This window comes from Tursiops truncatus, chromosome 7, assembly GCF_011762595.2.
Source record: "Tursiops truncatus isolate mTurTru1 chromosome 7, mTurTru1.mat.Y, whole genome shotgun sequence".
NCBI classification, from domain to species: domain Eukaryota; kingdom Metazoa; phylum Chordata; class Mammalia; order Artiodactyla; family Delphinidae; genus Tursiops; species Tursiops truncatus.
The window spans coordinates 56,081,516-56,369,873 of record NC_047040.1 but is presented as its reverse complement, the minus strand read 5'-3'; the positions used below and the strand labels follow the sequence as shown (position 1 = coordinate 56,369,873).

At 40.8% G+C, this 288,358-nt stretch overlaps 1 long non-coding RNA gene and 1 pseudogene across 2 annotated transcripts; both read right to left on the bottom strand.

Moving 5' to 3' along the window:
- Nucleotides 1–84,031: 84,031 nt before the first annotated feature.
- Nucleotides 84,032–255,135, bottom strand: LOC109547963 (uncharacterized). Of its 2 annotated transcripts, XR_012333064.1 has the most exons (16): nucleotides 254,940–255,135; nucleotides 196,960–197,113; nucleotides 196,571–196,697; nucleotides 194,791–195,033; nucleotides 191,080–191,167; nucleotides 189,773–189,943; nucleotides 188,145–188,229; nucleotides 186,246–186,342; nucleotides 114,156–115,575; nucleotides 109,758–109,988; nucleotides 107,600–109,580; nucleotides 106,971–107,059; nucleotides 104,639–104,786; nucleotides 94,515–94,576; nucleotides 87,945–88,635; nucleotides 84,032–87,003 (listed from the first exon to the last, which is right to left on the bottom strand). It is a non-coding gene; the product is annotated as an uncharacterized lncRNA (long non-coding RNA). The 2 variants fall into 2 exon arrangements; XR_002173973.3 differs by lacking the exons at nucleotides 94,515–94,576; nucleotides 196,571–196,697 and having other exon boundaries at nucleotides 87,945–88,051.
- LOC101320193 (tissue alpha-L-fucosidase pseudogene) lies at nucleotides 228,597–240,256 on the bottom strand (annotated as a pseudogene).
- Nucleotides 255,136–288,358: the final 33,223 nt, after the last annotated feature.

The window sequence follows — 288,358 nt, the reverse complement described above, 5'->3', positions numbered from 1 at the left end:
TGCTAAATGGAAATCATAATTAAGTCATTTAACATCTAAACGCTCACCCCCTCTCATATTTATGAGTTCTAGGAAGCTTCAGCCCAATTCAATGATTTTTTGTTTCTGGCCACATCTCCTAGTTGGTTTGACCTAAGGATTGAAAGAGTCAAATGATTGACCTGTGCTCAAGTGGTAAAAATCCCCGTTCTGTTCTGTTTACCTGGTAAACCCATTCTTATGAGACTTCCATCAGGACTAGTCGTTGTAGGTTAATAAAGAAGTCATTTAAAGCAAGGCATTGTAAAAAGTGATACATACAAACTCATGTAACATTTTATTTTCACTTAAAACTTACAAATATATATTAATCTCCCATTCTTTTGCTGAGGAACCGAGATCTGGTGCTTGGAGGCCAAGTCAACTTTCTTGTATAAGCTGTACCTATGATGCACCACCTACAGCTTCCAGTGTTAGTTTCTTAGTGCTGTAAGAATTTAAAGACACTTGAAAAGCAGTCTGAGCCCAGAATCTGTCTAGATTTTTATGGTTTCCTCCAATATTTTATAACAGTGTAAAGCAGGAATAATAAGTAAAGCAGGAATAATATTGTTTCTAATAAAAATTGTTTGTGTATGATGCAATGGTGCATGCAAAGCACTTGACATGCTGGGACGATCAGCAGTGTCTTCAAACCAGTTCCTTCTCTAAAAGGTTGAAAACTCAGTTGCCACTAGCTCTTCCTTCCTCTTAAACCAACCCACTCCTAGTGCATCACCCAGTCGTTTGGGGAGTTCTGCATTTTCTAGCCCTTTATCATTTAATCCTCACCTTAGCTTCCATTTCATTCCCACGTCACCGGCTTAGTTCATGCCTCCTTTGTCCCCTAACTTCCTGCTGGTCTGTACCCACAAATTCAACCTACACGTCGATGACCAATGACCGTGAATCACAGAACTGATTGAGCAGATCATGCTGAGACCCCCTCAGTGGTGCCCAGTGTCTACACATAAAGTCTGCGTGGCTGAGCTGGGCGTCCAAAGTGTTCCAAGCTCTAGACTGCTTTCTTTTCCAGGTTTATCTTTGACCGCTTCTCCACCAACATCCCATGCAGCCCAAGCGACTCCTCTCTGTTCTTCAAATATTAGAATCTCATTTTCACCAAGTCCATGCCTCTGCCCCTCCCTTTCCTCCGCCTCCAAAGTTCCCCCTCCACACCCCTGGCTGCGTGTAAGTCCTACCACGATTTCAAGCTGAAGTGACACTCTTTTTATATTATTATTTCATCTTTCCTCTTTTAAACACCGTCCCCTGACCTCATCCCCTAAAGTTTATACCAATTTCCTGTTTTACTATTATTTGTACATTTATCATTCTCCCATTTGTGAGATTGTCTTCCCCACGAAACTGACTCAGACCTTGCCATTGTAAGCTTCGGGAAATGTGTCTCAGGTGAATATTTTTTGATAGATAAAAATCCCAGTGTAATAGATAAGATCAAGAAGACGAAACAAAGACAGAAATAGATACCAAGCCTTACTGTGAGTTCATAGTGTACTATCTCCTCAGCGGCCTCGCAAAAGACAGCATTGCTACGCTTGAAGTCTTGGTTTTCCTCCCAGAAGCTTGCACAAATAGGCAAGGACAGAGATTAATCCAAAGGAAACAGGGTTTTCCTTGACTCTATGTTTTATTGTTACATGTTTATTCATTGTTTTTTAGAGAGAGAAAAGAAAACGCCTGTAAATTACTACATTGCCGTAACAAAGGGAAACCCACACATTCTTACATGCTCCTCCTGCTGCCATTGTATTTTCTATCTGCCAAGCTCATAATGGGGTATCATCGGCCATGATTTTCTGAATGCTCAAATTATAGGAAATTCCTGTAATTATAAGAAATTATGACCCCGATATCAATTTCTGCCTTGTCCACAACAAAATCCTTTCCTTTTTTCACTACAACAAATCTAAAACTTCACACAATATTATTCCATATTATAACCACGAAAAACATGGAAATTTACAGTGAATAGTACAAGGAGAACTCACTTGGCATCACAAACTGAGGAAGCCCTTATCCTTTTGCATTAAGCTGGACAGACTGGCTGACGGAGGTATGGGGCCCTGGGCTCTGACCGCTTGAGGAAGCCACCATTAGCAAACAGACATCTGCTAGCTTCCCTCTGCGATCCCTGCCAGCTGTAGCTGAGGCACAGTAAATTACTCTGCTAATTCTATTGGCTCATTCCTGCATTTCTCAAATGCACAATATTGACTTGTGCCGGGTAACCTGGGCCTGCAGATGGACAAAGTCTGATACTTTTAACACCAGAAGAAGCTGTGGTATGAGGAACTGTTGCTGGAGTTGAAAGATACCCAGTGACAAGGATTGGAAGGAAAGCTGAGACTGAAAACAATGCTCCAGTTCATTGAAAGAGTCCCCTTTAATGTTAAAACAGTGGGAATCGTATAGAAAAAAGAGGACCCTTTTAGTCATATTAATGGAAGTCAGGGTGATTTTTTTCTTTTAATTAATTAATTAATTTTTGGCTGCATTGGGTCTTTGTTGCTGCGTGCAGGCTCTCTCTAGTTGCGGCGAGTGGGGACTACTCTTCGTTGCGGTGCGCGGGCTTCTCATTGCGGTGGCTTCTCTTGTTGCAGAGCATGGGCTCTAGGCGTGCGGGCTTCAGTAGTCGTGGCTCGCAGGCTCTAGAACACAGGCTCAGTAGTTGTGGTGCACAGGCTTAGTTGCTCCGCGGCATGTGGGATCTTCCCGGACCAGGGCTTGAACCCACGTCCCCTGCATTGGCAGACGGACTCTTAACCACTGAGCACCAGGGAAGCCCCAGAGTGAATTTTGACCCATTTTGAAGGATAATGGGAATGAGTTGGAGGATGTCATGAAGAAATATAATCTAACTGATTATTTGATGTGGAAATTCTACTAAAAAAAGAAGTCCCCTATATCATGCCTATTCTTAAGCTGTTCTTGATTTTCAGAAGCACTAGGGTGTACTAGCGAGACGTCAGATCCAAGAATTCCTTCCTACTTAGTAGTGTGACTTTGGTGGGGTTGAACTTGTTTCCTCATCTCTCCCTGGCCATGATACTCCTGCAGACCTGTAAGAATGGAATGAAATATTACATGGAAACCACTTATCAGAGCCTCGGGCTCATTATTAGACCCACTCTCAGGGCTCAGCATTCCTCAGCCAGAATGCTTATCGTAGTGGATTCACTCTGCAGACTGATTTGAGAAAAGCAGAGCGGGTGTTGAGATCAGGACTCTACTGAGGAAAAACCAACCACTGGTGCCCTCCAGAGTTTGCCCAGCACCTACTTCTCTGGTTGGATCAGGTGCGAGAAAGCTTACCCTGAAGGAAATTAACCCAAACTCTAAGGTTGATGGGAATAATACCATCAGGCATTCAGGAGTTATCAAATTGCTTATGAAGTGTGAGGGGCTTGACATAAACTCCCCACCCACCCTACTTCACAATTTAACAGCTATTGAATTTCAAAGAATTATTCTCTGTGTCTTCCTGGTTATTTTAAATTCTACTGTCCTTGGCAGAGTGAGGTGTGGGAACAAGATTCGCTATATCTTTCAAAGATGAAGCTGACATTAATTCAAAGCAGATGTTCTGGTGGGATGTTCTCACCTATAATGGACAGCTGGCTTGTGTTAGGTGTGGCTTTTCTGGAAGGTGCCCAGAAGCCCAGAACATTTAAAATCTTGGGGCATCTCAAAAGGTTCATTAAAACCCAGAAAAGGTCCCTCCTTTCTGAGTTCTAAACTATCGACTTTAAAAATAAATGTATGAGGAATCACCTCTACATTAGGTGGGGACAGAGCCCTGTGCAAGGCACTTTATGTAGGTCACTCATCTAATCCACGCAAATCCACACAGCGCTCCGAGAATAGACACCAGATGCCTGTTATCTAGGTGGGGACACTACGGGAGAGATAAAAGCATGTAACTTTCCTAAGGGTTCACGGCCAGTAAAGTGGTGGTGGAACTGAGATAGATTCCATACATGTCCCATTGGACTCCAAAAACTATCCTAAATTGTCTACATTGCAACACGTATTACAATACATGAACCACATGAAATTGATAAAGTTCAAACAATTCTGGCCTACAAAATGGCAGATTCATCTGGTTCAACCAAATACTTCATTTGACCCACAACATATATTTCATTTGAACTATAGACTTAATCCAAACTTTTTGTATTGATGCCATAAAATTATTCAAAAAGGATTGCAAGTGAATGTGATTGTATTTGAAGACTAATTCAATTCCTCTAATTTTTCTGTGGCAAAGTACCAGAGGAACCTGACTGATCCAACCTTAATGATTCATACATTACTTGACATTTTTCTAATAATTTTGAAATTAATCTTTGTATTTTTTATCAGCTTTATTGTAATCTGACCAACTGAGCTTATAATTGTGTTTCCCTCTCCTTCGCTGCTGATCTTCACTCATTTTGCCGTTATGACTTTTATATTATTTCTCAGTTCTTTCCGTGCCCAGTTCTGCGATACTGCCCGAGTAATTATTGCTCTTTATACCTTCCAAGCAGGAGTATAATTAAAAGAAAAAAACATAAATTATATGAAACCGCATTAGATTCTCTGGGATCTAGAAAATGTTCTCAAAAAGGACAAAACCCACCAAAATATATACCTAAGGTGCATTTAGTTGACATTTTCCTAGAAAACCCTTTACGATAGCATGAAAATGTATATTTTACATTTATATGTAATATATACATATAGAGATGAATGTTTGGAAATATAAACAATTTGCACAATAATATTTATTATCTGTATTTCAGATTTACAGTTGATGAATATGTGGGTTTTGGAAGCTTTGCTTCCTTCCTCCCCCATAACTCTGTATCTATCACTATGATCAGACAGTCCTTTTTTAAGGAATTCCACCCTTTCTCTGCCCCCATAAAACTCCATAAAACTTTTGCCCTTGTTTTAAGCGAACTCTTTTGAAAAACTATTTTCTCAACTTGGCTTTGTTTTCAGTGAACTCTTCTGAAAGACTCTTTCCTCAACTTACAGTTATTAAGACATTAATACGATGAATCCAGTTATCTTTTTTCCAGTTCACCCCAGGAGAACGTTGGTGAAGTAACACTCTCCATTGGTTTAGCCCTTTTTACTTTTGGAGAGATCTTCCACTGTCATTATCATTTGATGTGAATGTTACATGTATAGTACCTATGTCTCTGTAGATGCTTTTTTAATTAAAAAAATTGTGCGGGTATTCAGCAATGTCTGAGTTAAACTGTCTAGATTTTCGATTTGGGGGTAATTATCCAGTTCGGGGACATTTCCTAGTTTTCAGACTTTGAACCTGCTTATGTGAACGTTCTATGTTATGTTTTGCTTGTTAATAACAGCAGGGCAGGACCTAGTAAGTCTTCCCCACTGTTTAGGTATTTAGATACTTTGGAACTAAACTCGCTCTGACTAATGTGAACATTTTCCTGTCCTGACAAGGACCCGTGCTACTGCTGTGCTGACCACATTGTCAAGAATGCTTACACCGGGAGCTGTCACTTTCTAAGGGCGCTGGCAAAGCGGGGATAATTTCAAGGTGGTCTTCCTCATGATCATTGAGATTTAGATATTTTCAAAGATCACCCGGAGACAACTTTTTTTTTTTTTAAAGCCAATGTCCTAGATGACAGAGTGGTAGCCAGAGAACTCTTAAAATCACCACAACTGCTGAGACCATTTTCACATCCTGTTTTTGTCTTTCTGCTCCAGCAGCCGCCCCAGTAGTTCCCAGGCACGTTCCTGCAGGCTTATTGCAGGATGCCACAGCAATTTCCTTATTTTGTGCTGATGTTTTTATTAGGTTGTGGACAATGTGCACACAGGTTTGTGAAGGGTTAACGCTCAGCTGTGTTGTTGATGTGCCCTTAGTCACAATATGTTTCCTTTGAAGCAAGGGTGCCGGGTTTCAAAAGACAATCACTATAATTCCATGCAGATTTTCCTGATTAATGAATAGGAATTTTCAATTGAATCTTTAAATGAGTTAGAACAGTATAAGAAATGGATGTCATCCTTAAATTTTTTTTAAAAAAGCAATTCAAATTTGAAAAAACTTGGGCATTGTATACACATCTGATTTATTGCCATATGTGTTTTTGAGTCATAAAGCTGCTGTAAAAGTTATACAGCACTTGCAAAAAAAACTGTGTGGTCTCTTTGTGAAGCTAAGTGAAATAAAATATAAAGTTTGTGATACATTAAATCACAAACATAAATACATACTTTATGGCCAGCTGTTATTTCTAAATGTGCACATTTCAAAATAGAAACACTTATCCAACATTCTGATTAGCAATTTCCCAGTTCCAAGAAGCCAGATTGCATTTAAGATGCAAAAGATTAAAATGCCTAAATAGATACAGTTAAATGCTTTTATATGTTTTAGGTCTTATAGTCCCTCCCAACCCTGTGGACTCAAGGGCTGGAGCTCCTTTGATGTGGATTTGTGTTTTCAGCACATGCTTTCATTGGAACTGAATCTGCATCTCAGACATCCAGAGAAATGTTCTGCACATGAACGGAGGCCACGTGACCCCACGCTACTTCTCACTGTGTGTTCAGGTTCTTAGAGACAGTGAACTGCTTTTTATTGTCATATCAAAAATATCCAACCTTAATTTTGGCTAAAAATCATCTCAGTTGTTAATGTTCCATCTCCCAGTGATTCTACTCCTCCCCGGCATAAAAATTGGTCAAGGAGAACAAGCAAGATTATGTTGACTCTAAGATGCAATTCTCCGGGGAGACCTCATTTGCTCGTCATGTAGCGTCTCTGTCTCTGTAGGTAGAGCAGAATTTTTAAATGCCTCTAGCCCTTTAGGATACACTGGCAATTGGCGGTTCAAAAGTTCATATGATGCCATATGTCCTAATAATTTTTATCTACATCTAAAACAATACAGGACTGTCAAATAAAATCCTGCATGCAAATAAATGATGGAATGCAGGAGGACCCTCTGCGCTAGCCTTTTCTTCTTTGTCCGACAAGCTAATGTAATAAGGCCAATAATACAAGGTTGTGTACTAGGCCTAAAGCCTGTGACAGATAAAAAAGAAATGTTGGAAACCAATGAAGCTTTTGCACAATTAGATTTTTTGAGGCTGTGCTGTGAGGGTTGCCCAGAGCCTGTTCAGTCCTGATTGATGGTAAAATCATAACTATATCATATTAGCTGTAGAGTTCACTGACAGGTTACTACAGATTAATATTGCCACTGCTGTTCACTTACCATCAAACCAGGGGAAATATGAATTGAGCTGTTCTTCTAACAAACCCTGCATATTAAAAGGTAAGGTGTCCTACTGAACAATCTCCCCTGTCACTGAGGAGAGACACAAACAATGTCTATTTGAGAGATATGCAGATACGTTGCAGCATACTAATTAGTTCTGCTAGGAGAGCCCTATCACAGCCGGCTGGCTAACGATCCTTCATGTGAGCTTGTTCCTTCAGAGCTCTCGGCTATAGGACTGCAAACGACACCCTAAAACGTGGAGCTGCAAACCTTGGTGATTTAAACGCAGGCTGCCAGGCAAATTGCAGTGACATAAATTTGGCCCATGTGTTTTGCATCATGTGAATACGAAACAGGGACGCCACGGAGCCGTTTTGTTTGTGTCGGTCTCGGGAGGTTTGGTGGACTGTTTTCAGAGATGCTACCCACAGCAAGGTGGGGTCACCCATCTTTTGCTTTACTTTCAAAATGCTGAAAATGCAAGAAATATACATGTGTTGATGATAATGACATCCTAAAATGAAAGCGTTTCATCCTTTTACCACCCCAGATCCAGGGTAGGAAGTCAACTGTGAAACAAAAACAGGGCTCACTCTACAGTGTGTGAAATGAGAGGGTTGGGCCTGATTTGATGTCAGTAAGGCACCACTGGAGTAAGAGAGAGACCAACCTGCCTGCTGTGCTAACAAGAGCCCCAGCCTGGAAACAGGCAGGAGTCAGATGCCTTGGGCCCCTCAGTCAAGTTGCTTGCTCTCTCGTGATTCCGAATGTTGTATCTGCAAAGTGAAAGGCTGGACTAGGTAATCACCAAGGTCCCTTCAGCTCTTTTATCACACTCTGCAGGCCCCAGCTTCTTATATCCCGGGCCACGTTTCCTTACAGGCGGCTCTTGGAGTTTGGTATCAGCCTCCCCGAGGAGCTCGTTAAAGATGCTCATTCTGGGCCCCACCCATGTGGTTTGGGCTCAAGTGAAGTGTAAGCACCACTGTCACGAGGGATGGCAGTGGCTTGGCTGACGTCACCGTAGATCTTACTGTTGTTTTGCAGAGAATGTGCAAAGAGCTGGAGAGTCAGCCAGAGCCTGGAGAAGAAGATAATAGTATCTTTTTATTTTTAAAGAGAAAATGGTGGTGACCCTGACAACCGTAAACTATAAGCTTCATCAACAATGTTAATGGACAGATGACAGACTGGGAGAAGATATTTGCAATGCTTAAAACTGACTCTGAAAAAAAAAGTGACGCTGGATTAATACCTGGAATATACAGAAGACACCTGCAAACGGACCAGAGTAGTTAGGAAACCCCACAGACAAATGCACAAAGCGTATGAAGAGGCAATTCACAGGAGAGGAAGCTCAAGTGATGAACTGGTATCAGAAGGGGTACCCCAAATCACTGGTAATCAGACAGCAGAGACCACTTTAGACACAGCAGACACATCAGAATGTCAAAATGAGAACCTGGAAAATGCCAGGTGTTTGCAAGAATATGGGGTGATGGGAGCTCTATTTGATTGCTGGGGGAAGAGTAAATGACTATAGTCATCTCGGAAAGCGATCTGATAATCTCAGTGACATTAAGTAAGGTGTGTGTGACAAGAGGTCCCCACGTACCCAGGATAGCAGGGAAAACCCATGCCCCTTTTTCACTTCCCAAAATATTCCTCTTAGGAAAGACAATAAATTATGTAGTCGCCCTACTTCTGCAAGCCCACCGCTGAAGATGTATCCCAGAGAACTTTCCCAAAGGCACCATGTACAGGGATGTCTTTTTAGTGACGTTTGTGGCGATTGGGAGTTGGAATTAACATGGATGCCCTTCGCTAGGGTGATGCATAAGTAAGTTGGGTGTTTGCAGTCTGTGGAATACTATGCAGCAAACAGAGGCAGTAGTTTAGATATCTATGGCTATGCACTGGGGATAAATTTTAAAAGCAAAATGATGAGTGAAAAAGTAAGAAAGAGTGAGATTTAAAGCATAATGCCATTTGTCCCAATTTTAAAAACAAATTCAAATTTGTTAAATACAACACAGCACTAGATATACAAAGGTATATGCACATATCAGCAACATGAAAATGCCTATGTGGGGGTGAGAGGAAGGGTGATAAGGATTCTGGGGTAAGGAGGAGAAAATAATGAAATAAGAGAAGCATCTTGCTGGAATGATGAGATGGTGGGCTACAAAATGAGGTGTAGGATTGCTACAGACCTCTGCCTTTGAGGTCAAAAATGAAGGATAGGGATAGGGAGGGTGGGAGGGAGATGCAAGAGGGAGGGGATATGGGGACGTATGTATATGGATAGCTGACTCACTTTGTTATACAGCAGAAACTAACACACCCTTGTAAAGCAATTATACTCCAATAAAGATGTTACCAAAAAAAATGAAGGATAAAATAGTGACTATAATTTTAGTTTGACTCTGAGAATGTAATGGAAATATTTGTCTTCAAATCAAGTACGATTGTTAGCGAGAAGCCATAGTTCATAGATCAGAAAGCATTTGAGTCTGTCCCATACAACCTAGTCACCAGGAAGACGGAAACTCTGATCCAGACAATTTCACTATCTAATAATCTACCCACTGACAATAGAGCCTCTGGCATTGTTATCAGTGAGTGACTCAGATTTCGCAGCAAGGAGTGTAGCAAATGGTATTTGCAAGATACATACTTTGTAATTCTCCCCTACAACTTTCAATGGTTCCCTATTTCCTTTCATATAAAGCTGGATCTCCTGAACTTGGCAGTAACGACCTTCTGCCATCTAACATCAAACTACCTCTCCCATTTTATTTCCTAATTTCTCTTCATTGATCCTTTACTCTCCTGAAACAGTCCTTCTGCCTCTGTCATTGCTCACACCATCTGTCCTGCCTGGCACGCCTTTCTGTTCCTCTTCTTGTCTAAATCTTTATCCACTTTCAGGACTAGTTTGAGGTACAGTTCTTCTGTAGAGCTTTCCTTTACCATCTCAGACCTAAGTGACCTTGACATTCTCCTCCATACAGCTGTTATAGTGCCTGCTGCTTGCAACCATAAGTGTCTTTTCATACCTGTGTTTTCTCTGCAGGGACACTGTCACACACTCTCAACTCTAGCTTTCAGATAGTCTTAAACTTTTTATAAAGTATTAACAGATAAACATTTATCGACCCCTTGTTTGGATACTGAGGGAGGATACAGCTATCCGTAGGATACTGTCCCTGACTTTGAAGGAGCTGATAGTCCAATGAGGAGGCATGCCAATCACCAGAGAGAATTAGGAAGTGAAAGATATCAGGAGGTATGTTAGGGGATGGGCTGGGGCTGGGAAGAGTGATGCAGGGATGCTGGGTGTGAATCCCAGCAGCCTCCCATTTCAGACTGGACCTTAGCCTTCTGTATATGCTGCCTGCAGCCCAGGCCTGGCGTGTTAGGTCAGGGCAAAGGAAAGTTAGACAGATAGAAATTCTTCAGGGAGCTCTGCTGGTGATCTTGATTAGAAGGTCATGAAGTAATCCCCACTACAGAGCCAATACTCCTCTTCTGTCTGGTGTATTCGAGGGGTAAAATAATTATTGAATGAATCTGAACTTTGCACAGGGAAATGTTTACTGATAACTGAAAACAAGGATTGCTGTCCTTAGCTAGTTCAGGACTGCAGCCTTACTCCTCATGACAGCCAAATTCCTCACTGGGTTGTGTGGCTACATAAGATAGGAAGGCTCTGAGTGTTAGACCCACTGAAGAATGAATGAGCTAAATAGTAAAGGTGTTTAATGATCTCATATATAAAGATGTTTGGGATAGATGGTCCCACAAATGATTTAGTGCCTTAATCATATTATTGAGGACTGGATTCTTCTTCCATTTCTACCTGCATTGAGGACCCAGGGTCTTCCATTTCAATCTGCTGTGTTCAGCATGTTTTCTTTTCATCCTGCATCTTGAACATCACATGGCCACCATAGCTCCAGACAGCATACCTTTGCAAAGCCGTGCTCAAAGGCAGGGTGTAAGCAAGCTTCTCTCAAGATCCTCCCCTCCCCCGTTTGTCAGAGAAGGACCTATTTCCCAGAAGTTCCAGCAGACTCTCCCTTACATCTCATTGGCCAGAATGGGGCCACATGGCCAGAACTAGCCACAGAGAGGTATCCAGCAGGTTTAGCACAGGAATTGAAGGCAGGCTTTGCTAGCACGGAAGAAAGGGGAGGGATTGGTGGTAAAGTAAGCAGCCGAAAATGTTTTCCACAGGCTACGCAAGTATTGGGTATCCAAAAAACTCTCAACCTTTTCTGAAACTTCATGCCTCCACCATGTGGAATAAAATCATGTTGATGAGGAGCAGGTTCTCACACCTGGAGTCAGGCCTCCTTTCTTTGCGGGAAGGTGGGGATCTTTTCTTCCATTTAATTCATTCATTCATTTATTTGTCCAACTAATTCATCATGTTTATTGAGCATCTAGGAGATGTTTTTCTTTTGCGGTATGCGGGCCTCTCACTGCTGTGGCCCCTCCCGTTGCGGAGCACAGGCTCCGGACGCACAGGCTCAGCGGCCATGGCTCACGGGCCCAGCCGCTCCGCGGCATGTAGGATCTTCCCGGACTGGGGCACGAACCCGTGTCCCCCGCATCGGCAGGCGGACTCTCAACCACTGCGCCACCAGGGAAGCCCTAGGAGATGTTTTTAATTTTTTTTTTTTATGCCACGGACTCCTTTGGCAGCCAGATGAAACCTACGGATGACTTCTCAGAATGATGTTTTAAAAAGCATTTTAGAATACACAGAATTACAAAGGAAACCAAGTAAATTGAAACACAGTTTACCTTTGCGTGCTGTGGCCAGATCCTATGCTGACGCTAAGACATAAAATAACAGGAATTAAGGGGGACCTTGCCCTCATGGAGCTTAGAGCCTAGTGGAGGAGACAGCAAAGCAAAAGGCAATTTAAAACTCTGATAGGCGGGTATAGGGTGTTATGGGGCACACACGAAGGGACCCAGCTTAATCAGGGATGGGGTTGGAGGAAAAGAGAAAGATCCCTGGGTACGTAAGAAGAGACTCAAAGGAAGTAATCAGGAAAGAGGCAGTGGGAAGATAATTGTAGTGGGAAAGAAAAGTGAACGAAAGACGTGTAGACGAGAGATCGCGTGGAAGCTCTGGAGAATAGTTATTAGTTCAGTATTTCTGGAAGATAGAGGTCAAAGAGGGTAGGTAGACAGTTCTTGGGAACTAGGCAGAGATGAGCTCATGACAAAACACTCCTGAGAGAGTCTGATGCTGTGTGTGCTGAATGCCTTTATCGTATGAGGCAGCTTTGACCAGCAAAGATGTGTGGCCAGACTGCAGTGACCTTGTTGGGTTTTTGCTCACTGTAGAATCTGCAGTACCCAGCACAGTGCTGCATCACATGATGGTTAAATGAAAGGAACACTAGCCCCGTGGGCTTCTAATTTCTTGTCCCGCATGTTACACTCTATTGGATGAGGACTCCCAGCTGCATATGAGACCATGCTCTGTCAGCTTCTAAAGCAGTCTTCTACAACTCTCATCCCCCTCCACCACCATGTTCCTGGTTAAGAGAGTGGCTACCCTACCCTTCCATCTGCTGCCAAAAAAAGTCAAGTTCTTGGGTGTATCTGTGGGGGTTAAGACCAAGAGGTGTGGATGGAGCTGGAGTAGTGAGGGCTCGCCAGGACCAAGTGGGGAGTGAGTGTTCCCAGCCAGCCCATCACACAATTGAGAGCTCTCACCTCACTATCACCCAGGCTCCACAGCGCGGTCCAGCGACGGCTCCTTTGGACCAGCCTTTGGTCCTCTTGTTTCCTATGAAGGTACCAGAGTCATGCTCTAAATTTCTAGGACTTTATTGGTCCCTTATTGGACTTTACTGACAATCCCCACCAACAAATCCAAGAGTAAACAGTAATGTGACTTGTGACTTTCACATTATCATACATCTGTCTTTCAATGTTCTGGGAATGAAATAAGGATGACTAGAGCACCAAATGGGAAACAGGGGACCTGGATATTTCCTGAGAAGAGGTAATGACTAGTGAGACATTACAGCTGGAAGAGAGCTTGGAATAGCTAGTACAACCCTTTCTCCTCGCGGAGGCCCATTTTATAGTTGAAATGAGAGAGCTAAACTTGATTGTGTCAACTGTGGCCCTGATTAAGGTTGTAGAAGGTAAGTTGTGTAACTTCTCAGGACTTAGCATCCTCATCTCCCAGATGAGTGGTTTGGAACATATCTTTGAAAGTCCAGGCTAAGCACAAATTCTGTGGTTTTGAATCATACCAAACTCTTTCCCTGGACATGAGTCTAATTCTCACTAAAAATGTTACCTTCTTGTTTATTTCTAAGAGGGATTGACATATAGGCAAAATTTTTAAATTGCCCCACTTTTTCTCATATGGACACTATTTTTTTATGATTACCCTATGATTCATGAGTCCATTTGCCACACAAATCTCAGATGATGTGAGTGAATTATTCACATTCCGTAATAGAAACATAGTAGATTTTCAATTCCCATGTCAGTTAAAATATCTCCTAGATTCTATGCTTGCATTAAAAAAAAAATCTAGTGCACATGCACATTTTCTGTTTTGGAGTATGCTTGGGAACTTTGCACTGTGAGAAATGTGTTTGAGTGAAATTAAGTATACTGGGTAAAATTCATTTAACCTGGCATTCTCTGTTCCAGAAGGTAAGAAATAGCATTTTGCATGATGGGAAAATCCTGATGTCAGTAGCCTCCTGGTTTAGTTTTATTGGAGCCTCATCTCATCAGTTAACTTCACGGTGTCTCTCCTTCATTACTAAAATGAGAGATAAGCTATCTGACAACCAGATAAAGTTTGCAAAGCGCTTAAGACCTCTACAGGATGATTTGAAGAGAAAAAGATAATAATCCACTTGGATTTTTCTCTGATAACATGGTGGATTGTCCTGGTGACATAATTTATAAGCCCTTCTCTTTGTCCACAATGATCTCTTTGGACCTGAGGCTGTGTTTCCCTAGAACTGTACTCATTTTTGACATGTATCAGGCACTGACCATGACCTAGATTTTGAACACAAGATCAAGGAGGCCAAATTAGACCACCAAAGTTCTTCTGCTTCATTTTTCTTCTGATAAATGCCACAGCACATCACATAAACATCTACAAAGAGAGACATAAAGGAGTCTTTAAAGCAAAATGACTTTTTGAAAACTCTGTCCAAAAATTCTTGCAGATGGACACTGAATGTGAGCAAGGTGGGCTGTTCTTTTGTAGGACAGATTATAAAATATCAGTGGGAAAATGTATACAGTATATTGTAACTACACGAGAAGGGGTCGTATAGAGAAAGTCAGACACATAAATATGGGTTTCCAAAATGTAAAGGTCATTGAGTAAAACAGTGCAAAAATTCTGGAAGCTTCTAATTAAGTTTTTGACTATAGAATTTGCCTTTGCCTGGAGTGAAAAGCCCAGCTGTCTTACAATAGGGTCTTTCGCCTCCTAAGAACACAATGTGTGCCTTAAAGAGCAAGTCTGTTTTCAAGGGCTACATCTATCGGTTGTCTTGGTTTTTAATAAAAGATTTTCTGGAGTTATTCATTCTTTTTGCACAGCACTTATTTCTTTTATTGTTTGTTTATTCAAAAATTTGACCTAGCTTTAAATTCTTATGGTTTTAGTTTTTTGATGCATTACATTTAATTGGAGTACAGGACTTCCATTTTGAGATTCTGGTATTTAACAATATCATTGGTCTTTAAACGGAAAGGTTTGATGGAATATTAAATTTGATGAATCATAGCAAGCACCTGTGTTTGTTAGCTTTTACAGACCACATTAAAGCATTCATTAATAAAGTCACACTGCATAGCTTTGAGTAGGTCCTAAAAGGTTAACGACTTGATGCAGGCTTGTATTCTTAAGCTCTACCTTTTGAGGGTTGCATGTGTGGAACTTAGTTCACATTGAAACTGGAATGCAAAAGAGAGATTTTATTTTCTATCTCAAAGTCCCGGAATTTCTTGCTCTTCTTTCCCTTTTCCTTTTCTTTTCTTTAACCATCACCAAAAATCTTAGTCACTCAGGTGTACGTGGGTTGAAACCTGTGGTTTGTTAGCTGTAGGATGACCCTCCAGGGGCCATGACATCACAGGAGAACGTCACCCTCCTGGCTGCTCCTCCAGTGACCTTCAAGCAGGGAGAAGCCGACTTGATTATGAATCACCCATTTTGGAACAAGAGTTGTTATTTGAGAAGTATATTGTTAACTGTTTGATTTTCTTTCCCTTGGAGACTCTGTTTTGGAAGAAAAGATTTAGAATTTTTTGCAATCTCCAAACAAGAATAACTTATACATACACCTATTACAATATCATGTATCCAGAAGATACTGGATATGTGTTTGTTGACTGACTGGATAACCACCAGATTTGAGTCAGGGACCCGCATCCTCCTATTCTGTGACTAGGGGCACTTGGAGTAATTATTGCATTTGAATTGTTTATCCCAGAGTATTTCTGAGTCAAGCTTTTATTTTATGTAACAGAAACAGCATCAGATTAAACTAGATGGAAATTGTGTGGCTGCTTTAAAAAAAATTGTCAAGTCGTGTGTGGGGGTAAATTTTTCTGAGAAGGAGACTTGTGCAGTGCCTTGATTCTGCTGGGAATTGTTAGTGAAATAAATGACTCCAATTGGTTTTGTGTGGGAGACAAGTCAAAGCATTTCCATGACGTTGCAGGGCTGGTGTGCAATAGTTTAACCATTTCCTGAGCAACTAGAACCTGCTTGATTGGATGGATGATAGTTCCCGTGTTAGTCATTGTACAGAGAAAAAGAACAGTTCATATCAAAGAGGCCACCAAGGGTTATATGGCTGCAATTGTTTCCAGGCTGAAACAACTTTGTTTATTATTGTCAGTATCTTGTTTATTGTTCTTTCAGAATCAATAAAAGCTAAACTCCCTCTATGGTTTTACTACTAAGCTCTCCTGGAAGGATGTGTAGTACTGAAAGTCGAGAATGCCAGAACAGGGAAGGAGGCGGACCTAACGATGCATCAGAGTTAAATCCACTTTACTTAACCTTTTCTGAGAAGAGCTTGCTTCACTAATGTAAAACATACGGAAAGATTCTTGTTTTGTTGTTGTTGTTTTTAATATGTGAAGTAAAGATTTTTCTTTAGAGGCATAAAAGAACAAACATTTAGTAGAGATATTTTTCTTCTGATTAAAAAAGGCTGTTTTTAGCAGCCTGTTACCCTCAACTTTTCTGCACTTTTACAAGATCTAGCTGACAACCATGGCCACGTCAATCAATAAATATAAACACTGAATAGTACTTTTTATATTTATTGAAAGGTAGTTTTATTTAAACTAGTTTAACAAGCATCATTATTTGCAATTTTTCTCTCCTCTGTATCATATCGTCCATTCATATCTATTTAAGGCATGAATGCAATAGACACTATTCAAGTATCTAATGCATCTCAATGACTAGTGTCCACAGAAATGACCTTCCCCAGGTTTAGGGTCCAAGGCTGAAACCAGGACCCTGTAAAATCTGTGGAGTGCTGGTAAATGTTTAACAACCAGCCCCTGGGGTGGTAGGAGAGGAAGCATTTGCCAGTGACCAAGGTGTAAATACTTCCGCCATGAGTTGGGAAGAGAGACACATGATTGACTTTTGCTAGCCAGTTATAAGTTGGCTTCCACACATTCTTGTAGACCCCTTCAAGTTACATGGCTATGATTCTATGATTATTTAACAGATTGGAAAAGAAGAGCTCCATTGGTTTAAAATTTTTTTTTTACCCAAAAGCTATGAAAACTATTGTGTCTCAGGCCCCTAGGTATCAATATGGGCTGAACTTACCTAAGCACTGCAAGAAGCTCTTGGTCAAAATCACTTTGTTTAACAAAATGTTGTAGGAAACAAAATTTCCTACATGAAAAAAAGTAGAATCGTAGACTATAATGGCGATCTAGCTCTGTCGTTTTAAAAAGTTTATTTTTTAAGGTATGGTCTCAATGTTGAAATCTGAATCTCTATAGAATGAGGCAGCTTTGAAGGGCCCATTTATAGGCGTAATTACAAATGAGGGGGTGACACTGAAATCTCTAGATCTTTTATACTGAAACAGGGAAAATAGGGTCCACCATATATATGTATATGGTTAATCATATCTCTAAGGTGCTTTAAAAGAAATTACGTAGAGTGAGCTTATCATTTGCAGCTGTTTAGGAGGAATGCCTGCATTGCAAGCCGCCCAGTTTTGAAGATAATGGATTTATGCCTTGCAGGAAGCCAAATGTGTGAGCACTTGGACCAGAATGTGTTACGTATCATGTTGCTATTTCTCCCCTTTCTTCCCCATGTTAGGTCACATCTCAAATATGAACATCACCCAGAGGTTACCCAGGTGATCCTGGGCCATCCCGAATGTGCAGCTGTGCGGGGCTTGAACTTGAAGGACAGATGGCATATTTCATACCTTGGGCTGGCCAGGGCTCAGCTTCTGACATTTCTGTCTACAGATGACAAAAGGCTTTCACTGAAAGCTGCTTTCTGATGCGTGCTTAAAACCAAGTTGAACACATTAAAAGGGAGAAGAGGCAAAAACCTACCCACTGTGCTCTGTATTTTTTTATGAAAGTAGATGAAAGGGAAATAGATTTTTACAAATCTTTATGCCCTCTCCCTAAAAAATTGGATTTGATATTTATTTCAGGTTAATTATAATTGTCCATTCATTCCAAGATATAGTTACTTTATGTTCCCTATTATATTTCCTTTAAAAAATAGACATTTAAAATAAAATGTTTCACACAAATTATATTTAGCTGAGTTCACTCTCCCTTCTGATATGAATAATACCATGATTCTTGCAAGCCCAACTCTTCCCTTAAATGAAATTTACTGTCACTAGGGTATGGTATGTTTTCATGGGCTCCCCTCTATTTTTTTTTTCCTTTTTCAACTAAAATATTTTCTCAGACCTCCTTCTCTATAATGTTAATAAGATTCTTTGAAGTATTATCTGATTTTAGAACTAAGGCTTAATCACTCCTCTTCAGAAGACTTAAAATAACTCTTATCCTTCTAATTTAGTACTTCAGTCCACCATGTACCCACTTCTGTCCCCTTGACCCAGCACGGTTCTGAAAAGCACAAGGCAAAATTTCTGCAATTCAGCTGTTGATCTGAATACACAGAGCCTACCTGCTTGAATTGGAAAAAAAAGGAAAAAAAAAAAGCTAACATTTATTGAGTGGCTTTAATGTCCCAGGCATTTTTCTAAATGCTCCATGGGCATTCCTCACTTAATCTTCACAATAACCTAGGGGAGACAGGCCATTTTATTATCATGCCCATTTTCCAGATGAGGAAGGTAAGGCACAAAGAGGTCATTGAACTTCTTATATGGTCACAGGACATGTCAGTAGAACCAGGGTTCTAGTTCAGGCAGTCTGACTTGAGAGTTCACATTTTTGTCCACTATGCCATGTTCATAGAGTGGTCTTACAACCTGTTTTGAAAGCTATATTCAAGGCTGTGTGTAGAGTGGTAAGAACACAGCACTAACTAAGGCCAGAAGATGGGCTCTCAATGCAATTTTGTCACGAATTAGTTGTGCAAACTTGGGCAAGCTGATCTCTCTGGAAAAAGCTAGGCAGAAATTTATTACATTATGTCCTTTTATAAGCACCTTATTTATTTTAAATAAATACTATGGCTTTCAGTAGGAGGCCATTTAAGCAGAGCCATTAAGACCAACATTGAATAGAGTTTCTTGGGTCAGTCTGTGCAGTTGACACAGGGTTCCAGGGAGGACGTCCTGGCTTGAGTCCCTTCTCTATCTCCTACCAGATGTGAGATGGTGGCAAGTTAGTTGTCCTGCCAGAGCCTCCATTCCTTCATCTGTAAAGTGCAAATAATAAAAGGTGTCCACCTCAGGAGGTCGCTGAGGGTAGATCAACAGTGCTTTTAAAGCATTTAGTGCAGCATTACATATGCTTCTCTCTATGATCCTATGAGGTTACTGTTATTAGCCCCATCATACAGATGAATAAACTGAGGCCTAGAGAAGTTGCATAACTTGTCCAAGGATATTTTTCTTGGAAGTGATAGAGTCAGGATTCTAACCTAGGTAGATGCGTATTCAACTAAACACCGTCTTTCGTCTTTCTCCCAGGACAGACAATTCTATATGTTATCTATTACCTGAGCTAACAGTCCCTTTCCCAGTGTATCCTCCACTTTCCCACAGTTCAGCAGCCAAAAGGTTTGACTGGGACCTGCAAAAGATTTCCAGGATCCTGCCCCAGAACCAGACCCACAATCCATTCTGATTGGTCAAGGCCTGCCTCTGTTCTGATTGGTCAGTGTTGCGTGTGCATGCGCAACACCATCACCATCACCATCACCATCACCATCACCATCACCAAGCACTCATTTCCTTTTCTGGAAAACAAAGAGGGTAAGCTGGAATGCCCTCCCAAGATTCCTTCTAAATTTTAAGTTCTGCAGGCTTCATGGGCACCCACCCTCCCAGGCCTATTCCACTTCCCACATGCCCACATAGATAAACTTGTTTTACTAAGAGCTGATTTCCAATTTAGCACACAATATTGAGAACTAAAGTTTCACAAAGCAACTACTGCTCAGAATGGCCTTAGGACATATTGCAATTTGCTCGTGTCCTATGTCAGGTAACTAAGAAAATTAAATGCAGTACCCAGGAAAGTAGAACATGGCCAGACAGGAATAATGAGCGTCTTTAGGACACAAGTTGAAACACAAGAGATTTTGCACCCAAATTTTACTATAGGTTACATGTGCAGTTATTAAAGGCTTCAGAACTCTCTAAACTTTGAACTACTGTGCGCCAGCCAGAAAGGGGGGCAAAGCCATTTGTGACCTGTAGTGGTTGCATCAGTTCCCCTGAAGATGCCTTTTCTTCTTCACTGAGAGCTAGGATATTGCATTTTCAGAATAGTAGGATTCCTATATTTTGATACTTGCCTGATTTGTCAAAGCCCCAGAGATACCTCATCACTAATTGATTCTAACCGACTTTGGTCTGTTTGGGCTCCACTTTGTCAGAGAACACTGGCAAGAAAAGTTACCAGTTGGCACCTCTGTGTGGAAATCTGTTCAGGAAACTTCTTTAGTTTTCAATTTTCATATGATGCTGATCTGAAGACAAGGCTCTTTTGTAGAATGCTCTAGATTCCTACTTATTCCCAATGTTGTCTCTTCCACACTGAACATCTCTGAGGTTTTGAGCTGCCCTATTTCTTTGTGAGGTGGGTCTGTACCCACAGAGGAGCAATGCCCAGGTTTCCCCTCATGACCTGAATCATTTATTTCTAGCTGAAGCTCTCTCCTTAACTCACCATTGTCTTGTTTTTCAATAATCCTGCTCTTCCCTTTGTGCTGCGTGTGCTGGGGCTGGTGTGTATGTGGTGGAGGAGATTACTCAGAGAGGGCTATCTTGAGCATTGGTCCTTTGTGATAAGCTTAAGATTCCCATCTTGACTGAAGTTTTCGGGTTTTTAAACCTCATCTTTAATCTTGCAATGCTTGATAAAGATAACAAAGTAATATGTGTTGATAAATAAATGCTAATACATGTTGCAAATACAAAAGCAGTTTCTTCTGCAATTGATAATGTATGAAAATGTGCAATAATAGTGTTTAATTTGCACTAGTAGGTGAGAACCCTGAATCCTTCATTACAAACCTAAATCTGATTTTTGTTTGTGACCAGCATGAGTGCTGACCTCTGCCCTTTGAATGATCTTTCCGTCTCCCAGAAAGTTCATGAAAAGGTCATGGAGCTGCACTGACTTCCTCTGTGTGTGCATGGACGTGTCTTTGCTATTGATCTGGGAAAAGACCTTGCTTTGTCCATTCAGTGGTTTTGTTCACTTTATTTTTAATGGAAACCTGATCAGTAATTATAGAATTTTTTCCACCGGAATTCACACCTGACTAAGTGCAGAAAGCTAACCTCTTTTCATGCTGGTTATTTAACCTGTGTTTTACCTTGGCCATAACTCCCAATTAAATGCATTTCTTGAACCCTTAAGAAAGCAAAATATGGCACTTATTGGTCACAAGTTCAAAGCAGGAGAGAGAGGGGGGAAATGGCTTAATAGCTGGAAATAAAAACACCAGTGAATTTTTCTTATGGATTCCTTCATGTCAAATTCATACCGTGAGTGACTCTGATTTTTCCCTTTAGATCATCTTGGCATGATCGAGGAGCAAAAATAAAAATGATTTCTAGTATATTCTTGAAGTGATTCCTTCTTCTGAGGCCGCCTGTCAACGTAAAAAGGGTTATAAATCTCCGGAAACCTGCTTTACAAACACCATCAACAGTTTTCAAGCACCAGTTTTCAAATTAGACTGCAGTAACTGGTACAGTCGGAGGGTTTTAAATCTCCACTAGAAAACTATTGCTGTTTACAAACAACAAGCATTGTACTGAAACGGTGAAAAATGCATTTGCATCATATTTAGAATGATTGTGGAGGGGGATATAACAATACTTTTCAAGACTGTAAGCAATACGTATATTCCTCTCTTGTGCTATTTATCTTGTAGATACACAGCGCTGGAAGTTCTTGGCTGCTAGCCGCTAGGTTAGCATCGAGAAGGAAAGATCCCGAGGTTTGTCACTGCTGTATATCACTGCAGCTGTGCCCTTTGATTACACTGGGGCACCACCGGTCATTAATAACAGGGAAAGCTTTTTGTCTCGCAAATGCATCGCTGTACAGTCCTCCTTTCTTAACACCTAGGCGTCTTGGTGTGGTTGCAAAGGTAAATTAAAGATGAAGCTTGTTTATTTTACAGCCACACTTGTAAATAGAGGTGGCCTTTCCAGAGCCATTCCAGAAAAGGTATTTTTTCCCTGTCCTATAAACTTGATACATTTTCATATTTTGCATTTGCTCAAGGGAACCCAGTTGTTAAGTCTCACTCGAACAAATAATATGAGCACAATGTAATTACGATTTTAATTCCATCGCTGTCACACTCATTTAGTTACCAGAGAGTTACAGAACAAGCTAACATCTAAGACAATTGCTGTACAGATTTAAAGACCCAAGTGTGTTTATGGTTGAAGATTTCTTGAAGAGCACAAAGTGAATAGAATTTGCAAGGCAGGATGCTTTCCAACGTGGAAAAAACCCAACACAGTCAGATGTGATGCTCATTGAATGTGTTGTTTGAAAGGTCACCACCGGCAGCCAGTTTTCCAGGAAGTGGTGCTTTCCCAACAAGTCACCCCAAAGTTAACTATTTGCAAGGGAGTTGACTCACATTAAAGCAACTCACAGGAAATGGATTTATAAATGCCACCTCCCTGTGTGAAACGTTACAACTTTTTAAATGCAAGTACAATAATCATGTCAATTTACCTCTGTTTCATTTCTAGTGCCACTAGAGTCCATTAAGATGCATCACTCCTTGACTAGACTATTACAATAACCTCTTCTGTTGTTTTCTTACCTCCAATCCAGCTTCCTTTAATTCAGAGATTTTCAAAGTAGGAGATTTTCACAACCCATTAGTCGGTGGTGAAATCAATTTAGTGTTCTCCCATTAACATTAAAAAAAAAAAAAGAAGGAAAGAGAACAGAACGGGACAATGCAGCACATTGCACAAAGTAAGGGCAAGCGTATTGCCTGGCGCTCTTCTTCAGCCGTGTGTGTGTGTGTGTGTGTGTGTGTGTGTGTGTGTGTGTGTGTGTGTGACTGCATACTCTTACTCTCATTGGTTCCAGATGTAAAATGTACTTCTGTAGGTCCTGATAAAAAAAGTTTGAAAACCTCTGCTCTCATCCATGCTTCCCAAAGTGTAAAATGTTTCCAGACAATTTGGGCTCCTGATATGGGATCATGTGATGAGAATATTATTGCTGTTTCTGTTCCTTATCCAGTCTGTTCAATTGGGTCAAGAAGAACATCTCACATTGCTGCTAGGATATCCTTAACACTCACTGACACTTTCTAAACTACTTTTTGTTCTTGTTGTTTTTAACAAAATTAGAACAGTTCTCAGACTCAACACTTCTGATAAGAAAATTATCTGGATCAAATATTATAATATCGGTTCGTTGATATTGCACCTACTGTGTTCATTTTTAAGGCAAATGACACTGACTTTCCATTTATGCTTGTGATATAAAGTTTCTTTTAAAATAATTTTAAGAAAAAAAGACATCCAGTTTAAAGAAAAATGTTAAGGAATTTAGAGTACAGGAGGAACATGGTCAGGGCAAAAATTATGATTAGCATATGCAAATCTCTAAAATTTTTGCTGAAGTTGGGACAACACTATTAATCAATTTTTTAAACTACTGTCAGAATAATCTTTCTAAAATCAAATCGAATCCCATCATTTCCTCTACATAAAATTCCTCGGCACTGTTCTGCTGTCTAAAGGATCTACGCCTGCCTCCTTTCCAAACTCATCTCCTTCCACAGCCCCACTCACAACCAAGCTGAATAGTTTGTTCTGTTTCACCTCTGTGCCTTTGCTCATCCTGCACCTTCCTTGGGAATGCCAGCCACTTCCCCCCACCACAAACTCCCCCTCACCCCTCAAGACTCAGCTCAAATGTGAAAGCTCCAGTCTCTTCCAAGCAGCCGGGCACTCTAGTCTCCATTCTCACATAGCAGCTTATTTGTACCACTGCGATACCATTTATTACAGCAAGGTTTACTTTTATTTTTATTTTTTTACATTTTTACTTACTCTAAAGCACACAGGGCTTTATTCACCTTTGTCTCTTAAGCATCTAAGATAGTTCTTGGTGCGTACGCATGGTAGGCACACATGAACATTTGAGAATGAGTTCATTCCTCATAATGAAGATGTACTTGGCCCAAGAGCAGCACGAGACATAATTTAGGAGCAGATTATAAATCCTAAGTTTGCTTTATCAGTATAGGAGGCCAAAGGGGATTTGAAATTAGTAACAACAACAACAGTTATAATAATATTAAGCAACATGGCCCTCTATGTGCATTATCTCATTTAGTCCTTATAACAACCCTATGAGGGAGGGACTCTGATCGTCCTCAGCGTGGAAACAAGAGGCTCAGCAAGGCTAAGTCACTTGTCCAAGGTCAACTGCTGTTCAGCGGTGGGTTTGGGATCCAGATCCAGGGCTATCTGTCCCCAGAGCCGGTCCCCAGCCACCAGACTGCGTACCAAGGGTGGATCAATTGCCTTTTACTCTCTAGGGAGGGTGGGATTGGTATGGAGAAACTGCTTCCCTTAGCTCTGCCCCTGTTGGGTCCAGCTGCCCCTGTGCCTGCTGAGAACAGTCTGCCATCTTTGCCTCCATCACTGTTCTGTCTCCCAGGCTTCTCTAACACTCTGGCTCCCTGGTTCCTGGCTCTTCAGCAGTGCCCCAAACTTGATTCTGCCCCCACTGGCCTGACTTCAGGCTTCTCTGATAATTGCCTGGTTCACGAAGCAGCATCATGTCCTGGTTAAGAGCAGGACGCTGCTGCCAGACCACTTGGCTGTACAACTCAGCTGTTTGACTTCACGCAAATTACTTAACCTCTCTATCTCCTCAAGAGTAAATGAGTTATTATCGTAAAAGTGCTTAGAACCATGCCTGGCACATAGTAAATATTATGAGTGTTTATTAAATAAAGTGCAAACCTTCTGGCTCTTGCCATTTCCTACTGTTTCAGGTCAACCTTTTGCTTGATTGAGTCCCATTAAATCCTCACTCCTTTTAGATGTTCCATAGAGGCTGTCACTCTCTTGAATATCTTTGTCAGGATGCTATCATCTGACATGTTATAATTTCTTTCATCCTTAGACAATCCCTGCTTTAGGGTTGGGACTGTGCTAAGTGCAACAAGAGAAGAACGGATGAATAATGCAGGCTATGTCCTCAGGGAGCTTAAGGTTGGTCAAAAACAAGACAAAAAGCATTGTCCCTGCCATGTGGCTTGCTGGGGGTCCCCAGTGGGGAAGAGAACAAGTTTGGGCACGTGGGATGGATTAGGCACTAAGGGGGCACAGGAAGCCTACAGGTTGACCCCTTCCTAGGAGACTTCAGCAGTTTAGTCTGCCCAATGCAAGAGGGGCAGATATGACCAGGGGTCTGAGCTAAATCGGGTAGGATGGGGCAGGGCTTGGCAGTGGGGACTCCTGGAGGGGGCAGTTCTTGGGGTCAGGAAAGATGCTTTAGGGTCAATCACAGAGGTCTGCTGAGGTCAGGGAAAGGCCAGTGTTTACCCAGCATCTCTCCTGCTCATTCATTGATGTGATGGTTAATTTTTTTTTTTGCGATACGCGGGCCTCTCACTGTTGTGGTCTCTCCCATTGCGGAGCACAGGCTCCGGACACGCAGGCTCAGCGGCCATGGCTCACGGGCCCAGCCACTCCGCGGCATGTGGGATCTTCCCGGACCGGGGCACGAACCCATGTCCCCTGCATCGGCAGGTGGACTCCCAACCACTGCGCCACCAGGGAAGCCCGTGATGGTTAATTTTATGTGTCAACTTGGCTGGGTCTCAGTATGCCCAGATATCTAGTTAAACATTGCTGGTGCATCTGTGAGGGTATTTCCAGAAGACATGAGCATCTGAATCCATAACCTGAGTAAAGCAGATTCCCCTCTCTAATGTGGATGGGCCTCATCCAACCTATTGAGGGACTGAATAGAATAAAAAGAGGGAAAAAGGAAAAATGCATTATCTCTGCCTGACTGTTTGAGCTGGGACATCAGCCTTCTGCCTTCAGTCTGGGACTGACACTCTTGATAGTCCCTCCAGTTCTCAGACCTTTAGATTTGGACTAGAGCTTGTATCATTGGTTCTCCTGGTTCTCAGGCCTTGGGACTCAGACTAGAACTGCACCACTGGCTCTCCTGGGCCTCCAGCTTGCAGAAGGCAGATTGGGGGACCTCTGAGCCTCCATAATTGTGTAAGTCAATTACATATATATGTATGCATATATATCCTACTAGTTCTGTTTCTCTGGAGAACCCTGGCCAATACAGTTAGTGTTCTGCCTGCTTGGTGCCCATACTGTACTGAAGGCAATGGCAGGAAGGAGGGAGAGGTTGAGGGTCCTGTTCAGTCAGCAATCAACCCTGGGCTGTGATCCTTGCAAAGACCTTGAAGAGAAACCGAATACCAGGGCAGAAGGCCTGTCAGAGAACGCATCACACACAATGGTATTTGGAGGAGCCTGCGATTCCATTCACTCAGAGTCCTAACAAGATAAAGCCTCCAGGGCTTCCCTGATGGCGCAGTGGTTGAGAGTCCGCCTGCCGATGCAGGAGACGCGGGTTCGTGCCCCGGTCCGGGAAGATCCCACATGCCGCGGAGCGGCTGGGTCCATGAGCCATGGCCGCTGAGCCTGCGCGTCCAGAGCCTGTGCTCCGCAACGGGAGAGGCCACAAGAGTGAGAGGCCCGCGTACCGCAAAAAACAAAAAGCAACAAAAAAAAGATTAGGCCTCCAACCAGCTCTGGTTCAGGCTCCTACTTGTCTCCGTGTATGAAGGAGTCCTGGTTCTTATTGATCCCGCTGTGATCAGGCTGGGACTAAGGAGGGCACAGAGCAGGCCCATCAAGGAGAAGCAGTGTGTTCCCAAATAGCCTTCATGGTCAGATTCTAGACGAGAGCAATACAAGCTTTCCAAACCCAAAGGTCTACAGGTTTTAGCAGTGATGTCTTCTTTGTTGGGCGTGATCACAGACAATGTGGCAATAAGCTAGGCCTAGTGAGATATTAGTATTGGTATGATTTCGCAGATGGGGATGGGACAGGAACACAATTCCTGTGGATGGAAAGGAGGGAGCAAAGATACAGGGATGAGGAGGTAAAAGATGAAGGTGAGACATATTTAAAAGAATTTAAGTTTAGAAGTTGGGAAAATTAACTGGTAAAATGGGCACCATCCCTAGAATAATCACATTATTGTTCTCATTCTGAAAGTAATGTGGACCTGTTCATAATCTCTAGAGAAATTCACTGCTTAAGTATCCCTTTTCAACACCAACCCTCTGTCAGTAACTGAGATTCTGTGTGTCACTGGTCCCCAATAGGGAGGAGGAGGTGTGTTAGTGGTGGGGACAGATATCTGAACTAATGAGGGAAGATTTTATTTTGAAAAGACCATTACTCCATCCCAGTGCTCGATGACAATTTCTGCTCCCAAGAGGAACAACAACTAGATTCTAGAGCTCAGTTTTGGCCAAACATGGGATTGCATTCGATGATGCCTAAGATCTTTTCTGGGTTCAGAGTCCAGGATTCTTTTCTCAAGGCTTGCTCATGCTGACAACGTCATCTCGGAGTATGTACTATTTTAAAAAGTTAGACATACTTTGGTTTATCCAGAAGAGGCACTGCTTTTTCCAACTTGAAATAGAATATTGGTATTAGCTCTCTTGGGAATGAATACAAATCGCTCCAATAACTGTGTGTTGCATACTTACTGTGTAGAGGAAGACCATGTACCCAGAAAGCAGAAGATAGAAATGAGTGTGATGTCGTCCCTTACCTCAAGGAAATCACAGTCTAGTAGCAGTAAAGCCTGAGCACGCAGATAAGCAAGGCAGCGGCAGTGTAACATAATGGTTGAGAGGGTGGACTCTAGCCAGTGGCTTGCTGGTAAACGTTTAACAATTGGTGATCTGGAACAAAATGAGGGCTGTGCTGGTTTGTAGATCATGACTGTTTATGTGGTGTAGATACTCTCACTATAGCCTATTTTCAGCTGTCAGTATGACATCATTGAAAGCAGAGTCAGAAAGAGATGCTAACAGTGGGCTCTCTCGCTGGTACAAGGCTGCACCAGCATAGCATCAGCTCTAGAGATGATCCACCTGGTCTTGAGTCTCAGCTCTGTCCCGTGCTAGTTGTGGTGGTGGTTCTGCAACTCCCTTAGGCTTCAGCATCTTCATCTGGAAAGTGGGATTATAGTAGTACTTACCTCAGAGAGTTATTTGAGGGTTCCTTAAGATGAGCATTTAGAACAGTGGCCGGTGCATGATCTCAATAAGTGTGAACTGTAATTATTATTATTAAATACAAAGAAGATGGAGAGATGGCTGTCTAGCTGGAATACGGTGGTTACCTATAAAGGGGCAGGGAGATTACATGCTTAAGAATTAGGCTGGGACGCATTGCGGGGGGGGTCTTGAATGCCAGGAGAAGATCAGGCTTCCCTTCGGGGCAGTGGGAATTTAGATGCAGTGCCTGTTTAGATGCGGAAGAGTGACACGAGGCCGGGCGTTCCTAACAAAACTACTCAAAAATAAGGTGGCATGAATGTCCACATGAAGTGAGGCGATTGCTTCAAGTCACCGCTTGGGAATACATACTTATTCTGTCATTCAAAACAAGTCTTGAATGGCTTCAGTCAAGTCTGCACACAACTAAAGAACATCAAGGCCGACTCTTGGGTTCCATTTCTTGTCCGGTACTCCACCTGGAAACACACCTGGGCCAATGAAAGGTTTCAAATGGGACTATCTTCTGTAATCTTGAATTCACACCAATGCAGTTTCGTATCTGGTAGATGTTACAGAGATGTATGATCTCACGCAGTGGGGTCCACAGTTCACAGAATCACTAATACAAAATAAATGGCTGCCCTTTAGAAATGACTTGTAAATAGAACTACAAGTATTACAGGGTAGGAAAACAGTGTTACTTTCTACAGAGCTGATTGAGGGAAAAAAATTGCGCGGTCGGTATTGTTTTCCAGAATGTCACCTCTTTAGAAAACACTGTGTTTTAAAATGGTTCATTTGCTCTGGATCTAATTTCTATTATTTCAGCCTTTGTTTTGTAAACCATGTTCAAAGAGCCAAGTTTTGTTTAACAGTTTACAAATTGCCCGAAATCACACGATTTTTAAAAGAGCCTTAATGTCTGTGTACTACTTACCAGTTAAAAAAAATACGCTCACACACATTGACTCATTCTATCCTCAGAGTAGCTCTATGAGATGGAAATCACAGGGTTTTAGCAGTGGAAGGATCTGTGAGATCAAGTTAAAGACCCTCATTCTTCATTCATTTATCCAACAAATATTTGTTATATGTGGACTTAACTGAAACTATGCCAGAATTACCCTTGGTGAATAAGAGAGAGGACGTTCTTGTTCTCAAAAACTTTACATTCTCAATGGGAGGCAGACAATAAGCAAATAGATAAATTACCAAGATGATTAAAGATTGTGGTATGCACTCCGAAGGGAATGGACAGGGTTTATAGAATAGAGAGGGTTTAGGGGGAGAATTGTATTGAGATATCACTGTTAGGAAGGGCCATTTGAACTGAGACTTGAAGTGTGAGAAGGAGCCAGTCATTGAAGACCTTGGGGTTGAGAGTTCCGGACAGAACAGTACCAGCCAAGGCCTACAGTGACTACATGTGGTTAAGGGAACAAAGGAGGCCTGTGTGGCTGAGTGAGGTGCTCATGGGGGGAGAGGCAAGCAGGAGACATAGGCAAGGACCAGATCCTGAGGACTTTGGGTTTCAACCCAAGCCACTGAAGTATTTGAAGCAGTGGTGAGATATGTGTCCGCTGGGTAGAGAATGGACTTGTAGAGCTACCAGGAGTGGAAGCAGTCAGACCAGTTAGAGGAGAGATAATAGAGTTGGAACTGATTTCTGGAAAATCAGTTCCAGAACCCAGGTTTCCTGCCTCAAGATCCGGTGTTCTTGTCATTTTACAAATAAGGAAATGTCCAAGGGCCTTTAATTACTATTTATACAGGAGCATCTGGAAAGTTTATCATCTTCCCAGTCTTCAGAAAAAATATTATTATGGAAAACTTTTAAGTGTATGCGTGCATGTGTGTGTGTGTGTGTGCGCGCGCGTGTGTGTTAGAAAAATTGAGAGCAGTCTTAAAGTTTGCATGACCTCTAACTCGCATCAACAAGCAAATACGGCAGACTTACCAGGTATATGGGTGTGACAACACACACTGCTGTCTACCTGGCCTCCGTTCTTTTCCTCTCTCCTTGCCCACAGACACCTTATTTTGTTCTTGATGGCGCTGTGCCCAGATAACACATCTGTTTCCCAGTCTCCTTTGGTCCAAACCAGGTTACTCTTAGTAGAATCACTTAGTAAAGTAATTCTTAGTAAAATGACTCTTACTTCAAAGTAGAATGTTGCTGCGGATTTGTAGGAAAGTCTTCTTTTCCTGATAAAGGCTCCACTTCTTCCTACATCCTTCCCATTTTCTCCTTCCTCATGTGAAACAAGGAGAATGAAAGCCACATGTTAAAATGGCAGAGCAAGAAGCTAGAGGGATGGTTTAAAAGCTGCTGTACCAACTGTGCACACGTTACTCGTGAGCTTTGTGGTATATGAGAAAATATTGGTTAAGCCACTGTATTTGGATTTTTGTTCAATGCAGCTGAACACATCTGAACTAATCCACTGGCCTGGAGGGAGACAGAGATAAATTAATACACAGTGGCTCCAATCCAACATAAACAGCTCATGAAAATATGAGATTGGATGTTGACAAGTGCTAGCATCAGGCAAAGTAAGAGTTGTGGATTTCCTTAAACAAAAGAGGTATTTTTCTAAATAAAGAAATAGTAATACTTTCTTCAGAAGGAAATAAGCCATCAGCTTTTACGATAAATTCCCCACACATGTAGGACTAAGAATCAAGGAACTCTGGGACCATGAGCATTTGAATTACACCAGAAGAGGGGGCCCTGGAGGATGTCCAATTAACCTGTAGTCAATCACCTGCAGATTAACTTAAAGAGACGTCAAGAGGTCTAGGTGAGTTAGAGCCTCCTTTGCAGGCTGTGAATCTCCCTAAGGTGGCTCTGGATTCAGCTCAAGGGGCTCTTGGTCTCTCTTTTTGGATTAGATTCACAGCACGTCTTCCTCCCAGGCTTCTTACACCCAAGATGATCATGGGCCTCTGAAGGTCACCCCGTTCTCCATCTAGGCTCTCCATGGCTAACCAAAGTGGATGTAAGTGAGCACTTTTGGTGTCATTTCTTTCCATGACTACCTGAAAATACGGCCTGGCCCCAACCAAGTCTTTTGACAGCTTATTCAAAGGCACTATTTGGGTCAAGGAGCAAAGAAACGTACTCATATCCCCAATTTCCCACATTAGATTTGCTCTTAGAATATGCATTCTCTCTCTTACACATAGACACACCTGGACATTGGACTATGAACTTGAGGACAAAGTCTATTTGTAGTGATACTAAATGATTTCAAGGCCCAGTCCAGCATAAAGTACTAGGTGTTATTCCATAATGTTCTCTGTATATCTGACTCATAGACTCAGATAGAGTTCTCTCACCTTCCATAGAAAAGGTTGTATCGCAAGTTATTGAGTTTATAGGGACAAGAGGAACCCCAGGCTATTTATCCCCCAAAAGTGCCCCAAATGCATGCCCACTGGACACGCCCATGAGCTGTCTAACCCTAGACTACACTGAGCAATCCACGTGGGCGTCATCCTTAACAGCAAGCTGTGACACGGAGAAGCATTTTCACTTTCTAGACTTGCTGTGCTTCTTGTGCTAGTCACCCCTCAATCCGTCTACACAGCCCACATTTATTGTGTTCTGATTTCAGTTATTCTAAAATCCTTTTAGCTGGCAAGGTATCTGGGAAAATAAAACATTAGGGACGTTACAAAGGAAGCCTGGTCCTACAACAGCCTTGCGGACCAGACTGTTATTCTAAGAGACCCGCCATGGGGTGGGGGGCTTGACTGCTTTCCTAGGGGTTACATGCTGAGTGATGTGAGCACCCTTACGTGTTTCAATGGTTACAATATCCCCTCGTAAGCGACTTACACTTTGGTATTAAAAACATTATTTGTATGAGACATGAAAACTGGTCATGGCTCACGTTTGGGGAGTACAGCCACTGAGGTAATTTATTTTTCTTTAAAAGATGCATCTTAATGTATTTCTTGACATGCCTTGGCTTCTTGTCCAAATGGTGTCTTGGGGAACCCTGGCTTTGTGGTCATTACAGGTTCTGGGGCGGGGCGTACTTGCAGTGATTTTTTAGCTGGGGTAAGGGGAGAAGAGGAAGAGATCGGTGAGTTTGTTATCAGGCAGCAGGGATATACTTTTCAAAAACGCACGACATCTTGAAAGTTTGGTTTCCCATCACCATTCATACTCCTGAGGAATAGACGCATCTCTCACTCTGCAGCAGCGTTTCGTGACATCTGGATTTACAATGTTCCAGTTGAAGTCTCTAGCCCCTTGCAGTCTGTCAAAAACAGCTTCTCTGTCCATTTATTTTTGTCTTCCACACCCAGTCTGAATATCTTTTGTAAATTTATACTTGACAACCCTCGTATTTCAGTATCTGGCTTCGGTTTCACAATCTACCTTGCTTGCTCAGTTACATTAGCTGAAACAACAAATTTAATCCGTGATGTCAATAGTAAATTATAGCAGAGAAGTAATATATGTCTGACATCATAAAGGTCAAGGTCATGGTAAAAACACTGCAAATTCTGGAGCCATTTTGTTTGAGCAAGCGGCGGTCTCTTGCTAAACAGTAACATTATGAAAATAAGATTAGCACTAAAAGCTGCATTTGGCTAATCTTATTTTTTTAATATCTTCTTTTTTAAGTGGAAAATTTCTCAAAGCTGAAAGCTCGTCTACTCTATCCCGTGCTGTAGATTTTGCTCCCATGGACATTGGCTGCGTAATTATATTTTATATTTGGTAGTGGATAAATAATTAAAACGAGAATTACTTTCCTGAAAAGATTCATTTAGAGCACACGTTTTCTATTACCATAGCTGTAGGGCAGGGGAGGGGACATCGCCTCCTACCTACCTAAACTACCTTGCCATTAAAGTATCTAAATTGCCTCCGTGAATTCTGAGCACAGAAGTGGTTGATGAATTGCTTTTGCATAAATGCGCTTTCCCTTTGCTAGAATCTAATTTTACGAAACACACTCGTGTGTGTGCGCATGCACACACACACTCACCAAGAGACACACATATACCAAAGCAACCACTGAACCCTCTCAAGAAGAAAAATTGAAGGCCGGAATTTTCTCTATATAATGAAGTTTTTTTTCAACGTTGCCAGCAATATAAGCATCTCTCTAAGGAAAGCCCAAATGGTTTCATCTCCTGTAGGGAAGAGCAGTTCATGAATCATTGTTTCCACTCAAAAGTGTTTCATTCTTTTAACTGGTTCTATCAATTGTACTGGCTGATTTTTTTTTAAGTATCAAACTTTGATTCTGGCTTAAACTCATTTATTACAAATAGGAAAAAAATCTTCTGCAGAGTGAACCAAAAAGCCATTCTGTGGATGAGTCTGAGAATCCCGTCCCTTGTGTAGCTCTAATGTTTTTAAATGGTTTGATCTGTCATGGGCAACCCCAGTGACTACGGACGCTACTTAAGCAGCTGACAGCTCTCACTTGGCTCAGAAGTATTTTCATTTGTTAATTAGAAGCATTTATTTTAGTGTCCATGTGTGCTTGCTGTGTGTGGTAGAATGCAGTTATCTGAGCCCCAAGTCTCTGCGTGGTGAAATAATGAGGCGCTAGGTATTATCTCCTGGCAGAGTCATTTGCCGTCCGTGTCGGTGAGAATGGAGAAAATGTCTTCAGCTCCTGTTGCGCTCAGTGATAACCGGGCTTTCCTGTGGGTGTTGGAGCAATGGCTCTAAGAATCTGACGAAGACATACAGGCTGGACAGATAGGATCTGGCCTCCAGTGAGGTCTGTAGATGCCCAGCCTCTCCCCTAGTCAGGCCTCTCCAATTTGCCTGCCTCCATGACCGCATGGAGTGATGAGTGCGGCCTTGGGGCAAAGGGGAGAGCGAGCGTGGAGGCCAAGATGGCGAAATCACGCACTTCTCGTCGTTTCTCTGCCTCACTTAATCACTTACTTACCATGAGCAAGCTGAAAAAACTCATCGTTCAAAATGACCCTGGACTGTATAAATACACGGCTCCAGTTCACAGTAGCGCTTCGAAGAAAGAAAATGACTCCTGGATACTAAGGTTATTGTGATTAATTACTGTCTGTTTTTATTTCCAAGATTTGTTTAATTTTCTCATTGATACCCATAAATGTACTAGAGAACACGCACAAGATAAAATTCCTGCCTTCAAAACCCTTAAAATTTAAAATCATAAAAAAAAGGTAGTCCTCTCAGTAGTCTCTCAGGCTTTAATCCCTCCCTAGGTCACACTGCTCCAGGGAGGATGGGGACGTGGGGAACACGTGTGCATCCTTCACGACGGGCTTCAGTAACAGCCCCTCACGGGGCACAGTCATACACTGGCAGCACTACCAGCCCTGACTTACACTGACCTATACGTTGTTTCACGATTGCCGGTGCGTGTTATGTCCATTGCCTTATATCGTCAGCAAGGGATTGTGATATTCTTTCCTTCATAATCCAATAGAAAGATGATTTACTTTCTCTAATTCTTTTTCTTTCTTTTTTAAACATCTTTATTCGAGTATAACTGCTTTACAATGTTGTGTTAGTTTCTGCTGCAAAACAAAGTGAATCAGCTATATATATATATCTCCATATCGCCTCCCTTTGAGTCTCCCTCCCACCCTCCCTATCCCACCCCTCTAGGTGGTCACAAAGCACCGAGCTGATCTCCCTGTGCTATGTGGCTGCTTCTCACTAGCTATCTGTTTTACCTTTGGTAGTGTATATATGTCCATGCCACTCTCTCACTTTGTCCCAGCTTACCCTTCCCCCTCCCCATGTCCTCAAGTCCATTCTCTACATCCGTGTCTTTATTCCTGTACTGGCCCTAGGTTCTTCATAACAATTTTTTTTTTTTTTTTTAGATTCCATATATATGTGTTAGCATACGGTATTTGTTTTTCTCTTTCTGACTTACTTCACTTTGTATGACAGACTCTAGGTCCATCCACCTCACTACAAATAACTCAATTTTGTTTCTTTTTATGGCTGATTAATATTCCATTGTCTATATGTGCCACGTCTTCTTTATGCATTCATCTGTCGATGGGCACTTAGGTTGCTTCCATGTCCTGGCTATGGTAAATAGAGCTGCAATGAACATTGTGGTACATGACTCTTTTTGAATTATGGTTTCCTCAAGGTATATGCCCAGTAGTGGGATTGCTGGCTCGTATGGTAGTTCTATTGTTAGTTTTTTAAGGAACCTCCATAACCTTGGTTTTCTATGACTCTTCATGCCCTCAACCCTCATTCAAATAATATGCTCTGCAACTTTTTTCCCAAACTTTTACTGCTAGCCCTCATTTGATCAGTTTATCTCCATTTACATTCTTGAGAAAAACCCTTCCTATACCATACTACCTTAATAGGGTTAAGGTTAGGGTTAGGATTAGGGTCAATCCAAGTTACCTCTACTGATATGTTTATTGCAAGTGAGAAAGTACTTTGTAACTTGTACAATGGTATACAAATGTCAGGTGTCCATTATTATTATTGTTATTGTGTGGCAGTATATAGCAGGGTCATATAGATAGATCTAACTCTCAAAAAAATTCTCTCCTGGTGCATGTGATGATTTATTGCCTTGGAGTTTATCCAAAGGCCTTAGCTAAGAAACACAGCAGTTAATCTGTGGACCAATTTTCTTTCTCATGTGAACATACACACGGGTCTTCTCTAAGCATCTATGAGGGAATAATTTCATATTCAGAGAAATGGCTCAGCTTCTTGGTGAGTGGTATAGTCTATAGACACTGTCAAGGCACCCTGCGGAGACCTGGGCATGAACAGGTCATTCAGGGGTATCTTGAAAATAGTTTTTCATTTTTGGATACCACAAAGCCATCAGTGTTGAAAAGTGTTGTGTGGTCGTTACTTATGCTTACAAACTTGGCCCTTTCCTCATCTTTGATATACCTACCCTCTCTAATACCATGGTAATTTACCTGTTTCACTCTGCTCCAATGTCTCCTGCTCACAGAGTCTCCAATTAAAAGTAAAACACAGAAGACGAAATAAGGGAAGGTAGAAGCTCTTCTGTTTCCTGCAAGCTTTGGGCACTAAGGCTGGATATGTCTCTCAATATCTTCTCTCATAAAGAGATAAAGACAACCATTATCAGAGAAGCCAAACTACTAGACTGAAAGATTTTGTAAATATTTAGACTTAACTAATAAAGTAGCACGTGTTTACAAGGAACATAGTCTTGGATATCTCATAACTAGAAGTAATTAAGGTTGGTAATTAACTTTGGAAAGAACCACAAAGCAAAGAAAACAGACAAACTCTTAGTCTAGAAGTTGCAAGATTTTGAAAATGCCTATGACTCAGTCAAGTATCTCTTAAGCTTTCTATTAGGAACACTGGAAACCTGACAGGCTAGATCCTAGCCCATGTGCTGTCTGCTTTGGTCCACTTCATAGGGATGTCATGAAGATAATCATAGATGTGAAGACACGTCAAGCACTTAGGAAAAGAGGTGTTATATATACCCAAGGTATTATTCACATTATTCCCGTTACCTGTTGTGGCGGGCCTTCTTCTTCAAGGATGCTGCAGCATAAGAGTCATTTGTAAAAGTCCAAGAAGTCAAAACAAACAACAAAACAAGACAAACAAAGCAAACAGTAACCCCTTGACAACCCAGGGGTGCCTAGCCGAGCATCCTTTAAAATGAGTATGGAAGCTCTGCCCTCAGGAAGGCTGAGCACAGAGCTGGAGAGCAGAATTGCAAGGGGACCAAATCACAGCTCATGACGGTGTGTGTGTGTGTGTGTGTGTGTGGGGTGTCAATCAAACCCTTCTGGTACCCACAAAATAATTCAAAGGGCCCTACTGTGAGAAGTACTGATTCTCCATGGATGCTGAGAATTGTAAGATGATACTGCCAACTGAACTGTTGCAGGTCTTCAGATGGTAATGTCTTTATGCCAGTGTCTCCCCCTCTCTCTCTGCCTCTCTCTGTCTTTCTCCCCTTTCTTCTTTTCTCTTTTTCTCCTCTCCCTTCCCCCTCCTTCTTTCTGTCATATCACATTCCCGTCTTCAGCTGAATTGGTCATCTAGTAAGATCTAATTTTTCCATGATTCGCTGCCAGGCCAGTGTTTTTACCTGGTACAGTAGATTGTTTGTTTCTCCCCAAAACTCCTATGTTAAAACCTAATCTTCCATGTGATGGTATTTGGAGGTGGGGCCTTTGGGGGTGATTAGGTCATGAGGTGGTGCCCTCGTGAATGGGATTCATGCCCTTAGGAAAAAAGCCCCAGGGAGCACTCTCATCCCTTCCACCCTGTGAGGACTGAGAAGTCAGCCCTCTGTGAACTGGGAAGTGGGCTCTCACCAGATACCACATCAGTCAGCACGTTGATCTCGGACTTCCTAGCCTCCAGGACTATGAGAAATAAATGTTTGTTGTTTAATCCACACAGTCTATGGTATTTTTTAAAAATAACTGCCTGAACTAAGACACTATCCAAAAGCAGAGTCTGAGACAAGAATATGTGTGCAGGTGGTGTCTTTGGAGGTGATGCCAGGCATCAGAGGTGGACCAGGGAGCAGGAAATGGAGAGGGAGGAAAAAACATTCAAAGATGCCTTGTGAAGTTGGGTGCTGTAGCAGGCAACTGGGACTGGATCTTACTAGGACCATCTGAGGCCATAGAATGCTTGTCAGAATCGCTCTCAATAGAAAGCATTGACAGCAAAATGCATTTATCCATCAGCTGTCATCCCTGGTTGGTTAGGGATTACTCCAGCTGCTGTGGCGTGTAACCTGAGCAGTCTTCTCAAGGTGTGGTTCCTAAGAATCTCAGGGCAGAGAGATAAGCTCTTTAAATGAGGTGCTGTTGGCAGAAGTGGCCTGCAGACGCTCTAGGGACATGTGCTGCTGCAGTGGCTGGTAACAGAGGTGAGGCTGGCAGGATATGAGATGATCCCAAGGCACTCTGACGCACCAGGCCTTCCTCTGCCTGCTTTTGTGTAATTGACTTACGTTATTTTAATAGACGAATTGATATTTATTCCTCTTAAATTTCATAATATTGATTTTTGCCCAGCAATTTCGCCTAGAGAATATTTTAAGTATACTGCTTCCTTCACTTATAATTGTGCCAATCCTGGCCAGTTTTGGTGGCCAGTTAGGTGGATGAGAGCTTTGGGTGTGGAGACAGGTAGCCTGGACTCAAATCCCAGCTCCACCACTAAGTAGCATTGTGAATTTGCAGAAGTTACTTAACTTTTCCCAGCTATAAATTGGGGATAATTACAGTACCTACATCACAGAATTATTGTTCTGAAGGTTAAACAAAACAATCAGTGTAAAACAATTAGCCGAGTGTGTGGATTATACAAAGTAAGCACTTCATAAATATAAACTATTTTTTGAGTCTGATGAGTATAATTTCACACCTTCATCTAAGTCATTGGTAAAATTGTTGAATAGAAAATATTCAAATGAAGAACTCAACAGCAATTTTCCTGAACCTTCCCTTTAGGTTAACATGAATCCATGGGATCATAAGATCTCAGCTTTTAGAGTCCAACCTCCATCTTATGCTTGAGTCCATCATGAGAGATGATTTCAATTGCTTGATGAATTAAAGGAATGCTACATCTATTGGGTTGGCCAAAAAGTTCCTTCAGTTTTAAAATAAAAATAAAAGACACATTTCTCACTTTCACCAAGAACTTTATTGAACAACGTATTCACCGTTTTGTTCCATTACCTTCTGCCATTTTTCAGGCAACTTCATAATTCCAGATTCCCAAAACTTTTTATATTTTTGAGCAAAGAACTCTTCCAGGTGCCTTTTACAGTCTTCCAGGGAATTGAAATTTTTTCCATTAAGAGAATTATGTAAATACCGAAATAAATGGAAATCTGAAGGTGCAATGTCTGGTGAATACAGTGGATGAATCAGAACTTCCCGGCGAAGCCGTAACAGTTTTTGCCTGGTCATCAATGAAACATGAGGTCTTGTGTTATCCTGATGGAAGATTATGTATTTTCTGTTGACTAACTCTGGACGCTTTTCGTTGAGTGCTGCTTTCAGTTGGTCTAATTGGGAGCAGTACTTTTTGGCATTAATTGTTTGGTTTTCCAGAAGGAGCTCATAAAAGAGGACTCCCAATCCCACCATATACACAGCATTACCTTCCTTGGATGAAGACCGGCTTTTGGTGTGGTTGGTGTCAGTTCATTTCACTTGCCCCACGACCTCTTCTGCGCCACGTTATTGTACAGTATCAACTTTTCATCTCCTGTCACAATTTGTTTTTAAAAACGGAACTTTTTTTACGTTTAAGTAGAGAATCGCATGTGGAAATACGGTCAAGAAGGTTTTTTCGCTTAACTTATGTGGAACCCGAACCTCAAAGTGATTAACATAACCAAGCTGGTGCAAATGATTTTCACTACTTGATTAGGATATTTTGAGTATGTTGGCTATCTCCCACATGGTATAACATTGATTGTTCTTAATTATTGTCTTGATTTGATCGCTATCGACTTCAAATGGTCTACCCGACCGTGGAACATCGTCCAGAGAGAAATCTCCAGCATGAAACTTCGCAAACCACTTTTGACACATTAGGTAAGTCACAGCACCTTCTCCATACACTGCACAAATCTTTTTTTGCGTTTCAGTTGTGTTTTTACCTTTCTTGAAATAATAAAGCATAAAATGCTGAAATGTTGCTTTTTTCCTCCATTTCCAATATTGAAATGATTACACAAAAATTCACCAATTTTGATGCTTTTTTAAATGCACGCTGATATGACAGCTGTCACAATACAATCTAACAAAATGGTTTAGAATGAAGTTAAGGACAACTAAGTGCTACTAGAGCCGTCTTATGGAAAAAACTGAACGAACATTTTGGCCAACCCAATACATAGCAGTGCTACTCAAAGTGTGCTCCAGGGGCCCAGTGCTGGTTCGTCAACTATTACTGTCCACAATGAGATATGTACAGAAATTGAGAGTGAGTGGACACAATTTTTTTTTTTTTAGAAGTTTGACATTGCCTTGACATCCAAATGCATGGTCAATGGACTCGTTTCATTGAACAGCATACAGATCGGATCAAGGAGTACTGAACTTGTGAGGTGAGTGAATAAGGTGAGCAGTAGAACCATATTAAGTGTGATATTTTAAGGTTAATTTGTCAACTGTAACCCAAAATTTTCAAAGACAGAATCCTTGTCTTTCATAAAAAATTAACTTAAATTTAACTATAACTTTACAGAGTAAATAGCTGGAACTGGTTACTGATAAAGAACTGAAAAAATTTGCAAATAGAGTATCATTTGCTTCATTTTGGAAAAAGTTAAAAATGAATATCCTGTTTTGTCCTTGCTGCCATGAATACATCTCTACAAGACAGGTTTCTCTATTTTAAGTATTATTAAAACATAGAAACAGTTTTGATATACATTTTCTGTTATGAGTAGTATTGTCATCAATCTATCCTAGATTAGATAAGTTAAGAAGCAAGAAGCAAACTCATCCATCACATTAAAATTAAATATTATTATACAAATTGCTCATTAAAAGCATGAACATAGGTGTTTAGTATGGGAATTTATTCCACTTATAATTTCATGTTATGATGGCAGAAGTATAAAAATTATGAATGTAACAGCAATTTTCTCTATTATTCACCCCATAGATATTTTCAATGAACAACCTATATAGTTTTTAAAAATTCAGTTTTTTCCCTATGCTATGTTTGTTTTGATACTATTTTTTGAAATGTAATTTAATGTCTGTTCAATCATTTAATATTAAAAATGGAGGGCAAGGGACAGGCCTTGAGGGTGGTTGGAAGATGGGGGCTTGGAGGTGTTTTTCTGAGTGGGAGTGAGCTGGTCGGAGCGGGGGATGAGGGCAGTGAGTGTCTGGGAAGACTGGTGAGGGGCTGGGTGACAGGGCACACTGAAGGCTGTAAGCAGGTATAGAAGGGAGAGTAGAGAGAGGTGTGATCTGAAAATTAAAAAAAATTTCAAACACACAAAATAAGAAAAGGGAGGCTCGTGTTTTGTATTTCTTTGTTTTTCATGTGTTTTTTTTTACTGGTAATTAATTTTTATTGGTTTTACAAAAGTTACCAATCTCTTGGAAATTTTATAAAATTTGACCTTTCTCAATAGTTTGGGAAGCACTGCTCTATGCTATTCACTTGATTTACCAGCCCTTAAAAAAAAATGAACAGCTCCTATGAAACTGACTTATATAACCCCTGTAAGATTTTATCATCTATGAAACAACTGCAATTATATATGCCACACAAGACATTGTAAGGCTGAATTATTGCATATGAACTGGCTTTGAAGATAGGTTAAAAAATAACCACCAGTTCTTACATTTACAACAATTTCTGCCAATCTCATCCACATCACAGAATGTTAGAAGTAGAAGGTATCACCCAAAATGTCATCTTTCAAATGATGATGACTGAGACCACAATAAGCTTCCACTCTCAGAGAATGATGAGAAGCTGTAAAGGTGGGGAAGAGAGGGCAGGAGCACACGGAGGGCATCACTCTGGATGGGTTTCGTTTTTCAGTATAATTTTTCTTGCTGAGCCCGTAACATGGACAATGTGGCCTGGCAGCTCTAAAACTGGAATAGAGCAATCATTCATTAACCAACATTTAGCAATCCTGGAGTGTATTCTAGGACTACTAAGACTTGAAGAAGTTAAAACAAAAGCATAGAAGGAAGTCAACAACAATAAGAAAACCCAGTGTATGATATTTTTAGAAAAATAGAGGGCTAAATACATTCATTTTTAAAAACCATTTTTATTGAGACATAATTCATATATCATAAAATTTACCCATTTAGAATATACAATTTAACAGTTTTTGGTGTATTCATAGAGTTGTGCAACCACCCCACAATCTAAGTTTGGAATGTTTCACATTCACTTTTCTGTAAATACTAATCATGCATGTGCCTATTTATATATATACACACACACCCATATATATGTACACCCATGACTAGTATTTGTATATGTAACACATGCATATATATGCATGTGTATATATATGTGTGAGTGTGTCTATACATATACTCTAAGTTATTAATGAATTAAAAAAATAAATCTGTGGTCACCTTAGAGGATTAAGATTGCCTAACTAGAGGAGATTAGCTTCCTGCCACTTCTCTGTTTATTGCTCCAGAGAGCAGTTGAATGAGTAGCGCAGGGCTGTATGCCCCCAGCCTCCCCTTAGAGGCCAGCTTGAGTAAGCACTGCTGCTCTGTCCTTCCCCTGACCCCCATCCTGACCGTAAGTGGCACTGGGCCCTTCGGGGCAGGTGTGGGCCCATAACTGTGCCTTGCAGCCCGAGTCAGAGGTGCTGCTGGTTTTTCAATGTTTAGTCTGGTTGAAAATACCAATGCATTTTTGAAGTGGCCTCAGAACATCAGATAATGATTTTACTTCCCACTAATCTGGATTAGGTTCAAACTGGATGACTACAGAGGAGAAGATCCATGTATTCCCCCTTTGTTGTCTTTTATTTCAAATCTTTAGATCCTTGACCCACTTCCTGCTTCCAAACATGGTTTGTCCCTCTGGTCTCCCCCTCCTCGCAATTCTCACCCTTTTCGTGGACTCTTTAGGAAATCTGATTGCCGCTCTTGAAAGGGTATCTGGGATAACCGTGTCCTGATGAACTGTTATTATTTTAGTCTCTAGACATTCAGCCAACTAAGTATTTTCTTAAATGCAAACAACACATCCTTTCCAAAGTGTACCACTCCAGGGCATCCCAACCTCCAATCACAGCCCCATGTTCTTGGATAAAAACAATTAAGTATGTTCATCTGGGAAGAGGGAAGAAAATGGAAATGCTATTTTATTAGAAAACCCAAATGATTAAAAAATAAATACAAGGAAAATATAGCTCCCTAATGTAAACTTGACAGTGAAGGGCAAACATCATAAAAATGTGGTCTCTGTTTCAGGTGTTCTGGAAACAAACTCGCTTTTAGGGTTTAGGGCGCCACACTAAACATAGACAGAATGAAGGGACGAATCTTGCACTTGAAGGATTATGTAGCACTTTCCTTCTTTTCTCAAACAACCTTTTCTATCTTGCAGAAGTTTAGAGGCTGTAATTTTGGTTCCCATAAACAGTGGTTTCACCAACATGTATTTCAATGGTACAAAATTTGAAAACATGAGACAAACACCACTCTGGTTTACCTTTTCATTGTCTGTGAGGGAACTGATGATGAAAACAAATGGTCTGTGTAAAGAATTTTAATTACATAAAGTCACAACCTAATCAGAGCTCTTCAGTATTTTCTGCGCGTTCACCATGTACCAGCACTGGGCCAGGAACACCGCGGGCCCTGCGCTCACAGGGTGGACATCCCAGAGTGGAGACAATTAATGAGCAGCTGTGATAAAGCCTAGGCATGATCTGCTGGGGGAAGAACCTGGCTCTGGCAGAGTTCATGGCAGGGGGACTGCCACAGGAAGTAACATCCTTGTGGCAAGTAGAAATCACAGGCTTCTTACAAGTAGAATGAGTTTAGCTTCACTACTTGATACTTGGATCAGCAGACACTCATAGGGTATACAAACCTGCTCCCCTGTTCCACTCAAGTTAGAAGCAGTTTCCCAAACCCAGGAAACGGCCAAAATAGCATTGCTTGCCTCAATGTATTTGAAAGAGGTTTTTCAATAATAAAGGCTATCAACTGCATATTTTCTGAACAGGAGCAAAGTAGCCATCTTTTTCATTTTTCTTTTTTTCTTCTAACATGCCAGCATCTGTTTCTGCTCTGTTTGAGAAAGTTTTCATTAGAAAAAGGACAATATATACAACTTCTCTATGATTAAAACATATTGCCTTTTGTGAGTGATGAATTCAGACAAGTAAAATATCTCTGTCTTTATTTTCCATCATAGTTGGTCATAAATCCTGCAATCTAGAAGTGATAATGTGCTCTGGCTTCATGTAATTGTGCTGGCTGGAGCTCTGCGTGCTTATGTCTCCAGTTTTATTGTGTCAGGAAGACAGACAACTCTTCCAAGTTGCTGATGGAGATGTTGGAGGTGGCCCAGCTCTCAAGGGTGATGATATTTGGATTGCTTTCTCTAAGGGATTGCTTTCCTCTAGCCAGCGAATTCTCTCATGGCTCTGTGTCCATCCTTTAGAAAACCATGAAGAAAGGAGAAATATTTCCACTCTTTACCACTTAATGGGGTGGCGGGCGTGCTGAGCTTGAGAGCTTAAAAGAAAATGAGTCACCTTAAATGCATTCACATTAATTCATTCACTCCTTCCTTCCTTCCTTCCTTCCTTCCTCCATTCCACATGCATTTATTAAATAGCTTACATGCCTCACACTATCCTGTGTGTCATGAAAGTCCTGAAAGAGTTTTGTGGTCTGGCATGGAAAAACAGTTATAATGGGAAATTTGGGAAAGAGTGTCAGCTTTGGCAAGTGTATGTATTAGGGTAACATTAGCTGCTGTAACAATAAACTTCAAAAAAGTTGGCTGAACACAAACAGAAGTTTATTTCTCACTCAGATAACAATCCAAAGCAGATGTTCTTTAGCTGTGGGATAAAGGATTCAGGTTTCTGTCTTGAGGCTCAGCCTTGCTCTAGGTCTTCAGAATCACTTCCAGCCCTCAGAGAGAGTGAAGAAGCACATCTACTTCTTAGAAACGCTACTTCTTCTCACCTTCCATTGGTGAGAACTTGTCAAGTGACCTCAGCTAGATGCAAAGGACACTGGGAAGAACAGTTCTAGCCAGGCAACTGCATTTCCACAGTATGGAAGGAAACAAAAAGTTGAGTGCACGGTTAGCCACAAGGAGAACGAGGAATAAATTCTCGTTTTATGAACACTTGATCTTCTGATGATAATGGAACACTTCGGAAAATTTTGGTGGGCCTACTTTCTAGCATAAGCTAGAAAAAGGACAAGGAGATCTGAGGAGCTAAAGGTGGAGATACAAGCAGGTCTAAGGTCTTTTTCTCAAGAAAGAAAACATGATAAAGTTAATGCCATTTCCTTAGGAAGAAGGGGAAGCTTTCCTTTTCAAATCCCCCATCACAGTGTGATATGGCTCATTTTCTTTCTTTCCTTTTTTTTTTTCCTTGAAGGGATCATAAAAATTAAGTCTGAAACAAACGCAATTCTTCAGATAGCAGGTTTGCTTGCCCTTTGAGATACTTAATTTACAAAAGTTCTCTTTAATGGGTGTCATCTTACAGTCAGGGAAATGAGCCACTACCTTTGGAAGTCAGGTTTGTTAGCTTTTTAGCCTGAATCCCCTCCATTTTTCTCACAGCCTCAGTGAGCACAGTTTCTTTTTATCCTAATGTGGTGGGGATAAAATGAAAGGGAATTTTCTTTGATTCAATAGTCAAGCTTTCCAGTTGTGAAGCACTTTGAAACACAGATTAATTAATAAACACAACTCTCTTCTAAAGCAGTGAGGATTGCGGTTCTCATTTTTCACAGCTGAGAAGGCTGCAGTTGAAATAGTTGGCCCCAGGCTGTGCACGTTGTCGGAAGAAGAACTTCAAGGCACCAGCCTGCATTCTCGCAGGATGGCATGCAGTCTCTCTAGAGAATAGTCAGTTTTAATATGGGTTGTAGCTAACAGCGACTTCCTCAGAGACTCCACGGTGCCCCTGGCACCGGTTATGAAATTAGCAGTGTTCTTGTCACAAACTGTGAGTGACCCACTAAAGAGAAAGAAGAAACAGTGACTCACTGGATGGCCCTATAGCTCATGAACACGTCTAGAGATTGAAGAAATCTTTTGCAATCATCAGCTCTGTGCTAAACTGAGAATCGGAAAGATGAAAAGTGTTTGTTCATGTCTTCAGGGTACTAAGACCTTGGGGCCAGAATTATTATTGCCATTGCATAGACAGAGGAATTCAGAGCCTGAGATCGCTTGCCATTCCAGTAGTGAATCTTTAGCAGGACTTTCTTCTTAATATCATTCTTCTGTCTCGGTTCACAGAATGATAATACGCTGTATACAAATAGCAGTGCGATTGTTTTGTTCATTGCAGCACTATTTACAATAGCCAGGACATGGAACCAACCTAAATGCCCATCGACAGATGAATGGATAAAGAAGATGTGGCACATGTATGCAATGGAATATTACTCAGCCATAAGAAGAAATTAAATTGAGTTATTTGCACTGAGATGGTTGGACCTAGAGTCTGTCATACAGAGTGAAGTAAGTCAGAAAGAGAAAAACAAATACCGCATGCTAACACATATATATAGAGAAAAAAATTTAAAAAAAGGTACTGATGAACCTACTTGCAGGGCAGGATTAAAGAGATAGACATATAAAATGGACTTGAGGACATGGTGTGGGAGGGCGAAGCTGGGGTGAAGGGAGAGTAGCATCGACGTACATACACTACCGAATGTAAAATAGTTGGCTGGTGGGAAGCAGCCGCATAGCACCGGGAGATCAGCTCGGTGCTTTGCGATGACCTACAGGGGTGGGATAGGGAGGGTGGGAGGGAGGCTCAAGAGAGAGAGGATATGGGGACATGTGTATGTATATGGCTGATTCGCTTTGTTGTGCAACAGAAACTAACAGAGTACTGTGAAGTAATTATACTCCAATAAAGATCTATTAAAAAAGAAAGAAAGAAAGAAAGAAATTAGCATGACTAACGGCATGTGTGAAGGTTTGCCTTGATGACATCTTTTGTGATGGAATATTTGGTTCTGAATTGTAACACAGATGCACAGTCACAAACTAGCCCTCATGGTAATGGAATCTATAACGAACCTGAGCTTTGGCTGCCCCAACAATTAAAACAGTTATACTTCTAAGACTGTATCACAGTTTGGTTAAGAGGGATAGAGGCCTCTCCTAAACTGTTGGCTGTCAAGTCTAAGAGAAATACTTAGGACAGAATATAGATCTCTGTAGAAACTTTGTTTCTCCCTTCTTGAAGAAATGTATCTTATTTATATAAGTGAGGCAATTAATAGTCATGAATAAACCCAGCCAGGACACTTTGGTTTCATTTTCATTTGTGACCACAGTGAGATTCGATGTCGTAAAACTGCACTGTTCAATGTGGGAGCCACCAGCCACCTGTGGCTACTACGAATTGAAATGTTCTCTAAGTGTAAAATGCAAGCTTGATTTTAAAATCTTTTTTGTTTGTTTTTAATCAACTTTATTGAGATACAACGTATGCACAAGAAAATGCATCAATTTTAATTTCACAGTTCAGTGAGTTTATAAATAAATAAATACAATAAAAATCAAGGTATAGAACATGTTCACCATCCCCAAAGTGTACCCCATTCCATTCACTCCCCACCCTCCCATCTCAGACAACGTAGGCCTCAGACAACCACTGAGGATTTTTAAATCTTAATGTGAAAACAAGATAGCAAATCATCTCATTTTTTATATTGACTGCGTGTGGAAATGATAATATTTTGGATATACTGGGTTAAAAACAACTATTATTAAAATTAATTTTGCCTGTTTCTTTTCTCGTTTATAATATGGTCACTAGAAAATTTACAATGCCACATGTGGGTCACAATGCTCTATTGGAAAGTGCTTTGATAGGCTGCCATCTCTTTAAGAGTCTCCCAACTCTGAAAGCTTATTCAATCACGGAGTCCCCCAGACCACCAGAAGCCTCTGCTGTTAGCCACAGCTTCCTTCAGAATCAACAGGAAGACTTCAGAATGTGTCCTGACTTTTGAATTTGTCTTCCTTATTTTCTTTTACTTTTTTTTGGCAGCGTCACAAGGCTTGCAGGATTATAGCTCTCCAACCAGGGATGGAACCCAGGACCCCAGCAGTGAGAGCAGGGAGTGCTGACCACTGGACTGCCAGGGAAATTTCCTGTCCTTCTTATTTTCTAATATTAGAAAAGATCTGAGAGAGAATGCTTTTCACATCTTCCTCCCTTGGCTAACTCCTACGCATCCTTCAAGACCCACTCCAGGGATTTTCCTTGCAGTCCAGTGGTTAAGACTTCGCCTTCCAAGGCATGGGGTACGGGTCCGATCCCTGGTTGGGGAGCTAAGATCCCACATGCCTCATGCCCAAAAAACCCCATAAAACAGAAACAATATTGTAACAAATTCAATAAAGACTTTAAAAAAGAATGGTCCACATTAAAAAAAAAAATCTTTAAAAAAAAAGGACCCACTCCACATCACTGCCTCTTGAACGCCTTCCCTCACCACCTCCTCCCCTGTTCTGTCCCAGTCTAGTGGCCTGATGCTGAGGTAAGGGCTCTTGTTCTGTGCTACCATAGCCAGACCGTCATCACCAGCTTGTCTCTACCCCGTTTTCTATAAATTCCTTGAGCTCAGATATTGTCTTTCATTTTTATATTTCCAGTATCTAGTACAGTGCCTGGAAACATTATACAAATATTTGTTGACTAATTGCTTAACTGAAGAAGGAGTGAATAAAAGAATTCTTTAATTGACATCGTTATTTCAGAATTGTTAATAATAGTAGCTTACATTTGACTGGCACTTTACAAAAGTTATGTTAGTCGATACCCACAAAAGTATTTGGGGGAGAATCCTTCCTCATTAGAATTATTACATTTTATTAACCACGATTCTTCATAATGAGTGCCCCCTCGTGTCAGGAGTGCCCTGAAAATGATATTGATGCATACAGATTGCTGTGTGAAAATTATAAAGTACCAGTTTATTTTTATTTGTATAGCATAAACAACTAAGCTGATGACAGAGAGGATGTTGTTGATAGACATGAGGCACTTGTTGGGAGTGGAGAAGGTGCCAACAGAAAAATGAGTCTGTTGTATTTGGGGTGTCATATAATTTATTGTCCAAACTCAAACACTTTGAGAGTTAATGCGAGTGCTATAACACTTAATCTGGCACAAAAGGCATAAAGTGCACTGTTAAGGACAAATCAGGATATATGTCCACCCTAGTTATATTAAATAGGAACCATTTATCAAGGTAAGTGGCCTATGGTACAGAGAGGATGGATGGGTTGTCCGCACATTATGGGGAGGAAGGACCTTCATCCTGAATGGAAGACCTGAGCATTGAAAGCCCATGGCCTGACTATACCATCTGTACATAGGTGGTATATACACATACATATATGAGCAGCTGAGACGTTTCCGCAGGTCCACTCCGGATGAAGCAACTTCGCGGTTTCTGTAAGTAGAAGTCCTATCAGCTGCTCATCAGCTCACAAAGCCACAACACTTCTTGGAAGGAAAGGACAGCTTTTCTGACCAGGGCTTACTGAGCCAGACACCTTCCTCTTGTCTTCATGCTCCTCATTGAAGGGGTTGGAAGGAGGGTGGGGCTATCATGCTGCCAGTTAGTAATGCCGCACGCCTCTGTCATTGTGTTCAACTTGTTCCCACTAGCCTTGGAGAAAAACTAAAAGCTATGTTCTCTTGACAAGTTTTTTCCATTCAAACCACCACATATACTATTATTATCTTTGCGGGAGAGATGAAGACATTGAGGCATAGAGATATCATGAAATTTGCCTGTAGGGAGAATCACGAAGGAGACTTCTGAGTCCCAGTCAGGGGTACTTCCCACTATAACACACCGCTTCATGGACACACCCTAGGAAGATGGCACTACCTCAATTTAATTTGCAGATAAACTTGGAATGTTCAAATGAAAAAAGTGTGCTGTTTCCTCTTTGCTTCCTGCAGGCGTGGTCCCTTCGTGCCATTCCTGAGGCTGGCTCTCTTTGCATAGGTGTGACTCTGCACCTCGTAACCACAGCAAGTCTAGCAGATGTCTTGCTGCAAGCTCTGTGGACGCCGACCAGCATTATTTAAGTTTTCATTCAAAGCCTCCTTTAGGGTGACTACTGGGCACCTGAAGTGCCCTTTCAAGAAGATCAACAAATGGCTGAAGACAGATTTTTCAGCCAGAGGAAAGAATTATTACCTTACCATCAGTCTAATGAAAACAACAGAGAAATACCAGCCTGCACTAGATAAACAGCGCACGAAGCCATCCATCACACTCAGCCGTGCTGAGCAGAACACCCTAACCGATGTCACCCGACTTCCCACTTCACTCGCATCTGAGAGCTGGGACCTTTTCTCACACGTTCCTGTCTGAATAAAGACAGAAATAAAGACAGGGATCCTTTAGGCCATTCCATCTCCTAATCTATTCCCCTTTCTCTCTAGTCACAGACAGCAACAGCTTCTCAGGGGCCCACTTCCCATTTGCATGCTCTAAGCGGGGGTCCCCTCCAGGACCCAGTTGATACGACGGGTCTAGTCCGCACCTCCAATAGCAGTTTTCTTTCTTGGGCCCATCTGGTTCATAATTAGTGTTAATCATTCGATACAGGTGCCTGCGCACTATACAGCAGTCACTCTGGGTAGAGAGATGCAAGGCCCCCGCTTCTAGAGTCTTCACAGTCTGGGGGAGAAGACAGAAATCTTGCATGTTTAGACTTTCTTTTGCTTTTTACATATATCATCACTCGTTTTGCCTCAACAATCTCATGCAAGGGAGAGGAGGCACTATTAAACTCACCTGCAAGAAGAGGAAGCTCTGACTTGCATGTGGTGTCACCCGAAGTCATAGATAGAAGAAAACTAGGACTCTGAATAACATTTCAATGTGTCATCAAACTTCAGCCTACCACCCCCAGCTCAGTGATCTCCCCCACCATGTGAGACTTCTTTGGTTTTGTTTTCAGATTTCCCCTTTTCTTCCAGAAATCTGAAAATCAAATCTTTTGTAGCATCTACCGAGTCAGCCCTGACGGAAGGGCCGGCACCCAACGGTAACTCCTCTATTATTTTTTCCCAGAAGTTAATGATTTGATAGTTTTAGGGAATGCTGGTAACTTCTAAAATACATGCTTAAATTTGGTCGCAGCTTTTGAGTATGGCTATTCCTAAACTCAAGTCTGTGGCAAGTACAAAGAATATGGCTCCTGGTTCAAGACGCAAGTATGTTTTGTTCAGGATTCTCATTCCATGGGGTCCTGAGTCTTCAGTGTGCCCAAAATCTGGTTCTTCCAGCAATAGTGGTCCTGGCAAGAAAAGCATCATTCCTGCTGGAAACTGTGCGGTAAGTAGATAGAACCAGGTGGTGGTGAATCCTTTTAAGTCAACCAAACAGAAAGACCCAGTGAGAGCAGTATCAGTGTCGTAACAAGTAACAGTCATGAGTCACTTCCTGAGCCTGGGCAGCAACCCACAGAGCTCACGGGTGGCTACGGAGCATATAAGCCATCCTTAATATTCGGTTCCTTGTTTCTTCTGTTGCCCATGGCTTGCACCAGAAAATGCATTTTGCTAGCATTGCCGTGTTTGTATGCCCAATGTCACCAAGTCAAATTTAAATGTTGCTTTTTCACATTTTAAGTCTGTTTATTGGAAAGCATGAAGTGTGTTTATACAGAAAAAAAATCTAACAGATTTTTATTTTATTTATTTAATAAGTTTATTTTATTTAATTTATTTTTGGCTGTGTTTGGTCTTCGTTGCTGCACGCCGGCTTTCTCTAGTTGCGGCGAGCGGGAGCTACTCTTCTTTGTGGTGCACAGGCTTCTCATTGCGGTGGCTTCTCTTGTTGCGGAGCATGGGCTCTGAGGCGTGCAGGCTCAGTAGTTGTGGCACACAGGCTTAGTTGCTCTGCAGCATGTGGGATCCTCATGGACCAAGGATTGAACCCATGTCCCCTGCATTGGCAGACAGTTTCTTAACCACTGAGCCACCAGGGAAGTCCCCAGATTTTTAAATATATATAAATAAATTCAAAAGTGTTTACTTGTTCAAACACAACTGTATGTGTTTGGTCAGTAGGGCCACGGCCAGAGAACTGATCTCTTATATTCCCAACTCAATATCACTCACAAATATTTGGTCTTGTAAGAGAAAAGATGTGAAAACCTAAATAACCATATCCTTACCTGTGTTCTTTTCATCTTTCAGGAAAAAAAAATCCATTATGACCTTCATTGCCTGGGTAATGATGTTGATATCACAGACTCACTACCAGGGAGTAAAATTCTTAAAGCAGGGACTGTAATTATATCCTCTTTGGGTTTTGCAAGATGAGTGACACTTGTGAGTGGCTGCTGTGAGTGCTAGACTGTATCTTTGCTCTATAGTGAATAAAAGAAAGAAAAGTACGTTTCATTAACAATGGCTTTTTGAGGAACATGTTACAGAGCTCTAGTACATTGGAAAATGTGTTGATGTCTGTTGATCTCTGAAATAAGAATCATAATAGAAACAACATTTAATTTTAAATATATTTGTGGAGTGCTTATGATGTTATAGGCACTAAGCATGTTACCTTACGGTAATCCCATAATGTTTTAGTAACCCCAATATGCAAATGAAGAAATTGAGGCATAGAGCCCAGCCTATTTCTCTTTTCTATATTCTATATTCTAGTAAGTGGCAAAGTTGTTATTTGGGCCAGGTCTTTTTAGAATATTCAGAGATGGTCATACTCTATAGTTAACTCACAAGAAACTGGTGCCTGAATGAAGATGTCGACTATCTGTGGAGGATATCCCTTCTCAGAGGGCACAGTACATTTTCTCCTATCCGTGACAACACCTGCCTGGTATCACAAGATCTGTGAAGCTGCGTCATTATTCAGAAATCTTCAAAGGGATTGTGAATAGTGCTGGAAGATGTTCAATGCAGACCATGGTAAGGACATTAACTCTCTCTCTCTCTCTCTCTCTTTCTGTCTCATGAACACACACACACACACACACACACACACATACACACACACCCCGCACACACACAATCTCTGATGACTTGGAGCTATTCCCCTCTTCACCCCATCATCCTCTCTTTCCTGGGGCTGTTCTGGACAACTCACAAAACTCTGCCTCTGATTATTTATTTTGTGCCCTGGTACACCTCACCCGAGGGCATATTCTTTCTTTAGCTTGGGTCCTGCTGTATTCCCACATACCCACAGTAGGTATGTTTTTCAAATCGGTTCCTTGTTTGGTATGCTATGACCTAAAAACAAAAGAACCTTGGAGAGGTGATGGAGATTCATGGTTTTTTAAAAACGTTTGAGAGAAATGCAAGTGCAAACAAAGTGAAATGGGCATTGTGACTATGAAAGATTGTCCCAAACTGATTTGAGAAGCATCTTGCAGGGCTTGTGTTCCTCAGGATGCTGGCCTATCCTTCTATTTCCCCTAAAATCACATTTCCCAAAGGGTAATGACACCCTTTGTCTCCTTCACTTATGCATTTATTTAAGTAGCTTAATGCTTAGAGGTCAACCACTTACCCTCTCTCCAAGCTTCCGAGAGACACCCTGCAGTCACCCCACCCCCTCCACCAAGTACCATCTATCGCCTCTAACACTTACACATAGCGGATGAATAAAATTTTAAGCAATACGTTCATTTTACTGGAATCTTGTCTAACCATAGTAGCATCTCACCCACAGTGGCCGCTCAATAAAATGTCAAATGAAAAGAATTGCTAGAGTTTGGGACTTTTCTTCGGTGGTTATGAAAACTGGAAGTAATCCAGCTGTCGAGTCAAAGACAAACCTCACTTGTGCTGTTTCAGATCCATCATGGGTAGGAAATGGAGAGATAAGGTTACACCCAGGGAGGTGCTGAAATATGGGAAATCGAACCAAGCCGAGTTAATTAAAGCACGTTAATTAAAGCAGAGCTCTACTGAGCAGGGCTTACCAACCAGGGACCCGAGACTCCCCAGATGTGTGCAGTTCAAGATCAAACCCAGCCAGCCTCTGGCCATGGCTGGGAGGCACTCGAGCCCCATCTGAAGCACAGCCTGAACTTTGCTGGCACTGGCCCAAATGCCTACGATGCACTTTGATCTCGTAGCTCTAAGTGCCACGGGATTTCAGACCTTACTGAAGCTCAACTACCTTCACGAACAAGGACAAAAGGTGGAGATGGGAGAAAAGCAAGGAAGGCCCCCAAGTTCAATCACATGCCAAGGAGATAATGCTGTGTTGAGAAGCAGCCAATGCCTCACACACCGTGCTTTGAGCCTCGGGTCAGAACAGACGCACGCATATCTCCTGCACAGATATTTGTGTCTTTTCACATATCCCGCTTCTTATGAAGTTCTGGTGCATTAATAGCTTTTGCATGATAATGTTTCTTTCTCTAGTGCGTTTATACTCTCCACGCCATGTCATGTGCTGTGCAGTCAGAGCATTTTCACGTGGCTTAGATGCTGGACACACGTTATAAAGGTTTGTTTTTCTTTGTTGTGATGGAACTGAAACCAAGCCCTAGGTTTGGAAAGCTGTTCTCATGAGGAGAGTTGGCTGGTCTCGAAAAAGATGTGGTATGTGTCCAGCCCTCATCTCTCGCGTACCTTTTTCTTAGGAAGCTCTGTTCTTGGGGTCGGCTTGGCTGGCAGCCAAGCGTTGAGAGAAGGAAAGCTGCCGTGTGGTGGGAGCTGACAGAGCCGGCGGGTGGGGAGCCGGCGGGCGTGCTGAGTGATGATCTGCACTACAGGCCCAGCCCAGATGTCCCATACAGAGGGATGTGTGTGACCCACAAGTCATGAACTCGGGAGTCTGTAGCTATGGAGAAGTCATTCAAAGCAGGAATTCCTTCTGCTTGCACCCCTTCTTTCTGGAGGGTCTGAAATTTTCCGTTTGCATGGAGTATTTCATTAGTTATGATGCTGAGTGTCACCTGGAGAAATTGTTATGTGAATTGCTAATGATACCAGGAGTGGCCAAAGAAGAAATCCCCGAAGAACTGAATCAAAACAAGAACAAAACCACAGCTATTTTCTCTATTGTTGCAATTAGATAATTGTGCACTCTCCTGCCTTGTCCTCTGAAGGTGGATTCTAAAATGAAAACCTTGGTCACTGAAGTTACTTACATTCACGTTCTTTCACCTCCACGCATGAACCTTCTGCAAAGAACTGAGTTGGGGCCACGTGCTTACTACGTGACACGTGGTCCTTCTGCATTTTGCATAAGATCCAGGGGCTAGAGGAGGGAGCTTGAGTGTGTTGATGTCCTCTCACATTAGCAAGCTAATGATAGCAGAGCTTTTTTTCCATGTGGAATTACTGGCATTAAATTATTAAAACTGTCATTTAAAATAGTCTTTAAAGCAGAAAAAAAGACAGAGCCTAGTCTCTGTCTTTGGGTCTTCTAGTCCAAAGTGCACCTATTACATAATAACAAACAGCAGTCCTACACCCATTTACTTCTGTGCATGATTCGTGTCCTTCCCTCACTGTCCCCTCATGCTCTGACCACACGTCCTCCCTCTCTCCTCCTCACTCTCTGCACTCCAGCCCACCGGCCTCTAAATGCTCCCGAGGTGCCCCAGTCTGGCCTTTGCACCTGCTGTTTCCTCAGTCTGCCTGCTCTTCCCCAGAGTCTGCATGGTGTAGCCCCTCATTCCCTCCAGGTCTTTGTTCGATCGTCTCCGTCTGTCTTAGTGAGGCACTATTCCCCGGCCACCCTGCCTAAAGCTTCTCCTACCAGACATTTTCTGTCTTCCTTCCCGGCTTAATTTTTCTCCTAAGCTTTTACTGCTATACTATAAATATATACACCCTATATATTTTATTTGTAGGTAGTTTCGTGTTCGTCTCCCCAAGCGGACTGTTAAGGACAGACCGTTGTTTGTTTTGCTTCCTGTTGTATTAGGGCCTGGGACTTAATAGGAATTCTTGAATGAATGAATGGGCTAGGCTCTGTGCTGGCCACTCGTGGTCAAGCCAAACATGGTTCCTCATTGCAAGAAGTGTCTAGTCTCGTGGGAAAGACAGTTATTAAGTAAGAAATTCAAACGAAACATGCTTCCTGCAGGAAGCCATGAGGGTGAGTGGTGGAGGAGCCCAACCTGGTCTCCCTGCAGAAATGGTGTTTAAGCTGAGACCTGAGCTTACAGGAAGGATAGGAGACAAGAGAGAATACAGACAGTTCCAGGCAGCTGAAGCCAGGTTGTGAGAACTGAGATGGGTCCAGAAGCTCAAGGGGTGGGCAGGGTTGGGGGTCGGGGGTGGTCATAAAGACTGAGCAATACGGACCCAGGCAGGGGTTCTAAGCAGGGAAATGACATGATCTAGAACAGCATTTTAAACAGATCTGAGAGAAGCAAGATGAAAAGCTACAATGGAGCAGACCTCAGTGTGTGCAGGCTGTCAAACCTGTCCCTGGGAGAACTAGATGACTCTGAACAAACAAAAATAGTCAGCACAGAGGGTACCAATGGACTGATTTCCTGGGATCCTTACAGTTCTAGGAACAGACTGAACTCATTCCCACTTCAGCGTTTCCACCCACCATGTGCCTCTCACTGGAAATGTTCTTTTCATCTGTCCCAAACTACCTACCCTTCCCGAGCACGGCTGTAGCCCACCCCTTCGTGAGAACCCGTTTGGAGCTCTTTCTGTCCTCACTGATATTTCTTTCCTTTGATCTCCTAAAGTGCTAAGGTACACATCACACAATTTAGATCTTAATGGCCTACTTTCTTGAATAAACGGATACATTATGGCCCCAAGCAGAATGTCCTCTCCTTGCAAACAAGGATCCCCACATCCCACCCACCTAGAAAAAGGATGAGACACACTAGGGTCTTCCAAAAATATACCAATTGAACAAGGTGCAGATTATTGACTATACATTGGCATTTTGCGATCTTAGAATGATTCTTTAAAGAGTCTCACTTTACATATGTAGGACCTCTAGGCATATGTAGGACAGCAGGAAAAACCAGGGGGAAGAACTAGGCTTTTGAGTCATTAGCCAGCTGTAATTTAGTGGAGTGAATTCTAGCCAAAAAAAAAAAGGCTGGTAAGTCCTCTAAGTTGGTGGCAAGGCACTTGTAAAGAGCAAAAGTAGAATGTCCAAAATTTAAAGGCAAATCTCAAATTAGGTAGTTGCCACAAGGATACCCAGTAGGACCTAAAAACTAAATTCAGTAAGTTTGGCCAACTGTATAAACAACCAAAACCCTCAGGATGGTCAGTATTTACATCCAAGTTAATGAAGTGAAATATGCTGGAACAGTTCTATTTGGGGGGTAAGATATCACAGCATTTCTTTTGGTTGTTTGGTACTGATTCAATACTGATTACTTCATTCAGCTCTCAAGGACCAGTGAATGGATCAACACAATATAGTGTGGTATTTCTTGACTCCAGTTCAAAACTTGCAGTATGTTGCAGTAAACTCTCTTTTGGTGAAGATATGAGGTTGTTTTCCTTAAGCCTTGTTGAGACCGACAATAAATGGGCTTCACACTGCTGATCTAGATCAAGCAGTTTGTCAGACTGTTACAATACGCTCAGACATAAAAGTTACTACAGGTCCTCCGTTGCTCAAACTATGCGGCAATTATCCAAAGTTTGTTTTATGCATCAGTTACAACATGATGGGGATGTCAATGACACAGCTCTAGTTACAGGTGTGTTAGCATTTCTATTCTAGGTGCTTATATTCAAGAGTTTATAACTTGGCCATAAATAGATAACTAATGAGAACATACTGTATAGCACAGGGAACTCTACTTAATGCACTGTGGTGACCTGAATGGGAAGGAAGTCCAAAGGGGAGGGGTTATATATATACATATATATATATATATATATATATATATATATATATGTATATATATGTATGTATGGCTGATTCATTTTGCTGTACAGTAGAAACTAACACAACATTGTAAAGCAACTATACTCCAGTAAAAATTAATTTAAAAACAACTAATCATGGAATGAATCTTGGCATATAAAAGCTACTTCCCAGAAAAAGTTTTTTAAACACAAATTAGGAAAAAAGCTCCCCGTGTTCTGTCATTCTTACATTACCTACAGGCCCCCAAATGAATTAGGAAATCCTTTTCCCTCATTTCTTTTTTTTTCTTTCTCCAAGTAAATTATGTACTTCAGGGCCTTTGGGTCAATTTTTGACCTAATTGTCTCATAAAGGTTATCATTTGGAGTGAAAAGTATTAAGTTCTTTTTTTGTTATGCAAAGATATTTTCCTGCAGGTTGTGAAAGGAGGAGGGAAGCTTGGCTAATATTGAAACCTCAAATCTGAGTTCAGGGCTGTGTCTCTGAGTGTAAACAAGACGCTAGGATTACAAATGTGCATTTCGATGCTCTCTCTCTCTCTTTTTGAAAGATCTTTAAAATTGTAGGTAAGGAAAAACTGTGAGATGAAAGACTCAGTCTTGTTTTTCTAGCAACTCCAGTAACAGATATTTGCTGCAAACTGTGTTCCAGATACTTTATGAACATCAGGCCATTCAATACTCAGACTAACGCTGCAAAGAGGCATGACTGCCTTCATTTTATAAACGAGGAAACCAAGGCTCAGACTAGTTAAGTAACTTGCCAGAGGTCACACAGTGCAGTGGGAGCAAAAACCCTGGCCCATGGGTAGAGGCTCAATCTTTGGGTATTCTATATAGTCATAACAGAGGCAAGTCATGCTAGAAAGTACCAGTGCTTCAGTGGAACAAACTACTTACAGTCAAATATATACTCTAAAGGACTTAATTCTAACATACAATAAGTGTTTGAATGGCAACATGTAGGACTCTGCAGGGCTGGGTCTAAGTAACATGTGGACATAGGCAGGCCCTCCAATTAGCATGCCCATTTTTGCCCATGTCGTGGAAATCTGGCAATTTCCCCAGTCATTTTCAATATATTAAAAAAGTTTATTATGATCAAAAACTGATCATGAGGGCTGTTAAGTAGCCTTGACTCAAAGCTAGGCATTATCCTGCTCTCAAAGAAGACTCCCATCTTGGGCTTGGCCAAAGCAGGGCTAAACGTGATGGGGCTTCATATTTGGGTTTTGTATGTAAAGCGAATGTGTCCTCACACAGCTGCTAGTTATTAAAGCTTTGTTTTGATCAGATCTACTCCTGATACTTAGTAGTCAAAAGTCCAATTCACTATTTTTTCACCGGTTTTGGAAAGGACTTTTCCTTCTCATGGTTTGTAATTTTACTTGGAGGAGAAAGGAAGAAAAAAAAATAAAAGCAAGAGAAGAAAAGGGAACAAGAGGGAGAAGAGGAGACGTGATCTGTATGAAAAGCATTTTTAAAACAACCATTGACCAAAAGGGATCTCAGACACACAAAATCTGTTAACCATCTTTCATCTTTTTTACAGTGTATCTATTTTTATCATAAGCTTGACAGGCAAATACCAAGTCAGCTTCACTACTTGGCATGGAGCCTGCTGCAATACTGATGATGTAATATCAGTCGTGATTATGTTACCCTGTTATCACTGTGAATATTATTTTATAAGCTTTAATAAGTTGCTTGAGCATTTAAGATGGTTTCAAAGTCTAAATTCATATTCATGACAAATATGTAGGACATATTTTTCATAATTGTTCTTGTCCCTTGGGTCAGTAATACAGTTTATAATCATCATAAAATTTCATTCTTAATTCCTTTTAATTTATCAGAGGAAAATATGGATGGTTATTACCCAATTAAAATACTCCTGATGCTTTTAAGGTAGACATTATGGGGTTTTTGGAGTTTCACTGAAGACAATTAAAAAAAGAAAGAGCAGCTGCGTGACTTCAAAGCATTTTAAGTGCTCCGAGTTTGAAGAAATATTCAGCTGTTCAGTACCCTGTTTCCACCTGTCTTGTTCTCATATCATCTGTGACGTAACCAAGGAAAAATTGGAACATTTTACCCATGCGAAAGGTGCAGGCGTGTGTGACTAAAGATAGAATTTTCATCTGGTAGCTATAGAATCCGTTCTGATACTACACATCCTTGGCTTATAGTTGCCAAGGGCAAGGACCAGGAAGATGATCAGTGAAAAACTCACAAAAACCAGACAAATGCATAAATCTGAGTCTACCTCCTTGGTTGAATGGAGTGCCACTTGCTTTGTGAGAGACACAGAGGTGTGCCCTTCAGACGGATGCTTTGTGATGTTTTTTCCAGATGGTTCCCATGCTACTAGCCAGAAAGCAACCCAGCAGGGCAGCTCAGTTACAATGGCTACAATTTCTTCCAGAGGAATTAACTGGGTCAAAGTGATAGCCACAAAAAGAAAATGCCTAGTCATCAGAATTTCGTTCTAATTTGTTATGAAACAATCACACAGAATTTAGCCTCGTACACCTTCCTTTGACATGCTCAATTTCTGTTTCCTTTCTTCTCTGTTTGATCATGAACTTATTTGATCATGAACTTAAACCAGAACAGTGTTGAAATTTATTTTAATTTCCTCCCCCTCACTTACCAGAATACCTTAATTTCATGCACACCTGAGTCCAGTTCTCCAAAGAGAAAGCCCCCAAATTCATAAACTTTTAAATGTTTACTTAATATTAAGAAGAAAATGCTCCTGGGGAGAGGGGTATTGTGAAGATGCCTTATTTTCGCCCAGGCTTTCAAACAATCAGGGAACCGCTCTAACAAAGAACAAGTCTTGGCGGTGGTGAATTGGTGGATATGCTCACGGTAAACAGAGTCATGTAAATATATGAAAATAGCTTTCACTTGTCAGTTGTGTTGTAGTTCACAAAGAGGTCTGGAGTGTGTTGCCTTATTTGGTAAAAATAAGCATCCTTCCAGCTCCTAGAATCAATTCACAGTTGTCTCCTAACTCATTGGTCATTTGTGAATGACATTTTCTTATTAAACAGGCACATTTTCACTAGAAATATTGGATCTAGTCTAGTAGGGTCCATATCAGAAAAGGTGATGAAATACTGGGCACTCTTAAGTAAAAATAATATCTTTTTTAAAAGGACATTTAGATGTAGGTCATTACTTAGGTGGGTCTCACCCACCATGGCACATTTGATCCCAGTTGTCGTGTTCTGCTCTAGCATGAGACTCTAATGCCTGAGCACTAGTTACTCTAGTTCTCAAAAGCTATGAATTTTGATATATAGCTCCTCATTATGAAAGCTTACCTCTTTAAGGCTTCACCCAGGTGAGTGCATAGCTCTGGGCTTTTCTTGTCAGCTTCGACCTGGAATATGGGATCTGCAGGCACTGACCTGGAAAGTCCCACACCTGCAGGTATCACTGCCTTTAGTGAGCTGGGACACTCTAGCCAGAGAACATGGAGTCACTTCGCCTTTCAAAGTAGGACGGGAGCCCCAACTTTTAAAGAGGCTATCCAGACAGGCGACAAAATGCTGTACTTCAAAGACAGGAAATCCCTTCAAACGTTAAATCGTAAGGACAGAATATGACCTACATTCAGGAAAATGCGGAGCCAGGAATTCAACATCATGTTTGTTCCAGTTTAATGAAGCGTGTTTGGTGGATATTAACCGGTCCTGAGGATTCCTACTCTAAGTAGGCGGCATCCTTTGCCACCAGAAACCCACATTTTCAAGATCCTATTTTAAAAAGTCACTCGAGTTCACAGCAGATTGAAGTTACTGTGTAAAAACTCTCTCTGGGCCAGTTTTCACCCTTAAAATTAGTCTGGTTTAAAATTACAAATTACTCAGCATGTTTAAGAAACTCTATGAAAATGTTTTAACATCTTCCTAAACATCAAAACTAAAGGAAGGCATCAGCCTACGGCGCAGCCTTTGAAAATGAGCAGATGTATTGTTTCAAGTTTGACAGCCTGGAAGCTCCCCAGTGTCAAACCACAGGATTCCCCAATAGTTTTTCCCAGCTCAGAATGCAAAGTCTAGATGGATTTCTTGCCAACCCCCAAAGTACTTTGGGCTGTGGATCTAGCAGTTTGAATCATGTGAGTATAAGTACTAAATTCTTGCCCAATTCGCTCAGAATAAAAGGAGGGCCAGGGACAGCTGAAGGGGACAGAGATATGGGGAATGCTGTTTTCTCATGGCAGGGCCTCTGTCGTGCCCCCAGTACTCGGAAGAATTACTGAACAAATGTGCAAGCAGGAAGGAAACGGGTGGATGAAAGTCAGCCCCATCTCAGAACACAAAAGTTGTCCTTCTGTGTTTACATTTTCAAAATGCAAAAATCCAAAAAAGGTTGACATTTGGAAGTTCCTGGGGAACCAAAAAGCTTAACCTACATTCCACAGTTGTGTCATCTTAAGCCTCTCTGAGCAAGGAGGTCAAAGTTAACTCTCCTTCCCCGCTTACAAAACAAGTCAACTTATTTTGTACGTAGAGCTATAAACTGTGTGCAAGTTTCCTAAGTCGGGCACTCGGGATGAATTATGAATGGAATTAGCCAGCTTGACTTGGAATTTCCTCACTTTTACAGGTCTTTAAACAAGATTTTTATACATTCACGTGTAATCAATGAGACCAACACATGAAATGATCCTTAACATAAAACACTGTTTTAGAGTGATTTTGCAGTTAAGGAAACTTAAATATGAACTTCTAATGTGGAAAAGGTAGTTTTTACATGCTGGAAAACTGATGAGCTGGCCACAGTATTTCTGTCAGAAACTGAAATTAAGTTTATATTTTAAATGCTTGCTTTCTTTCATGAAGCCAATCTGCTTCTCATATCCTTAGCCTTAAAAATACATAAATTTGGTATCTGGTTATTGAGTTTTTAAGTTGCCGAGTAGAATAATTTAGTTATTCATAAATATAGAGCATAAGGAAATCCTTCCTGAGTGCAAAACTACCTTTAAAATGACCATCTAAATGAGTGAATGATACAAGTACACATCTTGATTTAATTTTGACTATTAGCTATTTCTTATCTTAATATATATTTTTCTATATTAAACTTGTAATGTCTTAACATTTCCCTATAAACTGGCATGTCCAAATTGATTTCACTAACAGTTTGTGTAATTTAAAAACTATGAGATCAGGATCAATGTCAAGTTTTGGAGAGAAAAATGAACTTGGATTGTTTTTTACTCCAAGGCACATGTTCAAATTTATCCCATATACATATAAAAGAACATTAAAATATTTCTCAACTGTTCATGCAGAAAGTAAAACACAACACATTCCAATAATACTTTTATCATATAGATAATATAACAAAATACTTGGAACAGTTAAAAGAGAGGCACTCATTGAAGTACACATAAAAATTTCAAAGATTAAAAAGCAGTTGGAAAAAATACTTCTTAGTCACTTAAAATTTAATTACTTGCACATTTTAATGGTCTTGTATATTTTGGTAGTAAAATGTTTTTACAAACTTCTAGCCATTTCAAGTACCTCAAACATATAAAGAACCGGGAATATTCTTTTTTCTTCATAATACATTCAAAAGTATCCACCATTTTGACAGAACTGTTATTATAGTAATAATTTTCTTATACCTGATTATAATATTTCTATAGAATGGAAAACTCTGATTTTTCTTTGGAAGGGGGGAATAGTGGGAGAACTCTTTTAAAACATGTTTTAATATTCATTTAAAATGTATTCATTCCCAAGTTTCTTTACAAAAACCTTTGATATTACAATTTTATCTAGATTACATTTATAGTTTTGGAATAAACCAAACTCCTTGAATAGGGTTGCGCTAACCTTGGTTAACGTTTTTTAAAAAATTACTGACAGCGATCATACATCTACCTGAAGAGAGTTAAAAATACTAATCCTGATGAAAATATTTTTATGAAAATATTTTTTCTGAAGGACAGATGAACTTCAATATGAAATGTGATCCCAGAACAAAATAATATAAGTATAAAGTTTCCTTTTGAATTTCATAAATCAACGAAGAAATCATGAAATTTTAAATACAAAACTTTCCGTCTGAACTCTTAAGAAAATCCTATGTAGTAAAATATTTGTTTCTATATTTGCTCCTTAAGCCTACTTGCCCTTCATTTTTCAAAGGAGCACTGACCAACCACATTCACAATTGCCCTCTGCAGGGAATGGCTCAAAGTCACCGCCATGTCATCTGTCCCTTCCCCGAGGCAGCCACGGTTGAGTCAAAAAGAAATTTTATTACTTATACCCATTCTTTTTAATTCTGTTTTTATTAGTTCTCAAAGTCTTTCATAGCAAATGTCAAATCATATTTAAATTGTTTTGCTTTTTAACTCCATGCTCCAGACCAGGCTATTTCAAATTCAATACTTTGCAAATGACAATAAACAGGGCTGTTTAAGAAACTGTTAAAGAACACTTTTTCCATATAACTTATGACAATCAAATGTAAAACATGGGGCTATAATTCCCACTATAAGTTAATTATAGCTATTTTAGGCTAGAAGTGTCAAGCGAATGTTGCTTATCAAAAGACCCTCGGGTCCTCCATTTGCCTTGGACATTACCTGGCCACATAAAAATCAAATGCTCTTGCCATCTGGAAAATTAAAAATACAAGGCATCCTCCTCCAAGTAACCCGCACAAGCCTCGACAGCAAACTAAAGCAGCTTAGGTGGTAACTTTAACTTACCTCTTCTGGGCTTTAGCAAGGGGTTACTGAAAAATATTTACTTCCTGGCAGAATGTAGCTCATTCTTAAATGAAGCTTAAAACCTTAGACATCCCTGAGGAAAACTGATGCCACGAAATGTGTCACTGCCCATTTATTTCCTATTTCACTAACATAATTAATACACTCCTGACACTGACTCCTCAGATGGCAGCGTTTGCATCATTTTGGACTGCAAAACAAGACGTGGCCCGTTGGTTATCTCTAGCTAAAAAACACCCGTCTTTCATTGGGCACCGTCACCGACATCTTTCTCCCTCGAAGACAAATACTTTGCAGATCTCGCACCCTCCTTACAAACCTGCGCGGGGCTTTCGGGGGGAGGGGGAGGCAAGACTTTGGTGGGAGCTGCTTCTCTTCAGCAGAGCGAGGGCTGACTGCAAAGGCGCAGGCTGGGCGCTCGAGCAATTTCCTGCTGAGTCCAGATTCCCCTCGGAGCAGCGTGGAGAGGAAGTCGGACTTCTTTTCCAGGCGGAGCCTCCACGTTGGACTTGGGGAGCCTGCGGCCGTGGGCCCGGGGCCGGGTCCCTGCTGTAGGCCGGCGGCCCAGCGCAACCAGGAGGGCCGGGAAGAGGGCTCCCAGGAGCGGCGGGCCACGCTGGACTCCGGAGACGGGGCTGCGAGGGGAACTCGCTCCCAGCGCCGCGGACTCCAAGCCCGGGGATGCACTTGAACCGGCGGCGGGGCCAGCCGCCCGCCGCGTTCCGAGCGCACCCGCGTCCCGGGCAGAGCCGGACGTGGGCCTCGCGCGCTCCTCGGCCTCGGTCGAGGGAGAGGCCAGGCCCGCGGCGCGGCGCGGAGCTGGGGGCCCCACCCGGTCCCCCGGGGTTAGCACCGCCGCGGGCAGCGCATCCCATGCCGGGACCTCGAGTCTGAAAGCAGAGACCGAGAGCCGCCTGCGGCAAAGCTCGGCTTACACTTCATTTTACGATTTGGAGTAAATGTCACAGGAGAGGGGGAAAGAAAGAAAGAAAAAAAAAACCCTGTAAATTCGAGTTCGAGGGGGGCGAGGGCCCGGCTTGCGCGCGGCTCCGGGCGGCGCGGCGGCGCGGCGGCCGGGGGTGGAGTGCCCCGGCGGGGATTCCCGGTCTCGCAGCGCACCCTAGTGGCCGCCCTGCCCCTCGCCCGCTCCCCGCGACGCTCGCTGCGTCTCCCCGAGCTCATTAAAATCCGCAATATATTATTTCTCCCGAAGTATTGACAATGTGTGAGACTCCAGTAACCCCGGAGCTCTTGTCTGTAATCAGCGCATTTATTCACATTGAGGGAGAAGAATCCGAATTAAATCCCCGTGACCCAGATTGGGTTACAGTGTTATTTTCCCTGGATCCTCTTTTAAATCCACTCCACACCGCTTGTCCGTCTATTACATGCTAATTTAATTTTACTGTGGACGATATTTTCAGCATTTGCTGAGGACAGTAAATTTTGTAGTTTATGTTATTTCACTTTTTATGACTTTTTAACACTTAATAAAATTTTATTAGAGCACTTTTGTGTTTACAAGGCCACAAAACTCTTGGCAGGTTGTCAGAAGTCCTTTTTATTATGATCCTACTGATATACTGCGAGTAATGAAATAATCATGTCCAGAAATGTATCAAAGGCCAGAGGGATTATCCCACTTAATAGCTCCACAGATGCGCCCAGAAGAATGCGGACACGGGCAGGACTGGCTGAGAGGCGGGCGGGAGGAAGGAGGCAGCCCCCGCGTCTGTCTTTACCATTTCGGTTGTTTGCCTAAGAGGCTACATGCGGGGTCATGTGACTTTCCGCGGTCTCAATTTAAGAAAAAAAATTTATTCTATTGCAAAATGTGCTTTTCTTTTTATTCTCCTTGTGTGGGCATTTAAGGCTGTTCTAGTGGCAGTGGGGCTGGCTCTGCATATCCGTGTCACTTTCTTCTCATTTCTAAGTGTACTTTTGTGGCATTTAAGCAGCCGATGGTGACATTGGTGTTGATCGGTGCGACTTCTCCAGCCCACAACGAGAGAAGGCACGGGGAGAGCCCCAGGTGGGCTCGAGGTGTTTGAAGGAACTCCCCCTTCTGCCAAACAGCACCTTTTACTGTTGCTTTTTGTTTTGTTTCGCAAAACAGGGGAATAGTGCCTTGAGGACTCTGCTTTCTGCTTGTACCAAAGAACCACAGTATGCTGCTTTTATTTTATGTTGATTTTTTGGGTAAGACTTGCTCTGAGAACAATACTGCAACTTCTTTTTTTTTTTTAAAGAACCATTTTCTTTTCTTTTAAATATATATGTGTTCATTTAACACACTGGTGTTAAATTCATTCTTGCTGCAAAAGAAGGCCATTGTACTTCCTGACCCCAAAAGCAAGGTGGGTGGCTTTGCTTTATAATTACATATTCTGTCTCCAGCTTCATATTTCTCTTTCTCCGTTATTTGCTAAGTGGTGTGCCAAAGTGATCAAAGAGATGAAGAAGGGAATCATACATGGAGTGATTTTGAAATTACTGTTGCTGTATCCAGAGCACATGTTCTTCTAAACTTTGGCTTTGAGGGACTTTGGCAGTATTTTTCGCAAGTGTGTGTGTACGTGTGTGTTTCATGTTCCAACACGTCACGTTTGGATTTTGGAGTCTGTCATTGTTTAAAACAACCCCTGGGAAGCGTGCCCCTCTCTCTGGATTGCCTCTACCACACCCATGTGTGTACTCTTGGGTTCCAATGTGTATAAGGCTACTCACGAAGGCTCTTTGATTTCAACTTCAAGGGACCAATTTTGTTCTTTGTATGTCATTTGCTAACCATGGGCAAAACTTAGTGCCAGGTCTAATAGTCTGCTGTGTGTACAGGATGGTCTAGGTTCTAAAAAGAGCATCTGAAGGCTAACACCCAACCGTTAAGAAAAATTTATGTCCTGAGACTATTTGGGCAGCCATTTTTCTCTTTTTACAGTGTTTTCCATTTGCAAATATGAGGCAGTTTTTCCTTTTTTCTCTTGTTCAAATGATTTCTCTAACGTAGCTGAAGAACTTGGAAAGAAAGTGACCTTAGGCTGGAAGTAAACACTCTTCCTTCATCCTGGTTGTTATTGATGATTGGTATTCTTTGCCTTTTACCGCAAGAGACACAGACTGGACAGAGAAAAGGGTTCAGATTTTCGCATTCCAAAGTTCAGAGCATCGTACTCAAGGGCATTTATGCCCAAGTGCAGGAATCAAGAGGAGCATATTAATTTTAATTCTGCTATAAAGTGACAGTTTGATTTTATAAGTAATTTCTGTCTAGGACAATTTAAATAATACTTCAAAGGCTGTAAAAGCCTTCAAGTTAGAAACCTGTTTTATTAGATTATGAAGTAAACCTCTGCTAAAGTAGGTATTTTTAATGCATCAAAGTGTGTTTGTAATTCTTTTTCAAAAGAGCGGGAGATTGCCTTCAATATGATAACTGATGACACACGGCTTGGTCAATGGAGGGCCTAACTAGTGTCCACAGGGATTGTACAGCCCCTTTTAAAGTATTCAGAGCTGAAAGGAAAGAGTAAAGCCTCAATCCTATCACCTAGGGAATCCATCTTTGAAAAGAGGAGTAAACGAACCAAACCAGAGGCGTGAAATGGTCCCCTCATGTGACCAAATGCTGTCAGAAAGCAGAAAGGCATGGGGTCAAGAGGACAGACCCTAGAACCACTTTGCTTGGGTCTGATTTCATTCTGCTGCGTATTCCCTGTGTGGCCTTGGACAAGTTATTTAACCTCCCTGTGCTTAGTTTCTTCATCTGTAAAATGGAACTAATGCTAGTACCTCCTTCCTAGCTTTGTTGAAGGGTTAAAAGAGTTATTTTATATGAAATGCTTAAAACAAACCCCGAATGCTACTTAAGCCCCAGGAAGACTGACGTATCCATCACCTAGCACACGCCTGGCATGTAGTAGACGTCAATGAATATTTGTTGAATGAGTGTTGACTGTTATTTCATTGACTGCCCTGGTTGCGCAGGTGTGACCCAGGGGGGCAGTAACTAAGGCAGTGTCAGCCTCATGTCTGCACTTGACTCTACTGAGAATGGACAGCACTCAGGAAAAAGTGTGTTCAACTGCGCTTTTCCTTTTTCTGTGGGTTTCTATATTGCCTCTTGATTAGCAATTGGGGTATAAAGTTTCTGAGGAAAGAGGGAGTTCAAATTTTGGGAGGGGGTCCCCATACTCAGCACAGTGCTTTGTATAGAACTAACAGATAATTGATAAGATAATCTAATATAGGAACACATATCAAAGCACCCTGTATTATCATCTGTTAGTCAATAAACAGTACTTACAGGCACTGTGGTAAACTCTTTGATACATGATTTCACTTCATCCTCACACTGACCTTCATACAGGTAGTTATCATAATCCCTGTTCTACAGGTAAGAAATAGGAAGCTCCGAGAAGTTGAGTGACTTTCCCAAGGTCACACAGCTAGTAAATGACAGATCTGGAAGCTTAACCCAGGTCTGTGGGAAGTTAGTCCCACAGTTACGCAGTTAGTCAACCACTGTTCTACGCTGCCTCCCAATCTGTTTGGTTTTATAGAACCCCTAATCAGTTTGGTCATTTATGATTATTGTGTAAACCGTCATGAAAATGGAAACGATGAAGGCTGGGACCCAGACCCGTTAGTCTTGAATCATCTGTGTCTTAGGCAGTGATTTGAATGCCTGCGGGGCTCAGGGGAGTGAGACACAGGCCTGCTTCCCAGGGCCTTGCCTACCTCAGTTCCTTCCACAGCTACAAGCAGATGTTGGAAAAGAGCCAGAGGAGAAGTCAGGGTTACTTTTTTTCCCCTTTGGAAAAATATGATTAAGCTGAATTTACCTGAAGTATTAAAACAACAGGTGAATGGAGTTGCGTGGTGGGCAATTAAAGACTAAAATAGCAGAGCTCAGACAAGTGGGTGGCAGAGCACTTTTTCCTTTTCATCAAAAGTTCTTTACGGGCTTTAAAGATATTCATTCTCCCGAGACAGTCGACAGGTGTCCTGACCATTTCAGGGAATAAAGAACAAACCGAGACAATAAGGAAAGCCTTGATCCACATACAAGGTTACTTAATGGCAAGCAGAGGGGAGTGCAGGAGTGTTCTGCTTTAACCACATGACTAATTCTGCACCCTTGAAACACATGTGTGTAGAACCCCAAAAGAGGTCATCAAAGAGCTCATGAGAGAGAGATGTTCTAGGGAATATTTAACACCCCCTTAGTAAAACTACATCCAAAGCTAGATTTCAAAAGTGGATGATGAAAAGCTGAAAGCTGATAGCAGCTGCCTGGTAAACCCTCTACTTTTCTTGAGAAGAAACGGCTCAATCTTGGGTTGGTGAGATTCCACCGCCACCAGAATGGTTAGAATTCATCTCTGACTCATGACTTTATTGCTGGGAGAAGGGGAGGGAAAGTGGGAGGAAATGGGTTTCTCCAAGGGGCTCATGACTCTGCAGAGCCCAGGCTCCCTCCCTGCATGAACAGAGAGGCTGCAGGCTCATAAGCCCGGATTCACTGCTGGGTACTCAAGACCAAGCACTGACGGTGCAGGCAGGAGTTCTGGGTTGAGCAGTCCTCTGAGCATTCAACTCACCTTTCTAACTCGGGCTTCTCCTTTTTGAAAGAGAAAAAGTAATCAGAATCTTAACTCACATGTATAGAGTTTTGGGAATTAAGGCTCTATTTAGAGTTGGTTTTGAACACTTCACTATGAAGTCTGAATATATTTTTTAAAAAATAGATGAGTACCGTATTGTGTCTTGCTGAATATTTGATAAGAACAAGGGAAAACTAAAAAAGCAACATCATCTGCTGAATTTAACCTCACTAACATAAAAATGTAGCACTATGGACAATAGAACTGAATTTGGAAATCTCTGGAAAGAGAGAATTCATGATACTCGAGCCATTTGGCAGATATAATTTTAAGCCATCAAAACTTTTAAGAATCTTGAGTCATTTTCTTCAAATTTTCCTTGCCTTTCTGCATCTGTGAATTTGCCATGTTAAAGTTTATTGCTATAACCGAATGATAGTGCATCTTTTTTGAAAAGGTTTGAGTACTTTTGGATTATTTGATGGAAAGAAGTATACTTTTTCCTTCTTATGTATCTTTCAAACCAACTGCTCTGATATAAATAAAATCTTGAAAAAACGTATCCTCCCTTTTTAAGCTAAGAGCAAACTTTCTGCTCCCTGAAAATTATTTGATTGCTGAAAGCGTGTTGTGAACGAAATGGTTCTCAGCTCTAACCTAGTCAGCTAGCCTGCAGATCAGACCTTATTCCTAAAGTTTCGGAACTGAGAATGAATGCAATGATCAGCAATGCCAAAATGCAAAACCCAAGGCAACAAAGCAGTGAGCCCCGGCAGGCTGTGAGGACAGGAAGCTGCTGGAATCTGGTTGCTAGGAGACATTAGTCTTTCTTTCTCGGGCGGCAGGAAGGTGTCCTTGAGCATGGCTTCCCCTGTCGTTGGCTTTGGACAAGCCGTGAATCAGTCTGTCCTCGCTAGTGCCACCCTCCCAATAGGATCTACCAGCCCACGGTGCAGGTGACACAGAGGGGCAATGATGGGTTCTGTTCCCTCAGAAAGTTTCTCACACACGCCCTCCCTTTCTGATGGACTCTGTTGAAATCAGTAAGCGTTTCATATGTCTACTTTGGGTTATGAAGATATGGCAAAAGTAGATCCCTGTACGGTGCTTACACCTGTGAGAATTTTGCAACATAAAGTTACACAAAACAGCCTACAAGTGCTATAGGAAAAAAGAGGGATAGGATATTAGTTAACAGGAATAGAAAGAGATTTTCTAGGAGAGGGAACTGGAGCTGGGAGACTTGGTTAGGGAAGGATGGCTCTGGCAGGAGAACAGCAGGTTGACCTCGGAGAGCTCTCTCGGGGGTGGGAGCTGCGGAGGCCAGTGAACCTGGTCTTTCTTGCTCGCAGAAGCATCCGCAGCACTTAGGCAGTGCTTGGCAGAGGGTACGGCCTCAGTGTTCAAGCGCTGACTGTGTGCAGGAGAACGAAGGGGCTGGGACATGAGTGGTGGGAGCCTGGGGCTCACTGTTGGTGTTCCAGGGAAAAGCCCCTTGAAAGAATGTTAATGAAGAAGGCTGGTCTTACTGTATCAGAGTGTCTGCACCAGGAAGTGGTGAGAAATGAGGTTGGCCAGGGAAGGGGCAGCCCACTTACAAAGGCTCTTCAAAACTCAACAGAGAATGGCTTAAAAAATTAGGGCCCTACTGGGAGATTCTGAGCCTGGTAGAGATGAGAGTTTTGTGGTTTACAAGTGCTCTTTCAAATGCATTATTTTTCAAATACGTGCAGTTTATTACATGCCAGTAACTCAGTGAAGCTATTGAAAATACATGACCTCATTAGCTGTTTGGTATTTGGGGAAATGCACCTGATCGTTATTTCATTTCACAGAGGAGGAAACTGAGAGGGGCCCAGAGAGGCTCATGGCTTGCCTGAGCTCAGATGTTTCAGAGGACAAGCCAAGACTTCTGGGTCTTCTGCCTCATCACACCTCATTTGCTCCTTTCTGGGAGCAGTTCTCTGCTGAGGGGCTTGGGACACAGCTGGCTTGTGTTGGGGGAAGCCAGCTGGGAGGTGATGACAAATGGCTGTTTATGAGGTGACCATGGTGCTGCTCCGGGGATTGGAAAGGAAGGCAGGAGAGCAGGTTTCTCTCTCTCCTTCGCCCTGTGCTTCTCTAGCTTTGCCTTTCCTCCTCCATTCTCCCTCCCTCCCTGCCGGCGGCCCGGCCTCTGAGGACATTCCTGCTAAGCATCACGTATGTGGGCTCCGGGACTGCCACAGCGGCAGCTTTCGGGCAATACCGTACTGTCCAGGGAGGAAAGGGCAACCTCCCCACAGCCCTGGTTTTATTGAGGTAGAATCGATATATAACATTGTCTGAGTTTAAGATATACCATATAATGCAAATTGCATGTTTGCAAAATTTGCATATTGCAAAACAATCACCACGGTAAGATTTGTTAACATTCATCACCTCATGTAGTTCCAGTTTGTTTCCCTTGTGATAAGAACTTTTAAGATCTATTCTCTTAGCTACTTTCCAATATACAATACAGTATTGTTAAGTATAGTCACCATGCTGCACATTACATCCCTAGAATTTATGGATCTTAGAACTGCAGATTTGTACCTTTTGACCACCTTCACCTAATTCCCCACCTACCACCTCCTGCCTCTGGTAGCCACAAATCTGCTCTCTGTGTCCATGAGTTTGCTGTTTTTTAGATTCCACATATAAGTGAGATCATACAGTTATCGTCTTTCTCTGACTTATTTCACACAGCATAATGCCCTCAAGAGCAACACCTTTTGGATCTGAAACATGACTTCTGTAGCACCTCTTGAAGAGGTCTGATGTAAGAGGTCTGATTTGGATCTCGTCAAATATTAACTAATGTTTGGACTGCACTTGTGAGTGTTGCGTTTAAATATGCATTTAAAAAACCATCTTAATGGGATTCCAGACCTGGTTTCAAAAATATTCACCCAACTCTCACATGTGTGAGTGAAAATCATCTAGATTTTGACTTGAAAATATAATGGGCTCAAATATAAGCCATTAGACCGTGGGAGAGAGGCCATCTAGTCCTGTGGGCTTTGGGGGCAGATGACTGAAGTTGGAATGGTAGTAAATTGTACCGTTTACTAGGTGTTACTTAACCTCTTGGAGCCTCAGTTTCTTCATCTGTAAAATGGGAATAACGAGTCCTGTTTAACAGGTTTGCATGGCAATTAAATAACAAACTGAATATAAGGAATTGAGTGCAGTGCCAGCAATCACCTTGTGGGTGGTCGCCCCTGCTGTCACTATCATCATCAGCTCCTCATCTTCATCAGCTGAGTTACCAAAAACACTCCTTCCTAGCCCGTGGCGTCAGAGAAAAGCAGCCTTGCTTCCTTTAGCTCTTGGACTCTCTCAAGGCTCAAGGTTATATTTATAATGCTACAATTTCAATCATTTTTACCCTTATACCTCCTTCGGCAGCCTTTTTTCCCCCTACCAACTTGCTTATCTAGATCTATTCAACAAATGACACTGAAGACCTTCTTAGTACATGTTTGTTGAGTGAATGTATGAAATGAATCACATCACATCCAGTGAGGACTCTTTTTTTGCGAAGGGTGGTGGTGGTGGTTGGTAAGTAGTGTTGATAAACAGGGGTGACTTGGTACAGGGGTTTCTGTGGGGTCAGGTCCTAGGCCTTCAACTCAGTCATTCAGAAATTCCTATTCATTATACTGCAAAGCAACCAGCTGGAAATGGAAAATTCAGTTAACTTGTTCTTTTATGGAAAACATCCAGGTTCGCAGGATTTTCTTCTCTGATGTCCTGTCCCCAGCCCTGCAGTGGCCTGGCTAGATTGACTCAGTGTTCCAACCAGCCTTACCTGAAGCTCCTGTGACACAGCTTCCAGCTCAATGCGTCTTCCAGCCCCAAAGCCCTCAGTCAGCTGCTTGGGAAAGAGCAGGCTTGACCATCTCCAGCCCCTCCATTGATTCTTCCTGTTCTTTTTTGCATCATGAATATAGACAAGGTGTAGAATGGCACTACTAAGCAACTGAATACAAGGCAAATGGGAATAGGATTTTTTGAAAAAGACAGCAAGGAGATCAAGAAATCTGCCTGAGTGAAAGATAGTTTGAAACCAGCAAGACATATCTTCTGGAGGGGTATTACACGAACACCTGGAAACAAGAGGTCTCTTCTTAATAATAGAGTCAAACAGAGATATCCCACCCTTTAGTCTTTTAGTCATACTTTGAAGGTAAAAAAAAATTTTTTTAATATTAGGCCTGTATTTTCCTCTATTACCAGAAGCACTTCTTCAGATTCTACCAAGAACACCAGTGTAATAGTCACCTTGAACAGGCTCTAAGATCCTGGCAACCTCACTTAACTTCAGCTGCACCATCACCTGAAACTCAGATTGCCGTGGCAGCACCCATTTTCAGGCTGATGCCAAAGCCAGTTACTGCCACTGGGTTTGTCTTGAGCCGTCTTACCTGGGACTCTGGCTTTACATTTCTTTGCAATGAGCTCAGCCCAAGGGTCTCATCCTAAAGGAATATCAGACCTGTATCTGAGAAACACTTTTCTTTTAGACTCATTAGCCCACCCATCCAACCATCCATCCATCCATCCCACTTTTTAACAAATATTTTCACACAGACTATAGATTCCAAAATGTAGGTACCTTGTCTGTCTTCTCGACTACTTTATCTCCAAAACAGCCCCTGTCTGGTATAGCATAACCACTGAAAGAATGTTTGTTCAATAAATGATCAAACAGTTATCAAATGCCCACTACGTATTGGAACTGGGGCTATCGATATGACAAAACACAGTTCCAGCCTTCTTGGTATTCACAATTCTTTTCCAGCCTGACTTTGTACCTCATCAGAAAAATAGATTTCAAGGCTGCTAATGCTCTTTTTATATGTTTCGGGGAAAGGCGATAGCATGAGATGCTTCTCTGTTTGGAGAGCTGCTGCGTGTGTCCACGTGAAGCCTGTCTGGGATGGAGACCCAGGACCCTGTCAGACTGGCAGTGCAGAAAGGGCCTCGGTGTTCTCAGCAGCTACTTTGAAAGACCTCTGGCTTTGACATTTTTATTGAGAAAGCTTAGACCTCAAAATGGGTTTGGACCCAGGAGCCCTAGAGAAGAACGTCACAAAAGGGAAATGTATTTGAAATATTAAGTCTAAACACACTTGTAAAAATTTCACGAAAGAGGAGTTTGCTTGAAAAGACATAACTTTCATTTACTCTAAGAGATGCTATGAACACTGCAAAACCATTCATGGCACTGAAAAATCCACCGATACTCACTAAAATAATAAATATGCTGAATATGGTTCTATTATTTTTGCAAATACTTAATACCATGAATTTAATTCAATTAATTAATTTAATTAAAAATTCAAACCGTTTTTACAAAATAAGACAATTTTACTGAGTTTTCCCCAGAATCCTTTATCCATATTCAGATTAGAATGGCTTGACATCCGTAGCGGCTTATGAATCACAAATGCATGTCAAATCTAGCTCTAAAAAAAAAGTATTTCAAGACAATACAATATGGAATCTGTGAAAATGAAGAAATATTTGTATCTAGGTAGGTTAAGAAATGTTACATAATCTACTAAGAGAATTTACTTATATCCCCCCTCTCCCATCCCAAACATAAATTTAAGGAACACAAATTTATGCCGGTTATTGCTTAAATGATAATTAAAATAAATTCCTCTTCTCTTTGAATTGTAATGTGCTCTTTTAAGGTAGTCCTTAGCCAAATTAACCAAATTATTAGCCAAATTATTAAATCTCCATATTCCCTAAGTAATTTCTATTGGAATCCCTTTTGGCCCCATAATTGAAACATTTAAATACACTAAAGGCTTCAGTGAAGGATTAGCATTTGGCACTGGGTGTAAAAACATTTCCCATGGGGCCCTCAACCACTAACAAGCTTTTTGTTTGGGAAAGGGGGCGGGAACGGGGGGAGAGGGGAAGATAGGGGAGAAGTTGGCCAACTCTTGATATCTGAAATCTTGATCAGACACAGCATCGTTTTGGTTTGTGTTGATGATTTGTGGTATTGGTGTTTATCCATATATCATTCCCTGTTTGGATGAAGAGGACCCAAGACCATTTGCAGCCTTGATGGGTATTAGAGCAGCCTGGCCAGACATCTGGCTGTCAGTTATAATTGCATCCCTGCCCCTGAAGTGTTGCTGGTTACTCCTGATTCCCTTTGAACGTACTAGTGATACACCAGTTTCAGGCCATTGATGTGATCGAGAGTCAATTCCTGGCTTTAGTCTAGTTGGAAACAAGATTTATGAAATGAGGAGGGGTATCCATTTTGCTGGAAGGGTGGCTGTTTTCGTCGGCATTGGGTTTAATGATACAGCGGTTTCCTCTGCACCCTGTACAACTCACTCTTTGGACATGGAGAGAAATAATGCATCAGAAAATTATTTTCATGGTGTTGCCATGTTTACTGTTTCCTGTTGTCTTTGCCTGAAAGTGTTTTTAACAAAAATTAGGGTTGAGCATAAAAGCATTTGAGCCAGGGGATAAAAGGAGTTGTTATTATGTTTCCTTTCCAGGTTAATGTGTTTGCCTTTAATTTAAGCGCTATAGACTTAGGACAGGCTATGACACCAATTAAAAACATGAAACTTAATTTTTGGACTAGACAATCACATACTCTTTCTTCTGATATCTGGTTGAGGGTTACTGACATGACATTTATTTCTCAACCACAATCCTAAATTTATTGAATTGGCTTTATGTAAGGTACACGGGGCAACTAACATTAGTGCATGTAAAAGTCTAGCAACGTCTCCAAAATTGTAAAGCAGCTATTATAAAGGGAACATACCCTTCCTGGTGACTGTCAGCACAAGGTCAAGAATACATGCAAGCTGGTTCCATGAGCCCCAGACCTACTCATCTTGGTTGGAGGAAGATTTTAATTTAAGATCTAAATTTCAAAGCAAATCAATTGATTTTATCTCATAAAGTACAGCAGGGAAAAAAAATTTAACTAATAACTTCTCCTTAGCCTTAAATTTAAATTGCATTTTTCACAAGAGTTTTAGTATTTATTGAAAACCAACTGTAAATATTAATCACAACATACTACATTGCGAATCATTAAAAATATGAAAAGTAGCCTGCTGTATTTGGGTAACAATATGTTTAAATGATAAAACTGAATATTTGTGTTTAATTTCAATGCAAAAAATAATTAAAGGCACACAAATATAACGAGTGGGGTCAGCTTCCTCATCCTTTCACTTGGGCACCTTGTTTCACTCTAGCTAATGATCCTACGAAAAAAGTATTAGTGGTTTCAGTTCAGCCCCTGGTGGTCTATGTCACATATTACATAACCTGTTGGTGGGTCCTCCAGGGCTATAGTTTATTTATAGACAGTAGCTTTTTATAATTCTCTCTGTGGAGGGAGGAGGGGGGTTATGGAGAGAGAGGGTGTCCCATTTTAATCTACTTATTATGCACTTGAAAATAGTGGAAATATTTATAAAAAGAAGTCAAGTTAAATTCTGTAAGACATTTTGATGCGTTCAAATAAATTCTAACCTACAACTCTACACCAAGTGCGCAAGTCATTATGTTTGAAAGAAAAAAGTCACTCGTGACTTTGACTCCATGTGGAAAATTAACAAACACTGCAGTTTTTCTAACCATGAAAATCCTCATTTCCCATGTGCAGTTGGTTAGCTCCTCACCGCGTCCCCAAGGAGTCTATATGAGTCTGAAACACTGCAGAAAAATGAGAATTTCCACACTTTAACGCAGCCAAGGAAGCATTTTTAATGATTAAAAATAAGAACAGAAGTGAAAGAGGAAGGGATTCTGGGTCCTTGTTTTGTTCTGTTTTCTTCCTCCCACAAAAAAATGCGAGCCTGGGGTCTCCCAGGTGAGTCAAATGTGGGCCTGCTTTTAATTTTTACAGGACTTTTTTTAAAAAAAGAAGGGAAAAAACCCCGAACTCTCTTAAATTTCCTCACTCTCAGTTGCACGCCGTGAATGCTAAAACGAAAGGAGGCGTCAGGGCCAAATTCACCGTACAGCTTTTGTGAGCTGTTAGAAGCAGTTCTCAGGAGCTGGACTTTTATTCAGGTTTGCTAAATAAGTGTGCATTTTTGACGAGTTCTTTCCATCCTTCAGTTGAATGTACACAGCCGATGCTTCCAGCATTTTACACACACACACACACACGCACAAGTTTTACACACTTAAAGAAAATGAAAATCTTTAGCCCCTTAGTAGCAACATTTTAAAAAGCAGCTAGATATTTGGATCAGAGAGTAGAATACTTTCAAAGACGACTCTCGTGGGCATGTGTTAACTGTTTTCTGTGCCACCATTTCATTGTGTGAGAGCGAACAGCAAAATGGTGGTTGCAGCATTTTGTTGTATGAGGGCTTCTTTGCAGACAGCCTCCCATCTCGGCTCCCAGAACCAGTTCGCGTAGGAGAGAAAAGCCAGATTTCTCAGGCCCAGGGACGGATTCAATAAAGCCTACACACAGATCTTCCTCCACTCACTGCTTTGCAGATGCTCAAGGAAAATTTTAGATACATATGATACAGAGAGAGTAAATCCTGATTAAAATAAAGAATGCAACAGAAATGATATTTCAGTTAAACACCTAACTCCACGATGTTGGTAAATGCAGATGTTATGAATAGGCTGTCCAACGTCACAGTTCGTAATCTACCTTAAGGAAAGATCCAAGACAGTGTTAGCATAGAGAATGTGAATGTTTTACTTGTGAATAAATGATCTTTCCAGATCAAGGTTGAGGTCATTGGCAAATGAGCTTAGGTGAGCTCATTCCACAGTTATTTGCACATGCAAATCAGGCTTCTAAATTTTTCTTATCTTACTGCCTTTTGTTCATGAGAAGCTCTTTGATTAATTTCTTAAAATAAAAATATTAAAATAATTGAACAATGTAATAATTGAACTTTGCTACTAGTATTCATTTTGAACTAGCTCCTAAATAGAACCAAAGGTAAGATAGATTTTGACTTACCTTTCACTGGACCTCAAATCGAAGAGAGATAAATTTGACCGAGAGAAGAATCTGACATTGCCCCTTACTGCCTACGGCTGAATCACCACTCTCTTTTGTCTGAAGGAGAACATTTTCTTCTCTATGCGGTGTATATTTTTAAGACTGAAGAAAACAGAGGCTCACAGCATAGAGTATTTTTTTTGCCATTTGACTGAAGTTTCCAAACATTTGAGTTTATAAAAACGATGGTGCTACATAAAATAGACCTGCAGCAACACTGTTTATGGCACACACAACATTATTTTCTCTGTTTGGTGTGCAGAAATTGTAAATAGGAAAGTGCGTAAATCTATTAAATCTAATAGCAAGAGGACTCTTACGGCAAGGTTTGTTATACCAATGCCTGAGAAAGCTTTATTTTTTATCTGTGGGTGTTAAATTTTCATGCTTGCCACAATATGTTAACTCCGGAGCTATTTATCTGGTAGCATCTTGGAGAAAAAGGAAATGGACAGATGTCCATAAACAAATGGCTCCACCTGGTGGTAAAGAGAAGGTATGAACTGTTGATGAGGAGAATTAATGCTGTAAAGAGCAAACAAATGGAAGAGCAGCATCTACTCTGTGTGTGTGTGTGTGTGTGTGTGTGTGTGTGTGTGTGTTTCTGTTAATAAATATATTTGAAGGAAGGATAATGACACAATTCCCCAAATTTGGATTTCAATGTTGATATAGCTTTCTAGCTATCATCATTTATTTCTTTCAAATTCGATCCTCCCAATACATTTACAAATTATTTGATTCTAAATGCATCCATGAGAACAGACATTAACATGTGACCCTGACAGATATGAGGCACAATAGAAGGCAAACTATCCGGATCATCTGATCGTCTTGCTTTTAAGTAAAATACCAACCAGCAGACAAATTTAAACAAAGAAAGCATTTGCTCCAACCCAAGGGTGTTCTGTGGGTAACTTTGTGGCTTACCTCATTAGGAAGGACTGGAGAGGATGTGGTGCAGAATTCAATCAGGGGAGGGAAGAAATAATTTCAAACATGTGACTAAGAAACAGAAAATTACTCATTTTAAAATGGCATTTGTGGCTGAAATGTTGAAGAATCTGAATCTACATATTGTGACTCTTCCACCTTTTCAAACTCTAAAATTAGACCAGGAATTACACATACCAAATGCTATGCAAAATGTAATAGAGGCACACCGTTTATGGCTCTCGACGTAAGATGGAAATTAAATCTTCAGCCTCCGATAAAATTGTATTTCTGTAATAAAACTGCTGCACCTTGACACTAGACTACATTGAATCCCAAATTAAACACCCCATTTACTGTACTGTAACAAGCAAAAGAGTCTGCTACACTGAACAATATTACAGATAGAGAAAGGTATTATATTTTGCTTTACCATCTAGGTAGAGTCCACTCAAAACAGGCTCATTCCCCACCCCTTCTTTCTTAGAACACAATGTATTTTGATGAGGGAAAAATATAAGGTTTGTCTTTCATTGCTAAAATGTCTATTTCTTCCTTAAGTATACAAACCTGCATAGGTGGGTAGGTCTAAAAAAGTCCGTCAAGTAGGATATTTACTACAAAATGTCCCAGTGCATTTCAAGGATAACTCAGTCCCATAAGCAGAAACAGCCGGTATGCTAAGGGGTAGGTACATTTCTTTATGCATTGTATATAATGGAGGTGCTTTTCCCTAGAACGTCCATGCACCGTTTATTCCGTATCCACTTCTGCAGCGCACACGTGCTGCTACAGAATAAACGAAGGTTTTAAACTTAGGATCTGTTCTTACAGGTTGTGTATTTATCTCACGCAGTGTTGATTTAGAAGAATTAGACTGGATATTGTTTTAAGATGGTAGGTCGATCTTTTTTTCCCTCCAGGCTAACACGGCCGTCCGGCATTTGTGAAGGGGCTTTATGAGAAGTTAAAACCTACCGAGGGTGAGGAATAGAGAACGATGAATACTAATGTTGCTTCATCTTACCGGCTAAAGTGCAGGCGAGCAGGGCGGGATGCTGTGTGTGTCTCGGTGTCTCTACCATCCTCCGGCCGGCCCCCGCGGCTCCCCCTCTAGTGGACGGAAGGGGAAATTGCCTCTCCTGGCGGCCTCCCTCCGTTGAATAAATACCTCCCCTCCCCCTCTCTCAGGAGATGGTGGATATTATTAACCTTCAAGCACGATACAGCGAGATGAATGTTAATCGTGAAGGGATTTCTAATCAAGTTTAATGGTGTAGGACAGAAAGAAGTTGCGTTAGCAGTTTTAATCCTGCTAGAAATGCTAATTTTTACGTTTCGTATGATCGGTGAGGTTAATACGAAAACGGCAACAGCTATGTTTCCATTCGGAAGTTGTTGCCTGTAATTTTGAGGCAAGTATGGAGGAAAGGGGCAGAGTCCTTAGTGCGAATGACTTGTCAAGAGGCTAATTTCTTGGGAGACATTAGAGATTTGAGGCTTGATATTAACTCAGTTCCAGAAAAGAGAATTCTCTGCTGGGAGAAAATCTCGAGTATGAGAAACCATGGGGAGAAGTTTTGGACCTGCGAACATCACGTGTCTACACAAAAGGATGCAGAGGTTACGGCGTTGAGTACTGACGTTTGGAGCACTTCCATCTTTTATGTTTCCCTCTATGGTTCATTGCCATTTTTGCCGACACGTAAAGGTAACTTTTTTTAAAGCAGATATTTCACCCTGACTTAGGAAACAGAAAGAGCACTTAGGAGTACTAGATGCGCAGGGAGTCCCCATTTCTGTCGTCCTCGCCTCTGTCTCTCTCATTGACTCGAGAGACATCACCTGTGCTCTCCTGTAAGGATGCCCTACTGTGCCCAGCGCCGATGCTCCCACTCCGGCAAAGCTGGCATCTCCTGTACCTCCGTGGTCTGTCCTGGTCCCTGGCTATTAGAGCTGCAGTTCTTGCAGTGCAGATATGCACATGGAAGTGAGGGCTTCAGATGTCATATAAGCACTATCTTCAGTGCATACTTTTACTTGACTTTGATTACCCTAAATTGTATGGCTCAAGCCTAAACTACTCTAGTACTGTTATAATGTCACCCACCAATAAACTGGAAAGCCTTTTGCTGCAGTGCAGTTTACCAGTTCAGTGTGGGCCTTGAACAGTTTCCTCATTTTCATAGTTTACATGTTTAGTCTAAGTTTAGAGAACATCTAAGTGATAAATACAAATGATCAAAAGATAATTCATGAAGGCTATGCACCTATGTGGACATGGTCCATTTTAACTGCATTGTGCCAGCCTCCGATATGTGGCTATTGTCATCATTTATCATTTTAACAGACTCCTTAAAAAATGATTCAATGTAGAGGAGATAAAAATGATTGCCTGGTGTGAACATAAGATGCAAAATCAGTGACCAACATTATTTTCCCATCAATAATGATAACTGTACTAATTAGTCCAGGCATCACACCTGTGCAAAAACCCTTATCCCTATTTTACAGATGAAGTAACTGAGACACCAAAGGTTAATTGCTCGCCCAAAGCCATGCAGCAACTCTGTCAGTATCACGATTTAAATCTTCCACTCTTGCTTCCTTGGCAATAGAGCAATTATAACTGTCTTCAAAGGAGGGAAACTTATTGCTTTTATCACAGGAGGCAGGCATTAATGAACAACGGCATAAAGAGGTTGCATATTATTTGTTTTAAAATTGTAGAATCTTTCTTGTATTAGTGGAGTTTTTACTGTGTTTTCTAGGTTGGAGTTACTTTAGTGTCTAAAATTCCACATTGTATACTTTTAGCAAAATCAATAGTCACCCATTCAAATGAGGAGATGGTAATTAGAGATGGGACAGACCCCCAACATATCCTTCGTTTGAAGATAGAGTAAATTCAGTGAAATCATCTACTTCTTTTCATTTTCTTTCTCAGAAGAATATGTGTTTTTTCCCTACCCAAATGTTTCAGTGAACATTGCAGCTGTGCAGCAAGAGGCAGTTTTGCATGCATATAGTCTGAGAACAATGTGGAGTATTTATCCCTTGGGATAAAAAAAAAAAACCCAGCAACAACAAACTTGAAAACAGATGGTTCTGATACAGTCTGATAAGAATGTAAACAGGAAAATATCTTTGTTGACTTATTTCTTAGTAATCGGTAATACTTGTTATTGTCTGGAGATGAATTACAGTCTTGATTTCGCAAGTGTGGCCACCAACAGCCTCTGAAAAGTGAAACTAAATTTCTGATATTGATGAGGAATTATTGACTCCTGCTGAAGCCTCCTAATTAGCATTCTCCTTGATTGATATGTAAGAATGAAAACTTTAGAGAGGACCATTTCTGCATTCCTAATTGTTTCTTTTGTCATCATGTGATTTAGAGATATTAAAGCCCTTACGGTCTATCCATGAACAGGTGTATTTGAAAAATAACTTAAAATTTCTCTACAGCTTAGAGCACTAACATTCTCCTTCCTCCCTCCCTCCCTCCCTCCCTCCCTCCCTCCCTCCCTTCCTTCCTTCCTTCCTTCCTTCCTTCCTTCCTTCCTTTCCTCCCTTCTTCCCTCCTTCATTCTCTCCCTCCCTCCATTCCTTCCTGTCTTTTCTTTTTATGATCTTATTATTTTAGATGATAAAACCTTCTCCCTTTAGAGTCTGGTATTTCTTTGAACTCATTATATTTCTTTGTCAAAGACTTTACTTAGACTGATTGTTTAGATTCAATAAACATTTAATAAATGCTTCCTATTTGCCAGGCACTGGGGATACAAAGGTGAATCAGACAGACTTTCTTCTTTTATAGGACTCATAGTTTAGATGGAGAGGCAGGTACATAAACAAATAACTCTCCCTCAATTTGTGACCAAGTGGGCAAAGTGGCATGGAGAGGAGTGGGGAAAAGGATTCACTCCTTGGGAGAATGGGGAGCTTTACAAGGAAGATATTAGATCAGGCCTTAAATATTGCTGTGTTGAATCCTGGCTGCAGAGATCCACAGGTTATGAAATCCTGAATGAATACTGAACATTCAAATTGCCGACCAGTTCTTTGGATCAGGTCATTGTAAACCATTAGTTGTTTGGGCAATGTGTAAGATCATGGGATCCTGCCACTATCCAGAAGTTTTGAGAGATATTCTTCTTTTAAAATACAATACTTGCAATGGAAAACTTAAGTTGTATCCCTCCATGATGTTATACCAATAGAAAGAATAATCCCTTCTTTAATATGCAGTTCAGCCATCTGAAAATATTTTGTTAGCAAAGTAAATGAATACAGGTAGTCTATGCAGTTTATCCCAGAAACCCTTGGCACTTTTTTTTTTTTTAACAATATTCAACAAATATTTAGTAAGTATTTCTATGTGCCATATACTGTGCTAGGCATGTAGATTAAGAGAACAAATAATATATGTAACCTCTCCTTGTGAAATCTGATGGGAAAGGACAATGTCAAACAGATAACTACCCAAATTATTTCTTAATTAAAATGTGACAACCGGTATATCATATGTGATAAATGCTGTTGTTAAGTCTACCCAGCTTGTTCTGGTGACAGCAACTTGATTTTATTTTTTGAGAACTACCCTTCACCATTGCATGCAACCTTGATGGGACTGTCAATCAAGTGTCCTACTCCTAGCTTGTGATCCGAGGTAGGCCGATCAGGGGCTCTTTCCCAGGAATGAGCAGGATCTGTCTCTAGTTTCATAGTCTAATACCTTGAAAATCTGTAGTTGATTCATCTCTAGCTTTTTCTTTGGTTTGGAGAGTGACCCTATATCCTTCCAACAAATTTGTTAAGTTAATCAGCTTCCACTGCTTGTAACCAGTAATAGTATTTATAGAACTGCCTCAAAATCCAGTATGCTAATAAGAAGTAAACTAAGTTGTGGCATGATTTTGAGGGTTTGATGGAGTTTAAGGTTAGAGAATCCATTTAACTGTGATGCTTAGGACACTCTATTTTGAATAGCATGATTTTGGTGACATAGGGTTAATTTGTTTTCTGGTGTCTGCAACAAATGCTATTTCTATGATAATAATATCAGAATTCATAATAATATTTATAAAACAGTATAAATATTATAAACTTTGACAGTCTAAAAGCTATACTCTGACAGAAGTCGGGAGGTGGAGGGCTGTGTTAACTTTCTTATCGGAGAGTGCTAAGGTCAATAAATATTTTCTAAAGCTGCTAGATCCGGAAGTGGAGGGATAATTGTAAGTTATACATACGGATAAGTTATACATCTACCCAACTGAAGAACTAAAAAATCATGAATTAACCTAAACTGGGGAGAAGATAGAGAAGGAATGAGTGAAATTTTTCATCATTCATGTAGAGAACTCAATAGCTACTGAGTGTCTAAGGTTGAAAAATCAAAACAGGTAGATGTAGACATATTATTTATTTAGAGCTCAAGTAGAAACTGCTGGAAGAACTAAAATCTAAATTTATTAACAGTGACTGCCTTTGGGGAGTAGTTGGTGGTGGGAGAAAGGGCTAGATAGAGAGCGTATTTTGACATGAGCTTGGCTGGAGGAGATCCAGCATTCCAGAAATACATGAGTCATTAACCTAGTGATGGCATTAAGAAAGAAATACTATCCTGAGCTGTATTAAGACAAGCATCATTTGTAGCCAGGAAGTAATCCTTGTGTAAATTCATTGTAGGTCAGGCTCTCGTTTGAACATTACACTTTAGGTCTGTAACTTAAAACGTATGTATGAAAATGGCATAGAATTCACGTACAGAAAGAAGACAACGATGACAGGGATTGGAGGCTATGTACACAAGAAAGGAGGCGGGTTATTTATCCTGGAGAAGAGAAGGCTGAAGGCAGACAAAATTAACAACCTCTGGGCAGTGAGGTGGAGCTGTGGAGAACACTAACCAGCCTTCTCCCTCTCACTGGATGGAGTAGAAGAACAGGAGTTTGAGTTGACAGCATCAGGAGAGAGTCTGTTTTTAGACACAAGAAAGACTTTGTGATCGGTGAGTATGACTGAACTGCAGAACGGGCTGTCCCAAAAACTTTTGGAGTACTTTAAAAAGAAGATGGAACCATTCATTTTCAAAATAAGGGCTAGTACCAGATTTTGGTTTCCTTTGGTGATGTGGCAAGCACATTTTACAGTCTGATGTCTGTGAATTTACACACAGAGAAAGGTTAATGATAAAGCTGTCTAAAGAGTCCTACCTTGGCTGTGATTCCCAGGTAATATCTCACTAGGGGAAAAAAATCAATATTCACAATATTTCTCTGAAGTACTATGCTAACTCCTGGTTCCCTTAAAATATATATGCACACACATATACATATTACTTTATATATCATGTTTTAAAAGAAATGTGTATATTCTTAGGAGTGGTAGTTATCAAATTCAATGTTTGAGCTATTATTAAAATATTCATAGTTTATTTTTCTAACAAAAGGAATAGATCTTTAATGCTAACAAACTTTGAAAGCACAGAAAGCACAGAAAAATACAACATTTTTTCCATTAAAAACTGAGCAAGCAAACAAAAAACATACACAAAACAGCCCTGCCATCTCCTGACTGCTGCCTAGGTGGTCCAGCTGGGTTTCTCTGGTCGGAAATCTGCTCGCTCAGGCTTGTCTTTCAAGAATGAGTTAGGAGTGCACGATGAGCTGCATCTTCATCCTTCCTCCTCACTGCAATTGGATCTCATTTCCCATCCTCTGCTACGTCTGTTGACACAACAAGTAGAAATGTGGGAATGGAGCATTGATTTACCTGGCACCTAAATCAGGGCTGCTCCCTTTCCAAAGCTGGTTGTCTAATCTGTGTGTAGGTAGCTGTGGCCCTGGCAAGACCTTCAAATAACCAGCTGAGTGTTGGTTCAGCCATTTGTATTTAACACCTGAATGGGAGTCTTCAACTTTGGACTTTGGGTCCGAAGAGGAAGCCTGTCTATCTGGGGCTCATGCTTGCTTGAGATTTGGTGTAGAGGGCCAGGAAGCAGGAGTGGAGGAAAGGATTACTGCTTTTTTAAGCGGTGGCTGCCCCAACAGGGTTCCAGAGCTAAAAGAAGTTTGAAAATTGCAGACAGTGCTGGTTGCAGGGACAGAGGTGTGACCTTATTGCCCGATCTTTCTAGTCATGCATACCACTTAAGTTATGTATTTGGTCTCCTTTCAGGGCAGTCCTCACCCTGCCCATCACCTCTCTCCAATCTTCGTGAACTCTCGAGTCAGAAAGATACTCTGGTTTCTCTTGATTTCCCCTGGAAAAAACATACTCCTTTCTCTCTACCTCTCCTATCTATAAAATGGCTGTATGGAATATGGAAGAGCTGGGGTCCTCCTTCATTCAGCTGCAACTCCAACATGCTTAAATCTTTAACCCTTTTCTGCACACTTAACTCTATGCTCGTTGCAATGTTTGGACCCACATCTGCCCTGAGCACACACACGGACACCATGTGATCATTCTCATAATGAACTCAAGGCATTTCAGAGCTAGAAGGAAGTGCTAAGGAATTTCTAAGCTTTTAATTTGCAGATGAAAAATCAAGACCTAGAGAGACTGGATATCTTGCCCAAGACCACACAGCTGCTTAATGGCAGATCTAAGACTAGAACCCAGGTTGTTTATTTCCTAGGATTTTGCTGCTCCCTCCAGAAAGTACCGTCAGAGAAGACAAGGGCAACTCTCTGCTCTCATCAGCCCTCCCGGTTCCATCCTGCTCTGGAGTTGGCAGGGGCACGGAAGCCTTCTCTGGGGGGCCACTGGTCCCTAAAAATTAGTATTTAAGAAAAGTCATTATTATTAGATATTCTCTGTAACTTAGTATGGTTATTTTCCTGAACAGATCTATAGCATTCATATTTATATAATAACCAGAGGTTTATATAAAAAGATCTATGCAGACAAAAGGTTACTTTTTAAAAAAAAAAATGACACCAATGAATTCTTTGTCTTATTTTAGTCTCTTAAAATCTCAGAGAGCTAATGATTCTTGCCCTTTTGTTCATCAGTTTCCTTATCCCTAAAATAAAGCAATATGAAATAGTCTCTAAGATCTTTTCAGAACCTCAAAAACTTGGATCTCTGGACTTGGATTTTCTGAAGAGTTAGGATTTGGGGACTTTACCTTCGTTTTGAATACTTCATAATGAAGCCTTTCTAAAGCGTATGCGCCTTTGCCTGCTGTTGTACAGAGTGTAGGCTTTGAATCTCCCCTTGGTGAGCCAGGATCAGGTGTGAGAGCACCCGTGCAGCTGAGTTACACCAACAGCAATGTCCTCAGAACCTAAAACAACCTTCAGACCACTGGCTTTTTGAGTTCTTTTGTCAGAAGTGGTATCATTTCTGAAAAACTGAAAAACAACAGGAAGAGAAGTGAAAAAGCTCAAAGGCTACTAATGAATGGGGAAATTGGCCAATGGCAGAAAGCCGAGTGCATTTTGATCTCCAAAATGTGTTCATTATCTTTTTCCATCTCTCACATTGACACTTAGCTCCTGAGAAACTTCTTCACAGGCTGTTCGAGGTCTAACATTTGACTGGTTCAGCCATAAGGAATGCGAAGGGGCAGACCTATGTGAGGCTTTGGGGTGGCACCAATCAAGGTAATTGGGAGGTGCCGTCAGGGTCAAGAAGAAGCATCTAAAGGTGAACGATTTGTTGTCCAGTTATACTGCCATCCCAGGTTTTTTGTGTTTTTTTGTTTTTTGTTTTTGTGGTACGCTGGCCTCTCACTGCTGTGGCCTCTCCCGTCGTGGAGCACAGGCTCCGGACACACAGGCCCAGCGACCATGGCTCACGGGCCCAGCCGCTCTGCGGCATGTGGGATCCTCCCGGACCGGGGCACGAACCCGCGTCCCCTGCATCGGCAGGCGGACTCTCAACCACTGCGCCACCAGGGAAGCCCCATCCCGGGTTTTTGACACCACAGTTCATTCATGTAGAAGTGTATACATGGTATAATTAGTAAGACTCTGAGCTCATAAGTATCCTCTGACATGAACAGTAGGTTCTAATCTCTTTCATTGTAGGAGCTACATGACTTTGTTCCACCATTCCTGATGTCACTTGTGTGAGGAAATGGCTTTCCTGCCCCCTGTTTAACTGGCCAGAGGGGAAGGAGGAAGGAAGGTGAACACTGAGGACCAGGACAGCAGAATATTACCCTCTAGTCATGTCGCGAATCTGTCCTCAACACAGCCAACCCATGCGTTCTAGTTATTGTCACAACTGACATCAGCTCCAGTTACAGAAGCTTGAGAATATTTTAAAATATTCTTTGTTCTCAAGATTACATAGATAGCAGGGATATATATATATCCCTCCTTGATTTTGGAGTCAGAATTTAGAGCCCTTCACTATGAGGAGGCTAACCTTAAGTTGAACAGTTTGAATTTTATTATTAAGTTTTATTCAGGCTGCAGATATTTTCATTAACAAGAGCCTAAAGGTGACTTCCTAAGCCAAAGCTGGACACACTGCTCCTCGCTCTGCCCCAGCCGTCTCATTGCAATGGTCACTTGTGGTCTAGTTTACTTAATAGCTGGAAAACCAGTAAAGTTGGTGCTGAATGCTAAGGCTCATCCAAAAAATTTGAAAAGAATAATGAGATAAAAAGCCTATAGAGAAGGGCAGGAGCGTTCCAGCTAAGCTGTTATATTTTGGAAAAATCCTTTAACCTCTCTGGGGCTTGTTTTCTGTGTCTGTAAAAGAAGGAGCTTGAACTCTGTGATTCTAAGCATCTGGGCATTAGGTGTATTGACTACCACACCTGGGGCACAAATGCATTTTTGGAGCGGTTCTGAGTTTTTCAGAAATTGTTTGAATAAGAGATTGACAGAGAAGGTGACTTCTGCTTGTCAACTCCCAAAAGGTGTATTGACCTTTGTCACTGCCGGGTACCTGATTAGTGGATCAGAGAGCGCGAGCGCCATCCTGGCTCTGCCGTGGAATCAGTCCCGCTCTGGGGCCTGGTCCCCGTTATACCACAGAAATGGTAAGGGAGTAGGGCAGCACGTTTGCCGAAGGGAACCTGTGACAGTTATAGCTCATTGTAAATGTTTAAACAAGAGTAGGTCGTATTAATGTGGAGAGAGAATTAAAAGGGATAGAATATACTAGAGAAACAGCGAAGGGTGGAGGAGGGTCAAGGGATTGGGCCAAAAGGGTATCGCCCTGCGGCCCTTAGAGACATTTTGTAGAGCTTGGGGATGCAGGTTGGAGGTTATTCATGTGTCTGCTACTAGCATGTACACATTTGGTGCAAATGTCAGTAGTAGATTTACTTTATGATCAAGGTGGCAATTTGCAATTCATCTCTTATAAAGAACATGAATCATTTATTAAAGACTGGTATGCATTGTGAGTGGCATTTATTACAAATAAATAAATAGCATAGAGGTCTTAGAATAAATGAGCAATTATCAATTTAAAAATTGAGCTAGCCTGAAATTGCTGAAAAGATGCAAGCATTGTAGTCTCTTCTATGTGGAAATATCTCTGTATTTACAGATTGATATACTTCCATATACTTCTAGTTATACTAATATTAATGTCTAAAAACTTGAACATTTCAAAAGTTGAACAATTTTACAGAGACCTCTGTCAAGATATGAAGTATTACTGGTTAACAGGGGAATATATACTTCTTTTATGTCATTTGAAATGTATTACAACAATTATTAAATAAGTATCCAGATTTATATCTTTCTTTAAACCTCAAGCTAAAAATCCTCAAGAAGCATAAACACAATGCCCTCAATCCCAAAAAGTACTGCTTAGCAGTCTAAGAAAAATATAATTAAAGAGGCCGATTTTAGGCATCTATGCGATTATTTTAAGATATGTTTAGAATTTGCATTTAGTGGAAGGATTGGGTTATTAACCATACAACTTATCACCCTTAGTAATCATATTAACAGAAAGAAAATGTCCAGAAACTATGAATTTGACTAGTAATCCACATTTTATACTGATTATGGGAGGCACATTATAGATTATAAATACATAAGATAAAAATGCCAGATTACTGAGTGCAAAAAATAAACTTTCACATGTTTTACAAGCATTGCCTGGTCTGAACTATTTATAATACTTTAGAGTGTACTAGCACTTTTTTTGTAATATAAAAAGTAATAGAATCTTAGTAATATGAGGTGTCACTAGAGATATTTGCTATTAAATTGTTGCTGAGTGTGCTGAGGTTTGGGGTAGAACTATTGAGTTTGAAGATTAGCAAAACAGGTTCTGGCAATGTTTTAAAATTGAGTCAGTGATGCTTTAAAATGAGGCATAGTTTAAGGATTCACAATAAGAATTTAAAAGTAGATGAAAAGGGCTTCCCTGGTGGCGCAGTGGTTAAGGATCCTTCTGCCAATGCAGGGGACACGGGCTCGAGCCCTGGTCCGGGAAGATCCCACATGCCGCAGAGCAGCTAAGCCCGTGTGCCACAACTACTGAGCCTGCGCTCCAGAGCCCGCGAGCCCCAACTACCAAAGCCCGCAGGCCTAGAGTCCGTGCTCCGCTACAAGAGAAGCCACCGCAATGAGAAGCCCACGCACCACAACTAAGGGTAGCCCCCGCCAGCTGCAACTAGAGAAAGCCAGCGTGCAGCAACAAAGATCCAGCTCAGCCATAAATAAATAAATTTATAAAAAAAAAAAAAAAAAAGAAAAGAAAAATAGATGAAAAGATTGGTTTCTTATCCTCAAGCAGTCTATGTTAATTAGTGCTTTTATGTAAACTGATTTTATAGCTGTCTACAGGTTTCAGCACACACAAGCAGGGGTGTGAGAGTGAGGTAAAGTTCACGAGAGACTAATTGAAAATGAGGTGTGACATTAATTTTAAATAAGCATTTTCCTATTTTGCTTCTGCTTTCCTTTTATTTTTAAAATTTTCCCCCTTTCAACCATTATCAGTGCAAACCCAGAATGGCCCGATTATGTGAAATTAGCCTCTTGTCTGTTTCTGATTCTAAATTTGGTATATTTTAGATTCCACCCTGAATTTTGCCAGTGGGAGTCCTCTTCTCTCCAGGGCACTGTGAGGTTTGGGGGACACCAAAAAAAAAAAAATACACTACACTCATCTCTTCGCCACTTGCCATGGGGAAGCTTGCATTTGTGTCCTTATTTCTTTTTGCTTTGAGCAGAGTTGCCCAATATAATAAAGCTGCTTGTTGAAGGCAGAACAGTTAAGTTGACTGTCTTCTCCCTGTCCACCAGTTTAAAAATGAAAAGGTCAGTGGTATGACAAGAGAGGAATTCTTTACAGTTGCCAAATAATGGTTTTAATTATTTAGAATTGCCTATGTGCCACGGAGATAGTTACGGGAAGTGTCCTAGTGGAAATCCTAGCAGTTTGGCAGCAAGTGTTTTCAACAGTCATGTTCAATTTATTTTGAAACAACTGCTTAAACCAGAATTAGCTAGTTATTTAGTCACATATAAGGTAGTTAGCTTGTATGATATGATTAACCAAAGTAATTTGTAATTAACTATCATGAAATATCTGACCTGGAAAAACAAGTCTTTCATAAATTTTACTAATTTTCATGCTACTAGTAGTTATACCTATTAGAAGCCTATATTATACCCATCAGAGAGCCTTTATTTACTATTTAATGAATTTATTTATTTATGGCTGCTTTGGGTCTTCGTTGCTGCACGCGGGCTTTCCTAGTTGCAGCGAGCGGGGGCTACTCTGTTGTGGTGCACGGGCTTCTCATTGCAGTGGCTTCTCTTGCTGCGGAGTACGGGCTCTAGGTGCATGGGCTTCAGTAGTTGTGGCACACGGGCTCAGTAGTTGTGGTTCACGGGCTCCGGAGCACAGGCTCAGTAGTTGTGGCACACGGGCTTAGTTGCTCCACGGCATGTGGGATCTTCCCAGACCAGGGCTCGAACCCGTGTCCCCTGCATTGGCAGGTGGATTCTTAACCACTGCGCCACCAGGGAAGTCCCCTTTATTTACTAACATTAATTGTTGTTAATTAATTCTAATCGTAGAATTCCAAGGATCCTGAGATGTTATTTTATCTAGCTTCTTACATTTAGAGATTAGGCTAAAGCTCTGCCTCTTCCTTGAAAATGATTCTTTCTGCCCCAAACCTTGGCAAAGCCTTCCTTCCTTTGAATTCTCTATAGTATCCGTGCTGGACTTTGTCACTTAGCATGCGTTGCCCTGTGTTGCAATTTATACATGTGTCCTATCTCCTGAACTGGAGTCAGACCCTTCAAGGCAAAGGCTGGATTTAGACATTCTGGTCCACTTCTCCCAATTCTGGGGCTGTGGTCTACCATAGTTCATCCTTACGCACTGAGGGTGATGATGTAAATTTATCTTGAAAACCATGCTAGTCCTTAACAATCCTCTCCTGATACTCAATCAATGACTTGAATTAGAAAATGTTAGAGATGGTTGGGACCTTGGAGACGGTCTGGTCTAATCTTTGTTTTACATATCATGAAACTGTGTAAGGCCCAAAGAGGCAAAATCACTTGCCTAAGACTTATTGCTAGATAATGACAGACTTTGGATCAGAATTCTAATTTCATTGCCTCCAAATCCAAAACTCTCTTTTTATCATGCCATCTGATGTCAACATCCGGGTAACACGCCCCTCCCTAGGTTTGTTCATCGGAATGAATGAACGAACGGATCCTTATAAATGTCTGAGGTGCCAGCCCTTTGTTCGTTTCTTATGTGTTCATCGCCTGGCAGCAGCTTCTAATGCTACAGATGTGTTCTGATGTCAGCCAGTGACTCTGGAACAGAATTTACAGTATCCGGGTATTCTACATTCTCTTGAACATGTGATATTTTTCCCCCTCTAAATTCTATGTTTTTTTTAGGTTGCTTATAGAAGATCAAAGTGGAAGGTTTGGGAAATAAGTCTTTATCATTCACTACTGTTCCAAATTGGGAAAACTAAGTCAGTGAATTGTTCATCTGGTTTGGAAGGACCATTCAAGCATTCTCAGACACGTAGCTAAGCAAGTCTGGAGCTCTCTGACATTACATAATTTCTCTGCTAACCAGAGTTCTCATTGAGTTTGCTGTATAACAATATGTTACATTGGATTAGCTCAATATTGGCTCAAAGCTCGGTGTCATCATTTGTCCACCCTCACGGCATTTCCCCAGATAGGGAAGCTGACTGGTTTTTCCATCACTGCTGGGAGAGTTTTCAGTTAACAAGTACCATAGAGTTTTCATTTGTGGCAGATGTTACCTTGTTTCCAATTTTTGTTCAAGTTGGTTTACGGAAAAGCACCACCTATTTTCTCTGAACAACTGAAAAAAAAAAAAAAAGATGAAAAGATCTTCTCCACACGCATAATAGCAAAAAGCACATGACAATCTAAGCTTTTGAACTCTCAGACAGCTGGGGTGCCCAGAATTGGTGTAATTTTTTCTTTAATGACTTCAGAGCCCCATGTGTGTGCGATCAGGGTAGACTGTGTTGCTCTGATCTTAAACAGCCCTGCTGTCACATGAGGAGTTTTTCATTTCTTGACTGAATAGACTCTCTGGTTTGAAATTAGCATCCCATCATGAAAAACAGGCCAGTGTACGGGGAAGTTGGCTGAGGCCGTTGCTGTCATTTGAAACAAGTACTGCTTCCGCTTCTCCTAACCCCAGTGCATCAGGATGCTATGTGGATGTGGGGACCCAGTGATTCTGAAGTCTTTCCAAGAAAGGAGACTCCAACAAAGCATTTAGGAGTGAAAAATTTGTTTAAAATGTAGCCCAGGTCAGTGTGGGAATGAATTAGAAACACACTGTGAAAACTTCACCTATGGTCAGTGTCATACCGAGGAAGTGGTAGACATCGCGAGCAGAGGATGGGCTGGTGTCAACACCTTTGTTGCATGAAAGTGAAAGTCACTGCGATGTGTGGTTGTAGGTTCAATGTACTTTCACAGCCAAGTTCTAAGTGGCCCACTCGTTACCTTACCTTGGCATTTCATGAACTAGCAAGGTTTCCAAAAATAATTTGAGGACTAACAGAGAATTGCCAACTCCCTCCCACCCCCAGTCCAGTAAAGACATTGAACACACCCAGTCTCTTTTTATCTTTGTTTCATATAAAAAGGGAAACTTTAGTACTGTAATATGAAAGGAACATGATCTAAGATTGAAGTTCGTCAAATTGAATAAATTTAATTTTAGGAAAGAGTCCCCACATTGCATCTCTTAAAAAGAAGTCCCCTCTGGGCTTCCCTGGTGGCACAAGTGGTTGAGAGTCCGCCTGCCGATGCAGGGCACACGGGTTCGTGTCCCGGTCCGGGAAGATCCCACTATGCCGCGGAGTGGCTGGGCCCGTGAGCCATGGCCGCTGAGCCTGCACGTCCGGAGCCTATGCTCCGCAACGGGAGAGGCCACAACAGTGAGAGGCCCGCGTACCGCAAAAAAAGAAAAAAAGAAGTCCTCTCATTTTGCTGCAGGCCTCTGAAAACATTTGCATGGCCCTCCCTCTGAGAAAACACTGCTGTACACTGAGCATCATCACGAAACTCTCACTGCTTATGACCATAGCACAGCTTTGCTCCTGGCTCAGATTAACTTTCTGTGTGCTTGATAACTGTATTTAAATTCTGGTTGAATGTCTCTTCGTACCGGCTGGAGCCTTGTTCACTGGTTTTGGTGGGTGCTGCTGGAATTGCAACTTATTGATTCACAAATATATGCAAGTGTTCTAATTCAGAGTAATGCTTGCAAAGACCCAGCTTCTGACTCAACACCCAATTCCATATTGCAGGAGTGGAATCCTGGATGGCCCCCATGTTTCCAGAAGCTCCACCTTCCATCCAGTGCCCAAAAGTTTCTAAAGGCTTACAGCTAGGCTGGCATATTGAGGTGTCACCAAAAACTCTCTACAAGGAATTAGGTACCTGGGCTGTAATTTAATGTTCTGATGCTAACTAGCTAGATGATCCTGAAAAAAAAAACCCATTTAAACTCTCTGGATCCGTTTTCTAGTATGTAAGATGGAGATAACACCACTGGCCATGCTCTGGAAACTGTCATTTACTAGATACTCTCAGAGCCTCAATGTTCTTAATCTAAATTGAGTGAACGTGTGTGACTAGATGATTAAGATCTTTTTTTGCTTAAAAGGTTGCTACATTTGCTAGTGGAATTTACCACACACCAAATATTCATTGAAAGCATAATATGGGTCAAGCTCTGTGCTGTGTTTCAAGACACAGGAAAATCCTGCATTATTATTATTCTTTAGGTTGTGTTTAGAAGGCCATGCTTCCCTCATTTGTAGTTCATTTCTTTATTCATTTGTTCATTCACTCATTTGTTTAGTTAACAAACATGGACAGACTCAGGCCATGTGCTGGAGAGAAAAAAATAAGCTTGCTGCCCTCAAGGAGCTTGAAACTCCTTTTCAAGAGTCTGTTATTAAAAAAGAAAAAACTTATTATATATATATATGTCCTTTTTGTGCCATGAGGCACAAAAGGCACATTATATAGAACACAAGCAAAAATTGTGACATGAACATGTGTCTATGGGTCCTGAATATAAGCTTATTGGAGAACAATTCTCTCTCTGCTCACTATCACTCTGCCTTCTAAACCTGGTTTTTGATAAAGTTAGGCAGAAGTTGTTCAATCGGATAAAATTAGATAAAACATCATTCTGACAATGGAGTTCAAATAACAGAATCTAATGTAATTTAGGGGCATCAAAAACCAAAGAACATTTAAAGTATGCCCAGCCCGTGGAATCAATTCAGTTGATCAATGCAGTTAGTTCACCAAAATGATTATTCAGCATCGCCTTCCTCTCAAAATAACCCACCAACTAACAACAACAATAAATAAAAAGAAGAGAAGAAGAAAAATACCCTTAAGGGCATAAGTTTTTCTAATTTGCTTTCTGCAGTGATAAAATTAAGTAAACACTTACCAAATAGCTACATTACTTTGCACTGTATAGACCCAGGCTTTGATTGCCAGGTAAAATTTCTCATAGTTCATGAGGCTAAGAAATTACTCCTGCTTTGAACTAAATAGTGTGTATTCAAAGTCCTCCTTAGTTAAATTCAGTTGTTTGCAAACTTAAAATTGAAAGGCTTTGTATGTTATCCTTTTCATTTAGGAATGATTTCAAAGGAAACTTACTCACTGGATAATTTTCTGTCCACAATTCCAAACCAAAATCATAGGAGTCTTCAGGCAACTCTGACACTACCAAACCCTTGACATTGTACTGCTTCATAATGGACACTAAATAAATATTTGTTTAATGAATGAATATAGAAAATCAGTTACTGAATTAAATTAACGATCATATCATCTTGCATTTGTGTACTGTTTTATGATCTGTAAAGTGCTTTCACATTTATCCTCTTAGTGACACTTAGAATAAAGAAGAAATTAATTCAGCATGTTGGATTCTATTTTAAAGCTCTGAAGTTACCAAATATGTCCTTAGACTGAAGTGAAAACTATAGTAGAAATGTGCTAAGAAGTGTGAATAATTAGAAGAACAAAATAAAATGGAAACAATAAAATGTACAAAAAAGCTTAATAAAGAAAATAAAAAATAAACTAGGAAGGAAAACAGTGGTTTAAAAGATTATGCTACTATTATTTTTATACAATCTGGGGCAGAGTTGATCCCTAAGCCAGAATTCCACATCCAAGTAATGTTTACTGTTACATGTATGAATGAGTATGTGTGTGTGCATACACATACACAGGCATGTATACTGTAGCTTCCCTATTCTTCCTAGAAATATAACAGAAAAACTATAGAATCACAAAATTTTACACCAGAACTTCACTGCAGGCAGCCAAGATTGCAGCCATTCACGCAGCCGGAGGGTCTTTTTTTTTTTTCCTAGTTGGAGCCATGACCTTGATCTAGCTGAATGTCAGTAACAATAGTGATGGCCAATGCTCTCAGATAATCAACTAAGGACCCCCAAATTGGCCCTATTATGCAACCCTCTTTCCTTGATAAGGCTGTGGATGACAGAAAGGCTCCTTTGAGGAATGAGAGGCCAAAAAAAAAAAAAAAAAAACCCCCACAGATGGCAGCTCACTTCAAGTTCCTGGACACTCCAGCTTTCATTTTTGTCCCAAGAGCTCAGACATCAGTCCTAATCTTAAATTGCTGTGCATTCTAAAACATCTCCCAGAGAAGAGCATTTTACCTGTATGAGCTGAGAGATGCTACCTGCACCATGATGAACGTTAAGTTAGTAGTAAGTAAACCACTAAATTCTTTGGGGTTTGTTGTTGTTGTTATTGTGTTATTTACTTCTTTTCTTGGACCATTTTATTCAGTAAACATACTTCCAGTAAAATGGAGTTCTAATTAATTTACAGGAAGGTTTAAAAAAAGTGTGCATATAAAATGCCTGAAGTCCCTGAAAAGATGTGTTCCCAACAGTGTGCATGGGCCTTTTTAGTCCTGCCTCAGATTCCCTGAGTGTGAGTTTCCCAGCTCACAACCCTGGAGTGTCCCCAGGCCACAATCAGGTTCCTCAGGATCTTATCGTCTCCAAATTAAATACAAAAGAGATTAAAAGAAGAAACGAAAAAGAGAACTAGAAACCTGGCGGTAGTTGGAAAAAACATCTGGGCTTCCCAGAGACCTGAGTTTATCAAGATGCTCATGAAAACTTATAAAGAAAGCCATTGGAAAGCTCACACCCCGGGGGACTGTGATGGAACAGGAGAAGCATTTAGAATCAGAGGACCTGGGTTTCGGGTTCATGTTCTGCCACCTCATAGCAGCTGAATATCTTTAGGTAAATCACTTTAACCCCCTGAGCCTCAGTTTCCTCATCTGTAAAATAGGGACATTGATTCCATGTCACAGTTTTTTTGAAGATATGATGAATAACTACATGAAAAGTCTTCATAAACTATAAAGTGATGTCAAAAGATTTTTATAATATTTTTGTTACAAAAATATTATATTTTTATAATATTTTGTTATAATATTTTTGTTATAATATTTTGTTTATAATATTTTGTTACAAATATTTTATAATATTTTTGTAACAAAATTTTTGTTACAAATATTTTATAATATTTTTGTTACATTTGTTTCCACAATGAACATAACATGTTCATTGTGGAAAATTTGACAATTATATGAGCTGTACTGACAAAATGACTGAGGGACTTGGGAGATTAAGTGCAGACCCTGGTAAGTCTGAAGCATCAGTCCTATATTATTGGGGTTTGCCTCCTTGCATGTTCAGAAACTCTGCCTGGGAGCTCGGGGTGGCTGCACGCTGCCCATAATGCCTAAACCCTTAGGGCCACTTAAAGAGTTTCCACCAAAAGATTCCTCAGAAGTAACCGACCAGCAAAACTTCAGGTGCTCATAGAATCTATCATGTGTCCCAAGACCTGTGGGAAGGGAATCAGGGGGCAGAGCTCTAGTCCGGATCCTCTGTTAACTCTTCACTTTCCTGGGCCTCAGTTTTCTCATTTGGAAAATGATCTACTGGAAGTGATATTCTTTGAAGTAGATTCCAGGTATGGTTTTTATGGGTCTTTGCTCAATCTGTTGTTTTGGTGGACTCTTCAAGCACCAATAGGGACCAATCGGGAAGGTGAGACCTGCTTGATGTCAGCTCAGGGCACTTCCCCCAATATTTCCGGGTGCCTTCAGGAATCTTGAACAGCACTGTCACTCCCTATCACCCATAAGATGGGGGAAAGGGACCCAGTCAACAAAAATTCTGAGGAGCAGTTTATTGCTCAGTTTAAAATGTCTCCATTTCCCTCTTGTTTTCTTTGGGTGAATGAATAAAACCTCAAATATGGCTAGAAAGTCAGAAATGTGTATCGGTTATAGATTGTTTTCCCCCAAAGGGTAAGAAGTAGATAGCTCAAATGGAAAAGATGGGACTAAATGAGAGGGTGAAAGAGAAGCAGCTGTTGAGAAGAACCAGAATTCTTCTTGCCTCTAAAGGAAACAATAATATATTACAGGGCATTTAAATGCTGCTCCAGACAGTGGATTGCAGTCTTGATTAAGCCCTCAGAGTGTTCTGGAATGAAAAGTTCTTACAGCTCTTAAACGTGTTTAAACATTGGCATACAGATTTAATGTTGGGGTTCTTTGACCTGAAATCACCACCAGCCTCTACCCTGATTAAAGCAGTTTTATGGGGGATTTGGACCTTGCTAGAGTTTGCCCATTTAAGACAGTTTACTAAAAAGTTGGGTCAGATCTTATAAGAACACTGTAAAAAACAGAGCCTTTTTTTATTCTTTGAAACTTGTCATCAAGAATATCTGCTGTCACTGTTGGTGGAAGTGTAAATTGATGCAGCCACTGTGGAGAACAGTATGGAGGTTCCTTAAAAAACTAAAAATAGAACTACCATACGACCCAGCAATCCCACTACTGGGCATATACCCTGAGAAAACCATAATTCAAAAAGAGTCCTGTACCACAATGTTCATTGCAGCTCTGTTTACAATAGCCAGGACATGGAAGCAACCTAAGTGTCCATCGACAGATGAATGGATAAAGAAGATGTGGCACATATATACAATGGAATATTACTCAGCCATAAAAAGAAACGAAATTGAGTTATTTGTAGTGAGGTGGATGGACCTAGAGTCTGTCATACAGAGTGAAGTAAGTCAGAAAGAAAAACAAATACCGTATGCTAACACATATATATGGAATCTAAAAAACAATGGTTCTGAAGAACCTAGGGGCAGGACAGGAATAAAGACGCAGGCGTAGAGAATGGACTTGAGGACATGGGGAGGGGGAAGGGTAAGCTGGGACAAAGTGAGAGAGTAGCATGGACATATATACACTACCAAATGTAAAATAGATATCTAGTGGGAAGCAGCCGCATAGCACAGAGAGATCAGCTCGGTGCTTTGTGACCACCTAGAGGGGTGGGATAGGCAGGGTGGGAGGGAGACGCAAGAGGGAGGAGATATGGGGATGTATGTATATGTATAGCTGATTCACTTTGTTATACAGCAGAAACTCACACACCATTGTAAAGCAATTATACTCCAATAAAGATGTTTAAAAAAAAAAGAATATCTGTTGTCAGAATGTTGTGTTAGATATTAAAATGTGGCCTCTCAGCAAAATGGTTTTGCTTTCACTTTAGTGTGACAACAGTTCACATTAAGCCCTGAAAGGCCTGAGGGCCAAAAAAAACAAGTGATAATTAAAAATGAATTCTTAAAAGCATTATAACTTTATGGGGCTTCCCTGGTGGTGCAGTGGTTGAGAGTCCGCCTGCCGATGCAGAGGACACGACTTCGTGCCCCCGTCTGGAAGATCCCACATGACGCAGAGCAGCTGGGCTGGTGAGCCATGGCTGCTGAGCCTGCGCGTCCGAAGCCAAAGTGACACTGCTCTTGTAATATTACTGGAATAGTCTTTCTGAACCAGTAATACACTACTTTTTAAAAAAAAATTAAAGGGAGGCTGATGTACTGACATTAAATTCCATGCAAATATTCTGGTTATTTAGTAGTAATTTATCGCAGTTTTACTGGAAATTTTCTCCTCTTAGTTCTTAAAAGGTTTTACAGTCCCAATTAGCACTTTTGCTCCTAATAATCGATATTGATTTTACTTTATTCGTTTTGGATTTTAAAAATTTTACCTAGAATTCAACTCTTAATTGTTTTTAAAGTAACATAGCTCATTAAAAAAATCAGACTTACTGGGAGATGTTCATTGCCATCTGGAAAATGACAAATTTCCATTTATTTGAGGTGGGTTCTTTATCGGAAAAGAAATGACAGTTCTGGCTAATAAGGATTTGGATTGTTGACCAAAAATTAAACAAGAAAGTGTGCAACATTTTCCAATATCTTCTCAAAATTAGGTAGCAGTGGTTATTTTGACTCATATTGCAGATTTTGGTTTCAGCCTGGCTATTTATCCCTGTATTTTAGTAACTTGTGTGTCTAGGAGCTGCTTCTCCTGTTCACCAACTACGTTATTTATTTATTTATTTTTTTGCAGTATGCGGGCCTCTCACTGTTGTGGCCTCTCCCGTTGCGGAGCACAGGCTCCAGACACGCAGGCTCAGCGGCCATGGCTCAGGGGCCCAGCCGCTCCGTAGCATGTGGGATCTTCCCGGACCAGGGCACGAACCCGCGTCCCCTGCATCGGCAGGCGGACCCTCAACCACTGCGCCACCAGGGAAGCCCACCAACTACGTTAATTTTAGGGGGCACAATGCCAATCAGAGACCACCGAGGCGGCCCTGATGTGTTAGGAGATGTCCTCAGGAGACAATGGACAGTTGGGGATGATTCCTGTTCCCTCCATGTGCTGTGTGACAGGGAACTGGAATTACTCACTTTTTAAATCAATGGCCTTCCTCCTCATATTCCAAGCTTTCTCTGATAATGTGCCACACATTACATCTGGAACACAAACACTTCACCAAAACCCTTCAATTAAATCCTGCAAATTGTTTTGTTTAAACATTTTCTGTGATCTTTTATGTGGCGTTCAATTTCATCCTCTTTTGAAACTTAAAAGATGACTTTTAGGGCTGTGTTTAGCATTTGGTGACACTAGCAGAAAATTAAAAGTGTTTCTGAGGTCTACCTTTACCAGTCACACATTTCACAAACACTGGAGCTACCTGGGGTTGGCCAGGAAATGTCTGCTGCCATATTAGTGATGTGATAATGGGCTTCACATATCACCTGGACATTAAGAATGAAATCACTTACCGCTTCTGGAAGCAGCTTTGTTCTCAGCTGGTGTCCTGAAGGCACTGTACAAGCACAATGGACTTTGTATCGCAGAGGTGAAAGTCAGAAATTACCTAAAGTCATCTTTACTGCCAGTGCGTATTGAGGGGTGTGTGTGTGTGTGCGTGCCCGTGCACACGTATTGTTCATCTTTGTCTAACGGGTCCACTGATATTTGATGGAAATGACCAAAATTCAGCTAGTTGCATAAAGTATTTTTGGGTCTCCAATCTGCTCCGCTCTGTGACATGCCAAACTTCTAATGACTGGGACCTCTAACTCAGCTGCAATAGCCCATCAAAGGTGCAACTTTATTCTCTCATAACAGCCTTGTAATGTGATCAGCAGACTTATCTGCGAACTTTTCCCTGAGCTGTGCAGATGTGGCCGTAAAAGAGGCACGTATGCCATTGTGTATTTCCTACTTTCCTCCAAAAATGAATTTGGTTTCTGATTATGGCAGGGAGGCTGCCTGCCGTATAAAATTTCCTACAGGTGCATACCCTCTTAAAAGAAAGCCCAATCTATGAAAATCGGGAACTAAGAAGGAGAATGATTCAGGGCTATTATTAATTTTATAAGGCTCCCTTTACTTTGGAAAGGTATTTGCCAAAGAAATCAATATATAAAAGGTTTCTCTAGTACATTTACGATATTCTTTGATTAATCAAAAGTAGATGTATAGATATTTTTTCAGATAGACACCTGTCATGTAAATTATAACATGGACATTATTAAATAATTAGCTTCATGATTTTTTTGGTTAGGAAAACTGTAAACCATGAACTGACTTGCTGAATATGTTTACTTTAAGATTGAGCATATATATTTTACCTTAAAAAAATCAGGCCTTGAATTATTGTTCCTCAAAATAAAATGCATGGTTTCTAAAACTTAGTTTTGAGTTTTTAACCTATTTCTCCTCTGAGGAATATGGGCTTGTGAACATACATTCTTCATACCACATTCAAAGTCTAATCTGTTTTTTTCTAGCAATCACATGGATACGTGTAAACAGATAAATAGTCACCATACACCATTGACTGCCATGGCTCATTTTTCATCTTTTGAAATAAAAGCCCAAGAGAATTTTTGTCAAAATAAATTGGAGATAAAAAAAAGTTCTCTTCTGAAGTGGATACTTTGAGCACAGCAGATGTGTAGGGAATTTTCTTTTGCCTTTGACTCCTTTTAAGATCTAATTCTACAAAATTAGAATTTCGGTTACTATAAACAGTGTATTCCAGACCCTGGATTAAAGAACTGCTTTTGAGCCAGAGCTGAAGTTGTTTTAGTTTTTGTAATTTCAGATATATTATCTGGTGTAACACTAAATTTAGACATTATAAATTAGTTGACTTTTCCCTTAATCAGCCACAGTTACATTCCTGTATAAAAGCTGAAAACATGAACACTCATATTTCCCTCTAAAGGAGTCTAATTACATTATGATCTGAAATAATATCTCCTTAATGATTCTTCGAACAACGCGGCCTATGTTTTCTTTCTCCATGCAGACCCTTCACAAATAACACAGTCTACATCAAGATAAACAGTACTTTTAGCATGTTTTGCAATATGGAAACAGGCGGGTTAGAAAAAAGCAAATGAACCAAACCTCTGTATTCGTAACAAGCTTCTAGACCACTTTAGTGCAGAATTCACAATAGATATGTACATTTTTCATTGGAGGATTTTAATAGTTTTTTTCATACGATGCCATCCATCAAATTTCCAACGAAGGCAAATAACTCACAGGGAAGAATCTGAAAAAGTCCAGAAATACTAGGCAATGTATGGTGACAACATGAGAATAAAATTCTCAGTGAATTATAATACTAACAACTAATAAAGAAACATGGTTGCCAAAATTGTGGTCATATTAAAAATGAGTCTTCTTATTTAAGGTGAAAAAAAATACCCTATCGATTCTGATCCACTTCCCATATTTAGAACAAAATAAAACAATGTTTGTTTAAAACAAAATAAAACAAGTTTTCCAGCAAATCCCTCAAGACATTTTAAATCCTACATAAGATACGCTGGAATTAAAGAGCATTACACGGACTTCTGCACGGCACAGCTACAGATTTATTACCCATCGAGTTATAAGGAACGGCTTCCCCTCTAGTTCAGGGTTTGTTTTTCTCCCCACAGTCAATGTTTAACCCACCTGAACAGTTTAGTGAGGCCAGATGTGTCAGTTTTACCTTTCCAAGGGAATTCTGTTTAGAGAACTACATTGCAGCATGATGACAAGTGCTGCTCTCTAATACAAGTTTCTTTCTTTTCCAAAATCCAATCCTATGCTATATTTATTCATTTCTTGAAGGACTCCTTGACTTCACATACATACATACATACATACATACATACATAAATAGAAAATCTTTATACGTGCTCCATGCCGTGGACCCATGGGCATAAATAATCCGATGTGAATTCAAATACATATCCTTTTCCCATTTGTCTCCATTCTCGGTGCCAACTTTGCCTCAATAAACAACCACCTTCAGCTTAGTACGAAGGAAGCATCCAGTACATAATGCATGGGGCGGTGCCCCTTCAAAGAAGGAAACCCTTCAGAATAGCCAAGGATGAGAAGAAAACAGAAGCTCAGGAGAGCAGAAGACTTAAGGAAGTAGTTTCAATTTCACCTGAGATGACAGCAATACCTGTGGCTGAGTCAGGGAAATGTTCTCAAGCACAGTTTTGCTGATCACTTTGAAAAACATGGCCCAGGAATAAGCCTAGAAGATATTCATGAAATTGGAGGTGAAATGGTCATAGAATTGAGCATGACCTGAGATCTCCTGATTCCTCCCTTATTGTGCAGATTCCTCAGCTTCTCCAGCAGGAAAAGGGAGGCATTAAGCCTTTCCACGTTCCTAAAAGCATGTTTCGAGGATTAAAGAATCCAAAGGATCAAATTACTATTTATCTAGGACTCTTTCTAACCAGTGGGGCATCATGAGATACCCTGAAAGAGCTGATTTATTGAATCCCCAATTGAATTGGCCTTAGAGAGTTAATACATCCACGGTGACAAATTTACTCACTACCAATGAATTGCATTAGTTCCATTATTTGTAAAGCACTTTTCCATCTGGGAAGAAAGGTGCAGCATAAATCCCATTCTTTTCAGTAGCATGGCTGGAAGGCATCAACCTTTTATGAGCCAGGAAAGTCAGGACTTTTCTTCTATTAATTTGCTAAGTATTCTCTGCCCCATGAGTTTTAACACGTTGAAAATATGGCAGATGGCAGAGGACAAGGACAAGGAAAAGAGGAAGGCCTTTTGTCCCATTGGGCTGTATCACCTTCTTAATTCTGTGGAAGCTTGTTTCACAGGATTTGGGGCTGACTTTGGCTCAAAATGGGCCCGGAGCTAACGACTGGGAGACTCACTTTAGTTGAGGCTTACTTCCAGGTAAGTCTTGAAATTTGAGCATCTTAAAATTTTAGTCAATTTAGCATGGTCTCAGGAGTTCCAAAATCTGACGTGCCCTATCCCTAAGCATTTCCAGAGGGGCGGTATTATATAATTTCGGGAATATATACTTGGGAGCTCAGTGATCTGAGATCAAGCCCTAGTGCCACCACTGTTCACTGTTTGATTTTGGTCAAATTAATTTTACCTCTGTGAGTTTCAGTGACATCCTCCAAAAATGGGAATAAGAGCAGAAGCAAGTTAGAGTGTTACGGTAAGACTAAGTATGATAATGCAGGTAAGCCTCCTAGCATGGTGCTTGGTACCTTGAAAACCACCACTAAATGTTTGCTCTTGTTCTCATTAGATGCGACTTTTCAGATGTGTGACCCAAAGTGTCTGCTCGGCTGAAGATGACCACCTCAGTGGTCTGGAACAGTAGACACTGGTAGAGATTTTTTCTGGCTCCTGTCAACACATCCTGTCCATTAATTTTGAAGTTCCTGTTCTGGATACTAACCTGGACTTCTTCATCCATTCATTCAGAAGGTGCTGAGTTAGGCCCTCCGTGGGCAGCTTGTACCAGTCCTTTGAAGAGAGAGCTCTTATCTTTTGGTAAGGTGAAAATACATGGAATTACTTTATAAACAACGTAAAGCATATCTGCACATACAGATGAGCTGGTTTTAAATTTTATGCAATTTGATTCTTTGATAATAGCTAACACTTACTGAAGGCTCACCAAGGGCCAAGCAATGGGCTAAGGACTTTCTGTAAATTATCCTCACAAGGATCCTAAAAGGCAGACTCCATTATTATTCTAAACTTTGAACCCAGGGATTCGAATTCAGAGTCTATACCCTTAACTACTACCTTAAACTACCATCCTGAGATAGGATTGATTGCAAACCCATTTTTAAAAAGTTCTAGATGTTCGTCCAGTACAGTCTGTCCTCTTTGAAGACTGAATCCTAATTCCTTGCCATCAGGCAAACACAGTTGCATTGCATTTATTAGCAGCCATAATCCTTCACACTTTTATCTGCCATTTCCAATTGACAGAGTGGTGTTACATGCTTTGTTATTCAGACCTCCTGTTTTACCAGAAAGATTGCATTTATGTAATCCTCACCGGGAGGTTATTCTTACCTCCTGTTTGCTGCTCAGGAAGCTGAACCTTGGAGAGAGTGCAGGACTAGACCACGGCCGCCACACTGATGAATGATCCGTGTATAGTTGAAACCGGTTTTGTTTGTTTGCGTTATGCGGGCCTCTCACTGTTGTGGCCTCTCCTATTGCGGAGCACGGGCTCCGGACGCGCAGGCTCAGTGGCCATGGCTCACGGGCCCAGCCGCTCCGCGGCATGTGGGATCTTCCCGGACCGGGGCACGAAGCCGTGTCCCCTGCATCGGCAGGCGGACTCTCAACCACTGCGCCACCAGGGAAGCCCTGAAACCGGATTTTTTGATCCAAATAAATAATGAAGTTATTGTTAGTCTTGTAAAATTGGAATAATGCATTCTACACATCCAAAGGAAAAGTGGCTTTAACCCCGGTGGGTGAACCATTGCAACCTTCCTCCATAGCTATCTCATTTCTGGCTCAGTCACATCACTGAGCCCCTCCCAAGTGCTCGGCATAATCCTACACAGAGCCTGACCACAAGGAACCTATTTGAGAGGGCACATTAGAATGTTCAATCAAAGATATAATAATAATAATAGCTATAAAGGAGGGATCGGAGCCAGGGGATTGAGGTGTCTTTGCCAGGGTCTTGCAGCCCTGACAAAGGAGGGGGCTACCTTATCAGGGGAGGGAGTTAGTGCCAAAGAAGCACTAAGCTGGTTTACTCAGCAGAGAGCTGGTTAGATAACTGGGAGGCCTAAAAGCTCAATCTGGCACAAAAATGAAAAATGTCTTTGTCTATTAATTTTATCTTTCCTACCAGTTGTTTTGTTCTCACAGATAACGGTATGAAATATTCTATGAACTCAGATGAAAGGTTCATACACTAAATGAAAAATCTGAAGTTCACATTTTCAGTTATTTCATATTTTGCATTTCATTCATTTAAAAATGATTTCATGCAGTTCAACTACTGCATTGAAACATCTCTGTGTAACACACTTAGGCAGTTTCCCTTTAAGAAAAGATGCTGGTCCTCTTTTTCAGATGGTCATTCAGTGATACAAACCTGTAGGACTGAGATAAATTGCTCCTGGAAACATTTTCCTCTTGGAAAATCACAGATGAGACTAAATGAGACATTTTATATATATAGTAGCAAACAGTCATAGGTACATTTCATTTTGAAAGTCCCATCTGTCTTGCAACCCAAACAGGTTTTGACACTGCAGAGTGATTGCAGCACTTCAGGACTAGGAAAAGCCAGTGATGCAGAAAGGGGTGCTGAAGAACGTACTACAATTTTACCGTTTGGGTGTTTTAAAAGATCAAAAATATAATTAAAACTGTAATTATGTCTCTTGACACATGTGATCACTCTATTTTGCAAGGTATAACTTGAATACTCCAGCCCAGCATTTAAATATAAATGCAGCTTTTATAACAAAAGAGAACCAGCAAGGCTTCTTGCTATGATTAGAGTTTTAATTGATACCATTATAGCTAGAAGTTTGAACATGATGGGAATAATGACTCTGGTGTTTTTCGGCACCTTATTATTCATTTTACATCTTTATGTCAGCTATGTGCTCAAGTCCACAGAGTCTGTAATATTTAAATTAATAATGTAAATTTAACTATTGCCATTAAAGCAAAGCTAATTAGGTCCCTGCTTGCTGACTGACAGGATGATGCAATGAGTAAAACGGTTTGAGCCGATAGCTGACACTGCCAGGAAAATGTGAACTGAGTTCACTTGAGATTAAACAACCTCTAAGACACCAACGGAGGGGAAAATAAAAAGTGTCTGGTCTCATTTTCTAAAAACAGAAAAAAATCCATGAAGAGACACAACTAGCTCATCTAGCAGCTCAGAGCGAGCTTTCTGAGAGGTGATGCAATGATCTTGTGCTTTTCATTCTGTCGTTCTTCTTCCATGCACGGGTTGGAGATGCAGTTTTCCTCAGGCCTCAGAATGTTGGCCTTCTTCCATAGTTTTCACATTCTAAGCAAGAGAGGCCAAGAAGCTGAACTTTACCTGTTTCATAAACACCTCTTCTAAAACAGATAGCAGAAATGGAGAGGAGAGGCAAACGAATGCTTATTTCCAATTCAGCTAAAGAGAGTCCGTCCTGGAGTTTGCAGAAGTGGAAAAATGGTACAGAAAGGCATAAGCACATACCCTATTTAATAGAGGGAGCCTTTATGATTGTCTGGAACAAAGCAAGGGCTTCCTCACCCTGGGTTTTCGTCTTGACAAGAGGATCAGCTCACTCAGGGCTGCAGACTGGCTCAGAGGGAATGCCTCCAGAAGTGTAGGGCAACCCGCTGCTCCCTCCTCTGTCTGGGCTCCAACTTGACTGGGGACTATCTGAACACCTGATGGGAAGCCAGATTGATCCGGTCGTCCTGCCTGAAGGTACAATGGAGCAGGAACTGGGTGTGAGGGAGGAAAAGGGGACTTGGCTCAACATACTTTTTAAAAATAAGCTTTGAATGTAATAAAAGATGCACATTATGTTCATCAAGGGAGAGTTCCGTATGTTATGTGAAAAGACTCTTTTTAAGAACAACGCTCTTACTCTAAGGAAACCGATATCTGCCCCATGTAATTTCATCAAATGACTGTTCATACATCTGTGTTGATGGATCCATTTGTTAGGAGTACTTTCTCATAGCAAATGTACTCATGTTCTTCTATATTCTTAGCCTTCTCCTTCCCTTTTTCTTCATTTCTAAAGTGTGATAGCATGATTCCCCAAGGAAGTCTGGTGGTCCATCACTGCAGAAGGCTCTCCTCACAGTGAAGACTGATACTAAAGAATTCCATTTACCGAAAGCATTGCTCACCCTTATCTCCAGCTTGGCGAGGAACTGGCACTATAAGTGACAGATGGAAAAGGAGTTTTAATTACTAAAAGGCTATGCTGGCTAAAGGTGTTGGCCAAATGATTCTTCTGGAACTTGTCTACATAACATCAATAGTTGCTGTTTTAGACCAAAAATTGATTTTTATATTTAAAAAATTGGATTAACATCCCTAGAGGCAACGCTGTATAGTGGTTTGTAAAACTAACTGCCGCCATGTCCTGAGGCACGATGTCATCTAATCCTTAGGACGATTTCATGACTGGCTTTGAAGTCAGGCAGATCAGTTGCACTGCTTTAGAACTTAGTTTTCTTGTCTGTAAGATGGGGTAATGATACCTCATGAGATTTGGGGGAGGATAAAATGAAATCATGCATGTAAATTGACTAAAGCACAGCCTGCAGCCTTCAGTAAACTGTGCCTATCCTAAAGACCTATCAGAAAGCGCAATGTTATCATCCCTGTGCTGCTGGGGTTTGGCAGCTACACTCAAAGAGCCATCCAGCCATTATGCTCATCTTTGAAGAGCAGAATTGGCTGGCCATTTTGAAAATAACCACTTTCAAAAGGAAGATGTATTAGAAAGAGTCCATTGGGCTTCCCTGGTGGCGCAGTGGTTGAGAGTCTGCCTGCCGATGCAGGGGACACGGGTTCGTGCCCCGGTCCGGGAGGATCCCATCATGCCGCGGAGCAGCTAGGCCCGTGAGCCATGGCCACTGAGCCTGCGCGTCTGGAGCCTGTGGTCCGTAGCAGGAGAGACCACAGCAGTGAGAGGCCCGCGAACCGCAAAAAAAAAAAAAAAAAAAAAAAAAAAAAAAGAGTCCATTAAGCTTCTTCTTTCAAACCTTCCTCCCGGTGAAAGCCACTGCTGAATCCCCCTGAAAATTCCCAGTGGATCCTCAGAATTGAGTTACTAATAGTCCACTGATTGGATATACTAGTATGAATTTAACCAGAACTCTGTGGGTAGATATTTAGGTTGTTGTCAATTTTAAAATACTTTAAAAAGTCCTGTGGTTAATATAGTTACATTTATACTCCACCACCCCACCTGCCCACATTGCAGATGATTTCCTCAGAAGGGATTCTCAGAAATAAGACAGATGACTGGGTTTTAAAAAGTGAGCATTTTTATGGATCTTGATATATGTTGTCAGATTGCTTTCCCATTGACAGTACACTGTGTGAATGGAGTTTTACCAAACTCTAGCATAAACTTGTTGTGGTGGAAGTCTTGACTTAGGCTGCTTCTTTAGATGACATGTGCTTACACTAAGATGCGTTAACTGTATAGAAATTAGTATCCCATTCCTAGGTTCGAGTCACTGAATGGCAGGCTGTCTGAATACCTATTGCTACCACACAGCTCTCTCTCTCTCTCTCTCTCTCTCTCTCTCTCTCTCTCTCTCTCTCTCTCTCTCTCTCTCTCTCACATGGTTATTAAGCTACATGGCTGAACTAGAGTCTTGCCTGCACCACTGCTGAGGAACTGGTAGAAGCCTAGATGGGGATGATAATGTTCCGTCCTCCTTCCAATCTAAATAGCTGGGTTTGAGAGCCCACAGAAAGCCTCTTCAGAACCACCTGATTGGTTGGGGTCTGGGGAAAGGTGTCCATTTTTGTTGCCCTTGTTGTTTCCAAAACCCGGCTAAAAGACCTGACTAGATATACACGCAGCCTGTTATTCCTGAGGTTACTGCGATCCTCTCCAAGGCCTTGCAAATCATCGGTGAAAAACACAGCCTACTTTCAAAGAATTCAAATGGCTCACCTTCAAAGAGCGGCTTCATTTAGAGCCACCTGGCGCCACTGCCTCTGCCTCCTGTCTGGGGAGAGAAGGGGAGCCGCTGCTCACCACCAGCTCCTGCCCTCCTAACCCGTTGTTGCTTGTTACATCAAGGTAAGAAAGTTTTCTGTGTATAATTTGTGAAGTTCCCTTAAGCAGACAGTGCTACATAAATGTAAAATGCTGCTATTAATAATAAAGTTTGGCACACCTAAGAATGCTGTAGAATTAAAGTAATGAGATTCTATTTTTAGGCAGACTGGGCAATAACATGCAAGTATGATAAGGCTGTGCTTTAAAGCTCACTTTAACCTTCCATTGCTCTAAAGAGTACGTTTTCTGGGCCGCCTACACAGCAGTCGGCTGCCCCGAGCTCTAACGGTGTAGGTGAGCTTGGAGCCCAGCGGGCCTGGCTAAAAATAGGCTTTGGTCCTTCTCAGAGGGAGCGTACCTCACACACAGCTTGCTTTCACAACATCTAGATGGACCTCTTTGGTCACCTCGCAAACCTTCATCACTACCTTGGAAACGATTAGAAAAGTTTCTAGAATGTGCTTTGAAATTCTTATACATCTATAATTATGTGAAGGTATAAGACGTGTTTGGGAGACTCCATTATGTTTATTTTCAGATGTAAAGATATTTAACAGAGGCCCAGGTTCGAAGGGATTCACAGCTAGAAAAGAAGTCTCACTCCTCAGGGGAAAAAAAATGATTAGCTCTTCCTCCACTAATGTTCAGCTCAATGCTTTGTCAATAACAGTAACTCTTCTTCACCAACTTAGTGCAGCCTATAAAGATCCTTATGACCCATAATTACAGATGCAGATTTATGTCAAAATGCATATATAAATCTCTGGTTCTGGCTATGGTTCACCTCTTATCAGAAAAAAGATTTGTGTAAGGAGACACTCTCCTTGATCCCTATGCATATATTTTCCTTCCGATTTGGGGGCAGAATTATAAGGGTTTGCTACCTATGACCCAAGGCACATTCCAGGTTCACAGCTGGAGGGAGTGAGGAGTTGGCTGGCTTTGACGGTGGGTAGTGGGGGGAGGGGGAGGTAGCCATGGAAATATATTTTCTGGGAATATTGCTTTCTGGCTAAATCAAGACCGCCTTTTCGACACCTGCAGGCCAGCCACCATAAATCAGAGCAAAGATGATTATCTGAACAGAGGGAGAGGGGTTTTAAAATGACTGGACTTCCTGAGGCTGAAGCCTAGCACTTGATTCAGGGACACAGGGAAGTCTTACACCTGATGGCTTATCAAATTCCACGGAAACCTGAGTGGGCAAAGGAGATGTCAGGCTGGCCTTGCTCAGGATTCTCACATGCTAGGATTTGTTTTGTGATGCATTTCCTGCTAGCAAATCTGAGGGGTTTTTTGTTGTTATTTTTTTTCGGTTTTTTTCTTGCGGTACGCGGGCCTCTCACTGCTGTGGCCTCTCCCGTTGCGGAGCTCAGGCTCCGGATGCGCAGGCTCAGCGGCCATGGCTCATGGGCCCAGCCGCTCCGCAGCATGTGGGATCTTCCCGGACCGGGGCACGAACCCGTGTCCCCTGCATCGGCAGGCGAACTCTCAACCACTGCGCCACCAGGGAAGCCCCAAATCTGAGTTTTGAACCATCATCTGATCATCTCCAGGGAACAATCTCCCTGATGGTAGGACTTCCTCAGCACCCATGAAGGATGGGAGAGGTGCATCCACCCTCTCTCTGTGAACAGGTAACTGCTGAAAAATTGCTCGAGCTTCTATATAGTTGCTGTCCGAATGCTGGATCTGGGAGGTTATTAAAGAGTGTGCCTGGAAATCCCATTGTTTTCTTACCTGCAGATCTCAACTCTGTACACCTAGACAATAGGTGTTTAACTCTCAGACAGTGTTCATAAAAATACATAGAAACTTAAACACCTACCTACCTTATAACAAATCAATTCCACTTCTGGGAGTACACCCAGAAGAAACAAGTGCACATGTCCACAAGAAGACTTGCACAAGGAAATGCATTACAGCTTTCTTCATGACAGCCCAGACAACCCAAATGTCCATCAACAGGTGAATGGATAAATAAACTGTCTTATATCCCTGCATTCAGCAATAAAAAGGAATGAGTTACTGATACCGACACAACAAAGATGAATCTAAAAATGTCACACTAAGTGAAAGAAGCCAGACACAAGAGTCCATAATGTATGATTCCATTGATATGAATTTCAAGGACAGGCAAAACTAGTCTATAGAAATCGAATTAGAATTCCAGCTACTTCAGTGGGAAGAGGGTTATTGACTAGAAGGGAGCACAGGGAACACTCTAAGTGACGAAAATGTTTTATATCCTAATCTGGGCAGTGGTTAACATGGCATATAATATGCAAAAAAAATCATCGGGCTGTATGTTTACTTTGTAAATTATAGTTTAATAAATGAAAAGTTTAAAAAGCTCTCTGGAAAACATACATGGAGAAAAGCTCACTTTGTAAGAATGATCATGAACAGACAAAGATTAAATCACGAAGATAATCTAAAGAGTAAATGAAAAAAACATGAGCCTTTCACTTCTCGCTTTTATCACAGGACATGAAAACGCTGGGGCTTAGGAAACTAAAATCATTGTATGATATGCTTAGGAATTCACTGAGCGTTCTTTAATGGTTTATTTTCAGAATGTTCCTGTTAAATTAGGAAGTGTTTCATTTGCAAGTTTCTCCTTAGGAAATGGTGTTGTTTCAAAATAAACAGTCAGGAAATACATATTTTAAGTTGATTCATCACTTGTCTTAGCAAGAGATCAATTAGCTAATGATACCGTTGGCCTCAAGCATTCTTCAGTAAAATGTATTTCATTCTCCTGAATATTTAGATTAATTAAGGTATGAGGCCGCGGTGTTTTTATGACAAAAAATTGATATTAAATACACATTTCCCATTTTTCATGCAATACACCTCAGTTCTTTTGCATCTGTCTTATGATAAAGACTTCCAATTGTTAAAGGAAGTCTTTGGGGGTACTTGCTTTCCTGTGTCACTAATGAAACAAAGAAGGCTTATTTTTTTAAGAACGATCATGACAGAACTTCCACATGGCGTCTGCTACTCATTATTCAATTGACATTTCCATTTCTGGAATTCTAAAGTTTGTCTGAAATTGTTAGTGACATTTATAAAATGCTTGCAGAATTTTAAAATGGACCCTAGAGATCACCAAGTCCTTCCCCCTCATTTAAGATGAGGAAACTGAAATCAGGAAAGGTTAAGAGACTTGCCCAGGGTTCGACTTCTTTGGCTGACTTTTGTGTAGAGTTGGAATGCCTTCCTTCGACTCCACGATAACAGCAGATTCTATGATCGAAGAGATATCACAGCTATAACATTGGTAAACATGTGCACATTTTATAAAATGAGGAATTCAGTTAAAGGTTGTCTTCAGGACCTAGAGTATTTCACAGTCCTGGAAATACTGTTTCCAACCTCTAGACAGTTTGCCCACAGTGAAGCTCGTATAATCAACATTAGGCTAAGCCTTTCTATCTCCCTTACCTGTATTACCGCATTTAGAACTCTGTGAATCAATATAATGTAAAAAATATGGTTTAGGGGCTGCATTGCAAGGGTTCACTTCTGATTTCACTACTTATGAGCTGTGTGGCAGTGTAACTTGCACTCAAATCTCAGATTCCTAATCTGGCAAATGGGGATAATAATAGTATCTTATGTCATTTTTTTAAGGTTTAAATAAAATGATATAAGTCAAGTCAGCCTGGTCCTTAATAAATATTCAATAAAGGTTAGCTAATAGATCATTTTGGAATTTCCAAAAAGAAAATTATACCTCAATTTATTTTGTTTGATTTTCCCACTTCCACCTTTTTGCATGTACAGTTCTGTGCCCTGAATACTCTCCTCTCTCCTCCTTTTTCAGGCTCCTCTTAGCTCTAGCTCCCTCTATCATTACCCACCTGGTCCTCCACACACCCCTGATCCGCCTGATTTCCCATGCAAAGCTCACAGTACACATTTTAGCACTTGACTCTGGGTCTTACAATGCTCTTTAATTATTTCATCTGATGTAAGTTATATAATGTATTTCTTTTGCATCTTTAACAGGGCCTAGCATCGTGAAGGGCATGTAGCAAACGCTTGAAAATCATTGTATCAAAGAATTAAAATAGAAAACCTTCAAAATATTAAGCCTTGATTCCAGTGATGGCTGGTGAACTATTTTAATGGAGATCGTCTATAAAATCTATTTTATAATATTTTTAAAATAGTTTATATAATAAGAGCATTGTAGCCAGAAACAAAAAACAACACAGTCAAACCAAAATAACACATCAAACAAACAAACAAAAATAAACCGTGCCTGGAGTGGAATTATGACGTTTGCTATAATACAGATTCTGAAAATCTGGTGTGTCCTTTTTAGTTCTGTAATAGTGCATGCAATCTAGTATGAAGACCAAAGTCCTATTTTTGATTTATGTATCAAATAATGACACAAGGCCACAAAGAACAAACGAAACCATATCACCAGCTTATGTTCACAGTCATACTCTTTTTAAATACCAGGAAGTAACAGAGCCATCAAGAATACACCACAGTAACACTAGTAATACAAAGAACAAGTAATACGATGTATTCAACATGTATCAAGTTTAAATATGTTTACAGCAATAGTGTAAAGGAAAATAAAAGTAAAAGATTGAAAAAGTAAAAAAAAAAAAGAATATACTACAGCAATGATAAGACTTATGGTTAACATTTTACATATTTTTATAAATTAATTAATTTATTTTTTGGCTGTGTTGGGTCTTTGTTGCTGCGTGCAGGCTTCTCATTGGGGTGGCTTCTCTTGTTGTGGAGCATGGGCTCTAGGCACGTGGGCTTCAGTAGTTGTGGCACGTGGGCTCAACAGTTGTGGCTTGCAGGCTCTAGAGCGCAGGCTCAGTAGTTGTGGTGCATGGGCTTAGTTGCTCCGCGGCATGGGGGATCTTCCCGGACCAGGGCTCGAATCCCTGTCCCCTGCATTGGCGGGCGGATTCTCAACCACTGCGCCACAAGGAAGTCTGACATTCTACATATTTACATATATATTTTTATGTATCTCAGGAATAGAGACTGCCTTGTCAAAAGCTTTCAAAAAAGCACCCCCAGGGCTTCCCAGGTGGCGCAGTGGTTGAGAGTCCGCCTGCCGATGCAGGGGACGCGGGTTCGTGCCCCGGTCCGGGAAGATCCCACATGCCGCGGAGCGGCTGGGCCCGTGAGCCATGGCCGCTGAGCCTGCGCATCCGGAGCCTGTGCTCCGCAACGGGAGAGGCTGCAACAGTGAGAGGCCCGTGTACCGCAAAAAAAAAAAAAAAAAAGTACCCCCGAATACTTGGGCTTTATAGTGATACTGTACTAGAATACTTTCATTCCCTTTTTAATGCTATGATTAGAAACATTTCACAAAAGTTCTTTCTCAAGTACACTCAAGAATGTAGAATTGTTTAGACACTTGCCATTTACACCAAAACTTTAACCTTTTCAAGGCCTTGGTCCAATTTTGTAATTTACATAAACAGTAAATATTTTTTTTTCCTGTTGACAAATTCATTGCTAACTGAAGCATCAGAATTTTACTTTTTATGTAATTCCTAGGTAGTGGCCAAGATATCCTAAGCGCCAGAAGAAGCAAAGCCAGGGAATACGTAATTCCTCCACTTTCTCTTGCTAAGTGATTGTGCTTGACAGGAACGAGGCTTGTTGGGACACCACTTGGCAAAGAGTTTTGCTTACCTAGTTACTCAGGTGCCCGTGTACACCTGCAGTTGTTAGAATAATGCACTCACACTTACACAACCACACAACTGTAAGTAATATACAGGGTGTTTATGGTATTATCGTCTAATTTTTCTTCATTCATCCATCCATCCAACAAGTGTTGAATATTTACTCTGTACCCAGCAGAAAAGAAAACACAAACATGCCTGTCCTCATGGAGTCTAATTCTAAGACCTTCTTTGAACCTCTCAGACCTTGGTCCTTTGCCTCAATTCCACCATTAGGTTTTGACAACAGTAGTAAATAATTCTATGCATTCATGTGGTCAGTAAGGATTTTCATTTCAGAATTATCTGTTTTATGCTATATGAACATACATGTCTCGTTCTTAAAATATAACCCAAATATATATTAATTAATTTAAAAAGTCTGATATCATTTCTTTCTTTAGAGCCTTTGCAGTGGACGTGTTTTCTTAATAAAGTGTGTCATGGGAGCATTTTTTTTAATGAAGAAAATTGGAATTATTTCAATGGAGCTTATGTGCCTGAGTGTCTGTAATACTTGGACAATTAGTTAATTGATGGGCCCATTAATGTTTTGCAGAGACTAGTTTTGTTTGTGGTAAATTGCCTTTTACTTTTTTCATCTTCAAAAATAGAATCAATTTATTGTGTTATTTGGCCTATTCTCTTTGATATTATAATGTATGCTAATAATAGTATTTGGAGTCTAGTGGTCTTGGCCTGGATTTACATGTTCAAATACGAGTGATGGGTATAATGTCAAGATCACAGCTACTTTGATTCTCAGCAAAGATGGTTAACAAAGTATGTGATTCAGTTTGCACACCAAAATTGGTAGCAACCTATACTGTGCTCAAGTGGAGTAGAATTCAGGACCTCCTAAGATGTTAATTGTTCCTTTAGGTGATGGTGATTTGATGAAGTATTAGGAAAGGTGGGCATAGTGATTAAGATTAAGTAGGATTTCTCTGCCCCATAGAAAGTATTTTCAGAATTGTTAATGATTTGTACATCCCTATGACCCCAGTGAGATTACCAGGAAATGGAGAAATCAATGCTAATTGACTAGGTTCAAAAAAACAGGGAAACACACAAGCCCTTTTCTGTTTTAAAGGGCAGTTTTTTTTAAGCACTATGTATGACTGCCCCACATTATCCCACACTACAGAGGCAGTCAGTTGTTTGTATCATATATATGCATTCCAGGATAGAGAGCTATGTAAGAATGTAATTTGAAGCAAAGAGCAGTTGAGAAGTTATGAATTGCAATTATGAATGGAAGCTATGGACTGCAGCCAAAAATCAGTTGGGTCCATATCTATGAATCTGAAATCGAGTTTTGGAATATGCCTCTGTTTTCTAAACATTTCCAAAGAATTTTTTTCAGTTCTTGGAAGTCATAAGAAGATGAGTCCTTTTATTGCTTATGGGACTGAACTAAATGAAAATTATAAAATAAAATAACTGAAAAAAAACCCAGTAGCATTTATATTTTGCTTGTCATTTGTCAAACATATGCAAAGTACAGAAAGTGTTTTATTTCACTTTTATCTTAACCCTATGAGATTAGCATACTTTAGTATCCCTTGAACAGCTGAGGAAACTGAGGCATGGAGAGATCAAAAGCCTTTCTAAGCTCACATAGCTAGTATTTGGGTGGGCGTCCCATAGCCCATGCCTTCTTGAAACATCTTTTTACAATGCCTGTCAAGTGTTAGCAAGAGAAAACAAAATCCTGTATTCCTCTTTTTTATCCCATGCTGTTTATTCAAAGGTCAAATTCACATCTTTTCCAGATGGACATTTTGTGGTTCTTTGTGGAGGATGGTTCATGATACTTTTCAAAGACCTCTTTGACTTAGGGGCTTATTTCCAACATCAAAAGTTGCCGGATCTGAGCAGCTTGAAATTATCTGGTGCTTACTTGCAACCTTTTTAGCAAATGCCCTTCTCGCTTAGAGTGGTTTTGGTATTACATATTTAATGAAAGTGTCTGCTACCTGCCCTTGGAAAATATCTTGGTTTTATGTCTCCCAGACTGCTTGTTGCTGAAGGCAAAATGAGGAATGGAGAGTGGTGGAATTTCACTGTGCTATAGAAATTAGGTGCGACTACTACATTAAAAGCAACAGCAGGTGCTATAAATCTGAACTTTGTTTCTCGGGAAGAAAATAATAAAAGTAAAACATGTGAATGGATAGGCTACTAAATTGCCAAGTTGAAGACAGTTTTTCTAAGGAAACAATTAAGCCTTTCTACAAAGAAATCATGTTTTATCTTGGATTGCACTTAAAATGCAGATTTCTAAATAATTAATCATTCATTCAATTTCTACAAAGCCATTTCATCTCCTTCAGGATGCTTCTCTTTTTCCAATATTTAAAAAATATTTTATTTTTATTTAAAGCAATTCATATTTATTGTAGAACATCTAGAAATATATGAATAACCCAGAATATCACAATACAGAGATATATGCTGTTAACATTTTAGTATAGATTCTTCCAGTATTTATTTTACACACACACGCACACACACACACACACACACATATTTTTTAATGTAATCTTTTCTTGTTACATAATATATCACAGAATCTTTCCATCTTATTAAATATTCTTTGGTAGCATCATTTTTAATGGTGATTGTATCATATATTAACCAAAACATTATGCTGGAAATTGAAATTGTTTCTAGTTTTATACCATTATAAATAATGCTGCAATGAACACACTTGTAGCTAACTCCTGGTGTATATATATTTATGATTATTTTTCTTAGGATAAATTCCTATAACTGGACTTCTTGACACCAAGTATTTGGGAAATAACACTGCCCAATTGCTCCTCCTGAAAGGAATCAATTTACAGTCACACAATATGGCATTTCTGATCTTTCTTTTGTGTAGTTTTGGTGAGCTCGCTCTTTCTTTCTTCCTTCCTTTCTCCCTTCCTTCCTTCCTTCCTTCCTTCCTTTCTTTCTTTCTTTCTTTCTTTCTTTCTTTCTCTTTCTTCCTTCCTTCCTTCCTTCCTTCCTTCCTTCCTTCCTTCCTTCCTTCCTTCCTTCCTTCCTTCCTTCCTTTCTTTCTTTCTTTCTTTCTTTCTTTCTTTCTTTCTTTCTTTCTTTCTTTCTTTCTTTCTTTCTTTCTTTCTTTCTTTCTCTCTTTCTTTCTTTTTAACCAGCAAAACAAGTCCCCTCTTTGTCCGTATGTCCAGTGGACAATGGATGAGCTGAGACAGTTGTTGGTCAGTCACCTGTCCATTCATTTCCATCTCTATCTCAGGCTTCATATTTGCTCTATTGCACTTTGGTAAGGTTGTTGCAAAGGAGAGAGAAATGGCAGGGGAGCAGGGTGAGGAAAGAAGCAAACACACTATCCTAGTCCTGAGTCTTTAGGATACAGTGCTTTCCATGGACACACTTATGATAGAGGGGGGAAAAATGATGCTCCTTATTTTTATTCATCTTCCGTAGAAAGTAGGATTTGGAACACTATATTAGAGGGTGTGAAAGGATACTAACAAATAAAAAATCCTGTTGGGTTGTTTTTTAGTTCTGCCCTGCTCAGTGTGTCCTTTCCATGGTGGCTTGGGGTTCCTCCTTAGCAAGATTCTCCTCCTCATCTGTGGTCAACAGTGGCTTGCTCTAGTAAGCTAGAATGACTGTGGTCCTTAAAACCACAGAGAAATTCTTTTTTTTTTTTTTTTTGCGGTACGCGGGCCTCTCACTGCTGTGGCCTCTCCCGTTGCGGAGCTCAGGCTCCGGACGCGCAGGCTCAGCTGCCATGGCTCACGGGCCCAGCTGCTCCGCGGCATGTGGGATCTTCCCGGCCCGGGGCACGAACCCATGTCCCCTGCATTGGCAGGCGGACTCTCAACCACTGCACCACCAGGGAAGCCCGACACAGAGAAATTCTTTATAAATTGAGTTGGACTCCTGGAAGGATGATATCTGCCCTCAACTCTTAAAGGACTACTTCATCTTTAAGCAGAGATTTGAAAAAATCAAATCCCAGCTTTTTATTTTTAGAAAACACTTGGAATGATCATTTTTTCTTTCCCAAATATATTGTACATGAACAAAATAGGGAAACATAAACTCGTAGGAATCTATCTGAAATATAGTAAAAAATCACTTATTCAAATAAGATGAATTTATTTTGGATAAAAATAGTGTTGGTTAATAGCACCAGCCCTCTTTATCCAATTATGTCTGCATAATAAACCATAGGGCCAACTGCTTTAATTCTATGTAATTTACCTGTAGACTCACATGGAGCAGAAATACTGTTTTCCTTTCTTTTCTTCTTGTGAACAAGCAAAACAAGTCATTTAGTGTGAAAGATCTTGGGGATTAAGTCAGTTGAAGCTGATGCGGTCCACTGACCACAAAGAAGAAAGTGGAGCTCTGATAATAAAACATCTAGCAAACAGATAGAGTTACAGCAAAATACATTTCATAACCCAAACGTGAAACTAAACGTTGGCTATATGCCTTCAAAGTGGTTGACAGAAATGCGCTTAGTCCAAGGCATATGTAAACTGGAGATGTCACACATTAATCCTAGAGACAACTGAAAGCCATTTAGCCCATGGATTGACTGTAAATGTGCAAAAATTGGATTGGACATTCCAAACTCAATTATTCAAAGCAAGGTTTTCTTCTATTACATTTATTCTTCATAAAATAAATTGGTGCCACTAAATTATCCTGTGTTTTAAATGTAACCTTTTGCCAAAACCCCTTAGTTCAAAATAGTCCATTTATTGCATGTCATATACCTCTTCTTAATCTAGACAAATACAGCTGTTTCAGATTCCATAAGAAGATCTATTAATATGTATTTTTAGTATTTTGACTTGTTCACCATAATTAGCCCTGATGTGTTCCCAACTCAATAGTCTTCACTGATGGTGTATTTATAGTGATGGGAGAACTTTATCAAAACATCAAACCCACCACCCATGCTCCTGGGAGAGAGAAAAGAAGACTTTGGAGCTGCAAAATACACTCTGAGGATGAGTTTGTTAATACCACCAGCATAGTATTACAGACTGTAACCAGGTTAATGAACAACCTCACTCATTTGGAGTTAGAAGTTTTTTTTTTTTTTCTAAAGACCCAAATCATTTATTTTGGTCTGAGAAGCAGGAAGAGGAAGCAGTGACTTAGAATAGGTAACAGACCTGTGTGTTTGAGAACGGTAGCCAGTGAGAGCCAAAGTAACATATGGATACCCAAAGGAAGCATCTTCCCAAACAAGGAAACGCAAAGTTCTCATTTGCTATATCTCAAGGAATGATGGAAAGAAAGCACTTTAACCTTCTTTGACTGAACTAAGCTTCTCTGGCTTCTTGAAATAATAGTAAATGCTTCCATACTCTGTCTTGAGATGAAACCTCTAATTAAGTCAAGCCCAAGAAAGAGAATCATGCAAAGCCATGGTTCTCAGACTCTGACACCATTAACGCTCCAGGAGTTTGGCTGAAGTATCCTGGGAGGTCTGGGTCAGGGTTACTCTTGCTTCACCCAGAGCAGACCTGCTTTAATCTGAGCTCTACCTTAGATCTCTTTCTAAGTACACGCTTAAAAGAAGGCTTCCTTAGCAATAGTAACAGTGACAACAATAACAGCAACAGAAAAGTACTATGATTTAATAATTATTTAATAATGATTAAATTATAACCAGAATCTTAACTCAGCCATAGACAGCAGCATTGAAAGATGTTCTAATGCTTTTACAGACCATTACTTGAAAGAGAGATTAGAGTAGCCCTGTACCCAGCACAAAATACGTGCTCAATAAATGTTTGTGGAATGACTGAATTAGTGAATAAAAGAGAGAGGGAAGAGAGTTGCACCAGTGGTTTAAAGACCTAGATTCAAATCCTGATTTCTTGAGGGATCTTGGCTTCCTCTCTGGACCCCTGTTTCTCAAACTGATCAGTTTTGAGATCCCGTACAGTTCTGCCTGGAATTATGACCAGAATGTATGCTGTGTTGTAAAGGAATTGGAAAGGGAAAGAGCAGTTAGCAATGCTAAAGGTCAGGCAGGTCAATAAAGATCAAGCCACCAACAGCATCTACAGCTTGCCTGGAAGGCTGAATATCACTTTGCTGTTCTGTTCACAGCAATTTCACACACATCCTCAGAATACCCTCAGCCCTATTTTATAAATGACACAACTGAGATTTGGCAAGGCAAGTGATTTTCTTAATGTCACCCAAGTGGCGGAGCTGACATTGGAAGCTGAGTCTTCAGACTTCATCACCCTGTGGACTCAAATATACAAAAAAAGCTTTTATAACCTGGTCACCCAGGTGAGAGGGAAACATAAAGTGGTAGAAGGATTCCACAGAATTGGGGTGGCCTACTTCTTCTATGCAGAGAAGGAAGCCCATAACCTAAATCTCATGATTTCTGATCCAGAATTTCAGGCATGAAACTTTATGGCCTCTTGAAAGGTGAATGAGTAGGTTTGATTCATTGGAAGTCAGAACAGCTTTTTAAACATTTGAGAATCAAGATAGGTAGTTAGTCTGCCTTATAAAATTTTCTTATGGATGTCACCATCAGATAAATTTATCCTAGCTTAGTACACTGGGAAGCTATTCAAATCTATCACATTTTCACATTCAGTCATTGTTAGCTGAGGGTTTTAGCAGTAATCCTAGCTGCATCTTAATTCATGTGATCTTGGAAAGTAACGACTTGTTTTGCTATTGCCAAATTTCATCCGTTTAAAATAGGTCACCAAGATGTCACATTTTATGAGGTTATTTATACTACCTCCCTCTTTTTGGGCTGCAGCTTTGCAGGTTATTTTTCTTCTGTGTATTAATGAGAGGAGTTCAGAGTACTGAATTTTTGTTTATTGAAGAAATTGACAACTGTGACTCCTGAGTAAATAAAAAATAGAAAATGTGAAATAATGCAATACCTTATCTGGCCAAGAAAAGGCAAATTCTAATTTTATATTAATTATGAAAATCTTAAAGTGAAAATGCTCTTTATTTCCTAGTTTATTTGTAAATTGATATAATCTACACATGTAACTTTCAAAAAATCACCCAATAATATCTTAATAGTCCTTTAAAGTATGTGTATCTGTGTGTGCACATAAATATGCATACATATTCCACACACATTCTAACATAAAAATAAATGATTGATGACTTAGAAAAGATCTTGTCCAGTAACTACAATTTCTAGACATATGAACACAATAACTTTCTGCATATTAAAGGTAGCTAACAAATAGCAATGATATGTCCATTAACAAACTAATAACTCTAAGTTCTAACTTGTCCTAATTATTTCTAATTATCTCTGTGGAGACTAATATCTCAAAAAGTATGTATGTGTTGATGATAGAAAGCAGGTTGAAAAGTACTGATTTATTACAACCCTTCATTAAGGTTAAAAGCATTCCAGTGAGATGAAGACATCTGCCTTGTATTTTCACATTGCAGAAGAAAAGTTAAGGACAGGAAGAACAAAAAAGAAGGAAAACAATGTTTCAAGTTGAATTCAAGCCAGCTTTGAAGAAAACAATGCTAGCTTCATATCTTCAAAAGTTTTCAAGAAAGAAACTTCCCCATGCCGTGACTATTGTTTATTACAAAGCTACCGAATATATTTAATACTGTATATTAACAATAAAAATAATGCTATATGCCCCTAGGTTATTTTTCAAATTTTTATATGCAGTTAATCAACACATGTATCTTTCAATTGTCTTTTCTTTCTTCAAAAAGTTAACAAGAAGGCTACTACCAGAAAGAATTAAGATATGTTAATTATGCAATGTATTGGAACAAAGTTTTTTAAACAGGCCATTTCTTTCCTTTTCTATTAGAGGTGGGACTGGGTGAGGTTGGTAATTATAGGGTTTAGTGAATAGCCACTTGATATCTTGGAAATCAAAGGAAAGGGCCACTGGAGAGAGGCTGAACTTAGCTGTTGGAGGATTTTTATCTCTCTAAATGAGTGCTACTGACAGGAACCATATGTGTTACATACCATAGCTGAGGAAGAGAACATGGGTGGTTTTCCAAGGAGCTGTGACCTGCCTGCATATGCATGTCTATCTGGGAGCTCATGTACAAATCTGATGTATTTATGAGTATTCAATAAACACTTAGAGCCACATGTAAGTCTGAGGGCTATGTGTTTCTCTCATTTGAATGTTTATATGTGAATATTCAGGTTGATTTTGCCTTAGAATTAAAATCAATCTTTGTATTTTGCGGTGTTTCTCACTACACAAAAAAATCCATGAAAGTGTAAGGCTCCCTTTGAAATGACAGAAGAAAGATTCATTAGCTCCTAATTAAGCTTGTATTTAGCCCACTTGAAAATAAGAAACAGCTTAAGCAGGGCTGATGATCACTGAAAACATTTCACTTAAGTGAATGAGTTTACTTCATATTGTAGTGTCAGAGTTCTTGAATGGCAGATATTTTCCCAGGAAAAGCAGATGGAAGAGTCATTTTAATTCATGTTTTTGTGGCATATCTTTTTCCATTTTTTATTTTGCTTTTTCCATTTATTATTTATATGTGGCATATCCTTTTACTTTTAATCTACCTCTATCATTATGTGTGAAGTGAGTTTCTTGTAGAAAGCATATAGTGGAGGGACATGAAGTTTTTAAAACTTCATTCTGATAATCTCTGTTTTTTGAATGATGTGTGTAGACCATTTATATTTAATGTAATTATTGATATATTTAGATTTAGGTCTATCATTTTATTTTTTATTATCTTTTTTTGGTTTGGGGTTTTTTTTTAAAAGATTTTTTTGATGTGGACCATTTTTAAAGTCTTTATTGAATTTGTCACAATATTGCTTCTGTTTTATGTTTTGGCCCTTTGGCTGCAAGCCATGTGGGATCCTAGCTCCCTGACCAGGGATTGAACTTGCACCCCCTGCATTGGAAGGCAAAGTCTCAACCACTGGACCACCAGGGAAGTCCCTATTATCTGTTTTTAATTCATCTGTTTCCCCTTTCCTGTCTTCTTTTGGATTATTTGAACCATTTTTTTAGTATCCCATCTTAATTTATTGTATTTTTAACTATATCTCTTTGTATAGGTTTTTAGTGGTTACTCTAAGGATTGCAGTATATACAGTTAACTTTTCATAATCTTCTTGGACTCAATACTTTACCATTTCAAGTGGAAAGTAGAAAACTTACCACCATATTGATCCTTTTATATTCTCCCCCCTAGATGTTATAGTTGTCATATATTACATCTACACACATTGAAAAGTCTATCAGACAATGCTATAATTTTTCCTTTCAACCATCAAACTTTTTTTTTTTTTTTTTTTTTTTTTTTCGGTACTCAGGCCTCTCACTGTTGTGGCCTCTCCCATTGTGGAGCACAGGCTCCAGATGCGCAGGCTCAGTGGCCCCATGGCTCACAGGCCCAGCCGCTCCGTGGCATGTGGGATCTTCCTGGACCGGGGCACAAACCTGTGTCCCCTGCATCAGCAGGCAGACTCTCAACCACTGCGCCACCAGGGAAGCCCCATCATCAAACGTTTTTTAAAGAACTCAAGAGGAGAATAGTCTATTATATTCACCCAGATATGCATCATTTCTGTTGTATCTCATTCTTGATGTTGCAAGTTTCCTTCTAATATCATTTCCCTTCTTTCTGAAAAACGTCCTTTAGCAATAAATTATCTTAGTTTACCTTCATCTAAGAATGTTTATTTCACCTTCATCCTAAAGGATATTTTCTCTAGACACAGAATTCTGTGTTGATAGTTCTTTTCTTTCAGCACTTGAAAACTATTGTTCCACTTCCCACTTGTCTCCATGACTTTTGATGAGAAAGCTGCAGTAATTAGAATCCTTATTCTCCTATAGATAATATGCTGTCTTTCTCTGTTTACTTTCAAGATTTTTTCTTTGCTTTGAGTTTTCAGCAGTTTGATTATGATGTATCTAGGCATGGATCTCTGAGTTTGTCCTTTAGGGAATTCACTGTGTTTTTATTTTTTTCACTGAGCTTCTTGAACCTTTAGGTTTATATCTTTCACCAACTTTGGGAAGTTTTCAGTCATTATTTCTGCAATTCTTGTTGTTGTTTTTATTTTTAGTTTTTAATTTTTTAAATAATTTTTATTGGAGTACAGTTGATTTACAATGTTGTGTTAGTTTGTGCTATATAGCAAGGGTGAATCTGTTATATGTATACATATATCCACTCTTTTTTAGATTCTTTTCCCACATAGGCCATTACAGAGTATTGAGTAGTGTTCCCTGTGCTATACAGTAGGTCCTCATTAGTTATCTATTTTATGTTGTTGCTGTTTTTAGTACCACGCTATTTAGCCTCTTCTTCTGAGATTCAATTGGCATAAATATTAGGCCTTTTATTATTTTCCCACTGATACCTATGTCTCTGTTAATTTTTTCAATCTTATTTTCTCTTTGTTGTTGGGTTTGCATAATTTCTATTGACCAAATTTACATTCATGGACTCTTTCCTTTGTCATCTCCATTCTGCTATTGAGCCCATCCAGTGAGTTTTTTATTTCAGTTGCTGTATTTTTAGTGCTAAAATTTTCATTGGGTTCTTTTTTAAATTTTCTGTTTTTCTTCTGAGACTTTCTATTTTTCTAATTGCTTTAAGAGAGTTTGTCATTGCTTGTTTAAACATTTAAATAATGCCTGCTTTAAATTCTATTAGGTAATGTGAATGTGTTATTTTGACATTTGTTGACTGTTTTTTCCCATGGGAATTGAATTTTCCTGGTTCTTCCTATGGTAAGTAATTTTAGATTACATCCTGAAAATTTTGAATATTTTATTTTGAGACTGGGTCTTGTTTAAAACCTATAGAAAATATTGGTATTTTTGTTTCAGCAGGCAATTAGCCAAATTATGTTCAGGTTGCAAGTTCCAACTTGCTTTTTTTGGATTATGGTCCCCATCACATTTCAGTTTTGAAGGCCCAATGCTATTTAGATCTGTCTCATGTGTGCACCAGCCAGTGGTAAGTCTGAGACCTGGATAGGAGTCTGTCTATTCACTTTTCAAAGTCTTGTATATGCTGATTAGGATGAGATCCATTTATGTGCAACTCTTAGTGTCTTGGAGTCAATAAATAACTTTACTTGGCTGCAATCATGAACTCCTCCCTTTCCACAAACTCCCTAGTGCTTTCTGGCTTCCTGGGACCCGCTCTTTTGAGGCCCTCAGTCAGAAATGTAGGCTCTGCCATGTACTTTTGCAGCTATGCCTGCCTCCAGGACCATGCAACAGGGAAAAACTAATGGTAAACTCACAGCAGTTCAGTGGTACTTTGAGGTTTGGTCTTCTTCTCCAATTTGCTATTTATTATTTACTTTTCAGCATCCTCAGATAACTACTCCACACATTCTGTCCAGGTTTTATAGCTGCATTCAGAGAGAGAGTAGGGAGGAGTCTATTTTCTCCATCTTACCCATAACCTAAATCTTGACAGTGACATTTTTAAATGACACATTTTATTACAGTAAACTTGTCAATTAAATTTTCAGGTGTAGTGTCAATAATTGAGGACGTTCAATTTAAAAGGAAGTTTTCAGACATTTAAGTCTTAAATCCCCTAATGTTTTAAAGAATGGCATGCTTAGGTAATGACCTGGGAAATAGCTATGACAAAATCAATAGAGTGTCATATGACAAGATAGGCATGAGAACACAGATTCATTCATATGTCTGCATAAGATACATATGCAACCCTAAAATTTGCTCATTCTGATTTTGGTGGCTTGTCTACATGGTGTTTCCATAATGTATCATAATACAGTATCATAACGTGGGGTATTTTTAGTTCACAAATAATTTTTTTGTTTTTGTTTGTGCATATGTGTGCACATGGACATACACATATAAACAGAGCTTTATTCTCAAAAATAATCTGTTTGCAACTGGATTTCCCTAGAACAGTGGTCCTCAAACTTGAATATGCTCCACCTGCAGAGTTTTTGATTCAGTATTTCTGGGATGAGGTCCAAGAATTTGCATTTCTAACAAGACAATGCCAGATGATGCCACTGCTGCTGGTTTCAGGAGCACTCTTTGAGAACTGCTACCATAAAGAGATGAACAGAACACACCATAACTTTATGTGGCCCACCAACAGTGATGAATTGACGGTTTAATTGCAGCTTGTGACTTCCTATTAACCTTGTGAGATTTACCAAGAATAAATTCATTTTGGCCTTGAGTTGACTTCTTGTCACAATGACTCAAAATTTTCAGTGTTGATGAAAACTTAAATATTTCAGTCATTTCAATTGCAGTTATAAATAAATATACACACAAATGCATACGTAGTCTATTTATAATATTAATATTGCGAATTGAACAGAGAATCATTCATTCAATCAAATCAATTATTTGGTTTATCCAATGTCAAAAATTTTTGAAAATTAATTACCTTAATTGCTACTCATACAAACTTAAGTTTAACTCACTTTTAATCTAGAGCTGGAGTTGGCTTATGGGCCAAATCTGCCCCATGGCCTGTTTTTGTATGGCCAGTAAGTTAAGAATAGCTTTTACATTTTTAAAATGTCATTTAAATAAAGAGGAAGAAGAAGAATATACCATAAAAAACTGTATACAGCCCACAAAATATAGAATGTTTGACCCTCTACAGAGAAAGTTTACACACTCTGATCTAGAGCACTGTCTGGGTTAATTCGAGGTAGTGCGTCAAGGGATGGTACAGTGGAGTGATTAAAAACATAGTTTTTGTTGTCAGATTGCCCTCGTTCAAATCCTGCCTCTACTAACCACTTTATGTAGCCTTGTACCAATTAACACAGTATTTCTGTGCATCAGTATCCACATCTACAAAATGCAGATGATGAAAGGACTTAACTCATAGGGCCATTGTTGATTTAATGACTTTATACATATAAAGCCCTTAAAATAGCATCTGGCACATACATGGTCAGCACAAGATAGATAATAGCTACTATTATCTACTTGACAGAATACTGTGCAAACATTAAAAGTGATATTTATTCTAAGTATTCATAAAAGCATATGTAAATGTCTCCATTTAATATTAAGTGAAAAAAGCAAAGCACAAAATGTCCTGCAACAATTTGTAGAAGGAGGAACTCATAATAAGTATGCACTGGGAAAAACAAAACAGGAAGGAAATACTCCAACTTACTAGCAGTGCTCCCAACTTTTTACCCCACTTATTAGCAATGAGACTATGAATGGTTTTCCTCTTTCTACTTTTCTGTGTTTCCCAGTTTTTCTAAAATGCACTATGAATCTCAGCTTAATGGCTGTACCTCAGAAGCAGCTTATGCCCCTGCCAAGGTGCTTATCCTCAAGATAAGATAATGAGCCTGCAGCGGTCGCTATAATTCTGCCAGTATTTATTTTGGTCTTTGTAAGTCAGGCTGTTCACATTCTTTGTACATAGTTGTATTTAATTAGGACTTAGAGTTAGCCATAAAATGTGCATTAATTATCTGTTATTTCATAAATGATGGCCAAAATAACAACCCTTGATAGGAACAGTTTGGGGGTAAGCACCATTTGGTCTGTTCATCTTCCAAGACTCTCTGCCCCAAGCAAGAGATTTCTATTTGTTATCTCCTTTTATCCTGGAGAATTACTAATCCTTCACTACCATATTAAGTACCAATTAAGCAGAGATTTGTCATTCTTGCTCGAGAACATTGAGCTGGGCTGTGGCTGCATATTTCACAGACTTATGACAGAAATTATTTTAATTAGACTGCTGCTAGCAGCATTTAAAATAGTCTGTATGGTCAGAGAGAGGAAGAATGACTCCTCAGTCAGATAATTTACTTATTTTTCTTTTTCACTCACCATAAATCTTAGGATTGCGGTTATTAACGCTTTGGAGGGGGAAGGGGATAGTCAGGGAAAGAACTTAGCTTAACTTTATCTTACTTTAAATACCAGGAAGAAAAATCTCCCACAGCTTTACTGAAAAAGACACTCTTAAAAGAAAAATGTGTTCAAGCAAAAACTGACACCAACAGGATATTTTTTACATTAAACATGTTAAACAGTAAAGTGTGTTTAAACAATAAAAAGGATCCATGCACCTTTCCTATATAACTAAAGTGGTTGTAACCTTTCCTGTTCATCTTTGTAATGCCCCCCAAATGAAGTCATTATTTGGTAATTATTAGGTTAATCTGACACTGAAAAGCCAACTAAATAAGTAACAACGAAACTGATCTCCACATTTAGTACACCTTAATTAACACAAACATCAATTTTAAAAGAATAATTTTATTTTATGAACCTCTAAGATGAGAAATTTGATGAGTATATTTTTTCCTCTCTCAAAAAATTTCAAATAAGGATTTCTCCTCCTACCCCACCCCCAAATTTTGATCAATACTCAGTTAATTGGAATATTAGTCAGAATGTCTTATTTCTAAACATTCTGATTTGATTAATCAGATCAAACATATTTGAGTACATATCCTGAAAATATGCTATAATTTTTAACCATAAAAATGCATATTTTTCCTTTGTGTTCCTCACTCACACATATGGTCCAATCTTCCCTCCATCAAGCAGCCACAACCCCATCATTTTATCTTCAATTGGAGTTTTAATGCTTTATGGCTTACTTGACAGGTTTCCACATGAAAGCCAACTCGCATTCAAAATACAGGATGAATCCAAAGATTGTACGTATCACAGGTTCTTGAAGAACAAGTTAAATTCTGTATGCCCACCATTTATCATTGAAAATAAAAAACATACGTATCACATGATCCAATTTTAATGGAAAGATTGGAAGAATAGATAGAGCTGCATTGGATGTAATGCCACAAGAGAGTTGCCCATGGACACCCCAAAACCTCAGTAAGTCATGAATGGGCTTACAAGTTCCCTTCAGTCTGGCTGGCTACTACACTATTTTCACTAGTCCTTAAAAAAAGTGTCTTTTAAAAGAGAAGACTTGAAAACATGATTGCATTTCTTAATGGAGAGCTTTAGAAATGATAGCCTATGTAACTCTGTTGGAGAACTCAAAGATGACTAGAAGTGAATGGAAAGGGTTAGGGAAGAAGGAATTGTGGCCACACCCACTGGAGCACTGCAGATGGTTACTCTTGTCAGCCTGTGATGGTTCCATGAGCTGTGTCTGTGACTGATGCAGTGAGAAGATGGGCATGTGGCCATAGAGAGATGATGAGGGAAGTGAAACCTGGGCTCTTCCTTGGAACAATTATTGGCTAGGAATTAATAGTAATTGGTATGGTAATTAAGGCAGTCTTTTTTTTTACTTCCTGACTCTTCCAAGCCAAATTCTTAAAGTTTTATTTTCTTTCAAGTAACTTTGAACGGTGTTCATTCCATACTACGTATGACAATTTTAGTGTTACAAATATGGCAAAATTACATTGGTTAACATAGAAGTTCCAAATGTGTGCTTGTAAGTTCATTTGTTGGTAATACCCAGTGAAGGAAGGGTATGAACTTGCAGTCCCAAGATGAACTTCTGACATGGTTTAAACCCAGCCATTCTCTTCTCCATGCTGATATATGTTTTTTTTTTAACACCTTTATTGGAGTATAATTGCTTTACAATTGTGTGTTAGTTTCTGTTGTATAACAAAGTGAATCAGCTATACATATACATATATTCCCATATCCCCTCCCTCTTGCATCTCCCTCCCACCCTCCCTATCCCACCCCTCTAGGTGGTCACAAAGCACGGAGCTGATCTCCCTGTGCTATGTAGCTGCTTCCCACTAGCTATTTTACATTTGGCAGTGTATATATGTCCATGCCACGCTCTCACTTCGTCCCAGCTTACCCTTCCCCCTCCCCAGGTCCTCAGGTCCATTCCCTACATCTGCGTTTTTATTCCTGTCCTGCCCCTAGGTTCTTCAGAACCACTTTTTTTTTTTAGATTCCATATATATGTGTTAGTATACAGTATTTATTTTTCTTTTTCTGACTTACTTCACTCTGTATGTCAAACTCTAGGTCCATCCACCTCACTACAAATAACTCAATTTCATTTCTTTTTATGGCTGAGTAATATTCCATTGTCTATAAGTGCCACATCATCTTAATCCGTTCATCTGTCGATGGACACTTAGGTTTATTCCATGTCCTGGCTATTGTGAATACTGCTGCAATGAACATGATATATGTTTTTATCTGGTGTCTTCTTCTAAAACAGACCAATTCTATCTGTACTGAGGTGGTCATATTTCTTGATGATCTACCCAACTGTATAGGAAACAACTTAGCAACTGCAGCATCTCACCCTCTGTCCCAGCACTTAGTTTCATCATGTGTAGAGTCACATGACCCTTGAAACTAAAGAACCAACCACAGATGGTAAAAAACATTTTCTCTGGTGCATTATCACCAAAAAGTCAGGAACGAACCATTAGGTTTCTCCTGAATTAATATCAGGTTAATAGCATCTAAATGTTGAGGTTGAGCCTCTAGGCTAGTGGTTCTCAAAGTGTGGCTCCTAAACAGCAGCATCAGCATCAACTGGAAACTTGTTAGAACCACACATTCTTAGGCTTCGCCCCACACCTGGTGAACCAGGAACCCCGGGGGGATTGGGCCCAGCAAACCATCACTTTATAAGCCCTTCAGGTGATTCTGATGTTAAAACCTGAGCCCCTTTGCTATGGCCCGCCTGGACTACACATTGGGATGATGTGGGAGCTTTAAAAATTCCTGATGCCTGTACCACTAGAGCTTCTGATTTAATTGATCTGGATGTGGCCCTGGAATCTGTATTTTATAAAAGCTCTTTGGGTGATTCAAATATGCAGTGAGGGTTGAAAATCACTATAATAGACCAGACAAACATGTCTCCTGTTTCATCCATCTCTTGGCAACACCCATCTACCACCTAGGCACATATCTCTCCACAAGTTGGAAAACTACTTTGTCCTTCTGAATTACCCTTCCTGTCAAAGTTTCATTCCCTATCTATGAGCAATGTTTGTTTTTTCTCAGCACTTTCACATTGTGTTAGCCCTTTGGCTTTAAAAAAAGTTGATTGTTTCTGTCGTAATCATACACTTAGTATCTTTAAGATTCTCAGTGCTTTTGTGGTTCTCAACTGTAAGGGATTAATAATGTTCCATTAATGATTACCAAATGCCTCAAAACAAAGTACAGACACGCCAGACAGAACTTTTCCTGTCATCTATTGGTGGCAGGCATATTGACCCACTTCTGCTTTGAAGGATCAGTTTGTTCTCATCTCTAAAATTTTCCATTTGACAAGTTACTTTTCATGATTTATTTCTACATTTTCATTGGGAATTAAATTTAGGCAGAACTACCATACATTTAGGCAGATCTACCCACACAGACCAATTCTCACCATAAAGCAACCCCCCCCCAACTCATTTGGTACTTATACCAACATCACACTTATTCATTGATCTATTTAACAGATATTCATTGAGAAGATACCATGCACTGAATTAAATATTTAAGTACAGTACTGTATTACTCACGTCACTAACTAGTTTGACAGATATTGGAAAACAGCTACCCATTATATAAGCCAGTCTGGCGGAAATTGCATCGAGGAAGAGTTGCCCATAAGTCTCTTACTACTTAGTGATGTTAGTATGTGGTGTTGGCCCCCAAGAGAGTGGCAATATATGGGGGCACAGCCTGAAGGTACTTTGTGGTTTTCAGTGACATAAAACTGGGCATATAGCCTCTGATATATAGTCCCAACTCAATTCATCAGATATTTATTGAAAATCTACCAAATAATTATTAAGCATCTTCTGTGCAGAAGACATGATACCTTTTCCAAGTTGCCATAGGAAAGAGCTGTTACTGATGCTTTACTACAGACAGGCATTAGTGGCCCCATCGAGGTCTGAGCTAAAGCATTCCAGTTTCCTGGGTAGCCACACCTGCTTGACCATGCCTGGATTATTTGATGGGGGTAGGGTGCTGAGTTCCCTGTGAATAAATACATTGTCTATTATATCCAGGTTGCACTCTGTGTGGAATAAAGAAATGGAGACTTTTTTTTTTATGAAAGGAGTTATTCACTTACTAATGGTCCAATGAGATTTGGGGAATGTCTGCTTTCTGACCCCTTTCTGGTGGAAAGTCAAGAAAATGCACGTGGGAAGATTACAGTTTGAATTAATATTCGGACTCACTTCAGCACCCTGACACCCCTCCACCCAGAGCCCACTGGTTGTTCAGCAAAGGGGGTACCTCGACCCTCTTGGGAGGTTAGGATCCACTCAGTGGTTTTGACCCATTTCTCAGCTTTTGGAGGTTACAACAGCTTGTGTTTGGTGTCCAGAGTTTCCAGCCCCCTCCGACCCCCTCAAAACACTGAGCAAGTAATACAACTTGAATGTGGGGCGTGTGGCCAACGCTGAGCTGGGGAGGGAGGGGTGGAGTCATGGGGATGTGGCCAGGAGGAAATAAGAGCAAATTCCTCCAAAACGATCTGACAGGAAATGACAGAGTGTCAGGCTCCCACCACCCTGCTCGGCCTCCCCTCGCAGAGGGAGCCTCCAAGAGGGAGAAGTCCTTCCTAATCACAGAGCAGTGCCAGAGCGCAGTAGGTGAGGATGATGAAATAATAAAGCATTTCCCGTGTGTGTTTTTTATTAGGCCTGTTTTGTTTTTCTTCCAAGTGCTGGGGAAACAGAACAGAAGCCCCGCTTCCAGCGGCATCACAGCGGCCGCCTCCCATGAGAATAGCAGCTGCGCAAATAGGAGGAGAGCTCTCGGTGGAACTGGTTCTAACACCTTAGTAATGGAAATAATGATTTGTAAAGCCCTCTTTATACCCTTTGCTACATAATTAGTAGCCCAAAGAGAAAAATATTAAAAACGCTGTTCCTACTCCCCCAGCATTTTTGAAAATTTGGCAAAACATTAGATGTTCCATTCTGAGAGCCAAACAGGGTAGAGGTCTCTGTATGGACCTGCCTTGGCTGGTCTGGCTGGCCCTGGAATCACTCAACACTTTATTACAAAGAAATTAACTGGCTTGATGTCAATTAGGGAGAATTTTTTAGCAGACATACCCAATGGGACCTCCCTCTCACCCAATTTGGTAGTTTTTGTAAGAAAATATCGAAATACCCTTAATCCAAGCTAACTTAATGTTAGATACCACAAGCTGTGTCAGCCTCCTTTATGGCATGTGTGTGTGTGTGTGTGTGTGTGTGTGTGTGTGTGTGTGTGTATTCAGGGCTAGGGCTGAGCATCAATTTTTACCCATCTCTCAGAGAAGATAATTAAGAGGATACTCAAAAGGAGGATGGCTGGAAAATTCTCTCCAGCCCTAAGAAATAACCAATCCAAAATGCCTGTTGTTAAATGGGTCATAAAAGCCCTGGGAAATCAGTATTTGACTTTCTGTTTCAGGAATGGTGGCTGCTACATGCAGTTTTAGATCAATCTGCGATCATCGTGGTGCCCCGACACCCAAATAATTCCTGCGTTAACTCTGGACACTCTGAAGGTGGAAATCTCACTTATCTTTTTATAAGTAATTGCCCCCCCCCCATTCCATCCCAGCACTGGACAGCCCATGTAAAATAAACCGTGGGATAAATAAAATAAGGAATCATTTTATTAAAGATCTAGGAGAAGTGCTCAGGTGACCTGAAAATGTAATTAAACCTCTAAATAAGCAGATTACTGGCTGAAAATCAGATTGATAGATGAACCCCTTCAGCTAAAAAGGATTGCTTAATGGACTGAGCAACAACCTTGGACTCTCTCCACCTTGGAATCGCAGGTCCAGAATTGGGCAGGCTCCACGCCACCACTTCCCCTCCTAAGACAAATGAAGCTCCACGAGGCTGCCGTGAGGGGAGCCCAGAGGTGAGACCCCTGGCTGCATATGGTTGCACAGATGTGCGACCCACCTCGTAAAAATAGTCGAAGATGCCCAGAGCACTGTTTCTGGGGGCTCCTCCTGGCTTACCATCCAAAAGGCCTGAGGAGCTTGCTAGTCTCAAAAGGTTAAATTTATTTCTGGCTTTTTGAAAAGAAGATATTAATGGCAAATGAAGAGCTGAAAGTGAAGTTTAAAGCCTCAGTAGGACAAAATAAGCTAAAATAATGAAAAATTACCTCCTATAATTGTACTCCTACCATAGGGAGAGAGAGAGAGAGAGAGAGGGAGAGAGAATTCTTTCTTCCTCATTTGCAAGCAGGACAAACTTTCTAACTCTGAGCTTCTTAACCTTTTATTCTGAAGGTGGTCTTGGTGTGAAGTTTTGGTAGCATAAATTTTGTCCCCAATTCTATGAAGTTGACATATTCCAAGTTTAAATATTTGGAACATTTTAGATTTATGATCTTGGTTTTCTGTTTTGTTTAACTTATAAACTGAAATTAAATGAGCCATTCCTCGTAGCACTTTGTGACACTTCTAGAAATTGGCAATGTCAAAACATAATGTCTTTTCTTTGAAAGTGATAGGAGTTCTGTAACCTACATGATCCATGCAATTTATCATTAGGTAGAAGCAGCAGCCCTGACTCTGGAGCAGATGGACCAAATTGCAGCTATTTGCTGCTACTGGTCATCTAAGCCTCTTTGCCCTCAGGACTAAAGATCAGTCCTTAAGCTGACATCTCATTGGTAAGCTCACTGCCAGTGTGACTGGGTCCACAACATTTACTGTCAACCCAAAGAAGATAGCCTAATGGATACCCCTTGATGAAACCTAATTTTCCAACTTAGTTCTGCAGAACAAAGCATCACTGTCTCTCGAACTGTGAAAGGTAGAATTCTGTCCTCTTCTTACTTTTGGAAGAAGGCAAGGGTAGAGTCCTCGTCCCTATCTAAATCCATGAAAGACACATCCTGGAGGTCATGACCACTCATGGAGTTTATCTAGTGAATAAACTGCAGTTTACTTCTTGGTGATGATACATGATATGAAAAAAATAAATCTAAGACATGCAGGCCATTTTATAGTCACGGACTCAACCTGGAAGAGAGCAAAGGATTACTTTGATTCTAATGTCAATTTATCCTCCAATTTATCCAGAGCTCATCATCAGTTAAATTAGTATTTCCCAGAGCACCCCAATCTCTCTTTTTTTTTTTTGAAGATGTTGGGGGTAGGAGTTTATTAATTAATTTATTTATTTTTGCTGTGTTGGGTCTTCATTTCTGTGCGAGGGCTTTCTCTAGTTGTGGCAAGCGGGGGCCGCTCTTCATCGCGGTGCATGGGCCTCTCACTATCGCGGCCTCTCTTGTTGCGGAGCACAGGCTCCAGACGCGCAGGCTCAGTAGTTGTGGCTCACGGGCCTAGTTGCTCCGCGGCATGTGGGATCCTCTCAGACCAGGGCTCGAATCCGTGTCCCCTGCATTAGCAGGCAGACTCTCAACCACTGCGCCAGCAGGGAAGCCCCCAATCTCTTTTGATTGGAGTAATTCACCCCTTCATTTGGCTCCCCAGATACCCACTTATCATTTTGGTTCTACGTTCTTTATCTTATTTCATTATGAACTCTGGGAGAATGACTTTGCTCTAGAATCAACTTAAGAATGATCAAATTCCAGATTGGGTACAGGAGTCTGTGGTCTTAACTTCAATAAGTATCCCAGACCATCTATGGAATGTACCCTTCTCCCTGATATTTGTCTCGATGTAGACCCAGCAGGGCTGGGGGATAAAGTTAACTTTAAAAAAAAAAAGACCTGCAGAGACCAAGAACTGGACAAATGAGCGTCTGTGGTTTCCTATGAATTCATTTCATTGCCAGTCAAAATGAAGCCCTTAAAGTGAAGAGCCTGTCTAAATGCTGCAGAGATCTTTTGCAATATTACTTAGTTATTATCAAATGCATGTAATCATAGAAAATAGGCCAGAGACAAGTAAGATCTGGAAAAAGAGTGATTCCTTGTACCTTCATTTTCTTAATTTTTTTTCTTTGTTTCTGTTTTTTTTTTGGCCACGCTGTGTGGCTTGTGGGATCTTAGCTCCCTGACCAGGGATTGAACCCGGGCCCTTGGCAGTGAAAGCACAGAGTCCTAACCACTGGACCATGAGGAAACCCCCCCCCCCACCTTAATCTTATTTCTTAAAATTTAGCAAATAATGAACTCAATATCGTGAGCATGTGAACAGCTTGGCATTTTGGCACTTACAATTATATGCCGTTCTCTTACAGGGGTGTTCACACATGGAGTAGTGTGTGTGAAAGGGTGCAGCTTGACTCAGTTTAGTTGAGATCTTTGTGCCTATGACATAAGGCTTATGTGTTGACTAGATTGACTTTTCAAGTGCCTGAGAGGTGATAGAGTATAGCCGTCCAGCCCACAGACCCTGGAGCTGGACGGCCTGGGCCTGAGTCCCAACTATACTGCTTACTAGCTGGTGTATCCTTTCTGTGCCTCAGTTTTCTCATCTGTTAAAGAGGATTAATAATAGTGTTACCTCATAAAGTTGTAAGGATTAAAAGAGTTAATGTAGGGCTTCCCTGGTGGCGCAGTTGTTGAGAGTCCGCCTGCCAGCGCAGGGGACACGGGTTCGTGCCCCGGTCAGGGAAGATCCCACATGCCGTGGAGCAGCTGGGCCAGTGAGCCATGGCCACTGAGCCTGCGCGTCCGGAGCCTGTGCTCCGCAACGGGAGAGGCCACGGCAGTGAGAGGCCGGCAAAAGAGTTAATGTAGTTCATGAGCTGAGCTTGTTATTTGGCAAATAGGAAGTGTGTTTATGTAAGCATCAGCTGTTACTATCACTATCTCAATCTGCTAGGCTCCGTTCTCCAAAGCTAAGGCCTCCTGTAGGTGGAGTTCAGGAGGGGTCCTCTCCAGCAACCATGGTTATGATAGCACCAAGTGAGACTTCTGAATATTCCTCTTGACATGAATTATCTGCCCACAGTCCCTTCCTCTTAGTAGCAGCTCAGTTCACCTTCTGAAAAGTTCTCAGTTCTTCCCTAACTGGCTAAGAACCTCTCACCTTCTCCCCACTCTCTGCTCTTTTGGTTTTCTGCGGAAAGCTTCATGTTCACACATATGCAGAGCCAGTAAGCCTCTCAGTTTCTCCAGGTCTGCATCTCTACCTATCATCCCACCATATCCATTACTCCTGGTACAAGAGGATCCTCCTTGGGAGGCAGGAGATGATAAAGACCGTGAATAATTATACTTTTAATATTTTTATCTCTATCAGAGTAAATAACTTTCTAAAATACATGAATATGATCCTATGAAGCTTTCTAATCTGAAAGTGATGTCGAGAGTCTAGTCATTGGCATATATTGCTGTGGCAAATTTATTTTTTCAAAATATACTGTTTGCTGTCAAGCCCACTGGCAGCATGATAAAATCATTACTTTATTATTATTTGTTGTTTTAAAATTACTATAGCAATCTACAATTAAGAAACCTACCAAAGCCTACATTTCTCTTTTCCTGAACCATCAGAAGGGATTGAAATTAATTTCAAATCATTTCTTAAAAAGAACATTCAGGACTTCCCTGGTGGCGCAGTGGTTGAGAGTCCACCTGCCGATGCAGGGGACACGGGTTCGTTCCCCGGTCCGGGAAGATCCCACATGCCGCAGAGCGGCTGGGCCCATGAGCCATGGCTGCTGAGCCTGCGCGTTCGGAGCCTGTGCTCCGCAACGGGAGAAGCCACAACAGTGAGAGGCCCGCATACCGAAAAAAAAAAAAAAAAAAAGAAGTAAATTCAGTGTTTCCTTATTATTTACTACTTGGTTGATAAAGACAAATTCTATTTTGAAATATTACGTGACATTACTTGGTAACGTTTTCCTATAAAGAAAAAAAGTGCACCTATTTTTCTGTTTAATGAACTAAGATAACTGAAAGCTACAGCACTCAATACATCTTGTGGCTTTTATGATATTGTCCAATTTTTGCATGATTCATAATTTACAACTCAAATGGAGAAGGCAAGGGTGGGCATGCATGGAAACTGCAAATCTGTTGGGTAGTAATTTTGAGTGTGGAGGCTTGATAATAATTAAGATGAGAGGTTGCAAGCTCTTCTCCAAGTGTGCATCAAACTGGCAGCAAAGACAAGTTTGCTTCACCTCCATCACTACCGAAGAGGAAAAGCCTACAAAAGACTCTAAGGCTGGCAGAGTTGGCATTTGCTGCCCTCTTCCCACTGCTTCCTTTTAATTCCCACCCTTCTCTAAATGGCAGCCCAGAATCCTGTCTCCCATCTCTTCCCTGGCCCCTTTTCTCATAATGGCTGTGATGTCTAGCCACCACCAAATATTTGTTCTCCCCCTTTCACAGTGCCCTGAGAAATGACTGCCCGGTGTCTACATTTCCCAGCCCCACTTGCACCTGGGCAGAGCCATGGACTAGTTCTTACCAATGATCTGTTTGCAGTAGGCATGTCTATTCTTGGCCAGAGTGTTTAAGAAGCTTTCTTCAACTGAAATCAGAGGACTTGAGCTTTTAGGATGCTAGAGCCACAATATGGAAGGAGTCTGGGTCACTGAAGTTCCACTGGACTAAGGATGTCCACTCACCAAGACGCCTGTCTTATATATCACATGATTAAGAAATAAGAAGCTATTATCTTAAATCACCGAAATTTTATAGTTTGTCTAAATTGCAGGCATTACCCTAGCTTAGATAATAAATTCTGGTCACTAATTCATTCTCAGTTGGCTGAACACTAATGCCCAGAGGTAAGTCAGGAGATTGTGATCAAGCTTCCTCCCGCCAGAAGGATTTGTATTTTACTTGAGGCAACTGTCCACCCTTCTCCCCGGCAAAGAACACTGTGTGCATGGCTGTACGTGCTCAGCCCATGGGGTTGACCCCACCCACTATCATGACAAGGAGAAAGTAGTGCTGTTTGGAGTCAGAGTTCCTGGGTCTGAGTTCTAATAATTTAGTGCTTAGCTGGTCCTGAGCAGGTCACTTAACTTTCTGATCAGGAAAATGGGGGAGGGGATATATTGTCACGTTTAAGAAGTTGCGATCTCACAGTCCCTAATTTGTGATCTACGAGATCTTGGCAAATTCCTTGCCCTTTTCAAGCCTTGGTTTTCTCATCTGCAAAACGCAGATAAGAACACTTTCCTCACAGGTTTGTTGACTCATTCATTCATTCACTCATTCATTTATTCATTCATTCAAAAAGTATTTACTGAGAACCTGCTTTGTGCCAAACACAACTCTCGGTGTGTCTACAGCGGATACAGCTGTGAACAAGACAAGGTCCTGTTTTGTATTTGAGGGGACATGGAGGGTAGTAAACAATAGACCTCTATTCAGCTAGTGTGGCAAGGATGAAACAGGCTAATATCTATAAATTGCTTCTGCAGTGCCTGATACATAGTAAACACTAACAAATGGGAGCTATTATTAATATTAGCTATAAATATGAAAATGCATAAAATAGTAATTGCAATAGCATCTAATAGGGCTATTGCGAGGATTAGATGAAACATGTATTTATGAGTTATTTATTATTATCTAATTACTTGATGATTAACTGAAGCAAATATAAAAAGAATACATTAAGGTCCCACTCACCATTTCTGTGAGGTTGGGACATTTTCTGTTAGCAGAAGCTGTTTGCATCTTGAGAGCAGAGAAACCAGTCACAATCCCCTCAATCCTCCTATGCTAATCTTAAGTAATCTTACTGAAAAGCCTTACGGGGGATATATCTGACCTCCAGCAGAAATCATTAGCTTTGGTTAAGTTGAATGAGAGAAACCAGGGACCCTCAAATGGCCTCCACATTCTGTCATTGGCAAAAAGGAGACCAGTCCCTGGGCCCTAAACGGAGGCTCTGACCTGGCTTGTACCAGTGTCCATCTGTTGGAGAGCGTCCCTCAAAACCCTGGTGTGGAAAAACTCTGTGCACTGGCCCTGAGTAAAAATTCATTTGAAATGTGTGTACAGGAAGAGAAGTGTGTGAGAACATGCAGGTAAAAATACGTGCAAGGCACACGCTGTTTTTAAAGTTCTTATTGTGCTATTTTCCTAAAAACAGGTAAGCAGAGCACACTTCAGCTAATGGTTTGAGTTGCATAAGTAGGGTGACCATAAAATTTATCATCCAATCTGGGACACTAGTATTAATAATTATAAGCAGACAGCAGGAGTAAATCAGGACTGTTCTAGGGGGCAAAGCACTACACATGGTCACCCTGGGCACAGATTGTTAGGAATATTGTTTTTATTTATTTTAATGCTCATGTTTCTTTTGGAGGACAGGACTGTGTTTATAAAAATGTCTCAGAAGTAACAACAGGCTAGTATTTCTCTGTAATGGTGACAGCAATATACCAAATATTTTGGATCCTCTCTGCATTATGTGAAAGCACTTGTACCAGGCCTATGGGGGCTATGAAGTTGTCCAAGACATGACCCCAGGCCTCAAGGAACTTGTCATTTAGGAGACGAGAGAAGCCGTGTACGGTCAAGCTGGACAAAGGCTCATAGATGAAAAGCCCTGCTGGTATTAGGGAGTGATGAGTGGCTGAGTGTTGCTGGGTGAAAGTGTGTGTGGATGAGAATGAAGGTGGAGATATGGGTCAGGCCAGATGGTGGGGAGTTGTGAATGCCACAGCTTTGCACGTGGAGGATTTGGATTGCTTCCTGTCCCTGCGATCTCAGAGGATGAGTGAGGAAAGTTCTGCTACACGGCCCAGGGCAGGTCTTATGCCCAAGCAGACTAGGTGGCCAGGTTTTCAGGAGGGTACCCATCCTGGTAGCACTGAAGATAATTTTCAGTCCAGACATGACATTAAAAGCAGATCCTTTTTCCTCTAAATGAGTTGCCTTTTACATAAGGATGCAAACATGGTGAGTGGGGAAAAATACAAGAGAGGCTTTTGATGCTTTGGATCCCTGGTGGAGAAGAAGGGGAGGTTCTAACCTAAGAGGGGAGTGAATGGTCATGGGTTATAATTTCTCACCACCAGCACAGGGATTAGCACATAGTGTTGGCATAGAAGGGGCCTGAACAGAATATTCCCAGTAGGGTCCCCTGGAAACTGCACTGGAGGAAGTACAGATCTTTTCATCTGAGAGGGACCGAAAGGGCATCCTGTTGCCTTGGGCTATTCCAGAATGGTGGCTATGCCGCCCTCTCTCTTATGGGAGTGGCTGTGGGTGGTCCTAACTCTTACCTAGAGGAGCCAGGTGTCTTAGTTTGGTTGTCCTGGAAACAGACTTGGAAATGGTGATTTGCATGCAGGGAGTTTATTGGGCTGTGCTGTGAAGCAGCAAGATCATCAGGCTCGGGTGGAGGGAGGGGCTGAGCAGCGACATAGTCATGCCAAAGTCCTCAGTGGTTTCCATGGGGAGCTCTGGACTGGGATGGACCTTCAAAGGTGTCCCAAGTTAAGGAAAGGGGGTCAAGACTTTGGATGTCACCTCCTTACCTCCATAGCCCAATCAGGAATACAGGATACCCCAGAAAGGAAGTTTGACCTTGGAGAAGGTGACTCTCTTCAGGAGAAGGACTCAGCTAAGAGCTGGCAGCTGCCAAACCCCCAGAGTTTGAGGGAATGAGTTCTGAAGTACTGCTGTCCTGAAGGGGGGAATCTGGGCCAGCTACCATGGCATACTCTACACCGTTGCTTCTCGAACTTTGACATGGTACATCAGAGTCATCTGGAGGGCTTGTTAAAATGCAGATTCCTGGGCTCCATCCCTAGAATTTCTGATCCATTAAGTCTGGAGTGGGACCCAAGAGTTTATATTGCTAGAGAGTTCCCTGGCAATGCTGGCCTGGAGCCCCACTTTGAGAACCACTGCACTACATCAGTCATTCAGGGACTCCTGCTCAGGCACAGATAGCTCATCAATGCTTTTAAAACATGTAGCAAACAGCCATGCAAGTGGGCACATTTCAAAACGGAATCAGGCGGCTTTATCTGTAAGATCTTGGTTTTCTACTCATTTAGGTAACAGTTTGGTGACCAAATAAAAAAGTCCTGTTGCAACAAGACATGTATTTGGAGGGCTCTAGGTCTTCACGTCATGCATCTCCATTCTCTATAGAGCAGCAGTTGCTATTTGAAATTGTCATTAGTAATTCATTCCTCCACTTCAAGAAAAGAGACAGAACATCTCTGCATACCTTACAAGACTTCTCCCCAAAGTCGTGCCTGTGCTACCTCCATCCATTCTTCTGGAGGTCCACCTCTCTTGCCCCTGTTGTCACCATGTAGTCCAGTTCAGAGGGATCGAGCCCTCGCTAAGCTCTGGCAATCACAACTGGTTGAAGGGTGAACAGGGGGCCCAACTGGACCCTCCTGAGTCCTTCCCCAGGACTTCTGTTTGGAGCTGAGAGATAAGAGCCCCTTCCTCTCTGGAAATGAGGATATGAGCCTGTAGGTGCCAGTGACCATGGCTTTTGTGCAGTGAGGAAGCCTATAGGCAGAGGGAGGAGATGAGACCAATTGGTAGAGAGAAATAGAGATGAGAGGCAATCGTCCTTAGCTACATCCCTGCACTTCTTGATTACAGAAGCCAATAAATGCCCCCTTTCCTTAGCTAATTCAAGTTAGGTTGCTGCCACTTGCAATCAAATGAGTCCTGTCTAATGCTCCCTTTAAATGCAAATGCCATGGGAAGGAGGATACATGGACCCAATCCTAACCACTTAACTGTCAAGGGCAGAGTAGCTAGAATAGCCCTTGATCAAGGCCTGGGGAACACCTGCAGCAGGAACCCTTCGGAGCTAAGTTTGCTCAGAGACCACTGGGAAGTGGGATGGGGGTGAGATGGTAGGCAAATAGGCCACAGTGAATGCTCACTGTGTACCAGGTGTCTTGCTACATGTGTAACATGCTTTATTCCATTTAGTCTGGCATGATAGGCAACACAGATAGCATGGTAGATAAGACAGATACCTCATTAGGTACAGAGAGGTTAAGTGCATTTCCCAAGGGCACAAAACTAGTAAGTGACAAAGCCATGATTCAAACAAAACCTCTTTCTGGATGCAAGCAGTATGGACTTAACCAGTGCCTTATATATTACCTGTTCCAAAAACAGAGGCTACAGCAGAGAAAGGTGTGGGTTATAGTGGCAAGAACGGAAAATTTACCCATTTCACAGCTTTGTTAAAGATTATCCCAGAGACTGAGATCTGGGACCCTTCCAGTGATCCAAGAGCAGTGTTGAGGGATCCAGGTACATTTCTTAAAAGTCATAAAATCCAGGAATCCAAGCTTAACCCTGAAGAACATTAGAGCAAAGCATGTCATATTGAGGTTATATTTATATTGAAATTTACATTTATATTCTTTTGAGCAATCCAGAGGTGAAATGATGGATTTCATCATTTTGTTGTTTGTTGCCAAGATGTCCCACACTCCATGGTCAAGATACTCTACAGAACTCTTTCACTCAAATGTCAATTCATGTTCCATTAACTTGAGCTCTTCCTCTAATTCAGACAATGTCTATGTAAGACTTATTTAGCAAAAGGTTTGAAATTTCTTATTTTATCAGTTCCTGGATCTTCCTCTCAAGTAGAGAATGTAGTCTAAGAAAAGTATAGCTTTTACAAACAGGGACTCAGAAACGATGAATTTCTTCATGACATTTTCACCACTGCATCCGGTAACCAAGTCTTGAATATTAGAAAAGCTTTATGTTTAGGAGGCACTAATATATAGGACAGGCTGCGAATAATAACTTTTTCATGAATGCTCCTCATTTAATCTATTAGTACTCATTTATGTCTTCATTTATAGTATAGACAACACTTAAAAATATAAAACTCCATTTTTTTGAAAAGCATTCTGCAATTGAAGCTTTTCTCTAAGTCACAAAAGCCTTTCCACCATCTGTGAATCTGCCGGGCTTCACTCTTTGTTACCAATGTATTGAAACCAATTGGATGGTTTGGAAATAAGTCTTGCCTGAATTATCTAGACAAGTGGTTCCCTAATATGCCTCATCATAAGATTTACCTTTGAGATTCTGATTCAGCAGGTCTTGATTAGAACCCGAGAAGTATTTTCAACAAGTATCCCAGGGGATTCTAACATAGGCAGTCCATGGGCTATGCTTTGAGAAACAGAATTAGATGATACCAAAGTTCTTTATTTCCCTTTGACATGAGTGTGAACTAGGTCCAAAGAATGTAGTGCAGATAAAAGTACGTATTTATATTACCCCATATGTGAAGATACGTGTGATTGACATGTAGCATATACTATGGTTAGAGACTTAGAGAAGAATTCTTTTGTAAAAAGGTACAATTCCTTTATGCAGAGAGAATTTATGGTGATTTTTCTCATTCTTACTCATTTCTTTCAAGGTAAGATTTAATTTTTCAGGACAATCATTTCATCAAGTGACACACACTCACAAACACATAATTTTCCTTCGAAAAATTCAATATACAGTTCACCTCTGGGGCCTTTTCTTTGCAGTGGAATGATTTGTATAATTTCACACCTTCGCTGTATTCTTTGAATTCTTATTGATAATTGTGTGTGATTTGTTACAAGGACAAACACACATTGATAGGAACACTGAGTTGTGTAAAACATAAACAAAGTAAAACAATTGTCTACCTCTGCTACCTTGTCTGCAAACACATTTTATATAGCACTTCTTTGACCTTGAACATGAAACTAGGTTTTAATCAACTATTCAGTCATTTTGAGACAGAATTGAATATGGCCTTTCTTCAATTTATTAATTTTGAAATTATAATGCCAATTAAATAAAAATATTTTAAAAGACCACTGCCTCTTGCTCTCTAATTTTCATAGTACACAACTGCTATAGGAGAAGTCTATTAATGCCTCTTTGCCAATTCATAAACTTGCTCATTTTCCCCTGACAGCCAATAACCTCTTAGTTTCTAACAAAAGTTTAATGAACAAATTTGGGAGGACTGTGCTTTTCTAAGATGAAAGGTTTACAAAATACACCACAAGACATTTACTAGGAAGCGATACATATTATCATTAGTAATTAAAACTACATTATCCTTGTCAAAATGAATGAAAAAGTGAGTCTTACGGTGTGGTACTCATGTATTTTATCATCTTTGTTTCTCATCTGCCTATCGGGGTGTTTCATGGGGTTTCCCACTGCAATTTCCATATAACCTGGTAGCAGTATTAGAGAGCAACATGAAAAAGTATGATTAATTCTTCCCTTGTTTATGCACCAGGGACCCAGTGTGCAAAACCTCATAATCTGAGGTCGGTGTCCCCATTGTCATTAGTGAATAAGCAAAATTCTGCTTTCCTTATCACTTTAGAAAAATGTTCGAATTTCTACTCTCTGCTTTCTTTCTCCTTCAATTTTTGTTGCACATATATCTCTCCATCGTTCATGAGATGTTTTTCCTGAAAGAGATGGTGATGAAATGGAGGCAAAGAATATGGTAGGTAGTCTTTCCTTTCTATAATCATGCTGCCTATTTATTCAACCAATACTTATTGAGTATCTACCATGTGCCAAATACTGGGTAGACAGGAGAGAGAGAAGATTAAAAGCAATAAGATAGTTCCCACCCTCCAGGAATTCACAGTCTACTTAAAAGACCAACACATACACAAATTTATTAAAATAGAATGTGGCAAAGGCAATGATATATACATGCGGCCCATACATAGGACACACCCAGTGACACACAGGCATGACAGCGCTAAAGAAGGGCACGGAGTGGGGGGGGGGTGTCTAACTCAAAAGATGTCCATGCCTAAAACTTCATGGTGTTACAGCCATTGAGTTGGGACTTGAAGTACAAGCAGAGAATAAAGAATAGAGTACATTCCAAGGGGAGGGAATCTGAAAAAGCAAGGCTTATGGGGTTGGGCTGAGGTAGGCCCAGTGGCCAAATGTAAGGGGGATGGGGAAGGGAGTGACCATGCTGCAGAATGGGAAAAGCTCCATGTTATGCACTGAACTGTGTTCCCCCAACTTTCATGGGTTGACACCCCTACACCTACTGTGACTATATGTGGAGACAGGGATTTTATGTAGGTAATTAAAGTGAAACGAGGTCTTAAAGATGGGGCTCTCATCCAATAGGGCTGGTGTCCTTATAAGAAGATGAAGAAACACCAGAGGTCTCTCTCCATGAGCACACAAAGCAGAGGTCTTGTGAGCCCACAGTGAGATGGCAATCACCTACTAGCCAAGAGGAGAGGCCTCAGAATGAAACCAACCTTACCATCACCTTGATCTTGGATGTCCCAACCCTCAGAATTGTGAGAAAATTAATTTCTGTAGCTTAAGCTACCCAGTCAGTGGTATTTTGTTACGGCAGCCTGAGCAGACTTGTACACTCTGTGAGGTGGGATTAAAAGGGCTTTGCCTGCAGTGCTAAGGAGTTTGGACTAGAGGTGATAGATGGCTACTTAGCAGAGCAATGTCATGATCAGATTCGGGCTTTTGGAAGACTGCTGTGTGGGCAGTGGGAAGGACAGGTGGGGGAAGACCGATTGAGGCCATAAAACATGCAAGGAACAAAAGCAGCAGGACGGATCAAAGAGCCCTGTCCCAGGAGCTGGCGGGAGGGTGGGGCTGTATCTTAGTCCCGCTCTTCCACTACTAGTTACTTGGCCTTGAAGCAGTCGCGTCACCTTTCTGGGCCCCTGCTTCCACTTGTGTAAAATGAAGAGAGTTGACCAAGGGTGGTCACTATCTGCCTCCTACTAGATATCTTTCTTTGAAAACTCTCTCTTCCCCTCCCCACACTGTGTTTGGGCCTCATGACCCTGCCTCACAGGCTAGAGTAGAGTGGATCAAAGTGATCACCTGACTCAGACTGGATCAGTCCGGCTCCTTCTTTCAAAACTTTGGGCTGAGAGTCAGTCTGGGAATTGGGAACCGAGTCACATTAACAGCAAGAAAAAGATTTTGAAATCCTACTCCTGCATCCCCAGGAGTCCCTGTTCTCCTTCTTTCTGAAACTTGATTGTTCAACTTTTTCTTGGTTCTCCTTGAGTTCTTGCCTCCGTATATTAATACTTAAAGTACTTTTTTTCCTTAGGCTAGATTATCAGTTTCCATTATTTATAAACAAAAATGTATCATCCAAACTACTCCCTGATCTAGCTTTTCCTGAGTCTGAGACAAGGACATGACACACACTTGTAGCTGGTCTAGGGCCAGCCATATCCAGTCCAGGAAGGTGGAGTGGTTGTTGGGTTACTATAAGATCCTCAATCCTCCTGTAAGATTTCTCCACTCATCTGCTGATGTGTCTGAAATTTCCACAGTCATGTCTATGGATAAGAGTGTCTCTAAGGGGTCAGTGTCAAAAACAGTCTTGGATAATCTGATTCACTAGTTATTCATCTATTGGTAGCTGTAGATATTTTTGAAGGGGAAGATTTTGAGGATGGAGAGAGTTAGAAAATATCTGGATCAAGAACAGGGCAAGAATGAGATTCCAAGGCTGCTGGTGATAGTTATGAAGTCCAAATGACCCTAGAGGTGGGGAAGGCCACACCATCAGTGAAACCATCCAAAACATACTTTACCATTTTATTGTGGGTCAACCTTGGGCCTGTGAGGGGTTCTTTGAGCATCTGGCTTGGGTCTTCTTTATGGTCTCCATGTCCTATCCAATTCGTATGAGTAGGAGGCCCTTCTAGAAAGCCTAACTGAGCAGGTTCCAGGCAGGGTTTTGGCAAGAGCACATGCTTGAGTCCCCAATACTGGTTCTACTACTTACCGACCCTAAGGCTTTAGCCAAGCCACTTAACCTCCTGAATTCAGTTCCATTTCTTACAGGCTGTGAGCAGAAATTAAGTAGAGGCCATATAGAAAGATGTTTAGTAAATGTTCACACTGAAAGAAAAGAAAAATATCTGTAGCTACCAAATTGAAACCTTTTTCACAGGCAAAACCCTTCATCAAGATGCTGTTAAATAAGTGCAAATTAAGAAGTTTGTATAGCATAGATTTGTTAGATTTTATGTTTTGCTCCAAACTGTGATTTCAAGAATTCATCTGAGAATAGGCATGATATCTCAGAAAAGCTTTTGTACTGCTACCCTATCATTTTTACATCTCTGCCTACTGACATTCTATTGGCTATCTAAGCAAAGTGGCTCTGGCTCGAAACTCAGAGCATGTGTTAGAATTCATCATCTGCTGTGTACTTTGAAGCAGATGGTTGACCTCTCTGTGCTGTAGCTTCTTCTTCATGTCTGAAAACAGAGTCAAGGCTGCTGCACTATCTTATGGGTTCTCCATGGGAAATAAGTAATACCTAAGCACTCTTCTGTCAATCGAGTGATAAGTAATTCAGCTCTAGATTTTTAACCATACAGTATTTTTAACCAAACTGAGAAACAGACACCTCCTCACCCAAGCTGATTAAAAATGTGCCAACAGAATGGAAAACCGTGCTGATTCTGTTCATTTCTCTCATTAACTTGGTTCCACAAGGAAGAGAGTGGGCTGTTTACAAACATGTGAGATCGTTTGAATGATATAGTTACTTCCCTTCATTTAAAGAGGGTACTGTGCGCAGTGGATAAAGTCATGCTCAGCCTGGTGCTTTTCATCTATACTTTTGTATAAATTTTAGGTGTTTAAGGAAGAACTCATTGACAAAAACAGGAATCATTTTATTTGCAAAGTGTGGTCGCACGTTGGCGCTACTGCTGTCCAATGCTCGCCAGCACCCCAGTACCCCAGCACCCCAGTACTCTCTCAGTTGCGTCAACAAAGTCCTGTCCATCCAGAGCCTCAAAGGCTTCCCCCTGGTGTTGTGTTGCTCGGAAACACTGTGGTAACAACCATCCAGGCTCTTCAGGGATGCTGAGTTGGCCACAGGTCTCTATCCAAACCTTGAGCACACCCAGCAGCCATCCTGCGGTGTTTGTATTCACAGAGGTGGCTATTGACCCTGGGCAGTGCTTGATGTGTCCTCCTTAGAACAGAGTGACAGCCCTGAGTAACTCATACCATGTCAGGATACAGAGGAAGAGTTAGGATCCCGTACTTCTGTGTCTGTGTTGATGTAATAAAGGTCTTAGAGTCTAGTAGAAAGAGTTGGGCTCACTTCTCACAATGGATCTGAGTGAAAATCCTAACTCAGTCACTAACTCCACTTTCACTCCATGACTGTGAGCAGATTGTTCAATCTTTCTGAGCCTCAGTTTCCTCACCCGTAAGATAGATAATTCAAAACAGGGTAGTAATAAATACATCGCCTGGCTCAAGTTAAGGAACTCAACAAATGCTCATTTTCTCATTAATTATAAAGCCATTAGATTTAGTCAGAGTTAGGTACAGTTGCTAAGTTAGTGCTTTCCATGAAGCAAGTGACATTAACCACAGTAAAATGTTCTTCTTTATGGACTGGACAGAGATTCACTAACCTAGACAATGAAAGCACATTTGGGGGATGATCCTTGCCAAGTCCACTTTGATGTTTTTGTTATAAAAGAGCAAAGCCAGATGGAAGTGATAAAATGGCTAAGCTGGGTGCAAAACTATGAGACAGAGGTATGTTTTCCCCACTGAAATATTCTGTACCCTCCCCAGGTTACCGGAGAAGAGTGCTTCTACTCAAAGTCTACAGATCACAGAGCCCCTAGCCAGACCCCTAAAGTCCTTCAGCAAAATCTGCCTTTGAGTTAAAAGTAGAAATAGACTCTGAGCATCTGCTTTGGAGGCCTCAGATAACACCCTTGCTTATCAAGCCTTGATCAGAGAGGATGCCAGAAACACATGGAAAGGTCTCACCCCTCTGACCTTCCCACCATAATATTTGGAAACGAGAGGACTCAGGGCACTTTAGGAGGGGCCTGGAAGAGCGGTTATGGTGCCTAAGCTTAGTTCCACACACATTTATCAAACCCATCCCTAATGCCAGATGTGGCAGGAGCCAGGGTGGAATTAGGAACATCACAGAGACCAGAAGGCACTTAGCCTCTGCAGTCAGAATCGCTCCGGTGTACCAGCACCTTGGTAAATTCACATCAGACATTTGATTTCACAGTATGTTCTCTCTATATGTTGCAAAACTGGTCCAGCAAAAATACAGGCATTATTAATTTTTGTTGTTTTCTATGCACTGTGAACTTTCATAGTGTTCTAGACGTTCCACAGAACATAATCACCGTACTTTCAAATTCAGTATTGCATCAGATCTGAGACCTCAGTTTCCAGTTTAATAATAGTGTAAAGTATGTGATAAATAATGCTGCAGAGGATGATACATAGTAGAAATTTGTAATATCTGAATTGAGGGACTGATCTGAGGAGTAAATGGAACGATTTGTGAAAAGCACCTGATTTAGTGCCCAGCCCATTGTGGGTCCCTTGATTCACATCAGGCATCACAAAGATTTGCATCAAATCAGCAAATGGTTGCTCCAAACAAGCCTGCAAGATCACGAATATAGTTAGGCAATAACTGATAAACTTATTCAATCACTGGGTTGGAAGGGATTTTGAAAGTTCATCCAACCTCTCCTTAGAGCCAACCGAAATCTCTCAGCCTTACTTGTAAACCTAGTTTTCTTGCCCTGTCTAAACATGTCTAGGATGAATCAACTTTTGATTGTATTCTTCATGAGTGCCTAAAATCAGAATTACACCTAGCATTATTGGTTTATTTATTTATTTTTTGAATAAGCTACATGTGCTCACCAGGGAAAGATGTTTTTCCTCTAACTTCACAGGCAAACTTCAAACAGAAAGTGTCTTTATGGAAGGACTGGCCAGATGCAGGTATATATCTCTGCGAGTTGTCCTGGTTTCTTTTCAAATTAGGCAATGAATATACTTCTTGACATGCACACACAAGATTTGTGGCAAAAACACCTTTCTTTCATGTAACTGATTTTCCTTTAATCCCAACCTTAATGTAGATCATTCTTGATGCATAATCTCCAATGGGCTTTGAACTAGCGAATGCTAACTTTGAATAATGAAGAAAGAAATGACAGTTTACTTTATAGCTGGGTTTAGGAGACATGGGGTTGAGGGGCAATGGCGGTATAACTATTCACCTTTCTCCTGGCACAAGCAGGTAAAGTGCTGAAAGGAAGTGATTAGGAAGACGTGACAATAAGTTAAAACCCTGAGGCTGAGTGTTCCTGATGCATTTGCATTCCTTGGTTTGTAAGGCCCTGTTTAAAATAAAAAAAAGTCACCAAGACAGGAAAACCGCTGTAGTTAGATCACAGCACACTGAGTTGCAAACCTTTTAATGAAAGACATAATTCTTGGGTTGTCTCTGTCATACTATAGTCTCATGCAAAACACTTTAATGTCTGGTATAAATAACTTTAGACTTTCTTAGCATGTATTGCATTTATTTTTTAATATTTTATATTGATTTTTCTTGTCTCCTTATTCTTTTTAAAATTTATTTATTTTATGTTTTGGCTGTGTTGGGTCTTCGTTTCTGTGCGAGGGTTTTCTCTAGTTGTGGCAAGCGAGGGCCACTCTCCATCGCGGTGCGCGGGCCTCTCACTGTCGCGGCCTCTCTTTCTGCGGAGCACAGGCTCCAAACGCGCAGGCTCAGTAGGTGTGGCTCACGGGCCTAATTGCTCCGCGGCATGTGGCATCCTCCCAGACCAGGGCGCAAACCTGTGTCCCCTGCATTGGCAGGCAGATTCTCAACCACTGCGCCACCAGGGAAGCCGTGTATTGCACTTTTTAATCATGGGGGTTCAGTTCGATTTTCCATTTGGAGTCCAGGAGAGCAATATCCAAATGAAGCCAGAGGAGTTCCCCTCCTGCAGCCCCCGCTTCTCTGATCCTGCTCTCCTCCCTGCCCCCTTCTTTTCCTCCTCACCTCTCCTCTACCCACCCCATACCCACACCTCTAGGACAACTACAGTTCCTGGTACATCCTCAGTTAGAGGCTGTAACGTGGTGCTTGGTCAGAAAAGTGAACAAATGCACCCTTTCCCTGGACGGGGTATTACATCATCAGAACTGCTGCAGCTCACCCTGCACCAGGTCTATCTGCAGACAAATGAAGCTTGCCCCTCAGAGCTCTACCCTCTTCACGGCAGGCTATGTTAGAACGGTCACAAAGAATCTCCGCATACCCATCTATCTTCGGAGAAAGACACAGCTGCAGGAATTTAAAAATATTCACGCAAAATGCCAGCGTGTAGAGTAGGTGCACAGAATGTGCTGTCTGCCTGACTCTGCACTGCTGCTGTGGTCGTCTCTCTAAAACACCAATTAGACCAAACCTTTTCTCAGCGTGTACCCCCCATCTTCCACTTCTCCTTCTGAGGCAGAATTAATCATTCATATATACCCCTACAGCACTGTCCATATACTTTCATTATAGCAAGTGACACAGCGAACTGTAGTTGGTGGACATCTTCCTTGACCGTCTCTAAGCACTTCTGGGGCCCAGATTCATTCATACCAGCACAGTGCTGGTATGTAATAGTAGGTGCTCGAAGTTTGCTGGATAAATAAATGATATGTCTTATAGAGAAAGATGTCAGATTTATACACTGCCATTTAAATCATGTATATTTTCATTTCACAGTCTCCAAATTGTATAATGAAAGCCGGAAATACCCTGTGTCTGGAAAATATGTAATGATAGTAAAACATTGCCATGTTTATCCATTTTTAATTCAGGAGATTGGCAACATGGCTGTATTTGAGATTTTTGGAGGGAGGGAGTGAACATTTCATATATCCTCTGCAGTATTCCCCTTTTTTCCCTAATGGAAAAAAGTGCAGCTTTTACTTATTTATCTATAACATTTTCAGGGCTCTATTTTTTCAGCTGGTTTTTCCTATTCAGTTTCAGCGTCTAAACAGGGGGCTGGTCCAAGGTTAGCTAAAGCACTGGATGAGATGAGTGTTGGCGTCTGTCCCTGTGACTATTGATTCTGGGGCTATGCCAGATCCCCGGGGATTGGAAAGATTCCCTATCTGAGGCTACTTGGCTCCTGAAACCCTTCCTCCAGCCCTTGCCAACTAAAACACAGTAGGAGCAAATGTTGTATGGCAACTGGGTATAAACACAACAGTTGGAATGCTTCAGAAAGAAGTTTGGATTTCCTGGTTAAGTGTATTCAATGTTAAAACAACAATAACAGTGTTAAAAACACATTTGGGGATTGTTAGAATGCCTTACCCACTGATTCTCATTATTGCTCTTAGAGACCCATTGGATGCACTGATGTCTCTGAGAAATATTTCCTCGGGGATTATCTTAGAAGCTATGTCTAAGCTTACCTTACACAGACAAGGTAAGGTGAAGATTAAAGTAGCCCTCCAAGTAAGGTAGATGCAATGTTTGTTAAACCAACACCTTACCTCATATTACTTGGAATAGTGAAAGGAGAGTAGAGACGTGGGTTCTACTTTTGGCTGTGACTCTTCAAGCTCTGAAGTCTCAGGTAAATCATGCATCTGCCTCTCAGCTTCCTTATCTGTAAAGTGGGTAGGTTGCTCATAGAGATCTCTGAAGTTATTGAAGCTTGGTGAGCATTGTTGCTCTCAGAAATTGAGCAAACTTCCTTAGCCCAGCATGGTTTATGTCTGAGTAGAGAGTGAAGGCTCTTAGTTTTTAAATTGAGCTGTTGGCACAAGGACAGAGAATCTCATGAATTTTGTACCCAGGGACTACCTAATGCGGAAGAACCCCTGGTATGGGTTGAATTACATCCCCTCAAAAAAGACGTTGAAGTTCTAACCCTCAATCTGAGAAATGTCACCTTATTTGGGAATAGGGCCTTTGCAGATTTAAGCAACTTACGATGAGGTCATTAGGGTGCGCCCTAACACAGTAAGACCGGTGCCCTCATAACATGGAGAAATTTGGCCACAGACAGATGCAGAGTGAAGATGTGGGAAAAGACACAGGGAGAGCACTATGTGAAGACGGGGGCAGAGACTATGCTGCCCGAGCCAAGGAACGTCTGGGACTGTCGGAAGCTGGAAGATCCCTTCCCTACAGGTTTCAGAGGGCACGTGGCCCTGCCAACACTTTGATCTCAGACTTCCAGCCTCCAGAACTGGGAGCCGTTGCGGTACTTTGCTACAGCAGCCCTAGGAAACGAACAGACTTGCCTCAAATCTCCTGAGCCCGGGCTCCACTTGACTTCTTTGCAGGAAGGAGTGGGTATTTTGCCCTGTGTGTGTGTGTGTGTGTTATTTGACATTTACCAGTTGAAAGAATGGACAAAAGATGAGAAGAGAAGGGGAGAAAAAGGGAAAGAAGAAAAATTAAATGGTAACTTGTTTTGAAAATGGAGACGGCTGGGATCAGGGCTGATATTTAAATGGTACACACAGGTACAGCCTAACAGCTAAAGTATTTCTGTGTAAATAGCCATTGCCCAAACCCCCTGAGTGGGTCATTGCCAGGCTGCCACCTGGTTGCTCTGTCCCTTCCCGGGGGCCCCTCCAGGATTTCCCCTCAGAGTCCAACAACTGAAGGATTGACTCCTGGCCTGCAGGGGTCTCTGGATTCTGCCCCAGAGCTACCTCTGCCACAGACCCTTCTGACTGGTCAGTACCAGTCGTTAATAATATTTCTGATTGAGAGCCTTGTACATTTGAGTTGCAGCACTGGGCTTCTGCAAATGATGGGAGAACATGCAATGAAAGGAGGTGAAACCAGAGGCTGCTGGAAGGAGGTGAAGAGAAACAGACATATAAGAGATCAGAGCAGTAGGAGGAAAAACAGGGCCAGGTGAAGAGGGTTTAGGGTATTTGTCCATTTGTGGCCCACAGATTTACATGTGACCTACCAGGAATATATTACGTCAGAGTTTTATATGGTAAGAGAGGCTGAGGAAGTTCATTATGAAACTTCTAAAGAGAAGTTAAAGCTTTAATTTTCACTTTCAGAGATGCAGAAGGCTGGACCTTCAAAGCTGCATTATGACTTGGAGTCTCAGACTCGAAACTGGACTCTGAGTTTCCAAGGCTCTGAAGGATTCACCCACTTTTTGTACAGTGACCACGGGGCCATGCTTTGCCAGGCTTTGACTCCAGGCTATAACCATCACTTAAGTTACAACATCTCTACTGAGTCAGGCAATTAGAAAGGAAATGCTTATTGAGTTTGACAAATAATTCACTTTGGAAGTATAATCACAGTAAGAACAGATTGAGAGTTAAGTATGGAGAAAAAATGAGAAATGAGAAGTGATTTCCACTGCATTCCACTCACCTATCTCATCTTATAAAATAGAATAGGTGAAAGGGAAAATTGGAATTTTAATAAAAATGAAAGGTTGTAAGGCCTGTGATGACTCAAAGAGTAACAGTAAGAAGTTGTATAATAATGTTATTATCTATATAAATGCATTGAATGCAAGGTTGCAAAGATATCAGCTTCTCCCAAGTTGGCTGTTGGGTTCTGAGATGCACAAGTTCTACCCAATTCCTGTTTCATGTGGTGTAACAAGTTACAGTGTTGGGTTTTATTTGTCTCTGTATTTGGTATAACCTTAAAAATATTCAGAGAGCCTTCTTAAATAAAGTGAGGTCTGCATTTTTTCAGGAAAAAAAAAAACAGAGCCAGGAATAGGGGACCACTACAATTGTTTACTGTACAGTTGAGATATTACTTCACCTAAACATGTCTCTGGACTGCAGGTCCTTTTCCTAGCAACCCACTACTGATGCAGGAGGAGGAGAGAGGGGAGGAAAGAGGCACAGAGGAGAAAGGCAGGGAAGGGCCAGCTGCTCTCAGAGACACAGCTGAGGTGAGACTGGCTGGGACCTGACCTCAAACTTGCCCACTGGGCCAGCATGGATGCTGGGCAAGTCCCCACCTGTTGATGCTAATGGTGGAGGTTCAGGTGGGCTGGCAACACTCAGAAACAAGAAACTCTATGTCAGTCAGTCAAGCTGGCAGTGGGGTGGGAAGAGGCAGCACTCACAACCCTTTCACCTCTCTACATGCCTCCCCTCACAGAATCCTCACAAGGCCTCTGAAAAGTAGAGATTATCATTAATTCTCATTTTACAGGTGGAACTCTGAAATGCAGCAAAGTTAAATAATTTACCCAAAAGCCTATGGCCAGTAAGGAATGGAGCCAAGATTCAAACCCAGGTATATTTGTCTCCAACACTTGGACCCTTAGCCACTGGTCCATCAGCCTCCTGTAGAGAGGTTGTCTGGCCACGTGTAATTCAGAAGCTGCTCAGACCTAAGAGTGTATCACACGTAGCATCACCAATCCGAATGTCCAACCAAGTAAAATCTTTTGACTAAGTCAAGATGACACATGTTCAGATGAAAATCCTATAATAATGAACATTAATGGGTTGTCTTCCCACATTGTCAGAGACTTCTGTCCAAGTGACATCATTTAATACGTATTGGACATCCATCATGAGTTGAGCAGAGGCTGCACTATGGTCACACACTGGAATTTCTCAGTTTTCTGTGCTGGAAACAAAATAGGAAATATTCTCCATGGTCAAGCAGTGATCTTGAGAGATTAGATGTTATTCCTATTCTAACCCCATCCATACACTGATTGGATATAAAGGAGAATTTCCCAGATACAATTCAGATTTATGGGTAACATAAATCCAATTATTCTTAAATAAGATTTGCCTTTATCATCTGGCTGGCTCTGGAGCATTCTTAATTCTTTATCTATGTTTACCCCGTCAGCCCCACTTGGTAAACACCATCCAAGCATGCTCTCAAATACACCGCCCTTTAGAAATCAATGTAAATGTAATTCTACCAACCTCAACAAAGCTAATAAGATCTGAAAGGTCATCATGGTGCTAGACATGCTATGAATAATACCTGTGAATGCAGCTCAAACATGACAATGAAGGTCCTGGGGAAAACCAGCTATTTAATTTTCTTGTATACTCTAGTATGTTCTCAAGCACCTTTAAATTGGGGAATGGTTCTCAGGCTCATTGTGTTATTACTGCATGCATTCTTGGAGCCTACAGAAGGAAAAGAAACTATAAAAGCAGAGGAACTTGCTAAGTCACTGCTAAGTCCGGTATGGTCTCACTCTTTTGTCATAGAAAGACCCTAAATCATCAATGTGCACGTGTTACCTATTTCCTTTAAACTCACCTCAGCAAAGTCCATAAGGCAAGGCAAGCTTGGTGAACAAAAGGCCAGGTGGCTGGAACTGAGCAGATGAGGACAAGATAAAGTCACATTTAAGAATGTACTTCTAAAACTGGAGTAAAGAGTTTGCATTTTGTTCTAAGAGCAATGAGATACTATCAGAGGGTTTTAAGCAAGGATGTAATATGACCTGACTTATGTTTCCAAAGGATAACTGTGGTTTTTTTGTGGCTTGAGCAGACGAGAAGTAGGGAAATGATTAGGACTAAACAGTAGCAGAGATGGACACAAGTCCAGATTTGGAATGCGCTTTAGAGATGGAGTCCACAGGGCTTATTAATTCACTGGATGTTCGGAGTAAAAGACAGAGAAAATGATGCTAATATATTTTGCTTGAGCAACTGAATGGATTGTGGTGCATTTTAATGAGATGGAAAAGATTTTCCATCTTTTGTGGACAAACAAATTTGGGGATGTGTAAATCACAAGTTTTCTTTCATTAAGATGCCCACAGGATAATCATGTGAAGATTTTACTAGGCAGTTTGCCATACAAGTCCTTGAATCTTTGGTAAAAACTAGTCTCATTCCTCATGCAATACAATCAGCTCTAGTCAAGACACATTTTCTATTTGGTAAATTTCCTCAGCCACTTCCTTGTGGACTTTTTTAGCTTTGCTTCCTGCTATTTCCCACTCAAGCATTCACCAAATATTTTCTAGTATTCGTTACGTGAATGAGGACAATGCTGGCCTCTAACGTACTGCAGACATAGTGGCTCTCTATGAATGTTTCTAGAATAGTTGAATGAATGAATGAATGAATACAGTGCCCAGGTTCTCTTGAGGCTTAAGTCTACAAGGAGTGAATAGTCTAGGACAGGCAATAATAAATATATACTTTAGTAACTAAAATACAGGGTAAAAAGTGGTGAGTTGAACAGGAAAGGTACTAATAAAGGATTGCAGGAGTTCAGAAGAAGATACAGAATTCAGGAAACGTGGTATATTCACATGACGGAATACCATTCAGTAATGACAATGAAGAAACTATATGCAACAACATGAATAAATTTCACCAACATAATATTGAGCAGAATAAGCCACACAGGAGAATACACACTGTCTGATTCCATTTGTCTAAAGTTCAAGAAAGGCAGAACTAACCTCTGGTGTTAGAAGTCAGGGTACAGGTTACCTGTGTTGGGGTTGTGACTGGTAGGGAGGCAGGAGGGGAATTCTGAGATTTTTTTTTTTTTTTTTTTTTGCGCTACGTGGGCCTCTCACTGTTGTGGCCTCTCCCATTGCGGAGCACAGGCTCCGGACGCGCAGGCTCAGCGGCCATGGCTCACGGGCCCAGCCGCTCCGCGGCATGGGGGATCTTCCCGGACCGGGGCACGAACCCGTGTCCCCTGCATCGGCAGGTGGACTCTCAACCACTGCGCCACCAGAGAAGCCCGATTCTGAGATTCTGGTTACATTGTTTCTTGGGTTTTATTTAGGTGAATGTGTTCACTTCATAAAAATGTACCCATCTGTACACTTAGGATCTGGGCACCATTTTAATGTACCATATGTCAAGAACTGTGAAGGGTCTGAGATCTGTCCTCGTTGCAAGCCTGCCACGGTTTCGTGGCTGCTGGCGGGAGACCTGATATCCCTGGGTCAGAGACAAAGGAATTGACGACTCACAGCCCGGCCAGCAGCATGAGCTTTGTGTTTGCCCTGGTTTCCCTTGCTCCCCCGGCTCCAAGTTGCCCAGGGGAGGCTCAGATGGATGCTGCACACACAATGGGTTTGTGTCAGCTGAGGAACCCCAAGCTTAGGGAACCCAAATCTTTCATACAGTATGGAATACAAGCAAACCTGCCCCACGTTTGGCAAGGAGGGAGACAATATCTTCATTATAGTAGATAGTACACAAGCCTGTCCTCCGCTTGGGAGGGAGACACTATCTTCCAAGGCTGTTCTCTTCATAATCATCCTTGCAAAGATAGTCGAGAATAAAAGTTATTGGTGCCTCTCTACTCATAAGATAGGCAGAAACGTGAGACCCCCCCAGAGCGTTATCTCGCAACATGGCATACTTCAACAAAAAGCTTACATTGAAAACTCTGGGGTATTTTAGCTAGGTCTTCTTTGAGCAGGATCAGATTGAGGGGAAAGAAGTTTTGTGTAAGGAACAGGGGGCACCTGAGTGTGAGTAGAGCACAGGTTTTCCCTACCTCAGAAGCCTTCCAACATAGGACGGGGAGTAAAATGAAATTCAAATGGCCAGTTTTACTGTCTTTTTTACTGCTCAGATAAAGATTTGTAGAAGGGGAGCAAATCACATTAAAGAGTGAAACAAGATTTTGGAGAATCATCTGCAGATCTGACGTATCCCTTCCCTCCTCCCATAACTGTGCAAGAGTTTGGATTATGTAGAGCTGAGATTTACAAAATATTTCCATCATAATATGTGCGTAGTTCAGTAGATTTTATTTTGAAAATAAACTAAGAAATATAGAAAATAATAAATTCAAATGACCTTAAAGGTTTTTTACTTCCATAATTGAAAATTTTAAGCCAAATTATATTGGTCCTAATTAACTCCACTTTGAAAGAGAAATCTCCAAATTTCTCTTGTCTTACTTACAATAAATCTAGATGAGCCAATAGTGTTTAAGCACGAATGTGATATACCTAATGCTTAATATTTTCTTAACATTTTCTGTCTGAAACATTTATTTTTATGTTACCTAGGTAAGAGTGTGGATGTGAATATTAAAATCCCATAACCATATTTTGGTGCTGATGCTGCATTTTCTCATTTTATGGTCTATCTTGAGCTGTTTGATTGAACGGCAGTCTGCTGTTTAATCAAGAACCATGTGTTATTCTATATAAGTGTACTGTATTATAAAAGCGAATGTAAAATTAATTTCAGGATATGTATGTTTAATTACATAGTCTCACGTTACATATCTGAATCAAATTGTGCATTGCCTCTTAATAGCTTGAAAAAGTTTGGAATTAATTTAAGCAATGAATCTTGAGATCTTTTTAAGGAGGTTCTTCTCAGATCATAACTCAGTTCTTGAAGTTGGGTTCTATGTGGTTTTTCCAATTTAGCCACTTGGGTGGGGAAGTAAAGTATGTAACATTTATTGAACGTTTGTTTTGCACCAGGCTGTGGAAGTAGATGGTTTTCAGATATCACCTCATTTTAAAGCCTAACAAAATTCCATGAGTGTAATTATTCCCATTTTATACATGAACAAAAAAATCAATGGTAAATTACTGGAGGTCACACCATGAGTAAGTGGTGGAACCAGGATTTGAATCCAGAGCTGTCTGTCTCCACAGTAAAATTACTTTTTAAAAATAGGACTTGCATATGGGTAGAAAAAAAAAAAAAACTAGAATGATCAATATATACTACTATGTAAGCAGTGGTGGGATTAGAGGTAATTTTAATTCTTCATTTTTGTCATTCTGTATTTTCTGAATTTCTGATGATGTACAAGTATATGCATTTTTTTAAATGTAGTATAAGACCTGAATTGACCTTGAGAAGTCATTCAGGTTGAAACTATTAATGGCAAGGGCTCCCATGGGCTCTATCCTTATAATGTCTCTTTACAAGGGAAATTTGAGGCTGGTAGTCTTCTGAAAGCCCAAGATCTAAGGTTGTTGCTGGGGACCTGATAATCATGGGCTGTGAGTATGCCTCCCACAGAGACCTTAAAGGTCAAGTTTGGTCTGAAAGATAACCAATTCAGGGTTCCACTCCAAGCGGGAGCAATTTTAGTGGGTGGACCATAGATGGCTTGATTATTACTAGGTCATGTAAGCAAAATCATAGAGTCACTTCACTTACCTCTCTAATAAAGTATGGTCTTACTGCTTACTTAATAATTAGCCCTTTAGAATGTAAATTGGTACAGCCACTATGGAAAATACTATGGAGGTTCCTCAAAAAACTAAAAACAGAGTTGCCATATGATCCTGTAATTCCATTCCTGGGCATGTATCCAGAGAAAACTATAATTTGAAAAGATACATGCACCCCAATGTTCATTGCAGCACTATTCACAATAGCCAAGACATGGGAACAATCTAAAAGTCCATTAACAGATGAATAGATTAAAAAAGATGTGGTAGGTATATACAATGGAATACTACTCAGCCATAAAAAAGAACGAAATAATGCCATTTTCAGCAACATGGATGGACCTAGAGATTATCATACTAAGTGAAGTAAATCAGAAAGAGAAAGACAAATACCATATGATATCACTTATATGTGGAACCTAAAATGTGACGCAAATGAAGCTATCTACGAAACAGAAACAGACTCACAGACATAGGGAATAGATTTATGGTTGCCACGGGGGATGGGGAGTGGGGGAGGGATGGATTGGGAGTTTGGGATTAGCAGTTGTAAACTATTACATAGAGAATGGATAAACAACAAGGTCCTACTGTATAGCACAGAGAACTATATTCAATATCCTATGACAAACCATAATAGAAAAGAATATGAAAAAGAATGTATACATATGTATAACTGAATCACTTTGCTGTACAGTAGAAATTAATACAACATTGTCAATCAACTATACTTCAATAAAATAAATTTATTGTCAATCAACTATACTTCAGTAAAATAAATTTCCTCCTTTTGGATCATGGTGTCATTCCCTGCAGCTGCCAGGAGTGCTATCTGCTGGCAGCTCATGGTTGAGACTCTCCTCAGGAATTGCCCTGACCAAAGGAAGCTGCCTTACCCAAGGTTACCTGTCTTCCTTGGAGACAACCCACATCTAGTGCCTGGACTATAAGTGGGTACAAAGCCCAGCATCCTTGCCTCAATTTGGGGGCGTGTCTGAATCAGGCCATCCTAGCTCCAGACCTCCCTAAAGGCTAATCTGAGACTCCTGTTGCAACCTCATCACAGCTCAACTTCCCCTTCTGCACAGTCCTCCTTCCCTTACTCTCTAACAGGTGTGGCTCTTGAGCTCTGACCAATGAGTCCTCTCCATGTAAGTTGCTGTCTCTGAGTCTCTTTCTCAGAGAACCGTACCTAAGACTCACCTACAGTTCCTATGGCCTCCACTCCACCGTTCTCCCCAAGGTGAGCTATGGAAAGAGGGGCATCCAAAGGTGACTAACACAGTTATGCTACCAGGCAGATCCCTGGGTGCATCTCTTTTCTTCTTGGAGGGACTGAGCCAAGAGTTAGTCATACAGATTCACACAGCAAGTTTGCTCAGAAAGGGTCTCTAAATCCTGCTCTTTAAGCTCTAGAGGCAAGAGCTATACTGCCTGTCAGCTTCTTACTACCAACAGTCTCTATGGGGTGTGAATAAAGTGAGCGCTGTTATCAACCCAAGCTCAAAGACAGACTGACTGGGGGCTTCCCGGGGGCTTCCCTGGTGGCGCAGTGGTTGGGAGTCCGCCTGCCAGTGCAGGGGACACGGGTTCGAGCCCTGGTCCGGGAGGATCCCGCGTGCCGCGAAGCAGCTAGGCCCGTGAGCCACAACTACTGAGCCTGTGCTCTAGAGCCCGCGAGCCACAGCTGATGAAGCCCGCACGCCTGGAGCCCGTGCTCCGCGGCGGGAGAGGCGCGGTGAGAGGCCCGCGCATTGCAGCGAGGAGTGGTCCCCCGCTTGCCGCAGCTAGAGGGAGCCCGCACGAGGTGGCGAGGACCCAACGCAGCCACGGATAAATAAATTAAGTAGGTAAATGAATGGTTAAAGAAAAAAGAAAGAAAAAAAAAAGACAGACTGGCTGACTTCCTGGATTCTGGAAGCCGTGGTGTGCACTGACCAGTCAGAGCTGAGAGTGTTCTGCAGTAGCAGTGGTAAAACTCAGGTCTCTAGGATGCAGCAAAGATGCCACTTTGTAGGTGACCCTCTGTGATCCAACACCTGACTCTTGGGCTGGGCATCCCTGTTAATCACATATGAGGAATAACGGAGTTGAAATAGACACTGCCTGCTCTGGGTTTGGTGACTGTGTGACTTTGCATCCTCTCTTGGATTTGCAAACACTACCATGAAGCCCACAAAAGCCAACAAAGTTAGATAAGATAGCCTCAGAGGACAGCACAAAGACAGCACAAAGAAATGTGCTATCTCTTTGTAGCAACTCTCTTTATGAAAAATATACTTGAACAGCTTGCAGCATCGTCTGACTTGGTCAATAAAGACTTCGGGATTTAGTCTCCCACATAGGGTAACGTTCCCTTTAACATCAGAGTGAGCTATTTTCCCCAGTACTACAATGATTGTTACACAGTTTGTAGACCCTCGAGAACTCTCTCTAGATGGGATCTGCCAACCACCAGCCACACAAATGCAAACGATTGCTTGACTTCAGTGGAAAAAGACTCCAGGAGAAAAATCTTTACGTTATCATCGTGAATGTTGGGGGTCCCTATCCTGCTAAACTTGTTTCTCTACTCCTCAGATAGAATTTCCTCACTTTAGCATTCAAAAAGAATTTACAGTATGAAATAATTTCATTCGACCAGTACATTAATTTAATTTCATGGAGATAAAACTTGCAGCAACCTCCTCTGGTTCAGCAGGATGCAGTGCTGCTCAAGCCCAGATCATTAAAATATTTTTTTTAATGATCTATATAGTCAACCAGTAACCCTTACTGTTAACATTATGTTTGTCAGAACTGAAACAAAACTATAAAACTTACCAGGCTGCTGTCTTGCTTTGACTACTATTTTAAGGCTGATGTGCAGGAGGCAGGTAAATTGTTAGTAATTAATAAGTGGGCAACAAAGAGAAGATATTCAAGTTCAACATCTTTCCAAAGACCAAGAATTTGATGATGAGTGGCTGAATGTGGATTATATATCCACCATAGAAAGGAAAACAGTCTCTTCAATATGGAATGTATTTTCCAAAACTGAATAGATTTGTGCCTCAAGTAGTTCCATCAGACAAATTGTGCCCTAAATCTTCTTTGAACTGTTGGGCTTTAATCAAATTTAGATATAAAAGGTTTCATTTTACATAACCTATATTTAAAGCTTCTATTGAGTCTTCAAAATGATTTGCTGCAGTGCATGTGTTTTTGGTGTGAGTCCAACTTCTTAACCTGTCTAGACTTTCAGTGATAAAAGTTCATATGAACTTAAATAATATGCCAGCATTGAACGCTTTCAGGCTACTTATTGATATTCTCCTTGTCTCCAGTATATTCAGATAAGATGAACTGAATCTTTATAAAAACTGACATTAATTGGTATGATTCCCTACATCAATACCTCCATCAATTTTAAATATCCTTCAGTATTCTGTGTATGTTGGAATCTGAGATAATGAAATGTTTATGTCAAGATAGCATGGGCTCTGATGTGGTAAAAATATAACCCTGGAGTCCCAGTTACTTAACACAATAACGGTTTATTTCTTATTCCTGCTAAGTCCTAATGTTAGTCAGCTAACTCTTCAGGGGAGCTGCCCTCCATGCTGTGACACAGAGACCCAGGCTGTTTGTATCATATGGATCCTCCATCTCAGTACATGCCCTTCTTTGTATAATGGCAGGAGAAAAGAGAGTCAGAGCATTGCACACTGATTCCTGAATGCTTCAGCCCAGGAGTGCCTCTTGTTCATGGCCCATTGCCCAGATGCAATCACACAGGATGGGGACACATGGATATTCAGTGAACAGCACCTGCCTGATTCAGGGAGTTTTCAGCATTCTGAGGGAGTGCTGCAAACTTATTGCATCTGATTCTGTGAAAATACAGCCTCTTTCAATGTTACTATTGTTTTTTAAAAGCTCCTGTTTAATGGGACATATTTAAATGTATACATAACATCCATGCTTATGATTAGACATATAAAAGCAGAATATAACTCATAAGATAATTCCTTCTCCCTCATTTTTTATAAGTTATTCTTGTTGTATGAATATTAAGATTACTTTTTGGTAAAGATATTGTTTTACTGTTTGGGTGATAAAGGTCAAAGACACACCACATGTAGGCAGGAAGTAGGGTTTCACTTGAGTAAGGGGCTTTTCATGGTGCCAAGCATAAGATTCTAGGAATATTCTGAGGAAGAAGCAAACCTCTCCCTTCCAAAGGGAATCCAGGGTTGAGAGGCATTTTGCTCAGGGAGGCAGCAGAATTCTCTTCTCGAAGTGGGTGAGACTATCAAGGGATAATCTCTCGTGTGGGGAGGAAGGACAACAACCAGACTAAGGCCTGGGGAGCAATGCTCCTAGACAAAGGCCTGGTTTACCTTTGAGACAACTTTTAGAAAGGAAGCAGAAAATCTTGTTAATTTAGATGGAGATTGGAATAAAGGAAATGGGAAGACCCCCCAGTGGAAGGCTATACTCTGGAAGACAAAGGCAGTGTGCAAGTGGTTGAGCCCGGCTGTAATGATACTTCAGGGGGTAGGAGGAGTGGGAGATGAGGCTGGGGAAATGGACAGTGGCCAGATCTTAGATTTGCTTCCAGAGTCAATGTAGAGTCATCGTGGGATTCATTTCAGGACAATACATTATTAGATTTTCATCTTAGAGACCTCACCTGGGAAGCGATTGCAGTCCAGAGATGATGATTTGGGAATTATGGCAGTGGTGACGATAGTGATCAAATACTTGGCGATAGGCTCTACAGTACTTGGTGAGCTATTGATAGTTGGGTAGAGAGTTGTAAGTGAATGGTGATGACTTCCAGGTTTCAGGCTTGGGAGATGGTGATAATGGAGCCATATTCCCTGGGAGAGAGCAAGAGAAGGCTGAGTGTGGAGGAGGCAATGGGGCTGTTCTGTGCATGGTGAATTTGAGCTATTTGTGGCATAGAACAGGCACTCAATAACTACTAAATATGTGAATTCCTTACTCCTTCAAAAAGAAAAGCAATGACTATTTCCCAATATCTGGGTCCCACACAGAAACAGTGTATCTATTAGAATTAAGATAATAAAGGATCAATTTTTTTTAAACATCTTTATTGGAGTATAATTGCTTTACAATGGTGTGTTAGCTTCCGCTTTATAACAAAGTGAATCAGTTATACATATACATATGTCCCCATATCTCTTCCCTCTTGCATCTCCCTCCCTCCCACCCTCCCTATCCCACCCCTCTAGGTGGGCACAAAGCACTGAGCTGATTTCCCTTGCTATGTGGCTGCTTCCCACTAGCTATCTATTTTACGTTTGGTAGTGTATATATGTCCATGCCTCTCTCTCACTTTGTCATAGCTTACCCTTCCCCCTCCCCGCATCCTCAAGTCCATTCTCTAATAGGTCTGTGTCTCTATTCCCATCTTGCCCCTGGGTTCTTCATGACCATTTTTTTTTTTAGAGTCCATATATATGTGTTAGCATACAGTATTTGTTTTTCTCCTTCTGACTTATTTCACTCTGTATGACAGACTCTAGGTCCATCCACCTCATTACAAATAACTCAATTTCGTTTCTTTTTATGGCTGAGTAATATTCCGTTGTATATATGTGCCACATCTTCTTTATCCATTCACTGTTGATGGACACTTAGGTTGCTTCCATGTCCTGGCTATTGTAAATAGAGCTGCAATGAACATTTTGGTACATGACTCTTTGAATTATGGTTTTCTCAGGGTATATGCCCAGTAGTGGGATTGCTGGGTCATATGGTAGTTCTATTTTTAGTTTTTTAAGGAACCTCCATACTGTTCTCCATAGTGGCTGTATCAATTTACATTCCCACCAACAGTGCAAGAGGGTTCCCTTTTCTCCACACCCTCTCCAGCATTTATTGTTTGTAGATTTTTTTTGTTTTTGCGGTACGTGGGCCTCTCACTGTTGTGGCCTCTCCCGTTGCGGAGCACAGGCTCCGGATGCGCAGGCTCAGCAGCCATGGCTCACGGGCCCAGCCGCTCCGCGGCATGTGGGATCTTCCTGGACCGGGTCAGGAACCCGTGTCCCCTGCATCGGCAGGCGGACTCGCAACCACTGAGCCACCGGGGAAGCCCTTGGGGTCGTTTTTGTTTCCATACAAATTATTAAATTTTTTGTTCTAGTTCTGTGAAAAATGCCAGTGGTAGTTTGATAAGGATTGAATCTGTAGATTGCTTTGGGTAGTATAGTCATTTTCACAATGTTGATTCTTCTAATCCAAGAACATCGTATATCTCTCCATCTATTTGTATCATCTTTAATTTCTTTCATCAGTGTCTTATAATTTTCTGCATATAGGTCTTTTGTATCTTTAGGTAGGTTTATTCCTAGGTATTTTATTCTTTTTCTTGCAATGGTAAATGGGAGTGTTTTCTTAATTTCACTTTCAGATTTTTCATCACTAGTGTATAGGAATGCAAGAGGTTTCTGTGCATTAATTTTGTATCCTGCTACTTTACCAATTTCATTGCTTAGCTCTAATAGTTTTCTGGTAGCATCTTTAGGATTCTCTATGTATAGTATCATGTCATCTGCAAACAGTGACAGCTTTACTTCTTTTCCGATTTGAATTCCTTCTTCTTCTCTGATTGCTTTGGCTAAAACTTCCAAAACTATGTTGAATAACAGTGGTGAGAGTGGGCAATCTTGTCGTGTTCCTGATCTTAGTGGGAATGCTTTCAGTTTTTCACCATTGAGGACGATGTTGGCTGTGGGTTTGTCATATATGGCCTTTATTATGTTGAGGAAAGTTCCCTCTATGCCTACTTTCTGGAGAGTTTTTATCATAAATGTGTGCTGAATTTTGTTGAAAGCTTTCTCTGCATCTATTGAGATGATCATATGGTTTTTCTCCTTCAATTTGTTAATATGGTGTATCACATTGATTGATTTGCATATATTGAAGAATCCTTGCATTCCTGGGATAAACCCCTCTTTTTTTTTTTTTTGTGGTACACGGACCTCTCACTGTTGTGGCCTCTCCCATTGCGGAGCACAGGCTCCGGACGCGCAGGCCCAGCGGCCATGGCTCACGGGCCCAGCCGCTCCGCGGCATGTGGGATCCTCCCGAACCGGGGCACGAACCCACGTCCCCTGCATCGGCAGGCGGACTCTCAACCACTGCGCCACCAGGGAAGCCCCTAGGATAAACCCCTCTTGATCATGGGGTATGATCCTTTTAATGTGCTGTTGGATTCTGTTTGCTAATATTTTGTTGAGGATTTTTGCATCTATGTTCATCAGTGATATTGGCCTGTAGTTTTCTTTCTTTGTGACATCTTTGCCTGGTTTTGGTATCAGGGTGATGGTGGCCTCGTAGAATGAGTTTGGGAGTGTTCCTCCCTCTGCTATATTCTGGAAGAGTTTGAGGAGGATAGGAGTTAGCTCTTCTCTAAATGTTTGATAGAATTCACCTGTGAAGCCATCTGTTCCTGGGCTTTTGTTTGTTGGAAGATTTTTAATCACAGTTTCAATTTCAGTGCTTGTGATTGGTCTGTTTATGTTTCTTATTTCTTCCTGGTTCAGTCTTGGAAGGTTGTGCATTTCTAAGAATTTATCCATTTCTTCTAGGCTGTACATTTTATTGGTATATAGTTGCTTGTAGTAACCTCTCATGATCCTTTGTATTTCTGCAGTGTCAGTTGTTACTTCTCCTTTTTCATTTCTAATTCTATTGATTTGAGTCCTCTCCCTTTTTTCCTTGATGAGTCTGGCTAATGGTTTATCAATTTTGTTTATCTTCTCAAAGAACCAGCTTTTAGTTTTATTGATCTTTGCTATTGTTTCCTTCATTTTTATTTTTTCATTTATTTCTGCTCTGATCTTTATGATTTCTTTCCTTCTGCTAACTTCGGGTTTTTTTTGTTCTTCTTTCTCTAATTGCTTTAGGTGTAAAGTTAGGTTGTTTAATTGAGATGTTTCTTGTTTCTTAAGGTAGGATTGTGTTGCTACAAACTTCCCTCTTAGAACTGCTTTTGCTGCATCCATAGGTTTTGGGTCATCGTGTTTTCATTGTCATTTGTTTCTAGGTATTTTTTGATTTCCTCTTTGATTTCTTCAGTGATCTCTTGGTTATTAAGTAGTGTATTGTTTAGCTTCCATGTATTTGTATTTTTTACAGATCTTTTCCTGTAATTGACATCTAGTCTCATAGCATGGTGGTCGGAAAAGATATTTGATATGATTTCAATTTTCTTAAATTTACCAAGGCTTGATTTGTGACCCAAGATATGATCTATCCTGAAGAATGTTCCATAAGCACTTGAGAAAAATGTGTATTCTGTTGTTTTTGGATGGAATGTCCTATAAATATCAATTAAGTCCATCTTGTTTAATGTATTATTTAAAGCTTGTGTTTCCTTATTTTTTTTCATTTTGGTTGATCTGACCATTGGTGAAAGTGGGGTGTTAAAATCCCCTACTATTATTGTGTTACTGTCGATTTCCCCTTTCATGGCTGTTAGCATTTGCCTTCTGTATTGGGGTGCTTCTGTGTTGGGTGCATAAATATTTACAATTGTTATCTCTTCTTCTTGGATTGATCCCTTTATCATTATGTTGTGTCCTTCTTTGCCTCTTGTAATAGTCTTTGTTTTAAAGTCTATTTTTTCTGATATGAGAATTGCTACTCCAGCTTTCTTTTGATTTCCATTTGCATGGAATATCTTTTTCCATCCCCTCACTTTCAGTCTGTATGTGTCCCTAGGTCTGAGGTGGGTCTCTTGTAGACAGCATATATATGGGTCTTGTTTTTGTATCCATTCAGCCAGTCTACGTCTTTTGGTTGGCACATTTAATCCATTTACCTTTAAGGTAATTATCAATATATATGTTCCTATTACCATTTTCTTAATTGTTTTGGGTTTGTTACTGTAGGTCTTTTCCTTCTCTTGTGTTCCCTGCCTAGAGTAGTTCCTTTAGCATTTGTTGTAAAGCTGGGTTGGTGGTGCTGAATTCTCTTAGCTTTTGCTTGTCTGTAAAGGTTTTAATTTCTCCATCAAATCTGAATGAGATCCTTGCTGGGTAAAGTAATCTTGGTTGTAGGTTTTTCTCCTTCATCACTTTAAATATGTCCTGCCAGTCCCTTCTGGCTTGCAGAGTTTCTGTTGAAAGATCAGCTGTTAACCTTATGGGGATTCCCTTGTGTGTTATTTGTTGTTTTTCCCTTGCAGCTTTTAATATTTTTTCTTTGTATTAAATTTTTGATAGCTTGATTAATATGTGTCTTGGTGTGTTTCTCCTTGGATTTATCCTGTTTGTGACTCTCTGTGCTTCCTGGACTTGATTAACTGTTTCCTTTCCCATATTAGGGAAGTTTTCAACTATAATCTCTTCAAATATTTTCTCAGTCCCTTTCTTTTTCTCTTCTTCTTCTGGGACCCCTATAATTCGAATGTTGGTGCGTTTAATGTTGTTCCAGAGGTCTCTGAGACTGTCCTCAATTCTCTTCATTCTTTTTTCTTTATTCTGCTCTGAAGTAGTTATTTCCACTATTTTATCTTCCAGGTCACTTATCCATTCTTCTGCCTCAGTTATTCTGCTATTGATCCCTTCTAGAGAATTTTTAATTTCATTTATTGTGTTGTTCATCACTGTTTGTTTGCTCTTTAGTTCTTCTAGGTCCTTGTTAAACATTTCTTGTATTCTCTCCATTCTATTTCCAAGATTTTGGATCATCTTTACTGTCATTATTCTCAATTCTTTTTCAGGTAGACTGCCTGTTTCCTCTTCATTTGTTAGGTCTGGTGGGTTTTTGCCTTGCTCCTTCATCTGCTGTGTGTTTCTTTGTCTTCTCATTTTGCTTAACTTACTGTGTTTGGGGTCTCCTTTTCACAGGCTGCAGGTTCGTAATTCCCATTGTTTTTAGTGTTTGTCCCCAGTGGCTAAAGTTGGTTCAGTGGGTTGTGTAGGCTTCCTGGTGGAGGGGACTGGTGCCTGTGTTCTGGTGGATGAGGTTGGATCTTGTCTTTCTGGTGGGCAGGTCCACGTCTGGTGGTGCGTTTTGGGGTGTCTTTGGCCTTATTATGATTTTAGGCAGCCTCTCTGCTAATGGATGGCGTTGTGTTCCTGTCTTGCTAGTTTTTTTGGCATAGGGTGTCCAGCACTGTAGCTTGCTGGTCATTGAGTGGAGCTGGGTCTTGGCGCTGAGATGGAGATCTCTGGGAGATTTTCGCCTTTTGATATTATGTGGAGCTGGGAGGTCTCCTGTGGACCAGTGTCCTGAACTTGGCTCTCCCACCTCAGAGGCACAGCCCTGACGCCTGGCTGGAGTACCAAGAGCCTGTCATCCACACGGCTCAGAATAAAAGGGAGAAAAAAAAAGAAAGAAAGAAGAAGAAAAAATAAAATAAAGTTATTAAAATAAAAAATAATTATTAAAATAATTTTTAAAGTAATAAAAAAATTAAAAATAAAAAAATAGAAAGAAAGAAAGAAGAGAGCAACGAAACCAAAAAACAAATCCACCAATGATAACGTGTGCTAAAAGCTATACTAAAAAAAAAAACCAAACGGAGAGACAGAACCCTAGGACAAATGGTAAAAGCAAAGCTATACAGACAAAAATCACACACAGAAGCATACACATACACACTTACAAGAAGAGAAAAAGGGAAGAATATATATATATCATTGCTCCCAAAGTCCACCTCCTCAATTTGGGATGATTCGTTGTCTACTCAGGTATTCCACAGATGCAGGGTACATCAAGTTGACTGTGGAGATTTAATCTGCTGCTCCTGAGGCTGCTGGGAGAGATTTCCCTTTCTCTTCTTTGTTCGCACAGCTCCCGGGGCTCAGCTTTGGATTTGGCCCCGCCTCTGCGTGTAGGTCGCCGGAGGGCGTCTGTTCTTCGCTCACCCAGGACGGGGTTAAAGGAGCCGCTGATTCAGGGGCTCTGGCTCACTCAGGCCGGGGGGAGGGAGGGGTACAGATGAGGGGCGAGCCTGCGGCAGCAGAGGCTGGCATGACGTTGCACGAGCCTGAGGCGCGCCGTGTGTTCTCCCGGGGAAGTTATCCCTGTATGACGGGAACCTGGCAGTGGCGTCTGCACAGGCTTCCGGGAGGGGGGTGTGGATAGTAACCTGTGCTTGCACACAGGCTTCTTGGTGGCTGCAGTAGCAGCCTTAGCATCTCATAAGGCTCAATTTTTATTCAAAGTTGTCCTCCACTAAGAGACAGAGGTACTCATTATTACTCAGGTCTTGATACAGTGTTCTTCCCTTTGGGTTAGACCTCCTGGTTCTGACTGCTTGAAACATAGGCAAGTTTCCTAGATCTTCTGGACTCTGTGCCTATACCAGCATCTACCAGCTGGCTTTGGCACCCACAACACCCACCCAATGAGCAGGTCGTCTTCTCCCTGGCCTCAGCCAGCTTCCCATCTGTTCCACCTAAGATCTTGCAGCCCTGACAGTCATCTGACTGTCTTCTTACAGCAATGATACAGACACTGCCTCTGGGCATTCCTAGGTGATCACTGTGTAGCTGCAAATCACTCATACTAACGTAATGTTCATCAACCACACTAGGACTATCAAAATAAATTATTGTTCTCCTCCCCCAAACTTCACAGACACCCCAAATTCAGTGCTTGGTATATGAAAAGTACTCATTTAATACTGAGTGACTGAATGGACGATGAATAAATTCAAAGGGGGGCTATCAGAAAAATATACCTCTTACTAGTCTGTTGACACACCTTGTGGTCACACACTTGTGATTTCTCAATAGCCCCCACGCCAGTGATGCATATACCTTAACACACATATAGTGGTGAACACAATTTTCACTAATAACTGACTGGAAATAGTTAAACTCATCCTACATCTACAGCCTAAGAGTTCCACATACACGTATCAAAGGAGAGGAGTAGGTAGGTCAACAGCCTTTGTGACACAACCTCCTGAAAGAAGTATAATAAAGCATCTTTTTACAGAGATGGCAAACATGGCAGGAAAAGGAGTAACACATTTTTAATTGGAGACATTCAGATTTGTCCTTAATTTAATTCAGCAGCCCAGCAGCCATGATTAGATTTGCATCATAATGTATCTTCAATACTATCTATTTTCACAAATGAGAACTTTCCTGAATATGGTTCTGATGGATCCTGACATTTTAAAATATGTCCTATTGTCCTTTTCTGTGCAGTAGACCAAGCATAGAGTGTTCACTCCTATATCACTGTCACTGTACTATCAGACCAGACGGCTACTTCATCACAGAATCAAGAGTTAGGGATAATTTATGCTATTCCTTGCTCTAGAATGTGAAAACAGAAAGCATTTGCTGCACTCAACCCTGCAGTAACAGCCTTGTCAGAGGGCATTCGGTGCTATGGCTGCACTGCCTTCAGGAATGAGATTTCATTCCGTGGAGTCCTAAGCTCTCAGGTTGCAGAGAAAATTGTTGAAGCACGTGAGTTGATGCTTCATCCAGTAACCAGATTAAGGCTAGAGTGCCTCTTTGTTAAGGAAAACAAAATGCAATAAAACAGTTCTAAAATGGGAAAGATTATATCTGGACCCTCCATTGTTTCATAGTCAAGGATTTCTCCCCTTCATAGGAAAAAAAAAAATACGAATGTTGGCTTAATATTCAGAGCAGTTGTTTTTGTGTCTGTGAACATTAAATGTTAGAAACGGAAGAGCTATTTATCCTCAGCCTGCTGAAGAGAACAGTGGAAATTTCTCTTTATTGGTCTATACATAAGCCAAGTCTGAACACACCCTTTATTGGGAGAAGAGCCACGGCAGCTCATCTCACAAGCCAACAGGCTTGTCAGGATTCCCTCATTCGATATTGCCATGAGCATGCCGAGGAAGACACAGACAAAAGATTGTCCTCTCAAACTATCAAACTTATTTAACCCGAGAGCAACTAGTATTCCCTAGGTGAAAGAAAGATGCATATAAAATCATAAACATTTATGGCTAACAGGTGTTATTGTTTAGGAAAAGCTTGGTGAATCAGTGACGTGTCATTTAACACAAGCTCAGAAGTGATAAATCAAATGGCTGTCGGTTCCTTTCTTTTATAGTCACATATTATCAACAAAGACATGTAGGGCTTTGGAGCTTTGCCTACATAGTACCAAAATCAACTGGTTAATTCAGAAAAAAAAAAAAAAACTCCCCCCAAATATCAGTTAAGATGCCTGTTTGAATTATACAGACAGAAGATCTGGTTGCATTAATTTTTTAATATATCAATTATTTGTGGTTTTGAACATGTAAAAAGGCCACTGAAAATGTCTCAATTATATGGGCAATATAATCCATCCTTTCTATTTGAATCTGTTTAATTTGTTCATGTGTATTAACTTTTTCAGATTAGATATCCTCTGAAAACAGACAGCTCCACTAGGGGAATTTAGTTGTGCAGGCAAAATTAAAAGGCTATCAGTGTGAAAAGTGAGAACAGACAGAAAGCTTAACAAATTGGAAAGAACAACAGGCAGCTAGCAATAATCGTGTTCCTTTTCCAAGGAAGGAACTGTGTCTGCCTGTTCTCTGTACATGATTTGAGGCTTATACCCATATTAATGATGATACCTCTTCCATCAATATCTTGGATTATTATCAGTGTCTGGGAGAAATTTTATTGGCTGCTGCAGTTCACTGAGAATTAATCGATATGACACGCTTACTCTACATGAACTTGGAAAAAAGTCTATCGAGTGAGTGATTTAATTCACTTTATGTTAATTATAAATTATGCCAGGAAACACTATTAAGGGTAGACTTGTTTCCAGCTCTTGGACTGTACATGTGAGCAGTTTGTACTTCCGACATTCTGGATACCTTGACTTTGACTGGCTGGCTAACACCTTAGGAAAGGCATTAATTTGGCATTCCCACCAATATCTGCGACGTGGCGTGTTCTTAAACAAATTAGGCCAGAAGGAGGCAGCAACACAGCCCACTTATCTTTATTTGTAATTTAAGCAACAGGATGAGAGACAACCTCCAAATTGGATAATTAAAAATATTTACCCACACTCTGTATGTTTTAAATAATCTCCTGAGTGTTTCATAAAACTGGAAAGGAAGGGGGTGGGGTGACTGGCTGACAAACCAAATGGAAAATGAAAGATGACTTTGGAAAGAGAATGTAAAGAGTTACTGGCCGCATCCTAGAGAACTCTTTATTTTCATTTCCTGTTCGATGCTGCTGATGAGTAGATTCCTCGCAATTCTCCCTCTCGGTGAGCACGCACTAGTACTTTTATTAAAAGAAGTCCACCAGAATGCGGGTAGTTGTTATGCAAGAGCAGTAACTCATATAATGGGGGATGGCATTTCTTTCCACTTGTGCTGCTCCGCTGGTTCTAATAGCAACCTGGAGCTCAATTTCCTCCTCAAGAACAAGGCATTTCATGTGGAATGTCAATTATTAAAATGCAGTGTCCCGTGTCTTACTTCTCACTAGATGAATTCATTTGCAAAATTTGCTAATTTATGCAAATGATCCTTAACCTGTAACTGCCTGGAATCTATTTTACCGTTTCTGGCTTTTGGCAGCTTGGAGCCTAGGTGCAGGAAGGAAATCCATTAATGCAGAATTTGTCAATTATGTCATCATTATATTGGTGATTGAGTTGTTACTGACCCCCCCCCCCCAAAAAAAAACCCACCATCACCAATAACAACAGATAAAAATGTGCTATTAAGTGGAAGCCAGCTGACAGCTGGAGCTGAGAAATCTAGAGATTAAATGAAAGATAAACTAGGATGAGAGGATCTGGTACCTGCATGTCTTGACACCCTGAGTAATGTTAGAAGCGAATCATCTCCTTTTTGGGAGAAACTAACTGGTTAATAACCCAAGGAGGGCCTATCAGCTACTGACTAAGACAGATACAGATAGTAGCCAGGTAAGAAATTTCTTCCTGAGAGTAAAAACTGAACTGGCCTGGGTTTTAGTAAATACAAAGCACAATTTTTAATTTTGGGCCATGGTTACATGTAAGACAAGGCAGCAAAAAAGGGATGTTTGTCAAGAAGGGGATCGCTGCATATGTGTGTGTGTGCACGGGTCTGCGTATGTGTACGCATTCAGATCTGGGGGTACAAGTGGACCTGCCTGATGTTTCTGTGTCTGAATGTGTGTTCCCACAGGTACTGCATACATCAGATCTTGAGGCGTTACTCCGGATGAGTTGGAGTTTGTATGTTCGTACATCAGTGGTACCATGTTTTAATCAACTGTTCTGAAAAGAGATGCTGCAGTTCTGCCCCCACTGGCCCTGATGGTTACACAGTCTCTTTTTATAAATAGTGTTGAAAAAGAGCTTTCGGGCTTCCCTGGTGGCGCAGTGGTTGAGAGTCCGCCTGCCGATGCAGGGGACACGGGTTCGTGCCCCGGTCTGGGAGGATCCCACATGCCGCGGAGCGGCTGGGCCCGTGAACCATGGCTGCTGAGCCTGCGTGTCCGGAGCCTGTGCTCCGCAACGGGAGAGGCCACAACAGTGAGAGGCCCACGTACCACAAAAAAAAAAAAAAAAAAAAAAAAAAAAAAAAGAGCTTTCTGCAAACCTCAGAGTTGCTTTTCCTTTTTTTGAGGTCATGGAAAGGATTCAGATTCCCGGCCTGGCTTCTGAATCCACAGGAAATGGGATACATCACATCGTTTTTATTGTGTTCTTCATTCTGGTAAGTTTCCAAAGGCCACTTCATTCAGCAGTTGAGCAAGCTGGATTGGATAAGCCAGGGAGACTTGACCAGGGAAGCAGACGGTCGCAGTGTTTGTGTGTGTGCGTGTGTGTGTGGAATAAGCATAGGTGAGCTCTAGTCTGGACACCCTCCCTGGGCGACTGATGCAGAATCTACCCATCAGGCAGTGCCTCCACCCCAGATTCCTTCATAGCAGAGACCACTTTCCACTGTCATCCATGATTTCTTTTGCTTGACCTTTGACTTATCTGAATCCATGCTACACGTACATGGCCACAAACTGTCCTTGTAACCTGCTCTTCCGACTGCTGGGTTGTATTTTCCTCTTTCAAGTGTACCAATAGTTGCAAAGTGGATGGGGGCATTTGCTGTGGATATCGGAATGGATTCTTTCAACTCCACAAGGGATTTCAATTAAAGAGATAAAAGAGAATCTGCCCTTGGTAAAATGGACAATTACCACTTCAAGGAACCTGTCCAAACTCTAGAAGAATAATATGAGAGGACACATTTAATCACTCACTTTGCTCCTGTTTCTTTCAGAATCATGTCTCTTTAAATCTACTGAGGGAGATATTCCTTCTGGCCCACAGGATGCCAAAATGACTTGATGATTTATTTATGCAACACTTGGCAGCCCATAGTCCAGTTTGTGGCTGAAGCTGAATTTTATGAGCCTTCCCCTAGTGAGTATATTTTAACATTGTATTAAAAATATATCTTTTGAAAACCTCAGTCATGTTTGGCTCAGCCTCGGGCCCTGAGAAAGACAGTGACAGAAGTGAGGAATTAATATTGCTAAGGACTTAGCTAGTGAAATTTTTATTGTAGGAGATTAGAAAAGTGTAAAGTTTTTATTTGGGGAAGGGAAAAATGGTATTGAGATGTAAATGCTTTAGTGATATCGACTGTGACCTTTTCTATTTATAGCAATTCATCTGGTCAGTAAACAATTTATTGGGCTTCTACTATGTTCCAGGAAGTATTCTAGGCCTAGAGGACTGTGGCGAAAAAGACAAGCACTGCCTCATCTCTTCTGGAACAGACATATCAGAGAAAGGAGATGGATAATAAACAGGTAAATAAATACTATAGGTGAACAGAATGGTTTCAAATCACAATAACAGTAAGTCCCATATAATAAAGAGGAACTTTGAGCTGAGACTTGGCCTGGGGTGCAGAGAATTTCTATATTCACCCAAGAAGATATCTTCTGTAATGTCAAATCAGAAAAGTAGAAGATCTGACAAAATAATTTCCTGAACAGTTTTGCTTCTTCAAAATCTAGCTCAAGGGCTTCCCTGGTGGTGCAGCCGTTGAGAATCTGCCTGCTAATGCAGGGGACACGGGTTCGAGCCCTGGTCTGGGAGGATCCCGCATGCCGCGGAGTGACTGGGCCCGTGAGCCACAACTACTGAGCCTGCGCATCTGGAGCCTGTGCTCCGCAACAAGAGAGGCCGCGATAGTAAGAGGTCCGCGCACCGTGATGAAGAGTGGGCCCCGTTTGCCACAACTAGAGAAAGCCCTCGCACAGAAACGAAGACCCAACACAGCAAAAATAAATAAATTAATTAATAAACTCCTACCCCCAACATTTTCTTTAAAAAACAACAACAACAATCTAGCTCAAAATAAAAATATATTGTCAAACTCAAATGAAAGGGTTTAGACCTTGAAGAAACCAAGATGGTCAGGCAGCTACTTCTAGAAGTAGCTTTGTAGTTTAGCATCATGGATTTAAGTTCAAAGATGTAGTTTGGCTCTTATTGCTGACACAGTGGAGACAGATTTCACTTCACTTAAATTACTACTGAAAAGTGAAGGTCAAAGGAAAGCCTGGGATTGTGTCTAAGTCTAGGCCAGAAGATATCAGGGGTCTTGTTATTTTTAAAAACCATAGCCAAGAACAATCACTAAAGCTGAGACTCAGATGTGAGCAATTATAATCTAGACCTTTGCTTCTTAGGAATCGCTGGCCAAGGAATGAAAAATCAGTAAACTCACTGAAATCATATTAGTATCTCTTTTTAGTAAAGAAAGATCTTTTCTCAGAACAAAATTTCAAGGGATTCATCACTCATAAAGGAATAGATATAATTATTACCATGTAACATCAATTGTCAAAAGCATTTTAATTAATTTATTGGGTACTAATAATGTATAAGGATACTGCATAGAACATGCAATTAGATGCTTTTCTGCCTATTAAATGTCTAATCATAATTTAACAGATAGACACAGTTCGACATTCTTAAGCTGAAGTGAATATTTCTTTTTTTGTAGTTCGCGGGCCTCTCACTGCTGTGACCTCTCCCGTTGCAGAGCACAGGCTCCGGACGAGCAGGCTCAGCGGCCATGGCTCATGGGCCCAGCCGCTCCGGGACATGTGGGATCCTCCCGGACCGGGGCATGAACCCGTGTCCCCTGCATCAGCAGGTGGACTCTCAACCACTGTGCCACCAGGGAAGCCCTATCTTTAAAGAAAAAACATCGTTATTGTAACTTCTCCACAATGTAGTCTTCAATGCCTGTGCCAGTCCATGAGAAACTTATGTGTGTGTCACTGTATGTTTCACTGAAGGTACTCAAGCATACACTTGAGTTAGGATTACAGTAATTTTGTTGTCCAAAGTATCAAGGGAGAGAAGGTTTGATCTAATAGGCGTCCCTCCTGAACTGTCATGTACACAACTACGTGCTATAATGAGCTGTTAGGGAAACCTTGGGTATGGTCAGGCTCCATATTCTTGAGAATGTGGAAGGATTCTCCTGCTCTATTCCAGTCAGGGCTCATGATGCTTCTTGAGGTGACAATAACAGATAAATTCTGGACTCCACTCAGGCCATAACTCACAACCCGAAGCAAACTTGGATAGTCTGGTTCATCTACTTTCCAGGGGAGTTCCTCAATTGGTTAAATGTCTGGATCGCCTGGGATTTTATAAAAAATGTTCTCACAGAGAGCCAAAACCCTTTGGTTCTTTCTCTACCTCTTGGTACTCTATTGAATCAATCTCACCCCTCTTCTACATGATGGCTGGCTTCTTTGGTTATTCTAGAAAATTCTAAGTCAAAGCCCTAGGGACGCTAACACTCTTAAGCAAGGGATACCATAGTACTGATGGAAAGGTATAGCTTCAGAGTCAGCTAGAACTGAATTTGAATATCACACTTTCTTTGTGAACTTGGGCAGATATACACTACTCCTTGAGCCTGAGTTTCCTTATTTGTAAAATGGAAATGATCATAACTACTTTACAGGACGTTGTGAGGATTAAATGAGCAAACAGCCCAAAACTAAGCATCTAGTAGTTGCTCAAAACTGCAAGCCCCCTTACCTTTTGACTCTCAAGTACCTTGCCTTATAAATATCCCTCCATCTCATACATCATTTCACGTCACAGGTATTCAAAGTGGATTTTATGCCTCAGTTTCATCGGGCTGCATATTTCATCTGAAATTTCTAAGTACTTCACTGGTATAGTGAAGTCCTCTAACATCTAGAGTCGTTGTGTAAATGGAAAAGGGTAGAACAGTATTAATTTCCTTCTAATACGGTTTAAGTTTAACTCACCTTATATTGCATATAGCATAATGGGGAATGGGGCCACCATGTATTATCCTCCAAGGCGATATTAAATTCCATTTTGCAGTTAGGACTTAGGATCTTTGTCATAGTAAAGTCACACTTCAAAAAGTAAAAAATGTGGACCGACATTTGCTGAGTTATGTTCTCAGTACCATGGGAACCAATCAAGTTGATTTAATTAATTCATTAATTTCCCATCGAGGGCAGCCTTGTCACTTTCACAGGGCAGGGATTTGGGCCCTTTTAATTAATGTGACTTCTTAGACGCAAGATTCTGGATAGAATCTGTGAGTCCTTTGGCACAGCCTATTTTCCTCACAGTTATCTAGACAGGATCAGTGTTGTTACTTCAAGAGTTATACAATGGAATGGGGGGAGTTATAGGTAATTCCTTCTTCTGAACTAGCTTGAAATAAAAATTAAATGGGCCTTGAGCGTTTGTGAATTGCAGTGTTTCATTGGGGCCATGGAACACTAAGTGAGGCTCAGAAAAAGGGTGTTAATTCAGGCCTAATCATTTAATTCCACTCTGTTATGTGCCGTATTTATTGCCCTCCTGGATCTGTTTTCTATGGCCTGATAAAGAGACAGTGATTCTCTGAAGCTCAGTCAGGGACCATTTTATTTATATCGTTAGTTAGTCCAATAAAAGCACTGGCTTCAGATTCCTGCTGTTACTTTCTGTTTTGTAGCCCTGTCGTTAACTATGAAAATGCTGATGGGGTTTTCATCTTTTGGGCTGGAGTCGCTTTGCAGTTGAATGAGGGACTTGTAAGGACAGGGGATGGTGAGGACCATATTGATAGTAGAAAAGTCCAGTTTGGTGTAACCAGATAGATATGCAAATTGACTGGGAGTCAACTCAGGTTTTAGCAGCAAACGTGAACTTGCCTTTGTTAAATGTGTTGGTGTGAACATTTGATCGACATTTTTTAGCGTGAACTTAGACCTGTCTAGGCTGTGATTCTGTTTGTGAACCAGACAGGTTAAAAATTTTTTTTAATCAAAAACTTGCTGCGATTCTCTCCAAAGTGAAAATAGTTCTAATTTCACACAAAAGGAAATGGAATGTAGCTCTATCTAAAGTTGTTTGCATATATCAAGCAAAGGAGAAGTGATGAAAAACAGACAAAAAATGCAATAGATCACACTTCAGATCCTCTTCTCTAAAAATAGTTTTAACTGTGCAGTTCAAGTGATTAATTGATTGTTTTCCTAACAGTCTGTAAAGTGCTGTAAAGAGGCCCAGAATGAGGAAATGATGGTGGAAACAGATTTATAGAGGTCACTTGAATTAACGATATGGCAATCAGATGATAACACAGGTGCATTAATGTAACATACTGTGTAATTACCAGTGTTTCCAATGGAGTTAATGTGTAGTTATGCATGTAATAATAGACATTATATAGTAGATACACAATTAGCTCGTGTCATTGGTGTGTAGTGCACAGATGACGCAAATCATTATTGTTGTTTCAACGCTAAAAGTGAGAACATTTCGAGGACCAAGGGGCCTCTCGATCAGACAGATCATCTTAAGTTTCTCTAAAGCATACATTCAGCAAGGAAATGTGAAAAGTATTAACAGTCAACAGTTTCTGTACCTATGCTGATATTTAGATGTTTGGAGCAGTTAGCACTGAAGAAAGGTGTATTTGAGGAATGTGGTTGAAATAACATGAGCAGATGTGCTTGTAAGTGTAAATATAAATAACCAAAATTTATTATATTCTCATTGAAAGATAAGAAATAAATATTCGGGCTTCCCTGGTGGCGCAGTGGTTGAGTCCGCCTGCCGATGCAGGGGACACGGGTTCATTCCCTGGTCCGGGAAGATCCCATATGCCGCGGAGCGGCTGGGCCTGTGATCCATGGCGCTGAGCCTGCACGTGTGTCCGGAGCCTGTGCTCCACAACAAGAGAGGCCACAACAGTGAGAGGCAAAAAAAAAAAAGAAAGAAATATTCCTTCATTTTGCCAACAAGGATTTGTTTACCATTTTCTATGGGAGAAAGACAGCTAAAGATTTAGGTCGTACCTCTAAGCACCGGGTGGAACCTGATGATTCCAGAAATCCTCCCAGTTCCAATATGGTAGAAGGAGGTGGCAGAAATTTCCACAACCCAGAAAGCCATCTGAGGGGGATACAATGAACAATCTGTCAAATTCTCTTCAATACAGAGAGATATACCCTTGAATTATGGAACATCTTTTTTAGAGTATTTGCCAAGTCCTCATTGGCTCCATCCTACTACCATGTTCTTTAGCACTGCATGGATGGGGTGGGGGAGACAGGAGGGCTGTGCTGTGTACAAGGACATCTGACATGGTAACAGCACTTAGTGCTTTAGAATTTATGAATCACTTTCTTATGAATGATCACATTTGATGTTCAAAACAAACTTGTGGAGCAGGTAGGCGAGGTATCTCCATTTTACAGATGTGGTAACTGAGTCTCACAGAGCTCATACGGCTGGCCCAAGGTCCGCTGTGGAGAAGATGGGAGAGTCAGGTCTTCTCATCCTTAATCCAGTACAATTCCACTGAATCAAGATTGAGAGGAGCTGTGTAAAAGGATAATAAATGGCCCCAGTCATGTCCCTGCCCATTCTAAAACTTTTCAACTTCTGTGGTAAATGTTAAATTGTGGATTTTAGAGAGGAAAGGAGCTTAGATAATCAAAAAAAGATTTCAAAGAAGATGTGGGGAGTGCATGGGAGGGGGTCTGGAGAGAATGGTAGAGACGTTGGAGGCTGATGGAATGGAAGATGCTGGGTGGAGGGTGCAGCATCCTGGGGGTCAGAGGATGTGGCAGCCACAGAGGGTTTGCAAAAGGAAGCAATAGGAAATGTGTACTGAACAGTAGGCAGTACCCAAATGACAGAGTCCTTGAATGCAAGCTTGAGAGTTTGTTTGGAAGAATGTGAGGAACCACTGAAAGTTTTGAGTAGGAGAATGATGTCATAAAAATGACCTTTATGGGGATTAGCCCAGTGGTACTCAAGAATAAGTAGCTATAGTTGGCAAAGTCACAGCTATGAGACCACAGCAATTGTCCAAACATGAGAGAGAAACTAATACTGCTCAAGAGGGTATACAATCACAAGGATTTAATAATTCTCTGGTGAATTAGAAAAACAATTTTCAAGTGTTCTAAAGTATTTAAATAAATCAGTCACAGCTGCTCCCCATTCTCGAGAAATAACTCCAAATTAAGCTCCGCTTTCAGAAGACATGAAAAGCAAAATTAGGCAATCATCTAAAATCCGGGACAATACCCTATACTTAATAAGTGCTCAATAAATTTTTCTTATAATTTTGATGAAAATAGTATCTAATTCAATCAAGAAAAATCATATATCTCTAGATGGCCAGCTTTTTAAGATATCGATACTTTTGTTAAAATATGACTTATAAAGCTGCTTTAACTTTTCTATGTATTTTAAATGTACAGATGTAGAGAAAATGAATACTAAATTTGGAGGCAAATAGAGAACATTTTTTTCTTTATGAGCTGAGTGACACTGAATAGGATAGTAGTAGAAAAAAATAAATTTAACGTTTTGAATTGAATCTAGAATCTATTTTTTTTCAAAATTTTTTTTGATGTGGACCATTTTTAAAGTCTTTATTGAATTTGTTACACTATTGCTTCTGTTTTCTGTTTTGGTTTTTGGACCCTGAGGCATGTGGGATCTTAGCTCCCCGACCAGGGATCGAACCCGCACCTGCTTCATTGGAAGGCGAAGTCTTAACCACTGGACTGCCAGGGAAGTCCCTAGAATCTGTATTACAGAGAATTCCATAAAACTTTGGTATTTGCTAAGGGACAATTTCAATTAATTGAACTACATGGCCTTAAGATCAGTAAATTCTATTATTCCTAGAAAGCCTTGGGCTAAATTATGGACTAAGATAAATTAGCTTTTGGAGATACCTGATTCTTCCGTATAAATTGTCACACTGGCTGGATACTCTTGATGAGCAGGTTCTGTAACATCTCTGGGTCTCTGTTTTCTCATCTGGGAAATGGGGATGATAATAGTAGTGGCAGTACTTTCACAGATAAACTATACAAATGTTAGCCACTTTTCTGAATCTTTCCCTGATCCCTTCTGTGTGCTCCCTGCGCCCTGTCACGCCCTGTGCCCTCATGATGTCTTCTGGGCAACACTTCATTCTCCCCTCACCCATAGGAAAGGTTACTTGTCCTGAGTTCCAGCTCATCCTACTCAGTACCCTGATTTTGGTTACTTGATAATCTGCTGCAGGCCAAGATGTTAATGAATGTGAATGTATCTATTTACCAGCCATTCCTGACACCTTGTTTGCATTTTGTCAGGGCTTAAAAGCCTTAAGCCAAACAATGAAAATAGTATTAATTTTAGTTTCTTCAATTGGCTAATGAGGAAGATTCTGGAGGGGAGAGATGGAAGGAGGGCCTAAATCTGGCTACACGTAAGGCAGACTCTGGGGAGAGCCTGGCTTCGGGGCGGTCCTTTAGTGGCTCCATAATCAACACCCAATATTGTGGCTGTTTCAGCCATAAGCCTATTTCCCCTCCAGGTCGGTCCCGTGCACCAGGAAGAGTTTTCTAGTTAATAAATTGTGCTGCCATCCCTTTCACCTTTAGAAAACATGAGGGATGCCCTTGTTGAGTTCAGCATCTACGCTTCCTGTAGGTTTTACGGCAAGGGGCTGCGTCCCGGTGTCCCATGTTCCAGCTACAGTAAGGGCCCAGTGGGTCTTCCTCCTGCGTTTACAAAAAGGGGCCTTGAACCCACAGCCATGCTCCCAGTTGCTGGAGAAATGTGGCCCTGCATCCCTGAAAGACAGGCTCTTTCCACTCAAACCAATTGTGGCACTTGCTTCCCTCAGCCCTGGAGCCTACCTACAGCTGTGTTTACTGAAGTGCGACTGTAATTTGCTACAGCATGCCAGTGTATTAATAGACAATTATTTATTGCAAATCTGGACCATTTATACTGTTTACTGGCTGACACAATGCAAAATTTTGATCCAAATGTTAATGTGTCCATGACATTGCATAATTCTGTTCCATGCCATGGTTTTTTCTCTTCTAAATGAATCGAATTTGCAGTACAAGGAAATGGCATTTTTAATGGATGAGTGATTTACAGCCTCAAACTTATAAGGCTATTATTTGTGTAACTAAGGGAGAGTTGACTAATTGCAATAACACAGCAAATTAGACAAATTTAGGATTGTACTGGGAATAAATTCATGGGGAGAAAATGAAAATAACTCACAAAGTTCTTAAAGGGTAACTGAATAAATCTCACTTTAGCTGTACAGGGCGATTGTATTTTGGGGGGAGATCAGGCACCTTTGAGGCCAAACAGACTTATAAATATTCAATTGAGTAGAACATAGATAAAAATTACCTCTTCATAAAGAACCATATGTGTAGGAGACAGCACTTCCAATTCTCCAAATGTTTACTGAAATTGCCTACACAAATGTTTTCAGCAGTTGGGTGAAAACAAAGAGCTTTATAGTTATGTGTTATTTTCATGAAAAAGACACGAATTTTAGCATATTTACCTTCTATTTGTTGAGCATGCAACACAATGCCAAGGAAGAATGATTTCCTAATGGAGACCTTCATGATTTTTCAGAATAAAACTTGTGCATCAGCAAAAATAATATTTCTTTCTTTCCGAGGTATTCCACTTAGGTTGTTTATATTGATTCCTGTTATTCTGTTGCCTCTGCCTACAGAGAGATTGTTAAGATAAAAAGTGCCTCAATGCAGCTCTAATTAAATCTCTGAGCACTAAACTCTGATGCCTAAACACAAGGATATTCAAAATGAAGATTCCTTCAGTATTTTAGTCCAGGTGGCTCCCACAGATTAATGAAGAGAGAAAACAGATGTGGGGGGCTCTAAGAATAACGATAAAATATGTGTGTCCTTCCAAATTACATGCAAAATGGCCTTCTCTTCTCCAGAAGGCAAGATCCTCCCTCTCCCCTGTTAAAAACCATCCCCAGAATGGCCAGGACAAAGGACAAGTGCTTTAGCGTGGGGCACTTGGTCCCTTGAACCTCTACACCACCCCTCCTGCTGGTCCCCCTCTGCCCCTGCCTTCCCTTCCCACAGCAGCCCCCTCACCCTACATGTGAACAGTAAGCTCCAGATGACTTGGAATTCTTGGAACAGGCCATCCACAGCTTATCTCTGACTGGCGGGGCCTTTGTACATCCCTGTTTGTTCCCTCTGCTTGTGATGTCCTCCCTACTCTGCCTGGCTCTTACGCTCCAGGAGTGGGTTCAGATGACATCTCTGGGAAACCTCTGCTGAGCCCTCCAGCTAGACGTCTGCCCCTGCTTCCCCTATTAGAGCACATCCACACCCAGGTGAGAGCCTTGCTTCTTTAACCACCTTCTCCACTGGGCTGGAAGCTCCTGGAGGGCATGGCTTGTCCTCTTTACTGGACTTGGCCACAGAGTACACACGCAGTAAATATATGAGGAATAAATGAAATACCTATTGAATATCTACTTTGCCTCAGGCACTTAACACGGCCTGTGAAGGATGTAACAAATGGTCTGCACGTGCTCCCCTCTCCCAAATAGAGTAGCTTATAATTAAGTAAGGGTGATATAAGAAGATCAGAAACAACAAAGCAGAATTTGATAAGGACCACAGTAAAGGCAAAACTTGCTATAGGGTTTCAGAATAGTGAGATTCATTCTTTAAAAATCATTATGTGACTATTAAAAATCCTCCTCCTCCATCCCATCTATTCAGTCAGTCACTAAAGATTGATGTTATTTGTATGAGTTGATTGATTCTACCCTCTCTTCATGGCTACTAACACCACCGGGTTTACACCATCATAGCTCACCTGTACCACGGCAACAGCTCTACTGGTCTCTTGCTCCCAGCTTTCTCTTCTTCAAATCCAACCTCCACACAGCACTGGAGAAGGGGGTCTATTTAAAACAAAAATCAGCAATCAGCTGCTTGTAGTTCCTACACACATAACACTCTGTGTGTCTCCTGTGTCTGCAATGCCATTCTGACCCACCACATTTTCTTTCCCACTCCTCCTTTAAAACCCAGTTCAGGTTGTTTAATGGGTACAGAGTTTCTGTTTGTCATGATGAGAAAGTTCTGGAAATAGATAGTGATGATGGTTGTACAACATTGTGAAGTATTTGATGCCACTGAATTGCATACTCAAAACTGGTTAAAATGGTAAATTTTATGTTATGTATCTTATACCACAATAAAAAAAGAGGATAGTGACTATTAAAAATAAAAAATCATTATCTTCTCTTTGTTTCTCTCTCATGTTCTCTGAAATCAAGCAGACCAGGAATTAAATCCTCATTCAACAACTTATTAACAATGTGATGCTAGATGGTTTACTTTACCTGAGCCTCAATTTCCTCATCTGCAAAATGAAGACAATATTATTTACATTACAGGGTGCTGTGACGATTAAGAGAGGGCTAGTGCCCAGAGAAGGCTCAGCAAATGGTGCTGGGAATATTTCAAGAGGATGTGCTACTTGTTTGCTCAGGCCTGCTCTACTGTACTTCAGGCTTTATTATTCAGCATCTCATATTTTACCTGTTGGGGTAGGAGCCTTATCTGCTTATTGGCATAGAGCCCATAGCTCATCTTCAAATTTGGACACAATATACTCAGCTCCTTTCAAAACTGATTGTAAATTAATACTTGGAAGGGCTGCCCTACTACCAATAGGCTTTCATTTGGGATTTTTGAAATTTTAACGACTCAGGAACAGAAATCATAGCTTACACTCTGCAGGTAGTCAAAGACTTTTTGTTGAATTTGATGGGAGAACTTAAAAATCTGAATTATTTGTTCAGCACCTATTTACTAAGTTCTTGGATAGACCTTCTTGCTGTATCCATCTTTCCTTCCACAGACTTTTATCTAGAATGGAGAAATGTCAGGGGGAAATGGAAAGCAGTTAGCAACTGCAGCAAGGTAGACAACAGTGATGTAATGACCGGTTGAAATTGAATCAGACTTTAATATTAATTGTAGTGACCGTGTCAGATTGAAGGACCAAACACCACTGCTGTAATTTACATGGTAAAGGAAGCCAAGACTACTGGCCACCATATTAATAGTAGACCCAGGGCTATACAGTGATCAAGAATTTGGGTTGAAAAATTAGACAGGCCTACAGAGCTGTGTGACTGTACAAATTACCTAATCTTTTTAAACCCCAGATTCTTCAGCCATTTCATAGGGATTGTAAAACCTACTTTGGGAGATTACTTTGTGACTTAATTGAGACAATGCACATAAAACACTTAACACAGTAAGAACTCAATGCATGGATATTTTTATTACCATTTTGAAGATAAGTCATGGAATCTGTGGCATTTTGAAATACATTAAGTTAAGGATGCCTGTTTGATAGAGAAGATTTTTACATTACTCTTACTCAACTGAATGCCCAGCCTATAATTGTTAGACAGTGCAACCTTGCCTTCCTCCAGACTGCCAGAGAAGGAGGCAGGTGTTAAACACACGTGGAAGAAAAAAGATCAATAGACCCCAAGGTCCTAAATAAATCAATGCAAATAGAAATTTTGCATTACTTGTTGAATATACTCAGCTACCACCTTCAGTACATGTGACATTGCTTAGTCTTGCTTTCTTTGCCATCATGCAAGATTAGAATGTGGAAATATTAAAGAAATTAAAAAGGAAAGAAACATTTTTTAAGCTTTATCTCAGAGAAGCCTGGAGAGCAGTTTGGCTCAGGCCTCTGCATTCAGGAAGAGCCTTCAGTTAGTCTTTGAACGTCTTTTCTAATCTGTAACCACCCACAAAGACACACTGACAGAGTTAAAGAAAACACATGTCAGACAAAATTCAACCTGGGTCCCCATGTTGGATCACAAGGCTTGCAACAACTATTAAGGAATATTATTTACATGTTATTTAAATACGTTTAGAACAACAGTTATCTTGTCTGAAATATTTTGTGGTAAAGGCATGAAATCTGTTTATTAATTGAAAATATACGCCACAAGCTTTGTAATCCTGTTTAGATGTTTCTTCACTTCGTAATACTTAGAACCTCTGAAAACAGAAGTAGCCTGGGCCACTACCTTGACATGGAAGGGGTCACGCCCTTCCTAATGCACGCATCTGATTAATGCCTGATTCTGATCAACAGGGGGAAACTACCCCTTTCCCTATTAAATGTATCTGTTTTACTTTCACATCGCATCCAAGAAGAGAAGCCATAAACAGGAATATATTGGTTAAGAGCCAGTTTTTAATTGTGTCCAATGGAAGAATTCCTTGGGAGTTGCGTAGGGCTGTTCATCACTGATGAATATCAAGAGGAATTCAGATTTTATATTATTTGTTCTAAACCAGAACATTTTACTTATTGTTCATAATACACATTGAAAGCAGACACCAAAATGGCTCATTTGGAGCCTTTCTGTGCTCACCCGCTAATGCACATTAACGCCAGTACACATTCCGTATTACAGATCCATAAAATGCATTTGCATAATATTGAAATTATAATCCCAAATGTGTAGTAAAAACCTTTATGAAAAATTGTTACTGCTCAGCTACTATACAGTGGCTAATTTTTAATCTTCAGCCTCTCAGCTGCAAGTAAAGATGGGGTATACTTTAAATAAAACCCTCAAGAGTAGGAGCCTGGAACTGAGGTCTCCTTTTTTTTTTTTTGCGGTACGCGGGCCTCTCACTGTTGTGGCCTCTCCCGTTGCGGAGCACAGGCTCCAGACGCGCAGGCTCAGTGGCCATGGCTCACGGGCCCAGCCGCTCCATGGCATGTGGGATCCTCCCGGACCGGGGCACGAACCCGTGTCCCCTGCATCGGCAGGCGGACTCTCAACCACTGCGCCACCAGGGAAGCCCTCCTTTCTTTTAAGTACGATATTTTTAGGCGGAGAAATATTATCTCTACCACGTTAAACAGTTGCCTGCACAGTGATTCTGGTCTTTTGTGGACTGGTGTCTTGACTTTTTAGATTTGGTTGAGAAGTATCGCTAACTTACCAGCCTAGTGTCCGCAATGGGATGAGGGTCTCTCTCGTGACCCCACTAGAGGGTCTCTGCCTCATCCATGTAGGAACCAGCTGGGAAAGAGTCAGAGTGGCTGAGGTGGCAAGTATTTTGGCAGAGAACCCACTGGCCATGGTCTTTTGATCCAGTCTCTGTGCTCAGCACTGTGGCAGACTCTTGATTAGATTATAACAAAGAGCCCTCGTATTAATTCAGTAAGGTAGATATATATCCCTTATGATGAAACAGCCTAGAATGGTTGCACACTTTCATCTCTCATCTCTCAGAGGTAGGCCCATACCTGCTAACTACCATATTCCAACTGATGCACTGAATTGTAGTGTTAAGTACAGATGCTTGATTCTTCCTTCAAGTGATTCCACAACTGTGTTTTCAAATAATTTTCAGAGAGTTCTAGCTGAGACTTTCCAGAATTAATGTTGCTGAGTTACATTTCTACCGGGCTTTATTGACACAGACCTTAATAAAGGGAACCCCAATGGTTGGGCTGAACACTCACCTTGTGCCTAGTGGGGCCTGGTCAGAGTGTTTCCTCTATGGAAGTGGTCATCCCTTGGCCATTGGCCCCTCTAGGCTTTTCCCATGGTCCTAGCAGAAGTTTAGCCCTCTGTGCAACCTCAGGAAGCTCTACTCAATTCACGTTTATATGGCAACCAAATTGTGAAGCAAGGACATGTTCTCTAGTGTCCTCTCACCAGGCTCTGCCACTTTCTTCCTCTTTTCTCTCTTCTGAAATTTAAAGCTGCAGGAAGGAGAAGAGAAAACAGAGTCAAACAGGCCTGTCCTCACTGGATGCCACCTTATACTAGGGGCTTCCTGACAAAGATGGAGGGAGAACAGAAATGACACAGAATAAATCTCCTACTTTATTTGGGGGATTTTAGCTTGGAAAAAAGGTTTTCTTATTTCCCTAGTCATTTATTTTGGTTTATTTAATTTAGTAAGTATACAGTGCAAATCCAAAAGGTATAATAGTTCAAAAGTTATTTTTTATACTGTGAAAAGTCTCTTTTCTACTTCTTAAAACCAACAGGAGCATTTTATACATGATATTCTAATCTTTTCATTTATTAGTATCTTTGAGATCCTTTTTACAGGGACGTATAGAGCTGCCTCTTTCTTTTAACACATATGTGCCTTAACTCATTTAATCAGTCGTCTTTTTTTTTTTTTTTTTTTTGCAGTACGCGGGCCTCTCACTGTGTGGCCTCTCCCGTTGCAGAGCACAGGCTCCAGACGCGCAGGCTCAGTGGCCATGGCTCACGGGCCCAGCCACTCCGCGGCATGTGGGATCCTCCCGGACCGGGGCACGAACCCGTGTCCCCTGCATCGGCAGGTGGACTCTCAACCACTGCGCCACCAGGGAAGCCCTAATCAGTCTTCTTTGGATGGAAATTTAAGTTGTTCCCCATTATTTGCTATTACAAACACTGCTGCAGTAAATCACTAATTTTTAGGTCCTTTTGAAACATGTGACTAGATCTGTAAGATAAAGTCCTGGAAATGTAATTGTAGGAACAGAGAGATATACACTTTAATTTTGGTGGATTTTGAAAAACTATCCACCATGGAGACTGCACCAATTTACAGTCCCCCCTTCCCCAACCCACCAACACCACATGAGAATTCCTTAGCTTAACCTTTTCTATCAGGAGGGTCTAGTAAGCGATGACTAGGACCTGACGGAAGATGGCTTCAGAGGAAGGCTGTATAGAGGCCTGGCTTGGTGGATGGCAGCTGGACTTTAGGCTGTTCCTAGGCATGTGACAAAATGAGAAAGACTGGGAAACTCTTGATAAGCCCATTCTATTCATTTCAAACTAGTCTGAAATAAACCCAAACATATGGGTCTCTTGTCTGCTGCTAAAAATCTCCAGGAGGTAAATTCCACAGCCTTCTTGGGTAAACTATTTGGACTTCTCACAACTCTTCTGAAAGTCAGGACATTTTTCCTTATGTGTAATATAAATCTTTCCTGCACTCATCCACTTGTGAAAAACGTGTGCTAACATTTCCCCAAAGCAATGCAAGTTCAACTAGCCAGACAACATGATGCTATAATTTCATGGCTAGAGTATGTATCCTCCTTTTTTAAAAAATAGCATACATCCCCTAAATCATTTTAGAAATCTTTAATGCATACACAAGGGATAGCATGAGTGTTTTCTTTTAAATCTGTTTTTAACCTGGCTATGGACTTTATAGAGACTGTGTGTATGTGTGTGTGCATATAAAATTTTGCTATGCCCTCTTGTTTTATAATTATAAAGTTATCTTACTTTCTTGTTAGATGCTGATTAATATATAGCTTTCTTAATAACACTTCCGATATCACTTCTGCTGAATGAGAAAGTGTCGCTGTAACTGAGAGGTTTGTAGGTTATTTCCGAGTGTGTCTTTCTTCCTCTGTTGAGATACAATAACTATTTCAGGAACATTTGGCATCCAAAAATTCTCAGCATTGTGCAAATTAAAACATCTGCTTATACTTTGACACCCTCATTCTTCAAAGGTTAGTTGGATTTGCGGTTGCTTTGTTCAACAAGACTGCTCTTAGAGCCCAAGGATGCACATTTAATTATTGGGAAGATATGTTTGACAGAGCTGTGGGGGGAAAATCACCCTTCATATTCGGACCAGCATTAACATTTTTATAGAATGAGATTACCTGAGAGTCAAAGAAGGGGGTAACTCCAGGAAAATAAATACGAATCTATTCGGTCACTGGTCTTCTGCTGATTTACAAGACTCCAGCCAACGACTCTTTGCTCCGTTGCGTAGAACTCATCAGTTTGCTCTCAAGCTGGCATTGCTGATTTCTGCTGAGGTTAAAGACAGCAAAGTAAACTCTGCTTCCAACAATAAATAACAGACGGAGTTATTCTTTTCACTCAAACAGGCTTTAGATCGCAGCAGACAGCTACAACCAGGTGCATTTAGCTACATTTGTCATTGCCACGAATGCAAAACATGTAAAGAATCTGCTGCAAAAGGGTCTCTAGCCAGCCCTTTTCCACCTTAAATATCCTTCCATCCCCAACTCTGGTTGAGCCGTGGTCACCCAACACCAGAAGGAAGGGCCAAGGTGCCTGTGGTAACAGCAGCATCTCCTGACTGGTTTGTTGATTTACACAGGTCACTGGTGCCAGCTAGCAGATTGTACACTGGAAGTCTTTCTGTGTCTCTAGCCAAAGACTGGTAATCTCCCTGGGCAATGCCGAGATAACACACGTCAAGAGGCAGCAGTGGCTGGTAAGCCAACTCATCACTCACTTTGCCCTACCGCCCCGCCTGGCCTGTTCTTGCTGCAGCCTTTTCATTGCCATTCCAGAAGCCGACAGACCTTAGCTGTTGGACTGGGAGGGAAGGGAGAGAAGGGGGAATACAGAACATAGGCAGCAAGAGGGATTTGGTGAGGCAGGAACCAGCAGGTGAACAATGACTCATTTGGAAACGTGCAGCTGGGTGTGTGTTATTTGCATATCAGGGACCCTTTGTTAAAGTGGCTTGCCCAGCTGTGTGGGCGCATCCGTGTGAGGGTTGATGTGGAGGGGGAGATGAATTCTCAGGAGAGCGGAGTTACTTCCTATCTAATTTGTGCACAAGTTGGGGGAAGGCGCTCTCATCCGGGATCCGCTGCAGAAAAGCTTCGAGGTCCTGAGATTTATTTTCCTTCTGCCAAGTATATTATTTCCAAACTCGCCTTTTCAAAATCTTGCAAATTCCCTTGAAAAATGATTTAACAATTTAATGAAAACAACAGTGAAACAAAAGCCACGTTGATGAGGAACAGAGGTAAGGCTGGGTTGGAAATGAGTGACGAACCTCGTAATGAGGTGTGCAGCTTTGTATATTAAGCGATTTCTCTGAGGTACTTTTCCAGATGTGATGGAATACATTTATTTGTGTGCTCATCTGAACTGAAGTAATACAAATGAGATACTAAAAAGATATGATTACGTGCAGAAGTAGGCGAAGAATTTAGAATCCCAATTCCATAAGTTAACAGCTGTGCGTGAAGCAGTTCAAAACTGCTTTGAGTCTGCAGGTTGCCCGGGAACTTCTGTCAAGCTTGTATGGACCAGTGATGATCAACGTGTGAATCCTGCATGTTGATAGTTCAAGGCGACTTTATTTCAGGCACAAATAAATAGCTGGTAGTAAGAAGTCCTTCCCCACCTGAAAGCCTGCAGTACGGCTGAATACAGCCACTGTGGTAGTGCAGTAAAACGGGATGAGTTTTAAACTACCAGATGGTACCCTGTACAGTGCCTGAAATAAAATGGAGAATTAGGGTGCCCTAAGGTGTGCACAGAAAAGGCAATTACATGAAATAAATGGGCCTCAGGCCTACAGGATGCTCAAGTATGCTACACAGAAGACAAATAGTACATCTGGTGAACAGATTTTATCACACGCTGGAAAGCCATAAAGCATGCCGTCGAATATCAGATCCCCATCTCACAATGACATTTTACCTGTGTTGGTATTCAGCGCTGTTTATTTTAAAAGGTGCTGGAATCTCAATGATGTGTTTTAAAATCCTCCTTAACATTGTTTTCAACTACATACTATTTTTGTGGGGACAGATTGATACAACGCACTAAGATTTTGTGGACAAGTAGCCACTCTGGTCTCAGGGGATCCTGTTTTTATTTCATTTATCTCATTGCTGATGTGATTTTAGTAATAGGATTATACTTGTCAGCACTCCCTGTTTGGGAAAATGCCAGCGTATTTTTAATGCTAGTTCCCACATCTCCATTTCATTGTCTGTCACCGCACTAGAGTTCCCCTCCACACCCCACCCCCTTTTCCTTAACGTCAAAGAAAAAACAATTTTAGGTGGTGAGGGTTTGCAAGGAGAATTCACTGGCCCATAGCCCTTTCTTATTTCTTCTCCACAAATGCAAATCTGTTTTCTGTTTGAAAATTGTGTGTTCCTTTTCTATTGTAAAAACAAAAAATACTGAGGAACACGTACATTCATTATTGTTTTAAGAGTTGCTGTAATAAAATCCTCTCAGTACTTAAAGGTAGTTTTAGTGCCCCTCCTAGGATTCATTCTAGCTTTGATAATTGGGTAATTGCATCCCCTCCTCCACCAAGAAATATTTTCACCCAATTAAGTTTAAAACTATAATAAATTTTAAAGAATTATAGTCTAAAAATTCATACCCTAGAACCAGTATTAAGCAGGAATATTAATCTTAAGCCGTGGAGCAGTGCAGCCTGTTTATATGCTTCTCTGCCTTCTGTGCAGTGTCCTAGCTCCTCAGAGCTGCCACTGGCAGTGTGGCTTCCCTGAGTGCTGGGCATGAGCTGCAGGGGCCCAGAAACTAGTGCCCTTCACTGCCTGTACGATCCCTTGACTTCCACGTTCCAGTCTTTCTTTGTTTCCAGATAGCATTATTCAACCCTTCACCCATTCATTCATTCATTCCTTCCTGTCCTGTAGCTTCTAATTGAGCGGCAAGGCCCAAGCCTGGAGCTGAGGCTGGGCATGGAAGGTGCCCAGGATCCACAAGGTTCGTGCAGGGCTCACACTCGACTCCTTCCCATCTGCTCCACAAACCAATGTGTCCAGATCAACTTTCCAGGGCACTATTACAAGGTAAACCCTCTGTTGCATATACTGTCTATGCTAAAGGGCGACCTAGTGACCCAGGGCACTAACCACATCGTTCGCATGTGTAGTAAATGGGGAGCAGCACCTAGAAGGTAGCCCAGGAGTTCACATTTTAAGCTCCAGCCCACTAGAGACACACAAACCTCCTGGTCCCTCCTCAACAAAAAAGTGCAGTCACAGCCCCCAAAGCCAGTAGATTTTGGCAACAGGAATGCTTGGGGCCCTGGAGCCAGCAGCAGGGACAAAAGGACACCACTGGCACAGCCGAAGGCAAGGTCTGGGAGAAAGGAAAAGAGCAGGAGAGACTTAGTGCAGCCACAGCAGGAGAGAGTGAGGCAGGGAACTGATTACCAGGGGAAGAAAGAGAACCAAAAGGAGAAACTCAGTAGGCCCAGCTGGCGGAGAGGAGAGACCAGATCCTGTTCTCTGGGGACAGGCAAACCGCAAGAGTGTTGTCGGGCTCCTGTCTTCCCTCCACCATCACTTGCTTCAGACCTGCTGATTCCTTTCATCCACTCAGCCCCCTCCTCCTAAGCCACGGGTTCTAACACGCCATCCCCAAATGCCTAGATGTGCTCTTCCCTGGTCCCCCCTGCTTCCTCAGTTAGCCATCTCTGTCCCGTTCCTACTTACTATGATGTAGGGAAAGCACATGGTGACACTGGATGCCCAGGTAATTGTACTTCAAATGAAAAGTGGTGAGAGAACAATGGCCTTGAAAACACAAAAGCAGTGGTGCTAAATCTCCAGGCTAGCATGGTTTTAGGTGCTGAATTCTATTAAGGAAGACTATGCCAGCGACACAATTAAGTTGGTGGAAAAATTGTAAGACATATAGAAAAACTTTAGCTTCTAAAGCCCTATATAAATTTCAAGAATTTCTGAGCACATCATCAGTGAAGTTGTTTTAAAATCAGGATTGTAATACTTGAAAAAAAAAATCAGAATCTAGTAACCTTTGCTCTTCAAAACCCTTCTGATAGGTGGCGGGGTTGGTGGTGGCAATTGAGGTTTACAGGGGGGAAACATCCTAAATTTTGAAGTTCAACAGCTGAGCTGGGGCTAAAACCAATCTGATATTTAGCTCGTTACATCAAATGCAGAACTGATCATGATGATAGCAATAATACATGATGTTTTATTCACTTTCAAATACTTCAGTTGATTTTGAAAATTTCATTTGGGGAAATAAAAGTAATGCATTTAAGAATATAGCCTATTTAAGCAAAGGGCAGGAACAGATGACAGGAAAGAATTTGCAGGGAATCTCTCTTGTGTCTGGATTCAATTTTTACTGTATTCAGATTTTTCATCAGTTCTTGATAAGCAGTCCAGTTAATAAGTTGCAGGCAAGGGTTGCATCAAGGGGGATGATGTGGATAGTTGTACATTTCTAGGAGGCTGTGAGAGAAAAGTGTGAAAGAAAAGGCAGGTCTTGTTAGGAAGTATGTTAAGTCTGTTTCAATGTTGTTTCTCCAAGGGCAAGTTGGACCACAGGTGGCTGCTTGCTGCCTAACGCTCCTTGGTGTGTCCCCTGTCCTGAGGCAGGTTAGCTGAAGAAGGGGCTCAGACTAGAATCAGACAAGGTTGCAGGGAGCCCCTTCCCCCCACCTCGCAGTTGGAAGTCGCCTGAGCAGGTGCAGAGAAAGGTCATTTCCATGGCAGCCATCACTAGGTGCTCTGCCAGGGAGGTTGGTTGGGACTTAGTGGACTGGAGGCAAGATGTCAGCATCTCTGTCCTGCGCTGCTGCACCAGCAGTCAGTCAGTGAGTCGCCCCCGGCTTCACAGTGCAAGGCTTTCCAGCACAACAGACACAACAGGAATGCGTGGTCCCATGCCTGCTGCTGTTGTTTCCTAACTCTGTAAACTTGGGCAAGTTATTTCATCTAAAAGCCTCAGTTCTCCACTCTATAAAGTGGACATGAAAATAGTAGTACTTTCCTCATAAAACCATAATGAAGAATAAACGAGATAATCCAAATAAAATGCAAAGTCCATTGCCTGGCTCACAGTAAGAGCTCAACAATTTTTTGCTATTCTTACAAATAATAACTCTGTAGACAAGGAGAAATGAATCAGAGGTGTAGAGAGAAGGAGACGGAAATGAGGCTTTCTTTGGGGTGCTATAGAAAAGCATCGGAAGGCACATAAGAGAAAAAAAGACTTGGAGGATGGCATAGTGGGGTAGAGGACATGCAGGTGGTGAGGAACAGAATTACATTGGACTCCTTCTCCATCTGATGTTGCAGGGCTCCTTATCACTAAGGAGCCTTATCCAAGGAATGGGAATCCTTTGGGATAAATAGAGGAAAGTGGTGGATGTGGGAGAGTAAATCAGAAACTATGCTAGAAGCTGGCTCGTCGACAATAATAATTATATGGCAACTTACCCAGTAGTTGTTGGATGTGGTAAGAATTGGGCCATAGCTATCATTGTACATGTGGGTATAAAGGCAGGAGAAAGGGGGAGATGACTCCTGAGGCTAACTGTTGGCTGTTAGGAAGGAAACCAAAGTGAGGACAACTCCAGACTGTCTCACAGGGTTATTGGCAATGCTGTTAGAAGGTCCTTAGAGACCATAGGACCTGCAGAGTCTCAACATGCAGATGAAGGTGATGCAAGTGGAAAGGTTTTGTGCTTGCAGGAAATGGGTGACATTGAGGAAGAGGAGAGAATAAAAGGTTCTGAATGAATGTAAATGGTATTAGATGCTGGCATTCAATTTTTTTAAGGTGACAGAGGCAGAAACCCCTGACCTGTATTCCCTTCCTTGCCACACCCTCACCCCACCCCAAACTACTTCTGGCTTCTGAAATGTGCAGAAAATGAGCAAATGAAAACAGAGGGAAATAATCCCTGAAGTCAATGGCTAGTCAGCCACACTTAAATATCTAAAAAAGAAGAATAACACCCTCAAAGGTGTCATCAACCAACGAGAAGGGCAGTGAGTTGGTCTCATCTGGAAGTTTTCTGTGTCTCTATAGATTTGTTTCTCAAGGTAAATCACCAGTCTGTCTAGCCACATTTGTTAACAATGCATGTAACTCTTAATGGCATCTCAAAAGCCTACTTACTCTCAATTTCGCTTCTCATTCGTTTTTATGATGCTAGAAAAATTCAGATTATATAGGCTTTCTTTGTGCTGAGATGGTAATTTTATATCACTGTAGATTAATAGCATTTTTAGTGGTATTTGGTATCACTCATTTGTCTCCTATGGTCATAAAGATATATATTTTTTCTAATTTGGCTTTGCCAACAAATAAAAAATAAGAGTCTTTTTCTGTTGAATGAGCGAAAAAGTCATTCTGATCATGAACAATTATTCCCTTTTAACGTACCCACAATCCACCATCTAATTGTTTTTGTTATGGCAGCAATACAGTTTCTACAAGAATGTGTATGTGCGTGCCTGCGTGCACGCATGTAGTTTGGCCTGCAGATGAATCTCTCCTTGTTGCTACTCGATCTTCATTTTGAGTTCTGATTACTGAGCCTTCAGCTTACCTGTTTAGAGCCTGTTCATCCAGGCACCTCTACTTAGGAAGACTGAAACCTCTCATTGCTTCCCCTTCCTCTCCCTTGGTCCTGGAGTTTTGCAGATATCTTGCCTTTGTGAGCATATCGATATGTCTGGAATTCTATTCGAAGAAGTGGTCCTGCAGTGCTCACAGGAGCAAGTACCCATTCCAAGGACGGTTATTATGGAACAGAAAGGCAGCCAGACTCGGTTTAGCTATCAGCTTTTAAGACCTTCCTCCATCTGCTAAAATGTGCACTGAAAAGTTTCACATGAAATGCTGATTAGTACCTCAGTGTAGATTCACAGAACGATCCACTCTCTCTCGGTTTACATCCCACTTTCCTAACTACCTAGTCACCTGTTCTGTTGGAAAATTTTAATCATCTCTCTGACATCAGCTTGGCAATTTCAGCGGCCACTTCACAATCTTTCAAAGTCTTTCTGCTCCATTTCATTCCTATTTCTTTTCTGCTTGTGTTAATTATTTTTGCAGCCAGCATACATGTTTGTCAATAATGCATTACCTTTTCCATGTGTCAGTTCCTCAGCCCATCAGAGAACCCTGCTTTTACATTCTGAATCTATTCTCCCCTTTCCCGGCTCAGCTCATTTTGCTCTGGGCCTGCCTCTACTCCTCATTCCAAATCATCGCAAGTTGCAGGAAACTTGGCACTTGCAAAGCAGTCCCCCAGATTAACGGGGTCTAGTTCTCCACAGAGCATTAGGTTTGGGCCTGCAGTGGGCTGCAGGTTGTCTGAAAGCCCCATGACTTCTTCCATACCCGTGATGCCCTCACCTTCTGAGATGCCCACTTGTGGAATGTGCAGAAGACAGTTCTCCCTTCTCAAATCAAGGACCGGGACATAAATTCCCCATTAAGCTTGAGGAGCATGAAAACCACTCCTGACCCCATTAGCTCCATCCCCAGTGTGATGTCTTTGCTTAATGAAAAAAGCCTTCTCTTAATGGCCATACAAAGAAACACCTAGCACAGTCCTAGGCATGTACCAAAGCTCTGTAAATGCAGACACAGTTGAATGTGTTGCACAGGCTGCATTTTGGGGGTGGTGCAGGGGGAGGCGTGTGGCTCCTTTAAAAAGAAATTAGTAGTGTTCTGCCCTCTGTCCCAGTATAACCTATTCTTGGGAAGGTTCTAATGGTTGATATTTCCTTTCATGATTAATATCAAGGATACCTACAAGTTGTCATAATCCCCAGACTACCTTTATCGTTGCTTCTGAGAATTCACTGACTAGTTCCCTCTCACAGGCCAAGGAAACGCCATTTTAAGAGAACTCTCTCTGCCTCTCAGAATGAATGCCCTTTTGGTGAAGGGCACATGAAAGGAAGTTTCTTTTTTGTTTTGCTTTTGTTTCAGATTCCCTTGGGGGTTACACACATCCTGTTCTAATTCCCCCGTTCCTTGGGGAAGCACTCAGCCTGTGACGGACGGGAAGAGGAGGGGTGCAGGCCCGGAGCCCCACGGACAGAGCTGAGGCTCCTCTGTGTCTGTGCTGCCCACTTGGTCTTCTCTTTTGCCCAAGTCCATCACTCATGTGCACCGGAATCTTCCGAGTGCCACCCACTGACCCTTGGTAAGATTCCATTTCTTACTTCCCTTCACTGTGACCTTCCTTGGCCAGCTCCTTATCTTTCTAACAGCCTTCTACCATCTGGGAGTCCTTCACGCCCGTGCTGCAAGAGAATGCTGGCAATGGCTGGGCCGAGAAAACTGAAGTATGGAAAATGGGAGTGCTAGGAGGGGAGGAATACCAACTCAGACTGAAAAACAATCAGCTCCTGCATACTTCGGGATTTTAGGTCATCAGGAAATGTCTTTCACCATTAGCCCTTTGCAAACAATCACAACAAATGATCATTTTCTACTAATTGCCCCACAAGGAACATTGCTTTTCAGGTGTTCTTCCATGTACTCTCTGGCAGTCATGCTAATCAGCGAAGATATTGACAAAGGCCGACCAAGGAAGTAGGAGACTGGATGAGGGAGTCGCATCATTCCGATACCCACCTGACCCCTTGACCGCTCACACAGAAACAGAGACCTCTCCTCTGCAGTCCGCGTCCTCTCTCTTTATTCCTACATCTTCTTGGAAATACCTTTCTTGAACTTGAAGACCCCCTCAAGATATTATTTTCCAGATGAAGGACTTATGCTGGAGTCTTTAATTCACAATAACAAGAAGATGAAACACTGTTGTGCCACCTCTGGACTCAGTGCCCTTGTGTTGGAAGTCGACACAAGACGGACACTGTGCAGCTCACCTCTTCCACTCCATGTTCAGCTCTAGTAGCTAAGTCAGGCTAAACACTGCCTCCGCTGGCCACTTGCCCAGGTAAACTGAAAGGACAATCACAATCAAGTCGATGTTGCTAAGAGAGCTCTCTAACATGGAGCCGGGCGGCCATTGAGGAAGTGGGACTTCTGCACGTCTCAGCGTGCACAAAATCTGACGTTTTGATCACTCATTGTCCTACTCAAGATACCTATTGGATCCTTACCCTAAAATAACTTGTGATTCCTTAAAGGACAAGTATCTCCCAACCTACATCAGAGTCAATCACAATTCTCGCCTGGCAACTTTAACAACCTTGTTAAAGACGTTTTCTCTTTCCCAGAATACTCTTTCAGTTTTACCTGAATCTGTGTCTTCTGAATTGCAGTTCTTAAGACCCCCAAATAAAGCTCTTTGTTCTTTGCAGCCTCAATATTGATTATTGTTTGACAAAATAAAAATGAATTGTTAGTTTTATTTTGTTTACTAACTCCACAAGTCAGGGTAAGCTAAAGAAAAGTATAAGAGGAAATGTGGACAAATTCTCTGTCTTTATTTATAGGCAATATATACAATTAATCACGCTTTAAGAAAATATTTCCTTGGAACAATCACAGAGAAGGGTTTTGTTAAGAAAAGTTGAGAGCAGGGGAATTCTACATTACACTCTGCTGAATTAAAAAAAAAATCAAAGCTTCCATAAAATTCAGATAACTTTAGCCAGTGATAATCTCACCCAGTTTCCGCGTGTGTAAAATGGGGATTATGAAATTACCTGTCTCGTGGGCTTCTTGGGACTACTTCCTATAATTTTTAGAAGAGTACCTAGTGCTTAGTAAGTATTCTGTAAATGTTAGCTATTATTATCAACTAATAAAATTCCCAGTTGCTCTTATGAAGGATGATCCATTAGGGAGAGGTTGCAAACTGATAGTCCATGAATAGGATGCCGTCTGCATGAATAGACTTTTAGAAATTTTTGTTTTAGTTGCTGCATTTGAAAATTGGGAGATTTCTCATATGCACAAAAGGTATTTCCAATTTTGCTTTAACATAGGAGGACCTGTGACATGGGGACTGCATCCTGCAAGGCAACCCTGGGCAAGAGCTGAAGGGCCCTTTCCAGGGGTGTGTATCACCTGTTTGCGAAATCCCCGCTGTGCCCTCCTGTCGTCCACTGAGCCATTTGCATTTCCCTCTCCTGTCTTACACACTACCAAGCACTTTCAAAGAGGCTCTTCTATTTTGTTTTGCACAAACTGTAAGACAGGAGGCTGGGCAATACTATCCACATTTTATAGTTGAGGAAAGTAATAAGAGGGTAGGTTAAGTGAATTGGAAAATGCTGCACAGTGAGTTTCTTGGGAGACCACCCTCTTCTCCAACAGCATGCTTCTTCCCGAACCCCATGGACAAACTCCGTCCTCAAATTTCCTCAAAATGTTCTTTGCTGTGATTTTTAAGCAGCAGGGTGACTTGATGTGCCAGTTTCAAATGGTAAGTTCAAGTGTGACCTAAGGTGTCTGAGGAATGTCCTCTCCACTCTGCTAATAAACAGGGCAGTCTCTATTTGCATGGAGTTTGGTTCCCAAGATAATTCAGTGTCCGTGTGGCTCCGTTTCACCTCTGCTTATTTCCATTACCTTGCATATTAGTTCTGTCAAGTTGATGGGCCTGCTGTTCCCCAGGGTGGCTATTATAAATACTGGTGCTACAGTGAAATGCTTCCAGTCTTCTGGAACCTCATTTGAACTAAGCAAGTTCTCCATAATGATCATTAATGATGTATTGCTTGTATATAAATGTTGGATATTAATCTTCTGTTTACTTTTTCTATGCCATCAGACTTTTTAGAGGTTCTTTGCAATGCACTCTTAAGTGATGGCCAGGAGCAGCTTCTCCATTTGGGACTGAGTGACTTTTTTAGCTGACAATTCACAGTGGCAGGTGAAGGCTTGATCTTGGAGACCTGGCTGATAGACCCACTTCCCTTGGCAGATACGGCAACCTAGTGCTCATTGAGGTTACAAATCATCAGTGCCCAGGTACAAAACCTCACCTGAGGCTTTTTGTAAGTCTGCCAAGACTGTCTACTGGTTTGTAAGTTTTATGAATTGAGTCCATGCCAATAAGTTCCTGCAAGGTGACTGAGATGAGTCTAATGACCAGCCCTGGAAGGAAGGACATGGTGGGTGCTGGATACATTCTGTTCCTTTCTCATAGGAAAGATTGGACCCATGCTGTAGTGGGTCTGAGGTTTCATCTGGTCTGGATCCTTTGATAAATGTCCTTCTGCCAAGGACGAGGTTCCAAGTACTGGATTAAATCTAAGAGAGTCTCTCATGACTTGGGACAGACTCTTCTTCCTATATTGAATTAGACTGGAAGAAATGCCTGCTGTTTGGTTTAGTTTGACCTTACACTATGGGGTCGTACAGAAATAGATTAGCATCTGTGCAGGCGATGGCGAGGTGCCAGTGTCTTCTTGGCACAAGGTCATGGAGCTTGAGCTCAGGAATAAGACAGACTTGGATTTGATCCCAGGCTCTGCCACCTACTACCTATGAAATTTTAAGCTTTCTTTTTTGGTGTGTGTGTCATAGACTGTGTATTTTTGTCCCAGTACTATTGAGATATAATTGACATATAACAATGTACAAGTTTAATGTGTATTTAAGGTTTCTTAAATTTTACATAAGCCTTGGTTTTTCTCTTTGTTTAATAGGAATACTAACTACCCAGAGTCTGGTACAAAGCAACTGCTCAGTACAAAGCTGTAATAATCATTTGTTTATTATTAGTCTGTGAGTCCACGCTGATCTCAGCTTTAGAGTACCCTCCTGACCTTGCTCATCCTGAGAGAGAGAGGCTGTTTATTGGGCTGTCATCATTTGCCCATCCCTGCCTCGCCTGTCTTTGTGATCAGAAGTTAAATATGATAGAGGCAAAGGAGATCCTTCTGGGTTTAGTTATGAGCAGGATGAGGAAATGGCCCTGTGCCAAAACCATAAATTTGCCACAAGTCTCTTATGGTAAAAAATGCCCATTAAAACCTATTAGAGGCAGGCATGCTTATGACATGTACACTCATGTCTGAGGAAGGTGTGGAAGATTGCATGGGAGAAAGTAGGCATAGGCCTGAGGCCATTAAGGTATGCCTGACATGGTCTGGGGTCATGTGGAGGTTTGTTAGGCCCATGGTTTCTCTTGACAGCAATAACTGTAGTCACAGGTGGGTCAATGTAATTGCCTCTGTCCTCCTTCAAACTTTCATCATCTCTCACTTGAAGGGTATGAAAAGCTATGACTCTGCTCCCTACCATCATTCTCTTCCTGCTCTAATTCATTCCTCCATAGTGCTGCAGGAATGATCTTTCTAGAACAGAGTTCCAGTCATGCCCCTTCTCTGCTCAATGGTCTTTGCTGGTGTGCATTGCTTACCCAGGTAAGTCTCGTGGCCAAAACCAAAGGATAACGCCTTAGACCTATCCATTGCCAATCCCTTAAGCCTTGGCTCCCAGGTGGAGTTGGTGGTCTTGCACCAGACGACAGTGCTAGCGAGAGGTTGAAAAACTCAAGGAAGACTTTTTATCACTTCCTCTAAGTGTTCACCCAGTGATCTGGATTAGAGAAATCTTAAGGGGAGACACACATGAATTTCTCCCCTTGCCTGAAGATTAAATGTTTTCACAACCAAGGAAATGTTTATAGCTTCATACACCTGAAAAGCTGTTTAGTCCCTAACGTTGATTTTGGAGTCTCCCTGAAGATCCACTATAGAGGACTTGGAACTCAGCTTTTAAAATTGATTCCTTTCTCCCCTTGGAACCAAGTCTTCATCTCTGCTGCCCCAGTGCCTCTAATGTCCAGCCATCTACTTTTCTTTAAATGTGTGCTTGTATATCTGGTTGGAATTCTATGTAATTCCTAGGGGAGACTTCATTACATATGGCTTTTTAGTGTTCTCTGAATAGTCACTTAAATCATGTATAAATAGAAGTTGAGTTTGCTCTTCTTCAGAAAAACTGAGTTTTTCTTTGATAAGTAAAGCAACAACTCCTTCAAATCCAGGAGGACTTGACTCAAAGGCAAGACAGGTCACTTTGGCAGAGGTAGAAAGTACCTGTTCTTTCCCGCATGTTTTTCAATCCCCTAAGTCCCCACATCAACAAACTGGAGAACTCTGCCTCCCTCCTGCAGATTTAGGAGATTTCCTGGAGGGCTACAGCAGAGATGATGGTTGTAGCAGTCTTCCTCAGGCCCTCTGACTTTGTTCCAGACAGGGCCATCGTATGATATGTTCCCATTTCAATACCCCAAACCAAGAGGGAAACATTATATCCAGCCCTTCCTCAATATTGATCTAACAAAAAGTATAGATTGGTAAAGCATTTTTAAAAAGAAATGATCCACGTGGGACCAGATTTACCTGCCTGACACAAATCAGGAAAACTTTGGTCCCTGGCTTTGAGTAAGCCAAAGCGCCTTGGCTTCTGGTACACAGAAGACTCTGGGACTTCGCTGTACAGTAGAAACTAACATAACACAACATTGTAAAACAACTATACCCCAATAAAAATAAATAAATACATAAAGATGTTCACTGTTAACAAAAAAAAGAAGACCTTGGGAGTCTGAATGTCCTCTGACAGAGCTGACTGTTTTAGTACCAGCTACTTATTGAAAAGCTTTATTTATAAAATGTTTTGTTTCAAACATTGAATGAAAGGGAGTACTTTAATTCCATATCATGGCAAGAATTTCATAAAGAAACAGAGAATAACATTAATTTTTCTCCTTATCCAAGAAAAGGGCTTGTGACATAGTAAAAAAAGTTCTTCAACTACTTGCTAGGAATGGGAGAACTCAATGATTTGACCGCAGGAATTCCATTTGCACAAACATTAGCCTGTAGATCCAATCAGTTAAGAGTCTAGCAAAATGGTTCCTAAGATTATTGACCTATGTCCCAAATCAGTTTTTTTAATACAGGACTGTTTTGTTCCTGTCACCCCTGTTTGTCACTGGAGATATGACCTAAGAAATGCCTGTCATGAAAACTTGTACACAGCAACATATTTCTTATTAAGTTAGCAGTGTGAAAAACAAAAATAGAAGTTAGTGATTTCCTACAGCCCCCAAACTGCTTTTTCCTTCCAACAGAAATGTAGCAGCACATTCCTCCAAAATGTAGACAAGGACCCTTGGGTATTTTACAAGTGAACAATGGCTGAGTCATTTAATTTAAGAAACACAGCTAGCTAAGCACTCATTTATTTCTGAAAAAAAATTCAGAGGGTTTTTTATCTTGCTTGCACAATATCCAGATATCTGAAGACCCTGTAAACCCATAAATATCCTCTGACATGATGGGCCATTACAGCTCTTAAAGACTCGTTGCAGTCTGTTGGATCAAACTTGAGCTTCATGCTGAAGCCTGGGAAGAAGATTTATATGTAGACTATTCCAAATCATATATCTATTTAAAACTCACTATCTTGGGAATGAACTTTAAACTGTTTTTGCCTGCCAGTATGAAGCATTAAGTTCCCCAGCCAAGAGAGTCCTAGGAACATTTCAATTCTCTAGGCTTACATCTGTACACACCTGCAACCAAACCTCTTCCCCTTTTCTCCTCCCCGGGGGATGGAACTCAGTCTGGTAGATAAGTCTTAGGGTCTCAGATCTACCACTTAACTCCAACTTGACCCGAGTCACATAAATCACTTAATCTTTTAGAGAGATGAGTGTTGGAATGAAGAGCCGAATGTCTTACAAAAGGTCATTTATTAAGTTTTTGCTCATGACCAGAAGAAGAAGCAAGGTAGTGCTCCCTCATTAAATAAAACAGAAGAGAGCTTCAAGAAGCTGGGAGTAGTGAACAGTGTCATGGGGGAAAGAAAGGTTAAAGAGAATGAGAACTCTGAAGAGAGTCTTGTGTTCCAACCTCTCCCTAACTCAACAGGTCTTTCTGTCTTGTTGATTCCACCTCCACAGTGTCTCAAACCCAGCCCCTCCTTTCCATTCCCTCTGCTACAGCCTCCATTCAGGCCATTGTTATCTCCCCCCAGGACTATTTGTCTCTCCATTCACCCACATTGCCGAGAGCAATATCTTTGTAAGATGTAGAACCAATCGTGTGGCAAACTGGGCCTTCCACAATTGGACGGTGCTTCTTCCATTCTCCTGACGTCCCCACTTCCTGTCATTTCCTGAAAACATCTTGGCTCATTTCTGTCCCTCTCACATCCTTGAACACCCTCTCACATCCCTACTCTCATTGTTAAAATCTTAAACTCTGAAAATTCATAGCTCCTGCCTCATATACCATATCCTCAAAACACTGTCTTTTTAGAACTCATAATATTGATCTCCTGTCTTGTTCTATATTTATTTATCTGAGTACAGCTGCCTTTTACCCAGATTGTAATCTCTCTGAAGGCAGGGATCATATCACTCAATATCTAGCAGAGGGCCCTAAATGTAGCTGATGCTTGGTAAATATGCATTGAGTAAATGAGTATTTGGACACAAGTAAGTGAATTTGGCAATTGATCTTTGAAAGGGGAGAGTTAATGGAGTCAAAGAGACAACTCAATTCAAGACAGTAAGGTGAGAAAGGCTGGTGAGAAAATAGAAGCCTGTACAAAATGATATTACAAAAATATGATATACATGTAAGGAGTTTCTATTTACGGAGGTTGTTCTCATGTACTACTAGCTTCTCTCTTCCTATTTCTCTTCTGTCTATAGCCTAGAGAAATTCCATTCCTCATTCTCCTATCCAGCACTGAAAAGGCAGCTATATATTTAATAAGATCTTTGCTGGTGGTTGCCAGAGGGGAGGGGGAGGGGGGGATAGGCAAAACAGGGGAAGGGGATTAAGTGGTATAAACTTCCAGTTATAAAATAAGTCATGGGGATGTAACGTACAGCATAGGGAATATACTCAATAATATTTTAATAACTCTGTATGGTGGTAGATGGTAACTAGACTTATCATGGTGGTCATTTCATAATGTATAAAAATATTGAATCACTATGTGGTACACCTAAAACTAACACAACATTGTAAATCAATTATACTTCAGTAAAAAATAAACAAACAAACCAACAAGGTCTTTGCTGGTCTCTAAGCCTTACAAGTCTCGTATTTGTTTAGTTAATAGGATTGGCATCGAAATAGTTCTACAGTCTAGTTTCATTTTGCGTTATCCAGTATTACTGCTGATGCATTCTGACACATCAGATATTTCTTTCAATCCTTTTCATCTTCAGAACATTTTGGAATTATCTCTAGGTCAATTCAAGTCTCATATTTTCAATACATTTCTTATTTCCCCTGCAAATTAAAAAGCAGGTCCCTCTGCCTCAGGGACCAGAGGAGCCTGAGTGACCCCACTGGGTGGCCAGTGAGGAACACGAAGCACTGATGGCTCCATCACTAGGGGACCCTCCCTAAATCTGAACAAGGTCAACCCTCTGTTACTCTTCCACCATCTCTTGCCCAGACTGGGGGAATGGAATAACAGCCCAATTCCAGGATGCTTCACAAGCCTCTGGAAGAGCCGGAAGACGATAATAGCCAGGTCAGAATCCAATAGGGAGTAGAGGCAGTGGCACTGGGTTATTGATGGTGTGGAAGGCTAATGAGGATCTGGAAGAGGAAGGGTTGAGTAAAAGGTAAAAAGACAGAGAAATGGGAACAGGAGGGAAATGAGTGTTTCCACTTCTTCCATATATAAAAAAAGAAAAAGAAAAAAAGGAAACTCACTACCACTACAACCAACAACACCTCTTTGAGGAAATTTAGAATTTAGAAATTTAGAAAGGGAGTGACAGGTTTCAATTGGTCTCAAGGGTGGTGTGGCGACAGCATAGTAAGATGGTAAAGCTTTACCAAGATGCTACCAGTAACCTCAGTTTGCTGCCAGCCAGAGGAATATGCAAGGAGTGAGACCAATGGCTATTTCCTTTTTGTTGGCCATCTTCTTCTACAAAGGTTTTAACATTTATATTGTAATACTACATGCAGGAAGGACATCCCTATGAAATGAGGAGGGGCTCTTATTTAGAATCCCATTTTATTAATGGGAAACTATGGTCACAGAGCATTAGAGTCTCCCAGGGGCACATAATTAGAACAAAGTTAATCCAGAAATAGAAATGAAGTCCCATTCCAGTCCATTGTTCTTTCCATGAAACTGAACTAGGCACTGATTCCTAACATCCCTGTCAGCAGAGGTACCCCCTGAGAATACAGGGATACTGGGCATGGCCTTTTGTGTCCCAGCAGAAGTTCCAGGAACAGATCCTCATTTATGGCACCTGAAGCTTAAACTTATGGGGCACTCTTTCACAGTATGAAATTTTCACAGTATGAAAATTCTTTTTCTTAAAAGAATTTTAAAAGATGAATGCAAAATCAGGTATGAATGAGAAAATTAGTTTGAATGAGTAAAGAAATGGCATCAAATCAGAAATTTTATAAAACTGACAAATGTCAAATAGCACTATATTTGTATAGTCTGATACAGTTCTGTAATGCTGGTTCCCCTACATTTTTTGACTTCATACTCTTTGAGTGCCTCTTTCTATTATAACGATTTTGTAATATTTTCTAGAAAGAAGATGGACAAGTAATTCATTCTTTCCTCTAGCATGGTTGATCAAAATGCATTTATTATTGATGGTTTCAAAAAGTGACTTTTTGCTTCAGTCTTTTATTGGCAATGCCATATCTGTAAATTCCTTATCAGTTCTTTTGCCTGAGAGGTCATTCTTACCTGAGGCCATAGCTTTTGGAGACTGTAGCCTCTCTACTACCCTCAGTCCTCACTTTCTTCTTCCTCTCCAGGCCTGACCTGGAGAAAGGGGTCAGGAAACCAGGTGGCCATGAAGCCCAGATCAAAGTGGTAATGAACTGTGCCTGGTTTGAATACTTTCTCATCGAAGGAAGAGATGGGTCTGACTGCTCAAGGTGGCCTACTGGAAGGAGCTGTCATTAGGGGCCAGGCAGATGGAGAGGTTGTGCTCAGCCCGCCAGTCCAACCAGCAGCCCCAGGACTACCGCAGGCAAGGGCAGTGATGCCCCAAGGCTGAAGCAGTGTTCTTTGTCTCCTAGCTCAGTTGACTACTTTCTCCTGTGGGCAAGAGCCTTGGAAAAGACCTTGAGTTTTCAGCTTCTCCAGCTACGCTGTGAATCCGCCTCTAGTTGGCCCTGGCCACAGTATGAAATAGAAAGCTTGTTTTCAGAACCTTGCCTTTTCCTTGGAGCATTTCCTGTTTTTGGAATGTAACTGTTGTGGAAAGTCACAGATAAGGCATTTACAGTATTAAGTTTTGAAGCTTAAAAGAACTTTTCTAACCTATCACTAATAAACTATCAAATTTTGATCAATCTTGTTAAAGGGAAGACAGTTATCTTTCTATTCTCTCTAGAGTAAATAATACAAAATCGTCATATGAAGAGTGAATCAGAGTATGCAGCCAAAAAAAAGTGTAGAAAAAACGTATTGTAGTGGTATGGCCCCCTCAGCAGACCCATAACCCAGAGGAGTTACCCCCTCCCCTGAGATACCCCCAATCCTATGGGGACTCATTCTTGGCTTCCTGGTAGAGCTCATTAAGAAATGCTTCCTTTTCAAATAAATGCCTGGGAACCATTTAAGTTGCCCTATACCTTGAGTGAATTTAGATCAGAAATACTTTTTAAAAATCCTCAAGATTTTAAAGAACATAGCTGCATCTGTGGGACTCCATGGGACCAGTAGGGAAGATATTATGATGTTGGAGACTTTCCCCTTAATTAAGCCAAAAAATAGGCACATCCATCACATGTATGTGTTAAGTCAACACCAAGTCTGAGCTTAGCAGGTTTCGATCATCTACCAGCTGTATGAGCTATACCAAATTGCATAACCTTTTTATTAGTCCTAGTTTCCTCACCGATTAGAAAGGAAATGATACTATAGCTATACTTAGCTTGAAGGATTTGAAAGCACCTATCACGGTGCCCTATATATGGTGCTTAATAAATGTTATTTCCTTCCCATGGCTTCACAATATAAGCTCTTGAATTTTACAGATGGTTTTCTATGGTGTCTTTCATCTTTACTAAATGCTCCTTTTATGTAACTTGAGTTCCTGCTGGAACCCAAGAGACCCCATTGTTTTTAAGACCTTACTAATTTCTGACTTTTATTTTATCTTCTTCACCCAAAGACCAAACCCTGAACTCTTGCTTCCACTCTATAGTGCCTGTTTTCTGTGATGCTGACACTAATCCTTAGGACAAATGAGCTGACAATGTTAGATCACTTCTTCACATAGCTTTTGATGTTCAATCTTCTGAGAAAAACTGGCTACACATCTCAGAGGGAGTACAAGGCATCACGATACATACCTACAACTTTTTCTCCTACTCAGGCTTCTCCAGGCTGCACATATTTTCTAATTTTAAGAGTGCCTGTAAGCAGTTAGGAGTCATGCACTTACGTATTCAATGGTATGTGTGATCGGATAGCACATGCTCGGGTATTCTGAACCCTTTCCTTTGAAATGGATGCTTTAATGCTTCAAAGTTTTCTGATATTCAGTGATATACTTTTCCAGACCTCTTCTTAAAGTATGTTGATTTTAGGGTCTGCAGGAAGCTTTAATCTGCTCTTGGCTGTTGAATGTATCTGGCTCACTTATTTTTTTAAAATTCTATGTCTGCTTGTAGAGGGGCAGGAGGCTGGGAACAAGAAGGTAGGTAGGGTAGGATTCTGGCTCAAAACAAGTTGATTAAAAAGCAGTGATTGAGGGCTTCCCTGGTGGCGCAGTGGTTGAGAGTCCGCCTGCCGATGCAGGGGACGCGGGTTCGTGCCCCGGTCCGGGAAGATCCCACATGCTGCGGTTAGGCCCATGAGCCGTGGCCGCTGAGCCTGTGTGTCCGGAGCCTGTGCTCTGCAACGGGAGAGGCCACAACAGTAAGAGGCCTGCGTACCGCAAAAAAAAAAAAAAAAAAAAAAAGTAGTGATTGCCTTTCAGATCCTCGGCCTCACTCTCAATCTGAGAAAGTTGTTTTCAAAGGTGCAAAGAGATGGCTAGAAACCAATGGGCAGGCCTGTTGGGATGTAAAAGTGATCAACATGGGCACAGTCCATATCAGCAGTGCTGTCTGATTGCAAAGGGAAAGGATACAATGGCTTCCTTCAAATTGATCTGTGTTCCCAAACTTAAAGGAACAAGGGAAATACTTGCAGAAATTTTAACTTTGGGACTTCCCTGGTGCTCCTGTGGGTAAGACTCCACACTCCCAATGAAGAGGGCCTGGGTTCGATCCCTGGTCGGGGAACTAGATCCCACATGCGTGCCACAACAAAGAGCCCACATGCCGCAACTAAAATGTCCACATGCCGCAACTAAAAAGTCCACATTCCACAGCTAAAAGTCCGAATGCCACAACTAAAAAAGATCCTGCATGCTGCAACTAAGACCCGGCTCAGCCAAAATAAATAAATATTGAAGGGAAAAGGAAATTTTAACTTGAGCAGATAGGCTTGTGGCATTATTAGCATAGTACCTTGAGTTCTTTGGAGTCAAGGCGATGGCTAGATTTTCTTCACTAATAAATGTTTTGGTCACAAAGTCGTACCCAATTCCATTATGTGTACTATGCAAACAAATTTCTTTGGTTTGTAGCAGACCATTTTGTATTAAAGTTATTCAAAAATTGGGCTTCCCTGGTGGCACAGGTGTTGAGAGTCCGCCTGCCAATGCAGGGGACACGGGTTCGTGCCCCGGTCTGGGAAGATCCCACATGCCGCGGAGTGGCTGGGTCCGTGAGCCATAGCCGCTGGGCCTGCGCGTCCGGAGCCTGTGCTCCGCAACGGGAGAGGCCACAACAGTGAGAGGCCCACGTACCGCAAAAAAAAAAAAAAAAATTATTCAAAAATCATGATCAATTGCTAAGATGTATCCTCATAAGAAATAAATCCTTGTCATGACCATAGAAGTAAATAGACTGTTCAAGTTAAAACTTAGGAGTAATTTAATCTAATCCAGTCATTTTACAGATGAGAGAACTGAGGCCCAAGTTGTTCATGCAATTTTGTCAAAGAAAGTTAGCAGCAAGACAGCATTAACACCCAGGTGTTCTTATGTGTGACTGAAGCCAAGATATTTTTTAATATGATAATACTTGTTCATCACACTGGAATAAACTGGAGGGTACTTGAGGACATCTCCATGGGCTAGGTGAAAATATTTATTACATTTTCTTTATATTGTATTACTATGATAATAAAAATAAAATACAGAGAATTAGAGACGGATATTAAATATTGAATTTGTATAAAAGCCCAAAATAAAATCTTTTCCAAAATTTTTAATGGAAAGTTGAGCTTGCTTTCATGCACATAACTGTTTTATACCAAGTTTTATGTTTGAAATGGCTACAAGCAAGTCCTGATCAAGTCTTTTTAATGATCTCTCTTCAAATTCTTGATAGTAACCATTGATGAGGAACTTTGTTCCCACAAGTGGTGATAAAAAATTGAAAGCCGGGCTTCCCTGGTGGCGCAGTGGTTGAGAGTCCGCCTGCCGATGCAGGGGACATGGGTTCGTGCCCCGGTCCGGGAAGATCCCACATGCCGCGGAGCGGCTGGGCCCGTGAGCCATGGCTGTTAAGCCTGCGCATCCGGAGCCTGTGCTCCGCAACGGGAGAGGCCACAACAGTGAGAGGCCCGCATAACGCAAAAAAAAAAAAAAAAAAAAAAAAAATTGAAAGCCGTTTTTTATAGCCATTCAAAAATTTACAACAGTTGAAATTATCTTTAAAGAGTTGAAGAACTCTTCTTTTTTATTTTCTTTGACCGATGTAAATGTTGAAAATGTCTTTTGATAATGGAAATGGATTTCAAATCAAACTTTTTTGTTCTAAGTATTTCACAAGAAAGGTGCTTGAACATGCAGAATGTTCACTCAGTGTTAGAGCCCTTGCCCGGCCACCTGCGTGGACTTTTTTAAAAGGGCACATTTAAATGGGCCTAACTACCCAGTATATGTGAAGAGAGAGGTGCAGTGCTGCCTTTGGAGCTATGCCTTGCAGGAGTCCCGCCTGGCCTCCTCTTCTCTCCATCTTCCTCTCTCAGCCCAGGCTTGGACTGCACATGAGTCTCCTCGGGCCCCTGGAACAAGTCTCTAGCATCTCTTCACCCTCTGCCCACCGTGGGCAGCAGTGTGCTCTGCAGCGGACAGTTGAGGTACTTAGTAAAGAGCACCTCTTGGGAGAGCTCAGTGCCTTGCCAAGAAGCTCATGGTATCTGCCATTTACAGGTACTGTGCAGCGTGCTGTCAGAGCCTCTCAGGCTGCCCTTGATGAGTCCTGGACTGACAACCAGCTTGGGACCTCAGTTAACCCAGACCTTAGGTGCTGAGGGTTCACTAGATCACAATATACCTGTAACCTCTTTGAGCACATCAATCAGGAGGCCCAAAGAGGTACAAATGAGGCCCAGGTCTGCAAGTGACAGACCAAGACCAGAATGGCACTGTCCACCACTCAATCTGTGCTCTCCCCCCTTTCCAAGCTGCATCTCTATTAATAATCTGGCCAACATACCATCCTTGAGCTGAAGGTAATTTCTCCCCCATTCTACCAGTGGACCAGCACTGTGGTAGCTTTCCTTCTCCTGTCTAATAAACAAGGGCCCTGGAAATTAGTATCCAATTGAATTAGTATCCAATTGAAATTTTATTTTGCAAATAAATTATTATACTTAATCCTATTATAACCACTGTGCAATCACAGAGGTACTGTTGCTTTCTTCCCCCAAATGCTCAATGTCAATAAGACCTGCATCACTGACCACTTTAAAAACAAGCATCGCTATGGATAGAAAAATAAAATCAAGCAATTTCTTTTATCATTTTTTCACCCAAACTCCATTCATTAGGTGACTTTTCATACACTTCATCCATTTCAATTCCCCTGGGCTGAGCAATTTATGTTGTAAAGAGCTGCAGCCTGCACTAAAAATGCCCTTCTTCCATCTTTCCTTTAAAGAAGAAAAACATTTTTTTTCTGTGACTGGTAAGAAGTGCTGAGTGGACAGCCCTGGTGGCTTCTGTTTACACTGTAAGCAACTGTGGCACAAATCAGCACCAAGTTTCTCTTGATTTCTGCCTGGAACAATATTATCTTGCAGGGGCTCGCTCTGGGGGTCCAGAGGTTGATGTATTCCTTGCTGTCACATGTATGTTTCTAAGAGAGCAATTTTAGCCCTTCCGATGCTGCCAGAAACCGTGGACAGTGACGGGTGTCACCATGCCACCATATTCTTTTCATAACCTATCAGCAGCACACATTTATTGAGTCCCTACTATGTACAAAGTCATGTGTTAAGTTCTGTCTGCTAAGTTTATGTACTAAGTAGTATGTACTAAGTCTATGTGCTAAGGATAGAAGAAATAATAATAAATATTTGTTGACCATTTCCTGTGTGACAGGCACTAAATCAAATGTGTTAAAATAGCATTATCTGATTAGGCCTCTCTCGCTATGATGCAAGGAAGGCTTTATTGTTATCCCAATTTTATGCATAAGCATATTCCCAAGATTATGACACCTCTATAAAAAGGTTCTCCCTACTTACTTTACCTAATACAAGTACCTTTTTCTCCATCTCAGCTCCTTGTTTGTTTTCCTCATAATACTCTTCATACTTTTAAATTTATTTGTTCATTTATTGGGGGTTTTTGCCATCTCCCTCACTAGTATATTATGCTCCATGTGGCTAGAGGTTGTGTGTCTTTTGTTTCACTGCCTAGCAGAGTACCTGAACACACAGTATGATTTCAGTAAGTGTTAGATGGATGGATGCGTGAATGAATGAGCGAATGAATGAATAAAACTGACAGGAAGAAATTAAGTGCCTTGCCCACGGTCATAGAGCTAGTGAGTGACACAGCTGGGATTCAATATCCACACGTTTAAGCGCATCTATACCCTCCTAAATACTGGGTTGGCCATAAAGTTCATTTGGGTTTTTCCATAAGATGTCATGGAAAAACCCGAACGACCTTTTTGGCCAACCCAATATGTGCTAATTCTATTGGGAATTTGAAATGTAGACACAGAAAGCAATACAGAGGATTCAGGGAGTCTGTACCTGAGAGAAAAGCTCTTTTCTCGGTACAGTCTGGAACTACTTCCTATCTTAGAACTCGGTAGATCCTCAGCTGAATGCATGTTGAGATACCTGCTAAATATACTGATCCACCGACCACACCACCCTTTCTCACTCATCCTTTGATTTCTCTCCTCTATTTTCCTTTGTGTTATTATCATCCTAAAGTGATGCAGTGGAATTTCCACAGAGGCACTAGTTTGGTGATGCTGTCCTTAGTAGGGCTGGGTCATCTGTTGAGGCAAATGTGCCATTGAAGAAAGACTGACCAGCATCATCATGATAGCTTCACTGAGAGTGGCCATTGGGTCAACTAGACCTTTCAAGCACATGCATAAAGTAACTGGTATGTCTCTGCGGCCCATCAACATGTGCATTCAAATGAGGTCCCATTAACATTATTATCTTAGATTGCTTTCTGTCAGCCTCACCCAGCTCCAGCCTCCCTGGCCAGCCTTCCCAGTATATTCCTGGAAATCCCGAAGAAGTGTCTCCTCTAGCTCGTACACCTTTCATGCAAGTCCCCAAGCGCTCCAACATCTTCTATTCCTCCACTCATGACACAGCAGGAGGGAACCTCACCATGGCAGCAATGGATGATGCCCATGATGGGAACACAGCGTTTGTAACACAGGCGATATCTCCCTCACTCACCAATCTGCAAGGAGCCAGAGCTCTCTGGGTTCCTCAGAACAGTAAGGGTGATGGTCCTCATCTGGGTTCTGTGCCACACTTCAGTGTGCACAGGAGGGGCCGCTTTGGGGTCCAGATGACAAAGTCCTTCATGAAAATAGCTCCTTCAGCTTCTCCCATCAACTGGTAACCCGGCCCAGGGAATCAGTTGCAGGCAGAGGCTAGACCATGTCTTCAATTCTCCATGTCTCTGTGTCCCTCTCAAAGCCATGCAAAACAAAACAAACCAAACAAACAAAGAAACCACCACCAAGAACAACACTAGCACACTCTGTCTCCTTGTTCCAAAAACAAGAGCTCTCATGGATACCAACTCATACAAAGTTGTACCCACAATAGTAACTGGTACATACTGGTATATATGTGTGTGTGTGTGTGTGTGTGTGTGTGTGTGTGTGTGTGTATACACACTAGGAGACCCAGAGTAGTCTCCTGCTTCACAAGCAACCTCATTCTGACCCTTGATCTGTGTCCAGCTAGATCATCGTGCTACCGTGCACCAAGGGTATGCCCTATATGCTAGCCCCCACCACTCATGGCTCAGGGATGTCACCATCCCACTGACCCAGTGTGCCCTGTAAACACTATACAATGCATATTCCTTGTCTCCTTCACCTGCTCAGTCAGCAGTTCTGCTTGTGTCAGTTAGCTATAGCCGCAAAATGTTATAAAACAAACCACTCCCAATGTCAGTGACTTAAAAGAACAATGATTTATTCTCACTCATACATGGGGTTTGGCTGGTCCAAGCTTGGTTCGGCTGGCCTTGATTTCAAGCTACAGATTGGGTCAAGATCTGCTGTACATGAATTTTCTCATCCTGTTTAGATCATCAGGCTGGCCTTGGCATTATCTTCTCATGGCAGAAACACAAGAAGGGCCAGCCCAACTGTACCAGCACATTTCCAGTCTCTGCTTCTGTCACATCTGCTACTATTCCACTGGGCAAAGCAAGTCCCATGACCCAGCCCAACATCAATGGAGCAGGAAAGTACACTCCTCTGTTAAGGTATGGAGGGGCAGGAATTGGGGACAGGAGTGAATATTTGCTGAATAACCACCTAATGTACCATGCACCCAAATCCAACTGTACAGGGTCAGTAAACATGCCATCGGGATGAAGTCAAGATTTGGTCTGAGACAGACTGCTCTAAGAAGGTTATGTGAAAGAACACATCCATGTCTTATATAGTACAAATAGTTCACATCAAAGCACTACCACTTGGCTTCTTGGTCAGCTGCTGGATGATCTTGTTTGAAACAGTCATGACTTGCCCAGTGAGGGACCCTGGTTTCCAGAACCACTGCAGCCTCATCTCCAAAGAAATCACCCCTTCTTCTCTGACTGTATTACAAGCTATTTGAGTTGTCTGGGCTCCAGAACCTTCTATTTACTTTCTCTCTCCCTATCCCATGCCCATTTTCAACTCCCCTGGGTCCATACTTCTCTCCCTGTCCCAGACTACTTCTGGAGAAGTCTATGATGGCTTTGTAAACTCAGAAGAAGAAGAAACAGAGGTCCCTTCCTAACTCCCTCCTTTGCCCAGTTCAAATTACATGTGTGTGGGGAGATATCTCTCTATATATGTGATACACCATGTTCAGTAACCACATGCACATCACTTGCCCTCCCTACAGGGGAGGAAAGTTACAGCACTATGCTGGGGTTCCCTCTTGCCTCTACTGTTCTGCATTGCCTTTGGTCTGAAATAGTCACATAGAAACTTTCTTTCACAGGAACAATGACATAGAGTTTAGTCACATGTTTAATTCCTCAAAGTCAATATTTGCAAAAAACGTAAGCACAGCATGGTATTGCCTTGGAGTTGTTGGTTAATCCCTTCCTTAGGCTTCCCTTAAGTTTCCTTTTTATTTTCAGCTCATCGTTAGTCCCGTAATGGGGTGTGTGCCAGGTTGTGTGAGTGCATTTTCTTGTTGTCCCAAAGCCGGGTAAGGACTATGGTGAACCTTTATTCTGGACGTAGTCATACAGACTTCTTCCTTCCTATCTTGTTCCAGGAAGAATGGTAAGAATGACTTAATCCAGCATCCTTGGGAAACAAGAGACCAGCCATAGATGGCTGAGAGAAGCAATGTTGGTACCGACGTAATCCGCGACCTAGATGATGAGGATGTTTGTCACCTGTTTGGAAAGCTAAACATCATCTTGAAGTAAACAGTTCTTTGACACCCATTTCATGTACAAAGAAAAGGAGGCACATGGACAGATTAAATAACAAACAAGAGTCACACTGTGAATTGTTGGGAGCTTTAAATGACTTTTAGGAGTCTCTGCTTCTCAAGACATTGAAGTCCACTCTTGAGACTCGGCACCATGAATCTTTCACTGCACAAATCCCCTTTTACGTGGCTTTTAGATGGGAGCAAGAAGTGGAACTGAGAAAATATCAGAAAAGTTCTGTAAGAGAAAGGTGAGCCACTTCAGTCTCCTACCAACTTTCCATTCCTCCCTCCTCCTTCGGTTTAAATAAATTCTAATCACAAATCTTCTGGTTTTCCAACCCACCCGCTACAACATGGGATAGGGAATTTTCATTTTTGTGTGTCTGTTTATATAATTGCTTATGTAGCCTGCAGACCTCAGAGAAATGTAACATTGGTTTCTTTCAAATATTAGGGCTTGGCTCTATTTTATTTTCACTTCCAAAAATGTAAAGTCTGAGTCTCTTAGCTTGGGATTCATTAAGTGCCAAGAAATTAGCTAAGTAACGTGGCTTATAGAACTTGGGGCAATTACAGCTTCTTGCAAAGCTGAAAAGAAGAGCTTTTGAGTCAAGGCCATTCAGCAAAGCTCAGGCTAAAGGAAAATTTCATTCCGTTTCGTAAAACCTTTTTGCTGGGCAAGAGGTAAAAAATAATTTAGAAGCCAATGAAGAAACCTAAATTCATTCAGACAGGCTTCTCTGGACAAAGGTCTTCAGCAGGTTTCTGCCTGTGACTGGAATCAGAACATCTAATGTCCACTGTCTCTTGGGTCCTCTTTATTCCCAGAGCTCACAGGCTGCCTGTTTCCAATTCCTCTGTGCCAGCACATCTGTTAACGTCCCAAGTGGCTTCCTTTACAGCCGCGTGATCATCTGTGTAGTATTAACTAACCGCAAATTAAAGTCATTACTTGGTGCTTAATTTTATGTAACATTTCTTTGTAATGTGTACAAAAGAAATTTGTTTTTACAGGAGTTTGGTAAATAGCATGTGCCATGATTAATTAGAGAATATAATGGGTCTGTTGATTTGAAATTAAATTCAGTGCAACAGTCTTCTCTAAAAATAATTTCTTAAATGACATTTCAAGGTGTGTGAGCCTCTAAAAAAAAAGTGAACATCCTGCATCCATAGTCTTCATGCCCTGTCCTAGACCTATCTGTTGGATTTTACTTGCTAAAGGACTCACTTTTATTTTTCTCAGATAAAAGGTGTGCCTATAGCACTCTAAGAAACAGCAACATTCAAAGAGCTATTTTTAATCCTTTTTGGAACAAGGTAGAATATAAATGAATAAACTAACAAATAAGCAAATCCTTAACTACTTGGAGGTCAGTTACAGTTCAGTGTAGTTCATTCCCCTCCAGCTACATCCGTTCTTCCTTGTCATTTTACACACCTGCATTCTTGCCTGAGGGCCTTTGCACTTATTCCTTCTGCTTAGACATCTTTCTGCCTGGGTTTTCATGTGACTCAAATCTTAGACAGGGACTTCTCTGACCATCCAAGCTAAGGAAGTTCCCTGCCCCAGTCCCTCTCACATAACTGTGTTTAATGTTTTATTCACAGAACAAATCACTCTGATATTATCTGGCTTTGTGTTTGTTCATTGCTTTTCCTCTGTCTCCTTCTACAGAAGGTAAGATCCTTGAGAACAAAAACTTGTCTGCCTTATCGTCCTTATATCTCCAACACCTAGAACGATGCCTGATACATAAGTTGGTGCTTAATAAATCTTTATGAAATGAATGAATGAATTGCATTGTTCTCACAAGCCCCTTTAAATAACCATGTTCCTAATGGAGAGTAAGCACAATTGGCTTAAAAAGTTTCTTGGAGAAACAGAAAGAGAAATTCAGTATTTGTTGAGTAGGCATGAGATGCATTGGAAGGAAATGAAAAATTAAAATGTAAACAAATTAAATGACAGGAAGAGCAGAAATAAAGGTTGGTACTAATTGCTTAGTTTGCACAAACACAAAATACCAGCTGGGAAGTGAAACCTTCAATCAGTTGGCACCTTCTTTCTTTATAAACCCAACAGCCAGTTTGATTATTCCCATTAAAATAACTTAGCCAAGACACTGTCTTTGCTGATAGTAAACAAAAAGATCTGAAGATTCTTTCAACTTCCGTATATTTAAGACAGGATTCTTGGGATTGATACAATGTTTCACTGTATAGAGATACGAGGAAGCATGAGATGAGGGTGCTGCAGTAATAGGAGAGTTTCTGACAGAGAATAAAAACTAAGAGGCATAAATTTCCATGATAAGTGCCATACTATATTTAAGGTTTAACCTCAAAATACACTGAAGTCTCTCTCCCCAGACTCTTATGCCTTTTTTTTTTTTTTTCAGTACGCGGGCCCCTCACTGTTGTGGCCTCTCCCGTTGCGGAACACAGGCTCCGGACGCGCAGGCTCAGCGGCCATGGCTCACGGGCCCAGCCGCTCTGCGGCATGTGGGATCTTCCCAGACAGGGTCACGAACCCGTGTCCCCTGAAGCGGCAGGCGGACTCTCAACCACTGCGCCACCAGGGAAGCCCTCCTATGCCTTTTAAAGCTCTTCTCAACTCAACATGAAGTCTATATCAAACAGTGGGACTGGCCTACTAGTATTAATAAGATTTTATTCCCCAATTATGAGTGGGATCTGGAAAATCTATATTCTGATTTTCTCAATGTGCTTAGGGTGAACAGAAGTCTAGGTGGCTCAGTGTGCAATAAGTTACAGTTTCCCACATCTGCCACTTACTAACTGTAAACTTCAGCAAGATACTGAATTTCTCTGAGTCTCAGATTTCTCTTCTGCAAAATGGGCCTGATGTAACTCCTGTGGATTAAATGTAAAGCACTTGTTTTTATGTAATTGTATCTGTCAAACTTTGTACCTCTTACTTTTGGATTTTCAGTTGTAATTTAGAGAATTATTCCCATGTCAGATTTTAGGTCAATTCATGCAGTTTTTTTAATATGTTATCTTTTACCTGTAAATTTCCCCATCATTTTAAATTTGTCCTGGAATACGGTATAAGGAATGGCTTCAATTTTACCTCTTTGCATATGGCTATCCAGTTATCCTAATACCACTTATTAAAAAGTCCATCTTTTCCTCACTAATTAGGGATGACACTTTTATCATAACTAAATTTTTATATGCAGTTAGGTCTATTTCTGAATTTTATACTTTGTCTAGCTAGTCATACATTAATACCAAACTGTTTTAATTGTAGAGGTTTATGATATGATTTAATACTATACAATTTTTTGAGGGGTGTCCTGGCTATTCTTGCATGTTTATTCTTCCAAACATACTATATAATCAATTTATTTAGCTCTAGGAAAAAAACCTGATAGCATTTTTACTGGAATTTTATGAAATTGTTTATATAAACATAGGAATAACTAAGATCTTTACAATGTTGCGTTTTTCTATGAACACAGTTCATCTTTCCAACTAAGTTAATTTTATATCTTCATGACTGCTTATAATTTTCTTCACATAGGTTTTGAACATTTCTTGTTAAACATACACTGAGGTATTTTGTTTTTAGCTATCAGACATACAGTCTTTTCTTCCATTATGTCTTCTAACTGGTTTTTGTGTCTTTTGATTCAATAATCATATTGTGGTAGTATTAGTATTGCTGTTCTGAAACTGTTGTGTATGTAACAAAAAATGTATATATATTGGTGTCATTGACAACTGGGATTTGCAGCTTTGGTGAGAGCAGACACAAATGTAAGATCAATGACAGTAAGTAAAAATCCTGTAGTTCTGAAAATGAATCTGAGGTAGCAATACTAATTCATAATGTGTTTTAAAAGACTCATTTTCTAGTTCTGTCCACTGGAAAAGCCTGTAAACAATGGTTAACCCAACAGCAATGAGCACTTCCAGAACCCTGATTGTGTCTCTAAATACTATTTCCCACCAAAAGGAACCAAACCTCTTGGAAAGATGGCTGATTCCAGGTGTGAGGCAGGAAGTTTATTAAATGTATCTGGAATATCTTGTCATACCACGTAGTAAGGAAGCAGCGATGGAAAACTACTAGGATTCTGTCCAAAGGATTTGGGCTCTAGCTTAAAGATGGGATCATTTGAGCATCAGTAGGAGATGCTAAATGCAATGGATTGAAACATATCAAGTATATTTAAATCCATAAGTTCAGTACGATACCAAAAAACTAAACTCATTAATCACCTTTAGAGGATGCTAGGGAACCAATCCATTGTGTTTTAAAAAGAAACAAACAACAACAAAACAAAACGAGAAACTGGTCTCAGAGTAAAGAAAGAATCAAGAGGAACTTTCTCTTTACAGAATTTTTTCAACTAATAAATAAATAAGGAATGACAGAATTAGGATATCACCATTTGCAACCTCCTAGTGAATTAATGAATCTGGGCAATGATCACCAATGGCTGCTCACATCACCAAAAAGAGACAATCAGGTATTTTATGCCTTCTAATAGAAGTGCAAAACACTGCATGTGAAATATTCTTGACAAAATAATTGAACCTGTATCTTATCAAGCCTCTAAATCTGACTACCAATTTACAGCTTACAATGGCAGAGGAACACATTAAACAACATCACAATCAACAAAATCCAAACTGCTGGAAACCCCAGGACAAACAGCCAATTTCTTCAACAATAACAAACGAACAAAATTGCAAGGAAAATAAACAAAGAAAGAAATGGTAAGAAGACCTATAAAATTTTTTGACATGCAAATGTATTTATTTGATCATATTTGAAAAGGCAGGGTAGAATAAATCCATTTTCTTCATGGTATCACTGTAAACAGACTGAATTTCAGAGCTCTTAGCTTGCTTCACAGACTCCTGAAGAGTGAACGTAAGCAGCCCAGCAAGCCTCTTCCTTCCCCTCCAGGCTCTCCCGTACTTGCTGGGGTGGGGTGCTGCTGGGAGGGGTTGGTGATAACTGATGCTAAATAAACATCAGACGGTGAATTTGTCAAACTCTTTCTACCTCCTCCCAGAGGCAACAGGGTGACTTGGATTATTCTTTAACTATAGTCATTGAGTAATCAAGTAAGTTTATCAAACACAGGATGGAGGGAAGTTTCCATTGTAGATAATTTCCAAAGGTAGGAATGGATGAACTCAGAGCTTCATTATTCAGTCCCTTCTTTTGTTGTCCAGAGTGAAGTACGCTAGCGATGGAGCTCAGATCCTTGGTCCATTGAGTCATTGGTGTAATGCACTCAGCTCCTTTGGAAAAGCCATCTTTGGATGGGGAAGAGAAGTTAGTTTATTATAATGACGGTACTACACGAGGAAAATCAAAGCAGCAAGCAGCAGGCAGTGACACTTTCCTCTTGAACTCCAATGATCATTCCACTCCTGTCAGCTTTACAGCCCAAGCAAACTCAACTGGGAGAGCAGAGGGTCAGATCGAAGAAAGGAGGAGGCCTTTACCCAGACCTGTGGACCACTTCAGGTCTTCCTGGATCCCAGCATCCTTACCTTTGTAGCTAAGGTAGTTATGAGGGATTGAAGCTTTAAGACTTCTTTTTTTTTTTTACCAGCACAGTAAAATGACATAAAAAGCTGATCTTTTTAAGGTATACCATACAATTACCGTGTTCTTTTCCCATTGCACCCTCCATGGTTTAGATGCATAGATAACCTCCCCATTATTTTCAGCCACTTCCCAGCAGCAAGACGCCTTTCTTGGAAGATGATGACAATCAGTCCATCTTTAGTTGGTCCAATGTTGAGACAACAGTTTCTCCCCAAACTTACTGTCTGAACCAGTTCTGAAATGATTTCAGATTCACTTGCGACGTCAGACATGGCCATGTCCTAATGATAGTCCTAGGATGCCTTGTCCATAGTGGTGCACACCTCCTACTTGTGATCTAGCAACCTCCCTGGTTTGAATTTACCTTGATAGTTGCAGTATCCTCCATGATAACAGGAGTATTTCTGACCCCATCGTCAATCACTACCACTTCATCCTTGACAGGGATATCATTGTAGAGCCAAGAAAGAAAATGTGTAGAGTTCCAATAAGTATCAGGATATTCTTACTCTCCATCAGACCAAAAGCAGGTCAGGTTTCTACTTGCTAACAAGGTCATAAAGCTCTGCCTTTGTTTTCACACTGAAAAAATATGGTGTTTTTGAAGCCATCTTTCTTAAAATAGGTAGAGTGGGTGGAACCATTCTAAGAATGGGTGATACAGTCCATAGCTGTATGCTCCTCTTCAGGACAGCTGCTCCCAACTCATCAACTTATCAAAACACAGTGGGGCTCAGGTCCTCCAAGTTCCAGCTCCACGACACAGGACTCAGCCAGTTTGTGAAGCCTTGGTGATGCTTTGTGGTCAAGACTATATATGGAGCTTGGAAGAGGTCAGCCTGCTTGGGGTGGAAGAAGTCTTGGTGAACTACCACCCCAAATCCAAGTAGCTAAAGCACGGTGGGTGGTTGTCACACCTGAAGTGCTTGTCCTGGGGCCGCCACTCGCCCTTCCGGTGCCACCAGAACAAATTGCTGCCCCAGGCTGGCACCCAAAGCATACTCCAGGCCACTACACCCCAAATGTTGCCTCATGGAACCAGCCCGGAGTGGAGACTCAGCCCACCCCAGGTACAGTGGCACCTGGCGCATGCTGAGCCCCGAGCACCCTCCCGGCCCTCCTAGCAGCAGCCGTTCGCCTGCCACCCCATCCCAAGAGTGGGGACACCTCTCTCTTGGTTTACTGACTTTTAATACACCAAGCCTAATGAATGGAGCTTGTTTGGAACCTGACTCAAGCAAAGGAAACATTTTGTTATGTGCTGTTTTAAGGAAAACAGGACCAGTATGGTGTTCATGAAAAGTAGATGAGATGGGCTGCAGAAATCAGGAAGAACTGGGAGTGCTGGGGTCCAGAACTGGGGGTGGCGGGGTGAAAGCACAGGCCAAGTGAGGCAGACACGGCTCCTTCCTCACTAAGTGACACCTGTCACAACCTCATTTATCTACTGTCTCCAATTTGCTCATCTGGGAAATATTTGGGTTTGAAAAGAATCTTAGAATAGGGATCCAGAAAAAGCTTAGCTACATTAAACCGTGCCCTCCAATTCAACTAGAGATAAAACAAGAGAGGAAGGAGACATATCTTCAAATTCAATTCTCCTATCTTCGCTTATGTTTTATGGAGAACTTATGTCATTCACAAAAGAGACGTCATTTCCCCAGGGGAGACAGCAGGTGTACATTTTCTCTCAAGGCTATTTAATTGCTGTCAAGAAGACATATGATTAACAAAACCAAATGCTGGAAATATGAAGTATAGACAATTTTAAAGTTGTTTATATAGTTGATTACAGTATATCACACAATGTGTTTATTTGCCATAAACCTGCCTATCAGAGACTGTTTCCACACCTGTGCATCTGCACTAAACAGCCCACCGCTTAGCTGTGTGTAAATTCCCAGCTGAGAGAATGGCCAGCACCCGGCAGAAGCAGCTTTCTCTTGTGGCATCTGTTACCCCTTGGGCACCAGCTTTGCACCAGTGAAGGTAGGGCCTGAGCCTTGTGGACCCGTAGCATCCCCTGCTTTGACGATACAGCCCTTTGAGCTCTACAGAAGGAAACTAGTATGGAAATGACAGGCCTTTGCGGTTCTTCGTTGTTCTTTGTGACGCTGCTGCTCAAAGTGAGGCCCACTGTCTGTAATCTGTTGGTTATTGTTCAGAAATGAGACAAGAACGGAGTTGAGAGGAAGCATTTAGAGTTGTTGACAGCCATGTGGCAGCCTAAGTTTATGTCTGTTGAATCTAATTCAAAAATGGGACTTGAATTTTGTGTATATTGATTTTTTATTCCATTTTAAATTATGTTTTATTGCACTTTGCAAAATATCAGGCTGTGACAGATTGGAAATAAAAAAAGAAACTGATCCTTCACCACGCATAGTTTGAGAAGCATTGCTTCAGAGCAATAGCCCACACGCATGCTACATCCCAGGGTTTCATTTTGACACTCTGACAGTTCCCAAGGGGCAGCCAATGGCAAAAAATGTAGATCTACAAAGATGGTTTCCCCAAAGGGTCAGAAGGTCCCTCACAGGTGAGAAGCCGGTATCTAATCTACCACACATGTGTTAGGTCCATGGCAGGGGTTGGTAGACCTAATGAAACCAGCCCAACTGACCCCTTGTCACAACATAACTGCAGGCTTTTCACTAGTACTAGTAGCAACAGCAGCTAAGATTTACAAAGGACTTATTATGATGCAGATACTGTCCTAAATACTTTACATATACAAAATATTAAATAGCTCTTCTTTCTTTGGAGTAATATATAGTCTCCCCTATGCATGTAGCAAGAGAAGTATAGCATCAAGTCTGTTTACAGTGATTCCTTGTATAGCTATGAAAATTTGCTAACAACTGGCCTCTTTTTGGGGTATTTCAAGACATCATGCCATGTATACTAGAGACAATAATTAAAAAATGGAAACATAATACCCAGGAAATAAGAGTTTTGTGTTCAGATACTAGGAATAGAGTATAGCTGGAAAAAAATTTAATACAGAAACAGCAATCAGTATTGGAAATTGGGGGAATAGGGGAATAGGGGGATAGCTTGGACTATGTTTTCATTTTTTTATTGTTGCATTTGGAAATTCTCGGGCATGAAACACAGAAAAAAATATAAATGTAAGAAGCAAAGACAACAACATAAGACAACTTGCATCAGAGCATAGAGACCTTATCCAAAATGAAGTCTTCCACCTACAACTTTTCTCCCCCCAACCTGGCTGATTTTTTGAAAAGATAAACAAAATTTTAAAACCTTTAGATGGAGTAAAGAGAGAAGACTCAAATACATAAGACCAGAGATGAAAGAGGAAACATTACAACTGATACTATACAAATACAAAGGATCACAAGAGACTATTACAGTTATATGTCAACAAACTGGATAACTTAGAAGAAATAGATATATTCCTAGAAACATACAATCTACCAAGACTGAATCATAAAGAAATAGAAAATCTGAACAGAGCAATAACAAGTAAGGAGACTGAAAAACCTCCAAGTAAAGAAAAGCCTAGGACCAGATGGTTTCACTGGTGAATTCTACCCAATATTTTAAATTAATGCCAATTCTTCCCAAACTCTTCGAAAAAATTAAGAGGAGGGAACACTCTCAAACTTGTTTTATGAGGCTAGCATTACCCTGATAACAAGGCCAGATAAGGATAGTATAAGAAAAAAAAAAACTATAGACCAATATCCTTGATGAATATTGATGCATAAATTCTCAACAAAATACTAGCAAACCAAAGTCAATAGCACATTAAAGGGATCATACACCATGATCAAACTGGATTTACCCCTGGGGTGCAAGAGTGGTTCAACAGTGCAAATCAATAAATGTGATATACCACATTAATAGAATGAAAGATAAAGATCAGATGATCATCTCAATAGATGCAGAAATAGCATTTGACAAAATTTAATATTCTTTCATGATAAAAACTCTCCACAAACTGGATATAGAAAGAAGATATTTCAACATAATAAAGGCCATATATGACAAACCCACAACTAACACCATACTCAGTCTTTTCCTCTAATATCACAAACAAGACAAGAATGCCCACTCTCACCACTCCTATTCAACATAGTACTAGAAGTCCTGGCCAGAGCAATCAGGTAAGAAAATGATATAAAAGGCATCCAAATTGGAAAGTAAGAACTAAAAATGTCTTTTCTTCAGATGATATGATCTTATATATAGAAAATCCTAAAAACTCCACCAAAAAACTGTTAAAACTAATCAGTGAATTCAGTAAAGTTGCAGGATATAAAATTAACAGACAGAAATCAGATGTGTTTCTATACACTAACAATGAAATATTTCAAAAAGAAATTAAGAAAACAGTCCCATTCACAATAGCATCAACAACAACAAAATACTTAGGAATAAATTTAACCAAGGAGGTAAAAGACCGGTACACTGAAAACTGTAAGACTTTGAGGAAAGCGGCTGAAGACACAAGTAAATGGAAAGATATTCCTTGTTCATAGTGTTTAAATCTCCATCCTGCTCAAGTCATCTATAGATTCAATGCAATCCCTATTAATTGCAAAGCCATTTTTCATAGAAACAGAAAAAACAGTCCTAAAATTTGTATAGAACAACAAAAGATCTCAAATAGACAAAACAACCTGAGAAAGAAAACAAAGCAGGAGGCATCACTTCCTGATTTCACACTAAACTACAAAGCTGTAGTAATCAGAACAGTATTATACTGGCATTAGAAATAGACACAGACACCAATGGAGCAGAATAAAGACCCCATGAATAAACCCTTGCATATACAGTCAACTAGTATGTGATAAGGGAGCCAAGAATACTCAATGAGGAAAAGATAGTCTCTTCAATAAATGGTGTTCAGAAAACTGGGTAGACACATACAGAAGAATAAAATTGGACCCTTATCTTACAAAAATTAACTCAAAATGGATTAAAGACTTAAACATGAGACGTGAAACCATAAAACTCTTAGAAGAAAATATAGGGGAAAATCCCCCTTGACATTGGTCTTGAAAATATTTCTTTGGATATGACACCAGAAGCAAAAGCAACAAAAGCAAAAATTAACAATGGGACTACATCAAACTAAAAAGCTTCTGAGCAGCAAAAGAAACAATCAACAAAATGAAAAGCCCACCTATGGGATGGGGGGAATATTTACAAATCATGTATCTGACAATTAATTAATGTCCAAAATATAGAAAGAACTCATACAACTCAATAGCAAAAAACCCAAACAATCCAATTAAAAAACAAGCAAAGGACCTGAATAGATAGGTCCTTTCCAAAGAAGACATACAAATGGCCAACAGGTACATGAAAAGATGCTCAACATCACTAATCATCAGGGATATGCAAATCAAAACCACAACTAGATATCACTTCACACATATTAGGATAGCTATTATCAAAAAGATAAGAGGTGGTAAGTATTGGCAAGGATGTGGAGAAAATGGAATCCTTGCACACTGTTGGTAGGAATGTAAATTGTTGCAGCCACTATGGAAAATAGTTACAGAGGTTCCTCAAAAAATTAAAACTACCATATGATCCAGAAATCCTGCTTCTGGGTATATATCCAATGGAAATAAAATCAGGATCTTGAAGAGATACCTGTAGCATCATTCACAATAGCCAAGATACAGAAACAACCTAAGGGCCCATCAACAGATGAATGGAAAAAGAAGATGTGGTATATACAGGGAATTATAGTCATTATTTTGATATATATAGTGGAGAATAATCTGCAAAAATACTGAGCCACTATGCTCTACACCTGAAACTAATATAATATTATAAATCACTTATACTTCAATAAAAAAGATGTGATATATATACAATCAAATATTATTCAGCCATGAGAAAGAAGTAAATTCTGCCATTTGTGACAACATGGATGCACCTGGAGGACATTATGCTAAGTGAAATATTGATAAGGCAGACAGAGAAACACAAATACTGTATGATATCGCTTATCTGTGGAATCTAAAAAAGCCAAACTCATAGAAACAGAGAGTAGAATGGCAGTTAACAGGGGCTGGGGGTGAAGGAAATGGGGAGATGTGGGTCAAACTTTCAGTTATAAGATGAAAAAGTTTGGAGGATCTAATGTACAGCGTGGTGATTATAATTAACAATGTTGTATTATATACTTGAAAGTTGCTAAGAGTAGATCTTAAATGTTCTCACCACAAAAAAGAAATGATAAGTATGTGAGGTGATAGAGGTGTTAGCTCACACTATGGTGGTATATATATCATTTCACAATATATGTGTATCAAATCAACACGCTGTACATCTGAAACTTACACAATGTTATATATTAATTATGTTTCAATAAAGCTGATAAAAGATATTTTCTTTATTGATAAAATGACAATCTTGTGGGGAAAAAACCCACAAAAACATGTTTCTGTGATCGTCTCTTGCACACTAGTTCTTTCTGCCCTGGATCAAATGCTTCATTAAGTGACTGTTATTATTGCTGATGTCCTCTCTTCAAAATATCTACCCATCTATTGTTTTCTCTTAAGGTCCTTCTTGGAATCTGAAACCACATATTCTAAGGAAATTCAAGAATCAATCTAAAGGAATTTTTAAATTTACTATTTTACATAGATTGGATAGGATCACTACAAAATACAATCTTTTTTGTCAGCTCTAGGCAAAGTATTTCTTTTCTTTGCCTAGGCAAAGTATTTCTTTTCTCTCCAAGCCCACGTTGTTGAAAAACTTACCAGGAACTTCCCCCAAAGTTGGGTCTTGATGCTAAAGTGCACTCCCAGAAGTGCAAAGATAATGTGTAAAAAAAAAAAAATCTGTCAGTGATGTAGATGAAAATGAACATTAGAGCAATTCCTGGTCAGCAGAGAAAAAACCCAACGTTTACATAATCCTAATGTGCATACATGGCTTCTTCATATTTTCCTGCTAAAACTCATCTGGCTTTGCTCAAGTCCTCAAATACAGTGAATTCTAGGCAGCACCTGATATTTATTCATGCCATTGTCAAGAGCATCTTTGCAGTTCTTGCCAAGGTTTGTCATTGAATATGTTTATCCAGCTGCATGGCAAAAACATAATACACAGTCATCATTTTACTCAGTCACCTACTCAATATTTTCTTCTATGATTAAATTAATTCGTAAATATTACACTTTTAATACCAGAAAGCTATGGTTCATCCAGCCAGTTGAATACTTGTTTGTCCATTTTCTAATGTTGCTGGGCACTCAATCATTTCATTATAGAGTTTGAAATAATGAAAAGCATTGCATTTACTTAACATGCACAATAAACAGAGCAGGGTCCTTCTATGAGCTCCTTTATTATGCAGTGTAAGGCTGTAGGAGGAATTTTGTGAGCAACACTGGAGAACTGTGGGGGGGTGTTTTGGAAATGGTTCTGGTGCGTGTAAGCAAATATGCTCTGATTGCCTAATGCACAGGACAGAAACGCTGGCTCTATTTGCAGCTGGCACAGTTTTTTGCTCAACCCTGGAGGGTTTCAAATAAACACACACGTCTTGGTCTTACTCGTACCTGATTCATTACCAGACTGTGCTCATGAACCCTGTAAGCTGTTTCCATGTACTGTGGCATTTTTGAGACTCCCTCCTTTAAACATCCACACCCAGTCTGGTTTTTTAAAGCAGCCTCCAGAGGCTCTTAAGTACTCATCTCCATAGTAAAAGGATGGAAGCTTATGGGCAAGAGTCTGCTTTGCCCTCCAGTGCTGACCTTGGTGACAGCAGCACAATATGCCTCTAAATAGATACCTGGCCCCGGAGGCAAGAGCCATATACCATAGGACACTTCTTAAATCACCTTCTGAATGAAATATTTATAGCCAGCACTGCAGGGCAGTTAGCTTTTCTAGAAATATATCCAAATTTGCTCCATCATTCTGGGAATAGCCTTGGTTAGCAATTGCTCATAATGTCAATGCTTTTGGAAACTTTTTACAGTCGTTTTATTGTTTTTCGTTCAAAAATAAAACTTAAAGGAGCTTGAAAACTAGGTTCTTAGATGATCACATGATGGCCTGATTTCCGTGGTTTCAGTTCTGGGCATTTTACTTTATGTGGACCCACTGAAATTAACCAAAATTGATCCATATTTGAACAAAGACTGTGTATACAAGTAAGCCCTAACACTAGCTGAAGCGTTTGGAATGCATTGGTCCAGGGAGGCGAAGAAGTTACAGCAAACAACATATGGGCTTTAAAACCTGGAACTATCCAAGACAGAACAAGAAAGCTATTTTCACTTTCCTTGTTCCTTTTTTTTTTCCTCCAGAAGATGAGTAATTCCTAATCACATTTTATTTTCATCTTTAGAGCTGTATCCTGAAAGAGCCAGGTCGATTTAAAACTGCTGGTGAGTTTGCAACCCTGTCCAATAATTACCTAATGCATTTGTGTCATCTGCTTTCCTTGTTGTGTGAAAACACACTAAGGAAATGTGTAAGTCCACTGAATTGTTCCCAACTCTTTTATTCACCTTTCAGCATGCTAGTTCCTTCCCTTGGCATTGATATCATTATGCATTTGTCAAAGATAGACTGTCACTTCAGGGCCTCTATTATGTGCAAGAATTGGCAGCAAATTTTGCCACTGGGATTTGCTTATATCCTCTGTATGTTATTGTACTTCTTTGGAATTCAGTAAATTCCGTACACCCACTTCTTTGATGTTCATTCCAGCCCCTAAATGTGGAAACAATGACTGAAATTTTGGATCAAAGCATCTCATAGATGGCAGGCAACACAACTCTCTGATTATTCACTAGAACAGAGAGGCCTCCCCTTCCCACCTCCCCCGCTAAAATCTAGGCCAACAGTCCTCCAGGAACAGCTCTGGCTTCCCTAGTGCAAAGTCACGAGAGGAAGCTAAAGAAAACCACTCCAAGGTTTTAGGAAAAAGAAAGAGACTAAACTGAACAGCTAAAGTGAAGCTCGTGGTCATTTCTAACTACAGAGAAAGCTAACTACTGTCCCAGTTGGTTCTCTCGTTTCTTTTACACTGATCATGCTCTAGTCTAGCACTTCTATTGGGCCAGGCTTATTTCAGGTTTGGAAAAGTCTTCAGATCTAATTTCTATATAACGTCAGCTGTACAAGATGGCCTGGATTTTTTTTAATGCATGCTTAAAAGAAGAGGTAAACGGTCCAGGAACTAAGAAGTTTTTAAAGTAATTGGAAAAAAAACCAGAACTACCAAAATTTCAACGAGTTACTTTTGCAAACTATAATTAGCTGTCTGGAACCAATTTTCAGTGTTTGCTTTTGCTTTACTCCTGGGATGCCAGTGCAGATAATTACTTCATTCAATTTATTTCACAGGTCAACTTTGACTCATAAAAGCATTAAAGCAGGTAACCCCCTAGGGATGTTAGGAAGACAGATGAGCAAATAGATATGAAACCGTTGTAAGCACTTTCATACAACAGGGGAAAAAAGGCACTTATAAATTCAGGGTATTTTATGGTTATGTGTTGACTTCACTCCATTTGGTATCCAGAATGTGCTAGTTATAATTAATACACAATGTTGGGAACTATTATAAAAGTACCATACTCTTTTTAAATATAGTGAAGAAGATAATTGTGTTTGAGGAATCTCATCCTGTGTAAATTAGAATAATTCCCAGTAGAGTGCCATAAATGAGAATTGGGCTGACTGCACTGAATGGAGAAGAGAGTCCTCTTAGCATGACAGCCTGTGTTCAATCAAAAGGTAGAGTGTCAAGGAGGTAACATGACAGCCCTTAAAATACCAGTTTCAGATTGCCTGAGTTTTTACTGCCCAGACATATGCAACAGTGACATCCAGCGGTTGTGGAAATAATTACAAGTGAATCTCATTTTAAAATACAAAGTAAGTTTTAAATTATAATTGAATATTCTGTATTGTCCAATGTTGTCTACATTCTTTATCTGGCTACAGTGTAAGTCAATAATTCAGGCTGGTTGCCAAGTAAAGCAAAACTCACTCTGTTTATTTCCTAAGTAGTTTCCAAAGTCTGTTGTCCTGTTAGTCTTATTTTGATGTTTTAAAATTTAACTAAATTTATAGTGAGTCTACACTCCAAGGGTCTCCCTGACCCTCCTAAGCACACTTAGACATTTTTGCAAGCACAGATGAGACTGTGTGCATGCTGCAGACACACAGCAGAAGTGAAAGCTGTACTTGACTCCACTGTTAAATACTCCAGGGAAGGCGTCTGTGACCCTGAACATTTTCATCGTTGTGGAATTGCTCAAAGAAGTTCATTATGATTTTTTCCAAGTCATTGAAGATGAAGAGAAAGAAGAAAGGGAAAGAGAAGAAAAGGAAAGGAAAATAAACAGGACGAGGAAGGAAAGAAAAAAGGAAGGAAGGAAGGGAGGGAGGGAGGGAGGAGAGAGAAGAAAGGACAGGACTACTCACTGATCTTTAACAAGTTTTGGTAATGTGTCCATGTGTGATAATAGATCTAAAGAGGAAATTCAAAAAGATAATTAGCCTCCCCCCAACTTCTGGTTTTAAATTGCATTCCTTCAACTGCCAGCCGATTAACTAAGATAAAAAATAATAATTTTCATTTAAAACAATCTGAGAAAAGCTGCTGCTGCTGTGCCTAGAACAGTGCCACTTGTAAGAGGATGCTAGCAAGGCATCCCCCTCCATTATGCTGGGAAAGAACTCTCAACAGAAGCCCGTTAGGTCACCTCAGCCAGTAAATTATTTATGTCCATGTCAATGGCGAGCACATCAGGTGACTGCTTACCAACTTCCCAGGCGGCACTCCTTCTGAGAAACCGTCGTCTCGTGCCAAGCCGTTTCTCAATCTTAGACTCCCTCCTCATACTGGGTTTTTTTTTCCCTTCATCCGCCTGCTTCCTTAAAGTTCTCACAACGGGAAGAACTTACAGGCACCCTCTCAAATTCTCCTTGTTAGAGGAGGGAAGAAACTAACAAACAAGCTGAACTATCCAACTCCAATAAGACAATCAAGACATAATTCCATAAAGAGCTCCAAATGCCCTTTAGCTCATATACCCCCGTTGTGCCCTAATAGAGGAAAAAGAACCACACAGAAGCTGTGTCGGATTGAAGGAGCATGTGCATGTGAAACCTGTGAGGGGCACTCAGCAGAGAGCGTCAGGACAAAGAGGTGGGGATGGTCTCCGTGAGGAAAGTCTGGGAAACGATTCCCGTTTGTGTCAGTGAGAGTTAGGGGAGATGTACACTGAAACAGAGCAGGAAAATCTGCAGGCTTTAGCCAGGTTTTTTTGCTTTTATGAGGCCTTTGAACTGTAAGGGGGATTATCCAGATTCTGAAGCGAAAGAATGCGTGTTCCTGTCACTGCTCTCCTAGTATCTTCACTTGGAGATGCCTCTGGCTTCTTGCTTCTTTGTGGAGAGTATATGGAGAATTAGCACACCCAGATCTCACCTCTCCTTTTAGTTCTGCTGGAGTCTGGCTGGGTGGCTCTTATCTTGTGCACCCTGGAACTCTGATTCAAAGATTTCTAGAGTCAACATTGGGGTCCCTCGAGAGCAAAGGTAGAACCTCCCCTTGACAAGCTGGGACCTCCTACACCAAGATGGCATGGCCACCACATTACCAGCTCTTGCCAGTACGAGTAGCCAGAGGCTGGCATGAGGGATCAGTTCCCTTCTTTTCTCCCTAAAGAAAAATCCTGCCTTGCAAAGCTTTCTTCAGTGTTTCAGGACCAAAAAAAAAAAAAAAAAGCAGTTGCACAACGTGCATATCCTCTCCTGGCTTACAGCTTTGGGTATAGTTTTACTGCAGTATATATATCTAATAATCCATTTAATTTCTTTAGAGAGATGTTATATATATACAGTTGGCATTTGAATGGAATCACATGCCATAAACCTGTCTGCTCCTATCCAGGTTCAGAATACAGAAGAAGAATCTGTTTTACAGACATTCTAGAATTTTTACATGGTCAGTTGGCTGGTTTTGTATTCTGGAACATATCAGAGCATCTACAGGAAAAAATATATATAAATTCTATAAAATGGTGGCAGGATTTCTGATTTACTGATACTGCTGGTTTGAATTTTCACAAAAATATTTAGCTATAGGACAATGTATTAGGCGTATTCTTAAAGGTAAATAACTGCAGCCAATAAAAGCTGGGCCTACAAAGGGTCCCATCTTCTACTAGTTTTCTGCACCAAGAATTACTACCAGTGTAATCATGGCTCCCTGCACACTAATATTTCCTCTGATACAGTATGATCAATGTTGTGGAAAAACATTTATTATATTTCTTCTAGCTACTTAAAGGCATTACTGAATTATGGGCATCGCGGAACGAATCCACTGTGCATTTTTTCTTTATGTGACGTTTTTACAATCTTCATTTTCTGCTTTGCAGCCACTGAGCTATAGAGATCCACACTTTGTCCCTCTTACAACTGCCACTGGGGCCACCCTCTCCTTTCTGCTTTATTACGTCTGAAATGCACTTCATATGATAGCATTCCTTTTCATTCTGTGCCGGACTCTTCTTTGAAACGAAGAAGTTATGAAAGAAATTAAACAATCAGTGTTGTTAATAACAGTTCTTAATCTTCTTTCTTAACTAAGGTTATGAAGTTTAGACTGAGAAAAGGACAAGGGGAGGAAATGGTATTTTATGGAATCATTCCGGGAGAGCTGATGGAATGGGTGTGAGTTTTGCAGTTTTGACATTTAACAATTTTATTAACATCTTTGCTTATTATGTACCTTAATCCACAGAATCTGTGGTGGGGAGAGAGTGTCCAGCTAACAGCTCGTGTCCCAGGCCCTGCCAAGGGATGAATCAATTAGCAAGAGAAGCAATGATGCAAATGCTCCGGGGTCACTCGGGATGCTGTTTGCCTTTTTGATAGAGAAAGCATGCCATAAATAACATCACACCTCAGGAAATCATTCCAGGAGGCCCAGATGCCGGTAAGGCTGCTGCCTGGGACAGAAGGAATCATTTGCTCATTGTGTGTATTTCCCCCATCACAGTCAATGGAAGATTTGTAGTAAAATCAAAGTATTTAAAAGGAGGACAGTATGTGGTAACGGAGGCATGTTTAGTAATTTTTTTTGTACCAGAACCCATGATTTATGAGCCAGAGTTAGAGCCAACTTTATTACAAAAATGACTTCACCCATAAAAACCTTATTCAGGGCTCTCAGGAGAATGCTGTAGTACCCAACAGCATTATTATCCAGCAAATATCCACAAACAATGCCCTCCTCAGTCTCATTTCCGCCCCCTTTCAAGGGACAGGCTTCCCCCTTTACTTGCTGAAAAAGTGGGGTCCCAGGCAATGTGTTGTGCTCTTTCTGTGGTGATGTGCCTGGATGAGGCATTTATAAGCCAGAGCAAAAGCCGCCTCCAGGGTCTCAGTCACATCTTCCCCAGCCTCGTGCCCTGAGGAATAATGAGCAGAAGACACCCACTCACCCTTCATTTCCTCCCTGCACAGAGCTTTCCCGCTCCCTGCACTCCCACCCACTCCTCCAGAGCTTGGATCCCCATCACCTCAGAGGGGCAGGCTGAAGCTCCCCCCCTTCTGATTGCCATGGTAACCGCCGGCTGCACTAAAACTGCCAGGGCTGGGTGTCCAGGCTGGGTCCCCTGCGCGTACCAGGATCTGGGAACTAGCCCTCCATCTTATTAAACTCTGGTGTCAGCTCCTAGCAATTGTTTTAAATTTACACCCTCAGAGTGGCTTAGTGGGATTACATGTCCATTTGCATTAAAACAGGTTTCTGTCATTAAACTGCCATACAATAAGCTTCCTTGGGACAAATTAATGAGCTCTAAATATCATCAAGTAGAAGTTCACTTCACCAAGATGGCCAACAAGGGGGGCAAAAGGATGTGGCTGCTCAGAAATCTTAGCCCAGGAGAAATATAAGTGCCAACTACAGAAGGAGGTCTTGTCTGGGTCCTTCTTCGCTGTGAGATAAATGTCTCTGATTTAGAGCTGGTCTGGGAGAGTTAGCAACATTATCTCTATTCACCGAGAGCCCACAGTTCACTTCCTAGGCCTATTCCAAATCACCTTTACCCTTGACTGCGTCTGCTGAAATTTGCCGATGGAACACTGGACCCTTTTCTTTGTGACAGTATCTCAGTCTCATGTGCTTTACCCTGTCGTCTGTCTGTCCTTGAGGAACTTGGGTGCATCCAAGTTGCCTGGGAACAACAAGCACACAGCAGAGCACCACGTGTAGCTGGAATGAATGCTCCCAACTCTAAAATGCCTGGCTAGTTATTACGGGACTGTCTGGACCATCATTCAGGGACCTGGACCCTGGAACACTGGTCCTGATAAGGAGCACCCTACTCTGATCATCTAGAAGCAGAATAAGAACAGGGAACAGTTTTTAAAGATGGATTGTCCCTGCTCACAGGACTGCCAACACTTGCCCTTATAAATACATATACGTGTCTAAGTATAAATTTTTCATCAAAAACAAGTAAATCAACCTCCAAACTTTCTTTTATGTAAAGGAGGAAAGACTCGCTGCTAGACAGACTTCCCGATCTGCAGAAGCTGTGATCTCATTTCTGTATAGTCTTAACAGGGGACAGTAATGTATGATTGAGACACTGCTATATTTAGGAATGACAAGATGGGCATTATTAATAGCTTAATTGACATTAAGGCAATTACCCCTACCCTTATTAGAGTTTGTAGAATTACACAGAAAATATTGGATGAGGCCTTTTTTCCCCTAGAGCTACCCAAGGATACAGCATTTTATTTCATGCCAGATCCCTGCTTTGACATTAGATACTCAGCCATAGAATGATTCCAGTAAATCATTATAAATGCATTATAATAAAGATGTTATGAGCTATCAGATATTAACCCCCAACCCCTAAAGAGAGATAAATAGTCCAGTTGCATGATTCCCACTTTCGTTTCATAAGAAATAAGCTTTTGCAAAGAGCAACTGACTAATGAATTATAAAATGGTGTGTTGAGCTCAGATAATTAAACAATGCATTTTAGTGTCTAGTGCAGGATGAACACTAAATCATACACAAATAAAAAGGGAAAAGCCTAAACCCCAAGCCCAGCTCCTATTTTCAAATAACATTAATGTTGGCCTACAGTCCAGAAATGCTCAACTGTTTTCTTATCTGATTAGAGGGACTTATCAAGTATAAGATCAAGACACAAGTAGGTCAAGAAACCAAGAGTCAGAGCAAGAATTCCGGAGGTGCTAATTTCAGATAAGCCCACAAGGTTATTTTAATGGAGATTTTACGTGGAGATTACCTTTCTTCCCAAAATGTTTAATGGCGCAAAAGTCTAGAAGAATCTGGAAGTTTCTTTATACTTCTATTTTTTATTTCTGAATTTGTAATAAAACATATTAGTTGGGGGGGGTGGAGTAAAAACTCTGGTAGTAATGATGATCTTGGTCTTGTAGTGCTGAAAAGACAGACAGGAGGTGGAGAGGTACAGAGGTTGGTTTGGGTTCTAACCACTGTCCTCAGATTTGTCACCAAGTCCAGCCGGGCTCCATCTAGTGGTGAGCCTTGGATCACCATGAAGTTTTTTGCCTTCCGTGGCCCCTGTGTGGGGCTGGTTTGCCACTGACGGCCATTTTGGCGTGTCCTGGGCTTGCCACAAGATTTGAAGCTGAGCTTAAGCACAGCTTGAATATGTATTTTAGTCTTCCAGCCTCTCAAAGACATGGTGACTGCTTCAAGGCAGTCTTCTGTTTCTTGGTCAAACAGCACACCACTAATGACTATGTGGACAAAATCAGAGATGGCCTTGGACTCTGAGTGGGCAATAATCACCTGTGCTGGTGAGCAGAACTTCCCTGGAACACCCGGTACCTCAGGTTCCACTTGGCCATCCCTCTCCTGTGCTCCAGGCAAGCTAACCACAGCCCTGTACCCGCTCCACTTCCCCAACCCCATGTGTCACCCTCAACTGACACATGCAGCTGACCTCATCTTTCTAAGGCTTCTTTTCTTCAAGAGCAATATGAGGATTTTAATAATGCCTACCCCCAGGGTTGTATGAACATTAAAGGAGATTTGTTATATGAAAATCTATCTATGTAAAATGCCTATTACAGAGTAAGCTCACAATTAAATGTTATTTATTTTTATTTTAGCTATCTTGTATTTTTTCTCTCCTGGTTCTTCTCTCTTCATTCTACCCTTACATCTTCCAGTTCTCTCTCTCTAGCTCCCTCTCTCTCATACACACACACACACACACACACGTGCACACACATTTGCAAATCCCTGAAGGCAGACTCTCTGATCTATTCATTCAAGCATACCTTTCAGTGTCTAGCACAGTGTTTTGCTTAAGTTCACACTCCATACATGCTTGCTACCCTAACAATATTAATAATATAATAGCTACTAGTAACATTTTCTGACCTCCTGGTATGAACCAGGCTCTATGCTAAGTATCATCACCTCATTTAATTCTTACAACAGGCCTCTGAGACAAGTACCATTTTCATCCTCATTTTATGGGAAACTAAAGTTTAAACATGATCTATATCTTGCTCAAGGTCACACAAAGCTCATAATTGGGCAGCCAAGATACAAAGAATCAGCCTAGATTTGGAGTCTCAGCTCTTAATTTCCACTGTGTTGAGCTGATTTTGTCAGCTTTCTCCTCTTCTAGACTGGGCTCCATTAAGGGATCAGTCATGAGCATGTACTCACTCTTAGATGAATGACCCTTAGGATCTCAATCTCTGGTGTTTCAGGAAGTCCAGAAGTATATGCGACCTCTAGTTTACAGCTACCCAAAAGTCACTTGTCTGCAAACTCCTGGGTCGTTTCATAAAAACATCCAAAAAGACTTTACAATTGCGCACCCCATAAAGTTAATTTCACTTTGAGAGAATGTGTCTGAGGGAGGTGATGCACTTAGTTATGTATTCAGGTTGGTGGCCACAGTAGATGGAGCTGTCCTGTCATCCTTGACAGACTGGCTCACTGGCAGCCTCGCTCCATCACGCTGTCACAGGCCAGAGATGGCCTCCCCATATTAGCTGAGAACAGTTATGCTTCCTGATGGTCCAAGCCTCACAAACCCCACACCTCCCTTAATTAAAGAAGTAAATTAAAAGGAATATTTCAACCTTAGGGATGAATTATTTTAGTAATTTGAGATTGATGCTTTATTGGATAAAAGGACACACATGGGTTTATTAAAAATGCTGCCTTCCTGCACAGCACAGGGAGATCAGCTCGGTGCTTTGTGTCCACCTAGAGGGGTGGGATAGGGAGGGTGGGAGGGAGACGCAAGAGGGAGGGGATATGGGGATATATGTATATGTATAGCTGATTCACTTTGTTATACAGCAGAAACTAACACACCATTGTAAAGCAATTATACCCCAATAAAGATGTCTAAAAAAATAAAAATAAGCTTTAAAAAAATAAATTGTTGTCTTCACATACAAGGATCTGTGCAAGAGGTTGCCTGAGGTGGTGAGGAGTTTGTGTAGCCAGAGAGATGCACTTGTGAAGCAGCAACCAGAGGGACTAGGACTGAGGTCTGTTGGTGCAGAACATAGCCTGGCTATTTGTTGTACACTTGTCCTTCAGGTACAGCAGCCAGACATTTGGGATCTTCTGTGGTCTTCATTTCAAACTGGCTGGCCCTGAGCGCTGTGCTGGACACTACTAGGGTCACAAAGAGTCAAGGGTCCTCTCCTCTCAGGAGTATGGAGGCTACACGGCTCGGCTCCTTTGCGGTTGGATAGGCCATGTGACTGGTCTGTTGCTGTAAGCAGAGGTACTGTATGTCACTTCCAGGCCAAAGCATTTTATTGTCAGAAGACCCTCCAGCTCTCTCCTCCTCTGTAGAAGTGAGCTTGGAAGCATGTGTTGAGATGACAGAGGGCCCAGTACCCTAGATTCCTAAATGACTTGGTGGAGCCGCGTCCTCCACAGGCCCACGTTGTACATCAGCAAGAAATAAACTTTTTTTGGATTAAGCCACCAACATTTGGAGACTGTTTATTACCACAGTAAAACCCAGACAATCCTGATTAATCCAGGAGCTGACTTTTTGTTCAGAAAATGTGGTCCTTCTTTCCAAGTCTTAACACCTTTATCTTTTTTCCAATAACTTTATCCACTCATTCAGTGATTTACACAGATATTTTCATGCTTTTGGTATAATCTCGGATGCCTAAGATTGCCAAATGACACTTAATTAGGCAGAGTGGTGGTTTGTCCTTCGTCCACTGATGAATATTGGCACTGTGAAAGAAGTCGGGGAGAAGAAGACAAGAAGAAGACAAGATCGGACTTCTGAAAATAAGATGGCAGAATGAGACAGTGAAACAGAAGGGGAAAATAGAGAAAATGAAAAAAGAGAACAAGAGAGATAAAGAATGAAAAATAAATAAATAAATATAGAAAAGACAAAAAAAAGAAAAGTAGAGAAAACAACAACAACACAAACGATAGGAAGTTTATTTCAAGTTAGCTATAGCCAGTTGCTTGTAGTTGGATTCCACTCCAGAAGGTATCTCTCAGGATATCTTTGACCTTCAGCACCTAGTGTATGTGCCTAGCATGTCAGGGTCCTCAAGAAATGTTGGTTGAAATCACAAATAAAGGAATGAATGAACCTTTGTTCTATAATCTTGGAAGCATGTGTTGCTTGAACTGGTCTATGACAATGAATAGGCATTCCATCATACATTTAAAGTCAGTGGAAAAAGTGAGAGGGGAACTAGAAATAATTGAGTTTGAATAGCTCCTCACAACCTTTAAACCTGAGTCCTTGAAAAGAGCAACTATGAGGTCAGAACAATTATTCTTTGTCCTAGAAACAGGACATCACTGATGACTCAGAGCAGTCTGTTTAAGATAGTGTTTCAAATAAACTGGGTAGAAATGTCCTTGTTTTGTTTGCCTCTGGCTGGGCTGAACTGAGGGTACAGTCAGCATTGAGGTATCTATGGCCTTGATGTTGTGGAAGGTGACAGGAGGGAAATGGAATAAAATTTGCTGAATAATTTACTTTTGAAAAACTTCAAAGGGGGCAAGGAATAGCAATATTACCAGAGAGTTAATAAGAAGGTGGAGTTGGGAGGCATTCAACTGCCAAGTGGGAACCTCCAGTAGAATATTCACCTGGTTGGGGTAATTCACTTTCCAGAAATATATGAAAGGACTGTGGCAGGGCTGCCCCCCATTCAAGGATGCTCTCTGGTAAAGTCAAGGAAGCCTGTTCTAAGGATATGGAAGGAAGTTAGCCCTTCCTCTGGGGGAAAGTATGAATCCAGTGTCTCCAGTCTGTGGACTTACTTGTGTGTGTGTTGTGCGTGTGTGTGTGCATCTGCATACATGCACACATGCTCATACACACTCATGCAAAGTTCAGATGTCTAGGACTTGTGATGGGAATGGAAAGAACCAAGTAAGCAGAAAGCTGCTGCCTGGCAGGCTGAAGGGGGATGACTGGTGTGGGCAGGAAAACAACATTCTGCACAGTAGTAGGGTAGCCTTGTGGATCACACGGAAACACAGCAAAAGTGCTATACCAGCTTGGCTGCAGTTTTAAAGAAAAGGATTATCTCTTGGGATGAACTTTCTCCTGAGGATGAACACACTCTCTGCATCCAGATTCAAATCCATCAACTTCCACCTGTCGTCTCAAGCTACACTCCTCTCCCATTTCTTATCAAAGGGACAAGCATTCTCGTTTCCTTGGCTCTAAATCACGAGCTTCTCCTCCTCACTCTTCCTTTCATTCAATCTCTTCCCCTTTAAAATGTTTCTTGGATTCACTCTTTTCCTCTCCCTGCCTGGGTAGCTGGTCTACCTAATTCCAGATCATTGCCCTTCCTATAGGAAATATAAGACCCACATGCAAATAATGAAATACTATCCCATAATCCAAGACAGAAATGATGAGTGTTACGGTAACAATGGCCCTAAGTACTAGACTTCCCAGACACTTCAGATTTCATGTAGTTTTTAAATTTTTCAATAAAGGTAATTTGTAAAATGCATATGTTGAAAGGTAAAATTTTTTAAATATTATCTGATTTTTTTGCATTTCTTTTTTTCCCCTTTGACCTTCTTCCTCCCCTATTCACGCAGCTGACCATGTCTCTTGCTCTTTAGCTCAAGGAAGGGATGAAAGAGCATTAAGCAGAAGAAGCATTTTCTCCTGACTTGCATATTTCAAAAGCACAGCCCCTTAGGGTGATAAAGACATCATTATTAGGGCAGAGGCGAAGGAGGAGGGAGCAAACATGAATATAAGCTAGGCCCTTCCTCGTCACCTCTAACCAAAGGGAAGATCCCTCACAATTGATGGAGGTAGAGGGAGTGAAATTGGTAAATTAGTATGGTTACTTTGGAGGTGGATTTGGCAGTATTTGGTAAGATTGAAACTCTGGAGAAATTTTTACACATATATGTAAAGATATTTGTACAAAAATGTTTCTTGCAGCATGACTTCTAAAGAAAAAAACAACTTCTGACAACTTAAATGTTCATTCACAGAAGAAGGAATAAATTAAATGTGGAATTTTGAGTCAACCATAGACTATTCTTTTTGGTTTGTTTATTTTTTTCTAACTTTTCATTTTATATTGGAGTATAGCCAATTAAAAACGTTGTGATAGTTTCAGGTGCACAGCAAAGGAATTCAGCCATACATATACATGTATCCATTCTTCCACAAACTCCCCTCCCATCCTGTATAGCAATTCAAAGACATTGTTTAAACGACAGGAAGAAATTATAGGGGAATCTAGACCCTAGAATCCAACTGCCTGATAAGCCTTAAGACTTGAAATATAAGTGCCTCGTTTTACAGATGAGAAGGAAGAGGGGCCTGAAGTTAAATGGTTTCTCAGAACCAGCCTGTTGTTTCCATTTCTGACCTGGCCTTTTGTCCATGATGTCATCTGATACCCCAAGCTGCCTGGTATAGTTTTCAGTCTATTCCAGGAAGTAGAAAGTTGTTCCCTCTGATCTCCCCAGTATGCTAGCACAGAAGAACAAGAAGAGGAGGGGAGAGGGGAGGAAGAAGAGGAGAAAGAGAGATGTCACCCCTTGCTCTTGAGGTCACAGTCCAGATGAAAAGCAGAATCAAAATTGGAAGCCCCCTAAGTAACCAGTTCTCATATTTCCTACCTTCATACCTAAGGGTTCTCCCAGTCCTCTCTGGATCTCCATTTTCTTATTAGCAAAACAAGGGGTTCAACTAGAAGAATTATATCCACCCTTAAGTTCAAAATATTATCCTTGCAACGAATCTACTTCTAGGTCTAGATCTTCATTGTTGAAATCTTCACCCATAAAATAATTTTTCATCCACTTTCCCAAATCTTCTGTCCACACCCTAAAATTTTCCCCTGGTTGATCAAGCCTAGAGACCATATTTGTTGCTTCTTTTCCAATATAATGTTTAATTCTCAACACTCCTAACAACTTGTGGGAAGCATCTTCTGCCTAAGCTTTCAAGAGAGGCACTAAATAAAAATCTCAACGCTGAATGTCAATCCCAGCAGTTTTTCAAAGATTGGCAGCCCAATGTCAGTGAAATGGCCTTGGCTCCATCTCTGTGAAAGCCTGAGGTGGGAGTGGAAGTCGTCACAGCCCCGGCGCTGACCTCACGGCATGATCTGGTGGGTCGAATGGGAGTGGGAGTCAGGAACTCCACGTAAAGTACTAATCGTGTGACTGACTTGGGCTGTGACATTGGAGGAAACTGTTCCACCTCTAGGCTTCTTTTGCAAAGGAAGAAAAAGCTGTAAAGAGAAGAAGTTCTCTGAAAAGCACATTACACTCTACAGGCCAAATGTTACAGTCATTAGGGAAGTAAAAGGAGACTCGGCTTCTTCCTCAGCCACGACTGTATCCTTGTGGGAGTCCCCAGCCACATTGCCAGTGGCAGGATTTCGAAGTGTCACAGCCCAGCCATCAGAAGCACATCGACTCTTACGCAAATGGCTCAAATTCACTTTTCACTTTTAAAGTAACACACTTTTTAAAATTATTAATGGTTTAGTTGTGTGACCACCCACGAGTGAAGGGCATCTCCCTCTCCCACATCTTTAATGGAAATAATTAATGAGGTGTTAGAAATTAACAACAATTAACAGTGCATAGGAACAAAGGCAGAAGGTCAGAGACTCCAAAGAAATACAATTTAGCTTCTCGGGTAGAATCTTGCGGTTTCAAGGAGGGAGACCCCAGGAGCATTTTCCCTGTTACATAGGTTGCCATTATACTGATCTTTCAAATGGGAAAAAAATACAGACAATGGTTCTAGTAGTCCTACATCTTAACAGCACAGATTTCTCTGATGAATTCTGAGAATTCCTAGCCTTGGTACATCTCTCTGGGACACAAATACAGCTGTCACTCCAGAACATGGGCCCAAACACCACCATTTTTTAAGATTAAGCATGTTAATGGAAGGAAGTAAACTAACTGGCACTTCCATCAAGCTTATTCATTTTGCTGAACAAACAAAATAGTAGAACATATTACGTTTTTCAGCTTCGCGTTAATACGCATTGCTTGATGTATAGAGCAGACGTAATTTAGCAATAGCATGATCGTTTGAGATTGTATTGAATTCTAGTGGATTTCTGGTAATAACTGCCACTTTGAATAATTATTAACATACATCAATTATACAAATTACAAGTGTGTGTGTCTGTTTTTTTATGTTTAGCCATAGGATCCCTGCAAGCATTATTGCTATATATAGGTAAATTCATAAACAAATTGCCTTAACTTTATCTACCTGATAGATAAGTGCCAAAGAATGTTACCACCGAGGTATTGGGTCTCCCAGCTTCACGCTATGCATTTTTTCCCATTTTCTAAAACACAGCCAGAAGTCCTTGAGCCAAAGTCTCACATATATCCCCAATGTTGAAAATAAAGTCAGAGAGAGTGAGTCAAGCTCAAATATACAAACTGATAATCTCACCAAGGATATCCACCAAGGATATCCTACTAGAAAACGGGCATGGGATAGATCTATTCTGCTTCCACACACAAACTAATTACAATTATAATTACATTACCTGTAATTATAAACATAATTAATTATATTCCTGCAGTGCTTTAGAGCTTACAAAGTACATTCACAGACATTAATTATTTAACCTCATCAGTACTCTGTGAGGCAGGCAGAGCAAAAAACCCACAGAATGGCACCAAGGGCTTCTCACTGAGCCCAGATCTGTTGCCTCCAGGTGGCCATTTCCTTCTCTCTCTCTCTCTCTCTCTCGTGATTATCTCCTTAAACCAAGCTTATGCTGAAAGTGAGAAAAGATCCCAATTTCTAGAGGCAGTGATGGTTCTGGCTTCTTGGTCAAGCAACTTCCAAACAAACCAGCACAAGTGGTGTTCAGAGAAGGAATAAGCCAGAATTTGTGGGAGGGGGTACCAGTCACAGTGACCTCAAGGCCCGGGTTTTGTCCAGTATGCAGGATCAGTTGGCACTTCCAGAGCCACAGTCCATGTTTTCACGGACAAGAGTCATTAGCAGAATGACAGGCTTTGGGAGCTAGAAGAGCAAACATCTATGGTGCCTCTAAGAGGTGCACCTTGTTGGGAATGCCAAGAGTAAGTCACGCAGCCTTGGTAACGGGAGAGACCCTTGTCATGACATCATGCAGTTCAGCCCTTGGCTTTTGCAGGTTAGAAGCTCAAATGTACAGCCTTCTGCCCGCCTTTCAAGGTTCTCCCCAACACCCACCTCTCAAAATCCAACCTGCCACATCTCTCTAGGCTTATTTCCCCTTATGCCTTCATATACCATCCGCTCACCATCTCACAACCAAGCCACTTCCTATACCTTCCAACGCCATCCTGGACTCCGTGTTGCAGGGCTCCCGACCCCGCCCATCATTCAAGTCCCAGCCCAAGGTCTGCCTCCTCCGATAGAAGGGAAAGTAGATGTTGGCCCTTCTGTTGAGAACTTAGAGTTTCCTTGGCAAAGAAATTTGTACTCAAATAACTACAATAGAAGTCGTAAGGTGTTCAGGGCCCTAAAGCAGTGCTACTTAAATTGTGTATGAGCGAGGTCAATAGTACCTCGGAACTGGTTAGAAATGTGAACTCTTGGGTCCCACCCTAGACCTACTGAATTAGGATCTTCAGGGCTAGGAATCAGTATTTTAACGAGCCCTTTAGGTGAATAAGATGTCTGCTAAAGTTTGAGAACCCCTGCCTTAAAAGAAGATTTTTATGCCAAGTCAGAAGAGGAAGTACTTCTAGGAGATGGCCCTATAGGACTGATAGGATTCAGACGCCTGGAGATGGGTAACAGGCATTCCAAAGGTTAAGGCAATGGGAGCAGAGACCTGATCCAGGGGCATGATCTGGGAACGGAAAAGACTTCCATATGGCCAGCATCTAGGATGGCTGCAAGAGTTGCTGGTAACTTTCAGTAATAACATATTAATGTTATTAAATAATAACAGTAATAATAATAACAGTTAACATTTACTAAGCCCTTATCATGTGCCATGTAGATTTCTAGATGTTATTCTAGAATATTCTTTCTCACCAACAACCCTATTGAGTAGAAAGTGTTTATTAGATGATCCCCATTTAAACATAAGGGAGGCTTGGAGAAAGTAATCAAACTGTCTAAGTCATAAAACTTGGGTTTGAATTTTCACAGCAATGAGGATATAGGTTGAGTTTTAAGCTTGGCAGTCACAGCTTGACTTTAAGGCAATTTGAGAACCATATAGGGATGACTGACACACAGACAGATCAGTGGCAAGGAGACTGGTTGACAGCCATAATCCGGGAGAGAGAGGAAAGGGAGCAAGGATTAGCACTGGGGCAATGGGAATGAAAAGAAAGGGGCAGGTTCCAGACAGCACAGGGTCCGAGGAACAGGACTTGACAAGGGATGAGACGGACAGGGCAAAGGACAGACTGGAGTCAAAAACTATTCTGGGAGCTTAGTCTGGGAGGAAACTGGAATCGTTAACCAAAGAAGAAAACAACAATAATAACAACAAACACATCACCCTCTTCTTCATATTGGACTGTATTTATCAAATACTTATACTCCAGATACTATTTTAAGAGTCTTAGATAAATCAGGTCATATACTTTTTACAACAATCTTAAGATGTAGTTACTATTATCCCCATTTTACAGATGAGAAAACTTATTCTACTCTCATATGAAATGGCACTGGTATCTTTTCAGTGATTGGGATATTTGTTCCTTGAAAGAATTCAAACAGGTTTCTTCCAAACTTGGAAGCAAACAGAACACAGCCAAGTAAAGCAAGGTTATTTAACCCAGTAGTTGCCAACTTTCTTCATGCACCAGAATCACCTGTGGAGCTTTCCAAATGTGCCAGTGCTGGGGCTCCACACCCAGAGATCAGGATTCAGTTGGTCTGGGGTGACATCAGGGCAGCATTTCTCATTTGTTGTTTAAAGCTCTCCCAGCTGTTTAATGTGTAGACAGCGCTGGGACTACAGAATTGGCCAATGGACAAGCATTTATTGCTTACCTACTAGGTGATAGGTGCTGTGCTCCATGCAGTGGTAGATGCCAAGGTGAATAAGATGCTGCACTAGCCCTAGGAGTTGATATCTTCCAGGATCTGCATAAGACTAAGAGGGAAGATAGAAGCAATGTTAGGGAGCAGAACAAAGGAGGTGAATTCAGCTAATGACACAGAATTAATCCCTGGACCCTGAAGGAGAATCAGGGAGGACTCAAGAAGGACAGTGTTTATACTAAATAAAGCAGATAAGGAAACGATCAGAGATTGCTGTGTAAAGTTATGCGCGCCCTTTGGAGGTTAAATGGTGTAGACCAATTTGTCATCTTCTGCTTCCTTTCTTTGCAAGAGGAGCTCTGAATGGTTTAAGTATCCAGGCCTGGGTCAGGCCCTGGCGCCTACACTGCTGATGGTGGGACATGTCTTTCTCTTGGCCAATGGGAAAAGAAGGAAAACATTTCAGGAGCTGCTGAATCCCAGTGTCTTTATTTGAACTTCCCTGGTTCAGGCAAGTTAGTGGTATTTATGGCTTAAAAGAATTTCCAGCTGTAAGTTTATCTTCTTGTTAAAAATCAGCCATCCCCTACCCCAAACAACCAAAGACAATAAATCAAGGCTTAAGTAAGAAGCAAAGACTTATCTCTACAAATAGGAATCCCTATGGTTGCTAACATACTATTTTTTTAGTATCAGGCATCCTAAGAGGTTAAGTGATTTGTGGGTGGGGGTGAGCTTCCCTTCAACTCGGTACATAGAAGGCGTGGAAATGAGACCAGATGTTGTCCGAGCTCAGGGAAGAAGAGTTGGGCTAACATTTCCTGATGAGTTCCAGGGCCTAGTCAAGGTTTTACCTCTCCCAAATGACACACACTGGGGCTGCTGTTATTCTTAACTGATTCTGCCAATTGATGACTATCCTCTCCAGTCTGGTTCCTTTCTCTTTCACAGAAACAATGGTGTCAAAACAAGCAAGTCTCATTCCTGAATACTGAACGGATGTACAGTTCTGTCATTGTCATCCAGGGGATAACAGCAGAGTATGGTAGCCGCCAACTGGTGCAATAAGCTACTACTATTTTATCAAGATGTAAAAAAAAAGAAAAGGTGCTATTTGATGCTCACTGGCCTCAAATATCCTCTTCCAAGAAGGCTCTGTGCTCTTCTTGTTCATACCTGGGCTCAAGCCTAGCATCAACAGTGGGCCCAGATAATGGCCTTTCTACCCTAACACCCAAATTGTGCTCAATCCCCATCCACATTGTATCACAAGAGTTGGGGGTGTCATTTTCCCCCTGTTCAAGGTCAGCCTTATTCATGGGTACAGTAGAAGGAGCCCATGTAAATAGAAGGCCTTTTACACCAAATATGTTTACTGATCTGTCAATGTCACATTGTCTGAAATGTTTTCTTTTCTGAACAATTTCTGAATAGTCTTTGGCAATATTTTCTTTTGGAAAATTTGGGAGGATTGCTTACTCTCTCAGAATGTCATTTAAAATGCATATACTCTTTGGGATTTTGGTTCCACATCTTAAGCCGCTTTCTATTATTTATTCCCCATGATACAGCAAGTTTTCCAGTAATATTTATACTAGTAATAATACACACACAGAGTGGCTGAGTTTAATTTAAAACCTACAAGTCATGTTCATGGAAATCACTTATTCTTCACAAACACTATTCCATGTGGGCAGATTGAGCCTTAACTTCCCCGTATTAGAAGTAGCTTCCTTTTTCCTTTCTCCTTGGACAGTGCTCTTGGCTCTGTCTGTGGTGTAGGACGGGGTGAAAAGTCAGGAGAAGGGAAACGAGCTGTCATCAGCAAAAGTTTTTTCCAGGGAAAGTTAAGCATTCACTCAGTTTTTCTTCCTTTTACAAAGGGAAGTGCACATTGCTGGGGTCCTCCAAAGCTCAAAGGGAAATCTATATGATTCTTTTTCCCTGACAAAGTTTCCTCCCACCTCACCCCTTTTCTTGGGAAATTTAAAAACACAGAAAAGTTAAACTCTCACACTCATACTTCCCAGAGTTAACAACTATTAACATCTGGTCATATTTTCCTCCAAGTTTTTTTTAAAGAAATAGTATGTTTCAGATTCCAAATTCCATCCCTTTCAACCAGTCCACTCCTCCCACACCCACACCCAAGGGAAAGAAAGCCACTTTCATGAGTTGGGTGTGGATCTTTCCAATCTATTAAAAATATATATGTTTTATACACTTATGTATGCAACAAGTAATATATAGTATTACTTTCTATATGTATTTTGTTATTTAAATAAATGACACCATTCTTTATAGTTTCTGCAACTTGCTTTTCTCCCCCACTATTTAGCATTAGGTTTTTGGCAATCTATCCAAGTTGAGGTATGTAGATCTATTTCGCCTCTTTCCATTATGTATATATCACATTTCCAATTCACTACTGATGAATATTTAGGTTCTTTCCAGTTTTTCCCTATTTTCTGCCATGCTGCAACAAACATTCTTGTGCATGTCCCTCTGTACACACATACAACTGTTTTCGTAGGAAATATATTCAGTAGTAGAATCTATGGGCCTAGTGTATGCACAATTTCTATTTTACTTAGGTTACTTATTTTACTTAGGTTCTGCCAAAAGACTGAAAGAGACTATACTGATTTACATTCCCACCAGCAGAAGGTGACTGGACCATTTCCCCCACATACTGGTCAATACATGATATCAATATTGTCAGACATTTAATTTTTTTCCAATTGAATGGTTAAAAAAAATGGCTAAGTATTGGTTTTATTTCTCATCTCCATGGCTATTAGTAAGTTTAATTATCTTTTCACAGGTTTATTGGCAATAGCGGTTTTCTTTTATCATATCATTTTCTTATTTTTTATTGGATTATTATATTTTTATTACTAGTTTGTAAGGGTTTTACATGTACCTTGGATAGTAATCTTTTGCATATGATATACATCTTCTTTTAAAATAAATCTTCTTTTCTTATTTTTGAATTGGTAATACATTCACATGGTAAAATCCAAAGAGTTACAAGAGTACAATGTGAAAAGTATCTTTCTAGGTCTATTACCACCCCCCCCATTCATTTTACCTTCTTAGAGAAAAGCAATGTTCTAGTGCACCCTTCCAAAGAGTTCTATGCATATGCAAAAAAATAGTTTTTATGTTCTACTACAAGTACCTTTTGTAAACTCGTAAGATAGCATACTATACATTCATTCTGCATCTTGCATTTTTTCAGTTAAAGATATCTTAAAGATCATTCTAAATCAGTTTACATTCCTTCTCTTTTCTATTTTATTTTATTATTTATTATTTTTGGCTGCAGTCTTCTTTTATAATGATGGACCAAAATTTATTTAACTAGTTCCTACTGATTGACCTTTATGTTGCTTCCAATTTTTTATTATTAAAACTTGTGTTTCTCAGCTTCCCTGGTGGCGCAGTGGTTGGGAGTCCGCCTGCCGATGCAGGGGACACGGGTTCGTGCCCCGGTCTGGGAGGATCCCGCATGCCGCAGAGCAGCTGGGCCCGTGAGCCATGGCCACTGGGCCTGCGCGTCCGGAGCCTGTGCTCCACAACGAGAGAGGCCACAGCAGTGAGAGGCCCGCGTACCACAAAAAAAACCCACTTGTGTTTCTTATAAATATATTATTTTATACATGTATAAATACCGGTAGGGTAAATTGTCAGAAGTAAAAGTACTAGTTAAAGCTAAGTGATTTTTAAATTTTAATAGGTATTACCAAATTATCCTCTGTAGAGGTCGTACCAAATTACACTCCCACCAGCAATGTAGGTGTCACTCGCCTTTTTTAAAGATTAATATAATAATAACATAACATTTATTGAATGTTTATTATACGTCAGGCATAGCCATAAATTCATTGCTTGTATTTTAAAGAAATCATTATGGAAAATGTCAAATGTGAATTAAAAAAAAGAAGGTAATGAACTCCCATATACCCCTCACCCAGCTTCAATAATTAAGAACATATCTACAGTGCTATATGTCAATTATGTCTCAGTAAAACTGGAAGAAAAACAAAGAACATATAGCAAATCTCCTTTTATCTATATACCCACCCCCATTCTCTTCTCCACATACCTGTTAGATTATTTTAAAGCAAATGCCAGGCATTGTATCACTTCATTCATAAATATTTCAATAGCATCTCTAAGATATATGGATTTTTAAAAAAGTAACCACAGTGTCATTATCATGCCATAAACATTAACAATAATTTTTTATGGTCACGTAGTCACCAGTCAGTACACAGATCTCTCCAACCAACCCACTAACATCTTTTTACATTTGGTTTCTTTGAATCAGAATCCAAACAAGGTCCACACATGTCATTTGGTTGCTACCTCTCTTAAATTTCTTTTAGTTCCTAACAGCCCTCCTCCCCCTTGTTTTCTCACCATTTATTTATTAAAGAAAAAAGTGTCAAGGTGGTCAAAAGTTACAAACTTCTAGTTATAAAATAAATAAGTCATAGTGATGTCATGTACATCATGGTGACTATAGTTAACAATACTGTATTGTATATTTGAAAGGAGCTAAGACAGTAGATCTTAAAATTCCCATCACAAGAAAAAAATTGTAACTATGTGTGACAATGGACGCTGCTAACTAGACTTATTATGATGATCATTTATATATATATAATTTTAAGGTTGAACACCTGAAACTAATATAATGTTATATGTCAGTGATACCTCAATAAAAAGAAAAGGGCCATTTGTTCCGTTCGATTGTATTTTAACTTCGTTTATAATGGGTTTTATTTGTTAGTTTGCTGCCATATAAAAGAATTAAATTTTGCTATAGTCAAATTTAAGTACCTTTTCCTCTATTGTGCGTGTTTTTGTATCTTATTAAAGAAAGCCTTTCCCACTCCAAGAAAAGAATTGTTTTCCACATAGGTTTAGAGTAATGTGATTTACATTTTAGGCCTTTAATCCATCTAGAATTTATCTTTGCATATGATATAAAGTAGAAATCTCATTTTTTTCCCCATGGGGTGGGTCTATTCCATACCCTTTCTTCAGTGATTTGCAATGTTATCTCCGATATAATGCATGGCTCTGTTTATAAGCTCTCTCTTTTTGACTGATCTGTTTATCTGATTTGACTCCAATACCTCACTATTTTAATGACTATAGCTTTATAATATGACTGGTCATTGTTAGGACAAATTTGGTTTCAAATTTTTTAATGTGCAATAAAATCAGGCTAATCAGAGCCCTCATATGTCCAAAAAATGATGGACTTTGGTTTAGGAGGATAATGACATTTTACAGGCTGCTGGAATTGAGGTAGGAGTCCATGTTGTGCTAACAGATAACATTTAAAAGCTAGATTTACTTTGTTTGGAAAGGTTTCATGTAGTTCTTCCGTAAGTACTGTACTTTCATAATGTCTTCTCAGATCACAAAGGATTTTACCCTTTCTTCCTCTTCTCCTCCTCCATCCTTATCCACATGTGTGGGCAGAGAGAAAGGGAGAGAGAGCTCATGAATCCAGGAGGCAAGTGAGGGTAAACATGCAAATCTTTGGTTTATAGATTAAGAATAAGAGGCCCTAGAAGTGCGAGAGGGTCAAGCTTCAAGTCACAGGACTCTTGTTATTTGCTCTCCTGCCAACTACTAAATTTAGTAGATTTCAATGCCTCAAAGAGCCGATAGCTGGTCATGATTAATTCATCAGTTACCTACTGCTTCACCAGTCTTGAAGAGGTGGGAGGGATGGAGCACTGAATGTGCTGATCAGCTCTCAGATGGGAAAGGAGTGTTCTTGCTTCAAGGAAAGAACGTGGAGAGCCCCAGACACAGAGACCTGTCTCATTCCCTTGAGGCTGGTTGAGGGAATGACTTCCACCCTGCCTCAGCGTGAGCTCCACACCACTAGAGCAAACACTGCTTTTATCACTCCAAGCCGTCAAAGACCTTTGTACATCTTCCTTAAGGCTAATTAAATGTTTTCATGGTAAAGCATATGTAGGTCCAGAATCAAAGAAAATACACTTGATAAAAATTAACTCAGGGTACAGCACATTATTTGAGATGTGGTTTTTATACGTTGTACAGAGAAAAAGACCTGGTTGCGTTTCTAGTCTCTGATTTGATGAAGCCCAAAAAATAATAGGCAATTTCACAGCCAAGACAGCTAAAGAGGTTGCTGTCTCTTTGGAAACTTAAAGAGTAAAAGCAGAAAATCAACTAATGCTATATTCTACATGGTATACAGCAAAGAGTGATGCTGCCAGCGATTCACTATCACAGGGACATGAGGCTTTTGCTTGGCAGAAGAAGAGCAATGAATAGGACTCTTAATCAGTCATCCAAGAAATATTTACTGCTCCCTATAATACTGAGGAATCCATAGTGGACAAGACATACATGTGCCATCTTTCATGGAATTTCCATTCTAGAGCTGAAAAGGCAAACAAGTAAATAAATGGCAAGCTTCAATAACTAGTATGAAGGAAACAGACAAAGGGCTGAGGTACATGCCAAGTACAGGGAACCTGTATTATGTCAGGTGCTTAGGGAAGGCTTAAGACATGAGGGAGGCAAAGGAGCTGGCTAAGCAAAGACCAGAGAGTGGAAAGCTCCTAGCAAGTGAATAGGCCCTGAAATGTGCAGAGGCTTGGCAGGCGGAGGAGCTGACTGGAAAGCAGAGAGGTGGGGCCTGCTGACACCAGCTGACAGCGCAGTGGTAGGAGGTGGTTGCTGGACATAGGTCCTGGCCGGGTGGTGCTGGGCCTTGGAGGCCAAGGTAATTCATTCACACTTTTACCCAAAGAGCAACAGAAATCCTTGGGCAGTTCTTTAGCAGGAAAGTGACACAATCTGATTTACGCAGAATAGATGAGAGGGCAGATGTTTACGTGAGAAGAGATGGTGGCTTGGACTAGCGTGGGAAAGTGAAGAGGCAGAAAAATGGTTGGATTCCATTTGGAAATGGACTAGACTAGTCTTGTTGGCAGACTCTATAGAGAGGGTGAAGAAAAGGGTGAATCCAAGATGACTATTAGGTCCTTCGTTTGAGCAGCTGGGTGGATGAAAGTGCCTTTTCCCCATATGGGAAAGACTGGATAAGGGAGGGCATAGACTGGAAATGGAAATTAAGTGGTCCCTTTGGACAAGTTTAATTTGTGGGTATATGATTCTGAAATTCAGAGGAGAGGTTTGGGCTAACAAGAAAAATTTGGGAGTTGTCAGCATATAAAAGACACTGGACATGGGAAGGAAAGAGGTGATCTAAGGAGAGTTTGGAGATAAACAAGAAGAGGGACAAGAATCAAAATCTGAGAAGCATCAACAAAAAGGTGAGGCGTTCACCCAGTGGCCTGTGAAGGAAAAGGAAAAATAGTAGAGTGTGTTGTTATGGAAATCAAGAAAAAGAAAGCATTTCAAGAAGGATGGAGGGGTTAGCTTTGTTGAATACTGCCAGGATCCTCAGAGAGTAGGACTGAGGGATTAAGCAAGGCGAACCTGCCCAGGATTCTAGCTCCTAGGTGGTAGTTTCTCAGAAGGCTGCTGCTCCTCTATGCGGTTGTACACCCGAAGTTCAGGGATTTACTTAACAAAAGGATTTGTCAGCCAACCTCCCACCTGGGGCTTACGAGCTTTGAGGCAAACTCTGACCAAGACCATCATGGGAGATCAGAAACCGAGCACCTCATCCCTGCATCACTGCCCTGCTCCTCACTGACTGTCATAAGGTCAGACTTCCTAGCTCTGGTCTTATGCACTACTTCAAGATTATTCAAACATGCTCAAACCTGGCATCACATTTTTCAGGAAAATTTATCATAACCTATTAAAATTTAAAACTTTCATGCACTCTGACCTGGCATTTTTACTTCTATGTATCTCACAAGAGCTAAGATCGAGGTTCAAGAGTGTTCCAAGCTGCAGTATCGTTTGCAATAGTAAAAACTTGGAACAACATAAATGTCCACTCATAGAGAGGTGCTAAATATTAAAGTATGACATATCAATACAGTTGAACGTTATGGAGCCATTGGGAAAAAATGTAGTCTTTCTAGATGTGCTGACATGGACAGGTTACCAGGAGACACTGTGGTGCTGCTGGCCCAGCATGCACTTCCTTCTCCTTGCCTTCTAACAGATCCCCGGTTTTGTTCTGGTCACCATCCTCTCCCCAAGGCAGCCCATGCGACTCAGGCTTTAGTCAATCCATGCATTCCCCTAGAAATTCTAAATGTGAAGATCCTCAGAGAAAGAAGGAAGGGATGGTGGAAGGGAAGAGCCACCCACCAGAAGGTGGGAATCACCAATCAAAGTGCACAAAGAACCCAGCACTGGACCCCAGATTATAGGAGATTACAGCATTTAAAGATAAACTGTCTTCTAGCACCTTACATATAAAACATTCTATTTATGTTTGATCTCTATAAATGTAAAAAGTGTGTTATTTTTAACAGCCAAACAAAAGATGCTGCATCTTCACAAGCTGTGACACTTGCTACCTCATAAACATTTATCTTTTCTCCAGGGAGATGTTACACAGTGTGATGTTACACAGTGTGAATGAAAACTCTTCAGTGTGGGAAAGAGGAATCAGGACTTCTATTGTTAGAAAAGAAAAATGTGGACAGGGTAATATCTGCAGACTGAGGATGCTATTAACCATAAACTTTATCTGAAATAAAATGTGATACTCATGAATAAAACGGATTTTAAAAATGTGAAGATTCTCTCCAAATCGGTTTTCAACTCCGTAGCCAAAGAGATTTTTAAAAACCTAATCACTTCACCTTCTTCTTCTTGCCCTTGGAATAAAGATCAAAATCCTTTACAAAGGTCCATGAGGCTCTGCATGATCTGACCGGACTCACCACCCCTCTAGCATCATCACTCTCCTGCTTGTTCTCTGGACTTCAGTCACACTGGCCTTCTTTCTGTTCCTTGAATCAATGTTTCTTCCTGCCACAGACCTCTTGAACATGATGTTCTCTCCACCATCATCCTTCAGATAGCTTAAATGTCAACTTCTCAGGGTCGCCCTCCTGACCACTCAAGCTAGATTAGATCCATCTTTTTTTTTTTTTTTTTTTTGCGGTACGCAGGCCTCTCACTGTTGTGGCCTCTCCCGTTACGGAGCACAGGCTCCGGACGCGCAGGCTCAGCGGCCATGGCTCACGGGCCCAGCCGCTCCGCGGCACGTGGGATCTTCCCGGACCGCGGCACGAACCCGTCTCCCCTGCATCGGCAGGTGGACTCTCAACCACTGCGCCACCAGGGAAGCCCAGATCCATCTATTTTTAAGCTCCAATGCATTGTGCACTTTTCCCTCTTAGTCCTTCTTATGATGTATAGTCATGCATTCACTGTGTGAGTATTTGATAAATAGCTATCTCCCTCACTCAACCCCAAGACCTCTGAGGGAAGAACTGTATCTGGCTTGCCCCCAATTTTATCAGTAGTATCCAACACAGCACCTGGGGCTTAGGAGGTGCTCTGTAAATATTTATCAAATAAATGAATCTGGAATTGTGTCTTACACATAGTGGGAGCTCCATTGATAATCACTGAATCAAACTGAGTTGGAGACAGCGATTTGAATTTGTTCTTTTTATTTCGATCAAATCAACATATGTGACTTCAAGACTTAAACATAATATATTCCTCCTTCCCCCGTCCATCAGTAAATCCCATAAACTCTACTTCTAAAACACATCCCAAATCGTTCCCCTCCCCTTCATCTCCACCACCACCACCCTAGTCCAAACCACAATCAGCTCTTACCTAGACTATTGCAATAGCTTACCAACTGGATCCTACTTCCAACTATGTCTCTAGACAGTCATTTTCCATGAGGCAGATAAGATAACCTTTTAAGTAAATCAGATCATGTCAGACCCCTGCTTAAATCCTACCATCACTTCCCAACACACCCAGAAACACACCTGAGATACAATTCAAATTCCTTACCCTGGTCTCCTCTGGCTTCTGAAAACCTCTTTGATATAATCTCATACCCTTCTCAGAAAGTGCCTCTACTCTCCAACCCATTGGTCTTTCTTCTGTTCTTCACACACACCAATTTTTTCCCATTTCAGGGCCTTCACTGACATGTATCTTTGTCGACACTGCCCTTCCTACTTGGCCATGCCCAATCACCCAACTTAAAATAACCAGCCAGTCTGTCACATCACTCTGTTGTAATCTACCTGGCATTTATCTCTACCTGGCATTTTTCTTATTTATTTCTTCATCTGTCTTGTCTGCTGCTATATTCCCCATACCTAAAACAGTGTCAGGCCCCTAACTGGTGGTTAATAAACTTCTGTTGAATGAATGTACATCTTTAATTTCTTACAAGTTGATTTCCAGCCCTGTTACTTCACTGAAAGTACTCTTTTTAGTTCTAACCTTGACCTTCACCACTCCCACCTCTGCTGTGTATTGAATACCTCCTTCTCTTTCTACTGTCTGCTTCCTTTCCTTCCATAATATTTCTCTCCTGCCACCCAGCTGACTGCTCTTTCTCTCTCCCTTTCACTGGCTTCTCCCCATTCTCACACTTAGAACATCCTCCATGGTTTAACTTTTTATTCTTCTTCTTCTCTTAGAAACACCCTGCCCCCAAACCCAAGAGTTGAGTTACAGTTAATTCTTGTTTTCCCTTTGGCTTAGAGAGCCAAGCTGTCATCTCAGCCTTCTGAGTCTTCTCTACAACATTTTTCTTGGATTCAACATTTTTCCCATTCCCATTTCAGGCTTCCTCTGTTTTTACCTACAGTAATGCAAACTCTTCTTACTTTGTAAATGTCTCTTTCATTTCCCAAAACTCAGAATCACAAAATGGTAGAATTGAAAATATCCCTTAAGGCAACCTGTCCAACTTCCTCATTTTTTTGAAATGGCTAAACTGAATCCCAAAGACAACCCCACAATTTTCTCAATACTTGAGTTAAGCATTCACTTTAGAGATCTTTCCACCTCTCCTTCTAGATAGTCTTCTTCTTTGTCTCCAAAATATTCTTCCCTGCTTGGCTTTCTTGCCTACACAGCTGTCACGTCGATCTTCCTCAAGATGGAGATGACCCCAACATTCTCCTACTCAAAAACTTCAGGGACTTCTGATGCTTCCATTAAACTGAAAAGTCTACTCCTTATTCCTAGAGATACTGCTAACAGATTTCAGCCCAAACACCTCAGCCTGGCTTCTGGAAACTCAAGTTTTCACAAGCTGATACCTCTTCTGTTCACCTCAGAGAACAGAAGGGGGATCAATAGAAGCAAGATATTGGAAGACAAATTTCGGATCAATGTGAAGAAGTTTTCTAATTATTAAACTTGTTCTCTAATGACATGGGTTCTCTTGGGAGATGGTGAGCATCCTGTGAGCTCTGATGCTCAAGAACAGGCTAGGCATACAAGAAATGTTGGAAAGAGGGCTCTGATCACGGAGATGGGCAGGGGAACTGGTTGAGATAATCTCAGATTCCTTACAAGTCTCAGCTCCAACACCCAGCATTCTCCCCATGCTAACCTACCCCAGGGTTCCTTTTCACAGCAGGCCTCTACACAACAAACTGAACTTCTAGTTATTTTCCATATGGCTCCACACTTTCCAGTCCTTTTGTGCTTTTGTTTATGTTATTCTTGATGCCTGAAATGTCTCTTCCTACCATCTCCATGAAACCAGTTTAAATGTCACCTCTTCTATGACTCCTTTACAGATACCTCAAATTAGGTCAGTCTCTCTCTACTTCCCTTAGCATAGAATTGTATAATTGTTTCTTCCAGGCTGGACTGAACGGAATGCTAACGGACATCTGGTCCAAACACCTATGATTCTGTTCCCTTGCCGTCTCCTCTTCCAGGGATTACTGCACACCATTGCTGGATAAATCCACATACTCTTCCTTCCATTGCAATTTGTTCCCTGTTAGGGAAACTCCAGCGTCCCTGCCTTAAATATTGGATTGGCCAGAAAGTTCGTTCGGGTCTCACTGTGCAATGCCGCAGAAAGACCTGAACGAACTTTTTGGCCAATCCAATATGTGCCCCCTCAGTGCTGCAGTCCAGCATCCCCATCAGTAAGTGCCTAAAGCTGACTTTCCCAGCAGAGAAGTCCCTCCCCTTTCATTAGATGGGCTCCATCTGCATCTCTACCTGTGTTTCCTGACCCTTCTTCCCTGTTGCTCAGGCCATGTTTTTCAACCCCTAATGCTTTCCCCTCTCTTCTCTGCTAAGAAATGTTTTATACTCCCCTCTAGAAAGACTTTCTTAACTAAGAGGGCTGCTCTTTTTATTTTAGATTTCTTGATTACTTGGCCAGACAGAAATCAAGTGTCTGGCTCTGTACTGATATGAATTGTTTCCTAGCTGTTTTGAGTATTGACATCTTCTCTCCCTACTAGGAACATGAGTCACCTCGTATTTCTTTGGCCCACTCCCACCCACCCAATGTATCTAGCATGCAGAAGACAATAAACACTTGTCAATGTCCATTAAACAAGTTACATCTTATCAGCATCAAAGAGTAGTGCAAACTGTATTTTGTGCTGAGAAGCAAAACCAGATAGAGAATTAAAAAATTTTTAAAGATGTATTGGGAAGGGGAAACCAAGAGAGAAATTGAAGATTAGCAGTGAAACAAAGGGGTAATAACCCTTAATAGTTTCCTAAGGGAACAAGCATGACTGCTTTAATTGAAGCAGAAAGACACGAATACCAGAGATGTGCTCATTTCACACCAGGAAGATGAATCAGAAGTTGCCCCTAATATTTTTTTCCCGAGTGATGTATTATGGGATGAAAAGCTTATAATACATTATGGTTGTACCTTTGACATATGATTTAACCCATTGGTGCACTGTCTGGACTTCTTGGTTTGCCTCTGTCTGTGTCTAGCTATTAGAAAGGAGATTCTGAAATAAGAGCAGAAATAGAGCCTTATAAGGGTTTGATGTGGACAAGTGAAGTCTTTCTGCAGATTTATGCTGAGAATTTACAGTAGCTTAACAAGAATTATAAAACGGAACAGTGTGATATGAAAGTTATTCCTTAGAGACAGATCACTCTGAAGTCTGGCTCCAAGTGGTCTTCCTGCTTAAGCTTCCAGGCCAAATGATGGCAGACGAATATATTGCTAGAAATTGGAGATGTGGCATTTCACTCTTCCAAATGTTTCCAGAATGGTAACTTGTACTGCAGGAGAATCTTCAGTACAAAACAAAGCTAAGCCATGGTGTAGACCCTCACCCTGACCCAGGCTTAGGGAGGTGGCCAGTGCCTAACTGGTCCTTCAGAGGGTTCTGTGAAGGGAGCTTCTGAATATTCTGACATAGACTCAGTGAAATAGGATCAGGAGTGGAGAAACAGGGTCCTCTCTGCATGCCCTTTGTGCCCTGTTAACCCATATGACCCATGCGCATTCGCTTCAAAAGCTATCAGCTTAAACCTCACTATCTTTCACAATAAAAGTCTTTTCAAATTTTTAACAGAACACATGGTTTCTTCACTTTAATGCTATGCTGCTAGCTCATTTTTAAAAATTATTTTATTGTGGCAAGAACATTTAACCTGAGATCTATCCTTTTAACAAATATTTAAGAGTACAATATAGTACTGTTGACTATAGTTACAATGTTGTACAACAGATCTCTAAAACTAATTCATTTTGCTCAACTGAAACTTTATGCCCGCTGTAGTAACTCCCCAGTTCACTCTCCCCACCAGCCACTGGAAACTATATTCTATTCTTTGATTCTATTCATTTGACTATTTTTAAACCCTCCTATAGGTGAAATCATGTGGTATTCATCTTTTTGTGATTGGCTTATTTCATTTAACGTGACATCCTCGAGGTTCATCCACGTTGTCCCATATTGCAGAATTTCCTTCTTTTTAAGGCTGAATAGCGTTCCAGTAAGCATATTATGACCCCTAAATGTTTTTCTGTCGTGCTTGCATGGAGCCAGCCCAGCTACATCTCATATTTGGCAAGTTTAATGAGTTTCCTCTCCTATCTCTCTTTTCCATCATGAAGATCATTCCTAAAGCATTCAAGCAAGAGTTGAGCTTAGCGCAACACTCATAAACCTCACTTTCCTCTGCCTTCTGGGTCATGCTGACCTGGTCTTGGGGTAACCACTCTGGCTGTATTCTGTTAGCTAGTTGAACACCCATCTAACGGTGGTGTGGTCTATACAGCATCTTCCTCTGGACAACTGATGACTATGACACACGGGAGAGCACCGAAAACCAGAGTACAACAGAAAATAGAGCATATAATCTGCTTCCTTTCAACCCATTAGGCCCATCTCATGGTTGTAGATCCAAGCTAGCTATGAAATATTTTCTGACTGCTACCCTAGTCTCAAAAATATTTTGCTATTACTTTGCTGAGTTAGAACAAATGCCTCCTTGCGTTTGCTAAGCTTTGAATTTCATCTGTGGCAATTAGCCTTAAATTCTTCTATGTCCACTTATGAAACAGTCTCACTGCAAATTCCATATCTTGATTTCATCCACACATGATTCAAGACTCCTCCTTCCCCTTGTCTCCTTGCTCCAGGTTAGAGCCCTAGAATAAATGCTAGGCTATTTATTTTCTGTGGTCTCTCTTCCCAGCCATTTGGCGAATGCATAGCCTGTCTTTCCCTCCAGAATTGCTCCTTTACAGGAATGTATATGGATTAAACAGTAACAATCCTCATTAGCAGGCTTGGGGAGGCGTGGTGGGGTACAAAGTGCCTGACTCAGGCTTTCCCACAAATCTGAGAAATGAATCTAGATAGTTCTGCTACTCTTTAACAGCTATCTTTGAAGGGAAAGAGATGGAGAGAGAACAGACGTCTGAGTCCACCTAACAAAGTTGATTTTCTTGAGTCAGGTATGGAGCCAGAAGGACCCACAGTGCAGCAGGCGAACATGACAGAACAATGCAATCTAAAACTTCCACCTCAAGGACTGACAAACTGGGTGTTTCCTTTTTTAAAAGGCATCTGCTTTGAAGTGGATGTTCCAACAGCATGTGGGATGCCTCAGCTCAGACCAGGAATCTACATTTTTTCTGAAGTTAGGATCTGTATTCAGGAAAAAGAGAAGATGGATTCTAGGTTATCATATTCTACTGATCTAGCACAAAAGTCTCAAGAATGCTTTAGTTTCTCAATCTATTTAGGATTGAAATGACAAGTGGTAAATTCTAAAAGACTGAACTGAGGAAAAGCACGTTAGCGTATTTAAAACCCTTTGTTATTAACATTAATAACAATTAATTACTAACATTTATTCTGATTTATGGACACTGCTTAGCATCAACAACACAGACCCACCTCACCAATTATTTAGTGATACAATGACACATTCATGTTGTTCAGAGAAGCCAAGACTTTTCTAATTTCCTGTGTAGCCACCTTCACCTCTGCGTATATCTTCCTATTTTAAATTACCACCAGGCTTCAAACATATTTGCCTGGTTTTGAAAGCAGCAGGAGGTGCTTTTTGAAGTTTCTGAAATGCATACACATGGGTATGTGCATATGTGTGCATGTACACACACACAGGTCATCCGATCCACCGACAAAAGATCCGTTTCGTGCAAAAGTTTTCCAAGGACTTAATATCACTCAGATATACAAAACTTTTTTCACCTTATTTTAATGATGTGTTTCTTATTTATAACACTGTTTTTGCAACAACAAAAAAATGTGGATAAGTGATGACCAAAATGACTTTAGAAGTCAGTGTAGGACATTATTTTCTGCTATTAGTCCTTACCAATGTCAAGTGCAAAATTTAAATTAACAAGCACTTCGCTTATTGGAATGACTTCAGCACTTCTGCTGCTTCCATTGATTTCTGTTTACTTTGGCAGGCACAGGCAAGAAGAACATATTTCTGTGCTTGAAGAATCAACCTAAGACTTCACGAGGCTGTATAGATAGATGCAAATGTCATGATGAAATGTTGCTGTGAGGTTATTCTAAGAATTAACATAATACAGGAGGAACACTATTTATGTAGTGTTCCTGCAGGCCTTAACTTCCCGTTAGTGTTGTGTTAGAGCCATCTCCTGGCTATATTTCTCATATTAACAACTGGCCTATAGTTCTTTCACTTAGCAGTAAATACGATGTCAAAGCCATTTAAAAACTAAACAGCTTACCTGCAAATGTGTTGTTTGCCAGCTATCCCCAACCAGAGGTAACCCTGACCCCAAGCTAACTTATGGGGAAGAAGCCCATGCTGCTACTACATCACTGCATTACTGTTGGTGACTGGTGTGTATAAGGGATTATTCTTCACTAGAAACACTAAAAATAAACATTTCCATGGCCCAAGTTGGCCGCAGAAAAGTATAAAAATCTACGGAAAGGCCAATAAGCTTTGGACTCGTCCAGTTTTTTGTTTGTTGGTTTTTTAATTCTTTTAATCTCTTAGCTTCAGGTTTCTTAGAATTGAAAAGTGAATGGGATAAAAGCAATCAGAAGAAAAAAAAAAAAGCAATCAGAAGATAGTCCCTCTCTTTTTACTCTTCTCCACCTTATCACCTGCAGTAAAACTCCAACCATACGATGGTATATTCAATTCAAATTCATCTACCAAAGGTAACCAGGCAGAAATCCAGAATTTCGTGAACCCATCTTCTCTATCCTGGCATTGCAAACATTTGCCAACAGTCAGTGAGCCGCCCCATTGGCTTTATCAATAGTGTAAAAATAAAGAAATAAAAGTTAAGGTAAATTTTTTAAAAGTGAGATCAAACCTAGAAAACTACAGAAGACATTTTCTCACTCTGCTTTTAAACTAAAAAAGACTTTGTTGATCCAATACCAACCTCAATCTCTTCTTGTAAGACTGGTGGTAGCAGGAAGCAGCCCTGGTACAGGGACAGAGGACCCAAGGACACCAGAAGCCTGGTTGAAGCTGGATGGAAGGAGGGGTATTTGACAGGCAGGAGGCAGCTCATTCAGCTGCACCTTAACCAGAGCACCCGAGCTAACACTCCCTCCCTCCGGGGTGGGGAGAGAGGGGCATCAGCTCCTTTAATGACCCCAGATAGTCAAGACCTCTGTTTTATGTATTATCGCAATTACTGGGAAGCCAGGTGGGGTAAGTCAAAGCAACTGCGGACCCACGTGCACAAGAACCATGGATGCGTTGCGTTGCCCCTTCAGATCTCCTCACGTAGGCACCCACCACCCCACAACCTGGGCCAAATCCATTTTATTGAGGTGTTATACACAAATGCCGCTTCTCAGAAATTCTGAGTTATTTTGAATGCTGCTATGTACTTATCTTCACCTCTCTGAAACACCGGCTAACAATACACATAGAAAAAAAATCAGCCGGACCCTACATAAATGGATGATTGCTAAGGAGGAAATTTCTACAGCAGAAAATATCTCATGGTGCCTCCTGCCATTTTGATAGGTGATTCCTAAGCCGCAGTACTAGTGGTCTGTCAGTGGGCAGTATTCAGCCAGGGCCTTACCCTGACTCACCTTTACTCTCTCTTAGCCCCTCAACAAACCTGTCCTGACTCCCGTAGGAGCCAGGGTCTTGCTCTCATTCAGCTTCTAAGTCAATGGACAATTCATTCCTATGAGGTGGAATGAGTGTGCAGGAAATGAGAACAAAAACTATATCAACAATAAAAATGGAGGTTCTCAGGCCGACCACAAAGAGGCCACCTTCCCTTCATAAGGCCAACTTAAAGGTGGCAAAGAAAACTTTTGAACCACTTTGGTGAGAAAGGAATGTGTAGTCTTTCAGGCCCAGATATGATTTCTGACTATATTCTTGGAGGTTTTCCAGGTTAGAAAGTAAATCTAAATGAGAACTTCTGCCTCCTTAGAATATAAGCAAAGACTGGATTTTGTTAGGTCCTGCATCCAGTTACCAATTTCTTTATAAGCTGTCTTCCTAATATTCATTGGGAAGTAGTATTTGGGGATTTAAAATGCATTTATGTTAAACAGATGTGGAAGTAGCACTTAGTTTTATTTGTCCAGCAATCACTTATTTAGGCCTCACTGTGTATCAGGAATGGTTCTAAACACCACTAGTTTTAACCCATTAAAGCCCCATTGGAACTCTATGAGAAAGGTGCTGTTATTGACCCCATTTACAGATGAGGAAACTAAGCAGTGAGAGGTTAAGTAATATCCACAGGGTCACACAGCAGGTGGGAGTAGCAACTTCCACACAATCTTTTCTTATCTGTCTGGATATCTGTTTTTCAGGGAAGCTCTGAGAATGACAGTCTGAACAGCTCATGTTCATCCCCAAGGCACCCCATTCTCTGCTACCTGCTGGAAGTACTCCCACCTGAACCCTGTATCCAGAGCAAAATCTGCTCAATGCCAGGAAAAGCAAGAGATCTTCAATGCAAACACCTTCAGGCCCCTGAAGCCAGGGAAGGAAGAGACAAAGAAGAGTCCACTCTGTGGCTCCTTGACCCTAGACTTGCAGGAGGAGAATCTTGCACCAAAAGAGATCTCGGTGGAAAACAAAGACTAATAATAAAAGCTTTAAAAGATGCCAGGCAAAACCTTCTCCACGAGATATGCAAGACCCATTGCTCCAGGGCTGGGTGATTGGACAGACAGGTCAGGCAGGAGGGAGAAGTGGCAGCTGGGCTCACACCCATCTCAGCGATCAAATGCCCGGTGCTCTGGACCAGAGTGCCCTCCCTGCACCAGATGGCACAAAGGATTTGAGGAGGAAAGGGCAAGCACTGCTTTCTTTCCTAGGAGTCTAGATACAATGTGAAACCTTGACCATGTCAGTGTGATAGATACCATCAGTCAAATTCCAAGCATTTTGATGGAGAACTGCTCTTGCAACATAGGCAAGAGGCATTTGCAATCTTGCACCACAAAATTAACCACCTGCAGTTAACAGAACAGAAGGAAGCAACGCTAAAGATAAGACACAGCTTAAAGATAGTTTCAAGGGTGAAAGAGTGAGCTCCTTGACACTGGAAGTATTCAAGCATCACTTGGCCCATATGTTATAAAGGGAATTCAGGCATCTAGGTGGTTCGACTAGATCAATAGCTTCCAAACCTGGACGTTCACCAGTCTCTTGGAGAACTTTGAAAAATTACACATTGCCGGGCTCAGTGCCATACGGTCAGGTTCATTAGGTCTGTAGTAGAACTTAAGGAATCTGTAATTTTCATAAAAGTCACAGCTATCCTAGTGCCCCCAGGACTGAGAATCTTTGGATAGGATAACCTTCGTGATTCCTTTAAACCCGAGGGTCTATGATTTCTTGCCAAGGCTCTGAGCCTCACCCACCACATAATTACAGGTAGAAAAACGCTGGGGTAGATTGCTTTTCACTGGGGAATGGTTTTTAGCCCCACACAATGCAATGGTTTGCATATTTGCTGATGTTTCCCCCCCAAAAGCACGCGGGAATGAATCATTATTGAAACAATTTACTTTCAGTTAGTGCATGAATGCCTTCCCATGATGCTCTGATGCTTTGTTTGTCCTCCTATAAAAATTATTTATGACCCAAGTGTGATCTTTTAAATCAGAATACTTATTCCTGAAATCAAAACTCTAGCATGCTAATGCAAGTAGAAACCTTGATAATTTTTCAAAGCCATGTTGAATATTCAAAAGCTGGAACTGAAGGAAAGGAGTTAACATTAATTAATATTTGAAGCAGTAAAATAAAAGCAACAGTGAAGCTAATTTTGCAGGACAATTAATCATGAGTCTTGCTAATTACACATGGGATTTTGCAAATGATTTTTTTCTCAGGTAGTGAAGTAAAAATGATAATCTGCTACCCATCAAAATCATTGGCTTCTCACCAATGTCCCCAGCAAGAGCAATTAGTGCGAACAGCAGAGCCCTAGTAATTGCATGTCAAGAGAGGAGAATGTGAGAATTTTAATTGCTCTAAATAAAGACCACTTGCTCATATGTACACCTGATTGTCCAAAACAACTCTGCAAGCCGGAGCAAGTATGCCTCCATTTCCAGGTGCCTGCATAAAAATAAACTCTGGGAGAGCAGTATTCTCCCAGCAACCCATGCAGTTTCTGGAAGAAAATATCAATATGCATTCACATTCTGAACTGCAGTGTCATCACTTGAATATAAGAACTGCAAAAAAAAAAAAAAAAGTACCCACTTGGGAAAATGTGCATATTCTTTATATTTGCCCAATATTTATTGCTGACATTTTTTTGAAGAACTTTATCTACAAGGTGCCAAGGGCTTCAAATTTACTGAATTTTAGGATCACCAATAAAATGTTTTTAACAAGACATCTCAAGAGGGCATAAAATAAAAAATTACCATATTCATGAGGGTAAGCCTCTAAGATTGCAATGCTATAAACTGGATGTTTATAATTTGCTTGTGGCTTTCTTAATTAAAAACTGGTAATTAGAAACTCAAGTACTATTTTTACACTTCATCTTCTACGTTTTCCATGCTACTGTTACTTTTCAGTTTAATATATGTACACATGGATGCACACAATTGCAAATGATCAATAATATTTAACTGTGTGTCTAAAACCTAAATGATGATGGATACTTTTAAATATTGCTTCCCAGGAGATTATTATTCCAATGGCCATGTCGTGGCTTAAACATTTAGTTTAAACAAGACAGCTATCTTTTTTTGCTCTTCCAAAGATGCATCATTTACTCTCATTTTTAGGCCGACTTGCTGAATTGCCTTCCAAGTACTACTGGTATCTATTGTCTGCATGCCTAACCTTGCATCTTCAAGTACACCATATTGAGATGCAAAACCACCACGCTTTTCCTGCTATTAGCTTTGTCGGCTCGGCATTAAGCAAGGAGCAGTAACCTCAGCTTACCACCATATCTTCTTTGCACGTCCAAAATTGTGCACACGGTTTACTACACCAGAACTACTTAAAAGCAACAAGCAGGACACGGGAGGGATGCTTCCTTCGCTGAATTACCAGCAGATCACAGGGGTGTATCTGGCTCCCAGAGGTGATTCAGGTAATAACACTAGGATGGTGATTTAAATGGTTACAAGCTTTTCCAGGGAAGGCAGTCCTCACAGTCGAATCATTTTGCAGCTATTGCTCACAAATTATTTACCCAGCCTCCTTAAGTGATTGCTTTTGATTTTATTATATTTTAAAAGAGAAACCTTTGAAGATGGATGCTTTCCTATCAAGGCACAACGATTATGCCATCCTTAAATTAGAATTCCTTCTTTGGGTTATCATATATACACATCTCACAAGACCTTAATGTAACCCCCTCCTTTTTTTGAAACATCAATTTGGGGCCAAAGAAGGATCTGAGTCAGAACAATCATTATTTACTTAGAAGCATTTTACGAAGACACAAAGACTATGCTGTTTATTTTTGTAGGAAGATTTTTCAGAGGGTCAGGAATGAATTGACAAAGAAAGCCATGAGGGTACAAAAGCTGACTGGGTAACATAGCCTCATGGCCACAACTCAGGTTGCCCTAAAGAACCTGATGTGAATTATAAGATGATTTTTAGAAAATGTGTAGTTTTTACAGATCAAGATTACAGGATATATTATTATTCTAAACTTCTAAAGAGCAAAAGGAGTACAGTACAGAATTCTCCAAGTTTCTTCCTTGGGCTGTAGAAGTTCTTTCAGCAGCATCTAGAATGCTAACATATACATTTTGTTTCCTGGGTTGTCTGGCATTAACACCCAGGGATTGCTAGTGCTATTTACATTACTACTCATTACTGGGCAGAAGAAGAACAAGGAAGCCTTTTGATCAAAATGTGTAATTTCCCAACATTAAATGTTTATAAAAAGGTGTTACAGTAATAAGGGGTTTAGTGTGCCAGAAGTTTCCAAATCAAGAGCCAAACCACTTCAGAGGGAACTTGGCATAAGTATTCCTAGATTCTAGCTGCCCATTGAGGGAACAGAGTAGAGCTTGGCTTGACCTTTGCCCCACACAACCTTCAGAACCTTTTGTGGTTTTTCTTAATTATCGCATCTGCAGACATGTTGGTAATTTTGAACACCATGGCCGACTTTCACGGTAATAAAGCAGATCTATTATATTGGCCCTTAGATAGAGTTTATGGTGCCACATCAATTAAATGAGGCAGAGAGACAGTGAACAGACTTCCTATCACCTATCATTTGGGAAGAGATTTGCAGTAAGAGAAATTTTCTACACGCATATCAGTTTAGCATCAAAGAAAAAACAGATGTACATGTAACAAAAAGAAAGGGAGAAGATAACAGAAAAAAAAGGACGAAGTTGGACAACCCAGCGTGGGTCACTTGCACTATGGGGCTTCAGTTGCCTCCTCTGGTCTTGGACCAGATCAGAGGTTCTTAATCTGGGTTCCCTGTATCCCCTACGGGATCCACTGATGGGCTTGATTATACCCATGAACCCTCTGAAATCATGGACCAAATGTTGTTTGTTTTCACATATACATGCATTTCTGGATTCAGCTTTATAGCTTTTATGAGATTCTCAAAAAAGATCATAATCCAGATAAGGATAACAACTACTGGAATAAATGGTTGTTCAGGCCTCTTCCAGTTCTAGTTTTTTATAGTACAGGAGAATCGGATAATCCTGTTTCTAAATGAAGGCTGCTCCAAATGGCTCTCTCATATTCAAACAAGCCCAGAGCTCAAACTCTGGCTTTAGTTGTATTGTTTAATATCATTGCTTTCTGTGGTAGGCATACATCTAGAAATTTGAGATCCTGCAGCAAATATTTCACAAGGTTTCACTTTAGTTTTTGTTGTCCAACCCTCCTTCAATGATGCAATTCTTAATTGAGCTGCATGAGTAGCCATAAAGGAAGAAAAAGGAGGATATAAGCACTTCTCTCCCCTGCTGGCCAGAGCCACTTGAATATCTCCATGGCCTGAGTAGTAGCAGATTGATAACACCTATGGAGTTAGTGAGTTGGTTGAAGTTAACTATATTGCTATTATAACAACATTGCAAATTCTGTCTATTTGATTGTTCGAAATGTGCTATTACTGTGGCCTTCACACTGGACAGCCTTGCTATGTTCTTAGGGTTTCTTTAGCCTGTGTGTCATAGATTTTAAAAGGGCTGCTAAAACCAGCCTGGCCCATATCTATGTCCAAAAATAAATGGAAAGGAAATTCAAGAAGTTGAAAAGAACTGAATTTGTGTATACATAGGAAGTCTGGGATTAGCTTGAACCAACCCTTTAAACACATCCAATAGAAAGAAATGAAGACACACGCCATGGATTATTCAAAATAGAGAGAGCTCAAAGGATGTTTGCATAGTCTGAGAGTAATGGAATTTGAAGGGGAAAGCAAGGCAGCCAGAGAGAAATAGGTAATAAAACAAACCATTTGGATTCTTAAATAGCAGTTTCTAATTTTTAAAATGTAAACATAGAGTTGTCCATTTTATCAACTGTAAATTGAAGAAGAGGTTACCTAAAAGGCCCTTTTTAGCATTACCACCCTGAGAATATATCACTAAAGACAATAAAGAAAACAAAAGGAAAATACTGCTCTTGGAAAGAAATGAGGAGAGGCTGTAGGAAAGATTTTACAATGAGAAGTTATAACAGGAAGATGGAAACATAATCCGGATATGGTAAAATGCCACAGCAGAGTGGTCTTCCCTTCTCTCATCCTGTGTTCTCATACTCTGGGGCTCATCAGGGCTGGACACAGACAGTATTTAGTTTGGTGTTCAACGAGGACACAGGTATTGCAGGAAAGAATTGCCATTTAGTATATGGTTTAGTTATTTCAAATCCATACAGTACAGTACACCCAAGATGGAAGCAGATACAAAATGACATTTTCTTATGCAAATCTTTGCATGCTGAACCAAATTAAATAAAGTTTTTAGGCTTTTATACAAACAGATGACCTCCAAGAGAAATTTCCAGCAAGGAGAGAAGTATACTGTGTATGCTAAGGCAAAAGCAGCCTCTCTAAAAGCCAGAGGTGTGGTATGTCAATGAACTGCCCTAAGGAGCAAAGTTAGGCCCTTCTCAAGGGAGACTGAAAAATGCCTTGGGCCACCCACAAGGCAGGCTCCACAGGGTCAGGCCTGTGCTGCCCACCACTCTCCTTCCCAACCAGATGATTTTCCAATTACCGTGAGCAAATATGCCCAGGTAACTTTAGAGTCTCCCGGCTCTGCATTTAAATAAAAACACTGTTAATAACCCCAGAGAGTGATAAAGGGGTGAGTGAAGATACATGGAAAGTTAGAGCTCTTTGGACAAATGAGGAAGAACGCTATGATTCAGCCTTCTCTGTCTCTTTATTTGCAAAAAGCGTCATCATCACAAATTAAAGAAACCCCTTCCTTATGCAGCAAATGAAGTCGGCCTGAGCCAAATCATCATCTTTCCAGACATTAATCACTCCCACTCCTTCTGCCCCTTGAACAAAACATACATGCCTTCTCCTTTCCTATGTTAACTTGTCCTTCTTGGGAGCTCCCATCTTAGAAACAGCTGTTCCATGTCTCCACCATATTTCTGTTTCTCTTCTCCTTGACCTTCTAAACAAGCTGCTGGCCCAGGATCAAATGGGGAGCACTTAGAAAGCATGAGGAAAGGAGAAGAGCAAAAGCATTCAGGGTCCCAAGAAGAAATGGTCAAATAATGGTGCCCACAGGGACCTATGCTAACACCCATAAAGACCCCGACTCCAAAAAGAGCCTAACCATCATTGCAATGCAGATTTGAAGATCAGGATCTGATACCCTCGCTTCCCCCTCACGAACTGTAAAACTGGTTGAGAGTCCTCAACACGCTATGTGCGCTACTAGGAATATGGATTATGGAACACAAAGAGGCAAATTATTCTCAGATATAAAAACATACATTTTTTTCTCTGTAGTTTTCTAGTTATTGAATTAACTTTTCATATTTTCCCACTTCACTCTGCCAGAGATTATCTGGTCAGTGAAGTCTTTTTGTTGTTGTTTGTTCGTTTGTTTTGAATTTTTAAAACAAATTATTTTTAATACATTTTTTAATCAATGTACCATGTTGGACATTTAAAAAATATCACCAGATTTACAAAATTCTAAAGATATAAGAACTACTAAAACAATGTGAGAATGATTTAAAATTTCCAGTGATTTGAGGGGTACTTGAGGTTTTTGCTATCTTCAAAAGCATCATAATGACTATCATTTAGATACTATCCCAAATTATTGTTATTTAGATTTCATAGCTATTTTATTTTTATTTGTTTTTATTTTTTCGTTTTAATTTTAAATATTACCATATTTTTATTCATCTCATTTTTTTAACTCTTATTTTTATTTTTTATACAGCAGGTTCTTATTAGTTACCTGTTTTATACATATTAGTGTATATATGTCAATCCCAGTCTCCCAATTCATCCCACCACCACCCCCCACCCCGAGTGAAGTCTTTATAAAGCATTTAAAATAGTGCAGACTCTGCATGGCAGTTTAAACAAATACGCATCCTATGAGGTATATATGCCATCAGTCAAAATAACAAAATGCCTTATCAAGGTAAGGAGACTTGCAAGAATTTCAAAGCATTTTGTAATTATCACATTTCGAGACGGGGGAAAAAGATACCTGAACAGCTAGCACCAAAATTTTTCTTAGGGAGTAAACTACCTGCTTAGGAAAATCCCTTGATAAGCTTTGAGGGGGAGACGATGAAACCCAGAGGACCCAGTATTAGCAGGAGCTAAGGTCAGAAGAGAGTTAAGACTGCTCTTCAGAGGAAGGGAGAAAGAATAGAGGAAAGGGAAACAAAAGGAGGACGAGAAGCCAGGAAGATGGCATAAGATGGGGCACGTGGAGATGATGAAACCCCTGTGGTAGGAAGGGTATGGGGGGGGGACTTTTAAGAAGAAAATGAATAAATTCAACTTGAGGTTATTCACTTTGTTATAATGTAAACCCCTCCTGTGTCCCCAAAAGTTTCAAGTAAAGTATATTGAACACATCTTAGATTTTTTCCCTTTTGGTAGAAGTCAAAGAAGGGATCCTACCCCATGTCACATTCTGAGGTGTTGGGGATTAGGATTTCAATATAAGAACTTGGTCAGGGGGAACACAATTCAGCCTCAACACTACCGTTACATGCAACAATACAGATGAATCTCAAATGTATATGCAGAGTGAAAGAAGCCAGTCTCAAAAAGCTACATACTATATAATTCCATTTATATGATATTCTGGAAAAGTAAAACTAGAAGGACAAACAAAAGATCAGAGATTGCAAGAGGTCAAAGGTGGGGAAGGGTTTGACCAAAAAGGAGTAGCATGAGGTAATTTTAGGGAGCAGGGGGCACGGAAACCATTTGGTAACTTGATTATGGTGGTGTTTACGTGACTGTGCATTTGTGAAAACTTATAGAACAGTAGACAAAATAATGAATATTTCTGCACGTAAATCAAAAATTAACTTTAAAAACTTAGGTTCCAAATCAGAAAAAGAATTGGTTTGGTTTTAACTTAATAGTCTATCGATTTAGAGAAAGACCCACCTGTGGAGCAAATAGATGAGTGAGGTGTGGTTTGCCCTGCCATCAGGTGCGACCCCCCCCCCCAACTCTTTTCACCTCTCCCCCTCAATACACCCAAACTGAAGAAATCATGATGAGAGAAACAGGGTTCATTTTCTCTTTTCAGGGCTTCCTCCTAACATGAATTCCGCTGAGGAAGTCAAGGTTTAGTCATTTCCATCGGTTCAGGGTTCCCACACTCGGGAGAAGGGAACCATCCGTTTGAAATCCCCTTGGGCAGGCGCGTCATTCACCTCCTGACCCTCCACTTCTGCTCTTCACTGCGGGTAGGGGGGGGACCCTGACACTTCTGCTCCCTAATTCCAGCTGCTGCCTTCTCTTTGTGTCCTTTTTTCCCCAAGCCATGTAGATCAAGAAGCCAGCAGCTTTCCCATGCTCTTCTACACAGGAGAAACAGTTATTCTGGTCATACGTATCATCATGGTTATTCCTAATAAATCATTATCTGATCATACAAAGCATTGACAGGGCCATCTTTTATTTGTATTTGTTCACTTGTACATTGTCTACTTCCAAAAAGGTTCTGGGTGGCTTTAGTTTGACTTCATTAAATAAATAAATAAATAAATATTTACTGAGTTCCTACTACGTGTTAAGGGCTAGGGATATGGGATGAAATCATAGTCCCTGCTCTAGAGGCCCTCATGGTCTAATTAGGATAGATGAGAAAGTAGACAGTTACAATACACTGCCGGAAGGGCCCTGGCACAGGCAGACATGAGCTGCTCCGGAACCTCAGAGAAAGGGTGCATACGCCTGCCTGGGCATCAGGGGTGGCTTCAGAGAGTTGAATCTCGAAACATGAGGTGGAGGTAACCAAGAAAACAATAGTGAAAAGCGGTGCAGAAAGGGTCAAAGTTGTTCAATATGGCTGGAACATATGTGGTACAAATGAGGGAGAGGTTGCTGCAGAAAAAAGGCAGAGACCGATCATGAAAAGCTTATGCTCCCTGTGAAGGAGTTTATCCAACAAGCAGGGACATGGAAGGTCAGATTTAGAAAGGCCTCTCTGGCAGCTATGTGGAGAATAGGTTTCGTCAAGACGGGCCTGGAGGCTTGGAGACTGGGAGACACATTTCTGTAACACTGCAGGTAAGAGGAAGTGAGTGGCTGGACCTACACAGAGATTAGAGAGATGAAGAGGAGAAGAAAGATTCAAGGCACATCTGAAATCCATTGTACACTAAGTACTGAACAAAGCCCAGATGAAGTGCAGCCCCTTTACTTGGACTTCTGATCTAAATACAATAGGTAGTTATTATATAGACATTTCTACCTTTTGATGGGAACTCACATTTTTCATTGTTTCATTTATTCAGCGTTGATAATAAACATGCATATTCACTGATGTCTATCTACTCATTCAAAGATTTCTAAGGCAGCATTTAGTATTTAGTAGTTAAAAATGTGAACTCTGGAGTCAGTCAAACCTCACTCTGGATACTTTTCAAAAATGTATATTTCCTAAATTATCATACAATAAAACTGACATTTTGGGGGGGCATACAGTTCTATGTATTTTAATAAATGTAAATGTTTGTGTAACCACCACCACTATCAAGATACAGAATAGTCCACCGTCCTCCAAAACTCCCTCATGCTATCCTGCCCTCACCCTTAAACCCTGGCAACCATTGATTCTTTTTCTCTCCATCACCATAGTTTTATTTTTCTGAGGATGTTATATATTTTTTTAAAATTTATTTTATTGAAGTATAGTTGATTTACAATGTTGAGTTAATTTCTGCTGTATAGCAAAGTGATACAGTCATACATATATACACAGAGAATGTCATATAAATGGAATTATACAGTATGCAGCCTTTTGAGACTGGCTTCTTTGACTCAGCATACTGCCTCTGAGATTTATCCCCATTGTCACAAGTATCAAAAGTTCCTTCCTTTACAGGTCTGAGTAGTATTCCATTATATGACTGTGCCATAGTTTGTTACCCACTTCCTGTTTGAGGGCTGTTTGGGTTGTCTCCAGTTTGGGGCAATTATGAATTGAGTTGGGTTTTCTGTTTGTTTGTTTTTGCGGTACGCAGGCCTCTCACTGTTGTGGCCTCTCCCGTTGCGGAGCACAGGCTCCGGACGTGCAGGCTCAGCGGCCGTGGCTCACGGGCCTAGCCGCTCCGCGGCATGTGGGATCCTCCCAGACCGGGGCACAAACCCGTGTCCCCGGCATCGGCAGGTGGACTCTCAACCACTGTGCCACCAGGAAAGCCCTGAGTTGGGTTTTATGTGAACATAGGTTTCCATTTCTCTAGAATAAATATCAGGAGTGGGATTCCTGGGTTACATGATAAATGTATTAACCTTATAAGAAACTTCCAACTCTTCTCCAGAGCACATTTTGAATTCCCACCAGTAATATATGAGAGTTACTCTACATCCTACAATTTTTAATTATAGCCATACAAAAAGGTGTACTTGTTTAACCCCGGGTCACAAAGATTCTCTCCTATGCTTTTTCTGAAAGTTTTATAATTTCCTGTTTTACTTTTAGGCTTATGACTCATTTTGTGTTAATTTTTTGTAAAAGATGTAAGGCTTAGATTCAAGTTCTTTTTAGGGCTTATGGGTGTCCAACTGTTTCATCATCATTTGTTGAAAAGACTATCCTTTCTCCATTGAGTTACCTTTCAATTTGCCAAAAATCAATTGTTCATATTTGAGTGGGTCTATTTCTGCACTCTCTAGCCTGTTCCATTGATTTGTGTGTCTATCCTTTCACCAATACCATGCTGTCTTAATTACTATAGTTTTCAGTATAAAATTGAGTAGTGGGATTCCTCCAATTGTACTATTTTCTAAAATCACTTTAGCTTTCCTAGTTATTTTGCCTTTCATATAAAATTTGAATTGGTTATTGATATCTATAAAAACTCTTGCTGGAATTTTGATTGGAATTGCATTAAGTTCTATAGATCAATTTGGGGGAGAATTAGCATCTTTACTATTTTAAGTCTTCTAATCCATGAACATGTCTATTTTGGGGGGTCTTCTTTTATATTAATCATCAGCATTAAAAATTTTTTAGGGGCTTCCCTGGTGGCGCAGTGGTTGAGAGTCCACCTGCCGATGCAGGGGACACGGGTTCGTGCCCCGGTCCAGGAAGATCCCACATGCCGTGGAGTGGCTGGGCCCATGAGCCATGGCCGCTGAGCCTGCGCGTCCGGAGCCTGTGCTTTGCAACGGGAGAGCCCACAACAGTGAGAGGCCCGCGTACCGCAAAAAAAAAAAAAAAAAAAGAAAAATTTAACATATGGCTCCTGTACATATTTTGCTAGACTTGCACCAATTTTTGTGCTGTTATAAATGGTATTATTTTTTATTTTTTTTTATTATTTTTTTTTTTGGCGGCACGTGGGCCTCTCACTGTTGTGGCCTCTCCTGTTGTGGAGCACAGGCTCCAGATGCACAGGCTCAGCGGCCATGGCTCATAGGCCCAGCTGCTCCACGGCATGTGGGATCTTCCCAGACTGGGGCACGAACCCATGTCCCCTGCATTGGCAGGTGGACTCTCAACCACTGCGCCACCAGGGAAGCCCGGTATTATTTTCTAAATTTCTGTTTCTACTTGCTCATTGCTATTATATAGAAATATTTTTGTATATATTGACTTTGTATCCTGCAACCTTGCTAAACTCATTAGTTCTAGAAGTTACTTGTAGATTCCTTGGGATTTTTTTACATAAACAATCATGTTGTCCTTGAAAGAGGGCAGTTTAATTTCTTCATTTCCAATCTTTTTTTTCTTGCTTTATTGCAGTAGCTAGTACTTCCAGTATAATGTTTAATAGGAGTGGTATGCATAAACATCTTTGCCTTTTTCCCAATCTTAGAAAGAAAGCATTCAGTCTTTCATGATTAAATATGTTGGCTGTAGGATTTTTATAGATGCCCTTTATTAGATTGAGGAAGTTTCCTTCTATTTCCAGTTTGCTCAGTTTTTGTCATGAATGTGTGTTGAATTTTGTCACATACTTTTTCTGCATCAGTTTATATGACCATGTGGTGTTTCTTTGTACTGTTCATGTGGGGGATTATATTGATTTCTGAATATTAAATCTGTCTTATGTACTTCTCTAGATAAATCCCACTTGGTCATGCTTATTATTATTACTATTTTTTTTCCTTCTTTTTTTGCGATACGCGGGCCTCTCACTGCTGTGGCCTCCCCCGTTGTGGAGCACAGGCTCTGGATGCACAGGTTCAGCAGCCATGGCTCACAGGCCCAGCCGCTCCGCGGCATGTGGGATCCTCCCAAACCCGGCCGCGAATCCGCGTCCCCTGCATCGGCAAGTGGACTCTCAACCACTGAGCCACCAGGGAAGCCCGATGCTTATTACTTTTTATATGTTGTTGGGTTAATTTTGTTAATATTTAATTGAGCATTCTTGTATCTACCTTTGTGAGGAATATTGATCTGTAGTGAGGTTTTTGTGGACTGTATTTGTCTGATTTGGTATCGTGGTAATGCTGGCTTTATAAAATAGAAGAGAGAATTTTTCTCTCTCTTCTATTTTCTAGAATTTGTGTATAATTGATTTTATTTCTTCTTTAAATGTTTGGTAAAATTAACCAATGAAACCAACTGGGCTTGGAGATTTCTTTTTTGGAAGGCTGGTTATTTGTTTTACAACAAATTCAGTTCTGTTAATAGTTATAGTTTAATATAATAGTTAAGTAATAGGACTGAACTTAATTTACAGTAAGCCCCCTACATACGAACCTCCAAGTTGCGAACTTTCAAAGGTGCAAACATGTGTTCACATGTCCAACCACCTAAGTTAATTCACGTGTCTGGCATACATTGTCACATGCGTGCATCCTCTACAAGTGGTTGTGCTTTTGTGTGCTTTACTGTACAGTACTATATAGAGTACAGTAGTACAGTATCTTTATTTCAAGCCCAGTATGTCCCAAAGCAAGGGTAAAAATAGTGGTGATGCAGCTGGTACTGCTAAGAAGCGCCAGCTGTTTTACTGTACTACTGTACTTTTCGAGGTACTGTACTGTAAGGTTAAAAATGTTTTCTTTATTTTTTGTGTTTGTTTTTTATGTATTATTTGTGTGAAAAGTATTATAAACCTATTACAGTACAGTACTATATAGCCGATTGTGTCAGGTACCTAGGTTGACTCTGTTGGACTTATGAACAAGTTGGACTTACGAACAAATTAGACTTACGAACACACTCTTGGAACAGAACCTGTTCATATGAGGGAAGACTTACTGTAAATTCAGGTTAACTATTTCATTTTGGATGAGCTAAGCAAGTTTGTAGTTTTTGAGGAATTGATCCATTTCTTAGAAGTTGATGCTTTTTGTGTGTAGAGTTATTTGTAGCATTCCTTACTATCCTTTAAGGTCTGTGGGGTTTATTCATATTTCCTCATCATTCCTGCTGTTAGTAACTTGTATCTTCTTTCTTTCGCAGTCTTACCAGATGTGTATCAATTTAATTGATCTTTTTAAAGAACCAGATTTCTTTTTTTTTAATTTTAGAATTTTATTTATTTTTTTATACAGCAGGTTCTTACTACTTATCCATTTTGCAGATTTCGTTTTATTAGTGTTTACATGGTGTATCTTCTTCCATCCTTTTTTTTAGCCTATCTATATTATTACATTTGAAGTGAGTTTCTATAAGCAGCACATAGTTGGGTCATGTCTTTTTTTATCCATTTTGATTATTTCTTTTTATTGATGTGTTTGACAGTTTACATTTGCTGACATTATTGGTATGTTTGGATTTAAATTTGCCATTTTATTATTTGTTTTCTGTTTGTACCCTCTAGTTTTTGTTCCTCTGTTTTATCTTTCCTGAATTCTTGTATTATTGGAACAGTTTTAATATTCCATTTTATCTTTTTAAAAATTATATCTTTTTCCATAATTTTAAGTGATTGCTCTAGGAATTACAATATACATATATAGCTATTCAAAGTCTACTTAGAATCAATATTTTAATACTTCTGGATTACAGGAACTTGCCACCACATGGGACCATTTACCCTCTCCTCTTTATGTTATGCTTGTCTTACATATTACATTTATATTCTTGAAGACCTTATCAGGCGACATTTTAATTTTTGCTTTCAATGGTCGAAGATATTTTAAACAACTTAAGAGAAGAATAATAGTCTATTATATTTACCTAGATATTTACCATTTCTGTTGCTCTTCCTCCATTCCTTACATTCCAAGTGTCTTCCAACATCACATCCCTTCTGTCCATCAGTAATTCTTTTAGAGTAGGTCTGCTAGCAATGAATTCTCTCAGTTTTCATTTATCTCAGAATATCTTTATTTTACTTTCATTCCTAAAAGATATTTTCACGTGATATAGGATCCTGGGTTGACAGTTCTTTACTTCCAGCACTTTAAAAATGTCATGCCACTTCCTTTGGCCTTCCTGGCTTCTGATGGGAAATGCACAGCCATTCTAACTGTTGTTCCCCATAAGTAAAATGCATCATCTCCCTCTGGCTGCTTTCATTTTTTTTGCTTTGTGTTCAGTTTTCAGCAGTTTGATTGTGGTGCGTCTGGGCATTGATTTCTTTGGATGTATCCTATCTGGGATTTTCTGAGCTTCTTGAATCTATTTAGGTAGTGTCTTTTAAAGTATTATTTAATACATTATAGGGCAGTGCTAACAGATTATAAATGGTGGGTGGTAGTGCTCTGGAAATGAATCTAGACCTTTCACTTCATTCATTCTTCAGGAAAGAATTGGCCTCTTTATGCCTTTTGGATGTAAGTTGGATTTTCCTGGAATGGAATATTGACATACAATGCAGCTCTGTTTACTGAGGCTCTTTGCCATTTTCAAAGCCTATATATTCCACCCGAGAGCAACGAAGACCAG